The sequence below is a fragment of the Melozone crissalis genome, unplaced genomic scaffold, assembly GCF_028551555.1.
Source record: "Melozone crissalis strain CALT ecotype California unplaced genomic scaffold, PUWL_Pcris_2 ptg000027l_1, whole genome shotgun sequence".
Lineage (NCBI taxonomy): Eukaryota > Metazoa > Chordata > Aves > Passeriformes > Passerellidae > Melozone > Melozone crissalis.
In genome coordinates, this window is record NW_026535805.1 from 71,583,614 (window position 1) to 71,871,971 (window position 288,358).

Below are 288,358 nucleotides of genomic sequence, written 5' to 3' on the forward strand. Positions count from 1 at the left end.
CTTACAGAACTTGCGCTCCAGCTTTGTGCCCCTCTCTGCACAAAGAGGAGGAGCCTGTAGCAGTCGGTGACCGCCTCCCCTCGGAGCCGACCCCGCTCTCCAGGCTGAGGAGCCCCGGGTTACGCTGCCCTGTTCCCGGCCGGGCACCACCCCCGCTCCCGGAGCCCCGGAAGCGGAAGCGGCTGCCGGCGCTCCGTGTGCGGCGGCGGCCGAGGCGGAGCCGGGTCTGAATGGAGGCGCCGCGGGCGAGGGGCCGCTGAGCGCCCCGGGGCCGCCCGCACCCCGCGCCCCCTCCCCGCCTCCCTCCCTCCCCCCCCGGGGCCGCCCGGGCCCCGCCATGTCCTACAACAAGATCCCGCCGCGCTGGCTCCACTGCCCCAGGAGGGGACAGCCCGTGGCAGGTGAGCGCCCGGCCCAGGCCGGCCCTGCCCGGCCGTGGGGCGGCAGCGGCCCCGGCTCCCTCCCCTGCGGCGCTCTGCTGCCCGCCCGTCCCGCTCCTCCTCATCGCCGGGGGCCGCCGCGGTCTCGCACTCTGTCCGTCTGTCCTGGCCGGAGCTCTTTGTCCCGGGGCTCCGGCTGCGCAGTGTTCCACCCCGAGCTCCAGGCCGGTGTTTGTCCCGGACTGACTCCCGCTGGGTGGCTGTTCTCCTTAAAGCAGCGCTTTGCCTTTAGCGCCGGGCTGCCCTCCCTTCGGCCTGTGCCCCGTGTGACACGGACTGGCCCCGGGCTCACCCCGAGGTGCGGGGGTGCGGGCCCTCTCCTGCCCCCCGCAGCCGCAGTGCTGGGCTCTCGCTTTGCTCTGCTTCAGTTTCGGGCTGAAACTTTTCATGTCTGTCACATCCGATGAGAGATGTGACAGCCAGGCATGCAGAAGGTGCTGTACTGCAGCTACTAAGTTGATGAGAGGCTTGGAGCATTTTTCTTAGGAGGAAAAGCTAAGAGAACTGAGCTTGTTCAGCCTCGAGAAGAGGCGACCGAGAGGGGATCTCATTAATGTGTATAAATATCTAAAGGGAGGGTGTCAGGAAGATGGAATCAGGCTCTTCTCAGTCATGCTGAGCAGTAGGACGAGAGGCAATGGGCAGAGGCTGATGGTTACCTGAACATGAGGAAGAGCTTCTTTACTGTGCAGGTGACTGAGCTGAAACAGATTGCCCTGAGAGATTGTTGAGTCTCCCTTCCTGGAGATACTCAAGAGCCATCTGGATGCAGTCCTGTGCAATGTGCTATGACTCTTCTTGAGCAGGGAGGTTGGACCAGATGACCCTCTGTGATCCCCTCCACCCTGACCAATGTTGTGATACCAGTTCTCTGTGCAGCCTCTTCCATGTTTTAGTCTCTTTTTCCTGAATGCTCTGAAGTCTTGTCAGTGTCAGTTTGTCATTCTGCCGACTGACTGCCCCTCCAGTCACCAATGTGCTCCTGAGTTCTTTAGCTGGAAAACGAGTTAAAGTGTAACACTCCAGTGTCACACTTGTGTTTCAGGGTTCGTCAGTGGTTGCTGTCTGCTGGGATATTCTTGCCCATAACGCACTGTTTTGGTTGTTACTCAGTATCTAGTCTACTGGCATATAGTGGCAGTGAATTCAGTATCATCTAGATGCACATTTTTGGTTGTGTGTTAGCTATCATACTGACTTCAGGTGAATGTTTCCTCTGCTGCCTGGTAGTAGATGAAGTAAACAAACATCTTTCTTTTCAGTTTTCTCAAGTTCTTCTTTTCTTTATAATGCAAGCAGTCCCAGCCTCCAGTTATTTTTTTTCTCCAATATTTTCTAGTTTTCACTCCTTTCATATCCCTCTCTGTGGTGATGTAAAGTTATGTTTTCAAAACACAACACGTGCTACTCAGTGTGTTATTTAAACTGGCACTGTGCTATGATTTACTTAATAGTTGCAACTCCTGTGTTTTCTGTCCCACATTTCCACATCATCTTACATTTTTGGGTGGCAGCTGGAATGGAAGACACTGATTACTATATTTAGAACCTGGTGAGACTCAGTTGGTTTAATCCTCAGTAATCATCAATATGCATTATTTGGCATTTGTCAATATTTAACATCAGTTGTTAATTTTGTGGGTTACTGGTTTCCATCAATTTCCTTATACTTCTCTGGACTTGGCTCTGTTAAATAACAGTATTGTTGGATTGCTCGTGTCCATTATCTGTTTCTCCTGATCGTGGCCATAAGCATTACTTTGTGTCTAATGAGAGAGATTTGATAGCCTAAGCCTTTGACCACAACAAAAACAGACTAATGATTCTTTATTCTGTGTTTTTCTTCTCAGCAAGTTCTTGATCTCTGTTAGTTGTGGCTTTTGTTTGTCTGTCTTTTGAGCCATGGTTTCTCAGAAATAGCAACCTAGAGTAAGCAGGAATGAGGGTCATCAGTGTGTCATCTGCTGTGCCATCACTGCTTGTGTGTTTGTTTATTCAGGAACTGCAAGGTAATTCTTTTCCATTCCATACAACCATGCACAGGAAGTTAATGCACAGTAAAAAAACTGCAAGTGCTTGGCTCATTTCTTTGTGTGCTTTATCAGGATGTATTCTTGTTCACCTGATTTTTAGTTTTTTAGTGTGAACAACTTACCAAAAGTAATGGCATGCCATCAGTCTTCTTCCCTTTTTTGCTGTTTTACATTCAAAGACATCTAGCAGTTTTATGGGAGATGATTTTTAGGGTTTAATTGATGTTGGCACTGTCTCCCAGACACATTCATTGTAGTTTTAGTGTTTAAATCAGATTCCTAAGCACCTCTATGCAACTTTATTTCCATCTGATAGTGTATTAGTAGTAGTGTTGCTAAGCAAGTTTTGTATGTCTTCTGTGGACTCATATTCATTGAGTGTTTGATTGTGATGCTCTTGTCTCATGGTTGGGGCATCTAGAATTTCTAGATGACATCAAGACAATGAGGCCTGAAACCCTGCTGTTGGTGAGATTGGGTTCATTCAGGTTAGCAGGGCTCTTTATCCTGGACAACGTGAATTCATCTATGTCTCCCATTATTTTCCTGTTCACATCTTTAAATATTGGTAGTTTTCTGCCACTTTCTGGTTTTATCCCCAGAACTGCACATTTTTACGTTTGTTGCATTGCAGTAGAACTTCAGTCATTTTGATGAAAAGAGCTTTCTCTGAATGCTTAGATCTGAAGTGATCAGGTTGCTTCAGCCTTACTGCCTTGGCAGCACCATCTCAGCAGGTATCTGCTTTTCACGAGCACTGCAAACCCATTCTCTTGGCAATTTTGCCATGACAAGTGCTAGCAAGATACGGAAGAAAAGGCATGAGAAGTGTCTCAGCAGTACTTTCCAGCTTCCTTCAAGTGATGCATATTAGTAAATCCTGTTCTAGACACACATGTAGCATGCAGAACTGTGGGATGTTGTGGAAAGCATCCACATTACATATGAGAAAGCACCTTAAATAAGAGTAATGCTTCTGGTTCAGGACGTTTCTGAGCTATAACTTGTAGCTGGGGAGAATAATCTGGATGATGGATTGTCATTGTTTTACTTTCTTTCCTAGTTGTTTGTTATTGGCCTGTGTTGGTGATGACATGTAGGTGAAATGAGTGCTTTGACCCAGCATAGTTCTCTTGAATCAGAAAACTGTTACTTTGTAGAGGTATTGTTTTTTTGGTTTTTTTTTAATTGTGGATTTTACTATTTAATTTTATTCCCTTAACCTCAGACTTTACCCAGTCTAGCCTTCCTAATCAATGCTCAATCTAAACATACCATGGTCATACATAATCATGTACATCGTCTTTTGAGTTGATAGCTTCATGTCACAGAAAATCACACTAAATTAAGAGTATTTTTTCACTGGTATGCTCTAGAATTTAGATTTGAAGATTAAAAAAAGTGACAAAGTTAGAACATGTACATGGAGAAAATGTGATGTCTTACATTGTTCACTTTGATTTCCCTCAGATATATCTGCTTGATGTCCATGCTCTGATATACTTGGCTCTTATTTTTAGAATTTTTACCTGTTTTTCAACCTAAAGAAATGCCATCTGTTAGACAGGTAACTAATTTGGAAAATGGTTTCTAGTAGCCCCTTTCCAGAACTATTTGAAAAATTTGATCATAATTGTGGAAGTAGGTAATAATCTGTTGTCAGGGTTCCAGTAACATTTTGAAGTTAATTTGGAAATTCTATTGAGGAGTTACAATTAGTGTCATAATGTAGGCTTGGGATGCTTTGATGTTCATGTAAAGTATCACTTTGTTACTGTTGGATCACCTAATTCAGCAAATGATTTTTTAATCTTCAAAAGTTTATGCATGGAGGCTTGAGTTGAGTTGCAATCAGGTGTTACTGCATCGCTTCTTCAGCACAAGATGTAAGGCAGAACTGTAGGAGAGACAGTAGCTACTGCCTCCTTTATACTTGTCCGTATTACTCAAAAAGTTTAGAAATCTTTTTAGAATTAAAGCTTAGATTTTCAGTAGCTTGATGATGCTTAATGAGAGGCTTGTATGCACATGGGGAAGAAGTTTTTTCAAGCATCTGTACAAAAACCAAATTGCAGATTTTCCAGGTAGAAGAGAAGAAACTGGAATTTTCAGAAGCTGAGCACCTAAATACTTCCAAACATCTGTGTTTCAACTTTGAAAGTCATAGTAAATGGGCTCTACATGAAATATTCATCACTTCCACAGCTGTCTGTAGGTATTCAAATGCTGCAGGGGATGCTGACTAGACTACTTTGTCTTTTTCCACTCTTTTTTCCCAACATCTTGTAAAGGATGATGGTTTTCTTTTGTAGCCATTGACTCTTCTGTCAGTGCAGCTCCTATCCTTGAGTGCATGGGTTGAGAAAGCTTAGTTAGATTCTTCATGTTCCATAATGAATGAGTAGATACGTCTGTATGGATGTGACAAGTGGCAAAGGCAAAAAACCGTCAAGCGCAATGTTGTTTTGCAAAAATTATGGTGATGATAGATTTTTGTGTTTAGATCACGTAAATCTAGAATTCTCATAATCATTCTGTACAGAGGAGTATTGCAAGTTAAAGTGGGCTAATAGAGGCTGAATGGTAGTGTTGAAGGTGACAAGGAACACAAAGAAGCAAGAAAATTAGATAGAAATGAGGAAATGGAGAGGAGGTATCCAACCCAACAGCCTTTACCATGGTGGATGGAGGGTGTGTAACTTGGGATGAAAAGGCAAAGGGCAATAAAGTGAAATTTTTCTAGCAGTCATGTAAGTTGAAGTGACTAAAATTTATTACCATTTAACATGAGTGTTGATTGTATGACAGAATAACTCTCCTTTTAGCTGTAAATTTTGGAACGGTCTCAGGGGAAAAGTGAGGCTGTTTCTCATGTTGCTCACTAACATCTAACCTGAGCTTTGTAATTTCCACATCTGTCTGTCTTCTGTGGTTTCTAATGTCTATTTCATGGAAGGTAGATACTTATTTGAGACTACATAGAGTGTTGCTAAATTTTTTTTTGCAGGGATCCTTACTGTATATTTGCAGGTAATCAGAACTGATGTTTACATGATTGGATGACAAACTGTTATTTCTAAATGCTGTTTTAATGTTTTCAATTGTACTGAGTTTAAATTTTCTGTATTCTGTTGTGCTGTAGCTGTCCCAACTTAAATCACACAAAAAGTTAGCTAAAAATGTTTAATTGCTCTGTTTCAGAATAACTGACCTGTAGTTCCTTTAAACATTTAAACTTACTGATGAAATCTGAGAACTCATAACTAAAAAATATTCCAATTTACTGTTGACAGTACTATTTCTGCAATTTTCTATTATTGAAGGTGAATGTCTAAAACTGCTCACCATGTTGGTTTGAAATGCTAGGTTGTAACTGTACATATACATAAAATACTGCAAAATTTTATTATCTTTCATAGGGAAGTTTTTACCTTTGAAGACAATGTTAGGACCAAGATATGATGAACAGGTTGCTGAAGAAAATCGTTTTCACCCAAGTATGTTATCCAACTACTTAAAGAGTCTGAAGGTAAGGTTAAATTTTCTAATAGTTGAAACATTGCTCTCATTATTAATATTTACTGAAGTGTTGCTTTTCAGATCTAAGGAAAAAGTTGTTGATGGCTTTGTTTGGAACAGCTGTACACAAATTTTTGTTTGTTTGCATTTCCAGGTCTCCTCTGCAATCAATAGATTTCTTAAAGTGTTTTCTTACAGGTCACAATTCTTGAGCAGGTCCCTCAGCTGTTCCTTCATGAGCCTTATTGCTCTTCTCTGTTCACCCTCCAGCACCTCAATGTCCTTTCTAAAGTGAGGGGCCCAGAACTGGACACAGCACTCGAGGTGTGGCCTCACCAGTGCTGAGTGCAGGGGGATGATCACTGCCTGCTCCTGCTGGCCACTCTATTGCTGCTCCAGGCCAGGTGCCATTGGCCTTCTTGGCCACCTGGGCAGCAGAGTGTGGGCTGATGCTGAGCCTCTCAAGCCACTCCTTCCCCTGCCTGCAGCACTCCCGGGGCTGCTGTGACAGGACTCTGCAGTTGCCTTATTGAACGTTGTAGCATCCACCACTACAGGCTTGTGGTTCTGGCTCCCTTCTTCATCCTCTGTTTTGCCCATTTCTATCTGTGTTCTCCAGTTTGCATGTTCTGCACTGTAGCACAACTGTGACAATAGAGGTGGGAACAGGACCTTTCCAGCCTTTCATGTAGGTCTGTGTAGTGTTGTGGCCAGTCCGGTGCATTTCCCCATATGGGAAATGGGATTTTGAGCCTGCTAGGCAAAGAAAGATCTACCACCTAATTAATTAATTTGGTTATTAAGCTTTCTATTGAAGTTTAGTGCCATTTGTTTTGATTGTGTCTATGAGATGAATCATGCAAGTGCTGTTTTTTTCTGTAGATCTTTTCATTATTTTTTGCTGTTGATCGAGGTTAAATTAATTCTGAATTTGTTTAACAGTATCAGACCTGAAATATCAGAAGAATTAGGTGACTAAAAGATGGGAATCCTCATTTTATTAATCTTATTTAGGCATAGGTATGAAGTAGATGGTGAACTACTCAGTGTAGCAGTGGTAGGAGTACCTGTGCAGTAATGTGATAAGAAAGTATGATCAGTGAAGCATATGTGCCTGTTCTCAGTGCTTGAATTGGAAGGATTTTTCTTGCTAGAGTTCTGTGCTTTTATGATTTACTCTAATCACAGAGGATCAAACAGAACTCTTTGTGAATAAAATGGTAAGAATCCTGAGGTTCAAAGTATTTCCTAAAGGATTAAAACCAAAGGAGGTTATATGTTGATACCAAAAAATGGATATAGTTTATTTAACAGTAAAAGAAACAAGGAGAAAGAAATAGAAAAAAGAGGTGGGTGAGGCACAGAAAGAGTGACAGGGACAGATTAAATAGAAACCATGGGTCCCAATGACATCTTGCTGCTCCTCTCCATCTGGTTGTCTTTGTGGGGAGGGTCCTTCACCACAAAGTATAGAATCCAGTGGATTAATATATGTTTGGGTCAGGTGGGAATGCCCAGGTGCCTCCCCTGCTAAGGGGAGGGTTGTCACTGTCTCTTGCAAGGCTCTGTGTCAGTTGCATCATTTTGCATTACATGCAGTGCTCTGGTGCAGGCTCTGGAATTATTCAGGGGGCCTTTGATGGACCATGACACCCCCTCTGCTGTCCCTCACGTGAATATCCTGTAGATGTGGTGTTCCTGGGGTGGGGTCCCCACAGCTGCTCTCTGTAGGGTGTTCACTGCTTCTGCTAAAGGAGGCTAAACACCCAAACCCTCTCCTCCTCCTGGGCTGAGGGAGAGTGTGTGCAGACCTGGCAGCAGATAAGCCTGGGGCTGTGGCTCCACCCCAAAGCTGCTGGGCTGAATTCTCCTGTGGAAGTATTCTTTTCCCCCAGCCTGGACCTGGAATAATGTTGCTTCTACCTCATCTCAGATCAGCTTACAGGCCAGGGCCTCAGCCAGGGGGCCCATTCAGGGTGGGCTTTGGTGATGCAGCTCTTATTGGTGTAGCTTCGTGATACAGTTTTAATGGACAAAAATCCTTAATAAAAATGTTTAAAGCATGAACTTTAAATTTCAGTCTCTGACATGAGCATCTAAATTCTACTTGAGTTCCTCTTTTATATATTATGTTATTTTTGACTCGATTTGATAGGTATACCTGGAATTTTTCCCAAACCAATGTTATCAATGTTTTAAAGTAATTTAAAATTCTGTGTATTTAAAATTCTGCGTATTTAAAATTCTGAAGTTACAGAGAATTTCACAACCTCAGAATGTCTAAATGCTTGCCTCCTTAGTGATTTGCCTCCAAAAAAAATTATGGTGAGACTCTAGCCTTTCCAGTAGTCACATCTGTCAGTTCTATTGTAATGCTACAAATTCATGTCTTGAGTGACATCAGATTATTAGAATTTGATAGTAAATTAGTAGCATGAGGATCCCCACTTATATTTTGGTAATTTTGATTAACAAGCTGAACATAGAATTTCTCTCAAACTCTCTGTTCTCATCAAATCTCTTACATTGTATTGGACTCTGGCATTGTTGATGAGTGTTTGATGTTTGAAAATATATATTTCTTTTTTATTTGCCAAGTTATGTAGTGGCTACTTACCATTTGTAGATTAGCAATTTACCAACAAGCCAGCAATGAAATAAATGTGAAATTGAGGAGTTCTGTAAGAGTGAGGTTTCCCACCCGAGGTGAAAGCAGCTCACTCTGCATGCTTCTTGTAATTTTATTGTAGTGTATTTTTTACTAATATTTTGCAGAATAATTATTTCTGAAAACTGGTTATTACTTAAGTCCATATAATTTAGCTCCCAAATAAAAGACTTCAGCAGAAACGTTTACATATGGATTTCTGTAATAGAGAGACGATGATGTTACCACAGATCTTTGAAGGTACTGGTTTAGCATTTAAGACAACATCTGTCTGGGTGGAACTGTCTGTAACAAGCTTCCTGTGGGATTCCTTTTCTCACGGAGCTGAGTTGTTGAAAATCTGAATGTTAGAAATTGATTTGATTAGCCATGCTAGCCCCATTTTTCTTGTGATTGACAGTAGTGGCATAGTATCTTAATGTTCTCTTAAACAAATTGCAGGAGCAATTGGTGAGAGCGTGAATAAATTTATTTTAAATTTCTTGAGTAGGTAGGTTAGTTTACAGTTTATGCTTTATACTGGTAGATTTATGTCTATCACAAAGAGCTAAGACATTAGTTAACTCAAAAGAATATTTGAGTAATTAGTATGCTCAATTACAGAATTACAGAATTCCTATTAGTAAAACTACTTACCAATTTTCAGCCATATTATTGTTTTCATAGTTACATTCAATCACTGATCTAAACTATTTTTCTCAAATAAGAAATTCAAGAGAAATTTGCTGAGACTGGAGTGAATTCAGTGTATTGCAGTATGATCTCTCCTTGGGTAGGATTTTTTCAATCTCCAGTGTCCAAGGAGAAGCTTCTGGAGTCATACAGGGGAACCTCACAAAGCCCATTTTATTGCACAGCAGCAGAAGAAAGCATAAGGCATTAAGGTGGAGATGTCTGGAATGTGAGGAAGTGAGGGGAAGGCTTTTATTTTGTTCCAGTGGTACTGGTGGTTTTTTTGGCATGGATTTTTTTGAAAATCATAGTTGTATACTTTGATGCATTGTATAACCCCCCCCCCCCCCCCCTTCTTTAAAAATTCTTTTATAATTTTCTTGTGCTTTGCACTCTCTAAATTGTAATGTATTATGTGCAGTCAATCCCATGGATTGAAAATACAAATGATTGGGCTTTCTGTACAGCAGGAAAACTGCTTTCAGGTTTTATCTGCTCTATATGCCAGAAATGCTTTTATAGCTTTGGATAAATTACACTTGATGCCTATTTGCTGTACTGCCCCATGAAGTGTGTGAGGAACAGTGTCACTTTGCATGAGCTTCACATATGATTGAAATTATATGCAATAATGGCAAAATAGCGAGTGAGAAGTCCTACAGGCCTGAATTAAGTAGTCTTGGAGACATTTGCAAAATTCTGTAGGGAATGGAGAGGGAAGAAAGTAATCATTGAATTAATTGCCTTTGTATAATTTCTACAGAGTTAATCACTGTTTAGGATGCCGTCAGTCTCCGTGCTTAGCAACTTAATTGACACTTTATATTTGAAATTTCAGGTGGTGTAACATTGCTTTCAGGTGGACCTCCTTGTGAGGTGGTTTATTTATCTGCAAAACACAGTAATAAGAGTAAATAAAGTATTCTGAATACAATATGCAAAGTTGACAATGAGCAATTCAGAACTGATCTGGATATTACTGTAGAAGTTTTAATGCTGTTGACGTAATATCATGATGCTTTTTAATATTTATTAAATAAGAGTAATATGAAAGTATATAAATATTACAAACATATATCATCAGAAGTTTGAATATCTTGGAGAGCCATCTGTAGATTATTGGAAATTTTCCTTTAGGGGAAAGGAAAATATATTTCACATATTCATGTGAAATGGCTGTTTCTTGAACTGTATTCTAATTATAATTGGATTTTACCTTTTCTGAATTGTGTGGAAATGGTGTTTTAACTTTGTAATTCCTCCAACTGCACTGCTAAGTTATTGCCAGTCTGTTGGTCCTACCTGAAAGCATGACACTGAGTTTTTTGTCCAAAAGCAATTGCTTGCACTTACAAGACAGGAAGCCAGAAATACTTTCTTTGCTCAGGTGTGTTAGTGAGCTGTTTTTGCACATTGGAACAAGGATCAGTGGGATATACTTTGATATGCTGTGTGTTTTGTGCCACCCAGTGGAATTCCTCCTTTCCATCCTTCTTAAAAACTTAGTAACTTCCACAAGGCTCCTTAAAAGACCCATTTTCCAGCTGTAAAAACAAACACTAAAAAAATAAATTGATGCCCAAGGTAACACATTAGGGTAGAGTGGGCAAGGCATCCTGGATTCAGGAAGTCCCTAACGTCTGAGCGGTTGACACTGCCACCTTAGCTGCTGACAGCATGTTTAAATACCTGAAGTTGTTCTGCATTTTAGCTTTAAATAAGATGTTTTTAAGAATTTAATTAATTAGATTAATTTTTAGACTCGATAATGTATTCATTCTTTTGCATTGTTTTGCACTCTAATAGGTAAATTAAAATGAGTCATTTTTTCTGGGAGTGGACTTATGTGTAAGTCTCAGTAGTTAATGTTTCTTACAGTACGTTCACTGTGCCAGTGTTTATTATTGCTCTGCTTTGCATAAGAGCCCTTGATTCCATCATGTTTGTCTTTTTAGCATTGTAAAGTAATTCTTTACCAGATTTTCCTGCTGTTAGCAGAATTTTCTTATTTAGAATCATTGGTTGGCGCAAACTGAAGTTTTTGAATTGATGACTAGTGCTGATTTAGACACCAGCCTTCACAAAGAAATGCAGATGTCTGTAATGGTGGTAAAATACAGATTTTACAAAAAAATGCAATATTTAATGCTTTTTAAATTTACAATTGTAGCCTATGGTTGCTTTTAATTTTTATGAGTTTAGATATTTAGTATTTATGCGCAGCTATTTGAACCACATACAAAAATTTATTTTTGTTTCTCTATGTTGTTTTTTAGGTTAAAATGGGTTTGCTGGTAGACTTAACCAACACCACTAGATTTTATGACAGAAATGATATAGAGAAAGAGGGAATTAAATATATAAAGCTCCAATGTAAAGGGTAAGTTGTGTGCTCTTTTAAATTATTTCTGTGACTTTTAATTTGAAAGATCACAGTGAAGGAATTATTTTTTTTTCTCTTTTTGCCTTTCTCCCAGGTGTCTCCTAATTCATGTGTTCTTGTGTTTTTCAGGCATGGTGAGTGCCCTACACCTGAGAATACAGAAACATTTATCCGTGTATGTGAACACTTCAGTGATAAGAATCCTTCAGAGCTTATAGGTACATCTTATATCCATCTTATGCCCATCATTAGTTTTTTTTCTTAGTTTGCATCATATTGGCTTGTAACTGCAGTCTCTTATTCTTAGAAGTCTGAGCAAAGGAGTTTCCTCAGTACAGTGTTTATGCATATTACAAATTTGATTGCTTTTACTGCAAAACAAATATATTTCTTTTTTTTTTTACAGAAAGTAGTATGTTTCTGCATCCATCAGTTTGATAACAGCTGTTGGCTTAATGCAGAAAATTACACAGGCCCAAGAGCTGTCTAGAAATACATGATACTTGCACTGTGGTTTTGTAACTTCTGCTGATACAAATGCGAGTTATGTATTTGGTGGTCTGGTTTACTTGAAGTCATATTTGGTAACTGGATTATCAGAGATTCTTTAGCAAGTCTCACAAAATTGGTAGTAGATATTAGGCTAAGTTTTTCTTCTGTGGTATACAGTCTTGCAGTGAATATTTGAATGTTTTGAGCATACTTTTATTCAGAGAGAAGTAAGTTCTGAGTTTATTTTACATCCCCTCTAGTTTTAGTTAAAACTGTTTTACTCTGATTTTTGTCAATCATATTAATGTTCATCCCTATCTGCAAACTACCAGAGACAAGAAGTTACTTTGCAGGTGAGTTTCCAGAGTCAGAATGGGTGTCATCCTCAATCTTCTTGGATGGTAATTTTGCAGCCTTCTTGAATCTGCGTGTCTGTGCAACTTATGAGTACATGGAACAGTTGTTTGTGCAGGTATCATTGCTAAGAGCTTGGTAAACTAAGCTGGTATGTTCATGCAGTTTAGGATTCATCCAGATACATGGTAGGATAGCTAAAGTTATTGGGAGGGACCTGTGGAAATCAGCGACTCAGTTGTCCTTCTTTAGAACAGGGCCAGCTAAAACAGCTTCCTCAAGACCATGCCCATTTGGCTTGTGACCAGCCTCTAAGCTTGGAAACTCCACAACTTTTTCTGCAGCCTCTTCCAGTGTTTGTTCTTACAATGCACAGGTGTTTTTTTCTCATGTTGAAACAGAATTTATTGTATTTCAATTTGTAGCCATTGCTTCTTGTTCTGTTGCAGGATGTGATACCACTGAGAATTTTCTTTTTTTGAGTGCTTGAGAGGTTTAATTTTGTCACATATTTTTACACCTAGTTTTCTTTTAGATGCTTGCTTGCTTCTTTGTTGCTCACAGAATGCAGTTTAATCCGAGACTCTTGTGGTCTAACTCCAGCCAGCAGCCAAGTCCCACACAGCTGGTCCCTTACTTTTCCACTGGTGGCACTGGGGAGAGAAGTGGAAGGGTAAAGGTAGGAACCTCACGAGTTGAGATAAAGACAGTTCCGTAGGGAAAGCAAAAGCCTTGCATACAAGCAAAGAATTCACTGCTTCCCAATCCCACGAGAGCAGGGCCCCATCATACCTAGCAGTGACTTGGGAAGAAAAATGGCATCACTTTGAATGTCCCCCCATTCCTGTTTCTTCCTCTTTCTCTATGCACTGAATGTTCTGTGGTCTGCAGAATCCCTTTGGCCAGTTTGGGTCAACTGTTCCAGCTGTGTCTCCTCCCAGCTTCCCAGGCACCCCTAACTTCCTCACCAGCATGCCAGCATGAAAATTAGAAAAGGCTTTGCTACCCAGCAGTAACAAAAATATCTCTATATCATCAACCAGCACAAATCCAAAACACAGCCCCACACCAGCCACTGTGAAGAAGATTAAGAATCTGCTTCAGTTGAAACCAGGACGGAGATCTGTGTGTTCTTCTCTGAACAGTAACACAGTTGCATGGTTTAAAAGATGAGGAACTGCTAAATGGGAGTGAGCAGAACCAGTTCACCAACAGCATTTCAAAACTTATGCCAGACATTGTTGGTGACTGATCCCATTTGCTTTTCTTTTAGCAATTCCTCATTTTCAGTCTCCTTTTGCAGTTCTTTCACTTGGTTCTCCGATAATATTTTAGAACTTGAAATAGTGGTTTTGGTCAGCAATTTATAAAATGCATGGATAGCATGGTGATATCCTATAAGTAGCAGACCCATTTAGTTGCTGTTTCAACTTATAAAATGCCATTTATAGTGTTGAGTCAGTAACTTTTTGGCTTTGATGAATTGTGGAAGGTTTTCCTTTATTTAGACACTTCACCTCTTTAGGGGAAAAAAGTCAATTAGAAAGAGGCAAGGAGAAAGTAGTATGTTGACTAAACTTTTGAAGAACATGTTGTTTAGGCTTTCGTAGTGAAAGAGAAATGCTGGAGTTTTCCATTTCCCTTTTGTGAATTACTGAAATTTGTCATTTAGGGCACTTGTTTCTTCTGACAGGGCATCAGAGGGAGTGGTGTGGAGGGTGTTTATCAAAAGTGAAAGAGGTCTGGAGCAGTGATAGTACTGTACCCTGTGTGATCTTTCTCTTCTAAGCCATATGGTCTCATGCTGAGATGCTTATCCTTGTCATATGTATAAAATTATTGAGTTAACCTTTTTGGCAGCAGTAGCAGCTGCAGGACTAGTGGTAGCAATTGTGTTCAATTTTGTTCTCAGTGTCATGATTAGATGTGAAAAGAGACTGAAATGTGAATGTTAAGTGATCAAAATTTTCAATTCATCTGGAGCAATATAGGAAGGAAACTATTTTTGCAGCATGAAGGACAGCATTATGCCTGCCAACCTTCAGGAGGTGACATACAAAAATTTTGCTTCAGCAGAAAACAAAGGAGAAATGATTGTTAGGAATAAATTATATAAGGAAGCTAAAATTCATTTAATACAATGCAAGTTACACAGTTTTTAGTATTTTTAAATGGTTAGAAATGATGAATCCAAAAAATTCATGATAATTTTTACCTTGCTTTATCAAGAAGGAAACTTTGGTGGGGCAGGCACAAAACCCAATCCTATTACAGTTAATACATACTTTTTTTTACCCACTTAAAGTTGGTTTTTTTTTTTTTTTTAATCAATCTATTTTTTGTAGGTACTTTGGTTCTCCAGTTGAAAAAGTTCTACTCCTCAGTGTAGAGGAGTGCATAAAACAGATAGATATTCACATTTTGTTTGAATACGCATCAAGCGAATTGCTACCAACCTTGCTTTATTAGCTGTGGTAGAGAAATGAGCAAATTAATTAAAGCTTAAATGACTTGCTGCATGGTGCTGTGTTCCAGGTCTTGCACTTTGGGTCACAACCACCTTGGCTAATGCTGCAGGCTTGGGGAAGAGCAGCTGGAAAGCTGCCTCCAGAGAAGGGCTTGGGTGCGCTGGTCTACTGACCATGAGCCATCAGCGTGCCCAGGTGGCCAAGGAGGCCAATGTCCAGTAGGATTAGGAAGTGATTGTCCCCTGGAGCTCAGGCATTGACATTCTGGAGTGTGTCCAGAGAAGCTCAACAGAGCTGGTGAAGGGTCTGGAGCACAAGTCTTATTAGGAGTGGCTCAGGGATCTGGGATTGTTTAGCCTGGTGAGTAGGAGACTCAGGGGTGACCGTACCACTCTCTACAACTGCTTGAAAGGAGGTTGTAGCCAGGTGGGGATCGGTGTCTTTCCCCGGGCAACCAGTGACAGGACAAGAGGAAATGATCTTAGGTTAAACAGGGAGGTTTAGGACATTAGGAAAAAATTTCTTCACCAAAAGGTGAAGTTTTCAAGCACAAGAACAAACTGCACAGGGAAGTGGTTGGATCCCCATCCCTGGAGGTATTTAAAGCTGTGTAGATGTGGCACTTAGGGTCATGGCTCAGTGGTGGACTTGGCAGTGCTGGGTTAATGGTTGGATTCAATGTACTTAAGAGCCTTTTCCAACCTAAACAATTCTATGATTCTATGGTATCAACTGAGAAATGTTAAGAATAATTGCTCTTGATGTTAGTGGAAACTTTAATGGTATTTATAATTATAAATTAGGTAGGAGGAAGAGGCAACATCTTGTCTGAATCCTTCATGACATTTTTAATAGCACAAGTTTTCAGGCTGGTCTGCTTATCACTAGGTGGTGCTGTTGCCTTGAGAGAAAAAAAATGCGATGCATTTGACAGTGTATCCCTCCTTTCACTAAGGGATGAGTTCAGTAGAACAGAGGCTGAAGACTTAATTCTTTTTTTCACATTGAAAAGATAAGTAATTCAAGATGATTATACTGTTGTATAGTTTTCTTCTTGTACATTCTTTTTTTTCAAAATTAATGTCTGGTCTTAGTATGTTTATGCTGAATTTGAGATAGAATTATGGTCTGTTGGCACCCCTTTCAATTTTGAGGAAGGGTAATATGAATATGATTTTTTTGCCTGATGGTATGAAATGAATGTCATGCTTGTTGAATCCAGTAAAAGCTCAGTTAATGAATTTGATTGTATTGCCTTCCGACAAGCATGTGAGCAGATCTGTGAGTCTTATCTGTATTAGCCATATTTCAATCAAATTAAGTTAGTGCTCTTGATTGTGATGAAGTGCCCTATACCCTTGCTGCTGCTAATTTGCAGAAAGAATGTAATAAATTGCCTTTCAGGCTTATGTACCTTATGTGTTTTTACTGCTGTGATGGGAAGGGAGATAACCTTTTAATGTTACAGATGAAGGTGGAAGGATCTAAACCCACACTTTTGATACTAACTGTATTTGTTAAAAGCACTTATAAGCGATGATGCCCTTTTCTTGTCTTTTCTAGGTGTCCATTGTACACATGGTTTCAATAGAACTGGATTTTTGATCTGTGCCTTTTTGGTCGAGAAGATGGACTGGAGGTAACTTTGTGTGTTAGTTCCTGGGGTTTTGTGGAATGTGGCCAAAGGGTTCTTCATTATGTTTCACTCATTGTCCTGTCAGCTGTGCTAATGTATTCACTATTTCTTGTTTTATAGCTGCCTAAGAATCTTGAGTAAACAGCCCATATTAACATTTTTTGTATCGTCCCTTGATAGCTTAGCCTGTAGTCAAGAATTCCTAGTCTGGTAGATCAAAAGTCAACTGTACCTGCTGTGTGTGGGCCTTGAGCAGTGTATGTATCATATTGTGTCTCTTTCCCATGACATGTCCCACATTTTAAATAAGAATGTAGAGTTCAGAGATTCCTGAAGGATTGTTTCTCGTACATTTTCATCTTTTTTGTGTAGGTGTAGGTTTTTGGGCTTTTTGAGATCTGAAGAGATTAACTAGAGCAACAGCAGAGTAGCATACATGCTTCTGAAGGATTGGGGGCAAACAAAGTCCTTGTTTCCAGCTTGTTATTTGACTAAAGTCTACAGCATGCTTCCATACAGACTCATCCATTTTTTCCATCTTTTAAAAATGTTGGTTCCTTCATACAGAGTAAATATCTTTTTTACATAACATTAGTTTTAAACAAACCCCAAACCTAAACAATGTCTGTACCATCCTGTTGGACATAACTTTTGCATAGCTTTTGTTTTGTAGTATTTGCAAAACACTATTTCCTTCTTGACAGAGTCCTGTGAAAGTCATGTTTCTTGACGAGCCTGTTAAGCATTCCGATATTTCTTATGTATGGTCCTTTAAGTGAAGAAAATTCTGCTCCTGCTGCAGGATTTTCTTGTGACTGGATGTACAGTTATTATGCTTAGCATACATGTGCAAGCAGTTTGTAAAGAACTAGGTCATTGCTGTCTGTTAGTAAATCTGGAATAAAGATATTGGAGTAATGGAGATGGAAAACCTTTAGTAATGGGTGGTTGAGTCTTTGCAGGATCCCAGCTGTGTATAGGAAGTAGACACAGAATCAAATGGCTTTATAGTATGATTCTTGTTGTTTCTATGAATTAGAAAAATTGTGTGCTTTTAATCAAACACTTTTAAAGTGGCATGCAATAATTAGACTTAGAATTGATCCTTTGTTCTGAAGAGGAAAGGCACTTGAATCTCTTTGGATCTCCTACTTTTATGCTGCCTATCTGTTTTCAAACCATGGTAGGGAAAGCCTTAAAACTCAACAGCCATGTCGTATTTTTTTTGCTTTGGGTAGTTAACTGTGTCAAGTTTGTTAATCTTTGTCAGATTATTTTAATAGAACATCCAGATGTTCCCTGGTAGGAAAAAATGTCCACAGCGAAGGAAACAATTTTGGCAAGCTGCTGGTTAATGCTGACCATTGTATTGAGATAAATCTAATTTGCTGCATCATTCTTTAAAACAAGGCACTGTTTCTTGCTAATGAGGAAATAAGATCTTCCTGATGGAAAAATCCATCCGTGTTCATTCCTTAAGCGTATGATGTAGGAGTGTTGCTGCTGTATTGTGCACAGTGGGATATATTTTATAGTTAGTTTAGAGAAAGACCTGAAAGCTCTTCAGCTTTCTGACTGGTAAGGTCAGAAAGCTTACTTGATTCTCTTTTCAACAACTCATTTTTCCCAAAGACTGCTGTGTTTCTAGAACCTGGAAAATTGAGTTTTTTTCTGCTAGGGTTCTATATTTGAGATCTGTGCCACCTCTTTTGGCTTTAATGGCCATATATTCCAGAAGATTATAGAGTTCTTCTAATATCAGAAAAAAAATTGAGCATTTTTCAGACCCCATAACTTTTAGTTTGTTTTGTCCTTTCAGTGGCATTCATTACAGAAGATGTGAAACAATTTAAGAAAGATAGCAAAGTAAAAAATGTCTTGTGAGAAAGAAATTAGGAGTCTTAGAAGAGAATGGGGAAGAAAGGTCCTTCTAAGTAACTCAGACTCTTAAACTGCCATTTTTGAAGTGATACTGTGTGATAGTGTCACTCTGGAGAATGTCATGTTTTCTCCTCTTACAAAGATCAGAGGAGTGAATCAACCTTACTGGTTCTTAGACACTATTTCTGTCTATTCTGGAAAATTAACCTCTTAAAGTTCTCAGGCTCCATTCCATACTGAACAGATCAGACAAAAAGAAAAAAGGATTTTGAATTAAATATCTGAAAAAAAAGTTACAGGGCATAGTATGTGCTTTTGTTCCAGTTTTAAGACACATGCTTCTCAAGAAGCCTAACAGGGACATCTCTCTATTTTTGTGGTTTTTCCTTTCCCCTATATAGTAAGATTTTAAAATGTTGATTCTTGGAGCCTTACTGCTCTTCATAGCCTTGATAAACGGAAGACAGAATTATATCCAATGTTTTTAGTTAAACATTTTCATAGGAACTATGAAAATGGTGACAGTAAAACCTCTGTGTTGTGCTCACTCTTGTATGTTTTGGAGAGTTTTCTCCTTGGCTGGTAAAGATGCATCACTATTAGTTTTGGTTTCTAATTTTTTTGTGGTCCAGCTTCTAATTTATTTGAGCAAGATTAAGTATTAGGTTCATAGAAAAAGACTACTGAACCACAGTCCTTTTATGAGAAACTTCTGGAAAGAGTAATTTAAAAGATTAGGGTGATTTTTCTCAGTATGATGGCTAATGAGAGGAAAGACAATTCTTAGTGGAGAAAAATGTAACCATATTTGAATTTAAACATTTGCATTTTTCTTCATTAAGTTTGTTGATATGTTTCTTTGGTCTTCTTTTGTGTTTGTGCAGTCCTCAGGTATTTACCTGCATGTCACCCATTGCTTCTCTGTAGCAATAAAAAAAGTTTTATCTGTGATAAAACAGTGATCAGCACACCACTAAGAGCTGCAACAAGGTCTCAAAGCAGCTGCAGTTACTTGAGAACATTTCCAGTGCCCACAAAGTTATGCAGAATCTTCTGCAAGAGCAACTGCTACCTGGCTGATCTAAGCATGGACTTGGAAATATAAGGAATGTTTTTGCAATTACCACTTCACAATTTGTATTGATTCTCAGTCCCAATAATTCTTATGTTTGGTAAAGCATGACATGATTAAGACACGTAAATTAAGCATCCAGAGTGATTTTCTTTTTTTTTTTTTTTTTTTTTTTTTGACAGTATTGAGGCTGCTGTGGCTACTTTTGCTCAGGCCAGACCCCCGGGTATTTATAAAGGTGATTATTTGAAGGAACTCTTTCGTCGTTATGGGGATGAAGATGATGCACCAGCACCACCAGAGCTTCCAGAGTGGTGCTTTGATGAAGATGAAGAGGAGGATGAGGATAATGGTAAAACTGGAGGCCCAGAATCAGAACCTGGATCATCAAGCTCTTCCTTTGGCAAGAGGAGAAAAGAACGCCTAAAACTGGTAATTTTGATTTGGAATTTAATATTTGAATTGCTAAACATAATTTCATAACCTAATACCCATCAGTTACCTCATCCTACGTGCTATACATGTGTCACTGCTCTTACAAATGGGGACTGGAAGCACTGTCTGTAACTGGAAAAAGTTGCAGATACATTGTAAACTTTCCTATGTGAATTGGGAACTTGAATATTCAACACCTCAAATATTCCAGTTGTAAAAATGACTTAAAATTTTATAATATAACAATTTTTTGGAGATAGTAAACTGCTTTTTAGTTATTCAGTCTGTCTTTGGTGATGAAATGTAATTAGAGTTGGATGGAAACAGCTCTTGTTTTTTGTAGTCATGTGGATGAAATTCAGAATTTTTAAAATACAGTGCTCATTTTAGTAAATAGTTTTTCTTTGGAAAATTTGTGTGATTGAAAATTGGATTAGCAAAAAGCAATATGAGCTTAAAAAAACCCCAAGGCAACTTTGAGATCATAATGTGTTCAAAGCTGTTTTAGCTTTGTAAGGAATACAGCTGATCACTTACTGTGATTTCTGACATACATCTGCATTCTGATGAAATCAGTTATTGTAGTTGCCATGATCTGGAACTAATACTCAAGTACACAGAATATATTTGTATCATCTGAAGACTAATGACTTAGTTCTCTTCAAATTCCTTACTCGCTTTTTATTTGCAAATAAAGTAGGCTAGACTATTGCTGGGTGCAAGAATAGTTTTTTTTTTTCATAATACTGAATTATTTTACTTGTGTGCTGAGGTGAGTTTGTTTGGGAAGATTTGGAAATCCTCATATTGAAATAGGCTGCAAAAAAGCATTTTGTTGTTACTGCAGCTGGTCAACAAGGTTTGCAGGTGGAGTATGGAAAATGTTAACCTGACAGAAATACACAATCCAGTCTAAAGAAGCAAGATGAACTTTGAAAACTTTCAAATTATCCCTCATCTGGAATAAAAAATTTCCCACACAGACATAGTAAAAGTATATTTATGGGATATCACCACTTCCTCCTTAAGCCTTGTAGTAAAACATTGATATCTAAATATTTTGGGAGGGGCTGGAACCTTAGAGTTTTTTTGATGTGTCTTCTGATGCATTAGAAGCTGAGGTGTTATGATGAATTACAATGATAGCCTCTTTTCATCACGCATAAAACTCAACTGGTCTGTTTAGCAGGAATGGTATTGGCTTCCCAGGCTTTTTCTTGTCTGCCACTCTAGTTTTGTTGAAAGCTGGAAGCTAAATTATACGAATAAGCATATTAATAACTAAAAGTTAATTATGAGTTAGATAATTTGTAAAAGAAAAAGTCATCTAGTTAATATGCATATTCGTATAATTCAGTTTTGCAGCTCTGAAGGAACATTCTTTGACACGAAGAGGAGGAACGGGCAGAATTCTTTACCAAGGTTCTTGGCTGGCAGATGGGACTGCTGCTTAACTCAGTAGAGATGGATATTTGTGATTCCTTGTAAATATGCGGTCTACAGGGGGAGTGAGTATCAGGTAAATACCTCTTGCTCAGATATTCTGATTTTACTGTCTAAAGGGCTACATTTTCAGTATTATGTTGATTTCCTGCAGCAGATGTTTCCACCTTTATAATTCATATTTTAAAAGCCTAGGGGTAGGCAGTGTAAAACTAGAGGCAGCTGTAGTAATAGCAATGGTCTGAATTTTTCTCATTTTGACCCAAATCTTTGTGGAGACAGAAGAAAAGTTTAGTAGTAGAGGAGGAGACAGCTCCCAGGCATCTTGCTAGGGTAATGAGTAGTCAGAAACAAGTGCTAGCTAGCATGTGAAATGAAGTTAATATGCTGTCCATTTCAGAAACTCTGATGTGAGAAACTTTACTGCAGCATTTTTCATTAAAACTTCATATTTTGATGTAAAAAAATCTTGACAGCCTTTCTTTCCTACACTACTACAGAATCATTAGACCATAAAGCCATTACAGTTTCCTTTGTCATCACCTGAAAGAAGTTGACAGGTACCAGGAAATGAACTTGTTGGAGTCTGAGGCGCCACACAGGAAATCCAAACAAGTTTTGACATTGTCAGTGCATGCAGTATTGATTGTAGCATCAAAACAACATTATTAACTGACACTTAGAATCTCACTTCAGGAAAAAAATATTTCATTTTGCAAATTGGACAAAAAGTTGTAATTCTGAGCCAGAACCTACAAACCTCTCATGGGTCAAACTTTTGCTATTTATTAGGAATGTTGTCTTTTCTAGTCCCAAGTAAGTTGCATTTTATGGGGCGTGAGATGCAGTGCTTCTGAAATGAGTGGTGACATCTTAAACAATCTGGAAGGAATGGTGGCTGTTAATGATTTAATTCATGATTTTCAGTGCAGGTGTCTTGTGGTCATCTGTGAGACAGAAGGAAGCAATTAAACTGATTTGATGTAATGAGGATAATATTTATTAGTTAACTATCACAGTACAATTATTCTAAATATTAGTGACTTGGGGTTTTTCTGCCTGACCAACTCTCTTTTGCAATGTTTAACCCTTGCACTTTTTCTGACAATTGTGGGCATCTTGAAGGATATGGGAAAAATGCTATTTTTTGATTTGGCAGCACCATTTTATGTGCTTGAGTATGGGTATCCTTTCCTTCTCCATGTTAAATGCTTATTAGCTCACTTTTTCCTTACAGTATATTTTTTTTGTACTACTGACCTTTCTTGTTATTCTTTGTACTATGTCATGTTGACTCATGTTTTCCTGATGCTGTGGTGCCTGTAATTGAATGCAAGCCTCTAGTTGAGGCCATCCTAGTAAGGCTTAATAGGGAAAAATTAATTTCACATGTCTTAAGGCTAATACTTCTGTTTATATATCTCAACATAATTGCCTTTCACAAGGCAGAACAATACTGATTCAGCTTTTGGTCTCTTGCTGCTTCCATGTATTTTTCTCTAATTATCTACCAGTGTGTGTTTGTATAATTTCTTATCCATTATTAAGTGTAGAACTTTGTTTATGCTGAATTGCCCAGTGTTATTTCCAGCCTATTTTTAAAATGAAGGATAACAGTGAAGCTTAAACTACCATCCCAGTCTGTATCCCTGTTAATAAAGTCAGAGATGTCACAAAAATAAGAATGCTAATAGGAAGTTTAGTGGAAATAAATTGATTATCTTATGCCTAAACCAGACCCTGCAGATTCTTCTATTTTGTTAGAGAAACACTAACTCCTCTGAACCGGGTTTTGAAACAGGTTACACTTCTGGTTTATGGAAGTTACATCTGCCCCATGTTTTCTGAGTTCCTCAATGAGGACAAGATAAACAAACAAAAAACAAACCAAGGCAAATGCATGCAATGCCAATTCTGTGAAGCCCGTTTCATTATGAAAACCAAATGTTTAGTGGAACACCTTTGCTAGTGAGTGACAGTCAGTATGATTTTGTGTTCTTTTTTGCTTGTACATGCCAAGAGGCAGTTACTGTGATTGATCCTGTGTTTCTAGGTATTAAATCTAAGCTGGTAAGTGTGACTCTCTGTCTCTCACTTCCTTAATTTTAGAAGATATCTCTTCCTGACATCTTTGGAATGTTTCTTGCCTTCTGGGAGGCAGTCTCTGAGCATATTGGCACACAGTCAAGTCTGAGTAGCTGAAGACAGCTCTCACTGCGGCCTGGTGATAGCCACTAGGGTCAGGAAGGTGTGTGTTTGGGGCTGCTCCCACTCCCTCACTCTTCCAGATGGTGTTTAGGATATGAACCAACACAGGATGATCCACATTGCCACTTCTTCAGCTGAAGTGATGGGTGGAGAAATACATGGCAAGTGGGGCAAGGCTGATTAGTACAGCTGGTGTGAAGGTTGTGCACAGTGTAGACACCAGTGCAGGTAGTTTTCAGTGCTGAGGAGTTGATGTGCTCCTGGTGATCTGAGTTCTCTGGAGTCTCTGCACTGTGGTCTCCAGTGTCCTTTTGCCAAAGGCATTGATAGCTGAACAGTAGGATAAAAACTGCATGGATCTGGCTCAGTTTTAGCACCTTATCCAAGGAATGTCCTCATGGAACCTGAAGTGCTAAGTTAGCCAAGCACGAATACCCAAGTGACTCACATTGTTTTCATAGTGCTGTGCCTTAGTGATTATACTTGCAGCAGATAATCTGCAAGAAACACTTTCAATACGAATTTTGTGTTTATTACATTTTCTTTTCTGGAAAATCTTTCCCGTTCCCTACCTGTTAATTCAATCTTAGCAGTTGTACTGGCATTCCACTCTGCCATTATTCACAGAAGCAAGGCAGAACCATCTTCCTTTGTTTCCTGGTACTCTTCACCACTTATCAGAATGCAGACAATGTGCTGGCCAGGCACGAGGAGTGTCGGATTTTGGAGCTGTTTAGATGGTCTGGAAAAAGCCCAAAGATGGCCTTGGGCCCCCGGGTTTGAAAGGACGAGAGGAAACTTCAGATTTTTTCTCGGTCTCGGTGTTTATTAAATGCTTATCTAAAAGATTTTCTCTTGGCCTGACAGAGTTCTGCTCAGCAGTCAGCCATGGGCACACACTGAGAGCCCCTGGGGCGGCCACCTATCTTTATACCCGGAGTTGCATATACAATATTTATCATTTTTCTCCAATACCCTCTACTCTTATTAACCAGTGTTCCCCTAGTAAGGTCCAATCCCGGAGTGCCAACATCACCACAGAAGATGGAGGCCTAGAGGAAGAAGAAGAAGGAGAAGGGCACGCCCCAATTCCTCCATCTTACTTCTCTAGACCCCCCTGTACAGAAATCTTAAACCCTGTATCTCACACTCCAATTAACTTATCCCTTCACCATTCACCCCAGTGAAATCCTCCTATCCTCATACTGATGTCGTCTCCCGTGTGGGATCAAAGTCCAGCCACCAGACATTTCTGGCAACATTCCAGGACTCCCGAGCCCCCCAGGGGTGGTCTTGGTCACCCTGCACCCCAATTCTGAGAGGCTGAGATCCCACAGAGGAGCTGTCTGCCTCTCTTGCCCACTCCCCTGCGTGCTGTTGCACTGGCTGGTGCCCATGTAAATTGTATGGGGTGAGTGACACACACAGTCTGTGGAGCTCAAGGTAGTTAAGGTTATGAACCAGTATATTTCTTTAGGATGTTCTGTTCTCAGAATGTGATTTGGTGATGTGACTGAGCTAGTCTTAATAAACTGCAGACTGTGCTGAAAACTGTGGTCCTGCTTTTCCCTGCTTTCCCTTTTGCTTCCTTTGTGCTGTCACTAGTACTGAGTTATCCTATGGTGAGCTAGTTTAGGATACTGTTTTGGCAGAAAATTATTACCAATTTATGATGTTATTTTTGCCAAATTAGTTCCTAGACTTGCTCAAGTGTATAACAGATGAGTGCCACAGCATGTGGAAATGCAGAGGAGAAAAATACTACTCCTGGATTTGTTAAAGCTACTTTCAAGTGTTTTAGAGAACAGATATGAGATACTTGTATCTTCACAGGCAGGGTTCAACAGGTCATGGTTTGATCTTCTTTGTGTGCATTGAAGATTTATTTGAGATTCTGTTGAATTAAGTCTGGTTGGTTTGAGATCTCCATAGAAATCTTTGCAAGATTTGTTTTTATTCCTCTTGGCATCAAAGTTTTTGTAGAATGTACAAATTATTTTAGAGTTTTACTTCTAGATTGGTTTTCTTGATCCTACATAAGCTTTTCTGGGGCTTTCGGGATAGCAGCTCCACTTTAATAACCTGGTTTAGATTGAGAAAAAAATTATAAAAATATATTTATACAAATATTTTGTTACAAATCTATTGTTTATATTTTCTCTTTTGTTAAGTTTGTCCTAGATCAATGCTCTTGAGAGTATTAGCTAAGTAGTGTAAGCATCTAAGTACTAGCTATCCCTTCCTTTTGCCTTATCCTTATTGCCTTTTTTAAGTTATATTTTTTCTTTATAAATAACTCATTTAGTTCCTGGGTTTATAATATGGCTCACCTGTGAGTTTCCTGGCAAAGCTGAGCTAATGTATCTTGGCATTTGGGGGTAAATCCTTAAGGAATGTTTAAGCTAGTATTGCTCTAGAGGGTTGTGAAAACAGTCTTAATCTTGTATTGACATATTCTGTTTTGATTTTATGAGGGCTTTAATGGTAAATTATTTTCTTTTAGGGTGCAATTTTCTTGGAAGGAATAACAGTTAAATGTGTGACCCAGGTGACAACGCAACCAAAATTAGGAGGAATACAGCAAAAATGTCAGCAGTTCTGTGGATGGGAAGGGTATGAGAATATTTAGAACTTACTGATTTATACTTTCTTGAAATAAGTGTTGTATTTTGCAGAATGAAACTGGTCATTTTGAAAATGAGGAAAAAGGTGACCATGGATTTTTTATTTAAAAAAAGCCTCAAACAAACTTGGTAGTGAAAGTCTTGCACTGTACAATGAAATGGAATGATCAATTTTTGGTGTTAAGAAACAAGATTCTAGAATTACTTTTCCATTGAGATAACAAAGTGTTGTTGTTCGAATTCCAGATGTGGCCTACTCCAGCTTTACAAATGCTTAGTTCTTTCTCAAGCAGTAGATTTATTTATACCATTGCTATTACACTTAAATATAGAGGTATAATACTCATTTTTACAGCCAACTTGGATTTGTGACCAATGGTAATGAAAATGTTGGTTTAATGTCTATGATTCTGGACATTTCCATTCCAAAGTTGGTGATCCACACCGCTTCCTAACTTGTTAATGCTTATCGTGCCTATAATTTTTAATTTAAATGTCTCTTTCTGCAAAGCTAAAACTTTGAAGTTCCACGTAATTTAGTGTTTTGTCATAAGCAAATAACTTTGTTCCTATGAGATAGACTTTTGACTTCTATTGCAAAATACTTTATTGGTGAACATGTTCTAACTCAGAGTTAACCTTGCAGCAAGTCTGGTACGGACTTGAGTCTGATGTGAAAAATGTATTTACTTGTGTGACTATTTATTGCAGGACCATTAATAAACGTGGTTATTTTTATTAGGACTGGATTCCCTGGAGCACAGCCTGTTTCCATGGACAAGCAAAATATTAAATTTTTGGAGCAGAAGCCATACAAAGTTAGCTGGAAAGCAGACGGCACCCGGTAAGTTCATTTTAAATGAAAAAGAAAAACACAGTAAATTTGGTAGACAGTTTGTATTTTCTCAGGAAAGTGAATTTGCTTGTACAAAGGACAAAGCACGGCAACAAAACTGGCTCCAGAGATTAATTTTTATTCAGTCTTGGTACCCAACATTTGCTGAAGTTTGTGACCAAGTTTCTTTCTAGCAGCTGTTCTACACAAGGACTGTTAAAGGCAGGTACCTTTATTCTCCATAAGCCTTGCCTGTCTGTCAGCCATGACTTGTCACCAAGGTCTTAGAATAATCTTACATGGCAGTGAGAGTTTGCTAAGGTGAGGACTTTATTTATAAGCAAAATTAAAACTTCTAATTGATCCTTCAGAAGCTGGGTAGTATCAGAAAATTTGTAGGGATATTTTTTAAAATTGATCCTGTGATCCTTTGTTCAGACATGTAGTTCATGTCAGCTAAAGACTCAGTCATTTTATCTTCTCTCACCTGTTCTCTTACATTCATTGCAGGGATGCCTTTTGTTTGATAACAAACTACATCCTCATTGGACTTATTGGACATATTCTAAAGTTTTTCCTGAGTTCTTTATTTTGCTAGGTTTGTTATCTTTAATAATAGAACATCCTAGATAATGAAAATCCTGGAGAATATGGGGAATTGCATGTTTTATGAGAATTGCCAAGTGGCTCCACATGGAGTCAGTCGGGATTCATCACAATTCAGCCAGAACTAAGCTGTCTTGTACAAAACAGCCCCAGACCCTTCAAGTGTCTCTCCTCTGTGGAGTTCACACTTCAAGGGTTTATTAGCTTGGGCTGGGCATGGTGTGAAAAGTCAAAGTAAGCTTGCAGTCAGTATGGAGACCTAGCATTAAGAGATTTGTGGGAATAATTGGTTTGCTAACACTGGCTGTATGCACAAGCACTTGGATATTGCAGTGCAGGTTTTCTCAGGGTGGGAAGTTACAGCAGTGGGGTATCGGGAGGTCAAGGCATGTTCTCAGGGCAGTACAGGGCATAGGGCATTCCAAAGCTGCTGACCCTGAACAAATGAAGTCAGCCAGCTTAAACTGACCTGAAGAGTCTTTGTCATATCCTATGTTATTAATTTGGAAAACTGATGTCTTAATGTAATATTCTCATTTCTTACGCAAATGTGTGGATGGGATGCCCATGTTCTCAGAACTAGAGCAATTAGACAGAACAAAGTAGTGTATCTGGAAGACTGCATTTTGTGAAAGAAATTGAAGTGTACATGTAATTTCTTGTTGAAATTTTCAGTATTTTGAATATTCTATCCTCTGTTTTTAGTTTTAGAATGGTGAGAAAACAGAATGGAGGAAAAACAAAACTGAAGGAACTAAATAGCTCTTTTAATTTTTTTCAAAACATAATAACTGGTAATAGATTGTGAAGATACACAGACTGATAGGTATATTCAGAGAAGAAAATGGATTTACAGAGATCCTGTGTTAATAAAATTCACCTTAAGTAATATGAAAGAGAGATTAAAGATGAAAACCTGAGCTATTATTTGGACATTTAGACACTTTGCATGATATGTATCCTAATCAACAATGAAAAATGATGATCATTTTTACATTGGACATTCTTCTAATTATTTAGTTGTTCTCCAGTGGTCCAGACTCCATACGCAATTAAACAGATTTTCATTAGTTATTCTGAAAGCTTGTGTTGACAGGCGTGACCTTCTTGAATTTAATATTAAGACATCAGTTAGTGGAGACCCATTTATGGATCCCCTGCTTCCATTGTCTGGAGATGGAACCCCTGTCATCAAATATCTCTGAAGCTATTCTGTTAAAAGTGGTTTAGATGCATCAGTCTAGACCTTGCCTGTAAGAATATTATTAGGCTTGCATGCTTTTTTTCTTTTGTTGCTTTGTTCTCTCTCTTTGCTTAAAAAGCACTGCACTTTTGTTGACCTTGTTTGACTTAAAGAAAAGCAGATGCATAACTAGTAACTTTCTCTTATACGTTCTCACTGAAATAAAAGTTTTATTTTAGCTAAAATAACAACATTAGCCAAACTTCTTAAATGCCACTATTTTTTAACTACCTGTATTTGATTTCTTCAGCAGCAGTCTTTCCTAGAGGTTTTATGATTGAAGCATTTTTGGTACATTCTTGTAGTTGATATCCAGTGTCAGTAACTTCACTAATTACTTTTACTTTTATTCAAAAACATTTGCTAATTCTAGGTTGCAATTGGAGCTGAACCTCTCGTCCTCTATTTTAAGAGCTGTTGGTTTTGGTTTTTTGTCATTGGGTTTTTTTTTTGCCCCTTTCCCCATTGTTTGGGGCTTTTTTCCAGTGGTAGAACTGTGCATGCTTTTTTAGTTTCTTAGTATTGTTGTATTTTTCTATCCATAATTTTAGAAAAAGAGAAAGTATTTCCCTAAATTAAAGGGCGTTATTTCTCAAATAATGTTGTCTAACAATGTGAAATTGATTAGTTAAATTATTTGATAGTGATTCTATAAAATATCTTGTGGGATTTACTGGAGTAGTATCTTATGTATTTTTTGTATGTTTGTGAGTTTGGTTTGGTTAAAACTCATCCTCCTTTGCTCTCTTGGGGTTCTGAGTTCAAAATCTTTTGACTTAGCCTTGCTTAGCCTAGTCTGTTGTGGTTTGAAGAGTTTGAGCCTTCACTGTGGTCTTGCTTTCTCTGTGCCTGGTTTCCAGGGCCCTTGCTGCATAAGTATTAGCAGGGCACCCCTCCTGGCTCTGCTCCAGCATTCCTTCTGGAGTATGTTTGTCCCAAAGGGAAAAACACAGTGTGAACAAATACTTCTCCCCTCATGTTTGTAAATGCCAATGTATAAAGATGTGCGTATTTGTATCTTAGGTTTAGAGAAATGAACTTTAAATTGAAAGATCTGTGAAGCTCATTTAGCACTGGCACTCTTTGGTGAAATATTTCCTTTGTGCCAGCTACTTGGTTGTGTGTAAATGCTGTATGCAAACTCATGCTGTTTTGAAGAAAACCACCTCTAAAATTATGCTGCTTTAAATTATTATTATTTGAATAAAAGTCACTGAATTCTGCAGCTATTCTGACTGGTTTGGTGTAAATTTTCAATATTTATTGGAACAGTAGTCAAACTATTGGTGTCTTGTAAATAATTTTAATGCTAATCTATTCAAAAGCCAAAGGGCAAATTTCCCGCTGGTAAAATCATGCCTTTTGGCTTTGTTGAGATGAAATATATGTTGTATGTTAACAGTAGCTACAAAGTAGATACGTCTTTACAAATGTATCCAATTTTGCAGCGCCCTGTTCTAAAATAGTAGTTCCTGTCTGGATAAGGTAATTGTAACAGCATGTTCAAGGCATTGCTGGATGACTCTGCATTATCAGCTTTGTACTGTAAAATGATTAGCCAGGTGGGTAATGGCTTGTTGTATCCCTTCATATGGATCTCATTAATGCTGTTTGTAGCAGATGCCTGTTCTAATGAGTGGAGCTGACTGTTCAGGCAGGGTAAAGTAATGAGACACCAGTTCTGAAGGAAAGACTGCCACCACTAAGAATAATACGAAGCTTAAAAATGGCTGTGGAATAATTCAAATCAATACAATCAAACAGGACTAGGTTTTACGGTGGCAAAATGTGACCTGCACTAAATGGAACCTATTAAGGGGAGTAAGTTATTTTCCTGCATTTCTGTGAGTAGCTTTTTTATTTTTCACATCTGTACATGTGCAGTTTTAGTGAAAAATAATAAATGTGATCATAATACTATGGCTGTTCAATTATGTTAAGGCAGCTATTTTAAAAAATGAAAACAGGTAGTTCTTGCCAAAGGCTATTAAATTTGAAAAATCTTCATGCAAATTTGATGGCTTGAAGATATCTAAATATGAATAAGTAGATGCAGAATAAAACAGCTCTTTGAGAATTGCTTCTAGTTGTTTAAAGAGTTTGTAAAAAAATAGGTAGATCTCTGAAGTTGGTTTTTCTTTCATGATTAGCAAATTACATTTACATTAAAAGAAAGTCCTGTTGCCTAAGTAATTAACTTTTTGTTGTTATCCTAATACAAAATAAAAATAGTAAATGTATGCTTAATTGTATGATAAAACTGATGGGCATTTTTTGATTGTTTATTAATCAGTTTGTTTTATCTTAATGTATCAATCAATAAATCAATATATCTATATATAGAGAACATAATTATTTTGATTTAGTTGCTATATTATCAAACTTGTGATAGCTTCCTTTTTTTTTAATTCAGCTTTTTGTAGAAATTGAAAAAATTTCTTTTTTTTTCTTTTTTTTGGCAGTTGCAGCCTTTTCAGAAACATATTTGTGACCCTTGAAGGAAATCTACTCAGTGTATTTTAAGATGACTTTTCTATAAATGTCATGAAAACAAGGTTGAAGTTTCTCTCTGATTTCCATGGCTCAATAATTTTTCTTTCCCTACTCTTTGATCCTTTACACAATGAGATGAAGCTTATATGCATAACTCTGAAATTGCAAATTCCTAATATGAGAAATTATCCAGAAGTAATTTGGTCCAGAGTAAATTGTGAAAAAATAATCACTGCTAAGGAACAACTCTTAAAAAAAAAAAAAAAAGGGAGAAAAATGAGAAAAATGTTTGTTTTAGAAATTAGCAGATAAAAAGTACTAGCCAAATTTAAGTGGCAAGGAAGCAAAATGGTTGCCTGTCTGTAAAGGCTTAAAGAAAAGATATTTGAATGGGCTCATGGAAAAACTATTATCCCTCAGAGAGAGGGGAGAAAAAGTTGAGATAATAATGAGAATGAAGGAGGACAGAGAAGATTGGAGAGTAGTACTAATCCAATTAAATGCCAAATCTATACACTTGAGAACTCATTATTAAGAACAAGAGACCAGATTGTCATGAAAGCAGATGTGGAGTGTCCTGGGTTTGCAGTGGAAAGCTTGGCTCCTGGGAGCAAAGATATTAACGTGGAGCTGAACTTGAAGGAGGCTATTGGAAATGAGAAAGAAGCCATAGATTAATTTTCAGATTGTACAAATTACATGACCAGATTCTCATGGATGTGAAATTTTCTTCCTAGTAGTGGAAAGTTCCTGAAATAGAGGTTTGCAAAATTGATAGTGCATTCTTCCCTAATGTAGAGGAGGGGTACAAAAATGTAGGGTGTTGAGATTTTCAGCCATCTTCAGAAATGGTGTTAGCGGGGAAGTTAAGGGCTGGCTGTTGATCACAACAAAGCATTTATGAGTAAAATGATGTTTCTCAAGGTATGAATACTCTGTCCCTGGGCACCTTGCCTTCTGACCCAGATAGCTACTGAGAAGGTGAACTATTATAAATTGTGTTTTGAGTGTCTTGTCATTAAGTCACTTTTAGAGTAAATATATGTTTGTGGCCTTGGAGTAAGGAAGGAATGTTGGCCTCCTAATGTGGAATAGGGTGAACAACCCACACAAGAATCATCTGGCTGCTTTTAAACCACACCTTCCTTTTCCTTCTTCCTCTTCCCACTTATCTTAAGAAATAGACTTAAATATCAATCAGTTTTGCACCATTATCTGGTATTCCTTTCTCTGTGGCTGTGACATGTTTCAGTGGTGGGAAATTTTAAAGAATGGAAATATTCCACCATTGGGCATGTGCTGAATAGACTTTTCAGGACCAAATGGATTTTTTATAGGAGTGACAGGTTTTGTGAACAACTGGGCTTAACCCTAGTTATTTGATTCCAAGTTAAATGAGCTTGATTCAATTGTGCTTATATAACTATCAGCAATGGGCACAACCTCAACTGGTAATTACACATCACTTGTGTATATAGGACAGCCAGTCTTCAGACATTTGTATTATTTTCATTGAGGAGCTCAAAGAAGTAGTTGTAAGGGTTTTTCGATTATTATTTGTATGAAATTGTCAAAATGAGGTGACATACAAATAAGAGATTTGGAACCTTACTTTAAAAAAACCTTTCTTTAAAGAGTGAAGATTCTTATTCTCCAGTCTTCCAATCTCCACACTGTGTTTTTGTAAGTTTTTGAGGTCATGGGGGAAAAAACTGCAGTTTTTGTTTACTTGCCATTGTCCTTTGTGGTCCTTCTTCATAATTATTTTAACAATTCTTTAAGAGAAAACAAGCTCACTCATTTTAAACTAGTTCTGTATATCTGCCCCTGTAGATGGAAGAATTTTGGTTGAGAATGGGGCTGCAATCCATGTGGAATTTATTTCACTGACTTTACTTGGAATAATATATCCAAGTGGAGATAGTATGTATTTTGTTTGGAAATTAAAGTTGTGAAAGTTATTGAAATGGTTGCAATAAAGCTTTTACTCCCTTGCGATCAAGATTAAAAGCTCTAAATAAATAGCTGTTATAAACTACAGTACTAGTAGTTAGTAACCTGCAGTTTAACTTTGAAGCATGTAATGATAATATAATGTCAGAAGCTTCTGCAAAAGTATATAAAAATCACATAAATGGTTCAGGATTAAAATGTATAAAATGCCTTTCTAGTGGTAGCTGAAAGGAGCAATTCATAGATGTTAACCACTCTACAGCATTCCTCTTAATTTTCTAAAAAGCAATGCCTAATTCACGGTTTTATTTTCTACATTTAGGTGGGAGAGGAAGAGGAGATGGGATGTGTGTTTGTCATTAGAGAGTTGGAGATTCAGGAGCTGTGAGTTGTTGCTCACTCTGCATCTTAATAATTGTCCTGTACAGTTGGATTGGCCAGTAAATTTAGGATTATAAGACTAATACTTGCCTCTTTTCCACAGCATGAGAACCCATAAGTATTGTATGGTTGCTTGAGTTTTCGTTTGAGAGTGTAAAAATAAAACTTTTGTAAATTGAGTTTGGATTAAAGGCACTTTTGGTTTGTTTAGCATGTCCCCAGTCTCTAGGTAAAGCTATTTAGTTCAGGGCAAGGAAGGTCTAATACAAGATGGCCTCATTATCTCCTCCTTTTGCCATGTTGTCCATTTCCCCTGTTTTCCCTACTGTATAGGCAATAAGGACATGTTTAGGCTTTGGCTAGCAGACTTTGACAGCAGAAGAGGAGCCATCAGGATTTCATAGCTGGACTTGTGGCTGTTTTCAGATATCTCATTCATTTTATTTAACTATTAATTTTGAACCAGGAGAGGTCTCTTTTGATTGGGAGACTGTAAGTCAAACGAGGCAGCATAGAATGTCATAAACTGTTGGACTAATATATGGAACAATTGGATATAAAAAAATGTCTGTTTTTTTGGGGGGGGAGGGGTGGGCTGGTGATGGTGTATTTATGTATTTATTACTAAGGCACATCCATATCACTTTGTTGCTTCTTCATCTCCTGATTATTCTTTTTACAGTCATTGAGTCAATGTAGAGGAATGAATAAATAAGTGTGACAGAACCCATTATCCCTCATGTGGATCTAAATTTACTTGAATGGCCAAAGAAAGCATTCTTACTCTAGGTTGTGGTTTCTCATTTACATATGCTCACAACCCTGTCATGGCTCTGAAAGAAGGGTTTTGTGTCCCTTCCTTGAGTGTTTAAGGAGTTGTGATGAGATACTATACAGGAAGTCTGTTCCGGGGAGAAGCAGGCCTGATACTTCATAGTTCTGAAGCCTCTCGACACACAAAGTTTTATTGGCACAGTTCTGGGCTCTTTGAACAATTCTACCTAACTGATTATTCATATGTAACTATTTGAGTATTTGGACAGATTGTCTTATAAGCAAGCTCTTTTGTTTATTTATAAATAGTTAATGTATTAAAATGCATTAACTTATTATGTAGCTTGTGCTATGAATACAGATCTTAGAGTATTCAACTGTAGTCCTAAAATGTTCTAATGAGATCCAGATAAAGGGTGTGCCTGCATGTATATCTGCTTTTCAAGCAACCAGTATCAGTGATTGCTGGCTTATTTCTTTATTTTCCTTTCTCCCAGACCACTTTTAATGGAACAGTACATTCTGTGGCTGCTGGTTCTCCTGGGGGGATTACAGACACATCCATGAAGCATAACGGCTTGTGTTCAGTCAGGGAAGAATGACATTCAGTTTGTGAAGAGATATCTATGGCATCCCCTTTCTCTTGGAGCTGATCTGCTCTGTGAGCACAAATGGCAGTTGTGTTCCTGCTGTGGCTTGTGCCAGTGATGCAGGCGGAATTGACCCAGAACACACTCTGGCATAAATCAGTTCCAGGTTAAGGGGATCTCCTTTTTCAGGGCCGTGTTACTCATTTCGTGACTGCTCTGTAACTGCCCTCCATGAGAGACATTATGGTTCACTTGCCTGGGAAAGAAGCAATGTAACTACTTGTCATCTAATGCTAAACGAATTTGTTATTCTTTCTTATATATATATTTTTTTAGCCTGTTGCTTCAGGCATGAATTTTGCCTTAAACCTCCAAGATATTTTCAGACTAAGGTTTGTGGAGAGGTATGGAGCCAAAGAAGATCAAGCAAACTTGAAAATCTATCTGCAATAAATAATGAAGATAATAATAATAACAACAACAGCAAAAATTAAGAAACAATTCAAGAGTTCTGTCAAGCTGGAGATGTAGTTTGTCCCATTAATCTTGCAGCTTTAAAAAAAAAGTAATCAGAAGATTATACTATGCAGTTGTTTTTCAACAGTGTTCCTATCAGTAATTGAGAAATGCACCTAGTATCATGAAAATTTGGGTGAAACAAAGATAATCTAATATTTAAAATTAATCTGTTAGTATAAAGGTTGTTACTGGGTAATATCTTTTCTAGCTTGTTAACAGTTCTTTTATTTTACATCAAACAAATCACGTCACAATGCACTATAGGAGCTCCTCAATATGTAGTAGTTGTAGTTTAATTTACCTTTGTTGTTTCCCTTGTAAATAATGATAACAAGACAACTTTAAATTTAACCCATAAAGTTTAATATCCTTCTAAAAATAAAGAAACAAAACTCCCACTGCACTATAACTTAATTAAAACCCTGGAAGACAGACAAGAAAAGCACTGTAACTGGATAGGCTTTTTAAACCTAGCTAAAATCTTCATTTTACCAGCAGTTTCACAGGCTAATAATACTTTAGATAGAAAATGTAGTTTTACACTGGTTTTGAATTTGCCATCTGTTAAATTAACTAAAGTATCTTTATCTTTGATTTTAAAACAGGAAAAGCTAAAGTTTGAGCTCAGTCTCAACTGCATTACTTTATCAGGGGAAATTATAGTAGTTTCCACAATTCCTATGCATTTTTCCATGGTCCTTAGTGTTGCCATTGTCTCCTTTATTGAAAAACTTCCCAGGTGAGAGGATACCATAAAGTTGTATAATCATGCAGCATTATTTCTATATTTTTCACTACCCTGTTCATTATTTGATCTAATTATTTGTTTGCTGTTTTGTTTTGTTTGTTTGCTTGTTTGGCTGCAGCTCCTGTTCTGTGCTCTCACTGAACCCTAAACAGTAGCTGCTATATGAGCTTTTTCTGCTGACAGTTAATTTAGAACCTTGTAAGGTGGGGAAGTGTGGTCACATGTCTCCTCCTCCTGGCCGTGGTACGCTTTGGATATCAAAACTTGCAGTGTTTGTTGCTGTAGTTTTGGGCATATTGAATATTTTTATAGTAAATATCATCTGCAGATCCACTCACTTTTGATGATGTTCAGGGCCATAACAGTCACAAAATAACTGCTCTGGACCTTGCATTGTCAAGGGAAACAAATGAAAAGGGAAACTTGCATTCAGAGTTTAAAGGAGAGTGGTGGCAGGCAAGAATAAGGTTTTGATGCTGAGTGTGGTAGCTATGGAGGAGACTGATGAATAGTAAAAATTATGGAGACTGAAAAGCTGGATAAGCTGTGTGGTATCTCAATTTAGAGTGTTGACTTGACAAGGTTACTTCGTTATCTGGAATACCACCTCAGCAAATCCTGTGAAAATAAAATTCTTTGTTCTCAAATAAGCAGGGTGATTGGTGAAGATCAATTCATCAATGCCTGGAGGTATTTAGAAGACATATAGATGTGACAGTTTGGGACATGGTTTAGTGGTGGACTTGACAGTGTTAGGCTTACATTTGGACTTAAGTGTCCTAAAAGTCTTTTCCACCTAAAAATGATGGTTGGAATATCAAAATCAAGCATAGCCCTTCAGTTGTGATATATGAGGTGATCAATAAGACAAGAAAGTTTGGGGTTTTTTTTCTGTACTAGCATTGAGTCAGGGCAGTAGTATCTTGAACTAATGATTCAGAACATTAGGCTGGTTGTTGGAAATCTTCTGACTTCTCACAAAATTAGATGATGTAGCAGATGAACTAGGACAACTTTCTTGATTATAACATAAATATAGGAAAGCATTCATTTTGTTTAGGAAAGATGCAAGATAAAATATGAGGAATAACATTTTATTTTCCAAATAACTGAAGGATAAAAAAATTTTTACAGAGTTCAGATTAAAAAAAAAAAATCCCTAGAGGATTGTTAAAGAAAACTTCTGAGTTACTGCTGAACCTGACCTGCTGGAGATGCCTGATCAGAGTTGTCATGATGAGCACACTTGAATATCTAATGCAAGCTGGGTGCCTTGACCTCCGTAATAAGAGTTTAGCCAAGACAGTTTTGAAGCAAAGGGAACTGGTCATTTCACCCCATGGAGACACCTTACAATTGTGGAAGTCAACCAGAAGCTGAATTCTACCCTTTTATGAGGGTGGAGAATTGGTGGAGCATTTCAACAGGTGACACATCCAGGTGCTTCTGAGTGTGGTAAGAGATATACAAGATACATTTATGTACTAAACAAGAGCCCAGTACCAGTATTTTAATGCTGAGGGAAAAAAAAGTCTTGATTTTAGAAGCTAAGTTTGGATCAGTCATGCTAAGGCTTTGCTTAACATTTAAATAATTATTATTGAAATGAGAAGTAAAAATAGATAAAAAATGCAGGTTTTCTCTTTATTAAGTGACAGATTTGGTTGCCCTAAGGGCAGTAGTTAATAGAATTACCCAGAAATACTTTGACTGAGGAACACAGTCTGCAGTATAGATGAGGAATGGGATTTCCTCTGAGTTCAACCATTTTGGTAGGAGTTCTTATAAGAAAAAAATTGCAGTTTTGACCTAGAAAGACTGGTATATCTCATGCTTCTGGACTTTGACAAAATTGCCCTTTATTAGAGAGAATGAGGCTAAGAAGATTGCTAGAATTCTAAGATAGGTAAAGAACAGATTGAAAGAAAATGGCAGTGGATAGTTTTGAAAGAAAATGCATAAAAAGACACAAGTAGAGATCCTGAATATTAATTTTCTTGTATCATTTAGTATTTTGAAGTATTGTTTATCAGAACAAGTATGTTCTGATAAACAAATGAGGGAGATCAGCCACTGAATTCACTGAGGAGTAGAATAATAAAACTGGAAGGATATTTAGTAGTAGAAAATGCAAGGTCATGAATGAGAAATATTGGATCTAGAGGCTGTTAATTGGAAATGACTGTTAGTCACAATCTAAGGGATTTTTTGGTTTAAAATACTGTGGAGACTGTTGATGGCATACTTTAATCTAGAAATAAGCGAGAGAAATACAAAGTGTTGGTACAGTCAGAGCAGACTAACTTCCAAAGGTCTGTCTGTATGTTTTTTAAAAAATTATTTGGAATTTGGACTATTGAATACAAAATTCTACATCAGCTTCTGCATGTAGAAAGCAGTGTCTCTTGCTGGCTGGTATGCTGTGTATTCATGCAAATGACAGCATATGTACATCTTTGGAGGTGTTTGTGATAGAACTGTCAGTGTGCTGATTAAAAAGGCATTGTTTCCTTTTTTTTACACATTGAAAATAATACTGTAAGTCTTCTTGTAAGTTCCTGTGTTGTGTCCCTGTGTCCAGGCTTTGTCATCCTTGAGGAGACATCTTCTAAAGCAGTAACATTGCCAGCAGCAATTCATAGAAGAAAGCAAGTGAGCCTTCCCCATTTGTTGGGATTTAGGGTTTTTGCTCCATGTGCCACAGGCCAGCTTCAAACTCTTCTAATTTAAAGTTTCTCTGAATCCAGCACAGTCTGGATTCGGGTCAGGACATGGAACTGCAGCAGCTTAGTGACACAGATAGATGATCTCCTACTGTCAGTGGATAAAGGGCAGCCATTAATTTTCATTCTCTTGGCCTTTTCCTCAGTGTTTGATGCATCTGGCCAGAAGTTGATGCTTTCTTGCCAGGAGGGAGTGGCAGGGTCCAATGTAAAGCACTTGTGTGACTTGGCCTCATCTTAGGTGAATCCATCTAGAGTGGTGACATGCTCATGGTTTTGAGAAGTTGCCAATCATAAAAGGAAGTTAAGGAATTGAAAATCATATCTGCAGCAGGATTTCATTGTTACCTCTGCGTCAGTGAGCATATTAGAGATGCTAATTGCTATTCAGATTTGGGTAATGCTTATTTGTGTGGGAGGGCAGCACTTGCACGAGGCTGAATTCCAGGCTGTATAATGAGCTCCCTTTGGAATGGAGAGCTGCTGTGGATGTCGTGCTTGGAGTTGATGATGGAATTTCTTCTATTTTGCATTCTTTAATGTGATAATACAGACACAGGCATATTTAAAAAGTAAAATGAAAAAAAAAAGCAGCAATGGCAGCACTGTGTCAAAATGAATAATCTTCTTTGATACAGCCTGTCTAAAGAAATACTGCAGGGCAAAGAAAGCTCCTAGAGGAGCTGAATTTTTAAGCTTCCTTTGAAACAATATTTCTAATCCATTTGCTACTTGTAGATTTTTTTCTCAGAAAATTACTTGTGTGTTGAACTCAAGCTCAGAAGATAGGATCTTAATGTTTGAGGAAGCTGTGTTGTATTTTTATATTATTCTTAAGGTATTAAAACTCCTATAAAGTACAAAATTAACATATGTAAGGTTACTGCTGAGATGGTTGCTGTCATTTTGGCTGAGAGAAAGTTAAACATAAATAAAGCACATCACAAAATTGAAGTTGGAAGCAAAACTTCTGTGAATACACAGGCAATCAATTTTGTGGTAAATATATTTTGGCAAGTGAGGTGCTGTGTTGGGGGAGTATTTTCAAATCCAGTTTTGTGAATCATAATAATATGGAAAAGAGGGCAGAGGCCACGTGTTCCAGTGGGTACAGTGTTGGATTTGGACATTGGGAAATGCAGTTCTGTTCTTGTTCCTTAATCTCAGTGACCATATATTGATGGACACCAAGTAATTTACCTTATTTTATGCATTAAGTAATATCTTCCTGAAATGCACTTTCAAATTTAATGAAATGCATATAAAGGAGAAACCTCTTTTTTTAACTTAGGATTTTCAGTGTAGCTCATGTCAGCTTCAAAATTGTGTAAAAACCAAAAACCTACCACCACCACAAAACAAACTTAACTGAAAATAGAAGCCTAATAAAATAATTCTTTTAGCTTGTTTGGGGCCCAACTGATGTGGACTGCGTGGTACAGGATATTGGAGGAGGCAAATGAGCCTTTGATACAGTTGCCTTTATTTGGGTATGCTAAAAATAATTGATTTCTGAAGAGAAAACTTTATTTGATGGTTCGTGGTTTTTAAAGTTTAAAAATTAAAGTTATTAATACTCTGGTAGGTGGTTTGGAGATCTGTTTGTCTAATGCCAAGAACTGTCACTCTGCAAATGAAATTTTCATCCTATTTCCTGAATTATTTTGTTAATAATATTGTCCAGTTAGAATTAATAACAGGCCTTGCCTCAGGATCAGAAGTGAATGAAAAGTAGCTTCTAATGAAACTTTAGATTTTACCATTTCTATGACTGGATATTTTATCTGCTTGTGAGATTAATCTGCATGGACATCATGACCCTCTATTTGTCAGAATTTCTTGGTTTGTAGAGATTGCTCTGACAGTTTTGAGAGATTATGTTTGTAGCTCAAATGTGATCCTCTACTTCCATGTATAGTTTTCAGAGGTGAATGAGCAGTTGTGTTATTGCTCTTATTGCTGCCCTGCCTTTATTATTTTATTCACTTGTGTGGTTTTACATTGGAACTGAGCCATCTGATGACCGTGACATCTTGTGTACTTGCCCAGAATCTAAAACAATGGGGCCTGGTTACTAATTGGAGCTTTTGGGTGCTCACACAATAGAGGTAATTAGTAATAAATGTACAGCTGTAATAGCAAGTAGTGTTCACAGTGGGCAGTGCAATGTGTGGCAGTTAAGTTCCTGTGTTTTATCTCTAGTGAATGTGTTTGAGAAATCATCGCTCTTTCTTTGCCTTTGTGGTGTTGCCCAGAGGCGTGTTCTCTATTCTGGTGTAAGTGCTTATCTCCTAATACCTTAATTAACTTCTTAAAATATAAATGACCATGGTACATCGAAATAATATTCAGAAATGTGCTGTTCAGAAGTCCACAAGATTTCTCCATGAATGATTGTAGTGTCATCTGGATAAAACTTTAAACCTGACATTAAGCAAATGAACTTAAGCTTTTTGAGTGAAACAAGCAAACAAAAAACCTCAACCAACCAACCAGCTCAAATCCCTCATTAATTTATAAATTCAGTTCCACCAAGACCTTGCTTATCTCTTGCTTCTTGCACATTTTCAGTTATTAGCTGCTCATAGAATTCTTCTGTTTTTCAGTCCATCCTTGACCAAATTTTTTCCATCTTATGTTGGTAGTAATTAGAATTTTGATAAATTCTGTTGTTTGGACTATATTCAGAGTTTTATTTCAATAGTTTATTAAATTGACAGAGTAGAGGAGTTTTCAGCCATTCAGCTAAAAAACCTCAGAAAAAAATTTCAAAATGAGACCTATCTGGATCAGTTTAATGTCTTTCTCAAGCAGAGAACTTGTTCAGATTCTAAGTTAGAGAGGTATATTACCATGAGACCCAGACAGATGGGTTTACATGAAAGTAATTCACTGTCCTGAGATGAGATTTTTTTTCTGTCTTCAAAGTCAGCATATGCTGCTTCTCAGCATCTCTCTGAAGTAAGATACAGAATCATAGAAATCATAGGATCATAGAATGATTTGGATTGGAAGGGACCACCCAGATCATCTAGTTTGAAGGAAGATGGCATGCAGAGAGGTATGCTTAACAAAAACTTTGTTTCCATACAGAATGCCCATGAAAATTCTCTGTGGGCTTTAAGAGGTCTGTTACATGGACTCAGTTCAAGAATTGCAGCCCAATTCTGCAGTTTGTCCTTGTGAAAGGAAGGTCTAAGGTGTGGCCTGGTTTAACTCCTGTAGCAGCTAAGCTCACACATCCTGTAGCAGGATAGGGGGGAGAATCAGAAGGGTGGAAGTGAGAAAGATCAGGGGTTGAGATAAATGTAAGGAAAAATAAGGAATTTTTACTAGTTCCCATCGGCAGGCATGTGTTTAGCCATTTCCAGGAAAGGTGGGCTTCATGATGCACAACAGTGACTTGGGAAGAAAAACACCAAAAATCCAAATGTCCCCTCTTTCCTCCCCCTTCTCTCATTTTTTATTGCTGAGAACAGCATCATATGGTCTGCGATATCCCTTTGGTTATTTACAGGTTTAAACTTTCAAATGTAAAAAAGTACTTTGAAAATATTTTTTAAAATAATATCTGTCATGATTACTTTTTTAACACTTAGTATAAAGCAAAATAATAGAGATTTTGAGGATTTACCTATAATTATAATATCTTAACACTGCCTTTGCAGGTATATGATGCTGATTGATGGCAAGAATGAAGTTTATATGATTGATAGAGACAACTCTATTTTTCATGTATCCAACCTGGAGTTTCCATTTCGTAAAGATCTTCGCTCGCATCTAACAAACACTCTTCTAGATGGGGTAAGGAGCATACTGTATAATTACTGTAACTATTTCAGTGATGTTTGCTTTTGTTCATAAACAGGGCCAAGTTTTTAGGCCTGGATCGGTGAATCATAGGATTTCAGGAGGAATATAAGTTCAGTCACTGGCTGAATGTGGGAGTTGCATTTTGTAAGAAATTACTTACCTACAGAATAGGACTGATGACTGCTCTGGGGGGAGCTGTTTGTCTTTGAAATAAATCAAGGTATTGAGATGACATTCTCTGAATATGAGAAAAGCCTTGAAGAAAAATCTAAAAAATTATTGCAGAACTTATCTCTTCCTACAGCTTTATATTTTGAAATAGTAAACATGGTCAATTTTATACAGCTTATGGAAATAATTCTAAAATTTGATAAAATTTTCATGACATTTTGATGCACTTTTGTGAATTGATGTCTCTGTTTCTGTCACCTTTATTTTCAGCTGATCTGAATTTTTGAATGATTTAGAAATGACTTAGTTATATTTGTTTAAGGCTAAAAACATTTCTAAGTTGCTATGTTAATTTAAATTGTGTAAACTTGCTAATGAACTTTTTGAGCCAGTTGCAAACCAAGCTGTAAAACATATAGATTTGTGTATTTGGAGGCTGGGCTGGTGGCAAACTTTTCACAACTGTAGCCACAAGAAGAAATTATTTCTTTCTTGACTGTCCCATTTCACATGACTGAGAGAATTTCACTAGCTCTTACACTAATAGATCAATGCAGTTTCCTTTTATGCAGTTGCAGTAGTATTGGAGACTCTCCATTGCTGTAACTCCTGCTTGATGAAGTATTTTTGTACCTGAGATAGCTTCCATATTGATCCTCTGAAGCCTATTGCACTTTTCAGCCATATTGTCTTTATTAACTTTCTTTCCTTTCTCAGGCTCTTGTTGTCAGTATTCTACTTGAAATGTCACTTCTGTGAGTGATGTGTCTTACTGAGCACACATTTACATGTGAAGCGTGTGTAAATTGAGTCTTCGAGGATAATTACTGCAAGGAACGATGTGCTGTCTCAGGGACAGAGAAGCAGATAATGGAATCTTTTCCACCACCTCTGCTTCATTGAAAAATTGAGAGCATAATGCAAGAAATGCCATGCTGTCAGCTCAGAAGTGGTTGCACAAGCTGTCGTGTCTGGAAGGAGCCTCTTCAGCCAGGCAGCTTCTGAATGATATACATATTATTCTTGATGGCATACATTAGGTTCCATGCTTTTGAGATAAAAAGCCTGGTATTGCTGTTTTTTCCCCCTGCTACTTCTAAGGCTCTTGAGAAAGTAATGACTTGCTAGCGTTCATATGGTACAGTCCTAGGTGTTCTTGAGGGAAAAGGCTGCTCTTTCATTTGTTTATTTAATTATTCCCTTTATTTCAAACAGATGTTTTAGTGAAGGTGGCTGATATGTATATGGTGGAACACAGGGATATTGAGATAAGCGCATAATGTAGCTGTGGGGCATGGAAGAGGGTCTCTGATCTGGTGTGTTGTGTTCCCCAGATTTATGGTTTAAGTCTCTTAAGAATGACTGAAGTTCTCTCAGGTACCCAGGGCATGAACTATAACTTTGCTTAATTTGTGGTTCTGTAAAAGTTTGACTGTTAATAGTGCATTTTGGTGTTTCACTTTATTGGAATAAAATGAGTCTTTAGTGTGTTTTTTTTTCCTCCTACATTATTTTTTAATAAAGTGAAAAGCAAAGTGACATGAAATGAACAAGTACTGATTGAATGAAGTACCCTGAGATAGAACTAAAGCCTTTCAATGAATAAATACTTTTCATAGTACAGATTTCTAAATTTGTTTCAGTACGGTCAGCTAAATAAAAAGATGCTGCTGGAATTTTTTTTCAACTGAAATTCCTTTAACAGGTTTGAGGATAAGGCTTGCCTATTACTTGAAGCATCTGAAGAACTTAGCTTTGTAATTGAATATTTGTCTAATGTTGATGCCAAATGAAAATTTCCATGAGTGATCCTTTATTCTAGATATATGCATGATTGATTTTATTTTATTTTTTAAATCCATGGGAAGAAGTTGGCTTTTTCTCTTAACATATTTTGCTAATTAGTGCTTGAAGGGCTGTTGAAATTAATTCTTTAATTGCAGGCTGAAGTAGTTCATACTTCCTGTCCTTGAAGTAGCTTTCTCTCTTTCAGGGAATGAAAGTATAGATTGAGGTGGTCCAATTGGTTTTGCTTTAGAATATTCTTAAAAATATGAGAAAAAAGGAAGCAGAAAACAGAAATATCAGTGCCATGTAGCAAAATCCTACTAGTTTTAAGAATACAAAGATTAATATCCCCCTAACATTATTTAAAATGACAGTATACATGAAACTTTCATAAAGGCAATTTCCATGCATTCAGGGATCTTTTAACTTGCTTTAAGGCCTCTGGTGTAAGCCTTTCATGTGGTTGTCTTTGAGAATTTCAGATGCATTTGTGGTTCATTTTGGGCTGAAATTACTTGCAAACAGTTCTTATGTGCTCAGTGACGTCTTGGGTGATGACAGATCTGCCCCACTCTGTGCTCATCTCCAGCTTTTCAGTTGCAATTGTTCAGTCATGGAAGAAAGTTTTCTGCAAAGCTCATTAAAGCTAATTTAAATTTCACCTACAGGTGACTAGTATGACTTATTCCTTTAGAAGCCAAGTGTTTTGCATCCATGGTGCTATCTGAGGGAATGCACAGAGTTTTGTTCAAATGTTTCGGCTGTCATGCAAAAAAGCTAAATAGCTATTTTCAGGAGCTTTCTTGGCATTCTGTTTAGCTTTGGAACAGTTGAGTAGAAAATGCAGAGTCATCCTTAGGCTTGAAGTAACTTTTACAGTTTTAATACAATTTTAAAAACTTTAATTTTTATATAAAATTCTGTTTACACTTCAAGACTTAAGAGGGCCAGGAACTCCATAAATGGAGAGTGAGATAAAGATGCATTTATGTTTTTATGTCAGGAGACACCTTATCTATTTGTAAGCTGTCTCAGAAATTGCAGAACTTAAATCTTTTTGAGTTTGTGAAAGCTGGTGCAAAATAGATTTATGCAAAATAGACTTAAGAAAAAAGGCAAGAAACAAAAACTGTTTTCATTCCTGAAATTCAGCAGTGACTAGAATTGTGTTAAAGATAAATGGATAAAGGATTAAGAAAAGGCTCAGGAGAAAAAGGGAAAACAGATATATTATTTGATCTGATTCCATACTCTTATGTCAACAAAAAAATACATTCGGCAAGTGGCTGGTAAAATTGGATCCTTTGCTTTTTGATTGAGTTTTGGATTATTTTAAGTCTAAGTTACTCTAGAGATATGATTCAGGGAAAAAAACCCCGTGAGCTCTCAGTCCAGCATTGTTCTTCTGGTACTTGTCCAGCAAAAAGCTCTTAGCACTGTTTCAGGTCTAATATACTGTACAACTGTGCTTTGCAACACCACAGGATTGAGGAGAATAACACCAGCACAGTGTTGCCAGACTATATTGCATTAATTGAACACCGGTCCTTGTTCTTCAGGCCCATGGGTTAAGTGGATACCTTAACCAGCAGCTAATGGACAAGTGGTAATAGCAGAGGTAGCTTTGAAATGCACAATACTGGCTGTAAATCTGCATGGAGTCTGTAGAAGGAGCTGCAGAGATGCAGGTGTGCCTTAGGGATAATGTTGTTATATTAGCATATCATGTGAGAGGGTTTGGGTTTAAGTTTTTAGTTATCTAAAAATTGGCTTAAATGTAGTCTTATAGTACCAGGTTGTTACTCAGGTCAGAATGAGTGAGTTTAATTGTGGTCATTTCACAAAAACTACGTTTTCCCATCTTCTCTGAAGTTGTCTCTGGGGTCTATTCCCTGGTGTGTTTTTTCAATTCTGATAATTTCAGGGAAGATTCTGAAATCAGATTGTAAAATAATGATGTGTTAGAGCATTTCTAATCTGAACCATTCCCATGCTCACTTTGCAGCTTTTGCCTTATGACAGTTGTATTGGCGTAACTAATGGAGCAGGCAATGTTGTTGTCATGATGGAGATGAGCAGTGCAGGAATTTGTCATCTCATCTTCTAAGGCATATTGTGCTATTGTTTTTTGCTCTGGTAGCTGGGATTTCAGTCAGGATGTCAAAGAGAACAGGAGGCAGGGGAAGAATAAAAGGAGGGAGGAGGTGAGGAAAAAGGCTTGTTTGATCAGTAATAGAATAAAAATGTATACATGTCTGAAGTAGAGAAAAAGTTAAAAATAAACACTTCAAAGGATGTTTAAAAACAGTTCTTGGTCCTCTTTGTTGTATTTTTTAATCCTTCTTAAACTGAATATGCAGAGATTTGTATTTTTAAAATTAGGCATAAAATCTTGTAATATCAGGCATTGAAATGTTTTCAGGGTTTTGCATACAAATGCTAACTTTGCATCCAAGCTGAGGTTCTGAATATGCATTCTGAGAAAGTGAGGCCTTAAACCCTAAGTATGTGCTCAATTAAATGTGTTCCAAAAAAGTTGTTTCACCTACCAGTTCAGCTGAGAGTTAATGAAAAACAACGTCATTCTTTTGTTTCACTGTTTCTTTGTTATTTGTTTCACCTGATTACTATCAGGAATTTCAGGTGGGGTTTTTATCCTGGGGTTTTTTTCCCCCTTGCATTATATCTTTACACCTTCTTCCAAGTTTGCATATCATGCCTTCTGTCTCTTGAGTTGTACCCATCTGTTCTTGCATATATTGTCAAAGAAGGCATTGCAGCATTGTGTCTGCTGTTCCTTTGAGAGCTCACCAGTGTCCTGCCTAAATACTGGACACTAGCACAATGGCATTTTGTTACATCACTTCCATGCAGACCTTTTTTGCACAAGCTATTTGACAGTGCCTGTGACTAAATTTTTAGAGAGAAGATATTGTAATATTACAAAGGAATAGTTTCCACTCATTGGATTCATGTTTTTTTTTAATTTTTAATTTTAAAAAAGTAGTTATGTGGTATGATATGTCAGGTCAACTCAGGGAGTCATTCACAACACCTGTGGATGCTGCACATGGCTTTGAAATCCCAGTCTCCATCTCAGTGTTGTGTTCACAGAGGATGAAATTCCAAAATACTAAGTAGGTAATTTAGATTTCCCAGTGGTTTTTGGGAACAACATGTTCATGTCTTCTAGTTCAGTTTTCAGTTCTTCAAGCTTTATGTTTGCTTTAAACCAAATCTATGTTTTTACAACTGAACTGCTTGGGTTTTTTTTCAAAGCAAATTGTGGTTAGATGCTAGGTATAATTCAAGAATCTTGTTATTGTTGTACAGACTGAAAATTAATCTTACATGAGTCAATCAGACTTTTTTGGGTTTATTTTGTAGCATCTACAGATTCTGAGAGAAATTAAAAGGTTGTAAGACATAAAAATAGCAAGACATTAACTAAACAAAAATAGAGGTGATGTAATGTTCTTTTTTTGGAACAATTCTTGAACTCCTGATTTTGCTTTCATCATGTCATAGTGAACTGTTTTCATGTTTTTCAGTTGTTTTATGTTGTTTGCATGAATTTGAAATTTTAACTTTTAACTTTAATTTTTTTTAATTAAAAAAAAAATCTGTAGCTGATACCACTTATTAGCCAAGAATCAGGTAGGGGAGGGAGGTAGGGAGAGGATGGATTGCATTTAGAGAAGTGGTTATTTCAGAGTTGTCTCTGGAAAACATCTTCCTGTGGTTGGTTGTTACCGTTTTCAGTCTTCATTGTTGATTCATCAAACTCTATATACTATGTCTAATTCCTGTCATAGGAAGCCTGAGTTACAGATGTAACACCCCCATGTAAGGAATCTGTATTTTTGCCTGTACCATTAAGTTCAGGAAACACACTTGTGTTTGGATGTTGATCAATAATGTTCTTTCCCCACCTGGCCTGTTTTCAGTCTGGTTTGCTGGTACATATTGAATGTTAACTGGCTGCATGTGGTGCAGAGAGTGGCTGTGATACTTCTGTCTGAAGGAGCCGTCCTGTTCAGTCACAGCGCAACAGCGTTCAAGCAAATTGCAGCTCTCAGTGCTGCCTAGGACACTTTCAAAATTAAAAGATCCAACCTGAGCATAGACAATGAATGTGAATGCTTGTTTTTTACTTCCTCACTGTTGTGCTTCTGACTGTGGGCAAGATTTCCAGTAGTGCTTGGTTGGCTTAGGATCACAGTTCTTACTGAGGTTTCTATAACTCATTATTCAGTCAAGACTTTAAAAGCTGTGGGGAAACTAATGAATAAATGTTGCAAATCTGAATGGGAAGCTCTAGCACAGCCTCCTGGTGTTTGTTTTGTTGAATGCTTAATGAGAGACTTTTAAGACCACAATATTATTTTTATAATCTTGACCTGTTGTAAAATTTTTTTGTAATAAAAACGTGGCTGGTGTTTGCATCATGCTTGCAGGTATATGCATATATAAATGTGTCAACATTCTTCTTCTGTGTTTATGAAAAAATGCCAATGCTTTCTCTTTTCTTTTAAGGAAATGATCATCGACAAGGTTAATGGACAGGTTGTCCCACGGTACTTGATATATGACATTATTAAGTTTAATGTAAGTACTTTCAGTTTTATTGCTTATCATAAGTTATTAATTCTTACTTCAATTTTAATATTTTTATATAAGTAAGAGCTTCAGAGTAAATATAAACACCAAAATCATTTGAGTATTTTGCATCTTGATAACGAGCGATGTATCAGAATTTAGATTGAAAGCAGCCTTACGACTTGATTTATTTCCACTTGCTCAAGAAAAAATGGCCATTTGAAACAGTCTGCTAGACACTGTTGGAAAATTTCCCATTTCTACAGCATGTTTGAACTATTTAGGCAGTGAAATCAAGAGGGGACAGAGGAGTTAACCTGGTGTATTTGTTAGCAGAGCTTCACAGTACCTGTTAGGCTGCTCTGTCAGCTCCTTCTCAAATTTCTGTTTGAAACCAGGCAACTGGTCCTCTGCTAAGTCCTCAACAGCAGAGTCTCCTGGTGGCACAGGCTGTAGGGAAAATGTATAATAAGGAAATATATTGCAGAAGTTGTGGAAAAGGAGAATGGAGTGTAGGAATAAAATCGTTGAGTTCCCAAGAAAGAACTGTTAAACAGTACTGGAAATAGGAAACTTGTTTTCTATAAAACCAGCTTTCATATACAGTAAAGGTTTGAATATCACCAAGGGGCTCTTGCTGGTGTCATTTACAGACTTTTTTTGTTATTGTTTTCTTTATAGTAGCCCACATGGTATTGTGTTTTGGGTTTGCACATCAGCATGGAATAGTGCTATAACACAGGGACACTCTCTGTTATTGCTCAGCAGCACTCAAGCCCTTGCATGGCTTCAAGCCCTTTTCTATTTCACCCTGCTGCACCAGTGAGTAAGCTTGGGGTGCACAGGGAGTAGGGAAGGGGACACAGCCGGGACAGCTGACTCCAGCTGACCCAAGGGACATTCCTTGTCACGTGACGTTGTACTGTGCATATAGAGCTGGGGAAGAAGGATGTTTGTAGTGGTGGCATTTGTCTTCCCAAGTCACCATTACATGTGATGGAGCCCTGCTGCCCTGAGGATGGCTGAACACCTGCCTGCTTATGGCAAGTGATGAATGGCTTTCTTGCTTTACTTTTTTTGCATGTGCATCTTTTGCTATAGCTTTGAAACTCTCTTCATCTCAAACCCTGAGTTTCCTCACTTATACCCTTTTGATTCTTTCCCCTGATGTTATTCCAGGGGAGTGACTGGCTGTGGAAGGTCTAGCACCTACTGTACTTAAACCACAAAAATGTGTTAAATTTAGTCAAAATAGCCCATGGAGAAAACACGGGTGTTAATGCTTCTGGAAAAACAAAATGATTGTTTCAGTGCACCTAACAGGACAAAAGCAGTATTAGTAAACCAGAGGACATTTCAGACTTTCTAAACTACAGTTGACTCTTCCAGTCTTGAGTAAGGTACTACTCAGCTCAGTCACTCAGTGTAAGTGGGAATTGCAAGTGTAGGCATGGTACCAGTCACCAGAAACTACTTAGGTATTCTTGGAAGCATAGTCATACTGTGACTTAGGACAGCTGCTTTTAAAAGGAGTAGTTTGTGGGGAAGATGTGTTAGATTAGGACTAGAAGCTTTTTGTTAACACATTTTAATTCTGTATCTGGATGTCCTTTCTCTAGCCTTTTCTGAAAAGTAGGTGTTAGTTTCCTGGATCCCTCCTACCATGAAGACTTTTCCCTAAGCAAGATTTCCATGTACTCTTCTGAAAAACACAGTCTTTTATAACCACTCATGGGTTCTCATTTTTCATTTACGTCTTCTTACCTGCTGTTGTTCCATGTTTATTAACCTTCATGTGTTGCCTTCTCTCTGCTCTCCTTTTAAGTCTAACCTGCCATTCACTGCCATTACATTTCCTTTGAAGTAAACATGTAATGTTAGAAGTGTACAGTCATTCAGTTTGGGATGTGTATATAAAAGCACAAAATAACACTTTTCAAAACTCATAATTATTTTGGTTAAGCTTTGTTTTGTGGTGGAAGGGGAGGAAACTCTCATTCGTAGTGAAGTGTCCGGACTTAACATGATGAATCCCACTTGGTAAACAGGAAAAATCATCAGTAGGTTTCCAGGGGATTGCCACTGTTTAAGAAAAGTCTTCTTTTGAGCAGTGTTTGGTTTTGTTTGGTTTTTAAGAGCTGTGGGAATGAGAGGAGGAGCTGGTTACCATGTAATACTTTTTTGAAGTCAAGGACAAATTAAGATAATGTTATCAGTATGAATACAAGCAGGGCTTTAGCTGCAAGAAGTAATTAACAGTGGGCTACTATAAAGATTAAAAAGCACAGCTGTTTTTAGGTTAATTTTAGAAGCTTAATTATAAAAATGGGCACCCTAGGATGTTTGGCTTGGCAAGAAATGATCAACAGAATTTTGTCACCAAGAGAGGTAAATGTAATATAACTTGTAAATGGCAAGAAAGGGTAAGTTCCTATTTAAGTTGTGTAAGTTAGGTTTTTGTTCATTTTTTTAGCAGATCTTCAAATAAAATAATTACACAATGCCTTGGTCCTGTTCAAAACCAGAACATTCCTCCCCACCATCCAAACAAACATCCAAACCCCCAGACTCCAAAAATTCCCCAAAACAGAGATTGCTCTGGAATTTAGCAGTTTGTTTTGATCTGGAAAGCAGTTGAGTCTTGAAGGTGAATGATGGAGTTACTGTATTGCTCTTCATCATGAGTTACAAGATTTGCAGCATGTCCCCTGTCTCACCCTCCACGGGACTCAGCTTTCTCTGCTCTGGGAGATGCAGCTTTGCAGCTGGGGAAATGTACATTTAAACCCCATTGATAAACACCTTTGCTCAGGGAAACCTCATCTTTTAGTCAGGTCTCATGAACTAAGATATTTTTAGCTGAGCTTATTCTCAAGTGCTTGACCTATTTTGCTAGCTAAGCATTGCAGAGTTTTCTGGCTTTGTCAGAATATTCCTTCTGAAATGTTGCATTCATAATGCAGAGAAAGAGAGTGGATAAGCACCTAACTGTTACAGATTTTAATCCATGTTGTTACTGGTGAGGCTTATTGTTACTTGCTTTTTGATTTTGCTGTAGTGTGTCAGGAATAAACTCTAGCAGCATTCTAGAAAGAAACAAAAGGAACTAAGAGAATAGACTGACATACATAGTGTATATTTGGCAATGGATGTCTCTACAGGAAAGTCTTAGAAGGAAGGGAACATAAAAATTTAGTTTCGGTGGTTGGGAGAAACCTATACTTGAGCACTTGAGCAAAACATGTCAGTTGGTTTTGTTGTCTCTTTCCATGAAAAATTTTGTATTGAATTGTGATGCTTATCATGTATAGCTGCTGCAAAAGTCTGTCTTCAAGGATGCTGATAGAACCCTTTGACTATTTCTTTGAGTTACTGTTTCTGTGACATCTAGTTTCTAAAAGCTTGTAACATCCCATTTTGTTGCAAGAGATGTTTGTGTCAAGAAAAACAAATGATTCTTCAGATTTAAAAAGATTTTTTTATTGTAATTTTCTTCAGTCTGAAGCATGGCGTTGATTGTTATTAATAGCACCTCAAAATATGACATTGCTGTCTCACTGCTTTCATCTCACCTGCTAAAGTCAAATTCATAGAAAGAAAGCTGTATCCTAGTGAAATAAGCGTGCCTTTCGACCTTTGTGAGCTCCACACACAAGAAATCTGGATTTTTCATATTCCTCTGAACAGAAAAAGCTAATAGACTCCTTGTAGTGTTTAGTCTTAATGAGTACAGAGCTGAATCCCTGCAGTGCATGTTGCTTTTCAGCTTCTTGATTTGTGTCTGTGTGTGGTTGAGTCCATCATTATGGTAACTGCAGCTGTATAGCTACAATTTCAAATTTGGTAGATAATTTGGTGGATAATTCTAATAGAACAGAGGAAGCTAACAGTAGAATAATTAATAGCCCCAGAAGCAAATACAAGCAAATCCAAATCCCTTTTCATCTGAAACAGTCCATGAAAAATGTGGCTTCATTCTCCTGTTATCTTGGAGACAGCTCTTCCTGAAAAGCCTTGTTTTGAGAAGCTTTTTCTTAGATAATATTCAGTAGTTACTTGTAAATGTATGGACACTAAACTTCAGCAACTATTTTTTTCCTTAGTTAAGTAACAAACAGTAACACTGGCACGATGTAGGATCTAATTAATGCATTCTTAGCAAAGATGCTGAAAATGAGTACAACTTTCCTTTTCCTTTCTAACCCTGGCCTTTAAATTTTTAAACTCTAGCCAAGTTTTTGTGAGACCAGATTGCAATGGTAAGAATAGACTGAATGCTTGAAAAAGAATAATTATTTGAATGCTTAGAAAGAAGATAGAATTTTGATGAAATTTGCTAATACTTTGTGCATTGAATTAAGTCAAGATCAAGATTTCTTTGGGTGTCATTATGTGTAGCAATGCTGTTGCTATTGATAAAATTTGTCATGGTAAACAGATCTCCTGGTCATAAATCCTGCCCACAGCCAATGTGCTCATTGAATTAATGCATGAAAAATGTTTGTTTCAAATCCCTGTAAAACATTACCATGTCTGACTTTTCTGTTACAAACCTCATTTCAAAGCAATGTAAGGCTGACAGTCCATGCTGTCTCTCACTTATTAGCCTATTAACCTTATCTTAAACTTATACTGTGAAAGTGTTGAGGGCACAATTCAGATGCAAGTGTTTAATTGCATCTCTTCTGTGACAAGTGCACCTGCCTACCAATCACCTGCCCTTAATTTTGATTCTGAATTCTTTTCAAATGGTATCACCTGAAAATACTTTAACATTTACATTTTAAAACATTTAAACATTTAAAATGCTTTTGTTTCTAATAGTACTAATAGAACTCTGAGCAGTAAGTGTACTATGGGTATTCTTGCTCTTGCACCCTTTAGATTATTTCTTGTGAAGACTTATCTAGCAAACACCCAAATGCTTGTACTGGTGCTCGTGCTGTGTGTTATGTTCTCAATATGCATCACCTCATTCCTTCATGGCTCAGGGCTATCAGGTAAATGAAATACAGACCATCCACTCAGTTCTGTCTTGCTTTGCTTTCTGCTGTTCAGTCTGGGAGAGGTGCATTAAATTTGCTTTTTCTTCCTCCTCCAGTTTTTATGGTGCTGTTTATTGAGAGCAAGGGCAGCCTGGTCAGATAATGGATTTGAGTATCCTGAAATTACAAAAGGGCAGCATTTTTACAGTATAAGAAGAGCAACAAATGGTGTCTTATAGGGTAGAGAATCAACACAGTAAGGTAGTGATGCTGCAGAAGCTTTTTGGTCTGTGAAGTAGGATTGATGTATCAGCTAGTTGTCATTTTAAAGTCTTTCTTGCCTTATTCCCCTTCCCTGTTGATCACCTTTTGTCTATCATTAAAAACCTGACTTATACATCTGAATACCACAATTTGAAAATCTTATTTCTTGGGTAAACTTTCAGACAGCTACCTTGTGCTTGCTTCACTGTTACTCCTTGTATTTCAGTAAAGTGCACAGCAACTGAAAAGTAACATTTCTGTTTATTCCTGCATCCCTTTAAAAAAATGTCCTTTGCTATGATGCATGCAAAATTTAGATTGTTGTTGAAGAGTGATAATTAGTACATGCTGACCAGGATGTATTTCCTGTTTTCATGCTCTTATTTTTTTATCTAACAAGCTACTTGTTGTTGGGGAGCATTCTCTAGTGTTGTAATTAGCTTGAAGCTTGACTGTTTTACTTGTTGGTTAGATTGTGTGGAAAAACCCCCACAATAACCATTTATTTATTTATTTCCCTTACATCTATTACTTTTATCTTCCTTTTCCCAACCCAGGGGGCACTATGGTTCACATTGAACGTGGTTTTATTTCCATATTTTCCAAAATAACGCTTAATAAAGTATTATATAAGTGAAAGTAAGTTAATTAAATTCTATCACGCCGGTTTTATTCTCAGAATATAAGTGTTCTTATACCTCAACATGAAGCACATCTCTCCAGAAACTTTTTGAATGGCACATTATCACTAATTCTCAGGGGAAGAGAGGCAGTGTTGCTCCTGGGAGAGGGATATAAGACAAGTAGTTCTCCAAGAGTAGCTTTAGAAGTTACCATGATACTAAATCCTTTATATTTTTCAGTTGTTTGTGTCTTTGTCGTCTGTACTCTTACTTGCTTACTCTGATGTGGTACTTTTTCAGCAAACTATGAAACTTGCTATAAAAAAATACAAAGTTACACCTGAAAGTTTAAGTTGGGTTGTAAATGAAAATAACTGAGATATTTTAAACCTGAAATACAATTTGGAGAATGAAGTCCAAAACCAATTTTTTTGTTCTTAGGAGATTTCCTTAAAGAGCTTTTCTCAGTATCTTTGTTAAACAATTTTCTGCTTCTCATGATTCAAACCTTTAAAACCCCTCACTTTTTACTTTCTTTTTTCCTTCTTACACTACAGAAACTTATGATTAAATAGAAAAACTGTGTCCTTCTCCAGCTCACAGTTTATAATAGTCATTCCCATAAGTACTGCCAAGTGGACTTAAATCCAGCTTCTGTCTCAAGCAAATACTCAGATCTCTCAAAAATGTGGCAGTAATCACAGCTGAAGTGGATGGTGTGAAATACTTTACAGTGGGGCAGGTTTTCCAGTTGCATTATCTTGTCCAGTTTTCTCAGTACTGGCAATGACGTCTCAAACTGGGCTTTTCTTTTCTGACATATTTCAGAACAAAAAAAATCTGTAGGCAAAATAGGGTATTGGGGAAATGTCACATGGAAGCAGTGAGTGTTCCAGTGTTGTAATGTCTTATTTCCCTAACTTAGTTTTAATTACTCCTTTTTTACAATTAATCTAGCAACAATATTTCATTTTTTCCCCTGTCTCTTCCCGTCTTTTTTCTCCCTGTTTCTTCCCATCTTTTTCCTGTTTCTAGGGGAAAAGAACTAAAGAAAAAGAAATAGTCGAAGTTAATCAGAAGGATGTAGCAAATATAATAACTGTATATTTCAGGATTGTTTTTAGGAGGTTGAAAGCAGGACCTCACTAATATTTTCTTTTTCATGCCTAATTGGGAGAAATTTGGGATTATTCAGTCTGGAAAAGAGAAGGCTTAGGGAAGACATTATTCCAGCCTTCCAGTACCTGAAAGGAAGGTCAAAACCCCATGGAGATATATTTGTACATTCTGTTAGACCTTGGCGTTGTCCTTTGGCTACTAACTTCTTTCCTTTGTAGATTTTAAAATTTATTTTCAGTGATTATTTTTAAGGAGATACCAGAACTTTTGTACCTGAAAGGAGCCTAGAACAGATCTGGGGAGGGACTTTCCACAGGGGCCTGTAGTGAAAGAACAGTGGGGAATGGATTTAAACTGGAAGTGGGCAGGTTTAGATGAGATAGTAGGAAGAAATTCACTGTGAGCTTTGTGAGGCACTGGAGCAGGTTGCCCAGAGAAGTTGTGGATACCCCATTCCTAGAAGTGTTCAAGGCCAGTCTGGATGAGGCTGTGAGCCATCTGATCTAGTGAAAAGTGTCTCAGCCCATGGCAGAGGATTGAACTGGATGATCTCTCTAATGTCCCTTCAAACCCACTCCATTCTATTATTCTAACATGTTTGAATAGCCTGATTGACTGCTATGGTCTAGGAGAGGATGTGAATGCTGTAATTTCATAATTTTAAAAATATTTCTCTTATTTAAAATAAATATGAAGACGAATATAATTTTCTCTTGAAATGAGTATTGCATTTTCAGTGTTTCTTACTCATAAGTTAACCATGTCCACAATGAACTAGATATCTAAAGACAGATTGTGTACTGAAATGATAGATATTTGCAAGTCTTCAGGTGTTACAAGCTTAATTTTTAGTTCTATCATGATTTAGGCAACGTAGGTGGTTCCTTTTCTAAGTCGTTGTGAATAAGTGCTGATTGTACTACTATTTCCCCCCTCATTTCTAGTTTTTACAAGACTTCATACTAACTGTACTAGACAGTCTTATTTTAAATACCATGAAGTGATTTATATTCTAAAAACACTAGTGCCACAATCTTTTCAAGTATGAAATGGCTTGAATAATGTTTTCAAGATGAAGGAATTTTCCCACGGTTCTTTAATTCACTGCAGTGATAATTCTTTCTCATAAAGACAGCTGTGTGAAAACCCAGCAATAGCTATTCCTATGAAGGGTCATGGTGAATGGCTGATAGAAAGGAAGAAAGTGTGAGGAGAGTAGAAGTAGAAAGAGAAAATACTGACTGCAACACAAACTAGGTGGTCCAATTAAGGTAAGAATACCTCCATACTGCATGTAACACAAGCACTAGGAAAAATAATTAGAAAAAACTGAAGCAGTAAAATCCTGTGTTTGACTTTGAAGATAGCCTAAATTCAGTGTAAAATAAATTATTAAAACTTATATTCCCATATGCAGTCTTTTTGTGTGTAAATATCCCATGGTGATAATGACATATCTATTCTATAATTAGGGTTTTTTAGAACTATGACTTTTCCTTCTGTAATTGAAGTGGGAAGTTCATCTACTCGAATTACCTGAGGGGATGCAACCAGTCTAGACAGAACAGGATTCCTTTTCGTTTTAATAATTTACGTCCGAGTAAAATTCCCTTATTGAGTTCTGGTTTTTAGGGCTCAGAAGGATTTCTAAATGAAGTCACTGTACATGCAATCAATGAATTTGACTGAGTTGTCTGTTCTCTGAAAATAGCAACTACTAAGCTTTCAGTGCCCAACTGGAGCTTTGTTTTCAAAAGGGAGGGCTTAGGTGTTCATCTGTGCTACATGCTTGTTTCCATAATTCTGCCTCTTTTTTGCCAGTATTGGTGATGAGAATCATAATTCAGTCACTTCAACAGATTGTAAATACTCTGCTTTGTTTATGTTACCTTTATACTGGCGGTGCAAATTTATCATCCAGTTTCAGTTACAGAGTTTTGTGGTTTTTGTTGTGAATTTGTTTAAAGTTTTGAGCAATCCAGGAAGAGTAAGGGACAAAGCAATGGTTGTAGTACAATCTACTTTTTCTGTTTTGGTCATATCTGTTTAGTCACAGTTTTGACAGTCCTGCTGTTTTGTTCAAGTTATGTTTACTAACAAAAAAACCCCATGGAGATATATTTGTACATTCTGTTAGACCTTGGCGTTGTCCTTTGGCTACTAGCTTCTTTCCTTTGTACATTTTAAAATTTATTTTCAGTGATTATTTTTAAGGAGATACCAGAAATGTAATGTATGTCTCAAGCAATACTTTTAATAGGTCTGATTCTTCAAACTATTTTTGTTCTGTGGTAAATCAGAGCAATATTCCATTGTAAGAAACAGCAACATATAAATTGTAATCATGTTCCTGCAGCACAGTAGTCGTATTATTACAATTGAAACAGTATTTCACATGCTATACCTTATTGATGTTAAGATAAACTTTAGAAATCTTTTGAAACTGCTGCATTCCTTGCCCTTGTCATACATGTTTTGAATATTTGAGTGAAAAAATTTAGAAGACCCCCAAAATTTTAAAGTTAGATAACTGCCAAAAATTTAAAATGGATTTTTAGATTTTATTGATTGTCATGCCTTTTGCCTTTTAGAAATAAAGAACTTAAGGGTCATATTTCTATACAATTTTTCTTTTCTCTGATACTTTACTTTTAATCCTGCTTGAAAAAGAAAACTTCATAGGAAATGAAAAAAGCCTTTTAGGCATTGAATGTAGTAATAATCTTATTTGGAAACTCAAACAGTACCTTTGGATTGTTTGTATATAAAGCTGTGTGTACAGAAAAAGCAGCATCTATAAAACCATGATCAGAAGAAATATGTGCCAGATCATTAATATAAAACTAAAAAGATTAGACTGCATGGTGTTCAGAAGTTGGGAGAACTAATAATGGGCTTTCATTGGGAATACAGATGTCAGCTGTGGGTGCCTTGAATTGTCAGTAATAACGTTAAACACAGGGTAGAATATCAGGCTAAGCTTATTCTTTATTCTTTATTCTTCTCTCAAAATCATTAAAGCTGAGACAGTTGTGACATATGTTGTGCTCTGGCTCAGTAAGTGAAGACGTGCATGGATGTATATCTCTGTGTGTGTGTGCTGAATTATTCATGTCTCAGGTCCTGCTCTGGAGAAGCAAATGGAGCATGCTTTGCTGGTGGGTACACTTCAGCCATATCTCATGGAGGAAAAGAAGAAATAGTCTCAGTTTATCCTGGCCCATGTTGGTTATCAGCTGTGTGCAGAGGCCCAGGCATTATTCTTTTTGCTATAGCTGTGTGGAAAAAGGCACATAAATACCAAAATCAAAGATGAAGTACATTTATGGAATTTGGTGTCTGTGTAGCGTGGTGTGTTCACTGCATCCATCTAGGTAAAGGACTTTCCATGTAAGGATTATGGAATTTGCTGAGCTGTGGCCACGAGGTAACGTTAGAGACATAGGAGAAGGGAAACTCATGTGGAGGGTGATGGTGGTAGATCCTCAGGGATACCTTTTTCCTTGTAGAGGGAGAGGCTGGATGTGCAGCAGAAATCACATTAGCCTTTTATCCCACTCTCAGCCACTCCTGCCATCTTGCTGATGCAGTGACCTGGGGTTTGAGTTCCTCACCTGATGTAGCATGAGGTTGTGACTTCAACATGAGGTCTCTGTGAAGTGGATGGAGGGCAGGAGTACAGCCTGACACTTGTCCAAATTGTGTCTTCTGGCACCCATTTGGAGCATTGTTAGAGGGACCGATCTTGTTGGGTGGGTGGGGTTTTTTGGTGGTAACATTTTTTAATTTTCTTTTTTTTTCCCTTTGCTTTTTTCTAATCTCCATTCAGGAAATAAATTGCCTTCCCCCATCTGCTCAAGGCAATGGATATTAAATAAACTGCAGACCCTGTTTTTCAGTGGTTTTAAATCCATTTATTTTTGTGATTCATATGTGACTTGTTATGTATGATATCTGTTGAGAAGTTAATTTGAAATAACTGGAGTTTAAATTTAGAAATGTTGAGTCCTGGGTGGATTTCAAAGTTCAGTAGAAATTTCATGTTAGGTTTTGAAGTTGTGTGGAGGATGTTTTAGCATCAAAACCATATTTTGCAAGCCCACTCCATGCTGTGACCTTAGTGCAATGCACAGAGTTTCAACAGGTGAAGAAAGCTCAGCTACTTGAGGAAGAGGTGTTGATTCAACCGATGACTCTTCTGTTAAGGCTTGTCTAAATGAAATTTTGCTTTAGGATACATTTTATTTACAGTGAGAGGGAAGTGTAACTTTCTGGCATAGGTAGGAGATACATGCTACTTGTTAATTTTGTTTTACCCTTTGCTAACACACTTTCTTTAGGTTAAAAACGTCTAGAGCAGGAATTATCATTTTATGTACTTCAGTAACTAGGCTGTCAAGCAGTAGTGACCCTCATCCTTCTCAGACGACTAAAAACCTACATATTGGAATAAGATCTTAATTATCTGAATGCTTAAGTTCGTGAAACATCTGTATTGCCTAAAACATGCTATTACTTAATGCCTGGATTTAGATTATATATGCATCAATGTCTTGGTTTTTGACAATTATTAAATGTGTGCTTTATACACTAAATAATCTCTTCCTGGTTTTGTCAAGGTCTCTGAATTATTTATTACAGCCTACGTTGCCCTCCTACTTATTTGCTAAAGCTAAGAATTTTATCACTTCAAGATTTTGGCTATGTCTGGGATAAATGTGTAGTAGATTCGCAACACCTTTTTGTAATTATGGGAAATGTCTAATAACAAAGAAAGAGCCACTCTCCTACAATATTGCTTTTATTCAGTATGTCCTTGAGTTAAATTCAATTATGTGCTATTTTCTTATTGCTAATGTCCTGTGCTTTTGTAAGAATGAAATACTCTTTGACTTCTTAGTTTACTAGTCTGATGAAGAAGTAGCTTGGCAACATTGTCTGTGTTTTCCTTTCTCATATGATCTTATGTCAACCTAGCTTTGACCTTTATTTGATGGAACCTAGTGATAATATACCCTTCTATTTAACAAGCTTTAAAATAGAAATATATGATTGGCAGAACTGCAGGAAATAATTAGTTTCAAGTAGATGAGAAAAGTGAAAGGAATATTTTAAGGAAGTGATTCAGCTGGTTTATGGTGCATATGAAGTTGCCTCAGCTTTTAATTTAATTGTTTATGGATGGAAATATAAATCACTGTACAAAACCATTTTTTGAAAGAGTCATTGTAAAAAAAGCTTTCTAAATAACCTAACTGCTTATTGGCTTATTGGAAGCTCAAATGTATGAAATATTAATTAGTTAATTTGCTTTTTCAGACCTACTAATAAAATGTGGTTGAGTGGAGAAGATACTATAGGGAAGAGAGCATGTGCACTAGATCTTGCTGAAATCTACCTAGAGAATTATGGGGGTTCTTTGAAGTGATAAAAAATATATATACACATTTCCCAGGAAAGAATTCTTCAGTCAGTTTTTCAGTCAGTTGTTACAGGGATTGAGATGTGTTTTCTGTGTTTTAATTACATGAACAAACCAGGGCAAGCTCAGTCACTGTATAGATGAATACTCAAGTATGCTGTACATAGGGGGAGAAAAAAAGGAAGGAAGAAAGAAGGAAGGAAAGATTGATTGATTGATCGATTGATTTTCCAACATTTTGTCTGTGGCACTTAAAAATCTATAGATCATGCACCTGTATTCTGTGAGAAGTGAATAAAGAGTGAACCACTCTCCTGCCCCTTTGATTTTTCCATACTCTTAATTTTCCATTCATTTGAATGGCTCCTTACTGATAAGACCTTCATGTTTGAAAGGAGGACAGCACTGAAGGCAACATTTACAGCCAGCTGAGCTTTCTTCTTCATGAGCATGGATCAGTGAACAGAGATTAGGAGACACTTCACCCCTGGTGTCTGCCACAGGCTTTGTATGAGATGTGCTTCCCCACAGAGTGATGGTGGCTGGGCTGCCTGCTCTTGTGTAGACTGAAGCAGAGTCCTGAAAGAAAGTGGTTGTGAGTTACGTGTGGTATGGGAGCAATACATAATTCTTAAAGCTGTTGCCATGAACAACTGAGGACTTATGGTAGAGGTCTAGTAGGTTCTAATGCTAGCAAAGAAATAGAAGACAAGCTTAATGCTGCTTTGGGAACATGAAATGTCAAAGGTTTTGGTGAAAGCCAATATAATTTTGGAAAGAACTGATTAAATTCATGTCATTTAAATAGGCACTCTGTTTTTCTCCTAATTGAGATACCTGTTCAGAGACTTCTTGCTCTCTTACCTTTGTGTGCCTCATCAGAATGTAATTTTGCCTTTTTTTTTGGCCTTCTTTCCAGTTGACCAGTTCAGATCCTCTCTGAAGCATATCGGAGCAGTGCTTTTTTCCTTTGAGTTGCCTTTAGTGCAGGAGGTACTTGGTAGCCAGTTCTTCTGCTCAGCTGTACTGCTGCCCCTGATGATTTGAATCCCATGTCTCCCCAGTTTCCTTTGCTCATTACTTTCAATTTTTGAAGAATTCTGGTTTGCAAACCAAGGCTCTGTGAGCTTATTCCCTATAGGCCATGAAAGGAATGGGTTTTGAAAATTATTTTCTTTGTGAATGGGATGGCAAAACGAGGGATGATCACATGTAAATAACTTTCTGTCCTTAATCACACTTGTAACAGTGCAAATCTATGAATTTTGTGTCTCATTGCTGTGAAAGTGACACCTGATTGAAATGAGCTTTAGAATTCATTAGTTGACAGTTGCTTGTTTTGTTCTAGTGATATCCATAGCGTGTTTTCCTCACCATCTAATGCTCAAAATATAATGAACTCCATTGCAACCCGTTACTAATCTGACAAATGCGCATTTTGAATGCTCATACTGATCTGGTGCAATGCACCAAATGTAGAAAGAGCAATGTAAAGCTGCTGGTTTATTTCAGATCTTGAAAGGTCAGGATATGCTGCTGAGGCTTAGTGAAGGGTTTTACTGCCTTTTTGTGACTGAGCCCTCGAATATCTTGCAGGTTTTTGTAGCCATTGTTTATTGGCACATTTTCCAACTGCACCTATTATTCTCTTTTCTATGACAGAAAAATGAACATTAATTAATGTCTCTTTCAAGGCATAAATATCCTACACTTAAAGCAAGGCGTTCACTTAAATATGTAAATCTCATTGCTTTGTCATTAAAAGTATTGTGAGCAAAATTATCTAAATGACTTCAGAGGAGAGCTATGTGGAGAAGTATAGCTGCCATATAAAAGCTATAATTAGGGAGTATTTAAATTATTTTGCTTAACTTTAAAGGTATTTGGGTGTTTAATTAATGTATGCTTGAATGCATATTACCGATTTCTAGCTTTCTTTGAACTTTGATTTGGTTAAACCTCTTATAACCTGGGAAAAAATGTTTGAAAATCACACATTTGGGGAAAAATTTAGTAACTTGATAATTCTATGTATCTGTAGTTTTCTGTATATTTTGTTAGGAAAACTTAAATTGTTCAAATAATTTGGTGTTTGATTTTAATACTGATTTTTGTAATTTGGCAGGGTCAGCCTGTTGGAGACTGTGATTTTAATGTTCGACTTGCATGTATAGAGAAGGAGATTATATTTCCACGACATGAAAAGATGAAAAGTGGTCTCATTGACAAAGCACAGGAACCCTTCAGTGTTCGAAACAAACCATTTTTTGACATCTACACTTCCAGAAAGGTAAGCTCGATTTCAGTTGCTTTACGTTGTGCTACTTGAGGCTGTATAACAGTGGTAGGTATAGGTTTTCTCTCAGCATTTTTGTTGTGTCTTCCAGTGAGTTCCTTTGCTAACCAAATGTTCAGCAATTGTTGTGGGGTGACTGGCAGCTTGGGATAATTCTGAAAAGTGGGTTTTTTTGGTTTTATTACTTATCTCACGCTTTTAGAAAACAGTTTTTGAAGATATCAATAAATCTAAAATACCAGGTAAAAGTTTAGGGACATTGTAATCTGCATTTGAGATGATTGTGTTTCAAATGCAGTTCAGTCAAGAATTTTTTTACCCTAATGTGTTTCCACCACCTTAAAAGCATCTTTGAGATATGAATATCTATATGCTTTTAATTTATTGGGATATTTGGGGTTGGTGTATGGCTTCTTTGGTTTTTTTTCCTTGGATTTTTTTTTTTTTGTTGGTTTGAGGTAGGTGTTTTAAGTCTCAATCATGACAGACTCTGAAGCCTTCTACATTTTGGAGTTTAGGTTACACATTTTTCTTTTTGTACAATGAACATTATAGGGTATTTTTGTCCTCATTTAAATCAGTCTTGCCTAGTGAAATATGTTCTTTTTACTACTCTTAAAGCAGAAAGCTTCTTAGGCTTGAAATCTGATCATTGTTTTCAATAAGCAAGAAGTTTTATGTCAATATTTGAGAATTGTTTGTATGCCCTATGATAACTGTAAGGACTTTTAGGTAGCAGTACCAGTATTGATGTGGAATTTTATCTATGACAATATTGGTAAACGCTTAAGAGAAATAATTATTGGTTCAAAATAGATTTCAAATCTGTATCTGCTCAAAAGAATAGTATTCATAAAAATATATTCTCAAAAGATCAATATATAAACTAAGAATTATTGTTGCTCTTACTTACCTCAAAATACCCTTTCCATTTCATTACTTCTGTAAACTTGATGAGTATGATTCCTGTAACACTTCCTTAGGGTAATGAAAAAAGCCTTGCATTTTCATATTCATCATAACTTTGTGAATTTTTCATTATGTATGGTCAGAATAGACTATAAACAGTAGTCCAGTCTATTGAAGCATTGCCGTTTCCTGAAAAAAGACTATTTAAAAATAGTATTGTTTTACCCAAAGGATCTTTATCCTATTTTTATTTAGTCATCTCTGCAACTATAGCAACAAACATAGTGATGAATGCCTCATCAGTATAGCTGAAAAAGCAAGCAGACTTCCTCTTGCATCAATGATGAATGTCTTGAGAGGGCTTGCCAACTCTATGTGCAGGACAGCAAGGTCTGCAGAAAGATGAGGAATTCCTTCTGTCCTCCAAGTCTGTTCATATCCATCAATCCCTCTCCAGAGACAGGTGCTGCTGAATGGACCCTAAAGAGTGACAAGTGGGACCTGCTTTGGTAGATCCTCTCCTTATGTTCAATGAGACATTTTTCTTTTCTTTTCCAAGAAGAGTTGGATCCTTTCATCTTTAGGCAGGATCTAACAGGATCCTTCCTTTCTTGACTATAGTGAGCAGCTTTGTGGTGCTTAGTTGCTGGCTGGGGTAAAACCATTACAAGATCCTTAAAGATTTACCCCCTTGAGTGGTCTCAGAAAAGCTGTGATATTTTTAAGTCTGGGTTTCTTCCCTACTTTCTTTGCAGTGTATTCCACTGAGAGAAGATGTGGCTTCTTAAGTCACCCCCAAGGCTTGTTGTTGTCAAAGATCAAGGAGGGTAGCAGTCCTTGGTCACAATAAGATGGATCTTGGATTACACCAGCATATTCAAGCGTGAAAAGGTGGAAAACCCCTACCTTGTCAGAATGGCTTTCATCAAAACTTTTGGAGTATGATTTGGAGTTGCTTGGTGTAATTTTTTTTTTCCAGTGTAGCTAGGGTTTGCTTGGGATCAAGAAAAGAATCAAGTGTACTTCATCACATCTTAGTTTTGTTTTGAGAAGCTTTAATTTTTGAAACATGTTCTCAGGATGCCATTTGAACTTCACAAGAGAATGCTCTAGGTCTCTTTTTTACAGCCTCCCTCCTCATTCTTTTCTATGATCTGAGTTAAGACATTCCATTCCATTCTTTTTAATAAGAATAATGCATCAGTAAATGTGTGTTAGATTGTGTGGACTATAGGAAGATTACTCAAAAGGCCAGGAGCCTCGCTGCTATATTTAATAGCAGAAAAAGTGGCAAAACCTTTTAATTATACCAGAAAAAATGAGTGTTTTCCATGTAGACTTAGTTATTTTCAGTGAAAAAGTGGGAAGTAATTATTTGAAACAGTAATAGCAGTAAACTTTGTGCTGTGTTATATAATACATCCACTAATGAAAATGTTCTTCGAGTTATGGATTTGGAACTTAATGCCAGAGTTAGGTACTGACTGATTTTTATTTTTTTTTTAAATCTTGAAATCAATTTCCTGTGAAATGAAATGCACTTTTAAAGTGCAATTATAAAGTATGACAGTGTTTGTAGTTGTGTCTTGAGATTTAGTTTTGGATATTGGAAATAAAAGCTGCGTTTTTATAATATTGCCTTCAGGGTTATTTTAAGATGTTTGAATGGACTGTTATTTTTTGTAAGACTGAGTTTTAGTGGTAAGACCAAAGAAACGAACAATCACTGGAGAGCAGGTTGTATATTCTCAGAGTCTCTAAAAATATTGCCTTGTTGAACTCTGATATTGATGAAGAAAGCAATATCACTAAATCCCTCTATAATCAATTAAACACAGATTAGTATTTTAGTGTTAGCTGGGAACTTCCTTTTAATGTAACTTCCAGGTTCTTTTAGACATTTTGAGCAAAGTTGAATGTTTGGTGTTTATCATTACATTTGCATGATTGGTCACTTTTGTTGCATAGCTTGCTTTCTTTGCATTTATTGGTTTGCATCAGAATTTAAGGTGACGATATGGTCAAATTCTCCCACCCATTGTGTAAGGAATGCAGCAGTCAGTGGAAGCAGCTCAGTTTTAGGATGGTGCTTTAAATGCTTTATACTCTTAGGCTCTGAACCATGGCCTTATATTTACAGGAATATTATGCAAGACTTCATTTTCATTGTATTGAGCAGGAAGTACAGGTGCATAGAAATAATTATGTTCTTGGAAGTGGTCCATTCTTGGCTTTCCTTGCTTAAACCAATTCACAGTTCTCTTGCAAGGCTTTTTTGTGTGGACAGTCTCAGTCTGGACGTCATCACTAAAGCCCATTGTCTAGTGAAAATTCTGTCTAGCAGGAGTAGGAAGAAAGTTCCTTTCTGTGCAGTCTGTGGTCCCATGGAGAATTGCGCCCATCACTCTCAATGGAACAAAAGGCTAAAGGTTAAACAATGATACAGGTCAAGTGAACAACCTTTTGCAAATGTTAGCACACTGTATGTCAATGACTTGTCAGTTTTAGACTATTATCTGGTTTTAAAATGACAGCTTGTCCTAGAGGGATTAGAGAGAAGGTAATCTCTGCTGGAAGATTAAATGGTCTAGGATCCTTTTAAAAGTTTTCAGTCAAATCTGTGAACTGACAGGTGATTTACTTTGTTTTCCTTGTTCATTTGACATTTGAAATTTATTTTTACTTTTTAAAACTGCTTTTGTTGTAGTTAGGAGAAGTGGAATGTTTAGAGTTTATACCAATAAAGGTATAGCTCCTGTTGAGATGGTTTGCTTTGAAAAATTAAGTAGCTGTGGACTTCTGATGATGCAGGAGAACGTGTAAGTGCACACTTTGCTGCTGTTCATGGATTTTGCAGGCAGCTGAGCAGCTGTAAGCTAGTGTTTGCATGCCCTGAAAGAATGAACCCTGATAAAGGGCAGAATATGCAGACATTGCTCATCCGTGTCTGCCAAGAGAGCTGTTAACCAAAACTGACTGAAAATGACAAGGCCCTGTCTTACATCTCCAAGTTGCCTACAGACAACACGAGGAGGAGCTTTGCAGTCATGTTACTCAGGAATTGCATGGCAACAATGGTTGTTGCAGAAGTGTCAAATACTCTGTCTATTGAAGATCTTGAAACCCCCATCTCAGTGGAGAGAGAATGTTACCATCTGGAGGTTTTCTATTGCCAAGAAGACCTGTTTCCTCTGTTTTTATTTTTGTTTTGATTTTCTATGCCTTCAGGAGTAGTTTAATCAGCTCACCTTTCAATCCTGCATTTCCTGACCTAGATTGGCAGCCATTCTTCATGCCTGGCCTACATCATATTTCTCACTCCATCTGTTCTATTCCAAGGTTTTGGTCTATTTATCATCTAATCACATTTTAATTGTCTTCTAACCCATGTCTCCTCTACCATTTTGTTTCTGTTGTCTTTTATTTTTCACATCTTACATTTTTTCCTCACTTATTCCTGTTCCATCTCCCCAAGAATGGAAAGTTTATTGGTATAAAAGCAGTATTGCCTTATTTCACCCTGAGATACTTTTGTGCTGGTGTAGCCATCACTTAAATCTTCTTTTTGGCATGCTTTTCTTCTGTAAACACAAATAGTTATTGACCTGAGGAACTTAGTAAACAAATAAGGAATAAGAAGCTGCAAAGATATTACTTTATTCTTATACTAGAATTTGAAATCTTGGCAGCTGTCTTATATCCCAGCATGTAGTACTTCAGCCTGATTGTTCAAAGTTATTTTACCACATGAATTGTAGAGGTAAGTACAGCCAATCAGCCCAACTGGTAGCTTGGTAAATTGTAAGATGAAATAGGTGACCAAACTGCAGATTTGAGCTGAATGTAGGTTACTGCCATTTGAAATTCAGTGCTTGCACTGCAGCTATTTCATGCAGCCAGCTGCAGCACTGCAATGATGTGAGTACTATTCGGTAAATATAATTTCTGTCAGTGGGAGGTTGGGGGTAGCAGAGACTTTGCAGGCCAGTAGTGGTGGGGAGCCCAGCTGCTTCTGACTCTTCCTTGACTTTCTATGGGACAGGGAAGCATCAGCTACTTGCTTAGATTTGGGTTCCCTCAAGCTAGGGCAAACACTGACTCAGCTGTGGTAACTTCTCAGCCTCCTTGCTTTACTGGAGTCACTTAAGGAGACTCATTCATGAAGAAGAATCTGTGTTTGTTTCCTGGAGTAAACAGAATAGGATTAGGCTACTTGCTTTTGGTTATTATTATTTATGATGTTGAAGGTCAAATATAATATTTCAGTACAATAGTATTTTGGTTAGGAAAGAAGTTTTTTCTTTTTGTTTAAGAAATTATTCACATGTTAGTTACGTTTCACATTTTTCAGAAAGTGATCTACTGAAGTTAAAACAAACAGTCTTGGATATTTCCATGAAGGATTATTTTCATAACTTGTGGCCCATGTTAGATATTGCTAGTGGTACAAATAAATTAATGTAGAATGATTCAGATGTGGAATATGTAATTAAATTTTGACTTGTCAAACTATTGTATGAGAAAGAAAGCATTGAAACTAGTGGAAAAATAAAGCTGTATGGCTGAAGTATTCTACTTGGTGCACACTGTAAGTTTAAACATCAGGACACTACATATTCAGCTTAGCTTTTAACAATTTAACATTAGATTTGAACATTCTAACATTTTTGTAAATTATTTCTTCTGTATTTTGTACAGTGGAAATACAATATACCTTTCTAAGTAGGAAAAGTGTCTTTAACAATGATTTCTTATTTCAGTTTTACGGTGTATTACCAAACCAGGGAAATGCAAATCTGTTTGGACCTATTTACCAGTTGATTTGCCAGTATGGACAATTGAATTGTATATTTGATATCTTCTGAATTAGTTAGAAGACTCAGCTGTGGTGACTAAGTGGGTCACTCCCCTCATTAATTGAGGGGCAACTGTTTAATATTGTCCATTGTGCCACTTCACAGCCTGTCACTTTCCAAACTGCCTTCTGGCAATGCAGCTCCACAGGGAAGCCATCAGCCTTCTCCTATTGGAATGATGTTCAAGAGACATGCACTTAATTTGGATAAAATGAATAAAAGCACAAAGAAAATGGTAAAGATGGGGGTGAAATTTAAAGCAACTTATTATGATGCAAGATTGTAGGACATTGCTGTTAGCTGTTTCTTTTCTTGTAATATGCTCAATTTTGAGAAAAAACCCCCAAACCAGACCTTGAACAAAATTAATCTTTAAAATAAAGAAATTACAAAATCTTAACATTTTGCTATTATGGCTTTACAGTTTTGGTTTCAACTTTGTAGCAAATAAAGCCCTGAAGTGCCATTGCATAGCAGAGGGATCTGATTTTTTAAACATCCAGAATATAAAGTTAAACCTTAATTTTTGTGTTAAAATCTATGCTTCAGGCCCAGTATAAAATATTAGCCCAGTTTGCATCAGGAATTGGAACAGTAGATATACGAGAACATTATGTTGTATATCAGTTTTGTGTCTGACTGAATTATTGTATAAACCGTATATTCAGTTTTGTTTTTGTTGACAAGTCTTATTAGAAATGCTTAATAAAATAAAATCCTCAATTATCTGACTTAATTAAAACAGACCTATCCTTGATTTTGGCAACCAGAGACCAGATTACGTTGGAACAGTTTATGCAGGGGCTTGATAACAGATTTACACAGGGGCTGAGTAACAGATAAACCTTATCAAGTATGTAACAGTGGAAGATCATTCAACCCCATTGTACTCAACCCAGTGCCATTCTTTCCTTTGAAATCAGAAGAACTATTAAATGTAGTATTTGGTCAAACATAGAGAATTAGGGAGCTTGCAAGCATCAGTGTCATGAGGGCCTTGCTCAGTTGAAGATGTTACAAACTTTACTGAGCATCTTTTGACCGTTCAGGAATGTCATAGATTGCAGCTAATGTGTAAATAGATCAAAGCATTTGCTACTGGAGCCTATTGAATCTCCTCTGGCTCCAGCAACACTGTCATCTCAGGTGGGTGTGTTTTGCCAGGTCGGAGAGTGTGGGGAGAGTGATGTGGGCGACATCCCTATGCCTAAAAGAAAGAAAATGAAGGCACCATGCAGTTTGAAACAGAGCTGTGAAGAGCTCAGTACATGAAATGGCCAAGCCATGAAATATATTGCTGTTTCTTTGTCAGGAAAAATAAATATGAAATATTGCTGTTTGCCAGGGTCATTCCCACAAAGCTTCAAGGAGTTCACATTTCTCTAATATTGAAGCTATCACAAAAATCAAAATTTCTTGGAGGAGCTTATTTCTGTTATTTGAAAGAAGCATTTGAAAACATTGTAGTTAATTGATGTCAGTTTCTCAATTGTGTTTTTGAGAAGAGATTGACAGTGAGAAATGTCTCATGCTTATTTTGAATTCAGGAATGCAGATGTGCTGTCAAATTAAGCATTAACACACATAGTGCTTATGTTATTCTTGGGTATTGTTTTGAATATATTAGGTGCATAACCTTTGGAGTTGTTCACTCAGAACCAGCACATGGGTGACAGCTCAGTGGGGCTCTTACTGTAGCATGCTCTAGGTTTTTCTAAGGTGTCTCCAAATAATTAAGAAATATGGCATATAGCTAGTGTTATTAGCATATTTGAAGAGTCCTGTTAATGAATTAGCTGCAAAGCCAAGAGGATATTAAAAAAAAAAATAAGAACCATCAAACTTGATTTCCTGCCACCCTCACAATGTATTTTTCTCTGGTTCACAATAGCATTTTTTTCCTATGTGGCTGGGTAGTGAAATCAAGCTAATGTGGTACTTAGACTTTCATATCCAACGTTGCATCTCAACGTGCTTTTTCCTAAGAGGTGCCTCATGGCACAAAGCAAGCTACAGGGTCGAATCTCTTTGGCTTTTTTGCTTGGAGGTGTTTCTCATTCCCTCTCACATGAGTATAAACTGGAATTTCTATTGCTTTTCTCTCCTGGAAAAAATATATGGACTCCAGTGAAGACTTTTCTGCAGAATTGCTGTTCTAAAAGGTAATGAAGAGTGGTGTCATTAGAATGCTAATGAGCAGTCACTAGTAGTTTGGGCCCTTGTCAGTCACTGACTATGAAATTATATGGGCAAATGGTTGAGGAAGACACTCTGCAGTGGTTGTGGTTCTTGAAATTATGTTATTCTTGGTCTGTGGTCTGCTGACTAGCACTAAGTCTTCAGCATATTTGACTTTTACATGTTTGACTTTGACACAAAGGAGTCTGGGAGCCCTGCACCTCACACTTTTCAGCAGGAAACAGACTGCTTGGAGCCAAAGTGCAGACTGCAGGTACCAGTGGCAGCCTACATCTGCAGCCTTTCAGCTTCATCCACTTGGATTGCAAGAGGGCCATCAAATGAGAACATGTTTATAATACATTTGAGAGGGCTGTTGTACCAATGAGATACGTAAATGTTTCTTTCAATGCTCCTGCTGAGTTTCTAACTAGTTGTAGACAGAAGGGAGTACATAGTTGCCAGAGCAAACCCAGAATTAGGTCACCTTCCTTCCTCTCTGTGCATGCACCTGTCTGTTGCCACTTCATGTTATTTCAACTTTGCTGCTCCCACTGTTAGTAGTGCAGAGCTTGTGGAGGTTCACTGGAAGTGCCCAGGTGACTTCCTGTCCTGCTATCATGGGCTGTACATGGGAGACTTGACCCCTGGTAAATCTGACCTCCACAAAGTGCTGGGAAATACAAGAAAGTGACCCTCCCACTAAAGGATTTCTTCTTGCGATTATCTGCAATTAAAACAAATGGAAGGTTGTCAGTGAATGGCTTTTTGTGGAATATGAATTTCAGATTGAGCATCCTCTAACAGTGTTTTGCTAGATGAGCTGTTAGGACCATATGTATTTGAATACCATGAGCGATGCTCAAAAGGGTAAAGCAGTGTATTCTCTACAGCAATGCTTGCTAAACATCCATGGAGGAGTGTAGACAGGAAGCTACACATATTCCCCTAGCAAAAAAATGTTTGTTGCTAGAAACTGGTCAGTCTGTGAAGTATTCAGTATTATTAAACACACCTTTGATTGACCTTTCAAAAGAGAGAAACATGCCTTGCACGCTCACTTTTTTTAGGCTGCAAGTTTCCTATCTTTAGCAGGTCTTTAGTGCTGGATTCTGGTCTAGTGTGTTTAGAATTATTAGGGTATTCCTTATGGAATTTTTAAAACATACTTCAGTGACCAGTTGTTGCCAATGTGTTTTTGTTGTGGCTGTTGGCTATTCCTACACCTAACAGATGGCACTCGTGTACATTGACAAGCTGTGGGATAGCTGAGCATTACTAATAAAACCTATCACATGTTAAACTTGACCTGACATTAATCAAGTTTTGAATGCTACAAATGATTCATGGATAATAATTAGTCTCTTGATCATATTAGTGAACATCAGTCTCACAATGCTGCCATTATCTGCTTTCATTCTTATAGGGAACAAATCTATTGCCATAATTAGGTGTTTTTCGTATCTTTTGAGCCAAAATGTTCTGTATGATTAACTTAGTAAAGAGGTTATTTTTAGTCTTTCAGTATGATTGATTTCAGAGCTTCTAGTAAATTAACAAATTGAAAGGTTTTCCATAGAATAATATTTTATAAAAAATATATATTTTAAAATTTTATCAACTGAAAAATTCCCATGTGTCTTTACTCAGTCATTTGGTGTATTTTTCATCACCATGTGATTCAGCTGTTGACAGAGATTACACAGTTCAAAATAGTGGTGATTTTGTTAAACAGGTGAACCTTGGGATTTTACTTTTACTCTTTTTGTTTAGTTACTGGTTGACATCAAGTGCTTTCAATATGTATGTGTTCATACAGACATAATAATGTTGGCAGCTTTTCTCTGGTTTTGTCTTGAATTAGCATCTTGAGTTGGATGGCTGTGTGAAAGCTAGGATTCGAGCTTTGAGCATGAATTTTTTAAAGGATTTTCGTACAGTTTTACAGCCCTGATTTTACAGCCCAAAAGCATGAAATTTCTTTTTAAGTAATGAGCAAGTGAGAAGTTTATACTTTGTGTTCCTTATGCAGTTAGGGCAAAGTAGATAATTTCACTGGTTTACTAAAAATGTAGCAGTTATCTTCAATATGTGTTGGTTCCTAATTAGCATAGGAAACTTCTTTAAGCAATTACTTCTTAGAGAGCTTAGTTTTTAATTTATTTTCTACAGTTTTTGATCCTACTTTTCCTTTGTGCATATTTTAGATCATTGACGTGGGCCAGGAAATATTTTGTTACTTCATAATTTTTTCTTAGCATATTAACTTTAGAATATTTAGTATAAGCTGTAATTTTCTGACAGTACTCTCAGTTATTATGATGCTTTTTCTTTCTTGCCTTTTATTGCTGGTAAGACAAATATAGCTGAATACAATGACTAATGCAGGAGGATGCATTATAGTATTGGACATTACCCTGATGCAGATACACTTCAGCTGATACTGTTCTTACTCTATTTATTTGATGTAAGGTAGCATATCATATTTTGATTAGGAAATGAGACTGATGCAGGGGAAACTGGGTCATGTTACATTATTGAAAGTCTGCTTTTCAGCATTTTTATAGGTCATTTGGAGGAAAACTTGAAATCGTGTGTATGAGAGATCATTTCTGGTTTTGAGAGGGAAATGAATGCAATGAAGCAGAAATCTTTACTTTATGACCATGTGTTAAGTCACACTCCTGAGACCACGGGCTGTGATTTCAGGATCTTCAGAGTTACTTGGAAGGAGCCACTTTGAGGCAAGCAGCCAGTCAAATTGGCTGGTCAAATACTTTGGCAAGATGCAGGGATCTCCTTGAAAGGAGACTCCTGTGAAAGAGAACAGGGAGTGCATTTTTTCTTGCTGCTGTGGCCCTTCTGGAATATTCTGTCTAGTCTAAATGGCATGGTTTCATTTGATAAAAAAATTGTATCTGTGGGATATCTTTTGAGGACACATTGAAATTTTTGAAAGTTACATCTGCTTCCTTGTGAAATGTTTGAAATGTGAACCTTGTTTCTAAAAAAAACCTGTAGGAGATGTCTTGGTCAGAATCTAAAAAGAGGAGCAAGGAAGAAAAGTAGAAGGAAGAAAAAATTGCTGAGAAATAGGAATTAATTTAATTAAGTACAGCAAAGGCTGTACTTCATTAGACAGCTTAATGAAGATTGTGATTCTCCATCACAGCATGCTGCAATTTGAGATTGCAGAGCTTTCTAAATAAATTACTTGGCACTTGAGCATATCACTTGAAGAGGAACTTAAATATGCGTGAGAGGAGATGGTTTCATCCTCATAGCTGTCTGAAAGTTAGTATGAAATGGTGATCCAGATCATGTCTGGTTTGGAGCAGGGAGGGTAGGAAGCAATAAAACTGCCAGAGATGTGTCTTTGATCCTCTCCCACCCACCCTCAGATTGTTAATTTACACTAGGTTTGTTTAGATCAATTGTTTTATTTGCAGTGCAATGTTAGATGAGTTGTTGGTATCTTGAATGTGGAAAAGATAAAAGTCTGCATGGATTGAGTTTCATGTGTTTGTTTTTGGGTTTTTTTTATTTTTTTTTATTTTTTAAATCTATACTTCAGAAGGTGTGTGCTCCCTTTAATCCCCATGAATTCCCTGGAGTCACTAAAGTTTGTTTTGAAAGTTTTACCATGTATTTGTGGTAATTCAGTCAGTGAACTGCAGTCAAAACTTCTCTGAACACTTTGGTTTGGGCTCTATTTCTGTTAAAATGTGAACTAGCCAACTTCTATCTGTGGAAAGTTTGAGATTCTGGATTTAATTTTTAAATAATATATGAAACTGTTCTCCCCTATGACACAGTCACTCACAGGTTTGATGATTTTTTGCTTTGAGACTGAAAGCAGCTGTTTGGTTCTTGATACCTTCTCTGCTTTTAGACACAGAACAAATCAAAGAAGATGTGGTGCTGCAGAACAGGGGAAACTGGAAAGATTCTGGTGAGGAGGAAGGAGCTACAGCCATAGCTTGGAGGACCACTTCCCTCACTTGACATTAAGCTGCATTTGATAGTATTTTGGAGCATTGCACAGCAGCCTGTGTATCATCTGAAAGGAAGCTTATACCCCACCAAATACATGCTTACTTCTTTTCCAGGAGACCTCCTTTTTAAAATATACTGTTTGCAAGCTGGAGTGTGGAATGCTAGTAGCTTGGATGATAGTTCCATCAGTGCCTGATACAGACTGATGTATTTTTGGGAAATGTGATAGCTGGGATGAAGCTGAGCCAGACTATTTTTGCATTATTTTAACTGATCTTAGCATAAACATCATTCTGTGGGATTTCTGATGTCATTCAAAACCAGGATTTATGAAGATTTATGTAGTAGATTATCTACAGAGATGTATGAACTCATGTTTATAAACTCAGCAGTTGTCAGGATGTGAGAATTTCTTTGAGGCTGATGGAGAGGGCTGTCATCCTTGGAGAAAGGGATGGTCCTCTAAGTTGGACTAAAACCTAGGATGGTGAAGATGCTCGCTCTGTGAAGTTAGGAATGACAGTAGGGCCATGTATGAAGGTGTTTTATGTTCTGGCTGACTGACAATTCAATTAATAGTTTATTTGTAACTAATACTTTAGAGTGAAGTGTATTCCCTGTTACAACTCTGTAGAGTGAACAGATCCAGATGATCAGTGATTTGAAGATGGGTCTGGAAAACACCACAGGGACTGCAGGCAGAGTTGTTCTATCTTGACTTGAAGTGAAGCATATAGCAGTTCTGAAATTAAAAAAGCAAGGAAAAGGGACATGTATTTTTCTTGTATTATTACATTCAAAGGGTTTTTTCTGTATCCCTAAGTATTTCAGGAGGCTAGCAAGCAGTGTCAGTTTTGAATCAGAAATACAGACAAAATAGTTAGCAGTATTTGCATATTGTGACACAGGAGATCAATAATTGTAATGTGTGTGCAAGGACCTTAGCAAAATTATTTTGTAGAAAGTCAGTATGACTTTGCAGAGTCATCTTTATATTTTAGAATCCTCATAACTCACATTGTGTTGTGTTTCCATGAGTTTTTTAGTAAGGGGAAGGAAAAGGCATAGTAGTACTTGCTGGACTTATTTATTTTACAAATAATGTAGTATCATTGAACTCCTAGAATTATGTGTCTTGGCTCAGAAATACCAAAACATTAATGAAAACCTACTGGCATTGCATGGAATCTGTATGCACCTAAATTTTCTCCCCTTCCTGCTGAAGGAGCAAAGTGATTTCTTTGTTGGTATAAGTACAGAGAGATCTCTAAAGCGTGAATTTTCAATTATCCACAGAAGAACTGCTGACTGGTTCAGTGTTTTAGCAAAATCAGCTTCAGCAAGTTATTAGTGCTCTTTTGCTGCTCTTCTTCTCAGTGGTTAAGGAGCAAGGAGAAATCCTGTTACTCATCATACAGCTCCACTCAATCCATGCAATTATACCATTCTTTTCCTTAGAGAAGTGTTATTAGATGTAGGGATAATTTGAAATTTAGTTGAAAAGTATGAAAGAAAAAGTTTTAAATAATAAACTGTAATATGAGTATATGGTTTATTGCAGTGTTCATAGGGAAGAAGGAAGCTGAAAGGAGTGAAAAAAGGAGATCTCAGGTGGAGCTAGATGCCATGAGGCAACATGGAATTGGATGCCAGAAGAGCTGGTTCACATGCATCATTTACCCATTTTTTATAAAATGTCATTGAGATGCATTGCACTTTTCCTGATCCATGGCAGTCATCCCAGTCAAGCAGGTGTGCCATTTATCATGGCTCCGATTAAAAAAGACCGTTCTGTTCAACTTAATTAGAAATTTGAATGTGTGGAATGTTGAGCAACGTTTTTTAAAAGATGAACCATGATATTTTCATTTGAAGTTCATAAACTGGAAAAATATAACTTTTTTAGAGTAAAAAATACTAGCTTGTATGTCAGACATTCTTTTTCTGCACATTTCCATGTCATTCCAAACCTTCTGCAATATTCAATATCTGTGTATTCTGCTGTTCATAGACAACTTTACATAGTTTCATTCTCAAGAAAATTTTTATGGGAATAATGCCAGGGAAAATGTACATTTCTTCCTCTATTCCCTCCCCCCAGTTGCTAATCCTTTCTGGTCAAAATTCCTTTCTAGAGAGAGTATTATCATTCAAATGCATGTAATTGATCTAATGGGAATGAAAGCAGAATAACTGGGAGTACGAAGAAGTGTAGTTATCTGTTGAGGCTTGCTCTGATTTAAAATCCTTTTGTCTTTGATGTCTAATTGACACTCAGGAGGAGCTGTCTTAGTGAAAACACCATGGGCCTCCAAACAGAACATGTTTGACTCTGCAACTGGGTGGGAGATTTATTGGACAGATTCCTTTACATTTTGTAATTCTGGCTAAGTAGTGAATGAAAAGTATCAGAATGTATTTCTGAAATGGAAATTTTTTGATTTTATATTTTTATCTCAATTTATCAAGTTGTAATAGTACTTGAATGTAAAATTCTTTCTAAAACTACATGTTCGCCAGAGTGGAGAGAGTTGCAGGCCAACCAGCATGATAATTATTTTCTTCTTTTGCACATACTCCAACTTTGAAGATTGTTTCTATATTCTTAAGTTTTATTTTGGGATGGAATACGTAATTCAGTTCTGTAAGCTCCAACACTGAAGTAACTGTCTCCTCAAATTGTAATTTCCTTAACAACTTCAAAAACTGAGGCAGAAACGGAGGTGATTTGATTCCTCTCTTTGCCACTTTGGTTAATGCCTTTGGATAGGTTTCTCAGAAGTTTATAAAAAATAGTCTTAACTAAGTAGAAGTTTCTGTTTTGTTTTTGTTTGCTTGTTTTTTGTTTGTTTGTTTTTAAAATATCATTATTCCTTAATATTAACATTATTCAGTGAGAGGTTTTTTGGTACCTGAATTTAATGAAATCAGTCTTGTGCATTTTTGTAAGTTTGAAGCATACTCTTATTACAGATGACTGGCCAGTCAGTTTTGGTAAGTAACTTGCAAGTGATCCATAGAAGACTTAGTTTGTGTAGAAATTTAAAAACTCCACTATTTTAAAAACTTTTTGACATGTGTTTAAATATTTTTCCAGTGCACTCATTGCTCTAATAAAAACAAAGACTTACAGTGGATTTATGGAAGAATTTGGAATTATTTTATTGTTATTTTGTGTAGTCATATGGTAGCACATGCATTACATTGTGAACTTCAGCTATGAATTTCAAGATAGCAACAAGTTAGCAGCAAGGTGCAGCTTCAAGTTTCAATTATGGCTTTTCTCTTCTGAACAATTTGTTTTCATCGGAATTAAATATTCTTAAAGTACTTTTCCACTTGAGAGTACTCTCATAATGTGTTTTTTTCCAGTTAAATTATATCTAAAAGTTGAATAGTGAAAGCCTTCTTTGTTGTTGGAGATATAGGGATAATATATCTCTGGGTAAGAGAAAAAAATAGTTTTTTATGGGAAAATGATCAGTCATTCTGTGCAAACAGTTACAGGTTTAAGTGAAAGATGCTGAATCATTATTGTTTGAAGTATTTGGCCAACAAGGTTTTGATCCCCAAAACATAAAATTGCATTGCCTTTACTTGTACAGCCTTAGTAGGATACAAATGTTAATTCTCAGCTCCTTTCATACTTTATTGACTTCATTTGAATAATTTAGTCATAATTTGGTCAGCAGGTCATTAAGTTGAGCTCTAGGAAGGAAATTGTACAAAATTAGCAAACCAGGCCAAAATGATGCTTTTAAAACTGACTGTGATTTACTGATTCTGTATTTGCTATGTTTTATCACCATGTGGTTACTTTTACACCAAAATTTTTTCCAATATTACTAAAAGTATCTCCAACTTCAGGACAGAGTCTTCATCTCAACAGTAAAACAAATTGAAATTAATAAAGAGCTATTTTGGTAATTCTCCTAATTTTTGCTACTACTTGTCAGTTGTAATTCTCCTTGGTTATTTGCTTTTCCTTAGGCAAGTGAGAATTTAATATGGAAGTATATCATCAATTCTCAGAACTGTTAACTAGCTGGTTTCAGTAGTTTGTTTAATTAGATGGTTTTTCTGTGGTTAATTCATCTTGATGGATATATTTACCTCCATACAGAATTCGCAGTCATTGAAAGCATTAAATAGAATATTCAATATTTGTATTCAAGATACAAATTAATTCAAAGAGTTGGTTTTACAGGCATGTATCTGTGTTACTGGCTTATGCCCTAGTGAGGAAGTCTGTCAAACATGAATTTCAAATGATGCCCTGAAGTATTTTTCAGGAAATAAGTTCAATCTAAAGTTCTACTTGTGTGTTAAAATGGCAAATGGATTTTTTAATCTGCCTACAAATGACTGTAGTGTCCTGTATTAGAATTGATATTCCTTAGTTTTCTAGTATATAGAATTATCTTGGCTTCTAAGTATTTCTTTTTGAACAAATGATTTTCTAGCCTTGAGTATTCTTTGTAGAAACTGCTACTCTGTTGACGTTGACATTTCCCAAGCTCTAAGGTTAAACCATAAATAAGCTGTTTATTGGCAAACGATTGCAGTAGTAGCATATAATCCACTACTGCTCACTTTGATGTGCATTTCTCTATGGAAAAAGATTTTCTTTCTCTTTTGTTCTACAGCTCCTGGAAGGAAACTTTGCCAGAGAAGTTAGCCATGAAGTGGATGGACTAATATTTCAGCCTACAGGAGTAAGTAGCATAAAAAATGGATTTTTTCTCCCTTTAGTTCCAGATGAAATTCTCGCTCTCCCTCCCCACTCATCCATCTACTAGCTAGCTAATCTTTGTTTTGGTCAGGATTACTTGGCAGTGTTGTTTCTGACTAGTTGCTATCTCATTTGTAGTATGTGTGATTTCTTACTAATTAATAGTGGTAGTGTCAGGAATCATCTCATTTTTTTTTAGAGTATGTACTATGGATGTGTGCTGCTAAATAATGAAGGATTTTCTCTGTCTGCATGCATTCCTTGAATCTTTCAACCATTGATTTGAGCTCTCACGTTATTTTGCTTTTTCAAGGATGTTCACACATTAAAATTTCATTAAAATTTGTGACTCATGTTGTTTTAGTGCAATTGAAACATGGTAAATTCTTGAGCCATGTCTGCCAGTGTAAAGGTATATGAGTGGCCTGGGGAGAAGTTACCAGAAGTACTGCAGACAACCAGAAAAAATAATGCAAGTGGTTCTCAAGCTAGCATGGCCTCATCTATTCTATTACTCCTCCTGTTGCATCAGATACAGTGGATACACTGCAGTGTGTATTGGCATAGATCATGGCTGTAGCGTCATCCATCTTGACTTTTTTCTTAGCTTGTAAATCATAGGATGGTTTGAGTTGGAAGGGACTGTAGAGATCATCTAATTCCAGTCCCCTGCCAGAGGGGGGTAGGGACACCTTTTACCCCACTCAGCCTGGCCTTGAATACTTTCAGGGATGAGCGTCCACAGCTTCGCTGGACAGCCTGTTTCAGTGCCTGACTACCCTCATAATAAAGAATTTCTTCTGAATATCTAATCTAAACCTACTCTCTTTCAATTTGAAGCCATTCTGTCTTGTTCTGTCAATACATGCCCTTGTCAAGAGTCCCTCTCCATCTGTTTTTGTAGGCCCATCTTAGATATTGGAAGGCTGCTCTAAGGTCTGCCTGGAGCCTTCTCTTCTCCAGGTTAAACATCCCCAACTCCATGCCTGTCTTTGTAGGAGAGGTGCTCCAGCCCTGAGATCATCTCAGTGGCCCTTCTCTGGGCTTGTTCTTGTAGTTCCATGTCTTTCTTATGCTGGGGGTCCCAGAGCTGGGCGCAGCACACCAGGTGGGGTCTCATGAGAGCACAGGGGCAGAATCACCTCCCTTGCCCTGCTGCCCTCGCTTCCTGTGATGCAGTCCAGGGTGTAATTGCCTTTCTGGGCTGCAATTCACACTGCCAGCTTCTGTTGAGCTTTTGGTCCACAAACATCCCCAAATATTCCTCCCCAGGGAGAAAGTCTTGATCCCTTCTCCACCCAGTTTGTGTTTGTGCTTGGGATTGCCCTGACCCAGGTGCAGGACCTTGCATTTGGCCTTGTTGAACTTGGATGTTTGCACAAGCCCACCTCAAGCCTATCAGAGTCCTTCTGGATAGCATTCTTTCCCTCCAGTGTGTTGACTGAATCAAGCAAGGAATTGTTTTCAATTATTTCAAATTTGACAGATATTTCTACCCTTCCAGCTACTTGTGGAAAGTGCATGTGTATACTTTTCCAGTTGAAAGATATTTTTCCTGGTCTACTTCCTGTACTGTAGATCTTAGCAAGGGGTGATGACACTCCCATCTGGAAATAAGATACACCTCTCTATTTCAAGTTCTACATAATTAAGCAATTACGCCACATACTTTTTTTTTTTTTTCCATAGCTGTTTCCAATTTAAAGCAGAACTACTAGGGTAAAGAGAGTTCACGCTTTCATAAGAAATCCTGAGGATATCTTAGAATACAGTTAGAATTTAAAGCAATTGTAAAAGTTTCTCACAAGCACTTCCCTGAAAATTGGAGGTTAAGCTAAGCAGAGTTACTACAGCTAAATTCAAAATTACCTTTTCTAGTTGAAATGAACTTGGTGAAGAATGTATCTCTTAGTCACTGTTACAGGAGATCAATTTCTGATGTGTTTTGTTTCTAGAACTTGTGTTTTCTGACTTAGCACACTAAAAAATTTATAACCCAACTAAAACAATTTTGTTTTATAAATGCTTATAAAGGTTATTCATCTTTAATGTATTTGTTTAAATTAATGTTCAGATTTTAATATTGTTTCTGAGTTCATGGAATGTAAGTTTGTTGCTTCTGTTATTAAGCTGATTTTCCTGGATGAAGCAATATGCAGTTTTCTCAGTGTAATGACTTTCTTAGTTGAGTAAGTATAAGTAATTGTGCTGCTTTTCCACTACAGTAATATATTTAGAGTGAAAAATATTATTGTAGACCTGTTACTTGGGAAAGAAGCATTATAGCTGAATAACTGAAAAGGATGAAGCTGGTAGAGATGGCTTTTTTGTTATGTGATACAGAGGGAACAAATAAATAGGCAACAATACAAGAACAACAATATAACAGTGCATAAATGACCCCTTGGAAATACGAGCTGAAATAATTTTTGTGTTGTAGTTGAATGCATGATGTATTAGATCTTTTCAGAGAGAAAACAACAACCTCCTGTTGCTGATTGGGGTGTAAAGCCCTGAACTTTGGTTATTGTGAGGGTTACAGACCTTTATAAAACCTGTTTGTCTCAAGTGAAGAGATCACGACATATCCAGAAGAAAATTAAGAACCATATTTGTTGACACAATTGATCTTGCAGGAAAAAAAAGGATAGAAATGAAGTTGACTGTTAGAAGATCAGGGAAGTTCAAGAACATCTTTTGGGAGCTTCTGAAATCCACTGTGTGTTTTGAGGAGTACACAAATGTAGACAGGAATTGAAGCAAAATCACAAAGAAGAATGAAGTGGCAGCAGAGGAGGATAAACAAAATGTCAACATGTACAGGCAGAAAATTCTTTGGGGAAAACTGCCCACATATACCATATTTTTGCTAGGTGAAGAAGAATGCAGAAGTTAACTGTTTAATACAAGGAGAGTTGAGCTTATTAGTTCATATTGTTTGAAAGTATTTTCTGAGTTTCTCTTCCCCTCTGCCCTGTTTTACTCAGAGGTGTTCCTCTTGTTGTCTGTTCTCAGATAAAGGCATCCAGACCTGGATATTCCCTGCTGTCCTGGTTCAGGGCAAATTTGGGAGAGAACCCCCAGAAGGGTTCCTCTAGAAAAGCAGATTCAATCGGCCCCTCCCCTCAACCGGTCCCGGAGAAAATACCTCCTTGGAGAAAAGTGGAAAAAACCTGTTTATTAAACAATAAAACCTAAACAACATTAAACAATAAAACCCCTTGCTGCTCCAAAAGAGATGACAAACTCAGAATGTCCCCTCCCTGGGTTGCAGTTCAGCTCACTCAGTCTCTTATCAGTCTCTTATCAGTCCCTCTGGCACTGGAAATGCCACAGCCCAGGCCCGGTCCGGTGGCCACAGGTGCAGCTGCTGGTGCTCTGCTGGGTGTTCAGTCCAGAGCAGGTTTAAACAGGTCCAAAGAAAAGGAAAAAAAAACACAGTCCAGGGAACTTCTTTGCCTCAGCTGGCTAAAACTAACTAAAACAAAGGAGAGCTCTGTCCCGCTGTCTGTCCATCCGCAGACAACTCAGTCCAGGAGCAGGAATGCGGAGGAGTGAGTGAAGTGTCTGAAAACAAACTGCGTGCTTCTTCTCTCCCTCCTTGACTCTCTGCAACAAGGCTTAAAGGTGCAAAACTTATTATTCAGCATCAGCAGAAGAGACAACTGGGGATAAAAGCAGCATATCAACCCAGGATACCTGCTAGCTACAGGCAGCACTGGTACTGGGAGTCAATGGATGGAGAAAGGATATTTTGTTAGTTTGAAGTTTGGTTTAATTCTGATTTGCAGTAAAACTCAAAATATCCAAAATCATCTGTGACTATGCTTTTAGCCTCTAAGAGCTCTTAGTTTTCTCACTTTTCTCTTTGGTTTGAAGAGATTTGGTATCAAGTTCCTCTGTGTTAGTCCAGTTTTGAGAAATTGGTATGCTTTAATGAGAAGGAATTTGTGAAAAAGTTTTACTACTGAATCTAGGATTTCAATTAGATGTAAGAAGGTTTGTTTTCTTCTGTTAGTATTCCTATTTAAATTCTTATTATGAATAGCAAGGTTCTTGTATTGAAGCAGAAATTATTTTGCATTGTGATTCATGATGGTAGAAACAACATTAAGGAGTAAGGAGATTTTTTTCTGCCTGTGCTGGTTAGTTTATTTTGTGAGATCTGACTAACTGAGCATTATTATTCCTAACTCATTGGTTACTTGAATTGCTTATATTGGTTATTGCTCAGGGTATACAAAAGCTTTCCTTTCACAGTGACTATTGAAAGGCAATGGCTGAGGCATCCTATCTTCTGATTTCCTCCCTTCTCAGTGTGAAAGCTTTGACAGATCATGGGAAGAGTTATGTTTGTGTTTAGTGGATGTGATGGATGTTTTTGCCTCGTTTATGATTTAAGAATGATTTGTAGGTGGCTTGAGGTGATGTGTGGTTCTTACGCAATTTCTGCATTAACATATCCTACTCTTAACAGCTCCATTGCAAGAGACAAATGTCTTCTTATTATTGCTTCTCTTCTTCCCTTTGTACTCTTTTTCTCTTCATGCATTCTCTTTATCCAGCAGCCCTTTCCCCATTCCTTTTGATTTCACTTCTCTGTTGCCTCTCCCTGACACTTCTTTTCCTTACATCATTGCCTATCCATTTAAGGTCGTCTCACTATAACTCCCATATGCCTAAATCAGCTCTATTCCATCTGATCAACTTTCTGGTTCCTGTACCTATAACAGGTTGACAGAGCAGGGCCCCAAGGTAAGTACTGAGCAGGAGTAAAACCGAGCAGCAGGAAACGTCATGGACAGGGATCTCACCCTGGGATCATGCCCCAGACAAAGAGTGAGTTAGTTGAAATGTGAAAGCTGCATGCCTTATTTACAGATTCCAAATGCTTGTGTAAAGACTGGAAGCTTTCAGTCCTATTTTTTGAAATATTGCTTCAAAACAGGAAACTTCTTACATTTGTTTTAGAACACTTGCAGTTTAGCAGCCTGTATGTTTTTAATGAAAATCTCAGAAATGGCCTTTTCTGATGGCAGAATTGGCTCTCTGGCCTCTGCCCACTCATCAGTGAAATTACTTTTCATGTCTACCTTGTAAATTGTACTTTTGCTAAACATCTCAGACTGTCTAATTTTTATGCTAGTAATCTCCTAATAACCAGCTTTCTTGCTGACTAAAACTATTACTTTTCCTTTCCTTCGGGAAAGGATGTAGGAATTACTTTCTTACTTTAGCCAACTAAATGAAGACTCACTGGCCATCAGTTAGGAAGGCCTAAGGACAGCTTTTGAACATCTGTGAAAAGCATATATCAAAATTTAAAATCTTCTGCTTTGTGTTTGCCTCCTGAGCTCTGTTACATTTTTGCATTGGATCAGGCTGATTTCTGTTTGGTACTCCTTCATGCTCTGATTTTGGATGAGGAATAAAGTCCAGTTGTGTGGAATTGGGATTTTTAGAGGGAAGGACGAAGGGCAGCTGCTGAGCTCTGTTCTTCTAAGATAAATGTTATTTTAAAGAACAGCTGAATTATTTAACACATAACTCCCCATACTGAATACTAATGGAAAGCTTAGCCTTTAAAATGAAAGAATAATGAATAGGTTTTTATAACTGAATAACATTGCATGAGTTATTACTATATCTTCCTTCCCTTCCCTTGGCAGACTTAGTGGTGATCTGAAATGCTTGGTTGCCTGTTAATTATTTGTGCTATTCCCATTGTATAATAGGCTGTGTTATTTTCTGTCATTGTGAAAGTTCTTCCAAAATCACTGAAGTTAAAACTGAATTAAATATCTCCAAAAGATACCACCAAATAAAATATCTCCATGATTTGTTTCATTAAGCAGTGCCAGTTTGTCATAAATAATCCTATATAATTGGAAAGCCTTTTCTTCCACAGTATATATTTTATCAAATGGTGTGTAAATCTTTAATCATAGGCATAGTCACTTGCTGGCTCATTTCTGAAGCTCAGATATCCTGTTTATCAGTGATGGGGTAACAATTATTGTCATGCATTTCTGGTGCAATAGCAAGTAATGGCTTCAGGCAGACTCAGATATACCAAATATACTCTCAATACCAAAGCTGATATATAAAGGCTCAGGAAGAATCATATAATAGCATAGATTTTTTTTTTGCTTCTAACAAATATATGTTTCTGGATTTAGTTTTCTATTTTTGTAGTGATTCATGTAAGATTTGGAGGCAATGGAATGGAATAGAATGGTGCAGACTATTTCAGCTGTAAGGGGCCTACAGTGATCATCTAGTCCAACTGCTTGATCACTTCAGGGCTGACCAAAAATTTAGGCATGTTATTAAGCACATTGAGCCTTAAAACAGTGACACCTCTGGGGCATTGACCACCTCTCTAGGAAGCCTGTTCAATGTTTCACCATCCTCTGAAGTACTTAAATACATCCGAATGTCCAATTAAAAGCTCCCTGGCACAGCTTTGAACTGTTCCCACACATCCTATCACTGGAAGAAGACATCAGCGCTTCAGTTTGTTAACAGAGATGCTAAGATCACCTGATTTTTTTTTCCTCTAGAGTTTGCAGCAGAACGAAGGAGAATCTGGAAAGAATAGTTTTTATCAGTCTTTTGTGTTGATCCACATTACTAAAACCTTTCATCTTCAGAGTATCTTTTTGGTAAATGTGATTTCTTCTGTAAGAGTAATGTTCCTGACTGAATCTGTTGCTAGTCAGGGAATGCTGTTGTCATATCAGTGTGCACTTTTTGTGCAGTTGTATGTCAGAGAACTTGCTGTCAATCTCCTGAAATGTCACTGAGCTTTGCAACTCTTCTCTGCCTATGAATAGTTTTTATATTCAATTTCTATGGCAGTGTTCCTTGCAACTCATCTCTTAAGTAGCTATTCCTATCTCAAATACACAGTTTTTTCATTTAATACCCAAATATATTAGCAATACCCAACATTTCTTTGAGGAGTTTTCTGTGACTATGCAAGTAAAACTTTTATACCAATTCAAGTTTGTCTTTGCTCGCTTGGGGTGACTTGTTTTCTATTTTTTTTTTTAAATCAGAAAACTAGAAAATTAAGAAATACTAACCCAACACCAGTAATTAAGGTCTCATTAAATTAATTGCACCATATTTAATTAAATTGTTAGACTCCTAGATACAAGTACCATGAATGAATGTAGCAGATTTTTATGATTTCCACTTACTTTCCAAGAACGAGTGATAACTCACACCTAAGAAAATATCTACCTTTCCCTCTTTCCCTTTATGAATAATTTTTAGCTCTAAATATTGTAAGATTGGGGTGTAGCAAAAGTTTTTCTTGTTTAACTTTCTGGTCTTGGTCCTCTGGTACATTCAGATTGAAATGCAAACCTATTTGCTGTTTGCCAGAATTGTTTAACCTGACTTCCTTATTCTGTCAGCCTGAATAGATGTCAGTGCCTTCAGTCTGATTACCTAAGGAAAGTGTTGGTCTTAATTGGAATGTTGTCTCATTTGCTTGCTAATAACCTGTACTGCCTGATATTCTCTGATTTCTCAGGCAGTGAACTGCACTTATGGGTGCTATCTAAATGGGTTCTTGAACTTCTGTTGTGCAGTTTAATCATTCTGCCTGCCAGTGACAGTAGGAAAGATCTTTCCTATATTATATGTACTAGTGTTCCTTGGGATTGTCAGTTGACATTAATATGGTGGTGTCTGTGCATGTGTTTTTTAGGAAAAGAAAAAAAACACTTGCTCTGCCTGCTACTGTTTTAAATGTTGGGAAAATAAAATTGTAGATAAAATCATCAATAATGAAGGCTTTAAAAATGGGTTTTCCATAGTTTCTTTGTCTCAAAGCAGGCTGTCAAGGAACTTGTGGAGTGCACTTGTTGTCATGCTTCTAACTATGGTTGTGCATGTACTTTCTAACTAAAATAAATAGCTAAATATTCAGAATATATACTGTAAATGGGATTTCAGGTGAGAATACCAATACAATGGTTCAGCTTTTGCAAATCATACCGGTTTTAAATGAGTAGATCTGTATTCCAAAAATTACATTGATTTCTATGTGCTGTGGATCAGTTTTTGTTTTTTTAAAATCTCTTTTATAGCTGCATAGGGAAATCTAGGAGAGTTTTTTATTTGAATCAAAGGAGTGAGAACTCTTTACTGAATCATCTGAATAGATTAATGAAGTGGTCACTTGTCTTCATGGCAGTGTTCCGACTTATCCTGAAATTTATAACAATCTCTCCAGGACTAAGAAGCTGATAGATCAGGAATGATTTGGAAACTGAACAATATAGTAGAAAGGATTTTGTCAATACTCTCTTTTCTCTCTATATCAGAATAGATATCTATAAACAGAGTACTTAGTTTGTGATCCCTCTGTACTCTTTCTATCAAAATGAAAAGATTTAGCAAAGTATCTGGAAGAGCTAGGTTGTGATTTTTTTCTCCCAGTTCTGTTTCTTGTACATGGCAAAACAAGACAGCCAAGAAACGTTTCAAGTTTTCATGAAAATTCTTCATAAAATGTTCATATTCTTTATTAGGCAGGAGCACAGCAATAAAACAAAAATAGTGGTATCAGGATAAACAGAATATTTAGCTAGATCTCCGTCCTGTTTTTTAGTGTAATCAGTAGCCTAGCATTTCAGAAAAATTATGTATATATCTGAGATGTGATGAAACAGGATGACTTTCAGAGGAATATCAGCACTTGCATTGTGGTATCTGGATGGTCAAAACATATAGAGACACTTTCTTTTAAAGCAGAACAATTTATTCTATGTTACCCTGTTATTTTTAAATTGGAGTGTTTACTGGGTCAGTGTTCTTATAAACAGCAATTTTGAAAATGCATGGTAAATATCAGCAAAGGGTAACTGAATTTTTTAATTATAAGAATATTTTTCTTGGGTGCTAGCATATATTATTAGATAAATCTTTGAAGGTCAGTGTGCATATCAGTGACTGCACATTTAATATAATCATGTTCATGATACTGTACAGAACAGTACTCTGCAAGGCTCAGAGGTACCTGTGGAATAGGATTCTCTACTGAAGAGGTACAACAGAACACTGTGTGATAATTCAGTCTCCCTTTGACTGACAGTAACTTTAGTTTCAGTTGTAATTGTACTTTCTGTTCCTTTCATCAGCTCGCCTAGCCTTTGGTATTACAAAAATAGTGAACCAAATCCATTAAGATGATTAAAAATGCAAGTCTTGAGCTTGATATGAAAGTTATAAATTTTTTCTATGAAAATTTCATTGTCTGCCACAATGAGGTGTGTGGTGAATAATTTAGATGTGATTGTATCATACAGGCCTATTACGTACAGAATAGGAGGGCAGTGCTGGACTTCATGCCTTGATTATAGGAGTCAGAGATCAGAAATCTGATGAAGTTTTCCTATGTAATTAGTGCAGATATTCATAAAGCAAAAGCTTATTTTCTTTTTATGGTGCTAGTTGTGTTTCTGACATGAAATTCAGGTTTTTTCCACATTACTCTAGAAGCTTTCCACTGAAATAGGGGAATGTACAACTATGACATGTCTGCTGGTTTGTTCCAAAAGGGGAAAATGATTAGAAGTCTTAGCTGGAAATTTTCTCAGATTTCCAAAATGCAGATGTTCTGTATGCTTTGAATTGTTCTTTAAAAACCAGTTAGTACAATTGTTTCATCCTGTCTGAAAGTTTTGACAAGTTTGAACTGACAAACAGGAAGTTGCTTTTTTCCAAACAGTGATCACTAGACATCCCAGGGAGATCTTGCATCTGTACATTCATCCAACCACTGAAACAAAACGTGTTTTAAGCAACATGAGATTCTCTAGAGAACTTTAAACTTATGAGAGCAATTGAAATGTGTATCATTGGGACTTGTCAGGCAGTGAATTGATGTTGCCATTTTTAAAAGAAAATATGGCTTGTTCTGCTAGTAATGAGAAAAAGGAACCAGAAGAATAAAGAATAATTCTAAATAGTTTAGAAAACAACTGTTTAACAAATGTAAATTGTTTACAGGAGCCAGTGCTCATAGTGCTCAGAGCTCAAAACAGGTGAAAAAAGAAGTTTGCTATGTGGTTAACAAAATAAGAGTTTCAAGGTTGTTCCTTTTGTCTTCAAGTATAAAATGTAAAATTCCAATTTCTTACTTAAATCGGTTCTGTAAATTGTCTGATGCATATTATGGTGAGGAAAAATGTGAGTTTAGTCGAAGAAGAGACTGGCAGAGGTCAGTATTTGCTAGTTTTTAGGCAGCTTATTCCTTTGGAGCAGTCTTACCATCAACTAACATCAAGCAATGCAAATTAATATTTGGCTCTTGGGGTTCCTTCCCCCATCTCTTCTAGCAGAGCTGACTCTAAGGCCAGTAGACAAAAGCATTTTTGCTTTATTTGTTATTTACAGAATATTTTTAAAGGTATCAGTTTTAAGTAATACAGATTTTTCTGTAAGACAGACAAACTTGTATGTAATGAACCATATTGGATATGTTATGTTTTGGAAACCTTCAGAGCTTTTTTTTTTTAAGCACTGGCATGCTTTTCGAAAAATATGTTTGATTTTTGAGTAGAGTCAGCTCTACTCTCTAAAATATGTATAGAGCATGGGACTACTTCCATGTACAAAGACTGGTAAAGATATTTTTTCATTAGTTTTCAGACAGCTTATGTATTAAGTAATACAGTCACAATGCTTTTCATTGTTACAGGATTCAGTTTAAACTTTATATTTCATTAAGTACTTGAACCAATAAAAAACACATGCAGCTTTTCATAATTTGCATATAAACAACCAGATGAATGATTTTTGTGAGTATTTGTGACATTTTAAAAAATTTCTACAGGATGAGCTCTATTTTCTATGCTTGCAAGACCTGGTATTTTACTTGCAAAAATGTCAGAGGTAATGTATTTTTATACCCATGTGCACTGCTGACCCTTTTCAGTTTTTGGATGGAAGGGACACACAGTACCATGGGCCTTGTATCTAGTAACAGTCAGGGAATGGAAACTTTGTATTGGTCATCATATCAAAAAATGGGCCAACAAGTATTGCCACAAAAGTAATAAAGATTTTTTTTTTTTGGTCAGAGTAATGAACTGCATACAGATAGTTTACAAACAGGACTGAATTTGTCAAATAAATTTTCATTGAAATTCATTCCCATGGCTCTGATTGCTATGCACTAAGCTGGTCCATCTCCATGGAGAGCAGCTACAATGCTAGTTGGAGTCTTTGTTCAGCTGGTTTTGAGGGTTTTGGTTGCTGGGTTGGTTGATAAAAAATTTAAATTTTTGTATAACAGCAGGTAACGAGGGTTGCTTATGTGTAATTATATATTTTTATATAATATATAATTAATTCTTAAAAAATTAATGTTACTTTTCTGTGTCTTACTCTGTAGCTCCTTCTATGTGTTTCATGTAAGATGCTCTTGCACATCTGACAATTGTTGCACGGAGTCAGAGCCTGTAGTAGAAACCAGCTGTAATATAATTATTCTTTACAGTGCCATCAGTCTCTTGGCTTTTTTCCCAAAAGACAATGTTACTCAGACTTGCTTTATCACAGTTGATTAGTTTGCCCTTATACTTATGTTTGACTTTGTTACTGCATTCTTGTGAACTATTAGTGTTTTTAATAAATCTTTATGGCTGATAGATATATGGAATGTTAATGGAACAAATGCTAAATGAAAACTGGGTTTAAGCTAATAAACCTATATCTTGGAGCATCTTGGAGTGGTTAGCTACAGTGCCACAAACAGTGTTACTATGGAGAGAGCTTCTGTTTCCATGACATTTGCTTGCATATTGTCCTAGGCCTTCAAAAGAAGTAGGATTTTGTCCTCTGTCAGATTTGGTGGGTGTTATTCCATTACCTCTGAAACTTCACAGTCAAATCAAATCTCACTGCAGATATATATGAATTAATTTCTTAGGAGTATTAATGGTGACTGGCCAGGAAAAAAATTGAGGGGGGAAAAAGTTGTTAAAATTTTGATCATGCAGAAAGCAAGGAGCTTTTGATAATATTTTTTTTACTGGAATAGATATTCCAGCTTGATTTTAACTGGGTATACTGCTCTGCTTGTACACATCTTGGTTGCTTAAAAAGGCCTACAACTGTTAAAGAAGTAAATTAGAGTTTTGCTGCTCTTAGGGAAAAAATATGTTTAGCTGTCTAATGGCTTTATACTGTGATAACTGCCTTGTTTTGGAGGGGAATTTTGAATAACAGTAAATTTTTAATTCAAGTCATGATATTGCTCACTATTTAAGATGCAGTTATTGGCTTAGGGGTAAATTACAAAACTCTTTTTTTGGTGAGATGAAAGAAATGGTTTTGAGATATGAAAATCTTGGCAGCTATTCATAAAGGGGAGTTTCTTTACTGACTGTTAGGGCAATGTCATGGTCACCTGCAGGCAGCTTTTGACTGCTCTCTTGCATTTCTGACTGCAGTGACACATACTCACAGCTCTCTTCTGCAAGATTGCACTTACTTAAATGCACATGGCTGAGATCCCCAGGTGCTGGAATAGAAGGGGATAGGGAACAATGGTGGATGTTGAACACCACCGTGTGACCTCTTCCCTCCTGTACAAAGGGTGCTGGGCAGGAGGGATGCAGGGAGTTAAACGCCATTAAGGATTCTTATGCCACCCCGAAGACAAAATTGCTTTCCTTCTGTTCCTAATGAACAGCTGACTGTTGTTCCCTTTGTACAGCACTCTTCTGCTCTAATTAGGTTTTAGTGTCCTAGAGTGGTTTTGTTTTTTAATGGTCTTTCTCTTTTACCCCCAGTTGTGAGGGGGAGTTTAAAGCTTTAGATCCTTTATAGTACCTTCTTGGAGCATATTATTCTGTAATATGTCTGTTTGCAACAGTTATAAACAGTTGTCAGGACCTGAGCTGCTACCCCTTTTGAAACCCATTTTTTTTCTGAGCTTTTCCCAATTTCACACATTTTGAAAGCGCAAATACACATGTGCAACTGAGGAGAAAATGTGCTCAAAGGCCTAAGAACCTAAGTGTTGTCTATGTAACTTAGGTAAAACTTTGATCCATCTATTTTAATATTTTGGTAAATGCAGCTTTCACTGTAAACATTATTATAGCTCAATTTACCTAAAATATCTTTGACTTCCACTTGAACTGAATTTCTAGATCTTCCCCCCAAAACCGACACCACTGACTCCCCATCTGCTAAGAATCATATTTTTTGTCCCAGCTTTAGAATTTAGTTTCAACAATTAGCTTATTGAATGATTTTGGCTTATAAAAGCTGTGTTCTGCTTCTGTTGAGGCTGTACTATGCAAGAGAAAAGGTTTTTACAAGACAGCTCATAAAATGAGCATGGTACTTAGTATTCTTGGTGTCAAGAGAGATGTAGTTCCACATGGCTCTCTGATTCTTTCTGGAGTTCCTGCTGGATTGATGACTGGTGAGCTTGTTCACTTTGTTGTCATCTCTGTACCACTCACTCTGCTTCAATAAAGTTTTTGAAGGATTCTATTGAAGTTGTTTCACAAGTAGGATTGAGCCTCACAGACATCTAATTTATTAGCTCAAAATTCATACTACCATGCTCTTCATTATCTCAGCATTTTAGTTACATTTATATTGAAGTGATAAACTCACTTTATCTTGCAGGTTGGAAGAGATTTTTAAACTGTCTTCCAAATACCATCACAGAATCTTGCTTGAATCAATGATGGTGTTTTTTTCCTATGGCATTCTCAGTTGTGTTTTATGTTCTAGAGGTTAAGGAAAGGACTGTTGTCTTTTTATCATATTAAGAAAAAGGATGCATGGGAGAGAAATCAGATTTGAGAGAAAGTTCTCCTGAACTGGCTCAGGTTTGTCTGCATTCTTCTACCAGAATTTCCCAGTGACTGCACATCAGACATTTCAATTCACTTGATAGATGCTGGTGATGTAGCACTATGAGTTGCAGTTCTCTTTCTTTAGAAATATAATTCTGTTTTTTAAATACCTTGTACATTTGTTTATGGAAAAGTTGTCCTTAACTACTCCTTCTATTCACCATTGTTAAAATGTTAAACTGTTAAATAGCAGCTAAACCTGATGACATTTGTTTTGGCAAAAGGTAATTGTCACTTACCCCCTCCCCTAATTCTTTGGCCCTTCAGCTGCTTGCCTGCTCGAAGCACAGCTACATTAACATTTAAACGTTTGGTATAATTAAAGAAGAAACATTTAAGAAAAGGGAAAGGAGGAAAAAGTCTGATTCTAACCCTTCTGCCAGTAACAGAATGAAAGCTCCCTGCCAGCAGCAGAGAAGTTGGAACAGGTTCTTCATGGCAATTGCTCAATCCCAGTATTCAAGCCAGAGATTTTGTGTGCATGTCTGATGGGTGTTTGTGTGGTCATGCTCTGTAGAAGGGGCAAAAAATCTGATGTGGCAGGAACTACTGTTTGGTTACAAGGCAATATTATCAACTTACATTGGAGCCACTGCTTTTAATGGAAGAATGTCCTTCCCAAGAAGGATAGCAACTAATTTCACAGTAACTGTACTTTTTTTGAGTAATGTTCTTAAAATGCAACCTATATTTCTTTTCTCTTTGCTTAGAGTGCTCAGCAAATAGCTACCCTCTTCAATTTAACCTGTTCCTACCCAGAGACACTAACTTGTTAGTTCCTAAGTCAGAACTGCAAGGTTTAGTTTCACACAAAGAGTGGGCAGGATCCCTTCATTTTCTCATTTGGCATGGTATGTTTTTTCTTCTTAGATGAGGATTTTCCCCTGCTCATTATCCAAATTAGTCTCCTGAAAATGCCGCTTTAAGTTGTATTAGTCTTGTAGGAGACTTGAAAGAGAAAGTACATACTGATTTCCTTTCAATGTACATTTTTTCCCCACTTTGCTTTTCATCTCTGAGCACATCAGCTTGCTACTTGCCAAGTGAAAGCAGTGCAGAGCACATGCTGAGTTCTACTGGTGGGACTTAACTCCCATGTTGTATGAATGTTTCCTTTTGAAAATAAGGATGTGAAGTATGTGCTTTGCTATTTGCATGTCAATGGCTAATGATGAATTTAATATGATTGAAACTCACAATTTTATAATTTATGTACTAGAATATGGAGTTGAAAAGACTACTTTCTATTGTTTCTTATAAAATACCACAGGATTCAGTATTCCATGCAAGACTCATGAATATTTAATTCAAGGTGATTTGTAGCCCTGTAAGATGTAATAAGCTAGCCCTTAATGACAATTTTGTGTAGCATGCATTTAGCAACATGTAGAAAAAAATCCTGCTGGCAATTCTGTGCATCATCTTTCAAGCATATCTGTTCAGCTCGAGGGGCTTTTTATCATTGGAATTATAAAGAGAAATTGGACTATGTCTGAGACCAATATGCTGCAATTTCTTAGTACTTACACATTTCTCCTTATGTTCAGACTAGCTAAAAGTTCCAGCCTACTGATTGCCTTTTGATGTCAGGCTGCATTTTTTTTTTTTCAAGATTGCATTCCTCAAGAAGTATTTTGAAATATATTTTTGCATCTTTTTTGTTTAAGTTTCATAGTTTTCATTAATCTTCCTGGTCTCTGAGGGGATTTTCTGAAATGTTATTCCTGGTATACTGATTATCATCGTAGCTTACTAAAAATGTCAACAAAAGCGATGTTATAATGAAGCCTTAAATTTACAGGTTGGAGCTTCTGCAAATGTGGCCTCTAATACTGATAAATTACCCAGCTTCCAAATTGGGTTATTGTAGTGAGTCAGCCAAAAGCACTGCTGCTCAGCTCATGGAGATTCTTTTGTTGTACCAGGATGCTGTCAGACTTGGAGCACTGAATACTTTCCACTGATGCAACCCAATTTCTGTGGGACTTCTAGGAGCTTTTGACTACAAATTAACTAGCCAAAAAGAAAGAAGTCCTCTGAGAGACTGACTTCCTTCTTTCTCTGATGTAAATTTAAAGTGATGACTACACTTAAGCTTGAGTTAAGTGGAGGTGGTAAAAATGAAAGGGCAGAAGGTAAAGAGATATTGGTGCCATAGGGTTTGAGAAATGAGACAAGGTTTTGGCTGGTATGTACAACACTTTAAACTTGTAAAGAGACATAAACAGTAAGGCTCATAAAACAAGTGATGCAGTGAAGCACCAACACATCACTTTATACAATGAAAATTGATGTGTTCTCCAATGTTACTGGCTTCATGTGACCAAGGCTTTTTTCACAGTAAAAGTGTGAAAGGAAGATTAGAGGGAAGATGATCTCCCTAAGAGTCTTTCAAAGATTTGTTGTTGGGCAGAGAGAAGAATAATAAGCTTTAAGAGAGAAAAAGAAAAACCAGTAAAGGAGTGAGCCAGGAGTGCTTCTGTTTTGTCTTGGTTCTCTCAACAGTTTATGGACAGCTGTTTTAAGCCATTTGGCTTCTTATCTCTGGGTTTGTTTATGTGTGTTTCTAGACAGGTAGAAATTAACAGTGTATGGCTGAGAAAAAGTTATATGCACATGGGCTTTTTCATTGTATTAATTTCTGGTTAAGGCTGTTGATGAGTTGTGAAGCTGAATTGGAAACAAAATTTCATCTGGAGAAGTAAATACGATAGTTCCTGGTGACAGTTTACACTGCTGCTACGTGCAGAGGCCATCTCAGTTTAACTTAGTGATGGAAAGTGCAATATTGAATGAAATACAGCAGTGGAAGACCAATTGAAGTATCTTGGGTGTTGCTATTATTGTGTTAATTTTTCAGAAGACTTATATATCACATATGCAATGAAGTTATAAATGAGGTTAGTGATGGTGAAAAATAAGAAAATGACAAAATAATCAATAGCAATATAAATCTAATGTCTTATGTAGCAACCATGGACCATCACCAATTCCTTTGACCATAGTTCTACAGCAGGGCACTGTAGTTCTTTTGTGTCACAAAGGTAGAAACATGTAGCTCTTCAACAGTTACCTTAATTTGCCAAAAGTAGAGTTTATAATCAAAGGCAGACACCTGTTGGTCCATTTTGAATCACATATACATTGGCCAATGATTTGAAGCCATTTACTTTTTCGATTTTGCTTCAAACTCATGTATTGGAGTTTCTAGGTGCACACCATTATATCCAGTGAAAGGACAGAAATGATCAAAAATAGGTTTCTGCTGCTCATAGTAATGTGCTGGGGGGAGGAGGAAAAAAATTGTGGCTGCTATATTTTGATTGCTATAAACATATAGTTTTGGCTGTGATCTGAATTACATTTATCAAATATTAATATGATGTTAGTTATGAATAAAATGTCCTCATATTTTCTCCTTGCTTAATGGAATATTGAGAAAAGCTATTAGTATGGCTGTGAAACAAGATGTTTAATGAAGCTGGAGGTATAAAGCTAAATTAAAGTGCAAGAGGAGAAGACGTTTAGCCCACCAATTACCAAAGAAGCCCAATATAAATATTACATTAGCATGAGGATCAGAGGCACTTTTGGAAAAAGTTTTCTATTAACATATTAACAAAATAATTTCTCCATACAGGTTAACCTTCTAAACCTGATTTGCATTCAAATGTTAAAATCCTTAGTATAAAACATAATCTAACAGTATTAAATGGGTTCATGTTTTGCTTTTTAGTCTGGTATGACAGTTAAGCTTAATATTTCATAGGTAATTTTGATTATAATAGTTTTCACTCTACTTCATATAGCTTCAAGTCACATTTTCATAAAAGACAAATTGTGGTACAATAACATTTTCTCAAACAGATGTTCCAAAACAGTTATTCACAGCTAACCAGTCCTAGTGCATTAAAAAGTATCATTCCTACTTTATTCTTTAACTTTCTAAAGGAAAAATTTCTGGAATACAGATGTGATTGTGTCTTAAAACACATTAATTTTTCCTTATTTTGATTTTTAAAGTGGAGGAATGGAAGAATTAACACAAATTTGTTTGACTACATGGAATTAAAGCAGCATGGAGGCTTCGCTGTCAAGTAATGATTTATTTAAAACTGTGTTATCTGGAGTTGGCTCTATCATCCTTTTGGCTTAAACATGGACATTATATTATTTGAGTTTTGCCAAGAATCTTGTCTTTTCTCCATCTTTTTGAGTCTCTAAAGTTACTATTGCAGATTTGCTTTCAATGATGTGACAACGTTACTTTGTATAATGTTTGGAATTCATTAACAGTCTTATTTTCAAGCTGATCAAATATTTGTTGAACTTCAGTGTGTCTATTCTGATCAAATCACTGAACCAGGCAAAAAGCTGATGTTTAGTGAGAAGTGCAGCTCTTTGATTGTTCAGATGGTTTGAATTAGTAATTTAGACCACTAAGCATTAAAGCAGCATTTATTAATTTCTTTTCATTAAAGAGTTTTATAAAGGAAAGGAATTAGATTTTTTTTGGTCATCTTTTCGTTAGGGTATCATGGTTGTCTCTCCACAGTGTAGATACAGGATGTGCTTGGTGGAGGGTTTGGTAGACCATATGAAAACTGTTTGCATGGAATTGGAAAGCATTTGAATTGTGTTTTGGAGCGGTATGAAGTTTGCAGCCATTTTGTGTTCTTATATATTTTCCATTCTGTGTTTAGGTTCTTGTGTTTTGTCTCAACTATGAAAATGCCTTTCAGAACTGACAGGTGTCTGGAAAGTACCAGTGTTTATCCAGGAGTTTCTCTTAGCCTGATCACTCTTAGGAGTACTTACAAATCACATCTCCCTGTATTTCCTTTACAAGTACAGGAACAGTTGACTCACATTTATTAAAAGAAATGCCTTCTTTACTATTTCCAGAGTTTATACAGAAATTATGTCAAACTTCTACAAAGAAAGAAATTTGGTACAGTATTTGGTACATTTGATTTGATTTGGTTTTTAAAGAACAAAGGAATCCTGATAATCTTTGAGACACTGAGTGCCAATGAAAAGGTTTTTCTTAAAGCACCTTTTTTCTTTGGAAGTTATACATCTTTCCCTTGCTGAAATGCATTTGTCAAAAGTTTCATCTATTGCCTTCATTCATACAAGCTTCTTGGATGCCTCTGAATTCTTCTGTCTTTCTAAGAGTTCTCTTTCTGCCTCTGTGGTATGTGGAATTTATTTGGTGAAGACAGACAGTCAGTTTGGCCAGCTCTGATGTATTTTAAATAGGAAGTAAATACGATGGTTTAGTGCAAGAATGAACAATAATATTTTTCTCTTACTGTCTGATGTTTGGTCTAAGTACAAAGTGTTGTCTAGGTGTTTATTCCAATGTCCTCTTCACATCAAAGCACTAATTTTATTCACTTTTTCTGTGTATCAGTCCCACACCCAGTTCTTTGAATCTGGAGGCGTTTGCTCTTGGACATTTTTCTCCTTTCTCTCCCAGACCACCAACATTCAAAGTAGCTTTCTCTGTGGGTGGGATGAATAATCTCTGAAGCTGGTTTGCTGATGACCAGTGACCACCACCAAACACTATAAATGCCAAAGTGTACAACACTGTTTGCCTTCACCTCTGAGGATGTGAGTTGGGGTGATCCTGCTGCTTTCAAAGCAATTTTTTCAGATAACCGCTTTGGCTCTGGCATCAATAAGAAAAGCTGGACTTTCTGCTCCTCAGCCAGGGAGTGCAGTGGGCCTATGATCAGACTGGTACATCCCTTTCTTCCAGTTCCCAGAGTCCTGCTCAATATACAGCATGAACAAGCATTAATCCATCAATGGCCAAGAAACTTTCGGTGCCACATTCTCTTTTGCTTAGCTTTTTCCCTGGCAAAGAAAATAGAATACATGAGGAATTACAGTGGTCGTCTGTGGGAACTATGGGGAGATTGTAGGTTGTTTGTACGGGCACTTTGAGGAGCAGAAGGAATTGGAACTGAGAAGGGAAGCTGAAGGGACAGAAGGCAGAATTTTTAGAAGGAGCTAAGGGTTGCAGTTTAACTGCTGGTGACATAACTTATTTCCTCAAGTAGATTTTAGTTTGGTTGTATTTGTTTTGTTTTTGTTTTTAATTTTTAGGTTTTTGTTTGTTTGTTTGTATTTGGTTTTGATTTTTTTGTGACAGTTAAAGAAGTACATTACCATGAAGACTTAAAGGGTTTTAATGATAATGTTGGGATTTTGCTTATGGTTTTATGGTCACGTTGTTAATCTTTTGAACTTTTCAGCAAACTTACTTGTTTTTCTGAAAAATCAATCATGTAGGCTAAAGTGGATCATTTGATCTTGTGATGGTGCTTGAATACAGGCAAATGTGGGCTGTATTTCCAGGAGTGTGTTAAGTTCCAGCTAAAGGCATGAATCTGAAAAGAATTATTTGAGCTAGTTATCAACATGTCTCAGTGCAATGCAGAAGAACACAAATACACTTTGAGTTCTGCTGTATGTGTAAGTGATGAAAAGAATATTGGAATAGTAGATTCAGTTCTGTTGCCTACTCTTCTAAAGGCTTTTGTGAAATTATACTATGATGATGTGTATGTTAGCCAATGGGGAAATTATCCATGCAGAGAGACTCAGACTTGCTCATTTTATTTTAAAAAGGGAAGTAATTACATGGAGAGCTAGGCTTCAGTCTAAGGCAAGGCATTAACAAGACTCAGTGTAGAATAAGCATTTTTAAGCACAACTATAATAAACGGCTGTGGTAACTTCTCTAAGATACATGTTGTGATTTCTTCATTATGTGGTATTTTTCATAAAGGTGTCTTGTATTTTGAATAGGCATTATTAACTTGAGATAAACACTACTGTAGTTTGAATAGGAGTTATAAGCTTGATATAAACATTGTTCCAGGTTCTCTGTCCTTTATGTAACAGAACCAACTCAATGATCCCAGTAATGGTTTCCAGTCTTAAAAATCTATGAATATACAATTGACTCAATGGTTGCCTTTGATCTTGTGGTTTCTCAATCCATTGTTGTGATTTATTCACATAATCTGTCAACAATGCTAGCAACTTCTGTGTCTTCAGCTCATTTCTTTATAAAGTATAGCCTGAAATTATTGGTTATAATCAATCCTTTTGGTTCTTTAAAATGATCCAGGGTCTGTAGTGCAAGAAAATAAAAACACATTTTGGATAATGATTCTATCTTTATGTTTACCCAGCTGAATACCAGCTATTAGATTGGGCAGGCCAGCAGCTGGCCTGTGGATTAAGAGGCCTCAGAATTAAGTAGTGCTCTTCAGATAAAACATTTAACACTGTTTTGCATTGTAAGAGGAGCAGATTTGTCGTCATTATAGGTTTGTCATAGTTAATGTGGGAAACTACATTTAATGATTTAAAGGCGCTCTGGTAGATTCCCAGTCTTGGTTAACCCCATCCCTTCCCACCTGCTCTGCCGTCACTCCTCAAAGGTACCCAACCTTTCATACCTCTTGTGCAAGCATGACAATGCAAACAAACCTTCCCTGAGCTTTCTGTGCCCTTTATTTTAGCTTTCTTTCTGATTTGGTGTGTGCCTGTAGCTGCCAGCTTTGCAGCCTTTGGACACTTTGCAGGGCTAGGTCTGAACAGTCTACTGAGGAGAAATTAGAGCTGATAAGCAGCAGCTCTGTGCCACTTAGGAGAAAAGGAAGAGCTGGGTTATTTGCTGGCTTCGTGTCATTTGGAAGGAGCGAGGGAAGATACGGAGGAAGGAAACGTAAGGTGGCCTGCGTTAGCTGCTGCTTGCACTTCAGGAGGATGGTATTTAAGAAGGGTTATGGGAGGTAGAGCTGGCTAGTTAGACTTTGTAGGATAGTGAGACATCCACCCTTGTAAAGGAAACCTTCTTTTCCTCTTCTTGATGAGACACGAACTTCTCTCTTGATCATCCCACCACTTCTTCCTTTTCAGTCGCTGGGAGAAACTGTTTGTTTTGTCTAGACTTTAGGCTGAAGTCACTCAGCCTTCCAGGTGGGTGTCTTCATGGTGAGTCAACACCACCCCACACCCCAGACTGCATGCCCAGAATGCAGTCCCAGAAAGTAACCCCGCTCTTCCTCCTACAAAATTCTAAGCAGAAACATCTATTGCATGTGAAAGCAGCTATTTGGAGTTAAAGTTTATCCTCCTTATGGGCCTCTGATATCTCCATTGTCCAGGCTGTCAGCTTTCTGCTGTGCCATCCATTGAATGCAAATACTGACACATGGCTTTAGGCAAATCCCAAACCTGTATGTGAGGCTATCTGCAACTGACCAGAAATGTGTCAGCAAAAGTTAAGATAACAGAACCTGAGGCTTTGAGGGCCATTCTCTTGATCTGATGGGAGATGAGAAGAGAGTGGCCCCCTCTTTGGACAGCTGTGGAGGAAGGAGGGAACTAGACTTAGTACTCTGGGACAGGACAGGGGATTGAGGTTCAACATGACCAACAACCCATAACTGTACCCTGCAGTGCTAAAATGGTTCTAACAAGGGTCTAACAAAACCCTCATAGTGGTTTGACTGGACCCACTTGTGCCTATGGAATTGAGTCTGAGGTGAGAAATCAATGGGTTTAGCAGCCTGAGAGGGATGCCAGAGGATGTGCTTTCTGTTGAGCTGTCTTCAGTGGTGATTCTTCATCCCAGGGCATTGGATGTGCACCTGAGTTTTAGGGTCATTTTGCAAATGTGCATGGGGCACATTTGCAATGCTGCTTTTGACACATCTGTTGTCCCTGATCTTCATCTTCTTCATGAAAGTAAGAAGGGCCTGAGGTTTTGCCAGGAGAGAATGGCCACAGAAGATAGGGCATTTATACAACTACTACTACTACTACTACTACTACTACTGAAAAGATAGAAGAAATGTTGGGTAGATGGTGAGTGGATGTAAAAAAGATGTAAAAAAATGTAGAAATTGGAGAGCTTAGGGTTCATAGCCAACTGAAGGCACTGACACCTTTATTTCTTTGAAGCAGCAGTTCAGGATGTTGCAGGGTACCTTTACAGCTTAGGTTTGTTTGTGCTTTGTAGGTGCAAGGTAGCAATGCAATGGAATGGCCTTTGCCTTGGCCTCTGGTGTCTGTACTTTGGAGTGAAGGGCATTAGATGTGTCCTGAAGGGAAACTTCAAATTTGGTGTTACATTAATGGAATCCAGTTTGTGTGCCCCAGAGCTGCCGAGCTATCACAACTAAAATATAGTAAATAGGAAAAACTGGGGCTTTTATTGTGAATGTTCGTTGTTTTTGCAAACTAAAATGCACCCAATATGGCTGCTAAAAGAACAAGCAAACAAAGAGAGACACAGTTTTGCAGAATAATTTAGACTGGAAGGGACTCCAGGAGGTCACCTAGTTCCAATCCTTTAAAATTATTTGAGATAGTTTCTGATTTGTCAATGTACCTTTTTGGTGTGGAGTTCTAATTTTTGTGCTTAGACTAGGTTGACAGGTTTCAGATTGAAGCATGAACTTTGCTTTTGAGATGACAGGGGATCTGATATGTTTTAGAAGTAGTCGTGTACATAGATATTTGTTGGGGAGTGGTGATGAGGATATCATTGCTATGAATGCTATATTTAAAATGCTAGGGTGTAGTTTGATCTCAAACAGATTGCTTCACATTTTGGTTTGGAATTAAAATAAAAAGTAACTTCACGCACAACAGGTCTGCAGTACGCAGTGATTCATCTAAGGTGAAGTTTCCATGCATTTAACAAGCAAAATTCTTGTTTGGCTTCAGCTCATATTTAAAGAATTTGATTTAGCACTTAGCATTCAAACTCAATAACTTTTTAGTGCTGTCTTATGTGTTTGGACTCACCTGTTAAAAATTAATCTTTCTTAGGGATTATTAATATGGCCTTTGAATGAATTCTCCTTTTGAGCCAGACTTCTGTGAACTTCTGACTTTCATGGTAACAGAAGAAGTTGGGGGAGGCCAGGGAGGAGCTGCATAAATTGTTCCCTGTAGGAGCATTGAATTCTGATGGCTTCTTTAAGGCTTTGTAACTTTGAAAGATAGCTGTAATTTACCTGTTACCTTTACCAGGTGTTTGGTATCAACAAATTGCTGTGAAGTGAGAAGTCTGTTGTTTGACAGTGGTCAAAACTAAATGTAATAGTCAAAAGTATATAAAAGGGTTTATTTATTGTTAATGCTTTCTAAGTGAGATATCTTTGACTAACTTGAGGTGTGCTAGAGATAATTTTTTTATTAATAGAATAAAATTTTTATTTGAGTCTCGTCTCACGCTATGCTGGTTCTCAAGGTAAAAAAAAAAAATCTCCATCTTAATGAGCAATTCCTCCCCCATTCCCTTCAAGTTAATTTTAAATTTGAGTCAAAACTGTAGTTCACACCATGTAATTACAGGTTTGCAGATATATTCTGTCAAAGCATTGCTTTTCATTACTGATCTTGGAATAGTTGTTCCTGTCTCTTGTGATACTGGTTTCTTACTAACTTTTAGTAGAATGTGACTTGTCAGTCTACGAAAAAGAGTTTGAAAAAATTGGATAGTAGATGCTATGTGAAAAATCTATGTTAGTACCTAAGCATGTAAGGTAGAAAATACAATACCAGTTTTAAAAAAATGAAGGTGGTGATAGGTATGGTGGAAGATCAGGAAATAAATATTTCCTGTAAGCTTGTTATCTGGACTGGACAAAGGAATAGAAACTATAAGGAATATAGCAGTTGGTATCTGGGTGAACATGATTTATATAGTTTGTGAAAATTACATACCTTTTTGGAAGGAACGTTATGTCTCTCCCGCAAAGGGTTCAAAATGCATTTAAGTAATTTAAGTAAGGATTATGTGGTTTTTCTTGTTAAGATTTCCAGAAAGCCTATTGTCAAAATTTTCTTGAAAAAAACCTAAAGTAATGTGAGACTTAAAAAGTTCTTGCAGAGGTATCTAATTGGTTACTTTTATAAAGTAGGAGTAAAGGGGTGGGGTACTGTTCAGTCCTCACAAGGGAGGGGGGCCACCTGTACTTCGTGATAGCAAGCAGGAGAATTGGATGAACCATTCAGTGACTTTTTCTTGATAGATCAGCAAGGGCTGGTCCTATAATTCTCCTGTGGAGAATTATAGTAAGCTCTTACAAGACTGGGTGGCTGAGTGGTAAAAGAGTGCATAAACTTTTATGTAGGTAAATGTAGAGTAATGTATGTGGAAAAAAAATTTGCAACAGTACATATAAAATGATCAGCTCTGAGCTGAGTTTGTGCGTTTCTGTGCATATAGAGGCAAATGAAACTATGATGTGCATGGAAACAATGGCGTTTGATTGTTAAGCATCTTTCTTAGTATGAGCCCTGGGAAGTGCAAGTCTTCAAAAACAACAAAAACTTGTTGAAAAAACCAAAAGATAGTGATTTTATTTCTGCAAGGTAATCAGGCTGTGCTTGAAAGGTGGTGTCACGGCCTTTTACACCTGATTGGGGTTTACATGATCTTACTGGGGGCCTATCTATGTTCCTGCAGAGAAACTGAAAATAACTAAATACCTAGGAATCACATTTGAATCATATCCACATCAGGAAGTCTCTGAGCTTCAAAATGGATAGTTTCTCAAGGTGTAGTAATAGAAAATATCATATATAATAGCCTTGCTTTTCATCTTCCCTGAGCACATGCTGTCAGCTGTTGTCAGAGTCAGGATACAAGAGCTCTAGTGAGGAAGGTTTTTTATTAGATCAGATGTAGCTTTTCCTCAGAATTTCAATGCTTTGACTGAGAGAGGTTGGTCCATCCTTTTTTGCATCATTAAGAATTAAATTACCATCTTTTCATCAAGAAATGGTAGGTAAGGTACTCTGCCTTTGTTTTGGGAGGAGTAACTTTACATTCTTCCATCAGAAAACAGAAAATTAATTTGCTTTTCTCATTTTAGATCTAGAACTGTTATGTTTGTCATCAGTAAAGTCTGTATTTTGAAAATATTTTGCACAGCATGAGTGCAGTGTGATGCTGATGACTGTTCTGCTACCAAAAGACAGTGGACATTCTTGGTTAGTTTTATTTTTCATATAAAATTGCCTAAATTTTCTCACTATATAAATAAGGAAGTAAATTTTCTCATTCTATGCATTTACAGATTATTCTTTTGCCCTATTCACGTTAATTCAGATTTTTTCCATTGCTATGAAAGATATTCGGTAAGGAAGGGGTCAACAAGTTAACTCTCACTGATAGCTGAGGATGAACGAAATGGCAGCTTAGTAAATGAAAGCAAATTATAGCAGAGACCATGAGAAACTAAAGCTCTAATTTAATAGAAAATTGTTCCTTTCAACTTGTGGTTCAAATGTATACCCTCTCTCTTTAGCAAGAGATGCTCTCTTATTTATGTTCTGGTATATCATGATGTTCTTTAATCTTTACATAACTTAAATTCCTTTGCTATGAAAGAACATGTTTCTGATGAGTCTTTTTGAGAGCTGGCAGTATGATGGCTTTTGCCTTTTTTGTGTTTTGTCAGCCAACAGCATGGATAACAAAAATAATTTTCACTAAATAGTTCCAAAACATTGAGATTACTTTAAATTTGTTTTTTCTGTATGTCCTATGAGTGTTTTTGTTTCTTTCTCTGCTGTCTTATTTCCTTTTTTGAAATTTTCCATTAGCCAGAGAGAGATAATGAAGTATGCTAATTTTTATTTCCATTCTCAGCTTTTTATTATATGCAATGGCAGAGCTTCAGTGCCAAGCAGTTTTTAAAGGGAGAAGCAAAGTAGTGAAGCACAGCTACCTCCATGATAATGGTATTTGTTGTTTCAGTCACTGACTATTGTTATTCATTAGAGACAGCTAATAGAGTCTGAAAGGCTGAATTGTTACTTTTAAAACCAGTGAAAACCAATAAGCATAATTAAACTGCATTTTAATTTACTTCAGAAATACAAGCCTGGTCGATGTGATGATATTTTGAAATGGAAGCCACCCAGCCTGAACTCAGTTGATTTTCGTCTAAAGATAACAAGAATTGGTGGAGAGGGGTATGTAATCTCTTCCCTTTTTAAATCTGTAGCACTTGTGTGAATGTCCCTGAGCAGTTAATCTGTCCTCTGATATTTCTTGACACTTCCTGGGGCTAAGCCTTTCTATATTCTCTAGAATTTGTTCATTCAAAATATAAGCAACTGTTGTAATGAGTGTTGTACTGAAAACAATGGCAGATGTTTATATTATGAATTTATTCATTCTTAAATTAAGTTTCTTCAAATTTCTGAAAAAAAGTCCCATTTGGGTTTGGCAGTATGTTTTTGAGAGTAGTCAGGCTGTATTAGCTTAAATTCCTAAAACTTTTTTCATTGATTTTAGACAAAATGATAACAACCAAAGCTTTCTTCTACTTTAGAATTGTGCACGATGACAAACAGTATTTGCTTTCTTAGAGAAAAACAAAGCCTGACATTTTTACTTGTTAGTAAACAAGTAAAATTGGTATTGGATTCTTTGGTATTGTCTTTAAAACCATTAAAATCTTAATCAAAACCAGTGAGTTTTAATGGCAGAAGACATGAAGATCTTTACATTGGTCCTATGATTTGCCTGGTTCAGTCACTGCACGTATTAAATAGGGGTTATTTCCATGTTTAGTTGTGCTGGGGAGGGGAAGGGAAAGACTGAATCTCTAGATTAAGCTTGCTTTGGAAAAGTTTTTGGTTAAAATGAAATGAATGATTTTTAGGTTGCTTAGTGTTTTAACATCTGGGACTCATTTCAATTGATGGTGTGAAATACTGACATTTGGCTTTTCTTTTACTTGGTGCCACAGGCAACTCAATATGATTAAACAATTAATTCAGATATTGCTTGCATATTCCAGGGTGCTAATAATGGCCCATTTAACTTTCAGACATCTGCATGTCACATTAATAAAAACATTTGGTGAATAGAGATAATCTTAAGGATATGGGTTTTTTATGCAAAATATACTCAACTGATAAGTTCTCAGTGTTTCATGAGATCAGAATTATCTGTTCAAATTTTTGTGTTTGAAAATATAAGTAACTATTTCAGAGAATAACAGAAATACTTCATTTTACTTCAGATAATCAGCTCATTACAACATTTTATGTTTGTTTGCAATTTATTTAAGTCACAGGATAATGTAATATGAAAGATTTATGTAAAAGTTATTTTAAAAATAGCCCATTGTTTGATAGGAAGGTTATTTTTATAAGAGTATTCTTATGACTTCTGCTGGAGTTTACACATATACAGTACTAGTATGTGATGCAGAAACAAAATGCAACACATTTTTCATTTCACATTAATAAAGGAGTATTGGTTGATTAGTTATCTCTGATTTCAGACACCAAACTGTCAGTGCTGTTGTGTTATGTTTAATATATTACATCACAGACTATTTGATTGGAACGTGAAAAGGTTATAAAATATGAGCCAGCAAAAATGCTATTTCTAAAATGTTAGTAGCAGTTAATAACAAATTATTAAAGAATGGCTGGTCCATTGTAGAATTGAAATAACTTTCTAGCATTTAGAAAAGTTCTATCATGTTTCAGCTATGTGAAAATGAAAGCAGTTCTTGTATTATGGAAATAATTACTTGAATTTCTCTGTAAATAATGTAATATTTAAATATGTCAGTGTTTATGCTGCTCTTACATGCATACAGCAAATCCTAGAAATCTGATATTTCATAAATAAAGTACAGTTCTTGCAGGTAAGTTTTACTCCATCGTACATTACAATTGACTGCTACTAAGTGCATTCATCCAACAAAAATAAAATTTAATGAAGTATGGGGCAGAAAATAATAACTTAGCACTCGTGGGAGAGAGGTATTTGTATTAAATAATGTCCTATGAAATAGTAGCTTCTGCTCAGTGAAACACAAACTGTGAATGAAATACTCCTGGTTTGTCTGCTTCAGTTGTTACTTTGGGTAAAATCTAAAGTCATTCAAAAAAACTTTGGAATAAACATGTTTTATTTATTTTGGAATAAACCAGAGTTTTAAAAGAGTCTTCTTTAACTTTAGACTGCATAAAGACAGTTCCTGAGTTCTAAGCACTAACTAAAATTGTTTGATTTGATGAACTGAGTGTCTTGCTACTGCAGTTCTAATGTGACAACATTGGGCTTCCTGCTTCCTTCCACCACACTGAGATTAAAAGCAAGCATTGATATAGGTTTCAACTTTTTAGATAAAGAAAATTTTCTTCTTCAGTAATCCATAAAGGAATTACAGCACTACAGAATGGGTAAGGTTGGGAGGGGACGACAGTGAGTTGGTCATCTGATCCAACCTCCCAGCTCAAGCAGTTATCCTAGAGCTCATGACACAGAGTTGCATCCAGATGGTTCTTGAGTATGTCCGGTGAAGGAGGCTCCACCAACTCTCTGGGCAATCCATTCCAGTGCTTGGTCACTCACATAGCAAAGAAGTTCTTCCTCTTGTTCAGATGGAGCATCAGTTCCAGTTCCTTCCTGTGCTTCAGTTTCTGCCCATTGTCTCTTGTCCTATTGCTTGGCATCACGGAGAAAAGCGTGGCTCCAACCTCTGATATCTCCCTTTAGATACCTACAGACATTGAAGAGGACCCCTCTCAGTCTTCTCTTCTCAAGGCTGAACAGGCCCAGCTCCCTCAGCCTTTCCTTGTAAGGGAGATGCTCCAGTCTCTCAGTCATGCTTGTAGCCCTGCACTGGACCTTCTCCAGGAACTCCAGGTCCCTCTTGTACTGAGGAGCCCAGAACTGGACGCAGCACTCCAGATGTGGCCTTACAAGGGCACACTAGAGGGGCAGATTCACCTCCCCCAACCTCCTGGCAATGCTGTTCCTAATGCACCCCAGGATACCCTTGACCTTCTTGGCCACAAGGGCACTGCTACCTCATGGACAGCTTGCTTGTACTCCAGCAGAAGCCCCAGCTCCTTCTCTGCAGAGCTGGTTTCCAGCAGATCAGCCCTGTAGTGGCACATGGGGTTATTTCTCCCCACATGCAGGACCATGCACATTTCCCTTGACAAATTTTAGAAAGTTCCTCTCTGCCCCTCTCTCCAGCCTGCTGAGGTCCTTCTGAAGGGCTGCAGAGTCCTCTGGGGTATCAGCCACTCCTGCAGCTTTGTGTCATCAGTGAACTTGCAGAGGAGGCCTCTGCCCCTCCATCCAAGTCATGGAGGAGTAAACTGAACAATACCAGGCCCACTTCTCAACCTTGGGGGACACCACTAGTGTCAAGGCGCCACTGATCACAACCCTCTGGGATCTGCCATTCAGCCAGTGAACCTCTTGGGCATTTGACAGCAAAATACTACAGATGGGGCTGAGGTACTGGTACAGAATTTACAGAAGTTGCACGTTGTTTTGACACAGATAGGCAAACAGCATCTACAGAAATAGAAGGTGTGCCTTTGTATTGATCTCTTACAGACAAATAAGGAGCCCAAGTTAAAATATTGATCTCAAACACATAACAGCTTGAAACAATGTGAACAGGAATTGTCTGTAATTTCCAAATCCTCCGTTCTGGTTTACAGGTTCATCTTTTAATCTTGAAATGCAGACATAACTAAACCTGTGCTGCAGTTGTGTGTGATCTTATCACAGTTTACAGTCTGGGCAGCAGTGTTAAAAACTGAACCAAATCATGAAGCTATAACCATGCAGCCCTTGCATTTATAGTTCCCTGCTCACTCAAATAGTGAAAAAAAAAAACCCATATAGGAGCATTATTTATTCAGTAGCATGAGATTGGAGTTCTGTCAGCTGTTGGACATGTCTTTTAGATAGCATATGTAATTGAGATCCTGAACAATTGTAAACAATCTTGTGCATTTTTCATCTGAATAAAGGAGTTACCTCTGGGGAGTTTGCCAGATTTTAGTGAGTGTGATTATTTTCCATCTATGTAAATTCCCCTGTGCTTTGAGTTGAGCATTTTCCTCCATAGATCAGTTTGCAATAGAAGTGTTAACTGCAAAATAGCTGCTGTTTCACCCCAGATGTAGTCCCGTTATGGATGAATGACCAATTGCTTTTATCTGGGCTTTAGTTATTTCATTCTTGATATGATATTGGAGGGAGTTTTGCCATTGAATTTGAAAGGATTGGTCTTATGATCCGTGAAGTACTTTTAGAATAAGCCTGGTAAAGATGAAGACTGCATAACAAAGAATAAACATAAAGAAAAGTGATACCATTGCATCCCAAAGAAAGGCAGGGTTTCTGTAACCTCAGTGACCTAATACTGACACTCCTGTTCAGTGCACATATTTGAAAGAAATTGCATTATTGCACCTTAGTGAGTTACATCTTATCAGCTGAGCCTTGGTAATTGTCTCCTGTGTATTATCATTGTCCAGCCTTTCCAAGCATCATGATGATGGTTAAATTAACTCTTTTTGTGTTGTATTTGCAAGAATTTCAGCTTGTGCTCTCTCTCAGTCTCTTCTCATTACATCAAAATAGTTAGTCCTAGTTAAAAAAACCCACCAAAACCCCCTAACACAAACCCCCTGCAATAACAACCAACAGCTCATTAAACCATTTAAACAAGATAGTACTTTGTTGTTTGTCTCTTGTGAAAGAAGCAGTTGAACTGAAAAGCCCTTACATTACATATGTTTTAAAAAGGCTGACCTGCTTCCCAGCACTTCTCTTTCATTTCATGTTTATTAGAACAATGGTCTCAAGTATACCTTGTGTTTTCTTAAATTATGATGATGCTCATGAAAAAATAAGAGGGTCTCAAGCACTTTAACTGCTTTTCCTAATGACCTACAAGTTAAATAACCTTAAAAGTAGAGAATGTGAAGGATATTTATTTGCTGTGTGCAGATTCTCACTTACATTGCAGGGAAGACTGCTTTTAAATAGCAGAGATGCTTTTTCTCAAAATGTCTGGCTGTATGAATATTTCTTAAAAAGCCAAAACACCCTGAACTAACTCTGAGCCTTACTTAAATGTCACAAATATCGACTGAAAATGTCACATAGTACCATGTTTCTGGTAGCTTCCATAACTAGAATTTCTTAAGCGTCCATGCTTCCTTTTACAGATTTTTAATTAGCCTTTGCAAATCCCTTAATTTTATCTGTATCAGACTGCTAAAATCAAATTACAAGCAAATTTTTGGCTTTATTTGCTTTGAATTAATATCTTACTGGGTCAATTTGATACCATTTCAAATCACAATATAATATAAATTTTATCTAGTACCTTGAATTACTACATAAAAACCGTCAAGGGTTTTACTCATCTTTGAAGTTGTACTCCTCTAAAAAAAGTAGTAATTTGAAGTAGACATGAACTATTTATTAGTGTTAAGTTTGTAATTTTTTATTGTATCCATTATTAACTAGACTGTACAGGCAAAACCCCAAACTGTTTAGGCAAAGTTCTGTTTAGCTTGGACATTGTCAAGTAATAAAAAATGGAAGATAAAACACAATTCATTCAAGGATAGCGGGGATATCCTTGGATCCACTGGAAATTACAAACCAACAACCAGATATAGATACCATACTACAGGCAAGTGGATGTCTTTTTTTTTTAGAAGTGGTATTTTCCTTTTTTTAAAAAAAATTTAAAAGGACTGGGGGAGAAGAAGAGCTGCAACTGGTTCAAAATGGCTGTGATATTCTTGATTTGCTCTCATATAGTTATGTTTCTGTTCTTTTTATAAGCTAGTCTTTTTTACTCTTCTGCTTTAAAAAAATTAGTAACTGGCTGAAAAACCATATGAGTTAATTGAATCAGCTAAGATAGCAGGACTAATAGGATAGTTTGCATGCCCTGGGTGTTGGTGCTCCTTCCTCTCTTCCCATTCCCACTTTTATGTGATACTAAAGTTGCTAGTTTAGGCTGTGAAATCTTTGCCTTCTCACCTGTTTGCAGCATGTCCATTATCAAAGAGCACAGGCTCTTATATGTGCCATCCATCACAGAAAGGGGCTTTTACAAGTAAATACCCTGGGGATAAAAATAGTAATCCCATGTTCCCCTAGTCTCCAAAGACCACAGTCAGTGTTGGGGCTGCATTGCTGTTGGGTAGAGTGGAGCTATGAAGCAGAATGCAGATGAAGTTGTGCAACAATAATGAAATAAATAAGGGCAAGATGCTGCAAATAGAGGCAGAGATGTGCCATGTGAGGATGGCAGCAGGCTGAGTGCAGGTTTGAATGTGTTAGGTGTGTTTATGGCTGTACTGTTGTTAAAGGAAGCATGCATGCTGTGGAATTGGTTACTTTTTGTGGAAATGTGAGAGTTGCTAGTGGAAGTAAAGGAGTAATTTGATTAGATATTACCTTCAGGCATTCAGCTGTTACTAGAGTTGACTTTCTGAAGAGGAAATGCAGGGGCATGGTTGTGCCAACAGATTGAAGAGGATGTAATGTGTAGAAAGAGCAATGCAGTGGCCCAGGAAGGAGAAGCCCAAATGCCACCATGGTAGAAATGTGCATGTGCAGCTGCAACATTGGCATTGCTAAGGAAACTGGTAGACAGACATTTTAGCCAAGTGCTATGCTGTAAATATGTATGCTATATTGCCTATCTGAGGATACTTAAAATCTTTTTGTAGAGCTTCAGGCTTTAAAAACTATTTTCAAAGTAAAGCTTTGAATCTAATCTCTATTTATACTCTGGTACACTGAACAAAATCTTGTACCTTCCACAACTAATACTCAGGATGCTCTCGGAATTTCTAATGCTGTATTTCAAAAATGAAGTCAGTCTCATCTTTTTATATGTTCAAGTGGCAGTCTTGGGCAATCTCCATCTGTCAGATAATTATTCTACTTCAGCTACTCATTTCTCCAGATTTTTAAAAGCTTTGCCTCATATCATCCTAAAATTATCTATATGCTAGCAAATTGGAATGTAAATGTAGTCTCGTATGTTTTATGGACCCTGTTCCCTTTTCTTGAAATAGCTGCTGCCTTAAAGTAGTCTTTCCAGTTGCTTGTGTCAGTTATCATCATGGTTATCCACTCTGTTAAGATCCATTTCTATCTCTTGAGTGAGATGAAGAAAAACATCTTCAAAATTTTCATACCTCCCATGTATTTCTCTCTTCTAATTTACATTTGGATAGATATTTATTCCTGTTTGTCCATGTACCTTAGATTCCTTGCTACTTGTGAATGTGGAAATGGAGGGCTGATGCCATCCCCAACTAAACTACTGTAAAGTGGTATAATCTAGGAAGAGTGAGAGAAGCAGGCAGTGAAGAAATTATATTGGAGTTTGGAATGGTTGGCTTTGGCTTTTCATAATAGAGGTAGAAACCCGTGTCAGGTCCCTTTGAACTGCAGAGAGGCTCAGAACAGCTGGTTGATCTTCAAGAACAGCTTCCTCAAATGCACAAGGACGTATTCTTCCCTGTGCAGGAAGACAAGCAGGTGTGGCAAACAGGTACAGCTTGCTCGAATGGGGAATTCCTAAGTCAACTCACCCAAACAATGAAATGCATGGAGTCTGTAAATAGTGACAGACCTCCATGAAGAATGTAACAACAGTGTTGGGTGTAGAGAGAAGGATGTAGGAAAGGCAAAACTGCACTGGAATTGAAGCTAAGTCACTGGTGTCTGTAGGTACCTTGTTAATGGGAGGAAGACTTAAGGAAATGGTGTGGTGCTGATGCAGCACTAGACAGTGGAAAAGATGCAAAAATGCTGAGGGTACACACTGCAGCCTTTGCTTTGGTAAGGTCTGTTTTCAGGCTTTTGGGGTCCCTGAATCTCATGGCAGAGTGCAGGGAAGTTGAAGTTAGGGACTACTTAGGCAAACTGGAGCTCAGGATACTGGAAGACAAAACTGAAACTGGAGCGAGTTAGCCCTTAGAGCAAAGGCAGCCAATTAATGTGATCGCTGGGCTTCTGTGGAGGAGATGATTCTTCAATTCTATTTGGCATTTGTGAGACTGCATTTGGAGTACTTGTCTTGTTTTGGGCTCCCCAAATTGAGAAAGCCATTGATGCACTGGAGCAAGTTCAGTGGAGTGCCTCCAAGTCTGTGAGGGGATTGGGGAACCTGGCATACACAGAAAGGCTGAGAGAACTGGGTTTCCTCTGTCCAAATAAGAGAAGGCTGTGTAATACTTAACTGCTGTTTACTACTCCCTAACAGCAGGTGATAGATAGGATGAAGCCACGTTGCTCTGAGATTGATGTTGAAAAAAAGGCAGGCAAAGGACACAAATTGTAGAGGGTCAAGAGGAGAAACAGCGTGATAAAAGTCAAACACTGTAGTAGGCTGGCAACTTGTGAAGTCTCCATCTTTGGAAGCATTCAGAAGTTAATTAGATGAGCCTGTGAGTATACCCTGATATAACTTGGAAGCTGACCCAGTCCTGAGCTTGAGACAGATGACATGTAATGGTCCTTGCCAATCAGACTTATTCTAAGATAATTTGCAGATCAGATGTTAAATATTTTGCAAATAACATGGAACTGTTGGACACTTAAACTAATATGTATTTTAAACATTTTTGGTTTTCTTTCTTTATGCGTTCTTTACTGTAAATAGATATTTTACAGTACAGTACTTAGAGTAAGAATATTTATTGTACATATATTTAATTTGCAAATTGTGTGATTATCCTTTTTGAGAAGATTTGTGAGTTGCAAAGTAAAATAACATACAATTTTTATAAACAGGGATTTGATATTATTCTATGTTATACACTGTAAAGGTTTGCCACTGTAAAGGTTTGCATAATTTAAAAGCCATCTAATTTACATAGAAAAAAAAGTTAATCTTCCTGTTGCTATAGCTTGAAATAGATATGCTGCTCTCAAACTTACTGGAACTCAGTAGTGAGCATATTTTTTTCCCATCAGTGCATATAATTTTTTTAAATTATAGGACTTATTAGAGAGTATTTGTGAACATCTTGTTCAAAGTGCTTTACATGGATTTTAGAAATTGGCGTGAGCTTCTTAGAAATGCATTTTTTCTGCATTTTTACATGTAGTGACTATTCGGTCATTTTCAGACAAGGGGTATTTTCTAGATTTTTAAGTATGTCATGAATGGTACTTTAACTCAGAATATTTTTTTTCTCCATTAATTGTTTACAGTACAAATTAATATTCAGTTGTTTGCTTTGGGGTTTTTTTTTTGTGGTATGTGTTTATGGTTTTAATTTGTTGCTTAATGAGATTTTATTGTCTGTTTTCTTGAGTTTACAGATCTATACATCTGAAACTATTCAGAAAGGAGCATTAATATAGGATTATTACAGGTCTGAAAAATAAGTGTTTTTCCTGATGTTTGAAATTAAATAATTGTGGGAATGAATCCAGAGGAGGCTCCAAAGATGATCAGAGGACTGGAGTACCTCTCCTACAAAGGCAGGCTGAGGTTTTGGCTTGTTCACCCTGGAGACAGGAAAGCTTCCAGTACCTGGAGAGGGGTTGTTTACAAGGGCCTGTAGTGATAGGACAAAGGGGCGTGGTTTTAAACTGAAAAAGGGCAGATTTAGGTTAAGTATTGGGAAGAAATTCTTAGCTGTGAGGGTGGTGAGGCACTGGAATACATTGCCCAGAGGAACTGTGGTGGATGCCCCATCCCTGATGGTGTTCAAGACCAGGTTGGATGGGACTTGGAGCCACCTGGTCTAGTGGAAGGTGGTCCCTGTGGCAGGGAGTGGAACTTGATGATCTTGAAGGTCCCTTCCAACCCAAACCATTCTGTGATTCTATGAAACATGCATTTAAAAGGAAAAAAAAATTCAACTCAAATGACTCCCTTGCCTTCTGTGGTGTAGCTCAAAGAAGGAAAAAGAAATTATCACCATGGTAGAGTAGAGCAAACAGTCTGGACAGAAAACGATATTGTACATATATTTACTCTTCATTGGTCTCACTCTGAGCATTTTATTACTTAATTTTCTGACAACACCAAACTCAGAAATTGTAAAAGAACAGATACAAGTACTAAATAATGAATATTTTAAAGATAAAAATAATTCATGACAGTCGTAGCTCCAAGACTACCATTCAGTTTGCTCTGATACCATCAGAATGTTTTGAAATTGGTTTAGGAATTAGAAGCCCAGCTTTTTGTGTCTTACTGAATTCACAAGTAGTTTGGAATCAGCAAAATGTGTCAACAAAATAAATGACCCTGATGCAGATTGTTTGCATTTCTGCCATAAGTGTTATCAATATGGTATGCATGCAACTGTGGGCTTCTGAAATACAGGGAGATTATCAGCAGTTTCACCTTCCCTCGTTGATAGCAAAGAGAAATTCTTGGTACATGTGCTTATCTTACAACTTCAGAAACATTAGAAAAGAAACCTACTTAATCCTTTTTCAGGATAATTATCTAGTATCTCTGGTTTTGGGGGGATTCAAGATGTGATGATTGACTTAAACTAACTATGTACGTGTAGAATGAGTTTTTAAAAATTAGTGTCTTAAGGGACATTTTCATTTTGAGGAAATAAATTGGATTTTTGATATCTGTTTAATGACGGGATGTGCCATAGGTTTGGTGATTCACATTTGCTGTCTTTTTAACTAACACCCAGCTTGTAGCTTTTTTTTCCTGGGGAAAGATGCTTGTCCTGCTATAGAAGCACATTAAAATCAGTGAGGCTATGGGTGCATGTATCTGTCAGTGGGAGATCAGTTTGCATAATCAGGGCCTAATGAGTCAGTGGTAGTGGAGAATCCATGTTGTTACCTGAGTGACAGGGAAGAGAACAGTAATGGTGTGTATGGAGCATGTGCACATATTGTACTTGGAGTGGGAATTTGTAAAAAGCATTTAATAGTTTTCAGTAGAGTTTTGGGTCCATCTGACAACATGTCCTCTTGCAAGAGGATCTTAAAAAGGACAAAGTTCCTTATTTTCATTGTTTTTATGCTTGTTGTCTTTTTACAAAGCAGTCATGACAGTGAATGTGAAGTGCAAGCATGCTTTGGTACTGAATTCTATTCTGAAATCAAGGCTTTTATCTTAAACAAAAGAAAGATATGTACATCACAGATGCTGCATGATTTTTAGCATCATTGTATAGATGAAAAATAAGCCTTTATTTTAACTTTGAAACCCAGATTTTCAAAATTGTAAGCTGGTTCAGCTTCATATGAAATGAATCAGAATTTTAAATTTATAAATATACCTATATGCATATGTGTATCTGCACACACAGGTGACAAGCTGTTACATTTTACATTGTAAAATTAATAACAAGCAAAAATGTAAAGGAATCCCGTTGTTTGTTATGAATCAAAGCAACTCTTTTGTTTTCTTCTTCATGTTAACATAGGGAAACCCTATCTACCTTTTATCACACTTCTTAATTTTAAAGCTTATTTATTTTATTAAATCGGGTTTTTCTCTTATTAATTTTTTGCCCTCTTCATACAAATAAATTTCTTAACTGGACATTCTCCACTTCTTTTTCATACTTTGTTAAGGAGGTTTTCAGTGCCTTGGTTTTGTGCTTTTAAGCTGGGTAACCAAATGGTTCTTTACCTGTACTCCACCAATCAGTGTTCCATGGCTTATAAATCACTTAACAGTGAAGTTTATATAAGTGAAAATACATAAGTATGTGAAGTATTTGGGGGTGTGGGGAGGAATGTTAGAGACAGTTCTAATGTTTTTAAAAGATTAATAGCAACATTATTCTTTTGCTAGTCATCCTATCTGTTGTCAGCCCTCCAGCCTCTAAGAAGTATATGGTAAGAAGCTTTTGTTATGGAGTTTTAATCAGGTTGTTATTACATTCCCTCAAAAACAATGCATGTATCTGTATCAGTTTTCAAGATGGGAAAATGAATTATGAAGTGGAGAGAAAACACTCTCAGGACAGCATGGTGTGTTGGGAAGAAAAGGACAGTCCTCAGCTGTACCCAGCAGATGGCATTTTTCCCTCTTATAACAACTAAATATTTTCAAAGCTATAATCTTTGGCTATTTTCACGCTTAAAGCCTTTTCTTCACAAAGTATCAAAGGATTGCACTGTGACCAAATATTTATCAGTGGATTATAAATTAAATCTAATGTATATATCTCTAAGTATAGGATAGAGAAGGTTGGATTGAGAAGAGTGAAACAGGATAGTGAATTTGATTATTTTATCTTTTTGCTTCTCAATGGGATAATGTCAAAACCATCATTTCACTCAGATGTTTATAAAAACACTTCACTCTTTTGGTGAATGTTAAAGCATCAAATATCAAATTATCAGAATTTTAGTCTTTTTTTCTCAGGAATACAGAATTCTTCTTGAAAGAGAATATTCAGTTGCAGGAAATCTCTGGATTTGTGGACTAGATTAAGACAGATCGTTTCAGAAGTGAATTGGATATCTCCTAATGAAGGATCTGATCTGAAAGGAAAGATTTCCTATGGACGTGGCTAACTGTCCTCAACTAAGTATCGTTAACATTCTGACTTCTTAATTTGCAATTAAAATGATCTGAGCACAGTTCTACTCAGGACTGACTGTTGATCATTCTGGTCTCATTCAAGAAGAGAAGCAGAAATTACTGGAGTCCCACTGAGCAGAATGTTTGCAGTTGGTTTCTGCACAATGCTCACTTTTAAAAAAATCTTCATACGTTACTTGTGTGTTAAGAAAATTGCGTTTCAAGAGGTGAATTCTGTATTATGATAACCTGGCGTAATTTTCTGGGTTTAGGAGAGGCAATGGTATGGCATGCAAATGCATTCTTCCAGCTAAAATAGGCTATAAACACAGCTTGCTTTAACAGCAGAAGTATTAAGCTTCAGTTATTTGAATTATGTCACCAAAACGAAATGTTCAAAGCTGGTCATTTTTCTCTTTTGCTCAGCCATTTAATAACATATGATTAATGGTTTCTGCATAGTGATAATTTCTCTGTTGTTTACTTTAGTTTTGCTCTCATATTAAAAATAAGAGGAAACTATTACACAACTTATGTTTTTTTCATGTATCATATGCCAGGTTTTTTTGTAATATTCAGATACATGCAGTATGTAGAAAATTTCCATGTATTTTCTGAAGATGATATCCTGCCTTTTTCAGAGATTAAGTTAAGTTTTTTATGTTATTTGGCTGGCAAATTTTGTGTTTGGATAGTGCCTCTATGGGCAAAAGGCATGCCTATGTCCAGACTGTGGCAAGAGGAGGGGGCATTGTTTTAGACTTGTAAAACACTTTCATTTGAGTGAAAGTAAATTGGTCCCTCTTATTTAAAGCACGGTATAACCTGTATCAATTACTTAAAAACTCGACAAGTTTACTGGACAAGCCTGAGGAAGAGCTATGAACCCTATTGACTGCAGAAAAGAACAAATATTGAAATTATACAGTGCTGGCTGTTCTGCTGCTTTCCCCTGTATAGACTGAGGGTTATTCACTTCCCCAAGGATTTTGTACAACATTTGGCCCAAAATTATTTGTTGCTGAAAGCTGAGTTATGAAACTGATGACTCCTCTAGAATGAAAATTTAATACAGAAAGATTTTTAAACAGTCTAGGAATGCATAGCATAAAGATGCTATAGATGTCAACTTTGCACAGTTGCTTCTCTTTTGTGGTTTTTTAGCAGGTTATTATTTAAACAGTGTGATCTAGTTATGTACTCTTGTTTCGTGTTATGTCTTCTTGTTAAGAAGGCGTATCTCTGTTATTGCTCAACTTGAATTATTACTTTCATTCGCTAAATTTGACTTCATATAAATTTCTTACAAGACAAAATGCATAGTTTCTGACAGAAGGGCAAAAATTTGGTAATTATTAAAAGCTAATTCCTATGATGTAATAGCTCCAGAATCACATATTGTTCTTTTATTTAACTTTAAAAAATCGAATGGATTTCTGAACATCTAAAACAGCAATTCTGTCAAGAGAGAAGCCGATGACAGTTTTATTTGGTTTCTTTTGACAAAGTCTTACCCTCAAGTTTAATTAATAAGGAGACCTGAAAAGTCAGAAATACTGAAGTTATGGAATGATATTAGCAGTGGGAAAGGTGAGTGGCTGGAAGAAGCTGGGTGGGGGAAACCTAATTCTAGTGAGCTTCCCTTTCTACCCTCTTTTTAAGTAATCTGTTATTTATTTGTGGGTACCTGTGGTAGCTTTCTACTCAAGTTTGATATCAGTAAACAAAACTAACAGTAAGAACATCCCATTCCCCATAACTCTGAGTTTCTCTAGATACTAAGCAGTTTTCTATATAAGGCAAGACCACTGATAAACTTAGACAAAGGCGAGGTTTATTAAAAGTGGAGAAAGTGAAGATATAATGAGGGGAATAACCATCATATCAACTGCAGTACAGACAGACTAACTTGGATTTACAGAACTGGCTGGGATATTGGGGCAGTTGCAGAAAATCTGCTTGTACCATATGTGCAAGCTTGAGAAAATTGAGAGTTGCAAAGTTATTTCTTACCCACAAGCTCTCAAATATAAGATTGAACACTCTTGCCTCCTTCAGACTGTTTTAGCCTGGTCATCTTCATAACAACTTCATGAACAAGAATTCTCTAGCTTCTTCAAAAACCCTTCTTGCATTCTGATCCTAAGGAAAACAATTTAATTTTCCTTTCTTAGTTTTAAAATGTCAAATACAGTAATTATGTTCTCTCTTAGCTTTGAGTGATTTATATCTGAATGAAATGCCTGTTTGCTCTCTGATAATAAATTTTCTCTGCCATAATAACAAGGTAGTATTGAATGTAACTTCAAAAAATGAGTGATAAAGATTTCTCTGAAGGAACAATTGAAACTTGATTTTGCAGTATTTGTATTAGTTGTCTGATTGATATTCTTTTACTGCTTCAGGAATGTGTTTGCATATAACATCAACTTAGAGGTAATTATTTTTCTGTGCATTTTAAATCAATCATGGATAAGACTTCTTCCAGTGTAAATGCCAGGTATGAAAAATTACAGCAATATTCTGAATTTGGAATTAAATATTTAGACCAAAAAAAGTAGAATTGCGTGAACTGTCAGTGTAATCCCATTGTCACTAACCTGTGCATGTAAAATGTAGCAGAGGAACGTCCAAAAGAAATGGAATTCTTCCACCAGGAGTTGACCCCTGGGGCTGTACTGGGGCAGAGCACAGAACCAGATCAGATCTCTGTAGTAGCTGAGTAAACAGAATAACTTTGACCACTCCTAAATTGCACTTCTTTTAAGAAACAAGGTTGTAAAAGAAGATATGGGGCACACAGCTCTTGGGTTTCCTAGCTGATATAAAACTTGACAGCAGGGGTGTGTTAAAATGCAGGTTTCCCATCATCTATTACAGTAATATTACAGTAATCTACCAGTCTGCCCTTTTCTCTCTTCTGTGCCTTCTCATTACTGTGTCACTGTTCCCAGATAGATTCAATTTTGTGTTCCTGCTGAAGTTTTATTCATTTGCCTTTATTTCTCCCACCCATATTTGCATGTGAGTCTTCAGGGTTGGTTTCCCAGTAAAGGTGATTATCTTTTTTTTCTGCTACTACTCCAAAGTGATTAAAGTCCTGGTTAAAATGCATAGAATTTCCATGAAATAGCTGAAATTTCATTCCTGTATGCCAATTGATAAGTTTTTCTCTTTGATGGTCTGAAGTTGTAGCTGGTATATAGGGAAAGCCAATTGCCTATGTTTTGTTATGCTTATCATAGATATATTAAAAAATAGCCAAATTTCTAGACATCAAAGTCTTTCTTCATACTTGAGATTAACTTGCATGCTCCATCCTTGTTTTTTCTGACTGTATTGCTTAGCCTAAGAAAACATACTGCTTTTTCATAGACTGTCCTACCTTAAATCAAACCTGAATTAAGTTCACAATTTTTATAATGAACATTGTGAATTTTTTTTTTCTGTAATACCAGTAGATAGTTGCCATCAGCTTTATTACTTTAAAATGCTTATTATCTGTCCAGGTACCTTAAAAACCACAATGAGTATTTTCTGCTTGAAAAACTAAAATATACTAACTATGTTGCACTAATTTTTTTAAGCAAGCTTTTTTTAGCAAGGGTAAATTATAGTCCAAGAGGACATGCAAAATTGCTTGGAGTAAAAAAATTATGTGTTGGAGGCAGACTGTGAAATGGAAAAAACGCCCCTGCTTTACTGTACATTTGCTAATTAATAACTTAATAATTTACATTACATAAATCTTCTCAGAAAGATGTGAAAGAGGAGACAAAGCAGGTCATCCTGATACCAGTTAAATCACTGGTTATCAACCAGGGTCTGGAAGTAATCAATTTTTTGTCCTATGCAGTTTGCATTTAATCATAATTGCTCTTTCACTTGTGCTCTACATAATAAGAATTAATCATTCAGTACAGTAAATGAAAAGATGCTCTCTTTCTGTAATAATAACACAGAAATTTTAATAAAGAATTCATTTTTCCCCCACAGTTTATAGAGAAGATACATTTCTGTAAGTTGCTTATCACACAGACTTCAGCTTATTTGACTTTTTAGAGAGTGTGTCACAAAATTGAATAATAATTTTAAATGAAGTCTAAAAAGCTGGCATTGAAAAAGAAGAATACTAATAGCATATGAAGAGCTTGCAAAATGGTTGTATTGGGCAAAATAATTTTTAGAAGCAGCTCCTTAAGATGGAGCCTCCTGGTCCTCTTCCTCACACAGGGAGGTGGGTCTGGCTGCATGGGACTTCTCAGGGTGTGAGTTCAGGTGTGACTGTGTGCCAAGTGCCTGCCTAGTGCCCTCTGTGGGTTCAGGAGCTGCCTCAGTTTAAACTGGAGTGGAGATGAAGGCTGCTCAGGAGAAACTGGAACAGTAGCTGTGAACCTTGGAGCTGTGTGTGGAGCAGAGGCATCTCAGAAGGGGTTTTTTGCTCCTAATCCTCTCTGCCTTCCATTTCTTAGCATTGTTCAAGCTGCCATCGTCCCAGTGCATTCCCACTCCCCTCCTGGTGGCTCTGGTAAAAGTAGGCTTCCCCTCTAAATTTGGGAGTTGGGGTAGAAGATCAGAGGGGGGTGGAATGTACTGAGAGGACATAGCCATCTTTAGAAGTCTGTAGAAAACAAAACCAAGGAGCAGCTGAACATTCGAGTGAGAAATAAAGGAAAGTTAGAGAAATGGATAAAGGGGTTACTGAAGGGGATGTGGCACTTCTGATATGGAGAAGTGATTTCCCTTATAGAGAAAGGAGCTTTGTGGGTCAGGATACAATATTTTTTTTTTTTTTAAGCAGAGTAACACACTAGAAACACAGAGCAGCTTTCCTGCAAATGCCTTGTAGATTATGGATGCAATAACGAGTATCACAGTGTTGTTAGTTGATATTACACAATAGTCCTTTATTTTGTCACACCCAGGAAGGCTTCATTGTTTAATATTTCAGAATATGGAATACTGCATTTATGTCTCTTACTACCTGAAGAATTTCTGTAAAAGAAATTTCATTTATAAGTTTGTGTATGACTATGCTGAGTGATTTAATTTTTTAATTGACAGAGGAACTAAATCTGGCACCATCCGTAAAGGTTTCAGTAATGAGCTTGAAGCATTCAGTAGTGTTCATGAGGTCTCTGACAGCCTTCCTACCTTATTTTGGGTGGTAGGTTTGTTTGCAGCAGATGGCTGTTCAGGCATTCTGCTGGTGGCACTTGGGTCTGGATAGAGTGGCAGCTGGGTCCATATCCTATATTCCAAACAAACATTTCGTTGTTCATTACAGGCTTCACCTTGAGATTGCAATCTGCATGGTCCCCCATGAACCCATACCTAAAAGGTTTTTAGACTGTAATTCAATAATTTTTCTGGTTGTGCATGATTAATTAATAAAGTATTCATTTTTAATAAATGATTAAAGTGATGTGGAGAAACAGGAAGGAAAAGAAATCAGTTGGAGTGGTCTGGCTGTGTGCATACATATGGCTACAGGTGCTCTTCCCATGGAGGATCTTTAATAAGAAGATGGGAATTTTCATACTGATTATATCTCTGGTTAGTGTAGACAGGTGAATTTTGTATTCTCTGTTTTATTTTAAGGGGAAAATTTTAGTCTTCTAGATGTTTTTATTATGCACATGCATGTCAAATCTCTGTTTCTCTTGTGCACCAGAGCAGCATCTATGAGCTCCAGTTTAATTATGTATTTTGTGTTTAAATATTTATCATATTTGAATTGTCATTCAATTGGACTAATTCAATGACTCCTTGTTCTTTTGTTACAAGAATTAAATACAGATCATTCGATCAGTCTTTGGTTTGCCCTGCATTGTTCATGGATACTCCTTTACCAACTGCCTTACCCAGGGTACCAGTGAGGTCTTGCTACCACTGGTGTGGCATGCAGGGCACTGGGAAAACCAGGAAACTGTTGGAGCATCTGTGCTGTCAAATGAAGGGCAGAATGAGGGAAATTATAGCCAGATGAGATCACCCCATCATACATTCCCTGCCAGTTCTTTGTCATGGTGTTTCAGTAGTAACAACCTGTTACAATTGCAGAGTATTCAAATTTCCTGCTCCATTCTTACAATTTAGAATAGTTGTGCAGGACAAAAGTCTGGGTGTTGGGGGGTTTTTTGTGGGTTTTTTTTTTTTTTTTGGTGTGGTTTTTTTTTTTTTTTTTTGGTGTGTGTGTGTGTGTGTGTGTGTTTTTGTTTGGTTTTTTTTTTTCATTAGAAAGACCAAGAACAAAGGAATGACAAAACATCACACGGAAAGAAAATTCAGTGAGCTTTGAAGTCAACCCTTTAAATGTTAGGAAATAACAGAATTCTAGTTGACAGGCTCATTCACATTATGATACATCCCTTAGTTAAATGGTGTAAGTACCTTTCCCTCATTCATACACAAAAGAGTGCACATCATTCACTTCAGAGGAAAATAATGCTGAGGTGGTATGAGTGATACTAAATACAACATCAGCTTCCTTTCAAAGTGATGAACTTTGTAATCTGGCTAAAGTTGCTAGCTATTGCTTCATAACTTGCTTAATCAGCAGACTTTCTCTGTTCATATATTTTTCTGATTACTAATAAATATACTAAACAGTATTATATAAATGGAGTAGTCACTTGGCCTTTGCCAAGATGGAAACTGACCATTTTTTCTGCCTGTCCAATCTCAAGCAGTATTTGGTCCTTAACAGTAAGAAGTGTCTTCCATATGAAAGTACTTACTGCCTAGTTTTATGGCTTTTAAAAAATAAATTAGTATGGAATAAGAGTGTAGCAGATGCCTTTTGGCAGTCTGAATCGATTATGTCAGTGTGCTTGCTGCCTCTCCCGTCCCCCACTACTTTTCAAGCACTCTTTCATTAAAATGATCAAAAGAGAGGCAGATGCAGCCACAGTGTGAGTGCAGGGGATGTGCAACCTCCTGAGCAGCACTGCCATGCATGGCCAAGGTAGGCGTGCTGAACAATGCTGTGCTAAAGGGTGAGGGCTCTGGGAAGTTTGCAGACAATACCCTTTTTCTGTGTAGAGGATTGACTTGGATTTTTTTAAAATAGCAATTCAGACCATCTGTGTTAAAAAATGTCAGAATTTGGTGATTGCTTTCACCTTAATTATCAATATAACTCCAGAGCTTTTCTTTTAGTACCTCCCTTTTCTGCAGGGATTTCATTTCGGTGACTAAGAAACCCATGCTCCTGACTAAATGCCTTTATTTTTTTGGTGGTTACAAACAAATCCACTACCTTTTCAACCTCCTCAGTCTCCCTATCTTTCTTGGTTGCTTCCTGTATTTTCACAGAATCCTATATTTCCACATGATTTTTTTACCAGTTTTCTACTTTGGCTATGCTTGAGATTTTTTTTTTTCCTTATCTCATTTGTTTCTTTTATATCTTACTTGTTGTTAGAAATCTGGTTTTCTTAAGTACCTCTTGAAACACTGAAAATGACTTTGTTTGGACTTAAAAATTGTAATGAGACTTCATATTTTATTGAAGTCTTGTGATACAAAGCTTCACATTGTGGTATCAATTCTTCACTTAATTCTGGTGGTTGAATTTGCTATATTGTGGTGTCTGTTATATTTTAAAAGATGGCCAAGGTGAAAGGACTCTCTGGGGTCGTAGACTAGAATGTGGATTTATGGTGTTCCAGTGAGGCCACTGCAGAGCTGTGTGAGTGCTCTCACTTGGTGATACATGGATAAATCTGGGCAGAGTTGCATCACAGCCAGTGTCAGGCAGCTCTTCCAGCAAATTGGGAATAGTTCCTAACTCCTGTCCTATATTTCAGTGAGATGAAAGAGATGATATTCAGAAAGAAAAATTGATGTTTATGATCAGAAATAGATTCTAATAGTGAAATCTCTTGAACTACGTAATAACCTCCCAAAGGAAAAGGCAAGCAGCCTCATTTTCCAGATAATTTATGGCCAGCCTGGCCAAATTGCTCATTATACTACAGGGAGTAATATTCTGCTGGTGGAGGAATGGGCATGATTATTTAATAGGTATGTTTTGTTTCTACTTAGTTTTCCTTTCTATTTTTTATGGATAGGTTATATGTAAATGTAGTCAAAATGCTTCTTTATGTTTTTTGCCTGTAAAACAAAGCCAAACATGCTTTGGACAAATAGTAAAATATTATCAGCACTAGACATAAATGCAGCAAACAAAAAGAGGTGCTGTTTGGAAACATCTGATATTATGGTTTTATTTATCAAATGCACAAATATACCTTGAAAAAATCTCCCTGTCTCTAGGAAAGTATTTGTGTACAAACATTCCCATCCCCCCCCCCCCCCCCAAACCCACCACAGCCAAACACTTTTTCAAAAATTGGTGCAAATTAAACCCTACTAATTGAAAGTAAAACTTCATATTGATCAGTGTATTCTTTTTGATGGTCTAGAATCACTATTACCTCAGATATGAGGTCACTTCAGTTTGCAGTTTCAAGTCCTCTAAATGTAATTTTTATTTTATTTGGTATATAATAGTGGTGGCATTGTTCAGTGGAAGTATGTCTTTCAGGGATCAGTTACTGCCAAGATTCCCATTATCAATAGTCAGTGACAGGTAGTGATTTACTGTAGGGAGTGAGGTAGTGCAGTGAAGCCTTTCAAGTACCACACGTGAGAGCTTGGAGGGCAATTAGCACATAACATTGATATTGTTGCCTGAGTTGCATGTGCTTGAAAGCACCATGCTTATTAATATGACAAATGGCAGAGGCTATTGTAGTACTGTTGTGGGAGGGCTGAGGGTGTTAAATTCAAGTCTGTAGTTTGTGCTACCCACTGCGTTTTTCCCTGGGAATGTTGTTTGGAATACACTTTTATGTTAATTGCAGTCACCATTAACTTGCCTTGGACTATTCTGCAAATTCAGAATTCATGGAATGAAAGAGGCTTACTTACATTTCTGCAGGCTTGTTTCTTGTAGAGATTAATTTAGTACTATAAAACTCTTTATGGTCTCTTTTTCTTTTTTTGCACTTTAATATATTCCTTCCCAACCTTTTTCACCCTCATGTTCTAACCCAGGGATTTTTGCATTTTTACTTTGTAAGTGGCAGTGAATAATACCTCTTTCAGTTCCCTCACAACTTTCTTGAGTTTTTGCTCTTATTTGAAGAAGAATGTCCTAAATCAGATATACAGTCTATTTCCCTATTCCTTACCATGATGATTATACTAGAATAGCTTATATTTGTCCACAAAAAAAATATGTTTTCTTGATTGACTGATGATTAACAATTTTTGTTAGAATATTTTCATAGGTGGTTGGTAAATGCACTGTGGAAAGCAGAGGAGACAGCTCTTCTGTCTCACCTGTGAAGCCTGTGTGCTGCCATTGTCCTTGTTCTGAATGCACTGCTTCTGTGGAACTGTCAAGTTCTTGACTCTCTATGCTTCTAGAAAAAGATGAAATACATGTTGTTTGCAGACCATATATGCATGCCAGTTTAAATTTAAAGCACTGTTATTAGCCTTTTTCATAACTTGTATTGGATCCTTTTATATGTTTTAAAATATTACTGTTTTAAAATATTTCCTTTTTAATATTTAAAAAAATATTTATATATTTAAAATACCTAGTTTAGTATTTTCACTATGTTACTCTTACAATAGTCAGTGAATTACATCGATGAAATAATGATCTTAAAAAATTAAATGTAGGAAGTTAATTATTTTGACCCTAACATCATTTTTCATAATTCTCTGTTTATTCTTTTCTGATTTTCTTCTTGTTTTTATATTCCTAGAAAATACATATTAGAGTTTTAAACAGATAGGTAATTATTATCATAAGCAAGAAGCAAAATATAATTGGAATGTCACTGTAATAGGATTTAAGTGATTCTTCAAGAAACTCCTTAGGAAGCTGCTTTTCTTTCTATGGTTATGATACTGCAGCACATTGCAGTTTCCCCTCCCAGTTTAAGTGAACACAGAATAAAGGCAGAATATTCATCATGCTTGTAAAAGGACATCAGCTTCATCACATGGTTATGGTGTCCTTTCTGCTGTGTCATAGTGCTTTATTTGTCATCATGTGCTTTCGGGTCATCATATGCAATAATGAGATAGTGGAATAATTTCTTTGTACAATTGAATACAAAATTTATGAAGTTATGTATGAAAGGAACCTTTATCCTTAAAGCTACACATGAAGAACATTCAAGCAGTGTTTGAAAATACAGTTACTTAACTTAGAGTGGTGTTGCTTCTGCTGTCAGGGCTGCTGTTCATCTGTGTTCATGACTTCTGTCAGTCATGTCTGCCCAAAATGTGCAAATGCATCCAGATTGATTTTCAGAGACAGTTAAAAGCACATACAGAGCATATCAGTATAGTATTTGTATATGCTTATCACACGAATGACACATAACTAATATTAATCCCCATTATATAGCTATTGTAAATATGGGAACTTAGACTGTGAGTGTGGTGACATGGATTTTCCTAAAATTTTATTCTGACTCTCCAATTTATATTCAAAACAGGGTGTGTTGCATTTTTGGCCCTAATCAATCATGGATCTGTACACTGAGGTGGTCTTAGCAATAAAGATGCAGATGTGCAGAAAGGTCAATAATCCAGCTGGGTGTCAGGATATTTTTTCTTTCCATTTTGCTTCACAGCTATTCCAGTTTTGGCACACATCTTCTCAGGATTGAAATCTTTTCACTACCAGCCTCTGTGAAGAGTGCAAATCTGCCCACAGCATCAAAAGGATGAAGTTGTTACATCAGTTCCCAGTGCCAGTGTAGCTGCTTTTTGCTGCTTCAGCCTGTGAAGTGGAAGTAGTCTATGTGTTTTAATTCCTTTATCTCATCAGTGGAATTCCTCTTTAATAATTTCTCATAGAGTGAGATCCCTCCAAGCATACACCAAGGATGTTTCAGGTATCAATCCACTGGTTGGTATAAACCAGAAAAAAACCTGTCTGATCTGGAGAGAGTTTTTTCAGGTAGGAGAACAGACCACAGCAGAAGCTGCCCCTCATCCTTTGCCGAAAGCAGTCAATTCCATCCATGTTGTCATTACAAGCAGAGACAGATGCACAGTATCGTGATGAGTTTTGGAAGTTACTGCAGTTTTGCATGCCCTCAAATACCTTTGTGATTATAAAATACAACAGTGAAGTTTTATTACGTCCAACAAAGCTTTGGTGGCAGGCTATAGCACTTACCAAGCTCCTAAAAACAAACACAAACTTATCTAGAATGAAACTCGTCTAGGGTCAGGTGCTCTGGTGGCTGGTGAATCAGGCAAACCATCAAGCATAAACCAGAAATAAAGTATTGAACTACTTGACTTATGTGGAGCAATGACCCACTCTTCAAACATAATGTTTGTCAAGTTAAATTTTACGATTGCCTAATATAATACTGCAAGACATTATTTGATCAATTGTCACCAGTTCTGGGATTTTGTGAGTGCTTTTGTTGAAATGTAAAGAAGTTGAATGTTCTCTTTCCTAGGGCTAGTGAGTGACTGAAGCATTGCTGTGGGCACCTCAACCACTGCCTGTTGCAGGGCAGCTTTCTTCCTGAGAAACCAGACACCCCAAGCCATATGTTTGTTCATTGGTCATTATTTTCCTTCCACACATTCCACCTTTCCAGTGCCAATTACCTCTTTTCAGCCCTCCTGCTGCACACACTGTGTTTTTCACTCCATTCTCCTTGCTTTTCAAGCCTCTCTGATCCCTGTGCTCTTGGCAAGAGCTGCAGGTCTGTCTGTGTCCCTGCACAATGTGTGACCAGTCTTGCACTCACCAGAGCAGGCGCAGGAGCTGCTGCCTCTCACAGGAGCAAATTACCATGTTCAGCTAATTTGCAGTAACTTGCTCCTGTGAGAGGTAGAGGCTCCTGGCTCCTCCCTGCACCTTTATTTCTCTGCTCCTTTATGGAAGCATATGCTCTGCTCCTTTTTGGAAACCTCCTTCCATAATCTGCAGAGCAGTGCTAGGTAGCCTAAAGGCAAACTCACCGCTGCTTTGTGTATGAACCACTCAGAAGTTAATGTGTTCAGCTCTAGTTTGAGTGGTCCTCTTAAATAACCTGAGTGGATTTTCAAGGCAGCTTTTGAGTCAGAAGGGATGGGCATTTGGGGTACAGATCAAGCTGTAGTGGTGCCCTCAAGGTACATGTCCCAAAAAACTATGAAGGAACTCTTTGGCACCTGCTTTTCTGCCTTCACAAAATACTACTTAATGGCTGGAGCATTGGTGGCTTGGTGAGCAGTTCCTGAATTTTTGTCAGTATTATCTTGAAATCACAGAAAGGTTTGGATTGAAAGGAACCTTCAAGATCATAAAGTTCTAACTGCCTGCCATGGTTAGGGACACCACCCACTAGACCAGGTGGCTCAAAACCTTATCCACTCTAGTCTTGAACACTTCCAGGGATAGATTGCTTCTCTGTTCCAGTGTCTCACTACCCCCACAGGAAAGAATTTCTTCCTAATACCTAATCTAAATCTGCCTTGTTTCAGTTTAAAGCCATTTCCCCAAGTCCTATCACGACAGACCCTTTTAAAAAGTTCCTCTCTATCTCTGTTATTGTCCTTCCCCTTTAGATACTGAAAGGGTAATGCGCCTTCATCTTAACATGTATTAGTAAGTTAGCAGGAACAGACAGTGTGTGGAGAAGAAGAAATGATCAGGCTTCTTTGAAACGTGCTGCCCTCATAAAGTCCACAGCCAAGGGTCAGTCCCATGGCCAAAGGCAGGAGGAGGCAATGGTGCTGGCAATGTCCCAGCCCCCAGACAAGGTCAGCTGTGCTCAGGGAGGATGAACTCACTGGTAAATCAGTTTCTGCTGCTCCCATTCTCTAATCCTTTGGTCTCCAGCCCAGAGCTCTACCCCAGTGCTTTCCAACCCAGAGGACTGCTTTTTCACTCCTTTATACCTTTCTCATCCCTAGTGTTCTACATCCCCTGCTGTCCCAACAGTGCCTTACTCCAAGTTTCTTTTTACCCAATTTCTTATCCTGTCCTGTGTTTATTTGCATTAACCACTGTCACTGTTGCCACCACACTTTTTGGCTCACCTGGCCTGACCGTGCCTACTCCTATGGTCAGCTTCCCCCACAAACAGCAGTACTTGGCTCCTGCAGCTTGGATTTTGAAAACATTGTGTGTGTTTATATCCCAGAAAAGACCAAATCTAGGGAAGTTTAGTGATAACTATGTAGCAGCATTTTCTTGGTACTGGATGGGCCTTTAAGACCTTGATATTATATTGTCAAAACTCTGAAATGATTTGTCCTGACACTTTTGGGGTATTTATGTAGTTTGCATTGAAACATAACTCTGCAGCCCTAACATATTGGGCATATTGGGCTAGAGGTCTGCTCACTTGGGTGTATAGGAGAAGAAAGCATGGAGTGTTATGTAATATGGACAGCACATCTTAAAGAGCTACTGTTTCTTGGAGTCATGTTTCTTTCCTTCAATGTACAGAAAAAAATGGGAATTGTATGGATAATGTATTGAATGGAAGAGACTACAAATAAAATATATGACAGTCTGTAAGCGAGGCAACTTTGTATATTGCTACATATTCTTAAATAAAAATTAATAAAAATTAACATGTGTTGAAGTGCCAGAAAGCATTTGTATTTCTGATTATTGTTTCTCATGATTTTAAGGTAGTTATTTGAAGTGACATTCAAAGGTAATAATTGTGCTGTGAAGCTGTCATCACTGTTTCATCGCCTGGTATTGATTTTAGCCAATTACAAGTGATGTCCAACTTTTGTCAGGGTTTGGTGTTGAGTACTGCTGATGGTGTTTTAAGAGCAGAACTGTGCAATTGTTAAGCTAAGTAAGAAATAGAGTGACATTTAAAAGACAGCTTTGGCATAAAAGTGCTTCCATGCCAACCCTGCTTCCCATTGGGAAGCCTTTAAAGGCAAAGGGTAATTAGTTGAGACTATTAGGAGAGAATATCTGTATCAATTTAGACACATTAATGTTTATAATCGAAAGTTAATTTTAGGTACTTAAAAGTACACTCTGGTATCGTGGTAAAGAACTCCAAAACCAGCTATGCGTAGTTTGAACTTTCTGACTGGTGGGATGTACATCTAAGTGTCATTTAGAGGTTAGTTGTGCTGAGTTTCTCTGGGTGAGAGGGAGTTTGGCACATACTCCTCTCTGTTGCCCACTTCCTCAATGGCACATGGCTTTTTGGTACTACCACTGTTGGCTGCTGTGGAGATGGTAACACTCTTGCACTAGCTTGGCTTTTTCAGATCCTCAGTGGTGACTCCTGTCACAGCCTGCTTACTTCTCCTGGCTCTTCTGTTTGAGCTCAACCCCTGAAATAGAGACATTATGCTACTAAGAAACACCCAGAGTAAAAGAGCTTAGACTAGTGATGAGATTTGGGTATTTTTTTAATTGCTCAGACCATTTAGGGGCATAAAGCATGGATATTTCATATTGGGGCACTCATTTCAACCTTCTTGAGTTCTTAAATGGAAACTGTTTATGTGTTGGTGGTATAATTTTGAACTACAGAACTCAATAGGAATGTGTAAACTAGAGAAATACAGAATGCAACCTCTTATTTAAGGAAGAGAGAGCTACAAATAACCTCTAAACATTTTCCTAACATTGCATTAACGTTGCTTTTTGAAGTGCCATGTGAGTACAAATAAAAAGTTGTAAGTAAATTACTTTTTAGCAGAGGCAGTGAAAGATGAATGAATAGTAATCAGCTTGTACTGTGTCAATATCAGTCTTATTAAGGAAGCCAAGTCTTGCAGTTCATTTGGAGCATACATCAGTGATAGCATCTTAAAACTGTGTAGACAGCTGGGCAGTCTCCTGGAAAGACCAGTCGTAAGGTTCCCTGGATGTTTGTTACTTCTAATTAAAGCAATCCTAAAGCCTTTGATTTTTAATAGTTGTGCATTTTTATTTGGTAAAGAAAACATGAAGTATAACCACATGGGAATTATCACACTGAATGTCCTGTCTTTTTTAAGGTCCCTTACTAGAAAAACAGCTAGTGGACTATCTTTTCTGTCTTATGGTAATTATGTGCAGTTGTTGCTTTAAGGTGCCTCTCTCTGAAATATGTTGTCCTACCTTGAATTCTTTTGGTAGCCTCTTAAAACCTTGACTAATTACTTCCCTTATGTTTCTTTCTATTTAGAAAACCATTAAATATTTTCTGATCTTGCTTTATAGCTCTGGGAGAAAGTTAGCTCAATATGCTGGATTTTCCAGTTCCAGACACCTGAGTTCTGAATAAATTTGGCTCACTGTGACTGAAAATGAGTTCAATATGCTTATCCTGACTTACATATTATACCATTGCTAAACCATTGCCTACTAATACAAGTCTTTCTGGTGGAGACTGGCGCACTGATAGGGAAAGGGAGGAATCCTGTCTGTACTGTGGCTGATGTGGTCTGATCCTTCCTGGTCTCTTCTTTTTTGGGGTGTTTCTGTCAGTGCACTGGAAACTTCTATATACCATATCTAATTACAGAAAGGTTTTTGAAGAGTGATAGTTCAACACCTCTTCTTAACTGTTTTATGTGCGTGAATCTTTTGACTTTGTAATTTTGCTGAGTCCCACCAATTCCCACTGTTGGTGAACCAGTTTAAAGTCATATATATCACATTGTTGTCAGAACTGGGAAGAATCAAGGTCATACTAAGGTATGTACATTCTGTGGGCTCAAAATTATTTGTTGCCATCTAAGTTGCTGTTTTCTTTTGTTTGTGAAAACAGGCCTAGCAATGGTGAGAAATTAGTTGAAAATGACAGGTGGCTTAGTTATTAAAAAAACCCCCTCAGTATTAATTAGAAGTGTGTATGTGTGTGTGTGTGTATATATATATATATATATATATATATATATATATATATATGTATGTATGCTTAATAATGTAAGAAAGAGATACCTCAGTGTCATTGCTTAAGCTGACTGATGGCTACATTTATACTTATTTCTCACTATTTAATTTAATTCTTTTGTGAGGCCCTATTGCTAGAGGGAATGGGATGTAAAATTGAAAGAAAATATAAAATAGCCAGCCTTTAATGAAAACTTGGGGCTACTGAGGAGTATGATGGGTTTTCAATGTCCCTGTTAATCAAAACAGAAACTCTTTCCAGGGTTTGTAATCAAAAAGTTTCTCATTATTATGAAGAACCTGTATTTCAGTGCAATGCTTATGAGGCTTTAAAATTGAGGGAATGATTGCTGGGCCTTTGCATAGCAAGAGGAACATTGCAATTATGCAGTCAGAACAGAACAGTGCTCTCCTGCCCTTTTTGCTGGCCAGTGATGTTCTTGTCAGCCTGTTTGTAACAGCAGTGCCCTAACGCTCCTCTGGAATTTGGAGTTTATGTAGTGATAGCATTGACTTGCACAGTATCTGCAGAAATCAAATCCTTTTCCAGAAGTATGAACAGGCATTTGAGACACTTATCCAGCTGTCCCTCTGGATCTTGGTGGTGTATGCAACAACTTTATTAAGACTTGAAGAGAACGGCAAGCACAAGCTGTATCTGGGGCTCTTTTTATTTAGCAAACCATTAGGCAATGTTACAGAGATTCTCTCATATTTTTCTACTTGTAGTGACATCATTTTTGTATTACTATGCATACTTTTATGTGCCCTTATCTGTTATAACTCTTGGACTTGCTGCTCTGAACGTGTGTTTATAATTTTTTTTCTCTTGCTCTCTCTTTGTCTCTAATGGTCTCTAATAAAAAGTAAAAGCACATACCTGCCATTCTTCCACATTACTGAGTGGCATCCATCACAAAGAAATTATTTTTTTGAAGACCTGCTTGGAACATAAACGCAATTTACTGGTGTGCATCCATCTTTAATGCAAATTTCCCTTTTTTGTAGTAGCTCACACAGAATTGTAACCAGATTTGCAAGGGTAGCTCTTGCTGTCGTGATGAAGGTTGGTGCCCTGCTAGGGTTTGGTAACAATTACTGCAGATGCAGAAGAAACTTATGGATGTAAAGTGATATCTTAAAAGATTCTTTTCATTTTTTAGGCTACTCACCCAGAATGTTGGTCTTCTTTATGTTGGAAACTTTGACAGACCTTTTGCACAAATTAAGGTATGATTAATAAGCTGGGGGGAAGGGGGCTATTTCAATTATTTCATTTCTGTATGATTTAGAGAACTTCAGGACTTCAAGTTATCAATATAGCTTCAGGAAAAACAATGGGAAAGAGTGCTGCTTTGGTTATGTTTACAATATTCTGGATTTGCTTTTGGTTTAATCTGTGCTCTTAACTTGTAAAAGAAGTTTAGTATTTCCAATCATCTTTTGATTAATTTTGACTCTGGTTTAATTACCAGAAGGTTTTCTTGTCAGAGACATTTCAAAGCAAAGCTACTTTTGAAGCCCTGTAGTTCTTTAAGTGATCCTTGACAGGCAAGGCACTGCAGTAAAAAGCACAGATTGTTTTCCCAGTATTATTAGATTTATTATGAAAGACTCATACAATTGCTGGAAAATAATTTGCTTTTTATGACTTATTGTTTCTTTTTCTTCAGAGGACCTATAATAGCTTCATGTTTCTAATTGCCAGTTGCTAATTAGTTATTGCCATGTCACTTGCAAACAAAAATGTTCTACAAGTATATATGGACTGATTGTGATGAGTGTCATTGATATTTTCCTTAGAACAAAGAGAGGGAGGCATTAGCATGTCAGCCATTACACTGCGTTGTGGAAATGTGTTATCTGTTTCAGAATGCTGAAATGTTCCCATGTCTTAGATGATACCTGTAATTATTACATATTTTGCTACTCTTGGCTGCATTGTTCCCTCCATCATGTGCATATGCTTGTGCTTCAGAATTTTAAAAACCCTATTTTAGTTTTATATCAAAATGAAACTTAATTTTGAAAACTCAGATGTGTTCTTTTGCCATCCCTAATTATGTTACTAAACAGTATTTCCAACTGTATCTAGCAAATACATTTTACAATATAAACCTTAATACTGTATTTAAAGTATTTTAAAATAAGAAATGCATGCTTTTCATCTTCCTATTTCCCTTTCACTCATCTCCCCAGTTCCTACGTGTGTATTATTCAGTTTAGCTAATAACCAAACAATTAAAATATTACTTGCATGAAACAGCTTGTTAGAAGTTTCTTCAAAAATAACCTTGTATACTTTTGTTGATACCTCTTCAGACCTGTGCTTCTTTAAAAGCTTTATGAGAGTTAACTGTTCTCCTGTTCTAAATGAGGATCTGTTTCTGCCTGCTCCAGACACTTACAAGAATATTAAGTAGCAAAATGGGTTTTTTTTCCCATGGCTGGGAAGAGTTTAAGTCCCCTGGGTGGAAGTGAGAGAGAAGAGGTGAATACCCCGTTAGTTTTCTGCTGCTTGCAGTCAGTCAGTGTCAGTCAGCAGTGGTACCCCTCATAATACTTTGGGCCAAGGAGAGGCCCTTGTGCTCACAGGAGAGCTGCAGAGATGCTGTACAGGATCCAGCTGCAGGACTGGGTGGCAGGCCACTTGCAAATGCTTAGGGAAAGAGGGCACTAACAGGACAAAGATAAAGCATGCTGACAGCTTTCTGCAGTTTGCATGCAGCATCTTCTCTGCTGGAAGTGGTACCTGCATCCTGGTGCCTAATAGACTCACCTGGACTTCCCTCCCTCAGAGTGCTTGAGCGATTTTCCACTAAATTTTCAATATACAAAGCCATACTATCATTCTGAGTTAAGGTATTAGTTTATATATTTTGAATCTATTGCCAAATTATTCTTTTTGGTTCAACCTAGCCCTTATGTCCAGAGAAGTGATGAGCAGCCATTTTCTATTCCTGATCTTTATCTTCCCCTCCACGTTACCCAATCTTGCACCCTCCAGACCACAGGAACTTAATCCAGTTAGTTGCTCCTGAAATCCTACCTGTATCTCTGATCAATTTTGTGTTTTACATACCCTTCTGTATTTCTATTGTTGTTTTTTTTTAGAATAGGGGATGGCATAGTGTTGAAGATATGGGCACAATAGCGTTTTCTTTTGTGTCTGCAGTTCTTTATACATGGGACCATGCTTGGTAAATACCTGATGTACAGTTAATTTGAGTAAGTTAATACTGAACTTTCTGGATATATAACTTGTGTAGTCTCATCGTGAATGTTGCATTTGCCACAGAATAGGTTAAGTGGATAATCAAAATAAATTTCAGTTGCTGCCTTTGAAAAACAAAGCCTATTTTCCACTTAATTACTGGAGATTACAATGATAAGTTTGAATAAGCAAATTCCACAAGATATCACTTCTTTTTGGAGCTATAGGGATGTATATGGGTGTATGTTTGCACACTCTTGCTCTGCTTTGCTTTGCTCTGCTTCTGGTAGTAAAAGCAATGCTGCAGTGGTGAGCTGATTGGTGTGGATTATTATTACCTTCAACTGGGAAATGGCTTGTAGTTAACAAAGACAAAAAGCTTTTGAAATTGAAACTCCTCTCTGATTGCTTGAGATTCTAGATTGATTTTTGCTGCATGGCAACAGGAGGAACTGGTATAGAGTGATGGTGTCACACCTTTATAGAGATCTTCAACACCAAAAAAGAAAAAGGGAGTAATAACTCACACTGAGAGTTTGTGGTGCAAAAAGAAGTTTATGTACTCTGGAGATGTACGATGGTCTTTCATAACTGTTGACACAGGTTTCTTTCATTCTGCCCCCAGCACTTCTTCAGGTGTTTAATATGCTGTTGCTAATGATCCCATCAGTTAAAAGACCAGGGAACTACGTATGGTCCTTGAATATATATAAGGCAGAGTTTCTATAACCTTTTAGTTCAAATATGCTTTTACACACTGTGTGATAGATTGGTCCCTCTTGTTATATAAATTACCCACTCATGTTCATTTGCAAACATCCCAAGTATTACGTATTCTATTAAGACACAGCATTTTTTGCCAAATATATGCATTAAGGAATGCCCCAAACCACTACAGTCCTCTGCCAGTGTAGATTTATTACTCAAAGTGGACCATTATTAGACAGCAGTACTTCCAGTGCATTTTAGTGCACTTTCAGTTGGACAAGTCAGAATGTTACCAGGTCTTTGAAATATTCATAGTAACATATAAACTCATATATACTGGTCATGTGTAGTGCTCATATATTCATGTTTCAGTTTATATGCCTTTACAAAGCTGCAAAAAGAAAAACTCCTTATCAAAGTATCCCTTCCCAAAAGCAAAACACATTTGACTTTCCAAAACTGTGCAGGAGATAATTGCAACAATGTCTTTGATGATGAAGAACTGTAGATGGCGATTCTGGGAAAAGAGTTTGAAATAGTAATGTCTCTTCTAGGATGATTTTTCTATGTCTTTCTTTCTTATATCAATAATTCATTAATATATATTAATATTTATAATGTTTCTGAGACATAGCTGAACTGATAAGATTAACTGATCCTCCTCCTCAACTTGCTTTCAGTGGTATCAGTAGTTGTGCTTGATAGGTGTTGGATATCTGTACTTCATTATGCAAGAGGAATGTGAATCATTCACTCCTGGAGCTTTTGAATCTTGCATCTGGTAGCAGATGGATAGAAGAAATGGGGAAAAAGAGTTTTCCTGGCTAGAGGGATCTGCCTGGAACTTAACTCTTCTAATAACCTGCTAGTTCATAGGTATTGTGAGATTTTTATGTCGCTATTTTGAACAGAGTTTATCATAGAACATTTAAATTTTTCCACAGTGTTTGTGATTGCTCTTGTTCTGGGTTATATTTAGTGAGTTTCAGTAAGTTCAGTGACTTGTATAAATGATGGCTGTTTCAGTTAGCTTATGAGACAATTAATTATTTCAAAATTCTGCTATGGTAATGGCTTCTAATTTTTTTTCCCAGGGGAATGTTCTTTAAGGTTATATTGAAGGAGTCAATTTAATAGAGGCTAGTTACTTTTAAAAATTGAATTCTGTTTCTAAATGAAATTATTCTAAATTATTGTTTAATTCTAATGTCCATTCAATGGTATTGTAGAATAGTTTCACCATAGATGTTGGCTTTCAGTATCTTCTCCCATTTAAGCTATGTTAGTAGTAGTAATAGTGTTGGTTACTGTCACTTCTGCTTTATTTCAAAGATGTCTGGAGCAATGCAATGATTTGCAGCTTTCTTTGGATCTTAAGTGGTTTAGGACCAGTGGTTTTCTTATTTATTAAACACCTCTTGAAAATTTGATGAAATGAAAAAGGTTTCTGTAAGTGATAATCTTGATCAAGAAGGTAAAGTATTGTCATCAGCTGGAATTAATTGGCAAGCTTTCTTTTTATATTTCTTTTATATTTTTCCCTAAATAGTGCTAGCATTTTTTGCTAACAGGGATGCTATTAAAGCAAAAACTTTATCATAGAAATTTTGTGTTTAATAGAAGTAACTAAATCTATTGTCTCAGTATACATAATAATTGCCCAATGGAAGGGGATGTTACTGGGGTTTTATGACACGTTTTTAAACTTGAGAGTTGATCAATAGATTACAATGAAAACCTAACTACACTATATGCAGTAATTATATCTATAAAGAAAATCATACTGCTTGATCAATGTAATAGGATTGTCAGTTTTTGTGGTTCAGTTCCTAGTAGCTTCAGGGGTTAGGGGAGATGGTTCAGTGCACTGTGTTCTCCATTATTAATAAGTCATGAGGCTTCTGGCAGTCTTTACTATGAGCTAATGACTAGTTTCATTTTTTGGCTTTCTCAGCACATTAAATTACCATTTAAATAAAGATTAATTACTACTGCTTTATTTTTAGTATTTTAAGAGTAGTTATTAAAAGTTTCATAGTAACTACTACTTTATTCAAAATGGAATTGTTAGATTTGATAGAATATGAGGACAGTTATATTGAAAATAATATTTTGAAAATAATAATGTGTTGTTAGTATTTTCTTTTTTATTATAGGATCCCAGTGGAAAGATTCTGAGTTTTAAGTTTGCTTCTGGGGAATTTGCTGCTGTAGTTACAGCAGTCTTGCTGTCAAGGACTAGCGAGGAATCAAGATCTCTGCTCTGACCTGCGCATCAATAGCCCTAATCTGTGATTTTATTAAACTTGAGAACAGTGTTGCTGATTGCTGAGACAGCTAAGCTGACCACCTGCACTCCAGAATTGTAGTTTGGTTCTAAGCTATTATGTGTCCAACTGCCTCATTTTCCCTCAGCAAATACACTTTTAACTTAAAACATGATAAAGCATTATAAAGTTCTGCCAGAGAGAGGCCTTACAGCAGGTAATCACCCCAAAATAATTTCTTTGATCAAATCAAATCAGAACCTGTAGACTCTCCAGATACAAATCCATCTACCTTCGCTTTAAGATCTGCAGGCAATAGCTCAGCACCTCAGATAATTTAATGTTCCCATGAGCTGAAACATGAGCTGAAGCCTCATGAACATAGCTGCCTTACCTTTGTCCAAACACCCGGGATGAACTGATGTCTGAGAACCAGGTCAGACATAATTCATGGCTCTTTCAGCAGTGTGAAACCTCTGCAGCTGATTACTGAAATGATTGGCCACAGTTTACCAAACAATCCTTTCCTGAAGAAGAGGGAACAGGAATGAATTTATGGTCTCGCTGCTCTTAAGAGGTTATGTTTTAAGGTAGGATAAGCTGCTGATTTCTCAACTGATGCTAGCATGTTTTTCTTCCATGAGTGATAATGGCTTCTACTCTGAATGAGTGATCCCAAAGCTTGGGATACCTTTGTTTAGGGTACAGGAGTTCAGACCACTCCAAATGTAGAGAGAGGATTAGTCCAACTTTCACCATGCAATAAATTGCTGTCCAGACACAGCTCCATAGTAGCAGTGTGGTCTGTAAAGTTTTTTAGCAAAAAATGTTTAAAAGTTTTCCCTTTGAGCCTGTTGACAGCCACTAAGAGGACGTTGCTGTCTTAATTTTTTGCTGCTTTGCTTACTGGACTTTCATACATAATCACAGAGATTTTTGTGTCCACTACCAGAGCAAATAGTAAAGCGAAAGAATTTCTCATTTATCATGGTCAAGTCGTACCCTGAATTTTGTTTCTGTAGTCTGTCTCCCCTTCTTACTGTTTTGTGCTGTTACTGTGTTTTATGTGATGCAAAATGCCATAGAATATGACCTAGGGAAATCATGTCTTCAACTTGAAGATGGTACAGCCCTAGAATCTCTGAAGTGAGGTGTTCCTGAGAAAACAGAAGTGCTGATTTATCTCTAAGTGTTTGGTTCTGGTTGTTAACATTGAAGACAAGTAATTTCAAAATGAAAGAGACATCACTAGCTTAAACAGGGGCCTGTCAAATTAAAGACAAATAGCTGTAGCCTTTGTTAGCTTAGCAAGATAGTGTCAGAGAAGGATTGTTTCATCTTCTTATGACCAGAGTTAACATGGACAGTGAGGGGAAGAAAAATGTGAGAAAATTATTTTTAGCTAGGAAAGTAATGATAGGACAGCAAATGTGTTATCCTGGAGAGAAATAATTTTGTTCTGAAAGCTGAAGAATGTTTTCAGAGCTACAGATCTGGATCCAACCTCCACTAGGAACAAATACCTTGAAAATACCTTGACAGTTTTGAGAAGGAATGTGATAATTACATGATTTGGTGATTGTGAAAGAAGAAGATAAATCCAGGTAATCTGAGTCCCTACATTTCATTAAATACAGTCACTCTGAATTAAAACACACAGGATGAGGATAAAGCTGTATAATCTGCCTCTACTGAAGTTCAAACTGCATCTTTAGGACAAAGTAATCAACATTAATTTTATATACTTATTACTGTTAACAGTCTTCCAAGAGAACTGGTGGGTGGCTCTTACGTTTTATAGAGTGTTGTGGGATGTTACAGCAGAATTTTCATATCCTCTTGCTACTTGCTTCTTCTAGAAGCTGTACTGGGCATTGTTAGAAATGCTAGTATTGGGCTGTTGAGAAACCATGGAAGGAAATCCTTCTCTTTGTTTTTATTATTCTGTCTTTTGTGGTAACCACCTATACTTGTGTGCCATGCAGAAGTCAACACATGGAAACAGTTTTAGCACCAGAACATAAAAAAATAGGGCTGATGGAGAGATAATATGTCAAAATAAATTTCTCATTATAGTGGGGATTTAGGATTTTGTCCTAATGTTTATTGGTACAATGATAACATACACTCTTGTGGGAAGTCTGTATGGGTCAGTGCACTTCCAACTCATGGGAAGTCATACAATGCTGAGATAATTCCTTTTGGAATCTGAACCTGTCCTTCTCCACTCCTTCCTTTCTTCTGCACTATTTCCACATCATTGACCCACAGTACTGGGTCAAATTCAGCATCTATGATTTTTATCTTCAGGGTTCTCTGAGATACATGAAAAGTTACCTGGCATAGGGTTGTGGACTGTGTTTGCCTTTGGCAGGAATGATGAAGGGTTTTACATTAAAGATAAAGTTAATGATTTTCAGCAGCAAGGTTGTTTTCAGGAGAACGCCGTAGGACTTGGAGTGAACTTGGTGGAACCTAGAGTACTTAGACATCTTGGAATCTTCTGTCCCAAGCTCAAGATGCCTTTCTTTGTGTCCTAAACAATAATCTGAACATATTCAATAACTGAATTCTGAATTCATGAGAGCAGTAACAGAATCCATGGGAGGTTCTGCCCTACCCACACAGTTGATATCTTGTAAAGAAGGTGAGGGAGGTGCTAGGGAGAATGTAGTGAACAAACTGCAAGTTAGAAAATGTAAGGTGCTAGCAAAAAATCACCAACTGCTCATTCCTAAATTACATGTTTGTTAAAGGTAGAGAGCTTAGCTCATTTTGAAAAAAAGGCACTTTTGAACTACTACTTTGAATTAATTAGGAAAAAAAAAAAGCATATGACTTAATTCTTTATCCCTTGATTTCTTCCTTACCTTTCTCTACATCTTGACATTGTTTGTTGCAGCTTTTCTCAATCATATTTGCTTCACTTAAGGGCAAGAGGTCCTGACTGCCTGTGTGTTTCTACAGATCCTGGAATATTAGAGCTCTCAGTCCTGCCTAGGAGTGTTAGACACCAATAATAGAAATAAATATTAATATATTATATATTTGCATGTATATTACTGTAAAAGTTAGTGGACATATTTGTTCTCTGTAGACATACTAAAGAGCAAAGATAAAATGCTTTTTAAAAAAAATCCAGCCTTAGAACTGGTGATGTAAACAGAAAGAGAATAACTATGAAATCTGCATTAGCACTGCAAAAACTGAAGCAGTGATTCTGTATGCTGTCACAATTGCTGCCCCTAAGAACAAAATGTTAATGAGCTATAATTTATAAATTCACTCTCTTCTGGTGGATCAGGCCCCATTTTGCTTTTTGTTATGATTAAAGCTATGAATTCATTTGAAAAAAATGTTCTCTCTAAAGCATGCAGTGTTCCATAGAAGTCCACAGAATTAGGAGTATTACCTCTGCAGTTTTCTCTTGTTGCTGCCAGAAACATAGAGTAATTGTTTTTTGTTTAGGAATGATTTTTGTTGAGGTTTTTTGTTGAATTTTTAGGTTTTTGGGGGCAGATTTTGTTATTTCAGCTCCTAGTAGTGTTTTTTGAAAAGAAATCCAAGTTTGTTCTTGGCAAGCATGGGGTGAATTAAGCCTTCTGGAAAGGTTAAAAAAAAATAGTTAATTGATTTTAGATCTTAATTTTTTGGGTATTGTTTTCTATTTACCTCTGTGTTAACTCTGCAGAGAAAAAAAAAGCCTTCAAATGCTTTTCATGATATTGTAAAACTGAACAGATTGCAGTTTTTTCAAGCCTTCCATTTCCTGGGCTTACAAATGCATCTTAGCAATACAAAATCAGTATGATCATACCTCATTTCTCAAAAAGCTTAGAAAAACAAGTGCTCAGAAAGGAACCTCAACAAGTTCAGTAGCAGCAGATTCCGAGCTGTGCACCAGGGGCAGAGTGAGCTGATGCCTTGGAGTGGCTGCACAGCAGCTCTGCAGAGCAGCACTGAAGGTCCCAGTGCCACAAGCTGAGCTGAGCCAGCCACGTGCAGTGGCACTGGGAAAGCCAAGCGCACCTTGGGCTGTCTTAGCCAGGGCATTGCCAGCAGGTCAAGGAAGGTCCCTGTTCTCTGCTCAAGTGTTTCTGAGAGATGCCTGGAGTAACTCTGCACAGCTCTGGGCTCACTGGGGCAGGAGAAGCTACCCCTCTGGAGTGACCTCTGCGGGGGTCATGGTGAAGGGAAAAGCATATGGCCTGTGTGGAGAGGTTAAAGAAACAGGGTTTGCTTAGGAGAGAGGGGTAAAGGGGGCACTCATTGCAATCCTCCTTCATCTGAAGTGAGATTGCAGAAGAAAGGAAAGTTAGACACTTCTCAGAGGTGCCTGGGGAAGGACGAGCAGGAAAATGCCAGTTGGATGTAAGAAAAAATTTGCATTGAAGTTGGTGGGGCACAGCAGCAGGTTTCCTGAAGACACTGTAAAACCTCTGTCTGTGGAGGTTTTCAAAGTTTAGCTGGAAGAGACCCTGAGCAACCTGACTCATCTTTGAAGTTACCCAGCCTAGATCAGGAGGCTGGATTGGGTGTTGGCTGGGTGTCCCTTCTGACCTGAATTTTTCAGGTTCTGTGACACATTAAAGTATAAGCAGTCACTGCTGTGAAACTTAACTAGTTCATAAGGATATATTATGGGAAACCTTAGAGTTGGATGTTTGTGAACCTCTGCTGTTACTGATTGAAGAGCATGCATTAATTAATTTCAGCATACAGTATTCCTGTCAGTTCTTCCTTCTTATCTTTTCCGATGGCTGTGACCACAGCTTGCATTATACAAGGCTTTCAGTACTTCCATTCTCAGTATCTTGGGATCTTTCTTGTTATATGTTTACCTTGAAAGTGTCTTTTTTTCTCATAACACAAAAAATACAAAAAGATGCACCCTTTTTCCATTAAGAGTTAGAATTGCATTATATTCCAGAGATCCTATGGTCCTCTTTCGAAGAACATGCTGTGTTTTCTTCACTAAAATGTTTATTTAGAAGAAGAAAGATGGATGTTTTACTTTGAAGTAATTCTGCAGCTGTTTCCCCATAATGACAATATGGATTTTTTAATGGAGTATGCGGTATATGTTGAAAATAAAGCATCTCTGTCTTAATCTAAAAATTTGTGAGTCTAACTGGAGCTGAGAGAAGCTGGTGTTCTTAGGAATGTGTCTAAAACTCAAGAGGTTTATAGATTGTTCAGAGCCATATAACTAATTTAAAAAGAAATATAGCAAAGAAGAAAAGAAATTGGAAGTGGCAGCAATAGCTAGATTAGGAGCAAAGCTCAGGAGTAAGGGGCTGGAAGAAGAGCTGCCTGTGAGTAGCTGCTGGATGTAAATGAGCCAAGAGACTTTGTAAATGTGTCAAATGGCTTGTAAGTGTTGTGCATTAGTAAGGGAAGAGGGTGTGCAACAGCATTACAATACAGGATACCTGAGGAAACAACACTTGCATTTATGCTGGGAGGTCACAGTCAGGCTATCTAACATTCATACCTTCCCTTCCCCTACAGTCTTGTCTGTGGCCCCTGTTCCAGCAGCAACACCCTTGAAAAAGCCTCTTGTAAAAGCCTCTAGAACTAATCCCTGAGACCAATAGTAATTTCTTCTTCAGTGGTTTTGGTTGGGGCACTTTTGTCGTACTACCCACAAGATTAAGCCAAAGACCATTTTTTATCACATTAGAGATGTTTGATTTGGAGATTCCCATTTCCTCTTGTTTGATAAGTCATGAGATTAGTGGTGTTTGGTTTTTATTTTTTGTGGGGTTTTTTGTTTGGTTTTTTTTTTTTTTTAATTGTCTCAGCATTCCTTCTTGAATTCATTTGCTTTCTTACCTTACTGGTAATTTTCCAAGTATTTACCAGTGACCCCCTACAGATACCATTCTGAGAGGTATAGTCAAACAGAAAACTGGATTTTGAAAATGGTAAAGAGATTGCTCTTATGGTAGCTTTCCTGTGGCCAGCGGTATGGAAACATACTGTGATAAATGTGAGCATTAGAACATGCAGATTATGTCTCATTATAATATCACATTAATAGACAGTTTATTTTCCACTTTGAAAAGATGGCAAAACAAAAGGCTTAAGCTCTGTTTCTGAACCACAAAGTTATTGCTCACTACCAGCTAAAAATTGCTGTGAAAGATCCTGGAAATGAAGGGTTTGTTTTAGCAATAGATGAGCATAGATATTGCAGATATTTCTCATCTGCTTTGCCTTGAGCCTTCGTACTTGCCACAGTGGAATAACTGATCAAGTCATTGTAACACTGCCAGATTTCTTGTGCTGTAGTGCAAGTTGTGCTTTGCTATTGTCCTTGTCCTCTTTGTCACATTGTTATTTCACAAGCTTCAGTGTTTGAGAGTGTTCTGGCTCCCATACATGGGTGATTTGGGGTTGGCAGCATCTTTTGTTTTGCTTTCTTATGTTTTACAAAAATCATCTGGCAGAGAGAATGATTTGTCCATGATGATTTTAAGCTCTTGAACATGGTAATTTGTTGCTGCAGCTGTTCTTCTGTTGTAACTGCATTGTCAAACCTGGTTTGGGTGTGCCTCTGCACATAGAGAGTGTAATTTGTTCTGAATAATTGAGGATACCTTGATGACAGCAGCTGTTTATGGGGCCAGCTCCTATGCTTGAGTGAGTGGCAGTAGGGACTGTTTTTTCCTTTGGTGTAGACATCCCCACGCTTAGTTTCCATAAATGTGATTGCATTTGCATTTTCTTTTGACTAGAATATAATACTCAGACGGTATGGCAGTGTGCTCAAGTTTCTCGGAGTTTTAGGCAATTTAGGAAACTTATTGTAGATAATTGTCTTCTCAGAAAAAGTAGTGCCCTAAATTTGTATGTCATTATTGTTTTCCTCAAAAAAATACTAATTTCATACCCTGTCTGTGATCATAATTGTTCTTTATAAATCTGTTCTGATTTTTGAAATAAGTTCTTCATCTTTTATTTTCTATTAGAGGCTTTTGTTGGTAGTGGAGCAAACGAAATAAAGGCAGTGGGATGGATAACAGTCAAAGAGAAAGAATAAATAAAAAAGTAGATTCTAAGTAAAATTATAAATGTCAGACTCTATGAGAAATTAATTCTAATTGAAAGGGGTAACAAAAGATGTTTTAGGCATTTTTACAATTTCTTAGTTGTTTATTGTTTTAAAGAATGAGAACATCAGCCAAGATCAGGCTTGAGGGGGGGAAAAGAAAGCAAATTGTTACTGTACAGTTTATAGGCAGAGAGTATCTAAATTTATTAGGCTTTTTAGAGGTGAATTATTTTGAATCTGAACTGAACAAATGAGGTTGAACTTGATAAATGAGCTTGAACTTGTAGTACCTTTGTGAAATGCAGATGATAATGTCTTTAAAATAAATTACTCATGAATAAATCAAGACGTTGAAGTTGCAAAGGGTGAGAGTTGGTATAATAGGGAAATTCTTAGACTAGGAAATTGTTTCTGAGACCTTTCTTTATAGTATATGTAAAATGAATAGTGAATATCATGAATGAGAAATATTTTAAATGTCAGATACTGATAACATTGGCGAAAAAGCAGTTGATGGCAAAAATTATTGTATTGAGAGGTACTGTGCTGGTTTAGGGCTAGTAAAAGGCAAATGCAGATTAAATTTAGATAAATGAAGAAGAATAGAATTGCAAACAATAACACAGAAGGTAGAAGAAATACCAAATGAGATAATTATGCAGGATATCAGCCTTGAAAGGAAACGGGGTTGTAGATAATATCCTGTCTAATTAGAATACCTATAAAGAAGGTCATGTGATCTAATTTCAGCCACCATAGACCCTGCAGGCTCCTTGTGTAGGTGGTGGAAAACAGTGGAATCCAAGGGTGAGCCTGGGATCCTCTAAAAAAAAGTGCCTGATGGTTGCCTCACTGAATCTTTCAATCACTTCCTAGAGGTGCCAGCCTCTCTCTGTGAATTACATATAGAAACTAGCTGAATTTTAGATAACTAATATAATGCCATAAATACTTGTCTTGCCTTTCTCTCTGGACTTCTCTAAGTATGAGATTAAAGGCTGGAGTAAATTCTTATTGTACATCTATTTTAACTGGAAGTTAGCATTTCCAGTACAGTATTCTCCACAGACAAGTCCTGTAGCTCAGTTGTCACTCCAGCTACTGGTAATTGATTTTCAGATATCTGTTTTTTCACCACTTCTCTCCTATAATAGAAGTCTTCAAAACCAGATAAGTCCTGCAAGTTTAGGGTCTGTTAGGGCTCTGATGAAAAAGTTGGTGGCTCTTAGAGAAGGCTAGCAAATAAGGAGGAAGATGTAACTAAACTAGATTATGCCCATGAAAGACTGGCCTGTAGGGAAAAAGATGAGATTTCATACTAGTAAAAGTAGAAGGATGCTGATCTACTCAAGGTGATAAGTAGCACCTGTACAATTCAAAAAAATGTCCTTGATATCTACAAAGCACTAATCCTAGGGGAAAATGAAGCTGTACATAAACAGTAAATCAGGTAAGATTATTTCCTTTTGAATTGTTAATTTGTTTCTCTATTTGTGTCATTTACACTAAAATATATAAATTCTTTGTTCATCAAATTTGGTTTCACAGTTCTTATTGCAAGGGTCACATATACCTTTCCTTGGCAGTTTTCCAGAATGATTATAGGATTGGTAAAGTTTCACATTTGAGAGAGAAATATATATTGAAACTCGATTGACTAATAGTGGTGCAGTATCTTGTTATGTAATAGTCAACAAAACCATTATTCATTTACTTTTTATTTGGCAGTAGTAAAGCCACTGCAGTTTTATCTTTCTAGCATAAAGTGAGAATGAAAGTGAAGAACAACAGAACTCAGTGGCACTATTATATTTCAGCAAATTGAAGTTTTCAAACTGCCACTTCTGATTCTCTCCAAACGAAAAAAGGTTGATTGTAGAGACAATAGCAGATTATATCTTCGGGGAAAATAGTTCAGAAATATTTGAAAAGATCAGAAATGTGGCAACATTGTTAGAACCATTGTGCAGAGACTTTATTTGTATTGCTGAGAACTGTAGATGTTTTCATTTACTGGGAAGGGAACTGTAACTACGCAATATTGCTTTTTATGTTACTAACTTCAGTGAGTTACTGTTTAATTGGTATACAGAAAAATTTCTGCCAGTGAGTTTACAACCAAATGCTGTAATGAAATGTCACTTCTTTTTAAAAAGTGTTACTTTCCCTTGGTTCGCTGAAGTACTAAATCCATTTCAGCAAATGAATCTATTGATTTTAGCTTAATGTGTTGTAATAAAAAATATTTGAGCATGTTCTCAGTGGTAGATTCATGAGATGCCGTGCTGGATTCTGTAGCGGCAATGATGTGGATTTTTCTCTATTTTTCATGCATGAAGTAGTGGAGTCAGCATTGTTTCAGAACAGAGTTAATGACCTGGGGTCTGCTGGAAGCCAGTTGTCACTCAACTGTGCAGAAGTTATCCATGGACTCTGACTGGGTCAGCCAAGACCTGATGGTCCTTTAAGTGGGAGGCAGTGAGGCTCTAGCCAAACAGCTCTTGAACCTCTTGCCCCTTGCAGACGTGGTTAATGCTGCTGACTGTGGTCCTCACTGCCTTGAGCAGCTGCCCATTGCCTGCACGCTCCTGCTGCACCACACAAGAAATAAAATGCCCCATTAGTGTTGTACATTAACCTACCCAGGTGTAATTTAACAGTAATACACACAAGTGCAACCCAGCTTCTGCTTCATTTGGTTAGTGGGTCATGGTTAGCCATGCTTGATTGGTGATCATTGCAGGAGCAGATTAACTACAGCCTGTAGCATTTCTTTTAAACCTTGCTGGGGTCTAGGGAAGAGGCTGGTCTGTAGTAGAAGCAATCTAAAGGAATATGCAAAAGCAGAATTCGAGACAATAATGTTTTTGTTCTTGTAGAAAATAATGCATTACATACAATTACTGCATTTTACTACATCACTACCTTCTCTTCCCACCTGTTACACTTTGGATACCATTAATGCATAGAAAGGGGTTCCAGAATAATTTAACTTCAATAGAAGGAAAGCAAAGGACTTATCTGATTAATTTAGAAGGATGTTTATAGATCAGTGAGTCAGATTTTGTATTTACAATACTAAAGTTAATGCTAATGCAAACGCTAAAGCAAACAGACCTTGAATTACTTAATTACTACCTTGTTAATATTTCATTCAGAATTTTAAGGAAAAGTCTGTACTAACTAATTAGTAATTAGTAATTAGTGCTAGTAGTTATAGCAGGAAACTACAAACCAAGGCTTTTTCATTAATTTCTCCATTGTGTGCACTGTTGCTTGACAAATCAACTCCCTTTTACCTTGGACTTCTCAACTGCAGAATTACCTACATACAGCTGTTTTCTCTAAAGCATGCTAATGAAATGAGTTTAACATTACAAGTTACTTATACATATTACAAGTGTATAAGAATACACTTTGAGATTGTTGGATAACAGATGTACAGAGTTGCTGTTGCTGTTACTTTGTTTTTCTTTCTCTTTTCTTGTTTCTGTTCTTCTAGGGAAGAGCCTTCAAGGGTAGTTTTTTTTCCTGGAAGTTCGTAGTGTCACTGGCTGTCTCTAGAAAGTGCTTATGATGTTACTTGAAATACTATTACATCATGTGGAAAGCAAATGTTTTTGGCTGTATTTGTTAGGGAACTAAAGCTGTTTTTGTCCTGGGCCTTAGGTAGGGGAGGACAGCAGCTCAAACACAAGTGTAGCACTTGAGCAGGGCACTCAAATTAGGCTCAGAATTCTGGGGAATTTAAGAATTGGCCCATGCAGAGATCTTTAAAGGAAGCAGCTTTATGACAAGGGTTTTTTTGGAGACATCATATGGTTAGAAAACTCAGGAGACTTTCCTTGGCTTTGCTTGCCTTAGCTTTTGCAGACTGAGTGGGTGAAGTCATTTTGTGAAATAAGAATGAAGAATAAATGTTGTTGCTCACTTACTTTGTTATATTTTGTTACATATAATAACAAAATATATGGACAAAGCCATGAAAAGTGTGCTCATGTACAGTGGGCTTTCCCAGATTTCCTGTCTTTCAGGGCTTTGGCAGGACCAGCTATTAAACCATTAATTATTTCCTGTTATCAGCATTTACCATTCAAAGTTGCAGTCCCTTTTAGCTGACAGTAAAACAAAAACTCCGATACAGACTTTATTCATTTGTCTGGAAACACTGCTGCCCAAACAGACCAAGAAGTTTATAGGTTTCTCCAACCAGATCTTGCAAAATCCATTATATCTTCTGTAGCCAGTTGTGACTCTTGAAAGTCCATGAATATTGTCCATTTCTCTGCCTCATGATTACTGCAGTCTGTGTTGCCCCACCCCACATCCATTACCGTGGTGTCCTGGGAAATCTGGCTTCCAAACTCTGCAGGCTCATTAATAACAAAGCATGGAAAGGAAAGAAGAGCTTGCAATGAAAGGTAAAGCAGTGACAATCCCTCCATAGCCTCATTTATCGACAAATTTGTGCCATTGATAGATTAGCCCTTGCTTGCCTTTCTTTCAGCAGACTGACCTCATCAGCTGGCAGGCACCCTAAAACCATTTGCAGTTACTGAGCCACGATTAACTTCTCTGTTGAGCCCCTTACATTCTGTAGCCCCACAATGATCAAGAAGATCTGTATGCTTAGATACCAGATTGTAGGTCAGATTATACATCATGTCATTAATTGCTTTTGAAGAAGAAGGAAAAAGCTTTCTGTGTCTTAAGCCTCAAAGCCAGTTAAGCTTTGAAGTTTAAAGGAAACCATTCAAGAAAGGGGAGGGAGTTCATGCCATCTCAATACTATAAAGGCAGATGAGAAGTGGGTTAGGGCAGTTGACTTTCACTACAGCACTTCCTTTGATCAAAGCTAATTTTTAAAAGTCTGGGTTAAGTCAGCAGCTATTAATCTTTTTGTTGTGGTGTATTATCTGTAATGGGAAAAAAAGATTATTTTCCTTCTAATTGAAATCTTAGAAGGATGAAAAATCCCTAACATGACTTTTGCAGCTTTTTTCCCAACTCGTCTTTGCTTTATTATTTTGATCTCATAGCACTGCTGAGATTATTTCTGTTGTTGTTGTTATCGTTGTTTGGCTCCTCTTGGCTTTATATCATTGTATATCATTGCAGTGTTCCATCAAGGCATTTATCAGCTTCCTCATTCAAGTGGTTCTAACAGCCACCTAAAACTTATCCTATTAAAACTCATTATTTACAAAAGCAAAGGTGGAATCAGCAGAGTTGTGATGTCCAACCTCAACAATTAGGTGTAAGAATGCGTCCTCAAAATGGCAGGGTTTTAAAAATCATTGTAGTTTGACTTTTCTTGTCATGTATTACAAAATAAAAGTTTGCGCTTTATTATTGTCATGGTTTAAGTCCATCCAGCAGCCAAGCCCCATTCACTCACTCACTCACTCACTCACTCTCACTCACTCAGTCACTCCCTCCCTCCCTCCCTCCCCCAGCATCAGAACCTGGGAAGGAATAGGAAGGGTGAAGGTAGAAAACTCCTGAGTTGAGATAGAGACAGTTCCATAGGGAAAGCAGAAGCCGTGCACACAAGCAAACAAGGAATGAATTCCCTGCTTCCCGTGGGCAGGTGGGTGTTCAGCCATCCCCAGGAGAGCAGGGCCCCGTCACACCTAGCAGTGTGGGGAGACAAATGTCGTCATCCCAAATTTCCCCCCCTTCCTCCTTCTTCCCCTGCCTTATGTACTGAGTATGATGTTCCATGGTCTGGAATGTCCTTGGTCAGTTTGGTCACCTCTCCCAGCTGTGTCTCCTCCCAAGCTCCCCCAGGCTTCCCCCAGTGCCCTCCCCACCAGCCTGGCAGTACAAAAATCAGAAAAGGCCTTGGCTCTGTGTCTCCACGTCATCATCACTGTGTTCAGCACAAATCCAAAACACAGTCCCACACCAGCCACTGTGAAGAAAGTTAATGCTACTCCAGCCAAAACGAGCACAAGTACATAATACAAATACAAAACCTGAAAATTTAATTCAAAGATGTTATTCTTTTAATTCTGTATTTAAGAGACTTCTCTGATTTCAAGATCTGACATTGTTCTGAACAAAACTATTATATGTACTGTGTAAAAGCTATGATGAGCAAGACTGAGCTCTCTTCTCTCACTCAAGACTTTGGTTTTAGAAGACTTGGCTAATGACAAACCATTCAGTCTAATGGAGTAGATGGGGATCAAAAGAATTTATACTTCCTACAAGTACTGTAAATCTCTCTATGTTCTAGTGTCAGATTTGTGAGTAACTAGGAATTGCCTCTGAAATTCATGAAGAAAAGAAGTCACTATTTTTTGTAAATATGTTCTAGGCAAAAACTGAAACATATTAAATATGGGAGATTAAAAGCAAGTTTGCTATTTCTGGTCTTAGTTTATCTGCACATTCTCTCTGTACAATCCCAACGTTTTCAAGTATTAATAGGGTTTCTAGACATTGAAAACATTTATAAATTTATAATCTTGCTCCCTACCCCCATTTTTCTGATAATGCTTGCATAGCATGTTTAATAATTTACATACCACTTAGATACCAGTATTTGATAAAGTCAGTATGCCAAATTCAGCCTCCAATTATATATTCCTTTGTTTGCCTGCCATAGTGCAAAATACAAAGTAAAATTTTGATTATATCTTTCTTAATGTTGTTTTTCAGTAACATTCTGAGGCAAAAAAATTTGAACCATGGGGGAAGCAGATCTGCTAAGAAACCAGTTTGGGCTTTGTTAGGCAGTGAAGAAGACATATGAATATATTACATATGATTATCATAAAATTAGGGCCTGGAAATGGAACAGTCATGCTGCTGCATTTTAGACAGTACATTTATAATAAACTGTAATAAGGTAAACACTTTGAATGGATATAAGAAGAGGCATTACTTGTGATCACAAATGTGTACAAATGCGTGTTCAGTTCATGCTTTTGAAGCTCAATTTAACACAGCAAACAAATTTCCTTATAGTGTTGACACAGTTGTTCTCAGTGGTGAATTTTGATTTATGGGGAGAAAACTTTAAGCAAATGGTTGTTTGGGATCTAAATGGAAGAAAAGAGTGTGATTCTTAATGGCTGTAATTTGAAAGCTGTGTGTTGTTACGAGTAAAAGTGGGTTTAAAAGATTCACTTGCAATCACTTGATACTTTGGATTTTAGTTTAAATTTCTATTGGTGTATTCTGATATGATTTGGCATCTTTCTGAAAGAATGTAAACCCATGGTTTCTAGGGAACATTTCAGAAGCCAGATAAGAAATAATGAGAATTAGGTTTAGGGCCCAATCCTGATGCTCAAAGGCATATAATTTACAAGGATAAGAGCTTGTAGAGCTGGATCCCACATAAGTAGCCATCAGATACTGTCTGAACTTGCAAAAGTAGTTTTTCCCTCCATAGAAAGGCTGCTGGGAAGCTCCTGATAGCCAAGCCTTGTGGAGTGTCCCTCTAACCCATCCCTGGCTGTGTGACAGCAAGTGACAGAATCCCTTGTATGGTGTAAGAAGTACAGGTCAAACAAGATTAACTTAGACTCCTACAATAGCAAGAGGTTGGGTACAGATGAACAGATGAAAAATAGTAATATGAGAAAGTACCCTGTAAAATCTGTGTGTGAGAAGCACAAACATTTGTCTGGAAATCCATCCTATTGGAGGTGAATTCCAGCATGTGAAAGGCAGCAAATGTCAGAAAAACTCCTCATCCTATTCTGACACAATCATCTTAAGTTCTCTTTCATTTCTTTTGAGGTGTAGGAATAGTGTTGCCAAAGTGATTATAAAATAGTGATAGCATTGCTTTGTCTCTGGAAGACTTGTTTGGGTTTCTACTGATAAATTATTAACAAGATTTCAGCTGCCCTGTGTCACAAGATTTCTTGGTAGCATGAGTGTAAGTACCTGAGGGGTAATTAAGATTGGGTTTAGAGAACCTAATGGGGGGTAAATGCTTTCCCTGTGGTGTGGCCACAAACTATCTCTTTCTTCCCCATTTGCAAACTGAGAATAATAAGCCTTAAGAATTAATAATTTATGAATGAGCTAAGTGGTGTTTTCAAACTATATTCTTTACTAGTAATGTATAACTCTCATCTCCTCGATCTTTGTGTCTCATTATGCAGCACTCCCTGTTTGGGGCAGGCTCCCTTTTGCAAAAGCAGTCTGAGTAAACAAAGCACAAATGGGGCTCAATACTTTTAAGACTGGCTTTCACAAGCTAGATCATGGCAAGCAGAGGTACAGTCCTCAAAATGTATCAGGCTGTGAGTGAAATATTTTCTCACAGAATCATTTCTATATTATTATTTCAGCTTTTTTTGCCAGATTTAACTGTATATCCTTGTTCTCTTCCCCCTTGTATAGTTGCTTAACTTTCTGATGGGGTTGCTTTTTCTTCAGAAACCTCCTGTGAATTCCTTGTCCTTCACCGAAAGGTTTTGATGTTTTGGGGTTTTGGGGGGGGGGGGGGGGAGGGGTGTTGTTTGTTTGTTTTTGTGGGGTTTTTTTGTGTTGTTGTTTATTTGTTTTTGCATAACTTGCTGAACAGTTCTGCAGTTTGCTGTGGCATTTTACATACTACAAAAATATCTGCCTGTTTTTCTTTGGAACTTAAACACTTTCAAGATTTAGCACTGTCTCCAGGGATTATTATTATTAGCACAATTATTTATGATGTGCCAAAACCAAGGTAGGCCTTGCAAAGTTGCCCCAGGTGCTTGCAGAGCATTGTTTTTACCTCTTCCTACAAATTCATGAGCTGTAGAGCAGGTGCAGCTCTGTTTGCACCAAATGCACATCCTCTCTGCAATAAGGTCACACTGACAACTTGCTTTGAGAGCTCTGTTGCTGCTCTCTTAATGCCTGGGTGTTTCTGCAGTTTCCCTGAGAGTTTCTTGCTCTTTCATCAGCATGCTGAGGGTCAGAATTATATGCGCTGCTTTTTAAATAAGACTTTATTTAAGAACTCATCACAGCAGAGCTATGCGAAGTTCACAAATCCTCAGCACAGAATTCTTCAGTTTCTCAATTTTTACAGGAGATTTACAGATTTTTTCTTCTTAAATCCAGAGACCTGTGATGATTAGAGTGCAGGGGAAAGGGATATTAATCTAGGAGGACAATAATTTCTTACTTTGTTTCATTTAACTGTTCAAGATGCGTATGGACACCCAAATCTCTGTGTCCCATTCTTGATGATGATTAAAAGAAAATGGGATTTTTTTAAAGCTTTAGAGTTCTCTCAGGAATTAGGTGGAGATGGCAATGTGTAGCAGGAAGGACAGCTGTTCTTTGAGTAATGTAGAAGCCTGAGCTATAATGCCTAAAAGTGTGCCAAGAGTTTATTGGTTTTCCTTGGCAAATGGCTTTACCATTGAGTAAAATGAGATGCAAAAAAGTATATTTAAAAAAAAAAATCTAGAAGAGCGATCATTGAGGAAAACATTTGCGCAAACACATGTCTATTTCCACATCTTGGTCTTAGCAGTTACCAGTTACCTGCCTTCTCATAGATGCCAGTGTGTTCCTCTGAGAGTCAGAAGCAAAGCTCAGGAAAACATTGGTTTCTTGCAGATAGTTCAAATGGTGTTGCAAGTTCAGGTGTACAGGAAACCTTCCAGGATGCATTAAGAAACCTATTTCCAGCTGGCACTGAAAGTCATTAAGCTTGTTATATCACTGGTAAGAGGAAAGCTTTTTATTTCTGATGTTTCCATCTGTCACTTGCCAGGAAAACCCCAGGACTCCAACCCATTATATGTATCAGAAAACAATATCTATATTTTTAATTACTACATGTAAGAATGAGAGGTTCTTTGAGAAAATATTATATGTTAAAAAGAAAGACTAAATCATGAACTGAGAGTGCTAGGCACTGGAAGTGAAAAACAATCAAACAAAATCCACAATTTTAAAAAGCATTCTTGTAATTTGGAAACATGATTCTTCTTCTTTGCTTTTCACGTGATTCTACAGTGCTTGGGTGTTAACATTGTGGTTTAATGAACATGAACAAAAGTGCGAAAATTTTACATTTCTTGATACTCTTTTTCAGGAATGACATCTCAAAATTGGAGCATTTCCTTTTCCTATATACATAAGAAGCAGCATAGTTGCACTTAGAAGGATTTATTAATGTTAAATAACCATCTCAACTGCATTGTGTTTACCCAAGCTGATAACCATTTGTTGGGTAAACATTCCTTAAAAAGGAAACACAATCAGTATGTTTAGTTTAGCAAGAAATCTATGGTTTGATAAAATAATCTCTTGAATAGTATAAAGAAACAGATATTAAGCTGCATTACAAAATCTGTTTGGGCTTGAGTAAAAATGCAAAGCAGATTAACTGATTAACTTTTTCCAGCAGACAGGATTCACGTGGTTCAGTGGACGACTTATGTGAATGGCATTTAGTAACCATGCAATTTTTTATTCTTTGTGAAGTTTGACAATGAAAAGCATGAGGTACTTTATGTGAATGGGTAAAAAAGTTCTTCCAAAGCATCTGAACAAACAGTCCAGAGTTAGGAAGAAGCACTGAATGAACAGCTTGGGATCTGTGTTAGGTACTGGACTGTGCCCTGTAAGTGCTGGGGGCTCTAATAAATTCATGTCTACTGACTGTTTCAGATGTTCTAACTCAAATAATTAGAATTACTTATATTCATGACTTCACCAGCAATCAAAGTAAGAGTGCTTTCAAAGGATCCCTGTTTCTTACACCTCATTTCCTCTCAATTGCCTTGATTTGACATGAACGTCCTTGGAGTTCATCACCTTTAAGTGTTTGGTCTTTAAAAAGAGCTTGCTTTGAGTTTGGTTTATCTTTCCATCTTCAGAAGCTGTTTTATTTTATTACTGCTACTTCTTTATTTTTTCTGTCTCCATCCTATTCCTTCAGAAGTCTTGACGCCTCTTTGTTTCCTCAAATTCCCATGTAATTGTTCTTTTTGTTCCCTGACTGTTGTGATTGCATCTCCCTGATCTTCAGATGTTGCTCTACTGCTGTGGAGTCATAGTACCAGTGGGCAGCTTAATTCTCCCTTTGTCTTGGACATTCCACACCACTGGAGAAGTTTGGAAATAAAGTCTATTGTACTTTGCAGTTGTGGCCTGTCAGAGCATTGGAGACTAATGCAGAAATTGGAATTTGATATGTGGTGTTTTGCAATAGAGGCTTTATTTACTAGACTGTCATTTGTGGCTGAATCAGGACAGGGAGCTCACACATGTCATGGTTTTGGACAGTTCTTACAAGAATGTGTTTTATTTCTGCTGGGTGACCTCCTTGGGAGGTGTGGGACTCCAGTTCTGCAGGAAGAGACTGGGAAACAAACAAAAGGTTTCTCCTTCATGACCACACAGCTGATAATTTATTTTGGGATGTGTCTTTTTCACTTGTTTGTTCACTTTGGCTGCAGGAGTGTATCCTAATGGAGAAAATGTAGTTATGATATCAGTAAGAGAAGGAATGACTTTCTAGGCCTCATCTAGCTGCTCTAAACTTTTCTCGCCTGCAGGCATTGGAACTTATGTTTAAAAAAAGAAAACAAACAGTTTGTGTATTTGAGCATATCAAAAGGAAATGCCTTCATTGCTCATGCTAGCTATAAAAAGGCAGATTCTTATTAGAAAATAGAAACCCATTGCATTTAGAATCCATCTTGTCGTTATGTTATGGTTCCTTTTACTTTCTAATTCTCTATTTCAAAATAACGATGTTTTAAATTTTGTAAGACTTCAACAGCTGCTTTTGCTCATTTTTATTCTCTCATGGAAGTGAAGGTTTTCTGCATCTACTATTATGATGTTTTCTTCTGGGACGTTAAAAATTGGCTGATGATTAGGGGTATGGAGTAAGAATAGAAATGGGTGAATTGAAGAATGTCTTTCTATCTATGTTTGGTAATAGGGGGGAAAGTGCAGCAAAAAGGCATTTAAAGAGAAAAGAATTTGAAATAGAATGTTTTAAGATTTTGCTTACAAGCATCACTTTTTTTAAGGGGATTATTTACTAAACTGGAATAATTTCAATTGCTTTGAAAAAAACATGCATATAGAAACATAAGGCTTCTTTCAGCCAAGTCTCCATTTATTTAAAGGCTTATCTACTTTTTTCTTTCTAAAGAACTTGAAAATGGGGAAAGTAGATGCATTTGTAAAGTTTAGGCCTGTCCATTGTAGACATGCTTTCTGAAATATTAACTTAATTACCTTAAAACCTAAATTTGCATTGTTAGTGCCTCTTATGTAGAGTCGAAGCTTGCTGAGGAATTTCATTCTCCTTTGGGGTTAAGGGTGATGAGACTAATGTTTGAGTGGAATGATGTACCAGTCTGAAGGTCAGGTGCCCTGTGGACAGACACAGAAAAGCATTGGCTGCAGCAGAGATAGTAACGGCATCTTCATGAGACTGGAGATAACTACATTCAATTTAAATGGGTTCTTCTCATTCTCAGCTGGATATATTAGGGTTTTTTTCACATTTTGCTCCAATTTAACATAAATTCTGGCTGCATGTTATTCATCTCAAAATGACTCCATTATTCATCCAGGCAAGAAAATTTGAAATAGGTTAGATATTTTAAATTTTTAAATATATTTTTAATTTCTTTCAGAACATAGGGGATAGAAGGAGCCTGGAAAATGAGAGATTTCCTGAGCCTTAACTGTCTTCGTTCTTAGAAAAAGAAATAAGCTTATGCCACTGAAGTTCTTCCCAGTGAATGGCTCAGATGATGATGATGGGGGAAGCCTTTCTCAGCAGGGAGGGGAAGATATAATCATGTAATCTGACATTCTTTGGTCTGATGTGTTACTGAACTATTGCTGAAATGGGGATGCAGCTCAAGCCCATTTTTTTCCAGCCACACCTTGCAGACTAGCAATAATGAAGTGAATCAGCTTCCAAAAGGATGCTCCTCTGTGGTTTTGGAAATTACTTCTGTTGGGCAAATAGGTTGGTTCCTGATAATTAGATCAAGTATGGGCAGGACCACTGAACATTGCTGCTGCTGAACAATTTCCTTCCTCTTGAAAAGAAACGTGTACAAGTTGGTGTTTGTCCTTGCCCAGGACACAGTTGTCGCCCAGACCAGTGCCCCTGTTCTGATGCACACAGCCCCATGTCCAAGACTTGATTCTTTTGGGATTCTAATTCTGACTGGCTGTCCGAAAATAGGCTAAGGAATAAATGTTTAATTTAGGAAGGCTCCATGGAGTCCTTAGTGTGGTGGCAGTTTCCGTCTTGAAATTGCTGAATGCTGGTTCAAGGCCTTTTATCAACAGCATGGCAGAAACACTGGTACTGTGTTAAGCACTGAGGATAAGCATTTTGGCTGAGAACTGCCATCATTGCTAACTGACCTCATGTGAAGCACTAGAAGCTAGAAGAAGTACCTCTCAGGAAGAGAAGTGATGGTGTGTTATTCAAATACTGCTATGCACTGTAATATTTAAAGGGGAGAAGGAGGGATGAACACACTGCAAAAGGAGAATTGAAAAGACACTGTGCCGAGGAGCTCAGAATTAATTCCCAAAGGGAAGGAATTTCTAGACAGTTAAATTTCATGTTTTCCTTGCCCCACTTTGAATCTGAAATACCAGAAAGTAGCATGTGCATGGAAGGGTAGATTAAAGGTGTGAATTATGGATACAAGAATCACTGTGACCTTGTTCAGTCCTTTGTATAAACAATACCCATTTAGAAGTTTACTAAGATGCAATAGTGGAAGAGTGTTTTTAATGCTGAAAGTGTGTTTCCTCAGAATTTGTGTAGTTTTAATGAAATGCCCAGCAATTACTAAATGGTTCTTTTATATTAGAATAAGTACCTATGTAAGATTAAGTCACTTAACAACTACAGGGAATAGTAGGTGCTGTATTTCTTCCTTTGTAAAGTAATTACTACAACTTGCAACTGTTAAAGGCTCTGATCATCGGTTATCTAATGGGAAAATTCATTTCAGTCACTGCTTTGGCAGGTGTTCATATTTTGTGGAAAGATCCATCTTCCAGATTGCTAATGAATGGCCAAGCAAGTCTCTCGATAGTTAATAATATTGCTTAATTGCCACAGTCAGATAAAGCTGCCATCTAATTTATTGCTATTCTCAGCATCTGAACACTAGAAGAATGATAAGCCATGAGAAAACCTTATGAGGTGGGTGGTTAGTTGAAGTCATTACCTGCAGTTTTATACATTTCCTTCTCTATCAAGTGATCTTTCTAATATTTCCCTGCTTTGTCAGAAAATCAGACATGTGGCCGTACCCCCTGCTGCCCCCACTTCCACTAAGCAGCTGTTTTCAAAATAATATATATCTTCCCAAGGCACTGCACAGCCAGGAGTTTCTTCCTGGGTTTATGTATCCATGGTATGCTGGAAAAGGATGTTTTCCTTTTCCAGAAGGTTTTCCTACATACACCTGATGAAACATAATGCATCCATAAACACATGTCAGTCAAACCTCTGGACTGCATGTAGCTTTTCAGTGCAGATGGAAGAGGTGCAGTGCTGCTCAGAGCATTCTGCAAACGAAAAAGATTGCTAATCTGAGCAATCTAATGGTCAACAGAAGACACAAACGTCACTTAAGTAGTAAATGATTTGAGGGAAAAAACTCTTTGCAGGTGCTGGAATGGATAAAGAATAGTTTGTGACATGAAAACCTGACTCAAACTCTGTCAGTCCTGCAGCAGGACAGGACTCAATTGTAAGCAAGTTTTACAACATTTTCTTAAAGTTCCATGTTCACTTGACAAGTAGAATCCTAGGGCTCCTAATCCAGGAGTGAACACAAGTATTCAGATTAAATACCAACAGTGTTAGGATTCTGCTTTTCAAATCTTGTCCTGTGCAGTATAGGAGGACTTGATCCATGCTCAGAACCATTTCCTTAATTAATTGTCTTTATCTGGGAGTTAATGGAAAAGGGGTTCATGGGTTTTTCCTCTGTATGTGCTATTAAGCTGTCTGGAGACAGCTATGGCCTTTTTCAAATCTGCATCTCTCTGACAGTAGTAAATTCCCATGTCACTGCTCAGGAGCAAGTAGACAACAGAGGTGAAAAATTATGCTAATGAATTGCAATAACCACCTCCTTTTTATGAGAGCGCTTATGCATAAGATCCTGAATCCAAAGTGTTACATTACCTTGTACAGCTTTTTATTGGTAAGCTATAGCAACTAAATGCAGCTAGTAGTTAAATACAGCTTCATACTGCTGAAGAGGCTCTTTGGAACAAAGTGAAGTATATGGGTAAAATTGTTAAAGCGTTAGATAAGGTTCTCAGGTTACCATGGTTACATGAAAATTTTTGCATTGTATCATAGATTAGGATGCATAGGATGAAGTAGCCAAAACAACTACAAAGTCCAATGCATATAAACTACATTTCCAAACCACATGGTGTTGCCAAATAGAAAGACAAATAGCTCAGGATATTGGCTGCTGACAAATCTATGAATCAATCAAGAGGGGCCTGAAGGAGATTTAGAATCTATGCCATTTGAAAGTCTGCATTATTTTGAAGTTGCAGTCTTAATTTTTAAAGACAAATGAAGAAAGAGAAAAAAAAGAAGAAAAAACCTCAGTCATGTAAAGAGTGAAATTATTTTTGTAAGCTTTTTCCAGTATTGAAATCTGACATTTTGCTGTGAGACCTTCAACAAAGAAAGTTGATGAAACATGGATAATACATTTCGTGCATTTAGGCTGGCAGTAGCACTTAAACTGGAAGCAGTTTATTCCCATGGAAACCTATTTGCATTTGGGCCAGAAGTGACTTTTTTCCCCCCCTCTGTTAGCACTGCTGATGTTTTAGCATAATATAATTGCTGAATATTGACAGCAAATTTGAAAAGTATTTTTTAAATGTTAAAAAGCTGAGCATATGTAAAATGGAGATGTATTCTATGCAATTTTTTTTTTGTGTAGGATGGAGGCACATTGCTGAAAAATGCAGGGCAGCTTTTGATCTTCTATTATTTATGCCTAAAAGAAAGAAAAAATTGTGAATTAAAATCTGTTTATCCTAAACAATTTTTTTATACAGGTGACAAAAGAACTCAAACAGTACGACAACAAAATTATAGAGTGCAAGTTTGAGAACAACAGCTGGGTCTTCATGAGACAGAGGATAGACAAAAGCTTTCCAAATGCCTACAGCACTGCCATGGGTGAGTAGAACAATTTGCTTTAGAAGTTTCTCAGGCTAAAATTTTAATGTTTTACCTCTGTTCTGTTTTAAGTAGGAAAGGCACTCTGTGTTCTTATTTCAGGTCTGGGTCCTGACTCCCATAACTTATTAAAGTAATGCCTCATCTTGCAAATGCTTATGTCATCACTAGTTTTTAGACAGCATGAATCCTCTGGCTGCAGGGTTATTTGATAAAGTCAGTCAAACCTGAATTTAACAGGTAACACAGAATCAAGAATCAAGTGCCTAAATCTTTGCAGAACTGCAAACACTTGCGCAAAGATGACTTTAAATGGCAGGGCATGCCTTTCAAGTCAGAGCCAAGAAAGTTTTTATTTACAATAGCGTTGCTTTAGCTGACATCAGTGCCTAGCATTGTGTTGGCTTGCTGGGATGTAATGCAAACTGGCACATTATGAGAGGAATTAGTTAAACAAAAAATCCATTAAAATGCCAAAACCATTATTTGGCAGATGGGCTAGAAAATTAATAGGAGAAAAATGTCATCTTGAGTTTCAACAATAGTTACACAAACAATGAAGCAGGGAAACTAGTGAAAGGTGGGGGCATATTTATGCGGAGTTGCGAAACTTTTATATTCCTCTACCAAAAAATTCTTTGCCAAATATTGTAGAATAAAGAATGATATTTACTTTGAGGTAAAGTGTAAGAGTTTGAGTAGAAGTGTGTGCAAGGATGAGTAGCAATAAACATATTGATACTGACTTTTGTTAAATGCCAAAATGAAATTTAATCATATTTAAGACCATGCTAATTACTAGGGCTGATGTAGGATTTTCTCTGGACCCTTCTACTTGTATTTCTGCCTGAGCAGTGAGTAGATCTTCTTGGATAAACACAGTGTGGTCATTTTGCTAGGAGATGATAAATCTGTTGGCACCTTAGGGAACCAGCACAAAATGTAGCTGAAATATTCGCTGAGTAGTCCTGTCAGGAAAGAGGAATGGACCACAAAAGTCATAAAAGTATGACATCTCTTTGTGACCATGACCTAAATTTTTCTTCTCTGGTTCACCTTAGTGTTTCAATAGTTACTTTTCCCTGGAGTTTTCTCTTTTCTTTTTCTTTTTTTTTTTTCTTTTTTTTTAATGGATAGCATATTCTTCTTTCCTTCATTCTTAAGAGCATATGTATTTGTCCTTTTTCTCCTCTTATTTTCTCCATTTGTAGAGCAGCTTTGTTATTCCTGACCTTTTGTCTCCCAAAACAAAGTGGACTTCCTAAAAATTAAAATTAAAAGAAAATTAAATGCTACCGGCAGATTTTTTAAGATATATATCAAATTTTCTATAGGAATTTTCTGAACAGAAAGTTTTCTTTTGGCTTTGAGTTTTCACTTTTGATCCTTTTTCAAAATCTCCAAAAGTTATACTTTTATCATTTGAGACTTCTTTCTCTAGATCCTCTCCTCTCTATTAGCTTTCTCTTGATGAAAAATGCTGTTTATTTTTCCCCATGGTTGAAATAGCAACAAAATAAGTATCTGTCTGACTCTTGCTTTTGGACTTTCAAAATTACCTTTCAAATTGAAAACTGGAGGTCTTTTTGCGTGATTAGGCTAAGGCAGTGCTCAACAGTTGATATACAAGTTACATGAGTTACACCAGCTGCCATGAGACTGGAATTCTGTTCCGAAATTACTGGTAATCATAATGCTTCCCAACTGCTATCTTAGTAATCCTTTGGTTCTGGTGTTCTGCAGGAAAGAAAGGAATGTTTTTGAGAATCATTGTTATTCATAACAATGTTACATTGCAAGTACATTTTAAGGAGTTCTGATGCTTAGTACTCTAGGGGATCAGTAGATTGTTTTGCATGGAAATTGCATCCTTACTGTGGCCAGCCCTTACATGCTATCAATTACCTTCTAATCATTTTGTGCTTTCTTCCAAGATAGTTGTAGGATTCCCACTTAATTTCATGCTCCTTTTTTCCTTTTTTTTCTCCTCTAAGTCTCTCAGGAGGATTAATTAGGGGAATACAAAGTTACATAGGAAGGCATTAAAAAACATTTCATTTGTTTAAAGTGAAGTAAGCCTGTTTATTTGTTCCATAAAATCCCATGGACCATGACTTACAAACTGTGGTCTGGGGAGTTATGTTAAGTACCCCAAGAGTGCCTCTACATGTGTGCCTTGGCCACCACACAGCACCATGGCTGCTACTCCATCATATGGTGTGGTGGTGTGGACATGCCATTTGCTTGGTGTCAAGTCTTTCTGCCCCATGAAGGTATATGGGTTAAAAAAACCCCAAAGGACTGCACATTGCAAGTTTAGGGTATTTATAGTACTTACTGGTGAAAAAATAAGTTACCATAATTCAGACATTTTCAATAATAGAAGCCAGTCTTGTTTCCATCTTGGATTTGATGTGTGTTTCAAAGCTGTGTCTCACAAGGCCCTCGTTGCTGTTCCTTGCCTCAATAGGATGTCAGTTCTTGGTGCTTTTATAGTTGCTTCAGGAAGCCTTACACACACATATGCCTTCAGTTTGTTTTAAAAAGAGAGATTCCCATGAGCATAGAGGCCCAAGGCATTGCTTTGCTCTCTGGGGGGCAGAGCAGAGATTCGTGACTCCAGACACAACCACCTTGTCAAAGCGTGCGTTTAAGGCTTAATACTTGAGCCAGAGTATGTTGTTATTTTGCCAAGAGGGGCTGAAGTTATTGAAGTGTCGAGTAGAACAAATCAGTTTAGTTACATGAGAATGTGTTCTTTGTTCCCAGCTGTCTGCAACAGCATCCAGAATCCAGTGACGAAGGAGATGCTGTTTGAGTTCATTGACAGATGTGCAGCGGCTTCCCAAGGACAGGCACGGAAGCACCACCTTGACCCTGACACTGAACTCATGCCACCCCCGCCGCCCAAAAGGCCCCGTACCATAACATAGGGCCTTGGGCTCCATGGAGGAGAGGAGCGTGTGTGTGCAGTTCTCCAGGAGGTGACACGCAAGTGTGGAGGCTGGGAAAACAGAGATCTGGATTGCTCTAAATACGTCTGTGTGTTTTCTGAGTTTGGTTTTCGTTTTGTTTTGTTTTTCTGAATTCTACATACCAATGGACGTTGTTTTGTAACTGATAAATTCAACCTTACCTTATGGTATTTGAAGATTAAATTTCCAAAGGTTTAGACAAGAACCAAGTACAATGAAGGCAGTGGAAAGCTGCCTTGTTTATATATGGATCTCTTTTCACCTTTAATTTATAATGTCAACAGTCTGGAACTGAGGAAATACTGGGATGCCGTACTTTTTAGGAGCTGTGTTTAAAACAAGCAGAAGTGGTTTTTTTACTATTGTTATTAAACTGGCTGTGATTTGTCACCCATAGTATAACAGATCATAGTTTCTCTGCATTTCTGAGATTTGTGTTTAACAGCAAACAGCAACGTTGTTTGTGTTCTCTGTTGATTAAAAACTAAGCCGCCTTAGGTTACTCTAATTTCAAAATTAGCTGGGTTTTTGTTGTTGAAATATTAAAAAAGCGAATTCTTCTTGTAAATAGCATCCCTTTGAAACAAGGGAATGTGCTGGATGTTTGCTTTTTCCCCATGTTTGAACGTAATGCCAAATGTATAGTGGGCTGATTTTAGCTTTGCCTTGTTATCTGTAGATCAGAAATGTACCAAATCCTTAGTATTAAGGTCTCTGTTAAAGAGACTGTTTCTAGTGCAGGGCTTAGTCCTCCACAGTGATACCATTGTAAATACTTCTAAAAAGTACACATCACTGTGATACACAAGAGTAATAAGCAGTGCTGATAATGAAGTCTTGCATCCAGGCACAAAATGGTGAAATAAATGCCAGGCAGCTCCTGTGTAAAGGAGAAGGTAGTTTCAGTGGAAGAGAGCCAAATCAGACAGGAAGTCTCTTGATTTACATAATTGCAGGGCAAAAGTAAGTAATTTTGGGGCGGTGGATGAGTGTCCCAGGGAACAGGACACTCATTTTCAAAGATGGGGTTGGCTGTCCTGTGGCACTGTGCTCATCCTCTGGCTGACTTTCTTTCTTACCAAATGAAGAAGCACATGAATGCCCTAATGGCTTTTGTTGCAGCAGACTGGCAGATGTTCATAATATTAGTTTTGAGAAGCTGCCGTCTGGCTGTCTAAGGGAGGAGTTGTTCTGAGCTGGGATTAATTGGAAACCAAATGCAGATTTTAAAGTTTACTGTCCATTTATCAAGCAGGGATTGAATTGGCTCTTTCTATCATTTACTTAGTGTGTGAGTCATCCATGCATTCAGTAGTCTGAATAGTGAAGGTCATTAATTTGTTATAACTAAAATGCATTTCTGTTTAAATGGATTTTCATGTTTGTAAACAAAATTTACTCCTGGTTTGTTTTTTTGTTTTTTTTCTATATGAAAACTTTTTGACTTTGCTTTGTGGTGGCTTCTCTGGTTGTTTCAACCTGTTGTATAAATGCACACGGCATCATTTAGATGGTGTTCCTGGTTTCTCTTTCTGGGATATTCCAGATGTGTTTTAGAGAACTGAAGGAGTTATATAAGTTACTTTTTATACTATGGTAAAACTTGAGGGGAAAAAATGCTTTCATCAAAGTTCTTTTTTTCAACTGTACATAGTTTCTGCACATTATCTATTGAAAAGATGTAATATCACCTATGCAAGGTTGCAAAATGATCTCTTAAAAAGAGCCTTATAAATTTGATGTGAAAACCTATGCATCCTCTGTGCATCTTGCATTGAAACACACAGTTAATTATTTCTTTGCTCAGTATGAATAATTTCCCCCAGATTATACTTGTCAGTGAGATTGTCATAACATACACTTTGTCACTGATCTCCATGGTTCATGGCAATTGCAGTGTGTATGATAATTACAGCCTTCTCCGTGAGCTTAGGACATTTCGTTTTTTTAAGAATGTGTCCAGGTTATTTCTGTCTTTCTCCTTCCCAGCTCTTGCATCTTGTATTTCATCAAGACCTGGCTTCTGATTTATCTTTTACTCCAGAGCTGCAGCACTGCAAGCTGTCTTCCATGTGCATTCCACTAAGTCATGTATGTGTTTTGGCCCTTGTGTTTTGACAATGTCTTTTTTTCCCACTCTTGGTTTGAAATGGATATTTTGAAGGAGTAATGATTCTGAGAAGGTACAAAGCTCCACGTTCACGTTTGACTGTCAAACTCTTCTTGCACTGTGACCTGTAGCTTTTCAGAGAGGTCAATCACCTTTGCTTTTCTGGAAGGGGAGGCTTCTGGGGAAGGTTTGAATGAAGGTGGTGAAAACAAGTAGACTTTCACTTGGACCAGATGGGTTTAAGGCCGTGAGAAACCTAAACCTCCTTTCTCTGCTACTAGATATTCAAGAGATTGAAGCTAAAAAGCAAAGAAGAGTCTGTGCTGGGAAAATAATGATGATTATGAAAAACAATACCTTAACTTGTCTACTCTTTGGTGTACAGCATGATTTCATCCACTGTTTTGTCATTTGTTAAATATATAATTAAAATTTGGGTTCAGTGGAGTTTTCAGAAAATGTAAGTACATTCCTCTAAAAACCGTGTATTATGTATTTTAATAAAGTCAATGGTTTAAAATACTTTCCCTAACGATGTATTTGCTTTGAATGCCTTTCCAGTGGTACTGTGGTACCAGTGCAAAGTACAAGGATACTTCAGAGTTACTGTTGTTTAGTTCTCCAAGAAAATGATCCACATTTTTCAGCGGCTTTTCTCTGAGGCAGGAGCCCTCCAGCCCAGTGGTGGCCATGATCCATTGTGCCCTTTTTAAGTGCAATTTGATTTTGCTGCAAATAGAGCCAGAAGGAAACCAATTGGTGCCTGAAATACATATTCTATGACAGGCTAATGTTGTGTAGCTTATCCATTCAGTGTTAAGTGCAGCTGCATGAAAAGTTGTGCAAGAGGTCTGTAGGAGTATTCCCTGACAATTTATCATTCAGCATGACCCTACAGCTGGTAGCCCACCTACTTGGATCAGCCCCTGGACTTGTATTGTAATAAGGCAGTTTCCTTTTTCAAGCTGCAGCTGTCTAGGTGGCACTTTTCAGGAGCTAAAAAGCCTATCTTGATTTTTTATAATTTCTTTCTAATTAAGATCCTGCCTCCACTGATGTTATGTTCTTGTTATGTGTACAATTCTTGTGGTGCTTCTCTCAACCATTTCTGACTTTGCAGTGCTTCAGTGCAAATGCCAAACCAGATCTGACATTTGAGCACACCAGGAGAGGTGTGGTAACTTCTCTATCCCCTGCTCAGTCCTCTGCTCTGCGGGCATTAAGGAAGGGGATTGATGTGCTTGGGCCAGCACACCACAGTTTTTGTTGGCTTGGTTTTTCACTGGAGCAGTCCTTCAGGATCCCTGCTCCTCTGCATGGCAGCTCTTCACTTCTGTGCCTAAGAGGTGTGACTTTATATTTGCATAATGTGTAAGGCATAATTGTCACTTACAACCTCAGAGTATTCTCAAAGGTGATGGCACAGCTAGGTAATTTCCTGGGATTCATCTATACTCAGGAGAGAGAGAAAGGGAGCTGGAATCAGAATTGTTCCTCTTGCATCTCTTATGCAGATTTTTGTCTCTTCAATGCTTCCTCTCAGTTCTTTCTCAATCAGTATGATGTGTCACATTATATGTTACTCTCCTGTGTTATTTGGATTTTGTGAGCAAAGTGTTAAATATTTTTATTTCATAGCATTGAAACTCTTGCAATGTCAGTTAAATTTATAAGGTCGTTAAAAATATCCAATTAGTTGGTGAAGAGTTATTTATTTTCAATAGATGATATTGCTTTCTGTTAGTCCTCTGTCATGCTTTAACCCCAGCCAGCAGCCCAGCCCCACACAGCTGCTGCTCAATCCAGGCAGTCCTGCTAACTTGAATGGGAGAAACATTCAGCTGAAATGCCTTAAATAGCCAGGCCACTTCTGTCCTGTGCTACAGCACAGAGATTGCTCTCACTTTGCCTGGGGGCTGCTGCAGCTTCCAAGGCTCACAAACCCTGCAGGGGCTGCATTTCACCTGTACCCCTTTGTTTTCAGTGTCAATTTTCTACACTCTGTGCTTCTGGCATAGTTCCCCCTGCTAGGGTTCCTCCTTACACCTACCTGCCTGCTTCTCCAGTTGTCCTATGATGAGGTGTGACGCTGAGAGCAGCCTGTGCCCAGTGCCTGACCCCCCAGTCATGTTCTTTGAGGGCAGTGCTCCACTGGAGCCTGTATGCTCATCCCTGCATGAGCCAGCCTTGGGGATCCATGGTAGGGGCAGTGCTGTCCCTGTCAGGCAGGCTTGCACAGGGAAATCAAAGCAGCATCTACAGTATGAGCAAGGAGCCCATTTCCCCTTCCCTCCCTCATGACCCCATCTCCCTATTTCATGTACAAATAAAGGTAAGACATACTCTTTACACTGACATCTGGATAAATTAGTTAATGTTTGCAGTGGGAGTGTAGGTTAGCACTCTCTCTGCTTCCCTGGTGAGAGTCTGCTGAGCTTCTGCAGACATCTGTAGGGCTGAGGCTGGAGGTTGATTGAGACATTTACAAAACAGTTTTCCCTCAGTCGGGGCTCATTTTAATCTGGTTTGTTTCAATCTAGAGTCAGCAATGGGGGGGAGCACATGAGCTTGAACCTTTCCAAAAGTGTGAAAATACACAAGGCTGAACTTGATGAGGGAATGGTAATAATACTTTTTTTCGGTGTTGCAAAGAAAGCTAAAGTAAAACTTAAGTGCAAACCATTTCCACTTCTCTTAGCACTGGATGTAAAAACAATAGACATTTTTCAATCAATTTATAGTCAAATCGACTCCCATTATAGGAATTTATTTCATCAGAAATACTGTTCATTTCTCCTTTCTCCTTCCTCCACCCTCAGTATCTTTGTGTCTATTCGACTAGCAGAAAGCATACTAATTGGGTTCAGGAGCATTCATCTATGATACTTTGAGAAAATTAAGTTTTGATTAACTCTTCTACTCAGAACTTTCTCTAATGTGGGGAGACGATAGCATTATCATATGAAATAGGTCTGTATAAATGCCAAGTACGTGACACTGGAGAAACAGTATTTTGTTATTAAAACGTACTTCAAAAGTTTCTGAACTAATTCAATCATCAATGCATGGGAAACTTTAATCCAAATAGTAAAAAATTCCATTTAAAAAGGTAAGACGATTCAACAGAAAAAGCTTGGAAGAAGAGTACAAATTTCCACAGACTGCTGTGGGTGCAGAAGGGGATGCTGAGTGTTTCTGTGGCCAGAAAATCAGTGCTTTGCAGTGGGAGCAACTGGAGACCAGGCAACAATACAGAGGACACCACACAGATGCTACAAGTTTGGTCTTGTGGAGGAAGGGGCATGAAAGGCAGCCAAGACTGATTCTATCTTGTGTATGGAAGAGGAAGGGAAGAGGTAGAATAATAGATGGCACTAGGAGTAGGGAACTTCAGTGGAAAGATGAGAGCAGAGCAGACATCAGTGCCACTGAGAAAAGAGGAAAAGAAGTTGGTGAGCGGGGGAAGCAGAACAAGAGAAGGAGCAAGGGCTGGTGTGAGGGGTGAGGAGCTACCCTGGAGCTGTGAGACTGCTGAGAGAGAGGGCTGGCAGCAGTGAGGGAGGACCAAGAGCCAGCATGTTCATGATGAGGTCCTAAAAGAGCAGAGTCACAGGTAAGACATTTTTCTTCTCACAGCTAAGCTGTTCCTGAGCTCCAAAAGCTTGGGGTTACAATTACATCCCTGGGCTTGAGCACACTCACAGATCACCAGGAGTAGCACAGTGAATGTGAGACACATCTCTGCGTCACAGCACAGGAGCATGCAGACACTTTTGAGCCCTTTTTAGGTAAATCTGTGTTATATAAACCCATGTGTGGAGCCGGTGGAGCTCTGTGATAGATTTTACTGTTGCAGCAGCTGGGTATGGCCTTGGCCTTCCTGCTGCCTACCCTGGCTGCATGGCAAGGGCAAATTGGACTCTCAAGTTGGGGCATGCTCCACTTTCCCCTTACCTCATATCCTGCCAATAGGATTACACCTTGTACCTCTGAATGTATTAATTTCAGATGAAGAACTGAGCAGATTCCAGGACTAGAGAGGTAAAAGAATAAATACCAGACAGCTGTCTTTGCCAAATACTGTTCTGGTGAACTCCAGATTAAGAAGCTTCATAAATGGGCCACAGACATGGCTATGTAGTATTTCTGATGAAGTGGACCAAGAAAAAAGCAAGTCTGCTGAGAGACTTGGCTTTGCAGGAACAAGGGGACACATTCAGGCTGGCGCGGGAGTGCAAAACCAGAAACATGTCTCTTTCCAGGGTAAACAAAAGCTATGATTTATGAGGTAAGATAAGAATAGAAAAGCAGTCTTAGTTTGATTTCCCCCTGTCAGTTTGCTTGGCAGTCAGTCCTGTTTCATTGTATATTTTAGTACTTATAATCTCCTTTGGTTTGGTTGATAGACTATTGAATGCAGGATCTTTTTAATGAGGAATTCTGGTTTGACAACATGGAGGTTTGAGACCCATAAAATAACTGCTTGGAAAGCACTAAGGAGCAAAACAAGTCTCTTTCCTCCATCAGGCAGTGAAAAACGTCTCTGAAAGGTTTTCTGGTCTTTAAGCTGTGGTCTTCCAGAATAATTTACTTTCTCCTGCCATGGCAGCTTGTTCTTTTAACAGAAAAGATTTAGTATGTTCTCTTTGGCTGAGAAATCAATTGGATGAAATCGATGATAATTCTGCTGCCAGGTAATACTTATCCATGTGAGTCAGTGACCTGCTGCTATTCTGCAAAAATAATCTGCAGCAGGTAAATGCTGTAGTTTGAAGCAGCTGTGGTTGGCTTTGTGTATTTCACCATTTGCTGCTTTCATAAAATCTGTGTGTTTTATCCCTGAAACTAAGAGGAGCCTGTGCCAGCCAGTGTAACCAGCAGCTGGCCTTTCGCTTCCTCTTACAAACGTCAAGCAGAAAAACACAACCTCCTTTGCTTCTGGTGTCACAGCCAAGTCATTTTTCAAAAGTGCATGTAGCTAAATGAGGATGGTGACTCCTGTTGCTGAGCCTGCTGCACCCGTTAGAAGTGGTGCTGGACTCTCCCTCCGTGTGGGACGAGCTGCGCAGCGGGAGCAGTGTGACTGCATTAGGGAGAAGGCTGCTGTTGCACCCTCCTTTCCAGCCCAGTCTCTTCCAGCATTTGTAGCTGTAAAAGTACAGATTGCCTTTTTCCATCATGGCCTTACAAGAGCGTTGCCCCATGGAGGTGAGCTGAGACATTTGGATGCTGACAGGCTTGTGTGTGTTTCCCCACTGCACAGCTTTGGATCACACGGCTTGGCAATGCTCCTCCTTGGCAATGCCCCTGGGCTGGGGCTGGAGGCTTTAGAGGAGAAAGGCACAGGTGTCTGAAGGAAGTGCAAAATACCCCTCTTCCTTTCCCTCAAGGGCACCATTTTATCAGCAGGGAAGGCAAGTTGATCCCAGGGGAACAGGGGAGGCTGTTTAGCTCCAGTGAGAGGTGAAGCACATGGCTGGGTCATCCTGGCTGGTGGAAATGGGCTGACAGTCCATCAGTAGCAGGTATGCAGGCACACAGGTCTGAAGCAAAAGGAGGTCACTTTCAGCTGCAGCTTTGTAGTTACCAACTCCTGTAACTCCTCTGTCTCCAGTTTACAGAAGCCACAAAGCCCTTGACATAGAGTGTCTATGCAAGCACTAAGGCCTCGTGGACTTGTGTGTAATAACTGTTGTCCTTTTGAAATCTGTGCCACCAAGGCTTCTTGATGCTTCACAGAAAATTAGAGACATGCTTGTTAAGACTTGGTCATGCTGGCCCAGAGCTGTGAAGGAGCAGGGAATGATCAGGAGGCTTGGAGAAGTGGAATGAGAACAGCAGCCTGTAGCACTGGGACTCCTCACCCTACTGATGGAGAAAAGAGTTGGGCCTATGTACCTGTGTCTCTGTGGAGCACTGTGCAGCAGATACCAAATACCTGCAACATCTGCTAATGATAGCTTCAAGGAGGAAAAAGATCAGCTTTCACTGATTATGAAATTCAAAATTTACTGCATTATGTAGCGGCTCCTGTTCAATCCATAGGCAAAATATTTTCTGAATTTTTGGAGATTTGACAAAAATACCTATTCCACAAAGCCAGTTGTGAGCACAGAATGTTTCTGCTTTCACATACAGCTTCAGGAGGGAAAACAGAACAATTCCTGTACAGGCAGCTGGGTTATGAAAACTGACAGAGCATTGCCTGTGTGAAGAGAGTTTAAATGACGCACAAGGGACTGGTTAGTGTGTAATATGCAAATGCAAATCTATCCGTGAGGCATTACAACTACAAAATGTCTCACAATTATGCTCTTTTCCCAAGAAGTAATTTCTTACCATGGGTTCCTCCCCCCTCACAGCAGCAGGGCTTCTTTTCCCAAGTGAACTGGTTCTAGTCCTTTATCTTCTCTCCACTGTGCTGAAGCAAATGGACTGACAGCTGAAGGGGTTGTCACCTCTTGTGATGTACCTTAGAATCATAAAACTATTAAAGTGGTTTTTTTAGGACCTCTCAGGTTCTCTCTTGGTCCTCACCAAGTCCAGGTTTGTTGTGCTACAAAAAGCATGCAAGGATTCTTTGTTAGCTAGTCTGTGGGGTAAATGGTGATCAGCAATGGCAATGCAATGTCCAGATTATCCACACACACCATGTGCTGTTCAGCACAAGAGTCAGCAGGCAGAATTCAGGAAATCTTTTCTGCACTTTTCATAAACTGAATTTTTTCATTTTTGTTAGACGAGTCTTGAAAATAGCTTGCAATACTTGGTGCAAATTGCTCCAGCCCAGAGACTGGAAGTGCTAAGACTCTTGTTTTCAAGTTCCTGGATAGATTCTAAGTGGCAATGGAACTCAATTCACATTCAAAGAGTGCCTTATGTTTGTTAAAATAAATGGTACCAGAGTGTCACATCGCCTCCCTTGTGCCCAGCTGCAGGTGCTTTAGTGACAGAATTCATTTTGACATTCAGGTGGGCAATCAGTGCCACAATCCTGGCTAAAGGTGACCTACAACACAAACTTGCACGTATTGTTCTAGGCCATGGGATGCCAGCTAAGCCATTTTGTATCACAAACCAGAAATTCTGTTTAGCAGATATAATGGAAGGTTTTGTTCAGATTTAACTCCATGAAGCATGGGTGATAATGTTGACAGAAAGTGACAGCACAGCAAAAATCCAGGTAAGCAACAACCAAGGTAACTTTCAGGTAGATGTGATCCCCATGAAACCACAGGGGAGAGGGGGGTATTGCTTTTTCTTTTGTGGAGCAGGATGTCAGCATCAACCATGCCAAATGGAACACCAAGCCTGAACTTACAGGTTCAGACCCCAGTTTGTGCCACCACAATTGTGGTGACAAGTCACACTAGTCCAAGGACTCACAAGGTCAGGCAGCAATGTGTGTGTAACCTTCCCCAGGGATACACATGCCCAAGGCCCAGCCTTTTGCTCTTTTTGATGGCAATGTGGAATTTTCTTTCAGTCCTTTACAGAGAGACACATTCCTTGTGTCTGAGTGTTGAGTAAGGCACAGAAAGATGGGACCAGCTGAAATGTAGCCAGATAATGGCTTTTGATACCTGCCTTTCAGGAGAAATATTAAAAAATTACATGGGACACCTATCTGAAATGGCACTCAGTGAGCTCTGAGATTCACATTTTGTAATGAAGGCATTTCTGAAATGGCAATCAGTGAGCTCTGAGATTCACATTTTGTAATGAAGTTATTTCTGCTGCAGTGTGAGATAAAAGCAACTCACTTCATTCTCGTTTGTGCTGCCAGCCATGTTGGTGTCTCAAGTATCTGTTCACACACAGGTGATGATGTTCCTCCCTATGCTGTTTAAAGACTCCAAGATATTTTCCCAAAGTCACAGAATAGCTGAGATTGGAAGACACCTCCAGAGACTGTCTAGTCCAACCTCTTCTGAGGGTTGCATTTGTAATTTTTTAATTGCATGTTAAAAATGAAAAAATGTCAGAAGAGGAACATTAAAGAGTTCTGTTTCTCATTAAAAGAGGACAGCTAATGTACATACAGTATGTTCAGTGGCAGCAATTAACTAGTCAACAAATCATCTTCCAGAATACCACAATTACTTTCTAACATGTGAACAGCTGTTGTGCAGTGTCTCATGTGCACATACAGCACATATAGATTAAATCTGAAGGATAGCATCTATAGAAGCCCATTGTCAATGCCCATCACCTCAAAGTTCTACAAGCAGGTGATCTTTTTGAGGTTTTTAATTGGTGTCACAAATGCAGTCATTGGCAATAATGCTTAAAATAACATTCTGTGTTTCTGGAGTACCCTCCCTTCTGAGGTCACAAAGGTATTCACTGACACTGGATCATGCTCCTGCAAGGTTGTTCTTGTCCTGTTTTACAAATGGGGATAAAAAGTCAGAGGAGTTGCTGTTTGGAATGCCATTTCCATGGCAAAGCCTACAACTTCTCTCTGCTGAGCCATGGTCCTGTGACAGAGTACAAAATTACCCTCCATGACATCCCAAAATCTTTTCCTGCGTTTTCCCAAGGATGCAAGGTCTGAAGTACCACAAGCGCATAAAGCCTGGAGTAATTAGAAGACGATTTTTCAAAAAATATCTCCAATCTCAGCCTTATATTTAAAACAGTGTAATTTGCCAAATAGGAACCCAGTCTCATTCCTTCATGTCTGTGATGCCTAAATCATTGCCACATCTGACGTTCCCTAAATGGGAACACAAAATTTCTGGTGGCTCGCAAAGTCTGCCTGTTTCTGTTTTGCTCAGTGTTGAGGAAAAATCAGTTGCTCCAGGTGTAGCAAACCATCTAAAATCAAAATACAGTGATGAGAAGGCAAGACCTTCTGTAGCCATGTTTTGGACTAGGGCTTCAACGTTCTGAAGGAGGGGAGTCTGTCACAGCCCCGGTGGCTGTGATGGCTCCTGTTGAAGGGAAGCTCAATCAGCTAAGTTCAGGATGTGGTATCCAGGCAGGATCAGAGGCAGCTCACAGATATTCAGTTGAGCTGGTCTAGCCTTTCTTGATTCCTCCTCTATTCCTCTGGATAAAGAAGAATTCAGCTTCATGACATCCATGTGATTGGATATGGGGGTAGCATTTTCTATTGCTGTAACTTCCTCAACACACAGGGCTCTGCTCCAAAATGCTGGTGGGTAGAGAGAATGATGTGTATGCTGAGATCCAGGGAATAAGCATACTTGCTATAGCTAGAAGGACTGCATACTAAATTGTCAGAATAAATGTTTGCCAAGACCATTGTTAATGCCCTAAACTTTCTGAAAATGAAAGAGAATATCAGCCCTAGCAAAATGTGATTGAAGTTAACTGCTTTGATGTTTCTTAGAGAAATTTCTGGGTAATTTCTCAGCCATGTCTGTGCATACTGCAGAATTAAATATTTGTTTCAGCTTCACTGAGTTGCAAATTTCTCTGATACCCCGGTTATAGATTTCATGGCACAGTTTTGTCACTCAACAAAAACAGGGCATAATTAAGCTCCCTTTTGACATATTCCATGGGTCTGGCTCTGCCTCCATTTTTCTTCTATTTATATGCTGTTCTCTGATTTATTTGGACAGCTAATAATTCAAATAGCATTTCTATATCTTTCCAAGAAATAAATATTAGAAAAAAAAGGAGTTCTGCTGTCAAGAGATTTTGTTTGAGGTGGTAACTTTCATTGTTGCAGAAGGTTTTTTGCTTGGCACTCTGTGCTGTAAACAGGACTGGTAATAAGTCATGTCTGTGAAGTGGATTAAGTTTTGTTATAATAGAAAACAATGTCAGAAAGTTACAGGAGTAAGTCCTAAACTGACTGGAGAGATGAACACACTGTTTCCTCCCAAGTGTTTCATGTGAGAAGAGGCTGTTTTGAAGTCCCTGAACCCTCTTGTGAAGCCTTTAATTTGCTGAATTTCTCACTGTTCTTCCTTTTGATTTGATAACCACGTAAGAGGTTGAACGAGGACATTGGTTGCCTCTGTGTAGCAGCCTGCATTTCAAAGGTAGATGGAAATAGACATTAGAAGGTTTTACTGTACCCAAGCTGTATCTTAATCAGCTTCATAGGTGATTTTTCTCTCAAAGTCGTCACTGAGGAAAGGAGATTTTATTGTTCTAGACATGAGTGTTCATTGGGGCTGAGAGGGAAATGGTAAGACCCTTTGTAAGTTGCTCTGCCAACCTCTAGTAAAATATCTAACACCTCCTCTGCTGTGACAGAGCTGTCACTGGACAGAGGGAATTTCAATAGTGACTTGCTGATAGGCCAGACATTGTGCCTCAGAGACTGAGCTGGATGGATTTTTCACAAATGAGCAACTTCATAACGAGTTAGATATAATTTTTTTTCCCCTAGTCTGTATAATATCCTGCTTTGTAGCTTCCTGTGATTAAGAGAAGGTTTGGATGGAATCAAAACCCTTTTCTGAATCCATGTGGTCTGTAATGAAATGATTCAGTTAGTCTCTTCAGTCTCAACTGATTTGACTTTTCCAGAAAGTACAGGTCATCTCCATTCAGCTCCCCTCTGTAGGACTTCAGCCATCCAGAACTTGCAGAAAACTCATCTGGATCACTGCTTGTGTGTCCAAACAGTCTTTTTCACATTGGCAGAAGATAGTGCTGTGTTGTTAAAATAATCTTTCCTTGCTGTCATGCCACAGGATTCACTTTCTGGAAATGACATTGTTGGCAATGGGATGGTAGAACTTTGGAAAAGTCATTAACACAGTCTGCTCTTCCTGAAAAAGTATCCCTTAGCAAGCCATCTGCTCAGCCTGGAAAAGCTTTGTTCTTCTCAGAGGTCATCTGAGGATTTGAAAGTAAAGAACACGATCAAAATCATGCAAGCACAGCTCTTCACGCCAGGCTAACAACCAGCCCAGACCTGCCATCAGAGAGGCAGGAGCAGATCAAACTCAGAGTTCATGTGGGGTGGCAATTAAGTCTGCTGCACCAGCAAACTTTGTCAGGAGGACCAATTGTCTGGTCAGTTCACAGGGAAGCACCAGTTGCTCAGAGAAGAAGAGCCAGCCCCTGTAACACACAGGTACAATAGACATAAGAAGTAGAGAAAAATGGTTTTGGTATTACAAGATATGAAAGTTGGATTTGATACTGGGATTAAAAACAATTGTTGCAGTTGTGCCTTCACCAATAAAGGATCATTTCTCTAAGATCTTCAGTGAAGCCACTCAGGAAGGTGATGTTGGGTGTGCAGGAAGCTGGGAGCACAGGCACTGGTGCTGCTCAGGAATACTGAGGGCTCAGCCCTCAGTGGGGCTCATTAATCCTGTGGCACAGAAAGGTGGCACTCCTCATTAGCTGGGTCATTGCTGCTTGACCTTGTCCTCTTCTGAGAGTAGTGCAAAGTATTCCAACACTTTTATTGTCTGCTTTTTGATCAGTGAAGAACTTTTTCCCACCTTGACTGATATTTGAACTTAGCTTGTGCTGCTGGTTAGTAATTCCAGACATTTCAGAAAGAAATACTTAGCAGTAGACATATGTCACAGTCTGAAATTAAAGCTCAATTTAGTTTAATTGTCCTTGATTTTATCAAGCATTCAAAATGACTGACTGATTTCACATGCAGAAAATAAATAGGGAGAGCAGCACAGAAACATCTTTCTCTTTATGGCAGTGATTTTATAGAGTTTTTATATAAAATCCAAAAGATCTTTTGAATTTTCTCATCTTCCAAAAGATCTTTTGTTTGTTCTGAACCTGATTAAATTTCTTAAATAAAGGCTACTTTGGTAGTGTAAGAGGCCAACATAATTTGTGCAATGGCATGGAATAGTTTCTTAGCACAATATGAACACGTCTTGGGGTGATGACAGTTTTGTATTAGTTTGCTAATATTTCAGTGTTCCCTGAAGAGGCAGGCGATTCAGAGACCTGTGCAGCTCAGACAGGATTAATGGATCCAGCTCAGCAATTAATCTTGGCCTTTGAGTGAAAGTGACATCCTCCCACTTTCTCTACAATCATGTGGCCACTTCAGGCTGTTTTGGGAAGATTTTCCAGAGATAACCTGAATTCTGCAGTATTATTCTGTTCACAGAAATTCTGCTGCTGCTGTTATTGCTGCAGAACCCAAGAGTAAGGGGGATGAGAAAGCAAGAAGCTGGAGGAGGTAGTTGCAAGAACTGTTACTGGATTTTTATTCTTTTATTAGTTTCTGATCTTGTGTCCAGGAGCCCCCATGGTGGCCTGGGACCCACTGACAGAAGCTGTGCTGTGAAGATCTCTCAGTGTGCTCTGAGAAGGGAAGGAGGTGAAAACCAGGGGTGGATTGAAACAACATCACCATCCACCACACTGTGTCACGAGAAATGAGCACAAACACCCAGACTTGTACCAGTGGAGGGAGAGATGGCAGGTCCTGCCTCATGTACCTAGCAAGTACTGAGCAGGCAGCAGGGAGTCTGTATTGTTTGGATGGATGTGGCTCCCCACTGAAGCCATCAGCCTCTTGGGTGCTCTGAAGCTGTCTGTAATATCAGTGGGAGGTCTGTGTCCCACAGGAACCCAATTTACATACTCTAAATACTCTCTGGACCAGATATCATCCTTTTGTTGCATCAGTGCCTGAGGTTATTTAGCTGAATATGGCTTCAAGGATACTAGAACCTTTTCAGCTTGCCCGGGATCTTTAGATCTTTTATCCTCCTTGTGTCCCAGCCCAGTCTCAGGCCCATTTGTGGGGTGTCTGGCTGTCCCAGCTGGGCACATTGAGCCCTGCAGACAGGATGGGCATGCAGAGTGTGTGGTGCTTTCCAGAACTACCTGCCTCTCTGTAATTTTTCAGAGCCAAGTCTGTTGCGCAGCCCTTGCTGCAGCAGGATCTGAGGATTCTGTGAACAAGCACAGGGATGAAGCAGGCTCCTGGTACCCAGCACTCCCTGCACCTGTTCTGGATGAAGCAGGTTCTGGTACCAAGCACTCCATGCCCCCGTTCTGGATGAAGCAGGTTCTGGTACCCAGCACTCCCTGCACCTGTTCTGGATGAAGCAGGTTCTGGTACCAAGCACTCCATGCCCCCGTTCTGGATGAAGCAGGTTCTGGTACCCAGCACTCCCTGCACCTGTTCTGGATGAAGCAGGTTCTGGTACCAAGCACTCCATGCCCCCGTTCTGGATGAAGCAGGTTCTGGTACCCAGCACTCCATGCCCCTGTTCTGGATGAAGCAGGTTGTCATACCAAGCACTCCATGTCCCCGTTCTGGATGCTGTCCCTGCCCGGCTCCCGGACCCGAGGAGGGAGCAGTGCCCGGGTATCCCCGGCAGCAGCAGGCTGCCATCTGGGAGCCCTCCTTCTGTCCTTCTGCAGGCCCTCCTGCTCAGCGGGCCGAGTCTGGGCCGTGGCATCACGGCAGCCGTGTCCAAGGGGACAGATGGCAGCTCTGCCCCCGGCAGCTCCTGTGACCCGCACACTGCTGGGAGCAGGGCCAGGGCACGCCGCGCTTCCCCCAGCAGGAGTCAGTGACTTTTACTCTGGATCCACTGAGCTCCTTTACAGAGCGCTGAAAGTATTTTATTAGCTAGCTCTGGATAAGCCTCCTCTCCCAGATAGTTCCAGACAGGATGCTTTTTCACTTACTAGAGATCTGAGGATCATGTCCTCCATTGTTGGACACTGTCCTACTTCCTTTCATTCCTGAGGATCTGTAACAGACTATGCCAGAAGAGGATGTGTTTCCTTAGTTCCTTCTTAATGATAGGAAGGAGGTGAAATTTTCTTGCTAGGAATTGACACCTTTTTTAAAAATTCTTTTGTGTAAAGAGAAGGAAACAATGTAACACAAAATTTTTTAAAAGTTTGTAAGTGCATGCATTGCCTCTTTTACCTTTCTTGTTTTTTATAGCTTTGACATAAGACATATGATTCAATTTGGATTAAAACAGAAATGAGTTCGTTTTGCTCCTACACATTTCTTTAAAAGCCTGCACATTCTGCTTTTGATATTTTCCTACCAGATCATTTCTGAAGGGAATACAGCTGCCTCTGGCTTTTAAAAAGTTTAGCTGCTGTTTTTGAAAGCTTCAGAACTAATCTAATCCATTTTATGTGCACATATGTGTGTGTGCATGCAAGGAAGTTTGTGTATGAAAAGCTAACATATACTAGTATATCTCTTTGGAGGTTTTTTTTTTGTTTGGTTTTTTGTTTGGTTTTTTTTTTTGGTGTGTGTTTTTGTGATTTTTTTTGTGTGATTTTTTGTGGGGTTTTTTTGTTTTGTTTTGTTTTTTTGGTTTTGGTTTTCGGTATTTTGTTTTTTTAATTTTTTGCACTATTTTCAGTCTCTTTTGTTTGAAACTTCTAGAAAACATTACAAAAAAGAAGTTTGTTGAAGTTTCCTGCAGTCAGATCACCGATGAGTATAAGAGGCAGTAATCACAGTTCTTTCCATACAGATACATTTATTTAGATTTGTACATAGACCAGAAATATCCCCTGGTACCCTTCGTTGTATGTCATGCTTTGGATATCTCTAATTTCATCTGGGGTAAAAACAAAAAAAGCAGCCAAACTGAATCCCCAACTCAAGCAAAGGGTAGTCATGCAGAATTCGGTGACAGGCCAGCCCAGAGAAATTCACCTTGCAGTTCATCCTTCAGCCATTCCCACCTTTTCTCTCTCCTTTGTGTCTCCAGTGATGCCCCACCCCAGATGAAGGGACAACCAGCCCTGTATCTTGGATCATGAGCTGTGAGCAAACAATCCAGCGGCCCTGTGAGATCAAAGCAAACCACCTTGGGCAGCACAAATGATGTTTTGAGGCACAGCATGCTGTCCATGTACCTCTGCAGTGCTTTCCAGCCATGGGCAGAGGCCTGGGAGGGTAGGGAGAGGCCCCTGGGGTGCTCCAGGACCCAGCATCATGGAGACACACACAGGCAGCCACCTCAGCACCTGGCTGTGCTCTCTCTTCTGAGGGGCAGCACCATCCCACTTGCTATTCCTGTTCATGTGGTTTTGACTGGCTGCTTGCATTGCCCCAACAGCCTGAAAAGGGATTATTTCCACTGATGGCACCACAGGACCTCCTGGCAAAGTGAATGCTGCTTCAGCAGCAGATTCAGTTTTCCCCAGGGCACAGAAACCTGTGTGACACGGGGCAGCACAGCTGGAAATCAGATGCCAGCCTCCCTCAGACAAACCAGCAGGCATGGGTGCCAAACAGGCTCAGCTATGGCACAAAGTCTGCAGCGCAATTGCCACTGTTGTGAATGCTCAAGTTGCCTATGAGCAGATATGGAGTTTTTCTCCAAAGTCACAGTAGGTGTGCGTGAGCATTTCCCTGACAATAAGTCAGCTTTGCTCGTGGCAGAGTGCAGGCACGATCAGCAAACACCCATGTTTCCCTTGCATGACTCTCCTGATCCCCCAGGGGATCAAAGGCACCCAGTCTGCCTGTCAGTGGCTCAAGCTGAAATCCAGCCCTGCTGCCAGACTGAAAACTGCTCAGGGAAGCAGGAGGGATTCACGAACCCCCTGTGCCTGTGATGGCCTTGGTCACTGTGAGGTGACCTTCTAGAGGCTTCCCCCCACACCCACCATATCCTGCAGATTCAGGGAAAGCTGGCCTTTCACTGAGGGCTCTGAGGGCTTCTTCAGGCAAGGAAACAGAAATTTTAGTTGACTTCCCCCCCCTTGCTATCCCCAGCTACCATTTGGGGGAGTGTTATCCCTATGGCCACAGCCTTTTCTGATATGGCATCTTGCTCTGATAGGGAGCAGTGGAATCAAGCTGGTGGCAGCAATGGGCACAGCAGAACCCAAAACATTTGTGGCCAAGGTGGCTTTCACGGTGTTCAGATGGCTTGGAAATTGTGCCATTAGGGAGAACTTCCCCGTGGCCTCTCCCCACAGCCCCCTGGGTGCGATGCACTCTTTCTCACCATGGCCACACAGCTAACCCCAGGCTGCCACCCAGAAACACCTTCCCTGAGCTGCTGCTGCTGCTGTGGCACAGACCTGTGAATGCTAATGCAATGCAGAAGAGCCATGAAGCTCTCATCTGTCAGCCCTAGGTACAAATTTAAATTAAAACTCATTTAGCTCGGTGCTCCCTTTTGATTTATTGGCAAGCATTTCTCACTGTTTGAGCCTTGTTAAATTTCTAGCAAACACTTCACTGACCAGCTGTTCCTATTAAGTCAAAAGAGTGCTGCAGAGTGGGGTCATTGCTGCCTCACTTTTGGGGGCTCCCCTACACAGTCCCCACAGAGCTCTCTCGGGGAGGGAATTATACCCATTGCTCCGTGTGATGCCTTGCTAATGCCAGTGAAGCATTCTAGGTTTTGAGCCTCTGTCTCCCCCAGTTCTCACATATTTTTGTGCTATGAATCAACAAAACACCTCATAAGCTCCCTGTCAACTGATGGGGCAGGTTAGTTTTCCACTTCAGGCCTTTCTCCTTGCCATTCCGTCCTGCTTGCCATGAACCAGTCAGTCATTTTCAGGTGGCTGCAGAGGCAGCGTCTCAGGTCTGCAGTGCAGTTGCAAACATTAGTCATTTAGAAGTCAGACTTTGTTTCTGTACTTACAGATCTCAGTGAAGAAACTACAAAGTATTAGTGTTTTACATGTGAAAGAGTATAGCTTTAGCATCCAGGCACATCTCATACATGCAGTAAAGATGATAGAGCTTTGAATTCTCCTTATTTATCACAGTAATGCTATTTTACATTTAGATTGTGTCTCCCTGCTGAAGGATATCAGGGTAGCTCATAAACAACATACACGCTTTAATAATACATCATGGAAGCACAGCATCCTCTGGGGTGGACAGAAAAACCCAAGGAGAACTCAGTGCACAGCACGGAAAGAAACTTGTCTCAAAGCAGAAAGAGAAGTCACGATGCTTATGCAACACTCTTAGAACTATACTGCTGTGCAGAGGAAAAAAACAAACAGCACTGTTTTTTAAAGTTTTCATCAAAAAACCACTACATGGTGAGCTCTGTGGAATTCAATTTATCGAGCTCTCAGGATCACAAGTTAGGTCAGCCTTGCCAGGAACTGATGCAGTTTGTAAGTAATCCAAACTCAAGGTGTCAGAGCACTGTTGTATTTCCCTGATCTCCTGCCTTGCTCTGTTGTTTATTCATGTGGCACTGCATAGCTCTGCTTGGGGCAGGAAAGACACTACTTCCACCCCAGAAGCAGCAATTTGATCCAAAACTGAGAAAGTTTAGGAACTGAGGACCCTCCTTCCCACTCCAGGTGTGGAGCTAGCAACACGTTTGTTTCAAAGTGTGTGTGTGTTATTGGTGTTAGGAAAGATCTTTGCTCTTCCCTTCCAGCTGAATTGAGTGTATCCTGCAGGTAACGGTCCAGTGTCGAATCTGGGCCAGGACTTTTGGGAAGCCAAGTGCATGACTGCCATTCAGTGCTGAGAACAATAGAAAAGTTGGTCCTGACTTGCATTTGGAAAGGGTCCTTACACCAAAATAGGTGAGACTGTTCTAATCTTCATTCAGCAAAATCCCCTTACCAATTGGTTTTGAGTGAGATATTGGAAAACTTTGTTGAGCCCACACCAAGGCCAGGGTTTTTTCTAGAATGTACTTTCTGATGTTAGAAATGCTAGATACATTGGAATAATAGCTGGGAGCACTTTGTCTTTCTTTTAATCTGTTGATTGTAAAATGATCCCAAATGGATTTTTGCAGCTTTCTTACAGGAACCTGTACACAAATATCAAAATGGTAGAGAATAATAGAGTATTTAAAATTTAGACTCAAAAGATTTAAGACCACAAAATAAAATCCTATCTGCAGTAGGGAAGACATCATGCATCTCTGCCCTGTCAGCCATAGTTAGACTTTGTTAGCTCCCATTAAACTCTTTGCAGATCTGAACTTGTCATCCTCTTTGTAATTCTAGGCAAGTAGCAAATTGGCTTAAAAATGTAGAAGCTGTCCTTATGTGTATGCACGCTTGCTTCTGCCTTCAGCTTTCAAGCATCTGAAGGCATCCATTAGATTAGTTATCATATTAATAAGTAGATTTTAGAAATGCAGCATATTCACAGCTCTCACTTGGACAAATCTCAAGTGATTGGAGGCTTTGGTCTAGATATATCAGGGAACTGACCTCCACCCCTGAAAGCGTAACTTTGAGCTCATTTTGTCTGCCACACAGAGAGAGGGGAATCTGAGTGCCCTGGTAGCAAGTAAAATTGAAAGCTACGTGGGAGATTAGAGATGGCTCTGCCTGATACTGAATTGCCATGCCTGGTGAGGAAAGGAGAGCGTGGTTATTGAAGGAGATACATTTTTCTGGGGAGGAAAAAGGCAAAAAAGGAAGCAGCCCTTCTGGATCTTTCTCAAGGTAGCAGAGGATTCTTGTCCCTGTTATTACACATCCCCCGGCCCAGGTTATGGGCCAGGTTGTCCGTGCACAATGTGGAGACAGAGAGGACTATCTGTCAGTCATGTATGAGGAGCTGGGGGCTTTTTGTGGTGGTAAGGGAAGCTCTAGTTAAAAAAAAAATAGCCATCAGACTGAAGGAATGGTGATTTCCCTGCTCCGGTGTGGAATCAGCCCTTCTTTGCATCCTGTTAAATCTCCTCTGCCAGAGATGACTCATCCCTGAGGTTCATAAAAATACTTCTGAAGAGCTGAGAGGTTTTTTTTCCTCTTTTCCTTTCTTTCTTTTTTTTTTTTTCTTTTTTACTGCTGAAGTGGACTCATAGCACTGAATATATATTTACAGAATTATTCCCTAAGGATATTTCAGAATTGCGCTCTTTAATTCCATCATACTTTTAGCATAAATATAAGAATGTTTGTGACACAGGGGATACAGTGTCAGCAATGTGGGTAAGAAACACACTTGTAAAACCTGAACTTATGTTTAATGTTTTTGGAGAAAGGACTGGAATCTCATTTTCTGCTGTAGTAGCTTGGTAGACATAGGCTTATCTAGGTTACTTGCTTTTTGTCAAAGAGAGGACTGATCAGTTAACCACTGCCTTGTGTACACAAGACAGCTGGGTGGGGAGCATCTTCCTTTTAATATGGGGTCCTATTAGGGGGCACCAAAATCCTACAGTGAAAATAATGCCTTTTTCTCTTATGTGGAAAGAGATGCTGCAAGCCAGCATTGTGAGCACTCCCCATGGTCCCTGGGGCAGTCTGCCTGTTCTGCAAGGTGTTGTTATGCCACGAGTGCACCAGGGAGTGGAGAAATTTGCTCCCCGAGCATTTTCTGTACTGCATTACCCATCAGGGCTGTGGTATGGGAGCTGACCGTGAGTTTTGTGTGCAGGATGAGTCACAGCAGACTCAACCTGCTGCAGATGGGGGTGCTCAAAAAGCCCTGGCCCCCGAGAGGCTCCAAGTGACAGCACAGGTGACAACCTAAGCAGTTTTCCTCCCAGTGGAAGTGAGCAGCAACCAGTCAAGTGGCATCTTGGAATGAGTCATTGCTGCACCGAGCACATCATTATTTTGGGAATTAACTGACGGAAGCGTTTGCCCGTGTATTTTAAGGGCCTAACAATAAAATCTGCACCATTATAACCAAACTTCACAGAGTTTGGCAGAGATCAGGCAAACTTCTATTTGCAAATGCCTTATTGATGTTATTCCAATGCTTCCACCATTATCTCCTGCACATTCTCTATCCTTTCCTGCCACACATTTAGAAAGTAAATAAGCTCATCAGACACATGTTCCATTTTATGAGAGCAGAGATGCGCACAAGAGCACGAATGAATATGAATAGCCCATTTTTGGCACTACCCAAGCTTTGGAGCTGATTTGTATGACTCAGAAATAAATACTGTGCTAAAAGGGCTCCTCCGTAAAAATACGGATGGTGAAAGTAATGGAGAAAGGAGGAAACATTTTTCTCAGAAAATGGCTCTCCCCGAGACAGCTTCGTGAGACATGTGGCAAGTTCTGATGTGGGCCTGGTTTGCATGGCAGCACTTTGGGCTTGCTGACAGCTCTCTGCCCAGGGAGCCATGCCACTGCTTCACACTGGACGAATGCCTTCAGAATGGAGTAAAAATAGACTTGTCTTTGAAGGGAACAAAGATGAAAGGGAGTCTATAAAATTCTCAGCAACTGAAAATAAATAATAATTTTAAAAGCCATACAGAGCTTTAATTTCCTTTCTGTTTTGTTTTTGTTTTGTTTTGTTTTGTTTTGTTTTTCTTAACACTTTCTCCATTTCACACTCTCAGTCTTAAATAAGGAGGTGGCCTTTAATACTGAATTTTCACACATGACAATAAAAATTATTAGACTAGTTAGCATTATACATGAACTAGGAATAACTGTAAGCCTAATAAGGCTAGGAACACTCTTAATATTTAGGTTTTTACCTGTGGCTTTTTAGGAATGATTTTAAAAGGAATTACTTCTCCTACCACATAGGCCATAAGATTGTCACATTTCTACCACAACATGGAAAATAATCCATACACCAGGGATAGTGTAAAATGGGCACCCAGAAGGCTGTCAGTTGTGCTGGATTGTCATTCCAAATACATAAGAAAAATGGGCTTTTTTTCACTGCAGAATTTTGGTGCCCCATGCTTTTTGGTAAAAGGGCTGTTAACACTGTGCAGAAACCCATAGGCAATTCTCTAGCCCTGAGGATCCCAGATCCTCACCATCTCCCCCAAAATACAGACAGCTGCAGACATCAGCTGGGTTTTATTAATTCTTGGAGCTCATTGAAGGGTGAATAGAAACTGAATCCATTTGTGAGGGATGGGAGATGCTTCTCTGCTGGACTGTGATTGCTATTTAGATAATGGTCCTGGTCCAGGTGCTAAGACAGTCTACATGGTATCAGTTTATTCTATCCATTGTACACTAAAAATGATGTGTGGGATGCCCCAAAGAGATCTCAGAGGGATTGTACCTTCACAGGCCATGCCCTCAAATCTTCACTAGTGGTTATTTTGGCCTTGTAGCAGAGTAGATCCAAGTGTGCCAAACTGAGAGAGCCTGAAGATCTACACTTTTAAAGACAGATGCAAAATAAGATGTAGAAAAAGTTTCCTTTAAAACTGTCTTCATTAAATCACAGCCAAGCATTTCTGAAGAGACTTGGAAAGGAGAGAAGGCTTGAGTACTGCCTGGACTAGCTCTGTCCAAGCAAGGAGAGGAGGAAGGTTTTGGGTCAGCTCTTTCCACAGCACTGGTTGATAATGCTTTCTACTATTGGAGATTATTGAGACAGGGTTAAGAGTTTTATTTAGTAAGTCTTTACTCCTTACTTTATTTTGGTGTGTTTTTTCCTGGAAGATTAAACCAGAAAGCAGTGTTCCTACAGTGAATAAATACATCATAGCAACCAGAAACTAGAAAGGCTTCATACCTGGTCAGCCTTTGAAGTCCTGCTGCACAAATAAAACAAATCTTTGAGAGGAATAGTGTGGATTTTGTGTCCAGCTGCCACACAGAAGGGAGCTGGGAAGTGGGGCTGGGTCTGACTGTGATCCTGCTGTGCCAAAACCCTGCATGGGGAGGAAGGGACACACTGATTCTCTCAGGGCAGGTGGGCAGGCGATGCCAGGTCTGAGGGGAATGCTGGCCCTCAAAGACCACCAACAGGGAGGAAAGGAAGGATCTCAGGAAGGGAAGGATCTATCTTCAGGTCCTGGACTGTCAAAAATGGATTTTCAGGACCTGACTGCTAAGCTATTACTTGGTCTTAAGTGAATTCAACCAGAGGCTCGCTACAGTTACTCATTGGTACATTATGGCCAGAGAGTGAGTAAAAGGCACAGTGTGATTTTCCTGTAGCAGGCAGCAGTTTTTGATGTACTTGTTATAAGGCTCTGGCCCCCCTATTGAACCCAGGGTTAATTTAGGGAGGAATTAATCTTTTGCATACAGGTGTCCACAGTGGCTTTGGGGAGCGCTTTATAGATCTGCAGGTATCTGTGTGTGTGGTAAAACACCAAAACATCCCCTTCCTCCTGAAAGGAAAAGAGCCCATGTTTGAGAGGAGACCTACTCCAGTCTGCCCCAGACAATGTCACCGCCCTGCCATGGCACATCCTGGCACCGCCAGCCCTGCCTGTCCCTGCCCACCCCGTGGGGCTCCCCCACCTCTCCAGGCCCTGGACCCCATATCACCCCTTGGCCACCAGCCCTGCCCCATCAGCACTGCAGAGGGGCCAGTCCAGCTCCCCACTGCCCTGCCCTGCTGGCCATGGGCCCCCTGAGCCAAGCCCACCCACAGGGGCACATCCCAGCCTGAGAACAGGCTCCTGGTGACACACTGCAGGTGACATCCCAGGTACAGGCTCCCCTGGCTGCTCTCTGTCATCGCAGTTCTCCTGCTGTGCTGAAATCTCCCAAGGCAGGGAAGAAATACCTGGCTGTGTTGGGAATGCCCTCATCCATTCCATTTTGAGCAGAACACTTTTCTCTGAGGGCTGGTTGCTTATTTGAGACAAGTTGTTAATGAGGGGCAGGCATTTACCCTCAGCCAGCTATCCTGTACCATTTTGTTGCCTGGAATTAGGTGGGGCTTTCACTTCCAGCCCCTCTGAAGGCAGTGTGCTGGGGTTCCAGCCTTCAGCATGCTGGGCTTGAACTAACAAGGCAGCAGCACTGCTGCATCTGCTCCATCTGGAGCTGTGTGATACTGATTCACTTTTATTTTCCCCCTGCAGCTTCAGCCACTGGAAATAAAGGGGTGCAAAGAACGTCGTCCCTTGTCATTGTGGTTACAGAAAATCCTGGAAAAGCAACTCAGAGTAATGTAGCTTTGAAAATCAGGAACTGAAACAAACGGAACCGTGCAACATTTATTAATAAATTTCAGTTAAGTCTCCCTGGTTTCAAGCCCAGTTACACGATTTCTCTAGGGGGAGGCAGGAGGAAAGTGAATTTATGACTGTTGAATGTTCGAGCCTGTCAGAATTGTATTGAGTACTACAAAAAATGGATGGCTAGAAATAAATTTGGGTGTGAATAAGCTGTTTCCTCCACAGGTCTGGTTTACACTGGCAGGGTGTGCTTAACGGTTGACTGGAGGAAAAAAAATGTGACAGACAGGATGGTTTCTTACAAGCTCCTCAGGGAATTTAAACACCAGCTCTGTTCTTTTTCCCTTTAATTCATCCTCTGGTCACCAGCAAAATAATTTAGATTCAAGCTTTGGGTTTAGGAGAATTACTGGTAGAAGGGGAAGGGTTAATTTGTTTACTTGGGGTGATTTTCTGTTTATTTTGTTTTACTTTTTTAAGCCCTGATGTGAATTATCCGTTTTGGCAAGTGAATGAGAACAGTTGCATGTACTTGGTATTTTCTGTCACATACACTATTATTAGTAAGAAACACATTTCCTTTTGGGGCACTAAGGACAAAAATAAGGCTGTTCACATCACCACCCCCCCTTATTAACTCTGTTGAAGCAATTGTGCTGGCATTTAAGGGAACTGGCAAATGCATTTGTTCAGTGGCAAATGTGATGCATTCAACATTCTTTTCACATGAAGAAGAAAACAGGGTCTTTCAGCACAGGGAATATAATAGCCAAGCTTTGGTAATGATTTCTAATCTTTTAAAGAGAGGAAAGAGATCACATTTACTTGTTTCGGTGTGAAGGAAAGGGAACAGCTCTATTATCCAAAATCTCCTCTGGAGCTTTCAGTGCTATTTGGTGCACATTTTCTCTCCATGTGTAGACAGACCTGGCAGTGACAGCTCACTGAGCTGTGGCTTGGGCTTTGTGTGCAATATGGACAGTATTGCTTTATCATCTGAGCACAAGGACAGGACATGTCTCCATAGCACAAAGTTTATCCACTTGTAGGGCAGGATTCCTTTTCTAAGAATGAGCCCTATCAGGATGCTCAGATGCTGTTGAGCTCTTTTCTTTTGTCAACAGTGCTATCATCAGTCATAACACCATGGTGGGTCATCCTGCTGAGTACTCAAGCAACTCAGATCATGGGGTGCTGAAATTTGCCTCTTTTCAAGATGCTTTGCTCACTGGTATTGGCTTTAAATTTGGCCCAAATTAGGTTGGTTTGAAACTGTTGTGGTATTTTCCACCTCTATTGCACTTCCTTTTCTGCTGGTACTGATTAAAAAGAATTCTTTGACTCTCCAGAGCAGACTTCTGGCGCCCATCCCTCACTACTTGTCACTTACCTACTTGCCTCCATTTGTTGTGGAGAAAGTTGGTGGTTCTAAATCCAAGCAGGGATTTAATCTTGCCTCTCAGCATTGAGAGGAATGAAATGCAGTGGTGGGAAGTGCTACGGTAACTGATGTACAGTACACTTGTTAATTTTTTTTAGACCAAAAATGCCCAAGCAGCTGGTAGTGATAGCAAGCAAAATGCCTCTTTCTGGCTGATGGGACAGAAAAGTCATACAGATAAGGCAAAGAGATAATTTTACTTTACACTTAGCAATGAGGTATTTTTCCCGTCTGTTTCAAGGACTTTGGTCTTAATCCACCAGTCTTTAAATATATACTAAATAGCATTTAACAAGTGGCTTTTAAAATAGGGTGAACTTTTGCAAGGGGAGTATTTATAGAAGTAGCTATTTAGTTTGCTAGAAATTTTCGGTATTCATTTTGCTATTGCTGAATATATAGAACAGGATTATTCACCCACATTACCCAGCTGCTTCTCTTTGATAACACAATAAATATTGTGAGGTAAGTGTCTTTCCATGGTAATGACTGTGATGTCATGTGGTGTCACAGGTATGAAGAAGTGGAATCTGTGAGAAAGAGTTGTTTGAGACAGAAAATCCTGAAATATAACTGTCTTGCATTATCGGTCAAACGATAGATTAAAATGCAATTCAACTAAGGAATATTGCAAGAAATTAATTTTCTGTGGTGCACTTGAAAAATGCTTCCTGATATTGGAGTTCATTAAAAACACAATAGTGTCTTATTAAAAGAAGCTGTAGTACTTTTCCAACTATTCTTTTTCTATGGATGGGACTTGGAGATGCCAGAAGCTTATAGAAGAAGGGAATATATTACAGTGTATTACAGTGCTGAGCAAAGAATATGTTTGGGGGTTGGGATTTTTCATTTAGCTTGCTGGCAGTTGCCAGCTGAACTGGATGTGCACTTGCTTTTGGAAGGTCTCTGACCTCTTCAACAGCTGGGACTTACAGAATTGTAAACTTGACACACATTTGGATAAGATTTTTCTGGTGCTGCACCTCCGTGGAACTACCATGAAGCCATGCAAGGGAATATTCAGAAATGTAGGTTTTAAGTCAGGTATACAAACCATCATCACTAGATGCTTCAGTGAGTGTTTTGTGTAAAAGTCCTGTGACATGGTTTGAGTTGATCTAACCCAAAATGCTATTGGTTCTTCTCTTCAGAAGTCTGCTGAGATAATGTACCATTTCTCTAGCTCAGTAATGGGAAAAATCTCTTGAGCTGGACATGTGCATGTGCATGATCAGCTGGTAATGAGCTAAATGGTCTCCAATGACAGCAACATCTACTTTTGTCTTTCTCCATTTGGTGGAGCTGCACATGAGCTGCTACACAAGAGAACATCACTTCATACTAAGGGAAATACGCTGGGAAAAATCCATTTTGGATTTATGTTTAGAATATCCACAGATGTCTGTTCAAGTTTTCCATTTCATAAACCCTTGTAGTCAGGCCGAAAATGTAACTGGAGCTGGGATCAATGGGCAAACTTACAGATATTTTATCTCTTGGATCAAAAGAGTATGGACAGGGCAAAAAAATACCAGGAAAATTTTAACAGCAAAACCAAATGCAAGAAGACAACTGCTAAAGATTTCCTGGTATTTTTTTAAGTGAGGATCTCTCCAGCAAGTCTCCATTAATACAATGTCCTCCAGTGCTATGGATCAACCAACCATCTTGCTTGCTCCGCCAGCGAGAGTGAGTTGACTTCCATTACATTGGCATAACTGTGAATGTTATGAGAGGAGGTTGATATCCCAGAAATATGTCTGGAAGTGGCAGCACTCATTCAATCTGATCAAGAAATGATCACTAAGGGCAAGAAGAAATTATGGGCTTGTAGAGTCTGCCAAGAACTAGGTGGCACAAGCTGTGATGTGCTTCAAACTCTCAGGCTAACCCCACACTGACCAGCCAGAGCTCGAGATGGCAGAGGGAGCCTGTCCCTGGGATACTCTGTGCCTCTGAGTGCTGCACAGGCAGCACACAACACCACGGGTAAGCTGCATGAGGCCAGCACTTCTGGAATTACAAGGCGGAGAGAAGCATTGCCAGTGCTTCTCTCCAGGAAAGTGGAAACAGGTAAGTGAGGAAAGTACAAAGTCAGCTTTAGGTCAGCTCTGCAGAGGAAAAAGAACACAATAGGCAGCTTTATTTTTCACAATAGCTGATCCCAAAGGTGTTTTTAATCATTTTCTATCCACTCAGACAGAGAAAGTTATCTGTGAAACTGCTACAAATATTTGAAAAGTGTTGCACTGCCCTTGAAATGAGCAGTATGTTTTTAAACTGATACTGTACAGAGAAGGTGAAGGCCTAACATAGTCTGTGATTGATCTAAGGTTTCCCAGTCAATCTTGTAATTTTGGGGATGGTAAAACAGCAGCTTGTTATCTGTAAAAAAAGAAACTTGCCCCAAACCCTTAAATTCCAAGACAGTAAGAGTGAGAAACAAAGAAGTACTACTGTGAAGATAATTAACCCTTGACAACAAAACAAAACTTTCTTGCACAAAGGACAGCTACCTAGCTCACATTGAAGCTTAGGGCAAATGTTAATACTCCCATAGCTGACTTAGAGATTATCTGAAATATCTTACCAGAAAACAAAAAAACAAGTTCCTAAACCAAAGGCCGCAAAAACCATGGAGCCATGGAGCTTCCTGAAGAGTGGGAAAAGCACAAGGCATGACTAAGAGCCAGTGACTGAAAAGAAACATCCAGGAGCTGCAATGACTTGCTTGTCTTGCTGGAACATGCAGGAATCAGAAGTCATGACAACAGAAAGAGCGTTTGGACGCCTTCTGTGGGATTCCTTTTTCCTCTACCCTTTATTTTCTCCTTCACACACATGAAGGAGGAGAAGAAGTTTCTGGTGAACCTGTTTGCTTGGCTGGTTGCATACCTGTTAAGTCCCAATGGCACAGGAGCTGCCTGGGTTGATGCTGCCCTTTAGTGGTGCCAGACATTTTTATGGATGTGACTGTGATTTCTGAACACTGTCACTGCCCAAGTATGAGTGTAAATGATGTCAACAGAGAATGGTGTCAGGTCCTGTTTGCTCAGAGGTGTTCTTCCTAATAGTGTTGGAGGAGATGCTAAATGGGTTGACCTGAAACCAAGGGCTGTACCAAGAATGTCCTAGACAGCCTGCTGGGAACAAGGGCACAGGCATTACACACAGTGTTACTGGCACAAAGAGGAATTTTCAGATGTACTGTCAAAAAAGGATAAATTTTATTCCCACTGAGGGTTTATTAGAGATGGGTGTAAGAGTAAGTTATAAAATGTGAGAAATGTATTGATGTTAATAGTCAGAGGTAATACATATCAAGTGTTGAGTCCCTTTCAAGGGAGACCATTACTGGAGTGGCTGTGGATCAAATCTAGTGAGAAGTGTTTGAGGACATCTTCCAAGAGACTGAGTGACATTTATCCTACTGCTCACTACTAGATAAAATGTTGAGAATCCCCTGGATTGTCAGTCCAGCAAAAGTTACCTTCAACTTCAGGTAAAAAAAGGAGTGGAAGGAAGGTGCACTGATCTGGTACTCCCTGCTGGGGTAAGAACAGGAGAAATAAGCCTTTGAGAAGAAAAACAAACAAAAACCCCAACCCCCCCAAGAAACCCAAGGAAAATTGTGTCGCAATATCAAGAGTTGCTGAGATATGGCAGTGTTCCCAAAGCCTGGAAACAAAGAGGGGTGAGCAGGTTCTGTCGCAGACATCTTTTCATGAAAAATCCTTTCCTTAGGATTTTTCCTCCTGAGAAGCTGCGAGGCCTCAGGAGCAAATGTAAACATTGATTATCTGCTGCTGTAGAATGCAACAGGTGGATCTGTGATTGGTCTCATGTGCTTGTTTGTAATTAATGGCCAATCACAGCACAGCTGGCTCGGACAGAGAGCCGAGACACAAACCTTTCTTATCATTCTTTCTTTTCTATTCGTAGCTAAGCCTTCTAATGAGAACCTTTTCGTCTATTCTTTTAGTATAGTTTTAATGTAATATATATCATAAAATAATAAATCAAGCCTTCTGAAACATGGAGTCAGATCCTAGTCTCTTCCTTCATCTGAAAACCTCTGTGAACACCGTCACAAGGTTCAGAGGAGCTCTTGACTGAATAGGGAGATTTACCTCAAATACTCTCCCTACAACTCTCTAAACTGAGAATGCTTCAAGTCCCTGGTTTTTTCCAGTCCAAAAATTTAGGGGGGAAGAAGTAGTTTGATGACAGAAAATTGCTGGAGAGCAGGACTGTTAAAATTGGAGTTTATAATCTCTGAATGTATGAGTAGCCTGCAAAACCAAACATATGCCACAATTTATAGCTCCCATCTTATCCAAGACTGTCTTGAGCAGATGACACCTACATTGAAGACCAGAACTAAAGTGCTGATTCTGTGTTCCTGTGTACATGTTGGATTATTGTCAGAAAGAATTTAAACAGAAACAATCCAGGGGTTTTGTATCTCTCCCCTCCCGGGCTGTAACTCAGTAACTGGGCTGACCAAAGGACTTTCTGCCTGCCCTTGTGTCTCACTGGGTTGTGGCTGTGCTCCTGGCTCTGCAATGGCTCAGTGCCAGGAGAAGCTCTGCAGAGCTCACCTGCCTGGGGTGTGCAATGGCTTGGGGTGGGATTCCTGTCCATGGATGCTGCAGAAGGTAGGTTCATAATCCTCAAGTCCTAGAGCATCTCTCCAGCCCAGCAATTGGTATCTGTCCTCGAGGGAAGGCTGGGGCCAGAGGAACCTGCTAGTTCTAGGGGGGCAGTGAGAGAACTGGGGATTATTAGCAGTCTGAACACAGATTCTGTGAAACAAGACTTGAACCCTATCATATGTGCATCATGACTGGTGGCCAAAGGAAGAGTGAGGAAAGTGAAGTGTGAGCATTTTCATATGTAGTGGGGTGCAAGAGTTAGCTACTTCTGAGATTTACTGGATTGTCTGGAAGTGAAATAATATCTGGTACAAGGCAGAAATAGAGCTGAAACTGTTTAGAAAAATGACAAAATCCTGTTTGTTGCTTTTCTTTCTAAGAAAAGTCTGTTGTTTAGGGACAGTGATTCTAAACATATGACAGAGAAAATAGCATTCGAAAGCAGTTGTATGCTCAAAATATCCATGCTTAAAAATGTAGTAATTTCATATACTGCTTTGGTTTGGGTTGTTTGACAGAGGCATAAAGTTAAATTTGCTGGGTCCTTAGGTTACATGTATGAACATTTTATTTGCATGTACAGTTAAGCCCCAAATACATTTTAAGTATACACTCTTATGAATTTGGGCCAAGTTCTTAAAGGCAAGACAGATTTGGAATAGCATGCATGACTGCCTAGGATCCCTGAGACACTGGATACTAATCCAGTGTGAGATGTGCCCATACTGAGGGACTCTGAGCTTATTAATCTTGTCCATGCTCGTTGTAACATTTTGACTTGCATGAATGCAAGAATGCAAAAGGAAAGTGGGACATGAAATGAACCTCTTCCAGCCTCTTTATCAATGCAGTACATTTCTCCCAGCTGGCCAGAGTGTGCCTAATCAGACAATGAAAGGCCAAGAGACTCACCAAGAGACTACAAATCCATTAATTTGGTATTGCTTGTGGGAAAAAGCTGGAAGCAATTGCAGGATTTGTTAAGCAAAAGGCTTGGCAAAGTCAATTGATTAGGGAGGTTTCAGAGAAAGCTGTTCTTGCTGAGCTGCCAAGGCAAAAGGTCCGGGAAATTTTAAAGGGTCTTGTTGGCACCATGTGAAACAGGATGGGTGCTGCCATGTAAGAAAAGCTGAAAAACTATGTGAAGTTGTTGCTTTGTTTTTTTTAAGAGAGGACAAGTATCTGATATTTCACCAGAAATCCAATCCATCATCTCATTTAGGTACATTAAATCTCCACAGAGCCCAGTGCATACAAGGGACTGACAAATTCAACTGTTCTAATAAATACTCATTACAGGTGTTAGACTAAAGAATCTCTGTCAGGAGAAAACCTTTCCTAAGATGAAACTGTTTTTAAATAGGGGAGAGTCTCACTCAGCAAGCACATAATTCAGTGTTTGTCCATATTTTTTGTTCCTGGTCCCCTGCACCAGCTAAAAACTCAAAACGAGGAGAGAGCCAATGCTTTCTACAGCACCCCAAATTAAAAGCTATCCTCAAACACTCCAGGGTTTCAGAAGGAGTGATGATACATCTCTGAATAAAGTGGAATTGTGTCCAAATCTGCTAAAAACTGAATGGGGACAAGGTATTACAGCAAGAATTTTCACACAGTCAGCAATCAGATGTAAGAAAAAATCTGTTATAGATGCACCCTATTTCACAGATAATGAGGTAAAGAGACCCAGGTTAGGTGTCTGGAGAGAAAGAGCTGCTCCACAGCATCTTTCCAGAGACAGTGTGGAGACACGGGGACCAGCTAAAGCCTGACTGCTGTGCTCTGTGAGGCAGCCAGGGGAGAGAGAGGGTCTGAGTGACAAGGATGAGACACAGTGAGGTGCTTTGGAGCCTTTGGAGTGCTTCTGAGCAGTGCAAGCTCCACCTGTGCTGGAGCTCACACACAGCTGGGCCTCAGTGATCATTTCCCCATGTGAAGGGAGCGGGCTGGAGTCAGGTCAAGGTTGGCACCGGGCACAGTGCTGCCCAGGGAGAGATGCCAGGCTGTCCCCCAGGGTCAGGGACAGCCCCTGCACAGCCCTGAGGGTGACACTACTGCCCAGGGCAACGCCTGGCACAGTGCTGCCCAGGGAGAGATGCCAGGCTGAGCCAGGGTCAGGGACAGCCCCTCACAGCCCTGAGGGTGACACTGCTGCCCAGGGCAACGCCTGGCTGGGCTCAGAGGGGAAAGGACGCTGTGCAGGGACCCAGAGCTGAGCACAGAGCCCCTGTCCTGTCAGCCTGCCTGCTGGGGAGGCCAGCCTGCAGTGCTGGGCTCCCTGCACGCAGGAGGGCAGGGCACAGCACGGAGCTCCGCAGGATGGCCGGGTTCCTGCCAGGCAGGGCGGCAGCAGAGGAGCAGCTCAGGGACACCAGGGCTCTCCAGTGAAGCGTGGGGCAGCAGCCAGGAGCAGCAGGAGCAGCCACTCAGAAAAGCTGTCCCAAGGAATCCAGACACGTTGGGCTCTTTTTCTCCACAGTGACCTGGCCAAGACCCTGAGAACAGAAGGGATGGTGTCAGGTGTAACCAACATCCTGTTGGGTGTTAGGAAAAACACTTAGGAAAATGAACTGTCCTTTTCTGTTGTGTAATCCTCCACCCATTCCAAATGGAAAGGGAAATGAAGTAAAGACTTATTTTTTATGTTTTGAGAAGTGCCTACATAAAAAGACAGGTTTCAAGGGAAAAAGCCAAAAGATTTCTGACATACTTGTTCTTTGTAATAAGAATACAAAACCTGGTTGCTTCTTCAGGATTCTTTGCATTTTGCTTTATACAAATGGAACAAAGGGGCAATGACTAGGCTACTGAGAAAACAAGTTTTGTTTCTCCCCATGGAGGAGAAGACAGAAACTGAGAAAAGTTTGTCTCCCCTTGATGAAAAAAGGGAATGTAACTCATATTCTGATCTGTGGGACTTGTAGTTCTGACAACAGAGAGGTCAGTTATAAAAACTCTTAAAACAAGCAAAATTATTAGCATCCTTCCTCAGGGACACCTATAAAACCCTCACATATTTATCAGTGGGAGCAAAACTTGGACATTTCTGTTCAGGCTAAGGTGGCACAACTACAGCTGCCAGTGGTGGACTTCTGGCAAGATCCACAGACTGGAGATGCTGCATGTGGGAGGTGGAAGTGAGGGGAGAGGAGCCTTCATGCTGAATGTGGTGTGTGCACTGTGTGAGGGGGGTGTGAAGCTCCCTGGTGGCTCCTGGTTGCCAGCCTGGATGCAGGCAGGGGGACAGGGCATGTAACCTCAAGGAAGGCAGTGTGTGCAAGCGTTGTGTTTCCTTGTCCCTCCTTGGCCTATCTGAAAGGGAGAATTGGTCAAGATTAGCCACTCACAGCCTGGAGAAATGTCTCTGGAGCCACCTCTCCCTGTCCCTGAGGAGTGTGTCCTGCCCCTTTTCCCTCACAGGCACAGTTAATTATCTTTCAGCCAGTTTAATGAGCTGAATCAGTTCACCTAGGGCAGACTGAGAGCAAGAGCTGGTTTGAGAGAAGCAGCCAGACACACATCCAAATGCACGCAGGGGAGAGAGGAGGAGAGGAGCAGGGAGAGGGACTGCCCTTTAGCCATGCCAGTGAGCAGCTGGAATCTCTGTTTGTCCCACCTTGGTAAACCAAAGCAGTGGGTAGCCAGTGCTTCTGGCTGCTGGGGCTGCCCCACACTGGGCTGGGGAACTCCCACACTTCTCTTGTTGAAAATAGCTGCCTTCCCTGGAGCACATTCTGCTGCCTGTGTGCCCGGTCAGGCGGTCAGAGAGACAAACCCTGAAATCCCATGTCCCAGGAAACTAAACCAGTTTATCCCATGTATCTACAGGCATGGGTTGGCCCGTGACCAAAAACACCTAAAGTGTTTTCTGTGTGTTGGCATCTGCCCTTGGGTGCTGCTTACTTCCCTGAGGAAACTGCTGACATTCCCTCAAGAAACAGAAGCATCACAATGGCATTCTAATTTCTGGTAACAGAGGTTTTGCATGTACTAAAAAAAGGCATAACCATAATGGCTTACTTACAGGCTTGGGAGGAGGGTTTGGCAGGGATAAAATCTCTGCAAAAAGTCTTTTGGAAGCGACCCCTCCTCTCTGTGCTGCTGATAGTCTTGGCACTGTCCAGATCACGACTCTTGGCTGTAATCCAAGTTTCTCCTGGATGAACTTATTGAATCTCCTCCCCTTCTTTTCCCCAGTGTGTTTGGAAGACAAAGCCACACAATGGGGCTTAGTGAAAGAGTTTCTTATTTTACCCCAAGAGCTACTTCCCAGGGGATGAAAAAGACATCCACACCCTTTAATTATGATCAGTTGCTGCCTTTCAGTTTTGAAGACCTAGCCTTGATGCCACACTTTCGAGAGCTCAGTGGTGGGCTGTAATCACTTCTGGTCAGGCCTCTTGGCAAATACACCAGGGCAATATCTCCTTGGAAGAGTTTGTCCTCTTTGCAATTGGTCAGGAGTTGTGGACATAGTTCCAAGCCTTCTTTTGGCAGAGTGGTGCATTTGTTTAGTATGAAGTATGTTTGTGTGATTATACTAAGTTAATATATACCTAAAAACCAAAGGTGCAATAAGATTAGTAAATTCTAAGGTGAAGTACCCAGTCTCAGTTTTGAGGAGAACATATTCCCTGGGAGTATGTAAGGACCTGAGAGGCTCAATAAAGTGCCTTCAAAGTAAGTGAATGAAATGGTGTCTGTATCTTGGACAAGAGAATCTATTTTTAGACATGATGTTTTGACATTATCTCTGCACATCGAACCACATGCTTCGTGGTTCATGAAGAGAAACCTATCAATCTGGGGTGGCAATTATATGGAAAACCTCACAGGAAGCAGATTTTAAGAAAAGGGTATATGGATTAGTGATTTGAGATGCAGCAAAGCATAGGGGAGGCAGCGAAGCTGGATCCTTGGAGAGTGTGAATTATTTCACTATCAGCAGGATCACGGAGGACAGATCCAGGATGATGTTGCACTTAACAAAAGTTGCCCGAATATATCCAATCAGCACGTTTGACAGTGGCCAGGGGAAAGCTGTGAATGGAAAACTTGCTGTGCAGCTGGTTCAGTGCAGATCCTTTGTGGAGAAGGCAACAGCTCCTCAGCTGGATGGATGGGTGGGTGGAGGGAGGGATTCAATCAGTTCCCATAGCTCCAGGTGTGCCTGCTGAAACACTCTCTGGAGGGAGAATATCTCTGTGTTGGGGCAATGTTAAAAATGGTTTTGGAGTCCCATATCCATATATAGCCAAACAATACTGCTGGAAAAATGCGACTTGTCAAAGCACATTGCATTTTTACCTTCATAAGACCATTATTTCCAGCTGATCCTGTCTAAAATTAGAAATAAAAATCAATAAATCCAGATCCATGTAATCTATTCTTAAAATGTAATGGAACCTCATCAGTAATGTCTGGTAATTTGCTATCAGCATGGTCAAGGACAGACAAATTACTTAATTACATGTAACAGTTATTCCGTAAAGACTTAGGAAAACACAGATAAACGTAACTAATCCCTCTTTATTTATTCCCTGCAAACAAAAGCCTAAGGGTTTCTGGAGAGGAAAAAAAAAAAAAAAAAAAGGAGCTGTGCAATTACCATAATTAGGGACGGCTGTCGCTCAAACCGCGCCTCAGCCCCGGGGCGGGCTCCGCGCTCTGCCCCTGCAATGCCGCGCTGCGGCCACCGGGCGGCGCCCTGCGCAGGCGGCCGCGCCGGGCGGGGCCGATCCCGGGGCCCGATCCCGATCGATCCCGATCCCGATCCCGGTCCCGCTCCCGATCCCGATCCCGCTCCCGGTCCCGCTCCCGGCGCGCTCCGGGCCGCCTGTGCCTAGGAGCTGCAGCACAGGCAGGGGCACGGCTGTTTAGAGGCGAAGGGTCAAAGGAGAACTCTGCCAGCCTCATGGTCTGGCTCGTAGAAGACGCAAGGACAGTTGCCCCGCGGTGCCCCCATTGCTCATGGCCCCTTCAGCTGGCTGGCTGGATAGATGGAGGGAGAGCCAGCCAGTTCCCATAGCTCCATCCAGCTTTAGGATGTGTGCCTGATGAAACTATCGCCAGTGGGAGCACAACTGTGTGTTGGGGCAACCTTGAAAATCGTCCTGGAGTCCCATATCCACAGCAGCCGCAGGTTGAACATCCACTGCTTCTTAGCTTCGTGCCAAAACTACTTCTCTTTACTTGAGAGTAAAATATGATTGCAATCAGGAGAGACAAAGCTTCAGATGACTTGGCATTTTTCTTCCTTGAGTGACTGCATTTCTCCAGGTGATGTCTTTCCTTGTAAAGAAAATCATCTCAACAGCAATTTGTGGGATATAGGGTCTGTGCTCTTCACATCAAAACAAGAGGAGTTTTCACTCAACTGCTGCCTGATCAGGATTAAAAGATCATGCCACTGAGGCTACTACACTTCATTCTGCAGCCATCTCTGGTTTGCATCTTGGCATCCTCACCTTTGCCCTGGGGCAGGATTTGTGATTCCTGAAGGTATAATAGGTATCCCAAGCTTCACATCACACTCTCTCCATGGAAAAAGTCTTGTGAGCAGTGGGTGGGTGCTAGTTACTATCCAAATTCTGAAATTATCTTCTGGTTGAAGGGAAGCTTGTGGAAGCCAAGGAAAGCCTTACCCCTGCACTGAGTGAGGGAAGCCTCTCAGCTCTCAGTCCTCGTCTTGGTTATGAAGACAGGTAACTCCTCCTTGATGGACACACTCCTAAGTTCCCTTCACAGACTACAGGAACCAAAAAAGACACAGAACAATGAGTGTTCTGAGTGCTAAGTGTTAGAACATAATCACAGCAGGAAAAAAAAAAAAAGGCAAGAAATGTCAAAGCAGACCCTCTGAGAAAAAAAGAGAACCAAACCAGAGACTATAATAAATTCTGACCAAAAGACAAAAAAGAATTCACTTCCTAAAACACATGCAACACAAGAGATGAAGAAAAAGGCAGCCTGATTCTATTAACCAAGTATTAACACCCCTGGCTAAAGAAACCCTGCAAAAAGGAAGGATTAACATTTTCAATAAAAGGGACCAGATATTGCAGTGCTAATCATCAGCACACTCCACTGAGAGAAGAATAGAAAATAATGTTCTTAATAGTGTCAAAGAGAACAGGAGGTACACAGGCAAAGAATCAGAGGGTGCTGCTGGTAAATGGCAAATAACTTGGTTATCACAAATAGGGGAAGAAATAAATCTGCAAGAAATAGTAACTTTGCAAATTGCAAATTATCCCAGCGCCTCTGTGTCTGAGCTGCAGTTCTGCTGGTGGGTGTCCTGGAAAGCACTTTAGCACTGAGCATTGAGGCCATGGTTTGCATTGTGATTTTCTAGTCACCATTTTTTGAAAAATAGACCCCAAATGTCCTAAACATTGAACAATCTTGCAAAAATCATACCAATTTATTGAGTAGCTCTGAAGTGTAATGCCTTGTGTTCTTGTGCTGCCTGTCATTACAGCAGCAGCCTGCCTGTTACATTAAGGTGCATGTGGAAAGATGGGGAATTGTTCTGTGATTTAATGTAAACAACCACAGTCTCTTTACAACTGAGTCTGCTTGGAGCAGCTATTTAGCATTGGCCTCCAGAAGCTGAGCAGGACTGAGCCATTCCCATCCCTACAGAGCAGCTTGCCAGGTGTTACAGGTAAGGAAATTCTGGGCAGGGATCTCGGCTCAGAAGGAGGGCTGAGGGTGCTGAGGGGTGTGGCTGAAGGCTTTAGGCTTCTTTCTGCTGCCACCCTGGTTAGCACTGCATTTCTCTGTCATAGTCAGTGGCATCCAGACACTTTGGATGTCTGGAGCTATGTGCATTTTGTGCTGCTTGGGTGCTGTAGAGCTGATGTGGCTCTATGTGTGCATTAAGTTCAGTATCATACAGCATGTGATCAAACCTGTTTCTCCTTCCAAAAGGAGCCTTCTCAGAGAAATGTAGTTCTTATATATTCTATGAAGAGAAAACTTGGGTTCAGATAAAACACATAATTTCTGGCTGCCACAGAACTGGATCTATAGGATGTTTTTAACCTCTTTCATGAGAGGATAAAATACTGGGGATGGGGTTTTGCTCTTTCCCTGTTTTCATGCAACACTCCGGTACATCTGGGCCCTGTGAGTGCTACCATTATATGACATGATTGAATATAGCCAAGAATTCTCTTGCTCCCTACCCTAAAATGCCTGCAGAGACAATTAACATTCACGTTGTACACAGGTAGCATTTTGTCCATTTTTGAGTGACAGTTCTTTGGAGAACAATGCAGATACACACAATATTAGATCCCCCCACATTTACAGACTCAAGGAGAAAAGCTGCCCTCTCTTGAGACTTCCAGGGCATTTAAGCAGGCAGAATTTAATTACTGACAGCATATAAGGATGTTCTCTGAGCTTCTTGGAACAAGAATGAAGAAGCAGGAGCAGGAGCAGGAGCGCAGACAACCCACATGATTACTCAGAGGGCTCCTTCCCAAGTTTGCTGAATCATGAACATCTCTGACGCAGGGAATTCTCTCCCTGCTGCTTGTTTCAATCTGTGCTGTGTTAGGGTACAGAGCTCTGGTTTACAATGTGTTTTGATTTGGCTGGGGGTGAAAGGTTCTCGGTTTTAAGTATCTTTTGTTTCCCCCATTAACCCCTACAGTGTCACAGAGTCCACTCTATCCTCAAAATTTCATTCCTGGATCCAGTGTCTGAGGTTTCTCTGAAGTTTCCTCAGGGGCCCTTCAGTTCACAAGAACACTGTTACCAAGAGATTAAATGAATTAAAAATTGATGACTGTTCTGTACTGAATGTCTTGCAGTCAAGGATATTTAAAAAGATAGCAGGGAGGATGAGGGGAAGATTGTTTGCCAGAGTATTTTTTCCTGTTTTTAAATACTAGTTTTATGGGGACAGGGAGGAAGGTAAGGAAATGTGGAGCAGGGGGAGTGTCTGCTGGTTCTGGGTAAGGAAATTCTTCTTATAAATGCAATATTGAGAAAAAATAGACTGCTCTAAGAAAAGCACTTTGCCTAAACAACACAGTAGACACTCAGAGAGGAATCAGAGAATTTTGCAAATTAATGTAATTTGAACCCAAAGCCTGTCTTGGCAGGGCTGGGCACTTTGATAAAGGGAATTCCCCTGTGTGAATTTCTTTCAGCTTCTGGGGATGGAGTGGAACAGAGCCAAGTGCCATGATGGTGGCCCACTGTGGCTGCTTCATAGAAGGGCAGAGTGCAAGGCAGAGTGAACAGAAGAGCCATTTTGCCCAATCTACCTGGCTTTAGAGTTGGCCAGGATTCAGTGCTGCTATATTCCCTGCTGTCCATGGGCTCTTGCCTGTGCTATGGATGGTTTTTTGTACCATCTGGTGTGATGGCTCCTGGGATGGGAGTGGCAGATGTTTGTGCCTCTGTTTTCCTCAGTGCTGCTGCTGGAGGTGGGTGGAGAAGTGACTGGCCCTGTGTCCTGGCCATTCTAAGAGAGTTGCAAGTCCAGATCTGCTTTAAGTTAATGAGGCTGTTATGGTTTACATGATACCATGTTCACAGTTCAGCTCTTTAAACCATTACCAAAGTTTTAAAAAATGCTGGTGACTATGGTTCATTTGTCTTCTGCTTTCCAGCTGGAGACAATTTGAAAAGAGGTATTCTTTACAGCATCTGCTCTGAACCTGTTGGACACCTTTAAAGGTATCATGATCTGAGTACTCCAAAGCATCTCTCTTTTCTAAGAACGATGCTTGAACTCCATCTGCACCCCTAACTTCACCTCAGAGCCTCAGAAGATGATGTACTGCACAGAAGGAAAAATGTTCATAGATGAGAACAATCTAATTCTGATGGATCAGATCTGCTAGCAGACAGGGGTGTAAACTGGTTTATGTGCACCGTCTTTCTGTCTTTATTTCACATGAAACACCGGTAATTTTTGGCATCCTTCCAGTCTGGATTGGTGACTGTGTGGCCTTCTTCCCTGTCCTTACCTGCATAAAAATAATGGCCCTGTGTCAGTGTCAGTAGTAACAGAGGATCAGTTGAGCAGAAGAGGATATTTTGTGTGCTGTGAATTCCCACGCTTTGAGATACATCAGTTATGAATCTGAGATTGGAGTTCAAATTCAGAGATACTGATAGGTGGAACAAACTCCATAGTTCACTGGGTAAAATCCACAAATCCACTGAGCAAACTGCTACAGGCTCTCCATGTGTGCCTGGAGAGGGAGGGACAGGACAGGAAATAGTGAAAGAGAGCACTGAAGAGCACCTTGTTTACCATGTTTGGAATAGAAGTTCAAACAAATGACAAAAGTTGTGACATCCAGTCTTGATTGAGAGATGAATGAATGCCTCAATAGGTACTCAGAATAAAGCAGCATTAGATCCTTCCTTGTGTGATTCAATCTATTGGCAAACTCAGTAAAATGAATGGTCTCAGTGACCACCCAAGTTGTATTTTTCTTCTTTCCTTAGAAACTATTAATTTCCTCAGAATTTCATTCTGAAAAGCAGCTATTACACATTCATGTGAGCTAATATTTTTATGGACTGTCTTAGTTGTATTAAAACCACAGTCATTCGGATTTCAAAATGTAATTGACCCAGTTAAAGTACAACAGTTGTAAATTTATTTTTCATTCTAGTTTTGCCCCGTGAAATGAGCCTGTTTTCTTTGGAGAAGAATGAAGAAGGAAAGCCTCAAATACATGGCTGTAATTGTCTTCATTAAAAGCTGGCTGAAAAGACTTTATCCTGTGGGGTCTACTCTCTGTCTCTTTGAGGTAAATTCCCATGTATTTTTAATGGAAAACTTATTGCCAATCAAACCTGTATTCTTGCAGTGGTACATGAAAGTGGATGTTCTGTCCTGTTTCATCGTGCTGGGTCTCCTGGGAAGAGCAGCTCATTACGGCGTCAACTGTCCCTGCCCTTTGCAAAAAGCCCCACCAAGGTCATATCAAGAGGTGATGGATAAAGGCAAGCTTTAACCCCTGACCTTGACTTTCCTGGTGCTGAGTGTTAATAAATCTACATTTAGGGGTAGATGTTTTCTCCCAGCTGCTTTTTGTTTGGCAAAGGGGGTGACATGCTGTCACACAACAGGTTGCATTTGCTAGGGCAATGTGAGTGTCCCCAGCACAGAGCCCCGCTCCCACCACGGAAGGGTGGCTGTGAACGGGGCTTAGGTGTGGGGTGGGGCTCAAGCCACATGATGGTCTGAGATGTCTGGATAGATGGGCTCTCTCATTTTCACAAGGGAGCACTTTGGTACCACAAAAACAGTGAGGTTTCTGTTCTTTCTGCTGGAGCGTAGGTGAGGCTGAAATGTTTACCCATATCATTGTCTTCAGAGTAGTGTTTGAGGTGACCTTCAAACAGCAAACGCCTTTTAAAAAGAGGTCCCCTCCCTGTCACACCCATGGGAATACCAGGAGGAAACAATTCCTTTGAAAGGCTTCAAAACTACAGGGATAGCAAGAGCACCCTTCAGCTCTCTTTTTCAGCAGCCCCTTTCCAGGTGACCAGAAAGCTTTTCCCAAAGTTGTTCAGTGCCATAGCTTTACGTGTCCAGGAAGGAGCAACTCAGCTGAAGGAGAGGCCTCTGTCCTCTTGTCTGCCTTTCTTTCTCTATTCCTCTGCTTCATTTTCTCCAAATGCTCAGTCTTTCCTTTTTTTTTTTTTTTTTCTTCCCAATCTCATCCCATTTTCCTCAGCTCTGTTCAGTGAACAGCAGCAGGCTCACTCCATCCTCTGCATCATTTTTTGTAGGACCTGTAATGCTGCTGGGTCTTATGTTTCCCAGTAGGGAAAGGGCCATTTGGGGCACACCTCAACAGAGATTAGAGAATGAGAAAATGAATGTCCTGGGCTGATGCAGTGTGCTTCCGAACACTTGGTTTCTTTTCTGATGAGAAGTATTGCCCTAAAACTTCCAGTGCATGAAAGCTGCCTGAGGTAAGTGAGGTGGAAAAATTAGCTCCTGCATAGAGCTGCTTTCAGTGGCTCTGGGCATTTAAGTGCTGTCATCTTCCAGGGAAGTTAAATTGTTCTGTTGCCTGTGTCCAATTACCCTATAATCAACTTAGCAGAATGTGGAGCAGGAGTGTGCTGAGATGGGGTGTAGTCATTTTGTCAGAGGATATATTCAAATTGATCCCGAATCGGGGCAAGGGCCCACAGGGGGATCTTGGAACAAAGGGCAGAGATTATACTGAGCTACTTGGAGCCTTTGCAACACTGGAGGAGGGGGGGAGTGCTTTCTGCACACTAGAGAAGAAATACCAGAAATGTCAGAATTTCCAAGCCCGGAAGTTAATGACACAAATGTTTGGGGTTTATTAATTCAATGTAAACATTCAAGATTGCTGTAAAAAATTAGCAGCCAGCAATAGCAATGAGAGGTCAGCTTTAGAGGTACCAGGGTTAGCAGGTAATTGCAATTGGCTCTAGTACTGTTCTCTCTTGGCCTTTCTAGGCAGCAAGGCTTTGTCCTGTGACTCTGCAATTTGTTTTAACTCCTCTATTGCCAGAAATTCATTTGGCTGTATCTTTTTGGGTTTCTGATTCTACACAGGATAAAAAGCTGGAATAGAACATTTATCCCTTCTAAGCCTCACAGTTTGTGCAAACATGTTAGAGGAAGAATTCACAGCCCTGCACCTTGGAAAAGTGAGATCTTTCTGCACAGCTGCTTTGAAGTGGGTGCCAGACCAACATTTGCTTACGTGATTGGCCAAGGTGACAACTGATGTCAGAACAGTTTAATGTGGCACAACCCTTTTGCATCCAGGGCAGGCTCTCTCAGACATCACTGCTCTCTGTCTTTGCATAAATATTTCTGACAAATGCCCATTTGCTCCTTGGATGAGTTCTCTCAAGCCCTGGCATATAGTGCAGAGGTCAAAACAAAGGCCACATGAGTATGTCAGCAATCCATAAACCAGAGAACAAGAAAGGCCAGGAAGGAAATACAAAGGCCTTCCTCCAAGGAGGCAACTGAAATTGCAGTATGTTTTTCTTAGCTTTCAGAGTAATCTGTAGAGCAAGGAGGCAGAAAACAAAATGGAGTGGGAATAAATAGAACAAAAATTGCCTTCTGGTGGCAGATGATATAAGTGTACCATTAGGTATACACCCAAAGTGTGTGCTGCCATTCAGTGGCACCTTCATAGGCTGGACAGCTGAGGGGAGAGAAACCTAATGAGGTTCAACAAGAGCAAGTGTAGAGTCCTGCATGTGGGGAGGAATAACCCCAAGTACCAGTACGGGCTGTGGGCTGACCTGCTGGAGAGCAGCTCTGCTGAGAAGGACCCGGGAGTCTGGTGGATGGCAAGCTGACCTTAAGCCAGCAGTGCCCCTGCTGCCAGGAGGGCCCGTGGGACCCTGGGGTGCCCAGGAAGAGCGTGGCCAGCAGGTCAAGAGAGGTGATCCTCCCCCCTCCACTCGGCCCTGGTGAGCCCCATCTGGAGTGCTGTGTCCAGTTCTGGACTCCTCTGCACAAGAAAGATGAGGAGCTACTGGAAAGGGCCCAGCAGGGACCACAAAGATGATTTGGGGTCTGGAGCATCTCCTCTCTCTCATGAGGAGAACCTATGGGAGCTGGGCCTGTTTGGTCTGGAGAAGACTGACAGGAGCCCTCATTCATACAAACATCTCAAAGGTGAGTGCCAGGAAGAGAAGACTGACAGGGGCCCTCATAAATTCATACAAATATCTCAAAGGTGAGTGCCAGGAGGAGGGTGCCAGACTCTTCAGTGGTGCCCAATGACAGGACGAGGAGCAATGGCCATGAATTAAAACACACGAAGTTCCACCTCAACATGAGGAAGAACTGTTTTACATTGAGGGTGGCAGAGCACTGGAACAAGCTGCCCAGGAAGGTCGTGGATCTCTCTCTCTGGAGACATTCCAAATCTACTTGGATGTGTTCCAGTGTAGCCTGCTTTAGGCGACCCTACCTTGGCACGGATGTCGAATTGGTTGATCTCCAGAGGTTCCTTCCAACCCTAATGACTCTGAGATTCTGTGATCAGGTCTTGAGGCATGCCTGACCCAGTCAGGCACTGTGATGGTTGTGTAGTGTTGTCAGTAAAGGCTCGTCTAACTCAAGTATGAAGTCTTATGCTTTTGACCCGGCAGTAATCTCTCATCTTGTATTCTACTTCTTTGTGATCTTTTCCCTCCAGCTCTGATGGATTTTCAAGGAAGAGGTGTTTTCTTCATACCTGTCCACATTTGTCTCATGTTTCCCCTTCTCCTCACTTATGCCTCTGTTGTGGGTGCTCATATTTTGGTGCAATTGGTCCTATGGCTGTGCTGGCCTGCTACCGTGTAGTGTGTCAAGCTTTGGGGTCAGGCATCATCCCAGTCTGTCTTCTGCTGTCATGAATAATGAAAAACTTGTGCCCCTACAACTGCATAATAAAGTGATATAATTTTAGGAGCAGGTAGTAGTTCAGAGTTTCATTTCCAAAGCATGGACTTGATGGATTTGTCTACATTCAGGAACTTCCTGTCATCCCCAGTTTCATCCTATTTGATTCAGATCTCCTGCTGAGTGACAAGTGGTGTGAGCTTACTGCAGCAACAGAAGGTGAGGGGAGTAGTTATTTTTAATGCCCTAGGGGCACCCTTTGTCCAGATTACTCCTTTGTCCTCACTCCATATTGCTGTCCTTTAAGGTTCAAAAGTTGCCATGTGTCCTCAGCATGGCTACAGGAGAGGAGAGATAAACAAATTTGTTTCTCTCCCCTAGCTGTACTGAAGCCAAAAAAAACTTGGTTTTTTTTTTTTCTTTTTTTCAGACAGCATTTAGTGTTTTCCTCCTGGTAGTCTGTCAAACAGAATCTTTACAGAAAAAAGCATGGTGATAGAAAAAGGCCAGAGCAGGAGCTGTCTCTGTCTCCCAGGTCAGGAAAAGGTCAATGCACATTAAATGAATATTGCTGATGCTTCTGTTGCAACAAGGCCCAAGCAGTTCAAAGCCAGGCTGCATCATCTGTGGCTGAAAATAATTTGCAGTGCTGCTTCCTGAGCAGCAGATTGGCTTCCCATTACACAGGCTAATGAGAAAGTGTCACAAGTGGTCTCAGTAATAATCTGCAGCAGACACCCTCCCGCCCCTCTTGCACACTTGCAGAGATTTTGATAAGAGAAAGAGAGAAAGAGAGAGAGAGAGAGAAAGAAATAAAGAGAGAAAGAAAGAAAGAGAGAAAGAAAGAGAGAAAGAAAGAAAGAAAAAGAAAGAAAGAAAGAGAAAGAAAGAAAGAAAGAAAGAAAAGAATAAATGTTCTTTTGTATGCTCAGCCTGAATCTGCAATTCAAAGCAATGGGATCAAGAGAGCTGGAAGTGAGAGCTCTGTGTGTTTACATCACCACCCGACTTCAATTCCACTAAAGCCCTCAGCAAAGCAGAGCTGTTGGCTCCTAAGGGCAGATATGGCATATCCCTGGTATCACTTGATTGCACAGTGGCATTTTAGGATTTTCCCAGTAAAAATGTCTATTTTTGAGACTTATCTTTTTCCAACACCTCCACTCCATCTCTCCCTGGACAGTCTTGTACCTAGCTGCCAACAATAGAGCAAATGGCCTCTGATCCCTGCAGTGTCATGCCAGTTTGGAGCAAAAGCTCAGAATCTGGGTCAGGGCAGAAATGAAAAGATGCTGACCATGAATCAGTGCTCACCACTGAGCCTCCCAGTTAAGATACAGTGAGGGGAGGCACCTGACCTTCTGAATGCAAAAGCTTGGGGATTCTTACTGGGCTGGTGTGTTAACACCAGCACTAAACTGTTACATTACAAACTCTTCTTGGCCATGCAATATATCTCTTTTTGCATTTGGATAGCTGAGGAGGCAGTGCAGTGCCCTCTGCCCCTTAATCCACTTTTGTTTCCAGTGCTGCTCCAGGGAGGAACAGCAACAGCCTTTGTAATATACTGCCATGATGCTGACAGGTCAAGAAGCACCATGCTCATAAACCACCTCTTCCCAGGCTAAGGCCAAGGTTTGCAAAGATCGATTCTCCTGCTTTGCATGCTTCCAGGAGCCTGCACTAATTGCACTCTGTTACTCACAGACCATTGCATTAACTCTGGCTTTCTAAAGGCCCCCACCAGGAGCACTGCAGACATAAAAGCAGCAGAGTTTACCACAACCTTGGAACATAAGTATTCCTCCTCTATATTTCTGGCCCACTGTTGTGTATTGTACATCATGTTGCAGAGGTTATGAGAGTAAGAAGGTCCTCACTGCTGCCTTCTGGGTCAAGCCAAAACCTTTGGGGAGGAAGTGAAAGGAGGACGATTTCTTTTTCCCTAAGAAAATGTGGGCATGGTACAGCTTTCCCAAATAAGGGTGGGATGGGCAGTGGAGAAAAGGGACAACATGCAAGGAACAGACTGAGAAGCCTGTGAGAGGTGAAGGAGGCCTGACAGGGAAGCAGGCTTACTGCCAAACCTTAGTGGGGTATTTTTAGCTCATGAAGGCACTGAAAGTTGAACAAGGACTGGAGAATGTACCTATCCAGGACCCAGTGGATAGAAGAAAAGTTGTTTACCATCCTTTCTAGTTCATCTTTTTCAGTCATTTTACCTAAATTTTCCTCACTGAAATAATTTACTTATCTTTAAGCTATTAGTTATATGTTTTATTAAGACCTGATTCTACGACAGTCTGGGATTCTCTTGTGTCTTCTGTGTGATGGATCCAGCTGAAAGAGAGAGGCGATCAGAAGGTCTGCCTCAAGTCTCTGGTCTGTTTTGGACACAGACAGCCTGGAAAGTGTGGTGTGCTCGGTAGGGGAGGTGTTTGCTGTTATCAGCATCACTTGAATGCAGAGAATACCCACAGGCAAGATGCCCTACACATGCTCACGGGGCTTCAGGGATGGTTGTAAACTTAGGTCCCCAGTCCCTTGAATATCTTCCTGGACCACCACTGCAGTGCCATCTAAATGTCTCCCCTGGGGACCTTTTCTGTGGTGCCACAGCTCAGTAACTCGCTGGTTCTTGGGCAGATCTCACTCTAGTGAGGAGCCAGAAGCTTCCAGCTGAGACTGAAGGAAGCTCTGGGCCTGCATACCAATTTTTCTGCAACCATGAAACAAGTCACAGATTCTGAGCGCAGAAAGCTAAAGTAGAGCATTCTTTATGATTAATCCTCACCAGAAGTCACAGAATATCCAATGGAACCTATGATAAATTACAGACTTTAGGTGGAAGACCAAAAAGGTGCATTCTTATCACTGTGCTCTTGCCTTTTTCAGTGTATGCCTGATTTGGACTCACAAGTCACTATTTCTTCCAAAAAGTAGCTTCTAACCTAAGATATGGTATGGGTCAGAATCTGTTCTCCAGAGCAAGTGATTACTATTGCAAAGTTGAAGGGTTACTAAAAAAGTAAGCATGAAGAATTTCTGTAAAGATTTTCTTGGCCATTGGTAAAAAGTTTGCTTTAATTGACTGTGAGTCCTGTTTCAGAAAAAGGCCAGTCTAACAGCATAAGGCTAGATGCCATCACCTCTCCTTTCTGCAACAGACACTTGTACTGCAGCATTGGGAGAATTTAAAAGAGGGAAAAAGGGGCAGAGAGGAAACAAGACAGATATTCAAAGAGGGAACAGAATGAAGTGAGTCACATTAGCAACCCATCTGGTCACCTGAGTTCAGAGTTATCTTCCTCCCTGTCCCCATAAAACTATTATTTAAAAACAAGAAAAAATACTCTGGCAACCATCTTCCCCCCATCCTCCCTTCAAATATCAGGTTTGATATTTTGAAGACATTACACATAGGAATTTTATACATTAATACATATTTACACTTAATTCTAATTAGACATGGGTGTTTTTCCCATTTTATTATATTGTAAGAAGACATAACAAGATTGTGAGTTCTGTGCCCTGACTTCATGGGGTTTTGAAGGCTGGGTTAACCAGGAGACCCATGAAATTTTGACCTAGCATTTGGGAAGCAGCCACTCAGCTAATCTGTGCTACTGTGTTGCTTAACCTCGAGTCTAAAGGAGACATTGAAACCCATAATAAAGCCCTGGGACTGACAGTCAGGACGTGTTACAGACAGGAACATCCCTGTGGTCTAAGCTGTCAAAATACCAACCATAAATAATAAGAAGGGAAGGTTGAAGGGAGGACAGGTAGTAACTCTCAGGGAATAACAACACTTGCAGGTTAATCCATCTCTGCAGGTTAATCCATCTCCGTGGTCTCCTTGTCATTTAAAGTTCTCCTGCCACGTCATGAGAATGGGGAGCCATAACTGCTCAGAAACAGAAAACATTTCAGCCTCTGGGGTTCTGCCTGATCTGTGTCACTGTCATTAAATGTAAACTGTCCTTAAACAGGCATCTTCAAGAGAAAACTACTGAGTGGGAGAGAGGGAGCTGAGACCTCCGTGGCTTGCCTTCTGCTGCTTTCTCTCTTTCAACAGTGCAGATGTTGCTTTCCAGTCGGGTTTAAGAGAGAATCCCTACTGTTGAGAAGATTAAGGGATTAAACAGAAAGGGCTCCATTGCAAGAATTTCGCTTCCAGCTGGTGCTCAGTTGGGGTAGAAAGTTTTCTGAGATAGGGAAATACAGATATATTCTGCATACAGATATATTTGGCTCCTCTGATTAATTCAATGTTAATACAGTGTCACATTTACCCTTTAGAGAAAATTGGAGTAAGACAGTGCCACATGCTGTCAGTCTTTAGAGGAAATCTGCAGGGACAATTGAAGTCCTGAAATTATTTTTTTCAGGCTTTTAGTTTAGACTCATGACCCTCCTCCCTTCCCCATGTAATTTTAACATTTTTTTCTTTTAGTTTTATCACAAGTGTCAAAATTACAAATCTGTGACTGGATAGAGTAGGTGAACTGTGAATTTTTCTCTCTTTTGCTGGGTTAAGCCCTACCTTTCAAGCTATTTTACACATAAAGACATTCAGCTGCCTCTGATCTTCATGAGCTTTCTCTTGGTTTCTTTAGAATACAAAAGTGGAGGGCTCAAGCAATCCAAAGCCAATTGAAGTGAATGCTCTGTAAAGATTGGAATGCCTCTTTCTTGCCATGCCTTTTTTGGGGGCAGAGAGTGTGACTCAGAAGACTGGGTGTATTGGGGAGGAAGAACTGTACCCTGCCTTTCCTCTTTGTCAGGTGTTACAGGATTGCTAACGCACTTTAAAGGTGGTTTGAACTCAAAAAACTCAGCTAAAATACAGAAACACATCTCATTTTGTATTACACTGAACAGGCACCCTGTGCAGTTAAGAAGGGTGTAAGAACAAACCACAAGCTGGATTGACTGATCCCTGGTACATGGGAACATGTGCAGCCCATTGCTGGCTTTTTGATGCAGCATTTTCTTCCCATTTTCCTTGCTCTACATTATTTCTACCATGTTCCTTCTTTGGATTTGCTTTTTTGCCTTCTTTCCACTTTCTTTCTGGAGGGTCTGATCAAGGAGGCCTGTTAAGGACATTGCCATGTTCCAGTTCCAGTTTAAACAATGTTATTACTGTGGACACACCAATAACCTAATCAGCCTAACCTTCTTCCTCCATCAGACTCACATTCCCTCTATGGTTGTTTTACCTCATAAATGTGATTTTCTGGGATAGGAAATTTCAGAATTGCAAAGTTTGGCTGCAAATGGAACAGAATGAATTCCCATCTTTTCTAAGTGCCTCGAAGGGGAATTGTAAAGGCTGGTGCAGTCTGTTCTCAATTACTTGTATGATTACAGGGGCAGTAGCCAGGACAAGGAGAAAAGATATCACATATTCTCAGTACAAGTCACTCATATTTTATAGTCATTAACCCTTTATTTCACACTTGAAAAAGAAATCACTGGGACAGTAATTTCTTCCTATTTTCCTGGTAACCACAACAAAGCCCTTACAGAGTCAAGGTACATGAGTTCATATAATTTGAACTGGGCATGATTTAAACCAAGAAAAGGAGAGAAATTCTCGATTCTCCACTGAGTTTTTACAGCTAAGGCTTTACCTTTGGTTTTGTTTGTTTGATTGATAGTTTTGGGGGTTTATTGCAGTGCCATTAATACTCCTTTGTGTGTTGATACCATCCATGCTGTTGTGGACAGCAGCCGGGCAAGTTCTTCAGGGACCCGTAGATTCATTCTTCCCCAACCCCACCCATTACAGCTGTCAAGCAGTAAATGAACTGGTTCCTCATGTTAGTTTAGCACTGGCTTGTGACCTGTATTTTGCAGGGTGCTTTATCTGCCTCCGTGCCAGCGCTGTGATCGCCCAGCCCTGCTCCTGGGGCTCCCTGTGCAGCCCTGGGGCGGCGCAGCCCCGGCCAGCTGGAGGGTCCCAGCTGGTGTGCTGCCACCACAGCCCTGCTGGCTCCACCTGCCCCAGAGCTCAGCGCTTGTCACTCAGGGGGCACTGACACCGGCTATTAGTCGTGATGGACGCACACTTGACTGGTTCTGATAGTGGTATTTTCTTTCTGGCTGTGACATTATTTGAACAGATCACCTTTGTTTAGCACTTACCATGCTCTCATTTGTCAAACAGTTGTCTTGAAACAATGTGACTGTGCAAAGTTCCCAAATATGTCTGTGTTTGAAGCAAGTTCTCTGTTTTTCAGTTCTTCAGGTGCCACTATCAGGAGTCTAAACACCTTTGTGAAAATACAGCTTGAAAATAATTAATTCCCTGCTTGAGCACTCAAGAGGGTTTTCTTTATTGCTCCTAACTGCTGGGAGCATGTTCAGCTGCAGTTCAGTCAGAGCTCTGACTGTTCCCTACCTTTTATGACACCTACTTTGGTTAAATGAAGTTTCTGGAAGGGACATAGCAATGTGGGCAGACCCCTGTGTAGGGTATCTTCTTGGTCTCTGGAAAATTGTCCACATTTTCCTCATTCTGAAACCCTAATGGGCAAGCAAGCAAGCTTCAGAGCCGTGTTGCAGCAGCTGCCAGGGCAGGCAAGTTGGCACCATGGAGAAGTGCAGTCTTGCCTGCATAGGATCATAGAATCATCAAGGCTGGAAGAGACCTTCAGGCTCATCAGATCCAACCCTCCACCCAGCACTGCCCCTGTAACCCCTGAACCACTAAACCACATCACCCAGAGCCAGATCCAGATGCCTCTTGAACAGCTCCACCACCATCCTGGGCAACCTGTTCCAACACCTGACCACCTTATCAGTGAAAAATATTTTCCTAGTGTCTAATCTGAACATCTCCTGTCTCAAGGCCATTCCCTTTAGTCCAGTCACTGCAGTCATGGTAGAAGAGACCAGCCCCAAAAAACTCCTTTCGGGTAGTGGCAGAGAGCAATGAGGTCCTCCTGAGCCTCTTCTGTTTGGAACTTGTGGAGGTTTTAGTTCAAAACCAGGCAGAAACACCAATTTCGTGTAGTGGTTTTAGTTCGCATATTTGAGATGTCACTATTTTTGAGATTTCTTGACCAATGTACCAAGGAATGTGGTGATTAGCCAGTGCTGCCTAATCACCAGTGCACTCACTTCTTGCTGTGAGATAAGATTAGGAAAAAGGCAAGAAGCAGGCTCAAAACTTTAAAAGGGTACAAAAAATTTATTAACAATAACTATAAGAAAGAGTAATAAAAGTCAGAACAAAACCTTCAGAACACTTCTCCTCCCCCCACAACCTTTTCTTTCTTACTGACAATATAAAGAAACAAAACTTAAAAACCATGACAGAACTAAACAACCCCAGCTCCCTCAGCTTTTCTCAAAAGACATATTTTCCAGACCTCTCAGGAGCCTCGCTGCCCTTTGCTGGACAGGTCCAGATGTCGAGCTCAGCACCCGTCAGTGCATGTCTGCCGAGTGCTGAAATACAGCTCTGCCAGTAGTAAGGTGGAAGATGGAAGCAGTCAGAGAATTGCCTGCCAGTGAGTACAATATGTATATTGTGGTGCTACAGTTCAGGAAAGAAACAGCTAACAACCCTTTCAGTAGCACAAAAACAAGATAACATTTTGTTAGAGTACATCGTGTATATCAGCAATCACAAACTCAAAGGAGTATTGTGGAGCCACAGAATGGAAACCAGCTAAAGGTATCACAATACATTTTCATTCTCAGGCAGGCAATTATCTTCTCACTTTTTAGGGAAATAATACTTTTGAATGCATCAGCAAGCTGAAAATGAAATATTTTCAGTATTAGAGGGGACAAATTCCTGATCAAATTTGAAATGTTTGCATAATTTTTAAAATCTTAAGCTACTCCCACCCCTGTCCCCAAACACCCACCATTCCTTTCAAGTCCAGTAGGAATTTTTTTTCCCTGTTAACTGCTAGAGGGCTGCTAGGGGCTACCTGCAGCAAGACAAAGCAGGACTGCCACCAGCAATATATTAGATCATCTCTGGCTTTGTTTAGGTGAATTTAGAGATGATTTGTGGCTTTGCTATTAGCTACCAGATGTCTCTGTACTGTGCTGGGAATGGATTCCCACAGAGGTGGGCTCACTTCTTACAAATACAGAAAATAGCATATTCTGGTGGGTTTTACTATGCCTGCTCAGTATGGCTCAGTATAATGTTAACAGTACATGTGCCCACATCAGCAGAGGATGAACTGTCCATTAAAATATCTCACCAGATTTTAAAACTACTGGACATCAAGAATATCTGTATTTGCGGTTCCATATCACACCTGAGAGCAGTGCTCTGCAGAACTATCAAAGAATCTGATTAGTGTAATGAATTTTGATTCTGTCCAGAAGTTGTAACAAATCAGTTTGCTGAGCCAGTATTTCCTGAGGAGTATTCAGGCCCATAGTAATTCCTGGTGAAATTAGAGGAGGAAGAAAACTGTCATTGCAGAAAAATAAACTTGCATACTGAAATGTACCCTGCATGGAGAAACTGAGCTTTGTTATTTTACTCAGCAGGACCACGTGGTGATAAAGTGGGATTGCTCTGGCATTTCAGAATTGCTGTTCTGTGTTGTAACATGGTCCTCGAAATGTCAGAGCCTTGAGGAAGTGATGGACTGGTTTCTTAGCAGGAGCAAATCCCCAGAGCTACCCTGGGTGTGCTGATTTGCACCATGCAGAGATTCTGTCACAATTTTAGACCACAAAGAAAATAATTAGGGGAACTAAGTTTATTAAATTTTAATAAAATCTTTGCTTTTGTAAAACTTACATATTTCCTTATCTTACATATTTCCTTATCTTATAGAAGGGTGCATTTGTGTAGAGAATGGTTGGACTTTGGTAACCCCCTTTGCACAAAACAGCACAAGCCCCTACATGGCTGTCTGTGATTATTACATTAACACATCTCTATGGTTACACCACAGAAACCTTTAAGTGTGAATGCATTTTTTCTTTTAAGTACCAAGATGTTCCTGATGGGAAAAAAAATGACCTCTTCTTGGCTCCTGAGATAGAGTCAGGGATGTGATTAATGCTGACTGTATTCCACTGTTTTTCCCTGAAGACTAGCTATTAATATTTTCCAGTGATGTATGTCCTTTCAGTTAACCACAAATGGGTGGTCAGCAAGGTATCTAAGCCCATATTTTGCCTTAAAAAATCACTTTCACTGTACCTTCACGCATATGGTCACTGACTTAATATCCATGAACTGATCCCTTCCAAAAATGCATGAATGAACACCTCATGCCATCTTACTTTTTTCCCTAGTTATCTGCTGTTTACAGCAGATCCAACAGCCTGTGAAATGGCAGGTATTTCTAGATTTGGTATATTACTAAGTTAACTCATAGTGGCAAGCTGCTGAAAAGCTTTTCTCATCTGTTACTATGTGCTCTTTGATGTACAGCCTAGTGAAGTCAGTTTGATTTGGCTTTATTTTGGGTTCTATCAGTTGTATCATTGGATTGGCCTAACAAAATAGCTGAAACTTTCAGAAGGATGCACCTCTCATTTTCTTTTAAGCAAGCATATTAATAGGGAAGAAAGGTATCTGAGATCCAAAGCCGTGCTTTGTTAGACAGATGTGCACAAATAAGCCGAACAGCCTCCTGAAACAAATTGAACCACAACAAGAACAGAGCAGCAGAACAAGCCAAGGTACTGATGGGTGAGACAAATTAAATAAAAGGCTTGAAAGCAAAATGGGTTAGTGGAAGTTTCCTCACTCTTCACTCTGTCCAGCAACTTTCAGGTTTTTCTCCAGATCTATGAATTTCTTATGGTCCTGTCTAGATTCTTAGGAAAGTCTCCTTTCTTCTACAAGCACAAACCTTTGCTTCCTGCTCCAGGCAGTTCTTGTTGTCCACCCAGATATTTCTTCATGTGCCCTGTGGTGCTGCCCACTCTGTGCTCGTGGTCTCTGCCACGCTGCTCTGCTGCCAAGAAAGAGCACTTTCCTTCCTGTTGCTTCTCCAGCCTCTATTTGCTGCTGCTGCCCACTACCAAAACCTCCTTAGCAGTGTATCCTGTCCTCATCCCAGGCACCATCCTGCTCAGGGCTGTAGGAACATACTATGGGAAGAAACTGCTGGCACTGGGCATGCTCAAAGCATGGGTTTGTAGCAATTTACCTTTGCTGTCTCCCCAGTGTCGTTCATTATAAGAAGCTTGACTTCTCTTTAAATTTGATTGCAAGATTCACAGGAGGGGGGGGGAAACCAGCAGCTGACTAACACCCTGCACAGACAAGATCTGCTCTTTGTCAGATATCCTGGGGATGTTCCCAGAAGAGATCAGGGAAGTAAGGGGACAATGGAGGCTGTTGTGGGATAGGTTTTGTGTGCAAAGAGTTCTACAGGAGTGGGACCTGGAGTGTTGGCACAAGCAGTCTTGTGGCTTCAGAAGTTAATGTCTGTCAGGGCATTTTCTGTCTCAGCTTTCTCACTTTATATTTAAGCTTTTATATGAACTCCAAATCTGGATTACAAATTCTTCAGATGCAGTGTCAAATAATTTTGTCTTATTCCTGACCTTCTGTCTCTTTTCTGCTCATCAATTCCTCATTCTGTGTCCTGGTGCCCAGAAATTCAAGTGTCCTTTTAGAGTCAATTTTACAACATATATTCTTTAAAAAATTATGTTTTATAATTTACATTTACATACATTTTTTGAGCCCTGCAATGATTGGACCTCTTGGCACTAACAGATTTGCATCAAGTGAACATTGCCTATGAATTAGTGTCTAGTCCTCTAATAATATCCCAAACACCCCAGTTCAGTTCTTTAGAATATTTGGTGAGACTAAGTTTGCTGTTTTCCTTCATGCAAACCAGTGATAGAATGTGGAAACCAGTGAGCATGCCCCTGGGACCTGGGAGTCTGGGCTTCATCAGGGCTTCAAACAAATCTCACAGCCAAACCCACAAACTATCAGATGCACAGAGCCATGTGTATGTGCTTCTCCCCTTTAAGACACTCTTTTTGCTCTGAAAAGCTGGAGCACAACTGTTGTACACGTCATTTCAAAAACTGCCTCTCCACCTCTTGGCAAGCAACCATTTTGACAGAAATGTCAGTGCTTGTGCCTTTGAATAATTTTGATGAAAGAAAGGGTAAAAAAGTGTCCTCCTTTCTAAAGAGCTAACAGCATGTGGTGTCCCTCACTCAGAAAATTTTCTTGAAAGTACCTGTCCCCCAAAGACAAATAATGAATGTTCCTGTTGCCAGGAGGCAATTGATATCTTCATGTGGAGGGCTTAATAAATTAAAGCACAGTGGTCAGCTTCCAAGAAAAATGTCACAGAAGGGCAGGTGTCAGGGAGAAACTATAGTAACATGGGAGGCAGGTACAGAGAATTAGCAAATTCCAGACAAATCAATTCCTGCTGCAGTTTACCATCCTAAAATTGCATGAAAATGAAGGTGAGCTGAAAACCTAAAATGCTTTTACAACAAATAAATAAGTAAGATTCTGGAAGATCTATATTGTTTAATGAACATGGTCTGAGTATTAAATTTCATTTAATTGTGGGTTATTTCTTTGTGTTGCAAGACTTGGGACTTATGGAAACTATCTTATTAATTTATTAGGGTATTTTTTGCCTATGATTATTTTCTTGCAGTGTCTGCAGCCTTCCAGAGTCTGCACAGAAGCGCACATGAGCCAGGAAAATTAAGGTAGTTGTACGTAAGTTTTCATCTATGATTATACCAATGATCATATAAATCAGCCAGCTCACTCATTGATGTGAAATGGTAAAAAATAAATAAGACTTATTTTTAACTTAGTTCACTTCAGATGGTCATATTGAATGAGTATAAATATTAGAGATGGGGATGTTTTTCCTAAATATTGCCCAGACCATATATTGATTTCAAAGGATGGCTCCTTGCTAAAATCAGTAATTCTGCCAAACAAAATCAGAGACAGCCTCAAGGAGCAACAATGATATTTGGATTTATATGTTCAAAGAACCCTAGATTTAGAGTTTCTACCCATCTTAGTATATTTTAGAGGTTTTAAAAACTACATCTAAAATTGAGGTCGTTGGATTTAGACCCTTTAAGATCACTGCTGAATTTTGAACTGGTTTCTTTAGAGTTTTTTGGGTTTTTTATCTGCAAATACCCAGCAGAGCTGATGTAATCTCTAATGGCAAAAGCAAGGCAGAGCAGTACATTCCTTCTGTTGCTTTCAGATTCGTAATGTCATCTGCTGCATCAGAAGAAACGTAAATCCTTAAATTTAGATGTCTGGAGCACAGTTTAGCTGTTCCTGTCTTACTCTGGTATTTGAAATAGTTTGCAGTGGGAGCACCCAGGACTGATGCCTGCTTCCTAATGTACCCAATGCTAGAGACCTTGTGCTCTCTCTGTTAACAATCCTTTAGTAGGTTTTTTTGTGCTTGGTGAGCGGGCAAGACTCTGTGTAAGACCACAGAAAGTAGATTTGGCCAAGGTTTTTATAGAAAATGCAAATATTTTAGGGTTGTTGAGCAACATTTTATGTCACAATGAAAAAGACAAGCTATGTTTACCCTTTAGAAATAACAGATGGTTATTGTAGAGTGTAGGGAGAAGAAACACAGAGGAACGGGTTGTTTCCAATGAGGATTTTAGCAGACGTGGAAATTAAAAAGATGGGGGGATGAAGGTGAAAAAATAAGTTCCAAGGAGGCAACGCGGTCATGCATGGCATATTATTCTGCAGATGAATTCTCAGTTTGGTGCCATGTCCATTCATGTTTTCTTTTGAACACCCAACCTGGACTTCTAAACAGATGCATGAACATATGCCAGTCTTGTGTCTTTAGATGCTAAATTGCATTCCAAGAAATTTAAACTACCTGAATCCCGTCTTGAGAATAAACTTTCCTGGGAAAGGAGTTGTAGTGATAGCTACAGGGCCATTCTGTGGTGATAGTGGGAAGTGACTGGCTTGTTGGCAAAAGAGGAAGGGTTGAGACACAAGGAAGTGTCTTAAGGTATCATTCATTAGAGGAAACATGGGAAATTTTGAAATTGCTGTTCGGAGGCTTAGACCTACCATGTAAACATTAGGAAAATTCCACTAATACACTCAAGTTCTCTATGAATAGCTTGATTCCTACCTCATGGAGTCGTCAAGGTTTCCAGATCCCAAGCCACTTATCTCCACTAGAAACAGGGCTTCCTTGTTCTGCTTTCTCATAACAGAGCAGATGCCAGTCTGGGTCGCTGCTGGGGCAAGAAAGCTCTCAGGGAGTCCAAACCTGGTGCAGGCACAGCCCTAATGGCTACAAGGTGTGCTGCAGGATACAGGAAACAGGGCCCATTTCTTCTACTCACTCAAGCGTTAATTCTCTTCAATGAGAAATTAAAAGAATAAGACCTGTGTGAACAGGGGAATGCAAGTTGAAATGGGGTTGACCCACTTTCTTTCTTTTCTTATGCAGCACCTCCTAAATCATGCCAGGGAAGATGGATTATACTTTCAGTCATGAGATAAACCTGTAAACTACTTCTTGTCTGCAGCACTTGTGTATTATAGATCTTGTGTCTCCTGAAAGATGAATAATTACAGTCCCTGGGGAGACCCTCTTTCAAAAATGCAGTCATCATGGATTCTGCAGTGTGGGATAGCTGTATGGACAATGATGATAAAGCAAACAACCTTCTTGTCCCCAACAGGCATGAAAGTGAAATGGGAAGAGAAGACAGCTCTCATTAGATTAATGAGCAAGGCTTCCAATTTCTGGATGAGTTTCTGTTTCCTTTGCTTTGATGAAATAAATACTACTTGATAAGGACAACCAAGTACCATCAAATCAAGCTGTTTCATTAACCAATTGCATACATCCTGATTTAAAGCAGACTTCTCCCAAAACAATGTCCTGTGGAAAGAATGGATCCTTTACAATAAATTGGCTGGATTTTCTTCGCCTCTTTTCCTGTTTGGCAATCTGTCTTCATTGAAAACTTGGTGAATCAGATAACAAAAACCTAATGAGTTGTGCATCATAAATCTGTAATGTGTATCGTGGATGAATTCTTCCATGTGCATGTGACATTTACACTGTATTTAGAATGTTGGGCCTACTCGTTATCCAAGTGCTACAAGAAGAGTTTATAAGAATTCTCTTTGAGCATGCGCTCTGAATATAACATACAGAGATGCTACATAGGGTCTCTTTTCAGGAACCTTTTTGAAGTGTGTATTGTAAAGAACATAGTGCAGAAGACACAGCCATTGTTATGAAGCAAATGAGCTTTCCAAGTTGAGGCATCTTCTGGGGTAGAAGGAGAGTTCATTGTTACCATGCATGCAAAAATCACTAAGTCATACTTCTCAGTCTGCCTCTGTTTGGTGCCACTGAACCAGGTGGTTATCATAGCTGGTACAGCTGTACTCTTGCTTTGCTACCCTTCATGGTACTAAAAGGCATAATGGTCACAGAGACCCAGCTACCCTGCCACCAAGAGATGCAGAATACAGTCAAGCTTAAATTGCCTTCACCTACCTACGATATTTGCCATCATGCCTCATTTTACAAAGAATCAGACATTGCTTCATTGATGCATTGGCCTAGGATTGATCTGGGTAGAAAAAAGAGACAGGACTGAATAACTCTGCAAGTCAAAATGACCTTTCCAGTAAGCTGACAACAGCTGCAAGTGCATAGAGACACAGAGCTTGAAATCTTTGCACACATGCAAGGAAAGCTCACCATTTTGCCTCTGGCATTTGGGCTCAAAGTAGGAAAAGGACCAGAGATGTCTTCAGCTACCTCATTAAGTGAAAGCACAGCTACTCTCTCAGGAGTAGGGTAGGGTGTTTGTCGCTCTCCAGCTTAAATGACATATTTCAAAGCCAATGTTGTTAGCTTCCAACAATGCCTCAACCTTGAAAAGAGTTTCTGTGCAGAAAAACTTGAAACAGTAAAGCATCTTATAGCTCTAGGAAGACAAATGTTTATCAGCATTTACAAAGATTTGTGCTCCTACACAATAGGGCGCAATTCAGGACATACATGTATATTTTTATTACTGCTTGTATTTTTGCTACTACCAGTAATTTTGTTGTTATCATTATGAGAGCCAGCACAAAAGGCCTGTGAATATGCTCCTTGATATACAATACCTTGTCTCTCCAGAATGACAATGATTATACAGAAATGGAAGGGAAAACAGCACAATGAAGTAAAAGTCCCAGCATTTAAGCTCCATCAGTCCTTAAGCAGTGACTCTGGGGCCCATCCAAAAAACCAGGATGTATTGATTAGACATGGGACACATACCTGCTAAAGCTTCAAACACAGAAACCAAATAAGGAAATAAGGTCTTGTCCAATTTTTATCATGTTACACAATACAAAATTGCCTGAACAAGCAATAATAGACTATATTTGAACTGATCATTGCACCCTCTTTATCTACACCCGCATTTAAAATTCATATCAATATCACTTTAGGTCAGAATCAATAGCAAAACTCCAAGTTCTTTCAGCTTGTCCTAGTATAAAGACTAGCTGTAAAAAAATCTAAACATTTTCATTATTTCTCTTGGGTCACAATATCCTGGTTTAAGACAATTAGAACCCTAATGTTATCTCAAGTGCCAGCACTGGCTTGAGGTCGTGATGCTTTTTCTCCCGGTGTCTCTGGCCATGGCACATTTCCTAGTGGTGAGCTGTCCCATATTGTTTTAGAAAATAGCATTTAACCATTCAATATTTTGCTTGTCGACATTGTGTCATGAAGCAGTGTTCTGTCAAGCAGTTTGAAAAGGGCAATAGCTTGCAGAGTGCAGACAAAAAAAAAAAAAAAAACCACCAACAAATAAAAGAAAAATATTAATTTGAAAAAAAAAAAAAGATGTGCAAAATCCCCAGAATTCTGGAGATTTTGGCTTGTTTCTCACAGTGAGTCATAAAAGAACTCCGAGAATGGACCTGTTCAGAACCTGAGAGGATGCTGCATAGTTGCTCTAGAAAAAGACTTACCTAAATATGTGCAGCCTTCTGTAGTCCAAGTCAAGAGTGAAGACACTTCCATTCCACTCTGCTTCCCCCAGCCCCTCCGTGTTCCCAGGATGGGGATCCCACAGGAGAAGTGACCTTCAGCTGGCATCAGATGGAGAGAAGGGAGAAAAAGTGCCAAGAAATAGTGGGCTAGCATGCAGCCAGCTTTTTACATGTTTGAGGGGCATTTCTGCTACAATAGGAATGATGACATTAAGCAAAGAAAGGAAAAAGGATTGTGTAAGATTTCCCTGTGGTGTGTGTGAGACAGGAGAAATGGCTTCAAAAATTCCTGTGAGCTGAGAAACCATGTCCAGTTCTCATTATTATGGTGACTCTTCCAAGAGCTGAAATACAAAAGCTGCTGGCAGAGCTGTGGGAGCGAGCCAGAGTGGCCATCAGAGAAGAGAACAGCAGGAGGAGAGAGGGAGCAGGTAACAGAAATAGGTCACTCCATCAGATCAGATCAGTCTAAATCAGGCCTCACACCTTGTCAGAAGTTAATAGTCTCAGACTGAGAGGGAAGGTTACAGTGTGATGGGAAAAGCAACCCACCAGCCTCCTCCAGAAGACTGCAATTTGTTTGAGCTGTAGATATATTTTACCAATTATTTATTGCAACTTACCTTGTCAGAGTGTTGGGGTTTTTTCTCCCTTAAGTCAGAATATTGCTTATCAGCATTTTGATCCCTGTTTGCAATGGATTAAGTTCTTCATGCATGACAAAGTGCACTATGGCTTTCCTAAATTTTCCAGGGTGAACTTTCCTAAAATTTGCACTTTGTATCTGTAGCTGCCAACTGAGTCTTGGCAGGGGGGATACACACCCCTAGTTTTAGAGACTACCAGCTTTGCGTGCACTCATCTGTTATTAGTGGGAAATTTTGCCCTAAGGTTTATCAAACTTGAGAAGAATTGTAACCATTCACAAGCCAAGAATTGTAACCATTCACAAGCCAAGAACTACTATTGCCCTTCTCTACATATCCTGGGTTGGCCAGGTCACGATGGAATAGGCCAGTCAAGGCAGTCTCACCAGGGCCATTCCTTCACTGACCATGTCCAAAAGAAGAGGCTCAATCTTTTTCTTTCAGCAAACTCTCAAGGTCATAGTCCAGCGTCCCTAGCAAAGATGATGTTCTGTCCTAAGTATTTAGTTCCTAGATTTCTCTTTTGGCTGACTACCTTCCTTGCTTGGTAGGATGCAGTAGGGGAGGGTGGTGCCTGGGCCTTGCAAGGGAGATCTGTCTTCAGTCAGTCACAGCACTTCTGTGTCAGCCATGGTGGTCTTACAGCCTCAGCCCACCACTTTAATTTTCAATATTTTTTGAGAGCTCATATTTAAGGAAACAGCAAGGGGTGGAATATCTATGTGGTTATACCTGCTTTATCAATATATAAAATATGATCATGTCAGATGTAGGTGATTAATTGTTATATTAAATGATGGAGAGAGAGGAAAAGAGGGGGAGAAAGGCTGCTAGTACTAAACTTGTGGATTCAGGAATTTTCAGGATGAGGACAAGAGGGAAAGGGAAGGGAAGGGAAGGGAAGGGAAGGGAAGGGAAGGGAAGGGAAGGGAAGGGAAGGGAAGGGAAGGGAAGGGAAGGGAAGGGAAATGTCCCCAGGAAGGGGTGTTCTCACATTTCTGTGTTCTGCTGTTCAGGGAAGGATCTTTTGTTTGGCTTTATTCTGTTTTCAACAAGATACTGGTTTCTGTTCTTGATGTAGCTGCTGTTTAATTCCATCCTACCCTGCAGGTGTTGCCTTCATCTCTGAAGCAGGCATGCCTGAGCCCATCTGAGTGTGGGAGGGCACTAGCCTCCTAACATATTTTACCAAAATCAGGCGCTGACCTGTAAAAATAAAACAGAATCCCAGATACTGCATTTTCATGCATGACCTTTGCCTTATCGAGCTGCTCCTCCTTGCCCCTCCTATTCTGGAATGCAAGGTAGGGAGGTGCTTGTGTAGTGTCTAATATTTTAAAATACATCAGAAATACTGTATAGCAGTAGAGGAAGGTACATATGGATTTGTATGTGTGTGTGTATGTGTGTGTGTGTGTGCACCCATCACTCTTGCCTACCAGATTAAATATACATGAGAATCGCTCAAGTGTTTATCTGTTCTTTCCACTGGCTGAGCCTGCAGAAATGCTTTTATTGGGTAGAGTTGTGTGCTTTGGAGGTAGAGGACATAAATGTCTTGACTGCATCCTGCATGCATATATTCATCCTGAGTATAGTTACACCAATTATTTTACCATCAGAACTCTCTCAGCTGAAGAGTTCTCTTATTTGTATTAGCATCTAGTATGGGGAATGAATTTTCTTTGACTCTATTTTGATACAGTCCACTAAAGGAAGAGGTTAGGGTGGTAAACATGGCACAAACTATACATGTGCTCAGGTCTGCAGAAAGATGTGCAGGGAAACGAGTGAATAACACCACCCCAGGGAGCTGCAGGGAGCATTAATTCATGTGCTCTTCTGCTGGCTGTTGCTCATGGTATCCCCAGTGGAAATCCTCCAGGTCACTGAAGAGGTGAGCCCTTATAGCTTCCCCAGAGCACGGCAGTCGCTTTGCATCTCCCTGCTCCAGATGGGGCAAGTCAGAAAAGTCTTGGAAAGGATGTAACTGTCAGGAGCACCAACCTGGTGGCAGTTGAGTTATTACAGGAAAATGGAGTACAAGCCTAGCAATGAGCCCAGTAAAAGCCAAAGGGGAGCATCATTAAAAGGTGCATTGTTACAGACACTTTACAGAGTGGTGCTCCCTGGAGGGGAGAAGAGCCCTGACCAAAGTTCTCTCTTTCTTGCCTGAGATGGATTGGCGAGGAGGTGAAGTCTAGAAAAAGTTAGAGCCATGATTAATAGCAAAAGTACAGCTAGTAACTTCAGAGAGCATATCCACAAGATAATTTATGACAGCAAAGGAAGGAAGGGTATGTACCGTGGTGTTTGTGTAAAAGAAGGGCAGTTCTGCAAAACAGGCTTATAAATACAAAAAATGAAAAATGAGGATATTTTTACATTTCCATAGTTAAGGAGATTTGAAGGCACAACTAATTCTTAAATTTTTTTACAGAAACAGCTCTTTCCATTAACTCTTCACAGGGGTTGGTTGCCCCATCATGGAGATTTTTTTGAATTTTTTTCTTAGTTGCTTTTCTAGGAATAGAGTCATTCACACCTCAGTGGCATCAGCTTGTTATTTGATATGTGTAAGCAACTGGGAGCCAAAAGTGGACCTATGTCACTTTGATTTTTCTCTGGGCAGTTGAGAGACCAACTGATACCAAGCCAGGGTACAAAATCACTCACAGACCAGGGCATTTAGAGCTAGAAGGTTCATATATTGGCAAAATTGCTGATCACTTCTTCACTCTTCAATGCCTGCTTTACCTTTGATGTCAGCGGGCAAACCTGAAACATCCTTGGAAATAAGAGGCACTACGTGGGTTGATTCAGCCCTCTAGGTTAGCTTGAAACAAGCCTAGTGGCTTTCTCTCAGTGTCCCAAGAGTATTTAAGTCCACATTCCCTGGGGACCAGAAGAGCCTCAGGTGAGCTTCTCCTCATCATGCTCATTCAGCCATGCAGCTTTGAGTGGGGAAGAGCAGAGCAATTTCCCCTGCTAATACCTGTCATTTCCCCGGATTTCCAGAGAACAGACTTTGGCCTTTTCAGGGATCTGCTTGATAGAGCACTGTGGGATAAAGCCCTGGAGGGAAGAAGGGCCTGAGAGAGTTGGTTGATATTCAAGAATCACTTCCTCCTCCAAGCTCAGGAGAGATGCATCCCAACAAAGAGAAAGTCAGACAAAAATGCCAGGAAATCAGCATGGATTAAATATTTGCTCCTGAACAAACTCAAACACAAAACAGGAAGCAAGGATATGTAGCCTGAGAGGAAAAGAAGAAATTGTCCAAACAACCAGGTATCAGGTTATGAAAGCTAAAACCCTGATAGAATTGAATCTGGCAAGGGACATCAAGGGCAACAAGAAAAGCTTCTGTTGGTACATATAGGTGGCCATTGAATCTTAGTATGTATTGTATAGGTGGCCTTTGAGCCATAGTAAAATATATGTATTGTATAAGTGGCATTGCCCCAGTCCTAGTTGTTCTAAATGGGCTGCAGCTGTGATGTCCTGAATTGGGTGGCAGCTGTGGCTAGTGAAGATAACTGGGAAAAGAAGGGCAGGTTGGCCAGTCAGGGAGAGCCTTGGAGGAGCCCTGACGAAGAAGCAGGAACAACACTGCTGTGAAGAGCTGCTTGTGAGAAAACCACCCTGAAGGTATGAGACTCTAGAAATATGATAACAACAGGTACATCAGTGATAAAAGAAAGAGTAAGGAAAATGTCTTGAAAACATTCTTTACTCAGAAGGTGTAGCACTGGAACAGGCTGCTCAGGGAAGTTGTGGATGCTCCATCCCTGGAAGGGCTGGCCAGGCTAGATGGGGCCTTCAGCAACTCAATCTAGTGAATGGTATCCCTGCCCATGGTAGGAGGGTTTGAAGCTAGGTGATCTTTGAGGTGCCTTCAAAAACTACCCATTCTATGATTTCATGATTCAGTCCATGACCTGATCAGATGCATCCACGAGTTGTAAATGAACTGGTGGAGGAAGTTGCTAAGTCACAGTCTGTCATATTTGAGAAGTCATGGGAGTCTGGGGAAGTTCCCTCTGACTGGAAAAGAAGAAACATAACCCTCATTTTTAAAAAGGGAAAAAAGGTTCAAGTATTTGTCACCATCACTGAACCAGAGTGTGGAGGATGCAGGGCTGCTTTTAAGTCACTAAGAACAATTTACGTGATGGAGTGGCAGTGGACACTATGTAAACATTGGCTCAGTTTAATAGCAGGGAACTAACTCGCTGGAAGGCTGCACAGTGCCTCCAGATTAGCAATTAGCATGGTAGGGGTCATGACAAAACAGCTAGAGTTGGAAGGATGCTATTTTCACAGTCCAGCTATATATTTCTTTTGCCAAGGCCAGGAGTAAAAAGATCCCAAGCATGCTGGTCATTAAAAACCAAGTTCCTTGAAAGACATGTTCACTAAGCTGTCAGGGAGCTGTTAGCAGGGAAAGAGCAGGCAGATAGACAGACTCCCACAGGGGCCTGAAGAAGCAGAGCATGCCTCTATACTAGAAAGAGGTCAGAGGAGCAGCTAACCCTGGAACTGTGACAAATCCTACGTCTCAATCTCTTCTACACACTGGCTTTTCCATCCCTCTAATCCTCTTTGTCACCTGTCCCCAGGCCTCTGTTATTCTTACCATATCTCTTTTTCAATCTGAAATAACCAGAATGGAGCAAAGGTCTTCAATTTATATAATGGAACAGAAATAATACTAAATATTCTCCCCCACAGAGTCTGAGATAACGACCAGCATAAAACAGCAAAGTTTTCAGTAATCTGCCTGGACCTTTGTTTTTTCTAAATGGTTACAGTTAATTCAGAACCCAGCAATGCATATGGGTAGTTCAAATGGTGTCTTTCAGTGTGCATTACCTTGCAGTTGTTCTCTGCCATCTCAATGCCAATTCTCCTCACTGATTATCAGAGGAGGTACCGGTGCAGCAGCTGATGTTTTACAGCAGGGTATAAAGAGATGGCTGTTCTGGGAGTAACAAGGCAGGGGTCTAGAGAAACACGAGTATTGAACTCTTAGGAAAGCACTAGGTGCAGCTTATGTAGGAAAATTTAAGCATGTTTAAATTTCACACTGTTGTTATTTTTGCTCTCCTATTCCCACTCTGGGCAGGCTCACTGTGACTGAAACATAACAGCATCCATAAACAAGGAGTGACAGTGCCACTGCCAAGGCTTCTGGCTTCACCTAATTTGGAGAAGTGGCATCTTCTGCTATTCCTTGGTTCCCAGCCCTGAAAGTGTTGGGAGTGGCACCTGTCAGCTGCAAAAGAGAGCCTTCATCCTGAGCCAGAGATGGCTGTGGGAAAGCTGGGGCAATACAACTGTGATAAGTCACATGTTGCTCTTGGACCAAGCAGGGTGATGGGGCAGATCTCCCCACAGTCACCTTGTGGAAGTGGCTGCTGGTTTTCCTTCCTCATAGGCTTGATCCTGTCTCCACGGGGAACAGGAAGACTCTAATTTTCCCCTTTCTGTGTCCTCTCAAATTCTTTCTTCCACTGATGTTGCCAAGATGTTGGCTTCTGCCACTGATGCCTGCTGTTGGGGGCTGGTGTGCCTGATACTGGGTAACAGTGGTAACAAGGGAGCTTTTCTTCTCCCCTGTTCCTCTCCCTTGCTCCACTCTGACTCCTTCCCCACTTCTACATCCATTTTCAAGCCCATGCTTCTTCCTATGCTCTTCCTCCCAGCTATGTCAGAAAAAGGAAAAATATGTAACATGCAGAAAAAACCAAACTATTGACATTGCTGCTAATTTCAGCAGTAACTCTTTTTCAGGCTGTGTGAGCCAACTTTTATTGCCCATTATAAAACAATGTGTCCTAATAGGGGGGGTGCAGTGCTCTGTGCTGCCAATAAGAGGGCATTTAGCCTGGAAATCTGTGACTGTAATTTATTGTCAAGCATGCCACATGCACACACACACAGGTAATGATGGTGTTAGCCGTCTGACAAATTACAGAGCCTTGCACATTTGACCTCCTCCCCTGCCCTTGTGCGGTATCGCATCTCCCAGGGGGTTCATCCTGACATCCCACCTCTGAGCAGCTTCCAGCTGCTGCTATTTTGGATATCCTGCCTATTTATTTCTTTCCAAAGATCCTCCCTGCTCTCACTCCTGGGGTTATTCTGTTTTCACTGCTGCTGTATGCAGGGGTCAGTTTTGTGCCAAGCCTTGCTTGAGGATCAAATACCTTATAATTTTACTGATTAGGACTGTGAACTTTATAACAGTGGTGGAAGGGAGAACATCAAAGACTTCTGCCAAGATCTTTAGCTTTTGTCTTTAGCCCTGAGTATTCTCCAAATAGCAGACTTCAAAGCTGAGACCTTTTCCTAGGTACAGGAAAGTTATTCCAGGCATTTTATGAATCACTTTGGATTAATTAAGTTTAATATTTTTTTTCCTTCTGGTCTGCATACAGTTCACCTTACAGTAACCAGAGCTTGAGAAGTACAGAGATCTCAAAATGTTCCCAACAAAGTTTTAAAAGTGTTTCCAAGCATTGCCAAAATAGTTTTGCTTTAAAATATTCAGTTTATAGTGTCTGATTCAGTGTGTCTTTTCTCCTGGATTTTAGTAAAAGTTAAGTACTTAACTGTTGAATAGTAATAGATTAAAGCGCACATTTAAACACTTTGCTGAATACAGTCCATACAAAATACATGATGTTGTACTGCAAGGTTTTTTCTTCACCCATTCAGGGATGAAAGGACACATTCACTAATGGCCTTGGCACTTGTGACTAAACGAGGCATTTCACATTCAGATGGGTAAACATTTTATGTCACACTATCCAATGTCCTCATGCTGTCCTTCTAGTCTGTTTATTTATTTGAACATCTTTATCATAGCACTCAGCAAAATGCTTAATTAGATATGTTTGTTTAGTAACATAATAGTAAATAATCTCAAATTACAGGACTATGTTTTCAAAATTTCTTATATAAAAGATGCTTGCATTACTAGAGCATGTTAGTAGGAGTCGATCCTTGACTTATATTCTAATTAGCATTTTGTGATTTTAATGACTAAATTTTCATAAACATCAGTGACAGTCCTGCTTCTCTGCCTCAGATTGTTTGATTTTTATTCTGACCATTTGTAGGCTTTTTTTCACTTGCTCCAGCTTCCTTCATTTCTGTTTGATTCAAGAAGAATCACGTCCCATTCTCCCTTGCCTGCAAAGCAAAGGCTTCCCTTTGCTCTTCTGAACCTGCACATGACAATTATAATCAGTAATGAAAAGTCAGCAAATAACAATTTAAATGGTTGCTTTTCAGTAGAATGAATGCTGGATCCTCTGGAGCAAGCAGGGCTGGTGATGAGCCTGTCAGTCAGGAACTCTCATGCTTGGCAGGCGATTTACCTGTCTGATGTTCCTGCTCGTTCTCCATCATAAAATAAAAACATTTCACTTGTCAAACATCTTCCTTTTCTGGGATGTGTCTTGCACGCACACTGCTTGTCCATTTGAAACTCGGCTGTGCCTCTAGCAGTCAATTTGACAGCCAGACTCAGTCCTAAAGAGAGTTCCCAGATGCTTCCCACTGAAGCATCTCAAAAACCTGCACAATGAAAATATTTTTAATGCATTTATTTTTCTTAACAGAGAATTAACTCTTTGCAAAACAGAGCAGGACTTTTGAGCTCTTTAGGACAGGGAAAAAACAAGTCTTCTAGACACCGAAATGTCCAGGCAACTCTTTAATGTCTCACTCCTGTAACAGCTTGTCTTGAGTAAGCATATCTAGAGATGCACTAATGGTTGATCTAGCCACACAGGCTCTGTGGATGAGATTGCTCCTTGGTGACTTTAACTTTGGGATAACTCTTCTGACCATACTGCCTCACTGTTTCCTGGCTGCAGCCATCAGCATTCCTCCTTGGCTCAGCTCTAAAGTTGATAGCCAAGCTTGAGGTATGGCCAGGAGGGTCAGCCCTGGCTCCTGCCCCAAAGACAGGTGTCTCAGTAGTTCCTCTCTCATCCAGCCTTTAGGCAGCAAGAAGGGAAGTGAATGCAAAGAGGCTCAGCTTATACCTGTTCCTTCTAATTCAGAGGTAGAGGACTTTGCACAAAATCACAAAATACGCTGAATTGGCAAGGACCCACAAAGATCATCAAGTCACAGTCCCAGTCCTGTACAGCATCATGCCCAAGAATGATACCATGTGCACAAAGCTATTATCCAAGCACATCTTGAGCTTGGTTAGACTTGCTGCTGTGATCACTTCGCTGAGGACCATGTTCCAGAAACAACATCTGGGTAAAGAAAAAACATCTGGGTAAACATCTGATATTACAACTAAATGTCCCCGGACACAAAGTCAGGCCTTGAGTCCATGAACCGTTTACTCCCTCACATAGGGTCAGGATTGTGTCTAGGGTTGGGTTGTGAAAACCACAAAGCCCAGAGCTCCAGGCATACCAAGGGGAACACAAAACTGCCAAAACATGGCTCCCTCCTTAGCTTTCTCCTTTGAATCAGCCTTTGCTATTTATTTCACCACAAATATGGGATTTTTGTATTTGCTTATTGCTCCCCTCATTGAGAAGTTTTAGACTCCTCCCCTCAGTTTCCTTTTCTCCAGCATGAACGGACCAATTGTACTGAGATGCTCTTCATACAGCTTCAGCTGTTGACCCTTCATCATCTGTGTAGTTCTACTTTGGATGCTCTGTAATAACATCTTTCTTACATTGTGGTGCCCAGAGCTGCCCCCAGCACTGGAGGTGAGGCTGCCCCAGTGCAGAGCAGAGCGGGACAATCCCCTCCCTTGCCCAGCTGGTGATGCTGTGTCTGATGCCCCCAGGACAGGGCTGGCCCTCCTGGCTGCCAGGGCACTGCTGGCTCATGTTCAACTTGCCATTGCCCAAGAATGCCAAGTCCCTTTCTGTGGCTCTTCTTTCCAGCATTTCATTCCCTGCTCTGTCTGTATATCCAGGGTTGCCCCATCCCACATACTGAGTTTGGCACCTGTTGAACTTCATGTGGTTTGTGATTGCCCAGTCCTCTAATTTGTCGCTCTGCAGGGTCTCACGGCCTTTGAGTGAGTCAACAGCTCCTTCCAGTTTTGTATCATCTGTGAATTTGCTTAGAATTCCTTCCAGTCCTGCATCCAAGACATTCACAAAGGTGATGAAGAGCACAGGAACAGAGAACAATCATCTACCTCAATCGCTTATCTTGGTAAGGCAGTACCTAATGTTTTTTAAGGAGAACTCCCAGTTCAGGGGACAAACTGTTTATTGAGAAAGCTTCTTTCCAGCCCTGAGTTCCCAATGATTGACTTCTGCTCTGAAGCCTCAGAGTTTTTACCAGTACCGTTAGGATTTTGGGGAAACATGGGCCATAGGACCAGATCTGTGAGACTGGAGTTAGCCCAGTGTGGTATATCTGAAGCTGCAAAAACCAGACCATATCCAAGAAGCTTGGGGAATGTTAATTATTAATCCAACTGCTAACTTTTACATCTTGTCCCTGCTGGAAGGATAAAAAGTGATCAAACTGCAGTATGGTCAGAGTTTCTAGTGTACACTGTCCTGTCCCCTAGCAGGTTGGGCATCTGTTGTTCCTTAAGCTCTGCAGATCTTCCAACTGGTCCCTCCCTGCAGCTGCCCCAGCTGCAGCTCTCAGTGAGAAGCTGGTTTTGCTCAGAAATCTGGAAAATATTTTAAGGCCTGAGGTTCATGCCATGCAAATGAATGTGTGTTACACATCTTGTTCTGAAAAATCGCTGCCGTTCAATTAATCAGACAGTTATTCATCTCACACTGTAACTGTAGCCTGTAAGCCACTCATCATCTCCAGGTGTGTTGAATGAAACAATCTCATATTTAAGAATTTGTCAACAGTATAGCTGGATGGATAGCAATGATTTTAACATAGATTTTCCAGCATGGGATTTTACAATGTATATTTCTTCCTATGACCTGCAGTGGGAAAACAACCTTAATAACTTAAACGTCCATGGTTTTCATCCTGTAGTTTATACCTGGGAAAGAGAAACAGGGTAAATTAAGTGATTTTCCCGTGTTTATCTGGGAGGACAGTTGGAAAACTGCATTGAAATCCAGTGTTCATTTCATCAGCTCATACTCTGTGCAATATTGCCCACAGTGGAGACTCCCAATGTACATAAACTGTGGCGAAAAAGGGAGCACAAGACTGATTTCAGGATATCATGCAATGCGTCTCAAGCTCAAGGCTGATGGAGTAACAGGAAAAGCTAACTGCAGAGCAAAGTTAGCTTATCCTATTATCTCTAAGGAGACTGAAAACAACCATTGATGATATGGAGCCACCCCTTTCCATGGCCAAATGATGCTGCAATTAGCAGTTGCTTAATATTTAATATAACATATGTTTTAGCATTACAGTAATGTACCAGGACAAAAGGCATCACTATTTTGATAAGTGATTGAACTTTCAGCAGCAGAAAGGGAAGGCAGAGGGAGATTTTTAGGACTGGCACACACTATGGCCCAAAATTTTAATTTCCTTTTTTTTTTTTCTGCAATTATATTAAAGACAAACCAGATGACTCTTATGTTGGCTGAAGACCTTAGCTTATGATTACTCATTTGAAAGCTTTTGCAGCTTAACAAATTACCACCCATCTGGTAAGCCATCCTATCTAGCCCCATGTGTGCTCTTAGCCATCCTGATATTGTGAATTAAAGCACATCAGCATCAGTGGGTTGGCCTGCCCCTCAGAGGTGCTAATGCCATGTGTTTGGAAGGGTGACAGCACCCTTTGGCCAGGTGGTAGGAGCACACAGCCATCTGCTGAACTTCTGAAACATGTGGCAGAAAGGACTGGGAGTTATTGTCAAATCTCCACCTTCTGCAAGACAGATCCTGTGGGGTAAGGAAATGACAGGAGCTGCAGTCACAAAGCTTTCTGGGATCTGACCCAGCAATACCTCTGGCACACACCTACAGTCTGTCCCACATGTCCAAGCCTGATAAATCACACCAAAGGCAAATAATAATGGCCAGCTGTTTGGTTCATAGGACAACAAATGCTTTTCCTACCCACTTCAATTACTTATTGTTTTGAGAAGGGTGCTGATTTGCAGATTGTACCTTGAGTCAGCCTGTATGGACAGTGCTTGATGTGGGGAATTGATTGCCCACATTAATAAGAAGGGGCAGTGCCGTGGTGCTCTTGTGGCCTGCACTTTCAGACAAACTAGCAAAGATCAGAGAATGGCAGGACAGGGTGACAGTGGCGTTGAAGACATTGATCTGAGCTACATGTCTGTCAGAGAATTGTGTCGTTTTCTGCTGTAGACACAATCAAATATGCCAAATGGCTGCTAAAATGTAAATGTTAGCAGCCAAGGTCACCTTCCAAGGGACACCAAACAGTGTGCCCCAGGCAGGCCCCATTAGTGGCAGCACTGACAGCATTCCTATTGCCATCTCCTCCCCCAGTTCTTTGCTCCGTGCTGAGAAATATTCCAGAGGCAAAAGTCTTTCCCATCCGATGCTAAAAAGCTGCTCCCTTTTCCCACCCAGCCGAGGCTCAAGTTTAATAAAAATCCTCATTAGTTGTCATCTAAATATGCAGGAGGTCCATGCCAAGTATTGCAGCTGAGTTAGGGAAAGCCAAAGCAGGTTCTAATTAAAGATGGGGCCAGAACAAAACCTTGGGTCACAAGCCTATACTTCATGAAAACTGGGATCCAGGCTCTGAATGCCATTGATCAGAATGATCTCTTCACTCAAAGCCCTGGGCACTACCTGGCAGCATAATTGTAAACCCCTAAGAGCAACCCTGCATAACGTGGTGGAGTTTCTCTGGCTGCTTCATTTTAATTATGGGATGGGAACCTTTAATTAATACAACTTGACAGTGAAAATATAATCAGTTGTGTAGCCCCTGTTGTTTGTTCACATGTTAATTTTGCATGCTTTTTTTTTTTTAACACGCTTGTGTTTTAATTTTGTGCAGTTGTGCGTGAAAGCCACTAGCAGCAGCAACCAAGTGTTCCATAAGGAGCCCGAGGGAACAGAGTGTTAATAAGTGCTGGGTTTGGCTCCTGAGGAGGCACAGAGGTGCTTGGAGATTGTATAAAACAAACAAGGTAGCTGAATTTTTCTGCTAACATGATCATTAGGGAAGGACTGAAAATCAATGATATCTTTTATTTCTGCCTTTATGTTTCAGGGTCAACAATGTACAGAGATATGTGGGATCAACAAGACACAGGTTTGCCATATAATTTTCCCATGGTTAGCTCTAGTAAAAGTGATTAATTTTTTAAAAGAAAATCTCCATTCTGCAGCAAAGATAAACTGTCAAATGGCTATGAGGCCTGAAGTACGAAAGAGAAATCCTGAATCTGAAACTGTGTGGCCAAGGATGCTCACCTTCCTTGAAACTTAAAATGCAGAGTTACTCCCTGTTTAAAATTCATTTCTTACCATGCTTTTATAATGAGGTGTTCCACCTGCATTACAGCTTCCTTTCTGTCCAGGAGAGTTCTTGGGTGGCAAAATCCTGTGACTTTGAGCAGTGGAGATGCTGATAACAAAAACTAAAGCTGGAGCTTGAACACATGACCACATTCCCACAAAGTCCTCAAGACACAGGTTCACAATAGCACCTTGCTATTGACAAAATACCACCTTGCCAAAACATAATTTTCTATTGAGCCTATGAGTTTTGGACATGCTGAAAGTAATTTCATTGAACTTCATGAAAATTTCAGCAGAAATAATACTTCTCAGCTGATTTTGCTTGCCAGTAGCACATAAAAACCTCCAAGGAATCCATGCAAGACTTAAAAGTTGCTTTTCAGAATGGCATCTGTGTTACACAGTGAAAAAGTAATAAAAGAATTTTAATGTTTCAATGGTCCTAAAAATTCATCTTCTTTTATTTTTCACGAAACAATTTTTTTCCATGAATCACCTGGCAACTCTTGGTCATGGAATTAGGAGCAGGTTACAGTGGATGTGACCACAACCAGAGCTGCAGCTCCAGACCTCCCATTTCCCTAGGTTCAGACAGTGTTTGTGTGAATCTCTGTGACAAGCTCTAGTCAACCACATGCATACAGAGCTATTAGCTACATGCAGCACAAAGCACTGGGGCTACTGCTAATGGTAACTGTGTGATGTTGATAGCAGACTAGAACTCCAACAACCTTTAGAAATCAGCTGAGAGCTAAAAATCAGAGCTGATGAACAAACATTAATATTTCCTTCAGTTGTGTGAGACTCCTGTGAAGATTTACATAATTAATCTTCAGCAACAAAACATTCATAATGCAGTTTAATAATCTGGGAGATAGACAGGTCATATTAATTACTATCTTGCTTCCTGGTTTTAAAAGCCATTGCTTCCAAGCTCTTAGTTTAGAAGTGAATAGCTTGTATCAGCTTGAAGACAGCAAGTGTGCAGATGATTAATGCCTGAGTGCTTGGCTCTAACTGGGGATCTGTGAGAGGGTTCCAGGGCCTTGCACTGCCACAGGCTCTGCACATGACTGGGGGGAGAAAGTGGTTTTGGACAGTTCTGCATTACTGCTATCCCAGCAGCTAATCTCTGTTACCCCAGTTTCAGGTTCCGTCGCATCCTTCCTACAAATATAAACTAATTTTTGGGCTCTGTTCAAATATACATGTGTAAAACTGTGTGTGGTTTGCAGTTTTCATAGAGCTTCTTTGTTTGTTTGTTTGATTGATTGATTGTTGGTTTGGTTTCTTCTAAAGAAACTTACTTGAATTCTTTTTTTTGTTGTTAAATCCTATTGTGTCACAATCTGCTGAAAAGATGGTGACTTCTTGTGGAAGGAAGGAGGCTGGAGAAGGATTCTGGGTCATCGTGAAGAACTTATTGCCAGCCTAACTGTATGAAGGCTTTTGTAACTCTCCCATGCAAGGCAAGTGTAGAGGAAAGATTTCAAGGACAAAAACAAGGCATTTTTTACACCTGCTTGGGGACATGCTGTTTGAAACTCCAGGTGTTATCATGGAGGAGAATATGGTATGAAAGAAAATGGGCTTGTCTGAGATTCAAAGGGGGCAGCAGAGATGAGAGCCATGGGCAAATGGGAGACAGAAATCATCTTCTAAGTGTTAAAAAGAAAATGACAGCACAGGGACAAGCAATATCTTTGCACAACAGAGAAAAGGCAGCCAGTGGAGGGATTCACAATGAGAGCTGACATGAGCAAACAGACAGGCTACAAAAATGATTTTTGCAGTGGTGCTCAGAGGAATACTGGCAAGGCAAGATTGTGTTAGTGCTCAAGTGAAGGATGCAGCAAGAACTGAGACCCCAGTTAATGAACTCCTGGTTGAGGCTTTTATTGTGTAACTGGATAAGGAAGTTGGATTTTATTTTTAGTTTTTAAAAGGTGGAATTTAAGCTAGGGGATGGGTGTGAGAGGCTCACACACAGACTGTGAGTTTGATGCAAGGTAACAGTGTTATCCAATTGCTTAAGAAAGAACCAGCAGGAAAGACTGGGCTTTGACAGGAAGAGCTCTGCTGCAGCCTGGCATAACTTGCTGGCATCCCCTCATGAATTGCTAACCAGGTAGATATTTTAGTTTGGACAAGAGACCTTTTTTGTGCAGAGAGCAGATTTCCTGGTTGAGGAAAGTCAATCAGGGAGTGGTGTTTGCAAAACAGACAAAATTAGAGGATTGCAGGAAAGAGAATGGCAAGTCCATAGAAATAAAAAGGAGAAAATTTGGTCATGATGCAGGTGGCTGCATAGAGAGTTGGGATGGCTGTGGCTGCCCTGGGGCAGGAATGTACCAGAGGTGCTTGATTCCAGCTGGGCTGGGAGTCAAGTCAGAGACAGAATGGAGCTACTGCTTTTGAGGAAGGTCCCCAAAACATCAAGGTGAAATGGGATGTATAGCAGGACAGAAGGCATGGGTTATGCCAGTGAAATACCACTTTAAATTACTGTATCTTATGAGCTAAGAGAAAGAAGAGCATACTTGCTCTCTAGCTCTCATAACCTGGCATTGTTCACTTCCTAGTTGTGTGTAAGCCAAGCTTCTCATAATGGTGACTCAAACTTGAAACAACCACTATCTTTAAGAAGACTAGGAGATAAAACCTATTTATAGCAGTGGACTCTCCCACCAGGCTGTACAACTAGGGCTTTCAAGGGAAATAAAAGGTTGTTGGCTTCTGTGAGTCAGTCTGTTTGATCTCCTTACCTGAGTAACTGTGCCGAGTACATGCTGCAGGAATGATTCTGTGTCTTTGTATCCTGTGCTACCTTGGAATCTCTGCATCAGCACAAAGAAGAGCAGATTTTCACCCTATGAGAACTGGTATCCTGGCATCAGGCTGAATTAAAATGCTCTTGGGAATAGGTTTTGCTGCAGTCATTTGAGACTAGTGACTGAAAAGGAGGGGGGAAAAAAATCAAATAGGGATTTCGATAAATAGAATTTCAGATCTTGCATAATACCATTCAATGGCAACAGCAGGTGTTTGACAGTACTGTGAACTTCCTCAGAATGGGATCCTGCCAACATGGCTGTGATTCAGTGCAATGATTCAATGACTGCAGGACGGTATCCTGCCAACCAGCCTTCCAGCAGAAAACTGTTCACCCCACTGCAAACACTGCCAGTCCATTAGCATTTTAGATTTAGTCTCTCTGCATGTCAGTAGAAAAAAATGCATCCCCTCCAGGTAATGGAAGGAGGAAGGGGGGACAAAATTTCCCTTTTCTCCTAAGGAATAAAAGGCAAAATTATTAGCTGCAATATTATCTCTGAGGAAGAACATGGAATATGGGGTTTTTTTAAGCTCAGAGTTTGAAAAAAAGTCTTATTCTTCAGCCCTGCTTTTCCTTCCACCTCCAGCCAGGAGCCTTGTCAAGAGAGTATTTTCAGCTTCCACTTCTGTCTTCTAAACTGTGCAGAAATACTACCAACATCTGAGATAAGCAAAAACCTCAAGGACCTGTCATTAGCATTTCCTGTTACGGATATTTTATCACCTGCTACCCCACAGCACCAATGCCCTTCCAATGCCCACACACCGAGGCTCCCATGCTCCTGCAGCCCTGGAGCCCCTGTCATGCCCCTGTCAGGAACATGAACATTCCCAAGTGCATGGCTCCTGGTGACACTTGCCGTGGGTACAGAGGGGAGCAAGGCTCACTCAGCTGTCACCCTCCAGCCGTGCACCAGCCTGTGGCCAAGACATATGACATGAAACCTTTTTCAAGTAAACCTGTGGTTAGGGGTGGAGCACGGAGGGAGCACACACAGTTTGTCTCAGCTCTCCTCTCTCTCTATTTTCCTATTGTGCAGCAGAAAGAAAAAAGAGAGTGGAGCTGAGAAGCAATTCGTGATGCTGCCACTGTGATCTTTGTTGCAGCACAATGTTCTCATCCTTCCCAGCTCTTTTAAACCTGCTGTAATATGAATAATGATATACTCAGCTTAAAGAGACTTTGTTAAATACTTTGCCTTTATCACAGGTGCTGTGTAAACTTCGGGGATCAAAACGGACTCTTTGAGAAGTGATTAGAGCAGGAGGGAAGGGTTTAGTGGTTTAAACGTCACATTTGCAATAATTAGGCTCCCTGGAGTGATAGGTTCAAATCCTAGCAGGGTTGATTCAGCCCTTCATCCCTCTAAGGTAGATTAAATGACTTTTCTGTACTAGGGTCTTTTGGACAAGACGTTAAAATGCACAGGCACATGAGTTTTCTCCTTTTACTGCAAGGATAAATTTTACGGATTTATAAATCAGAGATTCAGGTTATTTTGCATAAACCTAGCTGTCTGCCGAAGCACTATTTGCCAAAACCTGTCCTCACCATTGTAATGCACAAGAAAGTCTGCTCACCAGCCTCTCTCACAGAGGGAGTTTTTTTTTGTTTTTTTGTTGAAACATGGAATGTAGTAAGGGATACAGTTTGTGGCTAAGCAATGCAGTTTGGATGTATCCTATAACTAAGAAAAACCACCAGCCTCTAGTTTTTAGTTAATTCTTTAAAAATTAGTATTTTTTACTACATAGTGCTCTTCTCTTACTTGAAGGTGACTATCCAGTCATGAGTCAAAGCAGAGCATGGGCTATTGTAGTACCATAGGCTGAGGGAGAGTTAATTATCTCTTCTTTTCTAAAAAAATGGGAAAAAAATTCTTTTCCTAAGGTAATTACTGTTACAGGGGGAAGGATGGGAGGCATGACTTTTCTTCTCATTTATTTGGTCTGCTTAGGAAGCCAAGCTCATTGTCACTGGGGAGCAGTTCAAGACAAATGTTCAGAGCAAGTCTTTGGGAGTCCCTTTCAGAGAAGGGAAAAGATGATAAATCATGGAATCATTCAGGTTGGAAAAGACATTTAAGATCACTGAGCCCAACCATTAACCCAGCACCCCCAAGTCTTCCAGTAAACCATAGCCCTAAATTATAATTGGGTTTTGGCCCCTTTTTTTTTGTCCCTGCACAACCTCATGCTACATCCTTGTAGTCCTCCTAAGTTGTTGCCCTTTCTTCCAAAGGTAATTTTCTTTAATTTCAGCCAAAGCTCTCTGTTCAGCCAGGCTGGTCTTCCCCACCAGCTTGTCTTTTGGCCCATGGGAGTGGTCTGCTTCTGCACCTCTAAGATTTCCTTCTTGAAGAATGTCCTGCTCTCCTAGACTCCTCTGTCCCTTAGTATTGCCTCTCAAGGGACTCTTTCAGCCAGGCTCCTGAACAGGCCAATGTCTGTTCCCTGGAAGTCCCAGCTAGCAGTTCTGCTGGTCCTCCTTATTTCTCCAACAATCTCTGCCATTTCATGATTGCCTTCCCTAGTTGCTACACTCACCAGTTGTGGCAGGAACCTTCTAGGCTGCTTCCTTTGTGCTGTTTCATATTTCCAGCACGCATCTGCTAAGTTGAAGTCCTCTGTAAGATCAAGGGCCAGTGAAGATGAGAATTTTCCTAGCTTCTTACAGAATATTTAATCTAATTTGCCAGGATTGTGCCAGCACTGGAGCTTACCCTGTGACTGAAGAAAAGGCCATTTCAGTCTTACATCCGAGGGCTTCCCTTGGTGCAGACAGAATCACATAGCCAAAGAATATGACTGTGCCGAGAAAGATTGTGAAAGAAACACAAAAGAGGGTTTCTTGTAGCAAGGGGTGTGGGTAGGGGAGAAGGCAGGTGGAGAAAGGTGCAAAAAAGGAAGGGAAAGAGGTTTACAGGACTGCTCATTGAGCTGTAGATATCTCAGGGAAGAACTGTCTGAGGAAAGAAAACTATACGAGACAACACAGAAAACAACCATGCAAAGACGGAAAAAAGGTGAGGGAGAGGACCTGACAGGTGCCAAAGACACAGAAATTACTAGAAGAAAAAGCATCGCAGTTTTCCCTCTTTGATTTTGCTTTCCTGGTGGGGAAGGAGTGCAGTAGAAATGCAGGCTGTGCTTGTTGATGAGCTCTCCCTGAGCTCCTCCTCTTGAATTTCTCCATGGCCTGGAGATGCAGAGACCTTAGACCAGACTGGCGCTTTATTTGCCCATCCCAGGTGTTCTATACATAACTCTTTTCCAGCAAAGATAACTGACTCTCATGCAGTCAATACAGGGGAAAATGAGGAGAGGGCTGCAAGTATGGCTGAATAGCAGTCGAGTACAGCTAGCTAATTGCAGCTTCATGTCATCGCTTTCATAGCCGCTATCGTAACTGTATATATTTCCAGCTCAATTCGTCTATCTTTTCCGGCCTCCTGTCTTTGCAGCTGCCTCCTCTTCTCTCCTTCCTGATGGCTGCAAATCTCTGCTTATCACCCGCTTTCATGCTGTGTTTTGTCTGTCTCTTTGTGTTCATCCCTGTACTGGTTTCTTGTCTGCATGTGGCAGTTTCTTATTTCTTGGATGTTGTGAGAGACTTTAGTATGAACTACTTGCTTCAGTTAACATGTGTGACCTTTTGCCTTATTTTGTTTTTCTGGATGATTTAATTTTACACATGTTTACACTAAGGACTAGTTTTGCAACTGAAGTGGTCAATATGGATAAGCAACTGTTATGTGACTCAGTATTAAAACAATTATTTATTTATCAAATTTCTTCTTGTATGAATGTATCCATCCACTGCATGAATTTTTCATGCAAGCTCATCTTGAAAAAAACATTCCCTCCTCTCAGAAAGGATTTGAACTCTTTAGGGAATTCCCCCAAATTCTAGTGTTTTTTTCTTTAATTGAACCCCACTGTGTAAGAAGAGCTCTGTCTACAATATTGATTGCAGAAAAACATGCAGACCTGTCAATCTCCCTTTTCCCAAGGCAAAACTCTCCTATTGTCTTTTTCTGCCAGGGTATAATCTTCACAAAGACAGACTTCAAACAGTTAAGCTTCTTCCCATTGTACTGGGACTATATGTAGTGCTCCATTTTACATTAACATTTAACAGGTTTCAAGCTTCAGTGATAAACTAGAAATGTTTTTCCTTCGTGACAACAGTTTGACAGTTTTTAAAAATGGATATAAAATGGAAAATTACCCTACAGAGGAAATATCCCTTTCTCTTCATAGCTCAGGCTGAGACATGGCATGAATGGAATAACACACTTATTACATTCTGAACACTGAGCATAAAATGCATTGCCTCCCTCTATTCCACTTGATTTGATAATCTAGCACAATTTAGGTCCCTAATAAATTAAATTGTTCGGAAACTTGGTTCACTGCCTAAACTCTGTGCAAGGCTGTGCTGTTTAATGATGCCTTACTTTCTTTCAGTGCTTTATCTTCGGGATAAATAATTCAGCCTAATAAACCCTGTGATCTGCAAGGTTAATTGACACCCACAGTAATTCCCAGCTTGTGCACAGCACCCATATTTGTCTATCTTTTCCAGAGTCCTGTCACATCACCTAATCTGTGCAGCTCACCAGCCAGGTTCCCTGCATTGCCAGGAGCCCTAATCATTGCAAACATCACTTCTGCTCCTGAACAGCCAAGTGCCTGAGGTCCACACGCTTGTTCCCTTTCCCCCAAGTGGTTATCTTGCTAGTTGATTTCCAGGAAAATCCTAGGACAACTGACACCAAAAAAAAAGGTGAAAAAAGCAGAATGAAAAAATATTATAAAGATCCACAAATATATTATCTGGGGGATTTATTCACAGGTGATGTGCCCAGCTGTACAGCAGGATGAATGTATTCTTATTAATTATTAATTTGCTCAGATGGTCCTCCTCCCCAAACCTGACATTTATTGAAAAAAAGTAATTGAAAAGGATTTGTCCAGTTCCACTCCCTGTGTTTGAGTGTTATATAACAGACTACTCCAGCCCTCTGCTCCTTCTCTCTCTCTCTCTGTGCTTTCAGGCCAACACACAGTTTATTGGGTATCAATAAAACATATTACTCCTGGTATAACAATAGCACCTCTTTGCAACCTTCAGCCTGCTTAGCTCCCAGGAATAGCGTGCTAATGAGGGTGTGCAGTGTTTTGGACAGATGCTAGAGTGTTATGCTGGGCTGATAACTGCATCTCTTGGATCCAACACTGTGCTGGGATGACTCATGCCTTTTACTAATTTATAGGAGCAGTCTTCCTTGAAATCCCAATGTAAATATTATCGGCCAGTTCTCTGTGAGTGACTACGGCCTTGAAGTCCACAAAAGTAATGGGCACTCGGCGTGGCGTAACGAGCCACCAACATATTCCTTTTAACCCTTGGATGAATTTTGGGCTGTTTTGCTTTGGTTTAATTTTTTTTTCCCCCAGGGGCTGTATGAACACAAGGACCACATAGCCTGAAGAGGAGCAAAGGGCAGTCCTCAAAGCAACACAAAAAGGCTGAACCTTAGTTTTGTAAAGAGGGAGGCTGAAGCTGGATCACAAGCCAGATGGTTTGGACTCATGTCATTCTCTAACTTTAAATCAAGGTTCATTTACTGCATGTGTTTCCTTTAGAAAACAGTCCCCAAACAGGATGGTGTCCTGATCACACCTGTCAGGAGTGAGGAAATGAGGGTTTTAAAAGTCAGGCAGAGCTCAGTACTCTGACTTTTCTATTTTTGTCTGAAGAGATGTTTGCAAGTGTTTCTGTCTTGCTGGCTTGTATTGTTTTTTATGTCCCCATGATTACCCTGTGTAAGCAAGGGTGTTCATGCACTGACATGCCAAATAAAAATATCAGAGAGCCTATTGTAATTTCTAAAGGCATTGGGCCTGAGTGTGAAGACATGGTTCATATCTTCTCTCACTGACATACAGTGCTTTAGCTGAGCACAAAACCAGACTTCCTAATTGTGTAAGCAAAGCCATTTTCTCAGTCTGTTTCAAGCACCTTTGCTTGTAGATCAGTGAGTGCTGCTGTCCCCACTTTGACATCCCCATTCAAGCTCACAGTCCTGCAGGACAGGATAGGACAACTCACCTAGTCATGGCCCTCTCCACTGATTCTAAAGGGAAGGGAAATGACAAGCTCAGACCATATGCCAGATCTTTAGGTAGTTAAAAATAGATGAGAAGATGCCCCAATGAGCAGTGAGCTGTCAGCAATATGAATCTGAGATGTAAAATCTGAAAGTCCCACATCCCATCGCTATCATTAATATCACAAACCGTGACAAATCTGTATGTGCTGTCAGTAGTTTTATAAGGTAAACAGGAATCTCTTTTCCCCCACGTCTTGTAAGACAGCCACTTCAGCCAGATCCCCTTCCCTCAGATACTCCAGGCAAGTATACTCTGACCACTCTCTTGCCTTTAGAAAGGCTCTACTCTTCCACAACCTGTGTTAAGGCTACTTCAGACTTTTGATTGATTTTAATTCTATTTTTTCCCCCAGCATGTTCTGAGCTGCAGTGGGGCTGGCACCAGCTCCAGAAGTCAAAATGTTAAAGGACTGAAGTAGGTTGGGAAGGACTGATTCATGGCAAAGGGAAGAAGAATGAAGCTGGGATGCAAAGCACCTTCAGACCACTTGCTACTCAACAGCACCTCTGCTGGGTTTGCTTACCTTCTGAAAGCTAGCCATGTGCTGGAGGACATTCCCCTAGGAACTGCCTGGTCCTGATAAGCTAACTATCCCAGCATGTGCATGGCAATTTAAGGCAGAAGCTCTAAGATCCTGGATTCAGTCTGATTGGCTGAATAGCTCTCTTCTCATGGTGCAAGTGCAGCCTTGGTCTGTGGTAAATCACAGCTATTCACCTCAATCTGGCTCCAGTTTGTTGATAGATAAAGTACTTGTAGTCTGCATACAGAATGTGTGATTTGCACAAGAAATAGAAAGAGTTTTTCCCTGTATAAAAACCCCACCCAATTTAAAGGTGTTGTCATGATCAAAATCACATTTAGATTATTACTGCCATCTGAAAGTAGGTTTTGAGGAAGTAATATTATGCATCTATCTTTAGGAAGTGTTGCTGAAGCTCCTGCTTTGGGAAACTTTCTGACACACACACAATTACAAATGGCCCTCTTATATTTACCATGCTCCTTCTCTACAAAAACTCCCAACAAACAAACCTCAGCAAAGAAACCCCTGCTCAAACAGCATTTTGAAACAATGCCTCAAGGTTTCAGTAACCCTGTTGATCTCATGTGGATTGTACTCTGGTGTTTGAGGGGGACCACGTGCTGTGAAGGTGCCCCAGGGCAGACAGAGGTAACAGCCGAGGTGCATAGTCTTGTGTTACATGTCTATCTAGCTGACATGTTTGTATGTGAAAGCTGTCATGACTTCTGAAAATCAGTTTATTATTCCCTTTGAAAGTGCATTTGCCTGTCATCAGGACCTGCGTGCTGATCAAAATTTCAAAGTCACCAGAGGTCTCACAATCCCCACTAATGATGAATGGGACAAATGAATACACACCGAAAAAACTGAACTACTGCCCCTGGTTTTTTTTTTTGGATGTGCTGTTCACACATAATTCTCCCTAAAGGTAGTATGGACTTGTGAAAGCTCAGCTTCCACAAAAGCAATGGGTAGAGAAGGTTGTAAAATAAGAGTCTGTACTGGAAGAGGGGAGGCAGGAAATGCAGAAGATGAGAAGGACTGCCATGCTGGGGAATATACCATGATGCATGTAATTGATTGGGCCTTGATTTAAAAAGAAATCTGTTTTCAAAGAAAACAATGAGGTTTTTATGTTTTGACTGACCAAAGCCTTGATGCTGTTCCACAGCATGAGAGCAGCATCCTTCCTTAGAAAGACATCAGCAGTCCCAAGTGGCTATTTCTGCTTTTGTAGTGAGAGAGAAAATGGTAAGAGACGAAAAAAAATGAAGTGCCTCTGACAAGGAAACAATGTGCCAGAAGCAAACTCCTTTAAATACAGAAAGGCAAAAGGACAGAACTTGATTCATTCTCCATCTGTTTTGTGTTTGTTTGTTGGGGATTTTTACCATCCAATATTTTACCTTGTATTTATTTCATTTTCCTCTTGAAATATTGTGCTTTACAGTAAGAAATCATACAACTGTAGAGGTTAGAGATGAAGAAGCCTATTAGATCATCTGCTCCACTGCTCTTGGCCAGCAGGGAATTGCTCCCTATGGTACATTTTCTAATGTTTTGTCCAGCCTTGTAAAAATCCTGAGTGACCAGGCTTCCACCAGGTCCCCCAGCAGCTTTTCTACAGCTGAGTGCATCTTGAAAGATTTTCCTGCTACTCAGCCTATGGTTTCATGTGGCTAGTTTCCCCCCATTTGGCACTTCTGATTTTATGTAGTAGTCCAAAGTATTACCTCCCCTTTGGCACTCCTGTCTTCTGAATCTATACCTGCTTAGCGTGGAGTCACAGAAAAACAGGGCTGAAAGGTCCTTTATTGTTCATACACACAGAGCTTTTAAATCTTCTTTGTAAGGCTATCTGTCTCGATTCCTGGTATTTTTTATTGTTTTCTCTCCTTTTACCAATTTGTCCATACACAGCAACTCCCCCAACTGGGTGTGTTATTCCAGATGCATTTGCATTAAAATTATGTAGAAAATAGATCTCTATTGCCTTTGATTCAAATATCACGGGAATTTCACCCTAAAATTGCATCAGCATTTTTGCAGCTAAACTGTAATGTGCACTTATGTTCAATTGGCCACCCACTCTCATAGCAAAGTGTTTCAGTATTCCTGCTAGCAGTTTGCCATTGACTACAAGTGTTTTGGAGGATTTTGCCTCAGGTATATTTTCATGCTTACAAGTGGAATCTCATCTTGTTATTTTCTCACGTAATGTCCCCAGACTCAGTAGGTCACTCTGTTATTTCCATATTCTGACTCACCTTTCAAGTCCTCCCAGGCCAGGGTCATCTGTGAGAGCCCTTTGTGTACAGCATATTGCCTATAATATTTATAAGGACACTAAATCACAGTGTTTCTGACACAAACAATGTCATTGTGGTTTTGTATTTTTTACTAGATGACTTTAATGTGTTGCCTAGCGCTTTCTCCCTTCCCTATGTATCTTTTGCTTTCCAGTTCAGATTTTTCATTCTCCTGGAGCTGTGACACTGCCCTTTGTACCTATTTTCTCTTTTGCCTATTATGCTTTTTTTCAGAGAATTTGTTGCCTTTCATGTTTTCTGGGCATATTATTTACAGCTGTATTTTAGTAAAATAGAATTAGAAGCAATGTTCTGGATCACTTAATCCAGATCTCAATTATTTCAGAGAGCAATGCCATGAAATCCCTTTAAAATATTAATTGAGTTTCAGTTTGATGAAACTGTAAAACCAATTAAGTTTTCTGAGCCTTCTTTTTCTACGGCACAGCCATTCTCCAGCTATGCTACTTGGAGAGTTAAAATCCTTCTTCAGAATTCCTGGCTGAATTTGCTTATGACCAGATTTTATCTCTTGTCCAGGTGAAAATGTAGTCCTGGAGCTTCATCAGCTCTTGTTCCTCTCTATTTCTTTCCCTTTCCCACCTTCAGTACATTTATGGGTGGAAATCAGATTGTGTCTCAGCATTTGCTCTCTGAGTCTATACATGCCAACCTCTGCCATAAGCTGACTGATAAAAGGCAGTGTAAAAACAGCTGGATTAAGGATACCAAACTTGCAGGAAGTGGTATAAATCTTTTTGAGAAAACATCATGTTGTTGTAACTTTAAGCACTGAATTTATGGTTCATTACCATATTTTATATATATATATAAATGTAACTTCTTTTAGACTTCACTTTTGTAGCTGTTTCCATTCCCTGGATGTTCCTACGAGTGTTTCATTTGCCTGGTGTAGTTTTAAGCTACCTTCTGAACCATGAATAATTACAATTGCATGCAAAAGCCCAGATGAAGTCTTCAAAACATTTGTGTTCAGTGGAAATAGCTCCACTGGCCTATTTACCTATGGAAATATCCTAGCTATGGCCAACTGACTGTAGCAAACTTCAACTCACAGCTGGCTTATTTTTATTTGGATAAACTCATATGTAGTGGTATTGCACCTCTTTCTGTTTCTATTCATCTAGCCCATGAGTTAACACAGCCCCTCCACTCCTTTGGAAGTCTGACCCAGTCCTCATCCCTAGGGTGATGCCTCCCAGCTTCTAATATTCCCTCCTGCTGCTCCTGATTTACAGAATTTCCTGTTTTCCCCGGTGCTTGTATTATTCTGAAGTTCAGTGCCTTTGTACAGCTCCAGTTCATGACCATCTCAAATTCAGAAAGCTTCTTTCACAAGGGGTCCCAGAGTTCCTTTGTGGGTGTAAGTCCATTGGCCATAAGAAACAGTGTCTTGGGTCTACCTGGTAAAGGGCAACTTTTAGGGTTTCTGCATGCATTTTTTTGGACTCTAAAATGATCTTTTTCTTCCTAAAGCTTCCGTTCACCCTGTCTACACAGTTATCATGTCCAAGGCTGGTCGTGCAATGTGACAGTGTCACTTTCCAATTGTACCACAGGACCAATTGTGTTATGACCCTATTACAGAATAGTAGTCAATCTCCTATTATATGTGTGATGTTTAAAAATGTAATTTGATTATTTATTACAATCAGATATTTTTGTATCCTCTCCCAATAGTTTGTTGCTTTTAGTACAATTTTAAAAGGTGTGTTGGTAAAATAAAAATTTGTTTGTAAGGAGTATAAAATTCCATATAAAACAAAGTGCTGTTTTCCCTTTAAAGTATGTCATAGAACCAGCTACATTACTTGTTTGATGAACTTTGTTGTACAGCAAGGAAAAATGTTAATATTGATAAATAGTTAATAATTTGTACCCATTTTAGCAGATGTCCATGAGGACTGGACAGGAAAAAAACCTAGCAGTACCATTTTCTATTATATAATTATGACAATTTCACCAAATTCCCGTCTGAACACCAAAAGTAGCTCTGATATCAGACTATCCTCTTTTGAACTATCCTGTTTTTTGGAATTAAACATCAATGTTTCTAGTTTTAAAGGCATTGTGTTCCTTTAAGTTGTTTATTTGTGTATTCTATTTTATATTGTAACAACATTTATGAGAAATAAAATAAAAATGAAGCATCATTGCTGAAATGTATTTTGAGCAGCTTAAATCTTCAAAAAGTTTTTGTGAAGAATTCTGAAGCGTAAGGGTTTCATGGTGAAAACTTACAGGAAGACCTTGAAAATTTACATTAATCAGAATTTCTTTTCTCTGCACAGCTTCAATCTCAACATAAAAATGCTCAAAAATTCAGCACAACCTACTGTAGCTGGTAATCCTGGGTTGGTTTCTTACTGAGGACTTGAAGATCTAGAAAATAATATTGAAGATTTTTCCGCCTGTCTGTCTAGACAGATGCAGTTTTTCTGCCCAAGGATTTCTATAGATTATGCAGACACACACCCCATCCTGCAGGTGGTTCTCTACAGAGATGAGATGTTTCTTTTTCTAAGATGAGCTGTCAACATGTTTATCTGTAATAGCATCAGTAACAAGCTCAGAAAGAAGAATGAGTAAAACTTGTGTGGTGTCAGGAATACACATTGTACAGCCTAATTCCCGGCTGCGATTCCAACTGCCTCTTTTGCAAGAAAGTTGCCTTTGTCTTCATTTTCACCTATACCTCATCAATACATGCATCAGGTTCTAGAAATTATTACAATTTTTAATATCCAGCCCCCAAGTGTTTCTGTGGAGAAAACTATTTGTTGAAGGCCTTAATGATGGAAAGAAATCTAAAGCACAACTGATGTGAGATGCTTTTGAGCCACCTAACAAAGCCAATGAGGTTAAAAAACAGAGAGAAAATACAATTGGACATAAGAAGCAATTCCTTTGAGTTCTCACCTGTTCTTTGCCTGAAAAACAAGTAAGAAATATTAAGTACATATAAGTACCTAGCTCTCCTTTAAACAAAAGCTGTGAGAAAAGCTTTTCAAATGTCTTTATTCCCTGTTTTCTTATCTTTTATTTTTTTGCCTCTCTTCTAATGTGCTCTCTGGTGTCACAAAAAAAAAAAAAGGTTCTGGTCCTTTTATCTTTTGTTCTATTTCACCTTGAGATCAAGTTTCAGTGAACTAATTTGATCATTCTCATTTAACAGTGACATCTGTAAACATCAAAACCCTAGTGTTATTGTTACTAGATGTTTTGGTTTTTTTACATCAGAACAGAATCTTGCCTCTGTACATTGGGGGTCCACCCTGATCAACGAGGGGGTACCCACCAGGACAGCCATTAGCTGGGGGCATCATGTTGTGTCACTAACCTCTTCCTAGGAGGTCAGTGCCCACCGCTGTAGTCAAGAGCAAACCAAGGCAAATCCCATCATCTTTCTCTGCCTCTGTTCCCGCATCCAGCCTTTCCCTTCTTTATCCTGCATCCCCATTCCAGCAGGGGGCATCTTGTATGGTTTGTTTGTGTTTTGCCTGTCCTGGTGGGCTCTGAGCTCGGTTGGGCTCATGGATCTCTAATGACCTGATCAGAAGTTGCCAGCTCTTCAGATGCTTTTTTCCCTCTTGAAAACTGAAGGGGAAAAAAAATCAGCGAAAGGAATTGGCTGGTATCTGTGCTTTGACTTTCCTCTCCTCCTCCCTGCTGGATAGATATCTCTCTTGGACAGAAGCAGGCTCTGAGTAATGGGGACCACAGTTCAGATGATTTGTAAATGTCTTGCAGTGACAAGTTTGACTTATATCTCAAGTTCTTCTTGTTCTTTCCCTCACACAGCTGCTCTGTGCCTGCAGACTAGCAAGGCCTCCTAAGCTCATCTTGCAGCACCAAAACCAGCCCACACAGATAAGGTCTTCAACACTTGCCTGATCCAGGTCACTGCACAAATACCTGCCAGCCTGCCAGGCTCATTTGTTATTTGGAAATGACCTGCCATGGTTTCTGCACCACTAATTGGCCATGATCCACTTCCTGTTTTATGCATTCATCTTTTTCTTCTGCTGCCTGGTCCAAGAGATGCCAAGTGCATCATTTACTGCACAGTACGTTGAACTGGGACTTAATGTGAAGAGTATTAGACAGAGATTTGGATTAGGTTTGAGATCAGGATCTCTTAGTGATAATCTCTGCAATTGTTCTTACCAAATCATCTTACTGCCTACAGTGATGACACTTCTGGAATGAAATGCAGGAAGAAAATATATACAACTCCAGGCAACAGAGTTCCATCAGAGATGGCTTTGGCCCAAGGACTTATGCAAAACAGATTTGTAATGTTGCAAGTTTGTATTTTTCCTTTCTGCTTCAAGGAGGAAAAAAGCAACAGTTGATACTGCCATGAAGCTGCAAGCCTGAAAGATGGAGGAGTGGAAATTTCAGTGTCTTTAACAATGCTAATCCAAGCCTATGGACCTGTGAACCAAATGTTTGTGAAATACATTGCAGTAGGCTGAATATTGTAAGTCAAATACAGGAAAATTCCTGCTAAAATCAATGGGAATTTTTTCTGAATCAGGATTATGAGATTGGTTACTGCTTGAAAAACTACTGTTCTTCATCTCTAAAGACCCTCCCTGAGGGGCTCCTCTTCTTTACATCCATGAGATCACTGTGCTACCTGGATGGTGACATGCTGTGTGCATGACTGAGAGAGACTGGGTCTCAACAGTGGAGCTGTAAAGCCTGGTTGGGCTCCTATGACTGCACAAGCAAGAGGCTCTGCATGTGCCTGAGCTTGGCCTGCACAGCACATGGCCTGCACATCACCCCCATTCCCAGACCTGCCACTCCATTGTCAGCCTCTGATGGTAATACAGGCACCTCAGACAGAAACTGCTGCCTCTAATTTTAAAATAAATTCTGAGTCTGACTTCAGGTTTATTCTGAGATAAAAGTAGAAATGCTCAAACATTTTGTCCTGTACTTGCTTTACCTGTCCAATCAAACAGAAATTATTACTTATATTTGTATGGCTGCCTCAGAAGCCCAAATCCTTATTAACTCACTTTGTTGCTAAAATCAAGGAAGCAAATCTATCAAACAGCCTTTTATACCCTCCAGGTTCATCATGTCTCTAGTTTAACAAGAAAAAAAAGAAACAAGATGGCAGACAATATTCTAATGGGTGAAACCACTATGCTTTGCACAAGTGGCTTTTAGGCCTGAGCATATGCATTTGACATACTCATTTTCTTAAACTGTTTATGTTCATGGATCTCTCCTCTGTGGCTGACATGTGTGTATTGGAATTAGTTCTGTCTTATCATCATTGCCATGGTTACCTTATCATCATTATTGTATGTATGTGTTGCTATATTACTATTGCAGATGTCTTACCAAAATTCCCTAAAGAAAATGATCCCAGAACTTACACTGTACACATCCCTAACTACTAAGCATTGATATCTTCTATAATCTGTTTCCCAGCTAAAACAAAGATGGCTTAAACTTCTCTGCTGAAATAAAGCTGTTTGCCCTTTCTGGGTGGAGAACAAATCACTCCATGTGTCATCTTCAGCATAAGTCAATTCGTTACATCAAATGCAACAAACAAACAAACAAACAAACCCTTCTACTTAAGTGAGCCGCTCAGCAGCTTGATTTGCCTTTATTTCCCCTTCTACATTGCTAAAAATCACAGGATTATTGATATCTGCAGCAGGAAAGGCATGTCCGCAGCTGAAATGAGGCTATCATGAGATAGCAAACACAGAGATCATTTTAGCAGGGTAGGACACATCTCAAAGCCCAAGACAGAGAAAAGTTTGAGTTTGGGATGAAAAAAATCTTTGCTGGGGGCACCATGCCACAGCGCCACAAAAATTATCCTATGAAGACAGGCTGGGAGAGTTGGAATTGTTCAGCCTGGAAAAGAGAAGCCTCCAGGGAGATCTTACTGTGGCCTTTCAATACTTAAAAGGAGCTTATAAGAAAGATGAGGAAAGGCTTTACAGTAGGACCTGCAGCAATAGGACAAGGAGTAATGTTTTTAAACAAAAAGAGGGCAGATTCAGACTAGATACAAGGAAGAATATTTTTATGATGAAGGCAGTGAAACACTGGGACAGGTTGACCAGAGAGGCTGTAGATGCCTCATCCCTGGAAACACTTAGGTACAGGCAGGATGGAGCTCTGAGAAACCTGGTGTAGTTGAAGACATCCCTGCTTATTGCATGGGGGGTTGGACTAGATGACCTTTAAAGGTGCCTTCTGACCCAAACCCTTCTATGAATCAATGATTCTATGCAGTCCTTCAGAACAGAATTGGAAAAGCCCAGAAGCTAATACCTGGTTTTAATCCAAATTATGTATTTATTTCTAATGGACAAATGAATGTAGAACTCTTATTCTAAAGTGTAACTGTAACTTAGCTTAGCACTGACTACTAGATTTCCCATCCCATTTATCTTGATTATAAGAACAAATCCTTACTACATGCACAGGCAGAGGCTTTGAATATGTTATGATAATGAATGCCATTATGAAGTTAGAGTACAGTGGTGTGAAGAAAGTGATTCACCACTGGGAAAATACTAACAAATAAATTTATTGGATGATACATTGCCTGCATGCATGACTCTAGGTTTATAAACAAGGGGTTATATATTTTTCCACAACTATAATCTAATATTACCAAACCGGGGAATACCAAATAGAGGTAAGATATTTCTAATGATTCCAACAATAACAGAAATGAAATCTTAAAGAAATACAAGAAAATAGCAGAACCTCTAATAAGAGAGGACATGATAGTACTAATTTAGCAGTGAAATGTTTCTTCTGAAGCTAAGGATGACTGGCAATTTGTAAGTGCAGCTAACTGACCATCTTCTAAAGTGGAAGTGGAAACTGGGAAAAAGTTCATCGTGATACAGCAAATATAGAGGTCATAATAATTTTTAACCAAAGGCAAATAAGACAACATTTGTCTTGTCAAGTGTTCAGATTGCGTGTCACTACCCAGACCTCACAGTGATCGCATCATCCCACTATACCTGCAGTTATGGGGCATGGAAAGAACTACTATTATGTGGTAAAATTGTCATAGCACTGCAAGGATATTGCTCTATCCTCTGCTGACATCCAGGAAGTTTTCTCTGAATGTTTATTATAGCCATTGCAGCTTTGGGATACCTCAGAGGTTCTGATTTGCTAGGAAGGCCCAGCTGAATGACTGCTAACTTGGGAATATCTTGGCATTGGAAGAAGGTTATCGTTTCAGGATCGCAGAGGCAGCAGGCCTCTTGCTGCCAGCCAGTCTCTCCTGGAGCATCACTGAAGGGCTGAGAGTGGAGGAGTAGAATTCTCCGAACAGAGACAGGCCCTTTAGCTCTAAAAAATTTAATTCCTTAGGCAGCAGTCATTTTTCTGTCTTTACCATCTGTCCGGGAAATGGGGATTGTGTTCATTGTACCAAACAACTTTCCAGGGTCCACGCCCTCTAGAAAACTGCATTGACGTTCAGGCTGGGTTGCCCCCTCCCTGTAGCAGAAGCTGGAATGAGATGCTTTTGTTTCTCCAGGATTCACTGGAATGAGTCCAGAAGAGGGACATGAAGATGCTTCCCAGATGCACTCCAGTATGTCAAAGTCTCTTGTGTAGTGGGGAGCCCAGACCTGAACCTAGCCCTGCAGACATCTCACCAGGGCTACACAGAGAGAGGAAGGATCACCTTCCTCATCGCGCTGGCAGTGTTCTTTGCAATGGGACTACAGTGCAGATCCCCCTCCTTTTCCAGCCAAGCTGAAGCATCCACAAGACAAACTGGTGACTAACACGCAGCCTATCCTGGTTGTTTAGCAAAACACAGTTTGTCACCCGAATTGAAGAGCTCTGGTGAATCCCACAACAAAATAATTGAGTTAAACACAAATTACTTCATCATTTATGACATTTCAACAGTGCCTGTGCTCTTATAAACTTATTGAAATATAAAAAAACCTGGCTTTCCTTGGGTGCTATGGGGCTTTTCTGCTTTGCACCGTCTGCGTGCAGGGTCTTGTGTGATTACTCAGCCCCTGCACATGTGGGGAAGCTTTATGAGCTTTGAGATCAGCTCCAGATGGCAGCTCGGTGCTCTCTTTTTCCCAACACCGATGGGATGCCTGGCTAGCAGGAAGTGGATGCAGCCCAAGGCAGCACAGGGCAGAAGAGGAGAAGCAGGTTCTCAGCAGGGCTGTGGCCAGAGCTGGCTGTGACAGAGCCTCAGGGATGGGCTAGCAGAGAGGCATGAAGTTCTTACAAAAGGTCAACTGCCCCATGCCTGAAAATTACTCAAGAGGGCTTGCTTATTCTGCAAGCCTCAAGAGGGCTTGTTAATTATTGTGTTTATTATGGTAAGATGCTCTAGGATAGCTTGGTGTGAAATGAGCTCATTTGTTAAAAGTGACCTTAAAATATGAAATGCAGAGCCTGGTTCTCATCTTGGCACCTTCTCCAATCAATAACATCAGGGAGACATGAGAGGCCATCTCAGAATTGCAATGTGCTGCATCAGCATCAATGAGGTGGAAATTAGTCTGAGGCTCACAAACATTTGGGACTTGTTTTTTAATCACCTTTGTCTTCATAAAATTATTCATTGTACTTATTTAGCTTATATCCACTTGGTCCTTCCAGGAGTATATATTCCATGAAAAGGAAGGAATGGAAATTTACCTAAAATGCTGCAGGGAATTTAGAATTATGGCTGTTCATTTGAGTAGAAAAAAAATGTTGCTCATCTCTATTAAAAGATATGAAGAGAAAAATAATTTTGCAGACTTGGGTTTCACCTTAAAGAACAATTTTTTAAGTGAAAACATCTGATTTTTCACATGAGTCATCAGCCAAGGCTGATGTTTCATGGTTCTGCTGTGCCTGTACCACCGAGCCCTGAAGGCTCACAGAGGTTTAACCCATGGCTGCAGCTCCTCAAGATGGCCAGCCTTGGCAGCAGCTTAGCGTGGCATGTTGGAGCTGTGCTCTGTTCAGGCCTTACTTTCTCATTAAAAAATTAGATAGCTCTGTTTTGCTCCATCTTACACAAGGCAGTGACCCTGAGTTTTCTGGCAAATCTCCAGATATGGTCTTCTGTAGGAAAAATTTTGGGTCCTTCTTGTATTCACTAAAAATAAAGGAGAAAAACCCTTATCACCAAGGATAGTGGCATTTGTCAGCTCCATTTTGCTTAGCTCAGCTGAATTACTGTCTGCCAAACAGGCAAACTTGAAAGATACATTTTTCTCCATCTCCTTTGAAAGTCCTGTGTCATTAGAAATGCTTAAAAATTGCAGGTAGAAAAATAGCATCTTGACTCTCCACTTTGACCCCTTAGCTTTACAGAAGTCCTTATTATATTGTTTTGACTGTTGCCTTTTCTAACATGGCCATATATATCCAGAGCTTTGTGTTCAGACAAATTGTCTTCCTACACTATTGCCTATTTATCCTTATTAACTTATTATTGAATTTAACTTTCCAGTTTTTGCTTTCACTTTTCTAACTTCCAGCAAAAGGTGTTCCTAAAACTACAGATGACATACAGGAACTGCTGGCAAAGCAACATAATAGCCAGAGGGAGGAGGGAATGCTTAGGGCAACTTCTACTCTGGTTGGTTAAGCAGAACTTCCATTGACATCCTGAAACAGATGAGGTCCAGATAAAAACAGTCATGATTGACTGTTGTGCTATCTGGCTGCATTCTAGACTTTTAAATGAATTTGAAAGCAGCCAGGCATCTAATCTTTTTCAAAGGAACAGCCAAGACAGAAAAGAATTTTGCTATGCAGTTTTGGAGCTAACAGTGTGCAGTGAACAAAATCCTGATCAAGCATGGTGTAATACCCACACTTTACATTTCTGTGGAAGGTATGGAAGATGTGTGGGATGGACTGGCCTATGGAAGTGTTCATTTCTGCCTGGTAGCAAAAGAAGATATCCAGGAAAACTAGGATAGAACTGGCACTTGTTTTTCAGGGGCAAATCTGGGAGCACTGGATCCCAGCACAAGTTTAATTTTTGGTAAGAGAAAGAAGCACTGCTCAAAGTTGTTTGCTTTTGATAGAAACATCCAGGTATTTGAGGTGCTCCTAAATCAGTGCTTGAGATCAGTAATATTTTGTGGCAATCATGGTCAGGAGTTGAACATGCAGGTGAGGAATAGGAGAATCCTGTACCAGTTTGATCACTTGGAGTCATTGAGCTGTGAGTGAGATGGAATTTTGTGAACTCCACAGTGCTTCAGCTGCTCTACACATGTCTTACCCACCTCACAGCTTGTGTCACTCCCTCTGCACAAGGTACTGAGCTTCTGCCACCATGTGCCAAGTCTCCTTTTCTTCATACTGAGTCAATGAGGGGCTAAGGATGCAAATAAAGAGAATAAGATGCTTCTTCCTTTATCCTCTGAAGGCCTAATCCAGAGGTGATTGATAGCAGTGGAGGAAGTAACTGCATTGGACCTTGATTTGAGAGTGCCTCTGCAGAAGAACAGGGGAGCCATACATCTGTGTGGGATACACATCTGTGACACCAAAAGAATAAGTCCCATTATCTGTCACCTTGGACTACATGGATATGTTTTTTCTTCCAGTAAAATATTAAATTCTCCAGGTAAGAAAAATCCTTTCACCGTATCTTTGCATCTAAAACCATTTGTTAAAGGATTCATTTTAAAGCCAGAGAGAACTATTATTCTCTGACCTCTTGTTTTGAAGAGAATACACAAGGTAGATTAAAGTGTTATTATTGCTTGATCAAACAATGTACTTGAATGTTTGTTGAGAAAAAGGTTTTCCAAACCTTCCAAAATACAGAAAAGTGTCTTTTCATAACAGTGTCAGACCTCTTGATGAATTACACAATGTCACCCAACTGTGATTCCTCTTGCTCAAACCAGGAATTGTGTTTGCATACATTGTGCAGGCTCAATATTTCCCCGTCGTATAGGCATGTGGAAAAGAAAAAATGAACTAAAATGAAACAAAACAAGCAAAGAAGACACATTTGTACTGCCTATGAAAGCAATCAGGAGCACAATTATCTAGTGCAATTTTCTTTGGATACCTAAACAAAAGGTAAATTTGTTTTTTGGATAAAAGTGGTTTGTGCTTATGAAAACAAAACATGCCCTTGTATGTCTCAGAAGATTAAATAGAGAGCAGAAAATGTACCGAATGGGGTGAAAGAGGGCACCCCTGTGCATGACATTCTCTTCAGCAGATTCACTAAGGTTTCCTGGCCACTGCCAGCCAAGCTCCAATGGGATTTGCCTTATTTGACTGACAGGCCTGCAAATTAGCAAAGGTTAATTGGACACTGGAGCTGACCACCCATGGGTCTCAGTATGAAGAGAAGAAAAGCCCCTCCAGAGGCTGGTTCATGCATTCCAAGGTAGGAGTGTGAAAGAACTGAAAGGATCAGAGTCAATGTTACCCCACCGATAACTACAAAAGTCTGCGATATGGACAGGAGTTGTTTCCCCAATTCAAAGCCAGTTGTCTGAGGCATCCCAACCCCTTTAAGCCATATCTTTAGCCATGGAAAGCCTAAGAGCTCAAGTCAGATTTCAAAGGATTTGGTATATGAATAATAGGGAATTTGGAGCTAAAGCATGATTAAGAGCCCTAGGTGGGGCTGCAATGTGGGGGTAATAACTTCAGCCAGAATTTATTACCTTGCTAGCTGGACATATCCTTGGTTAATTCCTGCAGCTTGTATTTGTGCTTTACTGTGACTTTTATCAGTATGTGATCAGATATTTCTTTGAAGTACCTTTTTTATTTAGGCACCAATAACACAGGAAGCATTTTCCTCTAGCAAAGTTTGAAACCTCTTTTTTCAGCCAGAATACTGCCCAAAGAGGTTGCCTGACTTGTAGCCTTCGCCCCAGGCCATGCAGCAGTTTGCTCCACCTGCTATTTCTAGACTATAACTTCTGAAAGGATTTCTTGTCATCTTTTTACCTCTGACTCACAGCCCCAAAGCAGGCTCTCAAATATTTGCATTAAAACCCCCAAGCTATGTGTCCTGCTCTTCACATGAGCCCGTAACTACTGCTGAGTAAGGGAACACATACTCAACACCTCCTCATGGAAAATTGCTGCTTTTTCCAGTGGTTTCAGTAAGGTTTTGGAGTTAGGTAAGCTCCCTAGAAACCACTCAAACTTACTCATAACAGTAAAATACCAAATTCTTTTCTGAACCTTACAGACTTCTTAGTGTCAGCAAAGTTTCAGCGTGTGTAAGACTTTTGTGTAACGAACCATGCTAGCATGTAATATTAATTTTGTGGCCCTTCAACCTCTTCCATCCAACCCTTCCTTTGTTTGCCATGCTTACCTGTCCTGTGATGCTTAAACATAGAAAGAAATCTCCTTAGGTCAGGGACCTGTCAATCAGTTAAAGTCTCTAAAGTGCAACACACTTTTAACAGGTCTGTATTAATAATGAATCACATTTGCTTTCTAGATGTGCGAACACTTACTGGAGTTTTCTCTCCTGTTTGTCAGAGTGGGTAGGGACTCACTGCATCCAACGAGCAAAAAGCCACCACTAAGATGGCAATGTCAGCTGCTGTAGCCCAGCTGGGACAGGAAGCACAAGACCAACCTCCTGTCTACTAGCAGCAAACTTTTGATCATAAAAGTCTCTCCACAGCTTCGGGCAAACCAAGGCAATAAAATGGGCATAGAGCCCAGCATGTCCAGTTTTACTGTGGTGGTACTTAGAGACTCAAGTTTCACTACATCAAAGGGAAGTCAGACAGCTATCAGCATGGATGTTTTTCTTGAGGTAAGACAACCCCTGTTCCTTCCCCTTTCCTTGTAGAATTTAAAGGAACTCAGGCAAGAGCTCACTTCAAAGACAGGTAGGTGAGGAAACAGAGGGAATATTGACTTTTAAAGTAACTTCTTGCCTCTATAGGATTAAGGAAGTTGGGTAGGTAGTCACCTTGTTTTCCTCATAATTTCCTCTTCTCCTGAGCACTGAATGTTTTTCTCCTTGTTTCATCTCCTATCCCAACATACAATCCATCAGTCTCCTCAGAGGATAGTCCCCTGACCAGGCAAACACGGGGGAAGGAAGAGACCAAGTAAAATCAGCCCCACAGGCCTCCCTGCTAGATGGTTTGAGGTACCCTTGCCCTTCTCTTTATCACCGTGCCCCAGTGCCCTCCCAGCTCCAGTGCAAGTGATGGATGGGTGGTCAAGACACAGTCAGACCAGGGTAGGGTCCCCAGGGAACAGGGCTGAGAGGGTTCATGTTCCACCATGAAGGAAAAGCATAAGGGATCCATGGCTCAACATGGTTACATCTGGGAAATGTACTCTGATGGCAGCAATAGTTTTCCATTGGCATTATTAAGAACCACAGCAGACTCCTGCTCTGCTCATTGTGTTTGCTGGTATTTCCACTGGCATTTCCATTTCTGTTGCATTCTGAGACTACCTGTCAATGCCTGTCTTGCCAGTTACCCATTCTCTATTACACATTCTGCTTTTAGTTTAGTTCAAGTGATTTGTATTTCATGATAACCCCATAATTTTTGGAATTTAGCGGCTTTAAGTCACATTTTTCTGCCTGCTATGGGTCAGTCTCCCACCATACCAGAGTGCTGACTTGTGTAGCCCAGGTGGGTAGCTGTTCCTGTGGGTGGACAAAATTTCCAAAAGCAATAAGGCAGGCAAGCACTTGCAATGAGTCCACTATGACCTTTGGACATCCCACCTTTGAGCATTGTAATTCCTCCAGCCATCAGCTATCTTCAGAGGCCTGACATCCTGCCTACTGCCAGCTGTCCTCTTGTCTCTCCTCATGCTGCTGGCCATACAGAATGGGAGCTGCTGGAAGCAGCAATTTCAGGAAAATTGAAGAAATCACCACATGATTTTAGTCAGACATTAGATGCTGCCTGGTTGCAGCTCAGGAGACTCTCACTTGCATTTCAGCAATGTCACATCTCCTTTTGCATTGGCCACCATTGTGTATAATTTCTACAGTGTGTACAAGAGCATGCTGTGAGCAGGAGATAAACTCATCCACACACATGTGTTTGCTATAGCTTTAGGAATCACCCCACTGTGTACTAACAAGAGATTTAAAAAATGACCATCAAATATAAAGATGTGAAAACTGCCATCTGATCTAGAAAGGAAGGTTTAAGCTCTCTCTGTTCTTTCAGCCCCTGAAACAGCCTGAAAATTGACTGACCTTGCACTGTATGGATGTTTGTTAACAAACAGAGGCTTTGCTGGCCCAGGGAGGGAAGGGAGCTCTTGAGTATTCTCAGCCTGAAGATCAATGTCTGTCCTCACATTCCAGAGGTACAAACCCAGCACTGCTAGTAGCTGCACCTCAGCTGATGGTAGCTGCTCTGACAAAACACTGTGGGTAATAGTTTTCATATTATTTTCCTTCTCATACATCCCAAGAGCATATTTGCCTTGTCTTAATTATGGCTTTTCATTAACTACTCATCTCTATTTCTTCATGACTGATTGCCCCAGGTTCTTTCCCTGCACTACTCTTGTCCACTCATGGATAACCTGTTTTGTATTTGCATCTGCAATTCTCTTAACTGTGCTGAGCCTATACTTGTCATATTTCATTCTTTCCTGACAGCTCCCCTAATTCATCCATTATTGCACTAGATCGTAGATTATTAATTACTGTCCCAGAGTGTTGGGTCATCCCTGTACTTATATTTCTTCCACTCCTTTCTGTATGTTTCTCTTAAATGTATTAAGAAACACCAGGACTCTGTGAAGCCCAGCCCTTGGGCAGGAATGGGGCACAGGGAAGGCAGAGGCAGTCAGTGATTTTAAGAGACAAGATATTCAATCAGACATTAAGGTTAGTGAAACCACTTTCACAGAGGTAGGATAGAGGCATTTCACCAAGAGATACAGCAAGCTAAATGTGCAAAGGGTGGTAAAGGATGCTCATCAGCACTGTTCTGACCCTTCCATAAAAATATACTTCGTTGACTTGACAAGAGCAAAAGTGCCAGAAAAGCTTCCAGTTGCCAAAGGTAGGTCTGGTCAGCCTTGGGGCTGCACAGAGCCAGCAGGTCCCAAACCAGAGAGCCAGGGATGTGTCTTGGTGCTGTGATCAGCCCTGTGCCTCTGGGGCGGGCTCACCCCACAGCATAAGCAGAGGGTGGGACAGAGCAGGGCTCCTGTGGGAGAGGAGAAGCTGGGCCAGGGAGCAGCAGGGGCAGCCCACAGTGAAGTGCTCTCAGCCTGATGTTCCGCCGCAGCCACCACTCCGAACTGAGCCCTGCTACAGTCGTTGCAGGCAGCTGTCACTGCTGCTCTCTCCTCTGCTTAATATCCCTCTTTGGCTTTTATGTGAAGCTGAACTGACCACCCAAGGCCTTCTGACTCTCTGCCCTTTGCTGTGGGCAGCTCTTTTACTGTGTAAAGCCCTTTCTTGTTGCATAAATTTTCTGTAAGGGTCATGCAAGTGCAACCACAAGAGAGACCCAGGATAACATGGTTTATGAATTTGAGGGATGATATGGAGAAAATTGCAGTCAGTTGGCACAACTTAGGAAGGTGATTAGAGAAAAAAAAAAGCCCTATGGTGCAAAAAGATTAAGACAGACAAGTAGCAGAAAAGCAGGAGACACTTCTGTCCTCAGAGCATTCCGAGTGCACACACCCCCTTGCCCAGTTGTTCAAGCTATCACTTTTATTGTGCCCTCAGACCCTCCCATCCTGGGGGCATCAGCTGGGAACTGAATCACTGCAAAAGAGCTGAGAATATTTCTTCAGCTGGAGCAGGTCTTCTCTGACCTAAGCATTGACACCAAACCCAGCCAGAAGCAGACAACAAACAGAACGCAAAGATATAAAAGAGGTGTGAAGAGGTCTCCTAAAGCCATCTGCATCCACTCTCCCAAAGCTTGTTGGAGCAAGCCTGGAGCTTGTCTTACCTCCCTCAGGATTGCACAGAACTGGCATGTCAGAATGTTGAGGTTTCCTGTCACCCCGGGCATTGCTGCAGAGGTCACATATCAGTGATGCACTGAAAATGGGGCTCTAAGTGCTGCCTCTGCTTGTGCGGACTGCACTTTTGGGGATGGTGTGGAATGGTGCTGAATAAACAGCATGTCCTTACACCGGGTAGGAGAGTGAATGCCTGATGTGGAGGGGGGACACAGATTAATGCTACAAAAAGGAGCAGTTTGCTGTGCACTGAATGTTTTTTGGTGCTGGAGTGCACAACACCTGATTGGGACCTTCCTCAGGGCAGTGGTGGATGAACTTACCTGACTGCTCCACTGAGTGTCCAAAAAAATCAGAGGCTCTTTGCATTGTTTCCATTGGTCATACTGTGCTGTGACAGTACCTGAAAGGCTGAGCCAGGTGGTGCTGTAAGGCCTGGCACAAACACTGAGTCAGAGACATTTGTCACTTTGAGGAGCTGATGCAAGAGCCACCACGTTGGTCATCACTGGGGCTGCTATCTCTGCAGAGGAACCAGAGCCAAAACTCTGATTCATCTTCTGAGCTATACATGAATGCTCAGCTTCAAATGCATGCTTGACTCTTACACAAACCATCTGAAAGAAATCAGGCTGTGAAATTTTCCCTGTCCTCCACTGCACAAGAAGAAACATTCTGGTTAGTTGAGTCTCCATGACTAGAAATAGACCTGTTCTTTCCTGACTGATGAAGAGAGGGAGAGACAAGACAGACCTATTTGGTGCCTGGTAAACTTCATAACATTTTCCTTTCACACTGATACAGGAGCTGTACCTGAATGCTCCTGCCTCTCTGTGAAGGATGTGGTTAGGTCCTTGTCTGCCTTACTAAATGTCTGAATTTCCTGCCTCTTGGAACGTAGCAAGATACTAGTGTTCACCATGGAGACCATCCTCCATCTTATCTTCTAAGATGAGGTCCTCCTGCAAGCAGCAGTAAGAAAACTTCCCCATCCTGTGGAGCCTCTGGGGTCCCTGGGACCATCACTCTGCTCTGCTCCTAGTCATTCCTCCTGGGGTGCATCTGTGTCTCAACAGAGCTTTGTCTCGTTCATCCACCTGATAGAGGAGCTGCACATATTGATCTAAGGTGCAGGGCTGACTTCCTTTGGCAAGTTCATGTCCTCACACTATGCCTCAGTTTACCCTTCCATTACATGGGATGAACACGCCTGCCTGCCTGCAGGCTGGCGAGTGTTATCTCTCAGGCTTCAGATGGGAGACATTGAAAATGTCAGCTCTAATAATTTATATGTCACAAGCTGAAAACACAGTTTCAAGTGTACTCACCAGAAAAAAGTGGTATTTGGGGAGTCAGGAAGAGTGGCCATCCCTGCTGCATTGCTGTGCTCCTTTCCTTCCCTTCCCTTGCAGTAATGCAACTGAAGGTAAAACTTGGCAAGGGGAATTTAATAGTGAATTAAAGTGTAGGAGGCAAGGGAAACAGGCTGATGTTGCAGCACAGCTAATATGCAATAGCCAGACCTACCTGGGCTGGTGGATAATGAGTTGTCAGGATTATATGTGGCAGCAGAATGGCTTGTTTTGAAGTGGAATTATTGAACTGATTATGGGCAAGTTCTTGTATCTATGTCCTGCAAATAAATAGTGCAAATAATGAGCAGCAAACAAGGCAAGACACAAACCAAGCCAGGAGAACAAGGAGACAAAGTATTATCTGTCAGAGAGAGACACAAATTGAAAAAAGGGAGTCATTAAGAAAAGGAGATAAATCTGGGGAGGGGGAAGAGTGACAAGGAAGAGAAACAGTGTTGCTGTAAAATGGGAAGCACTCATTTTTTAATGGTATATATCCCCAATGAATATCATGAAGATACCTGGCTGCTTTGCTATATATGAGACTGTATGTGTCACTCCATGACACTGCTGTATGCACCTTTCCTGGTCTGTGTGTGCTGCTGCAAGCCTGGTGCATCCCTGTGAGTGATGAACTACTTTCATCAGTTTGCACTAAATGTTGAGAATTAGTTGAGCTATAAGCCATATTTCATGTTAGGTTACAGGGGAAAACAGTAGGAGATAGGATTTATGCTCTCTGTATAAATGAACTTCATAAGCTTTTCTTCGCAAGGGAAAAAGAAATTGTGTCTGATAAAGTTCTGCACTAAAAAAAAAAAAAAGAATTTAAAAAAATAATATTTCTAAAGTGGGAAAAAAGCAACTTTTGTTATCACTGGTGATTAATTGAATTGATGTGTAACTGTTGTTCCAGAGCAGTGGAGATTAGAAACAGTGACAGACTATGCCCTAGTGGTCCCAGTTCTGCTATTACCTGAAATTACAGTCCAAAGCAGACTGACTAGTGTGCCCCCACAAATTCATAAAAATTCAAGAGCCACTCTCACCAGTCTACTTTTGATAAATTCTTCTTGATTCAGTAACCTTTCTTAATGGAATTTCTCTCTCTCTTCCTCTCTTTTCTTTTACCTTTTTTTTTTCCACTTCGGTCCACACATTTATTATTTTCCCTCCCACTCTCCTCCGTGGGAGTGCAGACCTCTGACTAAACATCCATGTTATAATCTGCACAGGAATTTACTGATGGTGCATGACAGAAGGGACTTAAAGAAAATTATGCATTTCTCAGGTCTACCCTAGGGCACACAAATCAAAGTCTCCCCTGAACACTATATAGTAAAACTGAAAGTAGCTACACTTTATATGGAAATTAGATGATCCTAGGATATAACACAACTAAACATATATCAAAACACAGTGACAATGAAGGTGGAAACTACTTTTTCTTTAGTGAGGATATAAACCTCTATTTTGTTTTATTTGTCTTAAAATATGCCTTTTTCTTCAAGGATGAGAAAAAATCCCAGTAGGAATACGCATTCACTGGACAGGCTCTAAAACTCGTGATTCTTTTTTCATTTTCATTTTGCTTTTAGACCACTTTTATTTTTTATTGCCTTAGAAAAGGCATTTAGAATAGTTCATACAGTAACAAATACCTTGATCTCCTATGGAATTAATCAGAAAGGGAAGGGCTTAATCAGGGGGCAGGGAGTAATCTCATGGCACTTTTAGGTCAAGGGACCATATCTAATTTTGCTTTCTTTTTCTCTAGGTTCTTGCTTGTTTTATAACAAAACCAAAACATAAAGCGTAGCAATGTGATACCTTGTACATAAAGCCTGCTGTTTTCCCTCACGCTGGCTCCTTCCTGGGGGATGAGCCATTAACAGCAGAGCCCCTCCAGCTGCTGTTGTTGATGGCTGTGCAAAGGCAGCTGCCACATGCAGGCTCATTGCAGCTGGGACATAGATCGTACAACATCTGGGTTAGTGTCGCTTCCCTCCAGGGCTTCTGCACACCTTTCACATTCCATTTTTTTAATGAAATAGGGAGTGGGAGCTGGAGAGGTCCATGTATGATTTATGCGCTGGAACAAGGCAATGAGGGACAGAGACTGTTCAATGCTAAAACCAAACAGAGAAGCAGAATAGATAAAAGGAAGATTGTGTTTATTCCGCTAGTACTCCTGGATCAGCATTTGAAGAATTAACTTTCTGCATTCTTTTGTGTTGTCATTTTATAGCATGAAAAATCAGCTCATTTCAAGGCAGCATAAGATAAAAAGGAGATGACAAAGTTCAGGAACCCTTGGGGCTCTCTGTTTTGATGAGCTGATAGATTAACCCAAGTGCTTTCCCACTTCCATGGATGTGTGGGATCAGATTGCATCTTGCTGCGCATCTCGACAGAGTGCAGTGATACAAGTCATCTCATCCATGAAGGCAACATGGCACCAAAATAGAAGCAGGAAAGAAGTAGCCAGAACACAGAGCATGATAGCTGAGCAGATATGAGTTCATGCTCCTATTCTGTGACAGTCTTTCTACCTATAAATCTATTCGTTTTTCCATGCCTCATTTACATATTCAAAAACTCAAGATGAAACTAGTTCTCTGTCTCACAGGTCCACTATGAAAGGTAAATGATATTAAATATTGTAACCTACTTTACTGCTGTAATACCAAAGTCTATTTAAGATATTATTACCAGAAAGGAGAGAGATTTTATAGACAGTTTCCCTTTGTCTCAGAGGAGACCAGACGGTGATGTCAGACTTCCAAAGGCCAACATGACACTGGAAGAAAACATTTATGCTTTCCTCCAAAATATGTAGAGAAGTGGAAATCCATTGAGGGCACAACTGGAACAAGTAATTCACTGGGACATCATTATCTATCTGCCTGCTGCTTGCATATATCATGGAAATCTATTTCCATGTGATGCAGGTGAGTGTCTCCCTGCTGGGGAGCTGAAGGCAAGGGATTATCCCTCTTTACTCATGAGACCACATCAGTTACTGCATCCAGTCATGAGTTCCTTGATACGTAGGAAAGGCACCAGTAAATGGGACAAATTCAGAGAGCCAGCAAAATGGTTAGGGGCACTGGCCCCATGAGGATGTGCTGAGGGACCTCACTTTCTCAGCCTAGAGAAGAGGCAACTTTGGGGCGCTTAGGAGCCACCTGTCACTGTGAGGAGGACATCATGACGCATTCTGGAACATCAGTTCCCTCCCCACCTGAATGACTCCATCAGTCAAAATATCTCTATCTTTGCTGACAGTAAAGAAGGAAAGGCACAGTCATCTTCTGCAGAAAGGTATTTGTTTATGTTTAAAGAGATAGCATATGTAGACAGAACAATTGGAAAAGGCCCTGCCCCTACACTGTATTGTGTAGGTATCTGAGGGTATAGAATAAGACCTGTTCAATGCCTGCATCATATTTTTCAGAGGCTGGTATCTTTGAATTTCTTTTACGTGGCAGATGAGATATTTCCCCTTCAGTACACATTTTAACACAGACATCACAGGGGCCACTGAGAAACTGTTTTCCAACTGTATTTTCAGTCTTTCAGTTTTGAACAATACATAAAGTGTCCTAGTGAAGAGAGAAAAATGGCTCAGAGTTAAAAATGCCCCTATTTACTGCAGTGTCTTAATACTGCTGGCATTAGAATGTGATTGTTCACACAAGCAGTGGTGTTAAGGAAGCCAAGGCAATAAAACAGAAATCAGAGATGGTGCTTCTGCTAATGAGAAGGAAAATACAGGTACCACTGCAAGTCCCTGTCTGACCCTCCTGTCTCCCAGCGAGCTCTGTGCAGACGTATCTGCTGTGTTGAGGAAGAGGTTTTTCTGCATGGGAAAGGGAAAGGGCAGTGCATGTATCCATCCTGGGGTGATCAGCCTGTACAAGCCTGCTTGATCTCAACTCTGGCAGCAGTGCATGGCTTTCTGCAGTCTCCTGCCAGCTTCCCTAGCCAGGGAGCATTTGGATTGTTATGACACACAAAGTCATAAGGTCCTGCTTTCTTTATGGCTCAAGCAGGAATGTTAATTCCAACATCATGGCAATTTCTTTCCCACTTCGCAAGCACTGTGCCTGCCCACTGCACACAACCAACATTGGCCTTAGCTATGTCCCTTACCCCTCGGGGGCTTCTCATGCATCCCCCTACTTATCTCAGTCTCACTAGTGCCACAGACAGGAGGGGAGGATTCACCCATGAATCTCCAGGCAGAGGCACATAAAGGGCTGTTATTTATCACCTCTTTTCCTGTGAAAATGGAGGTGGGCAGTGCGGACAAAACCCCAGCTCAGCACTTGAAGAATCACTGATGAGGATCACTGATGCTATCCTGCATCTCTATCGGCTGCAAACGCTTCCAGGTCCTGCAGGATAAAGCCACACAAGGGCTGTGCTTACAGTGTTCATTATGCAGGCTAGGCACAGCCAGGCAGTACATCATCCTCCCGGAAAATGGCCGGGACAGCAGCTCCGACATAAGCTACCTTGTTGAACAGCACTCTGTAATACAGCAGATGAAATTCAATTGCTTCCCAAAGAGCAAAGCAGATGCCTTCACCATCATGGCCTGTCACATGAAGAGAAGCACATGTCATAAGCATGAGAAAGATTCAGCTCTCCTGCTTGGCCAACAAAATAAAACACTTGCTATTTTTTGGGAAAGTAGGAGTGTCGTTCTGGGACAGTAGAGCCATAGCGGCTGCTCAGAGAGAGAGCGGCTGTCACACAGCTTCTCTGCTGGCCCTGCAATGCCAGCAGGACTCTCCTCCCTTGAGCATGTATTTGAGGAGTGTGTGGTGCGTGCCAGCTGAATCACAGCTGTTGGTACAGAGAAGATTGATGGCAGGGCAGAGGCAGGTAAATTCACCAGGAAACATGATCAATTTTCTTTGGAAAGCAGTCCTTTGCTACAGGAGGGGAAATTATGGCAAGAACAATGAGTAGAAGAGAATCCTGGACAAACTTGCAACAGGAATATGGCATCCATCTGAATGAGAAATGGGAAAATAGATCAGGCAAAGAGCAGAGCAATAGAGTTTAGAGAAGATGTGTGGGTTTGCAAGGAAAGATGAAGGAGATATAAAGTGGAATCTAGAATCTAGCTAGCAGCTGGGAAGCAATCAGGAAGCCTGTAGTGGGTCTGGAAGGGGAAATAGAGTGAAGAAAAAGACAAAAATAGAGGTACGAACAGGTAGAAACAGAAATGAGGCTGTTGCTGCACCAAGTTTGCACAGGCTCTTGTGATGATGATTACCTGAGTGCCTATGTGCTGTGCCCCCTAACTCCTCCAAGCTGGGAGCACAGCACAGATACCCACGTTGGCCCTGCACGAATGCTGCACAGCTCTGCAGGAATTACAGGCTGTGCAGCATATCTTCCTGGCCTCAGATTTGCACCTCCCCAGTAAGTCCTGCTTACATATTGGCAGCCATGTGCTGTAGAGCCCAGGAGCCACTGCCTGAAAGACAATTATTTACTTAATGTTCATAAATTAATATCTAGCTTCTGGAGTCATCTGGCTCTTTAGGCTTTGGTGAGATGCTGTCTCTCTTTTCCTTTCCTTTTCTTTTTTTTTTTTTTTTTCCTCCCCAGTGCACACGAGATAGTGTGGAGCTGTTGATGTGTTTAGTACAAGTTTATCTTGAACACATCTGCTTATGCCAAGGAAATAGTATGAACTCCCAGTGACCTGTAGAGCCTGCATTCCTAATTAGCTGAGAAATATTCCATAATCAGGGTATTGCCATTTCAATGGAGTCTATAGATAGAAAGGTCATGTTCTTGTCTGGGGTCACAAATAATCACTTCTGACTATATGGTTTCATTCTGACCTAGAGTTAACCAGGTGCAAAGCTGGTAAGCAGCAGGACAAGATTACACTGTCTCACAGAGTACATCTACCCCGAGGGCTTGCCTTATGTTTTTCAGTCACATTTTTTTCGTGCAACCTCTAACAAATATGTACAAACCCTTCAAGCATGATCGAGCAACTGCTTTGAAACAATGCCGGGTTTTATGGCTGCTTTGCTGCAGGCCATCAGCCCCAAGAAGGTGCAACAAGCAAAAAAGCTGAGAATGTGCCCTCCAGCGACACTCACAGGACCCGCAGCACCTGCCAGCCCTTCCTGCCACTCACTCTCCATTTGCCTACTGCCCGCCTGCGTGTCGGGGATTTTTGGTCATTTTATTTTATTTGCCCCCTGACTTTTTTTATTCTACAGAGAAGCATTCAGTTTCTGGAACCATCCAGCCTCCTCCATCCACTGCGCTGCTTCACCATAGTAAGGAGGTAGAAACTGATTTCTCTAAGGGTCTCTACCACATGGACCCTCTCCACCACAGCAAGAGTTTGGGCAGGAGTAACTCCGGCATAGGGAAACATTCCCAGGTTCCTTCCAACTACCGACTGTGGCAGAAGCATTGCGGTTTGGAGTTTGGCAATGTTGATTGTAGCTTCCCAGAGGAAGAGCTTGGCTATCTCTGGTTATAATATCCTATGAGTGTCTTCTGTGGTGCAAACACAGGCACAAATGTACTCAGAGGGGTGGGAGAAAAGTGAAGATTCACCACAACAAGCCAGTGGAATATACCATAACTCGATGGAAAGGGTGTGAAGGAGAAAAATACACAAATGGCAAAAGTCAGTAACAGAGCTTCTCACCCAGACTGCAGGCTGATCTGAAGGGGCTAATACTGCCTTGTCTTTCCATCCCTCCCAGCCTTCTCTCTGACTAGGCAATCTGTCACTACATCTCTACCCTGGAGGACATCAAAAACTGCAAATCTCTGTACTTATGCCTTGTTCCTTCCTCCAACTGAGTTGTTTCAGTCACAAATGTAGGTTAGAACATTTCTCATATGGCTAAGCGTACATTTGTGTCTGGGGAAAGGCACTCCACTGATTTTATGCCTTTGCTAGAGGGTTTCTCCCCACCTTCAGAACATCTATATCACAGCAGAGACTGAGAATTGGATTAAGTTTGTGTGATGGATCTGTATGGCTTCTCTACAAAGCAGGGACATAAACCTGAAGGCAGGGCATCTCTGGTTGTAGGAATGGACTCCAGACTGGAAAGCAGTGGCACAAAAACCACTAGGAAGTGTTCACCTAACACAAAAATAGTTCCCAGGAAGCTGTGTGTTTTGCTGTAGAAATTATAATTGCAGTTCAGTTAACACTTGAAGATCAGTGTTTTCTTTTTGCCAGCAGTCAGGCTTCCTGGTGTTACCTGCAGGAATTCTGCTGTGGATTAATAAATAGGGTGACATGAACTCAGACTGATAGGTCTCTCCCATACTCCTCCTCCCAGACACATGCAGTCCAAACTCTGTGAAATCCTCCTGGAAGCCCTTGAGAAATGTTCTTGCTTCCTTCCAAAAAATATAAAATTTATTCTGAAAAAAAAAAAAAGGAAGCATTGGTTGGTGAAATAAGTTACACTGTAAAAAATCCCATTGGCAACCTCCGAGAAATTCACAATGACTGTTCCTTTGTCCAGGGTCAGTGTCTCTTGGGCATGTCCCCTTACAGGCTGCATACGTTTGTGGATGCTCACTGTTGTATTTTTTGTTTTGTTTGCACAGGGAAATAGTGTCAACATTCCATTTTTTGGGTTGTCTACAGAACAGTGAAACTTTGATGGTTGACTTAGTTCTTTCAGGAGTACAATTCAAATAGTGATTACTGGAGCTGAATGATTCAGAAAGTTTTCAGATAATCTTTGCTTAGGTCCTGATCTTCCCAAAAAAATGCTCGTACTTCATTTTTTTGCTTGCACAGTCACACAGAATTAAATGGGAGCATGACAGCACATTGAAAGCTATGCCTATCATAAATCACCTTTCTGCATCAGGGCCCCATGCACTGCATGTGATATCTGATGGGAAAAAAAAGATTTTAAAATAAGTTTGCTTTGGCCACATCTAAATTCCTTCTGTTTTCAGTGATAGTTTGGAAAGGAGATCTTTGGTAACAAAATAACAACAACAAAAAAGGCAAGAGGAAACAGTTTTTAAAGCCTCATATGGAAGTTCTTCTGAAAACCCAGTTGTATGCTTGCATAAACAAGGATTCAGCTGAGGTATCTGCACAGTGTCCCTGTCAGAAAACAGCAGTGATGCATATGATTTATCAGAGCACCAGCCACTACATGCCGTGGATATTTGCTCTCAGACCACAGTGTTAAAGATTAGAAAAGGTATCTGTTGAATTCATTTGAATAGCAAATAGACTGGGGAATCACAATCTGTTCTCAGCTATTCAATGGATGAAAAAAGTAATTTATTGAATATATTAGTCTCTCAATTCTAGCAATTATTAGATCAGAGTTAGAGATCTGTAGACAATAATTTCAGGTTCTATATACAATTTCTACAAGCAACTGATAAGTGATGCTAGTGCATGTAGTTCCTGGCTTCTAGCTCAGTCACAAGTAGTTTGTAACAAATCCTCCCCATTCCCCATTCGGAGGCTGGCTGACAGTGTCCTCAGCCAAGCACTGGTGTAAGGATTTCCAAGATCAAATCATGGGTTAACTACATTAATCTTGTGGAATTAGATTTTTGACCCGTGTTTGTAAATCACAAATCACAGTTACAAAACTTAGTCACCTACAAGGCTTGCAAATGAATTTCAACAATCAATTGAACAGCTGAGCTAATCCATATTAGTACACAGGGAAAGGAATCTTGGACATTTGCATTTTGCATAAAAGCAGGACTGAAAGTACTTCAAGGACAACTGGTAGGAAAAAAAGCAGTTTGGGGAGAGGAAAGACACTGGAGTAGTCAGCATCTGGTATTTCTAGGACCAGTGTTCAAATTTTGCATAATTTGCTCAGAAATTAAAGCAGGTTTTCTAACCCTCTTATCAGAGAGCTTTTCTCCCAAGTGTCCATCCTCTTGGCAGCCTCTGCATGGAGACACCAAGCTCCCAGTCATCCTTCCCTTAGAAGCCATTTCATCAACTCAAGTCAGAAGCAGCTGAATGCCTACAGAAGAATCTGGAAAACCAGCATTACGTATGGAAAGAAGAGGAGAGAGCACCAAAGAGATGGCAGATTGCCATTTTGTACTCACCCAATTAATATGCTCCTTCCTCCATTTGCTCTCTTGGTCTTTCCAGTCTCCATAATGCCTGGTGAACAGATCAAGGGGTGGAGCTGAACTGGTGACTGTCACCTTATAACATCTCTCCTATAAACACATAGTACTAGCACAGGCAGAAGGCTCTGTCGTGCTGATCATCATCCTCTGAGTCAGCCATTTACAACCACCTTCTCCAGGCTGTCATCTTGCCACTACAAATTCAAAATCTGAGTCAGAACCCAATTTAAACTGCTATAATTAACAGTCCCAATTTAACCAAACCTAGCAGTTTGTCATGTTGCATTCTCTGCATACATCTGAGCATCTTGCATTTGGGCTACTTTGTTCCCTGCTCATCCCCTTCTGCTGCCAAGCAGCTCTGGTCCAAAGAGCACCAGTGGGTTTAGGCTCCCACCAGGATAGAGTCTAACAGCAGCAAACTATAAAATTCAGCCATGTTGGATTTGTTTTGCTTGTTAAAAAGCAAAGTACCAAATGTCATGGAATGAGTGCTGCTGTGTGCTAATCTATAAATACTGATGAGTCAAAAAGGGGTGAAGCTCTGCAAGTGATTTGTCAGTGAAAAAGAGTTATTGTATAATGGAGTGGCCCACTGCAATGAGGCAGCTCTGGGGCACCTCACGTTGGTGAGGGAAAAGCCTGGGTGCTGCTTAAGGGAAAGATGTGCGGAAGTATCTTGCCCACTGGTGAGCCCCAGGAAACTTGGACCAGACAAGTTTCCTATGTGGAAGATAATTGTTTATTAAACAAGATAAAAATGAGCACTATTCCCCTTGTTGTTTCTGTATACTCCTGTTTCCTAACAAATGCTTCACTCTGAGGAGGGGGTCTGGTCACTGTGGATAGTTTGGAGTGTCCCTGACTTCACTTTAAGGGAATTCCCTGCTTTATTTTTAGGGAATTGCAGATAGGTGACTTACAGATTAACTCATGTTTTTGCAGCCACAGGTGATGCCAAAACTGTAGGTGTAAACATATTTCTGAAAATGTGCCTTTTTAAGATTTAGAGAAGACTTTTTCCCTCTACCTTCTCTCCATTGCTTCCTTTCCTTCCTCTCACCATCCATTTTGAATGATTTATTTGGTCTATGCATTTTGGTGTTGTTTATTTTTGCAGTGCTGTCTGGAGGCCACCACTAAGAGGTTCTGGCTCTTGAGCCAAGTGCAACTGGAGAACCATCCGCTACCCACACATGTTTACAATCTGCATGTGACGTGAACGGACTAACAGAGCTTATTTATACATAATTCATGCAGCAGATCAGCAGGCAAACTGGAATAAACTCCATGTCTCCAAATCTGATTTAAGTAACTTATGTCCAAAACTGGACCCACTCTGTTGTCTCAGTACCTTGCTGTGATCCTGCTCCATCCTGTGGCTTCCCATGGATGGCCACTGTGTGTAACATTCTGTGAACATGTCCAGTTGAGCCCATTTCAGTGGATCATTTTTTATCATATTTGTGCATTGCTCTACTTCCTTACTGAAATACCTACATGCCAAAAATTGCAGGCATTTTTAAAACTCATTGAGAAAATTATGACTCCCATGCTGGCTATGTCATACACTAGCATTTAGGTGCCAATGAATATGTGGTCTTCTCATTATGTTCTCATCATTATTTTAGCTTCAGTTTCTACAGTGATATACTTATCACTGCATAAATGATCATTATATGTCTTGGGGGAAAAAGATAAATATATTTTTGACAGTCTCTTTTTAAATGTCTACAGCTTTACAGGAAAGTGCACAGTGCTCCCCCAATCAAACTGTTGTTCTTCACTAGCTGTTATAGAATGTATGCATGCACATAATAGACATATAATATTATAGGTCTGAATATGTGCTTGCATCTACAGAAAAATCTGATGGAGTTCTCATTTATACTCACAGTGGCCAAATTAATATAGAGAAATAAAAAAATCTTGCTTCATCCTACATATTTTTACTTCAGTGCATTATTTTTATTCATGCTGCAAGTCTTAATTTTAAATTCAGTAATTCAGTTTTGAAGAAAAAAAGTAGCTGATCTTTTGCCTGTTATTATACAAAATATATTTCTATCAAGTGGAAGGAAATACAATTTGTAAAATTATCAATTCCATAATGATTACAGTGGAGAAATATATTCTCTAATATAATTTGTTAAATGGAGGAATTTCATATGAAATAGTAGATTTCCAAATTTATACAAATAACACCAGATGGTGAGCAGCAAGTTTTAATTAAATTAGGTTTGATAATTATAGCTGTTTAATTTTTAGGTTTGACTCAGATTAGAAAGAATGTATTATTTCCCTGTAAAATTATTTTTAGTTTTCTTCCAAGGTTGTGGATATTGCATTATTCACCATGGCCTGGAGCAGCAGAGAGCTCTGGTCAACTTTCTGGCAGCTGATTCCAGCCAGCAGTGGCTCTGCCTCAGCAACCCAGAGGATGTGGCATGCTGGGCACTGGATGTGGCACTCTCCTGATGGGAGTTCTGCCAATGGGAGCAGGAGGGAGTTTCCCCACACCCAAATATGTTTTCAGAGGTCAATCTGTTGACTCCAGCCCTTCATTTCAGCTGCTTTTGAGTAAAGGAAGCTGTCTGATGAGGACGATGCCTTTGCACTTGCCACGTGCATTTCTGCCCCATGACTGCAATGATCCATTGCACACACACCTGCCTGCACTCCCTGCAGTTTGTGGCCTGCAGCATTCCCTCTGGGAGGGCCCTGCAAGGGCTACAGCCTGTTCAGCCACACACAGCAGTAAAGAGATGAGCCCTGGCACTGGTACCCTGCTCTAGCACACCATTTTCCATCACTACTCCTTTCCAGAAGTTTTTCTGGTCTTGTCCCAGCTTTGAGCTCACGAGGTCCCAGTGACTCCACTGAGCCATGGAAATATGCTTAAAGCTGCAAATGTGTTCAAGCCCTTTTCAGAATGTGGATAGAGTCCAAAGCCTATCTTGCAGGACCAGCACCCTGCTAATCAATGCTCACAATCCCACAAGAATCACCTGCCTTTGGAACAAGCTGAGTATGATCAGGATCCATATAATCAAGTCTGTTACATTTACAGGTCTGGCAGTTGCAGCCACCAGCCCAAATGAATGCTTTCATCAACCTTGCAGGTCACAACTGCAAAAAGGGTCTTGGCTGCAGTGACATCTGTGAATGCTCAGTTTCTCCCCAGCAGCAGGATGGTGCAGGTCGAAGGATCCAGGCGAGAACAACTGAGAGGTGTTTGCTCAGTGGATGGCGTGATGCTCAGGGGGAAAAGGACTCTTTCAGTGTGACTGTGTTCATAGCATTCTTCTCATTTTCCTGAGCTGTTAATCTGTCTCCTGGAGTCTGTACACCATAAGAAAGAGGTGGGTGTGAAACAAAGAGGTTTGAGTCATTATATCATCACAGTGCAAAGGCACTTGGAATATGGTAATTGTAATTGAAAACTATAATTGTAATTGAACATATAATTGAGAACTTCAAAGTTGCAGTTAAAAGATGTGTTCAGGATCTGCTGATAACTCGTGGAAATCTTCAAATGCTTGTAACTTCAAGTACAATTTTAGGCTGGAAGAAACCAGCCCAAGGGCTTGCTCTCCATTTCAGATGACATTAAGAACATTACAAGTTTCCTTAAATCCTCCCCCCCCCCCCACTTCAGCTTTCTTAAAGCTTATGCTTGGACTGGCACACAGGGAAGGTGGTGCTGTCCTGCCTCCTCTCTCTAAAGTCCTTTTTCTTTTATCTCAGTTTTCTCTCAGCATGGTTCTTCTTCCATTATCTGCCTAGTGCAAATCCTGTCTCCTTCTCTCCTTTCTCTTTTTGTGTGTGCTGAAAGGCAGCCTCCCTGAATTTGGATGATATTGATTATGTAAATCAGCACTTCTCCTCTAGATTGCTTTTTCTTTGTGAACTGGGAGCATAATTTGCAGTCTTCTACCTGATAATTGTGAGGATAATTTGAGCTGTCTCTTTGTGGAGTCATCAGTGACTGTTTTAATTTCCATATGTGAGCAGTGCTCTTCTATTTTTAATTTTTTTTTTCCTAATCTTACCTCCTTCTGAACTACTGGATTGATTCTGCTGTTCATAACAGCATCACCTGAAGTCTATTTTGGAGTTTCCGCTGCCAGCAAGATTGAAATTTATCTACAATGTGGCAGGTTTTTCAACATTTCCAGAAAAGATATAATCCCGTAACTATCAGCCTGACAATAAAGTTGTCTATCTGTAATGGAAAATTGAGGACTCGTGGTCATGTTTTTCACTGCAAAAATCTTTCAAAATGAAGTAAAACAATACCATTTTGTTGTGAATAACACACGTCTTTCATCAACTTGAAAAACAATAGGTTTGAAAATTAAAATAATGAGAGGTTCATGACATATCATTCTTTTATTCAGCATTGAACACAACCCACTTACAAAGTGCCATGCAGCACATTTCACAGCAAATGAGATTTAAGTTATCTATTCACATGGGTTTCTAAAGGATAGAAGAAAAAATAGAATTGCCTATTACTGGCCGTTGTCTCAGAAAAGGTGACCATTGCTTTATTATACCATTTTTTAAAAAGCACCGCAAGCAGCTTCCTCTCCCAGGCTCACAGGATATTGGTATTGGCTAAGCACTGGAAATATGCTGAAGGTTTTAGAAGACACGAATAAAGAGGAACTCCGAGCTGAGGCAGAGGCCCAAAGGCAGCTCCCTTTGGTGTCAGCAGTCCTCTGGAGCTGGCTCCCTGGGCATCCAAAGGCTTCTCAGAGCACAGAGGCAGGACATCTCTGCAGTGCCTCGGGCAGCACTAATGATAACATGGCCACGGCTGCCTCTTCATCTTCCAATTTCCTATCAGATCCTTCAAGCCTGACCTCACAAAAAATCCATGAAGAAATGGCTGAGATTGAACTAGTTTCTTCGGGACTGAGTTTCACTAGGAATTGCACAGTTAAGGAAAAAAAAAATCTCCAAAGCTGCAGCAAAACCATAAAAACCTCTCTCAAATTTCTCCACAAGAAAAAAAAATACTTAGGAGTTTTATTTTTATAAACCAACCATATCCCCTTCTATTTTAGTTAATGAAATAGTATCAAATGTTACATTAATTTTTCTACGTGAAAAATAGTTTGGAGGAAATATGTTCTATTCCAAATATGTCCAAAAAGGGTCACATCTGACCCAATCAATATGCTTTTTAAAATTTCTGTCTGCAAGAGAAATGTCATGGTAATTAGTACATTTTCATGAAATAGTTCCCTTTGGACAAACTGGCATTTTCTAACAGGAAAATATTCTGTTAGAAAATTTCAGATTGATTCTACTGTTAACAGAATGCTCAGCTGCACCTGCAAATAAAGTCACACATCTGGGCTCTGTTGAAATCAGTCATGATTCTGTCAGAGGCTTCAAAGAGTAAGGAATTACAAATGTGGAGGCACGTGTGTATGAATATATGTATCTGTATCATTTATATGTATCATCTATCTTTCACGTATCTATACCTAGATAATTATAGATCTTGCTATGTGCGCACCAGGAAAATGACTGGTCTAACAGATGGGAGTCCTGCAGGAAACCCTAAGAAGAGCCAGTGTTGCAGGAGAGGAGAGGCAAAGGCATATGTTTTGTTGTAGCTTGAATTACCAGAGAGCTAATCCCCAGGAAGGGGGTATATTTGACCTTCTGCAGCATGGGGAAAGTTAACCTTTAATATTTCTCAATCAACACATTCCAGGGGAAACTTTCTGTTTCATTGCAGTATTAAAAAACCATTGAGATATCTGCATTTTTCGCAAGCTGTAGAATCTAGAGGGTTGGATTTTTTCAGCACCAGTCACACAATTTGTCAACGCTGTACTAACTGAACAGTCAGTCAAACCAGACTCTCTTAATTCTTGAAATGTGGCCAGTTTCCCAAATTTAAACAAAGTGGCTAAAGATGTTTATTTTCATTCTTGGTTAGCTGGTAAATGGTTTGAATGTGATATTAAGCATCATTAGCAACTGTTGAAAGGTGAAATGATTGAAATGAATAAGAAATGCTACATTTCAAAATGTATGGGGCTGTATTGCTCCCATGAGAGCTCCCTGATAGATTTAGGGTGTGGAGAGTCAATCCTTTATCATCATGCCTTCCTGCTTCTTAAATATTTTGACATCCAATTGGACACTAAAGGATAATGCTGAAATATACCATATAAGAAATAATTTAGTGATAGAAACTTGTATCCTCATAGGAAAAATTTCAGAAGAAGGTGAAATTGTTTGAATGGTAAGATTGGGGGGAAAAGGCTGTGAATGGCCCTTAAGAACACATTTTCAATGCACTCACAGTAGCGCTAAAACTTGCAGATAAAAATACAATAGACTAAAAAATCGGCTAACAGATTTTCAACTCATGCACAATAGTACTAAAAAATACAGATTTAAATACACTAGGCTAAAAATATAGGTACACCCTCTCTGTTAGCAGTGCATAAGCACACATGTCTCTGTGCCTGTGTGTGTGACTGCATGTCTGGGCACATATGGATGGAGATATGAAGGGCATGTATTTTCTTTGACATCTATACAAAAATATCTTTCCCCACTAGTTCTGCTTTTGAAAAGCTTGTAATTTTCTTTGTCTTCTTTCAGCCTGGTACAAAAATCCTCTGAGATTCATTGTCTCTCGTGACCTTAATTCTGTTAGTCATGCCTAGATACCGCAGCAAGCTATGGGTTAAAGTATGATATACCACACACATCCAGGGAACAGAAGCTTTAACTTCAAATATTGCTGCTTTTGTGCATTTATGTCAGAGCTCCAGCACAGCTCTTTCAGTGGAGAAAGACGGAGATTATGGGCTCGTTATCTGGCCAGTAGTGTCAGTACTTCAAAAAATATGGGTTTCTCAAGATAGTAGGTTCTCTATATGCTGAGTATCTGTCTATCTATCCCTCAGCCTTCACTCTAAGGAATAGAACATGCATGTGCAAATGAGTATGTGCATGAATGTGCACAAATATACACGTGAATATGTG

At 39.6% G+C, this 288,358-nt stretch overlaps 1 protein-coding gene and 1 long non-coding RNA gene across 2 annotated transcripts; one reads left to right on the top strand and one right to left on the bottom strand.

The window, feature by feature from the left end:
* The first annotated feature begins 320 nt into the window (after nt 1-320).
* RNGTT (RNA guanylyltransferase and 5'-phosphatase) lies at nt 321-171,176 on the top strand. The gene is made up of 16 exons (XM_054280289.1): nt 321-401; nt 5,893-6,002; nt 11,609-11,712; nt 11,845-11,933; nt 16,593-16,668; nt 19,801-20,050; nt 26,208-26,317; nt 27,071-27,172; nt 42,862-42,997; nt 49,502-49,573; nt 64,103-64,267; nt 80,859-80,927; nt 107,765-107,865; nt 137,301-137,367; nt 165,446-165,569; nt 168,339-171,176. The coding sequence occupies exons 1-16, from the start codon at nt 338-340 to the stop codon at nt 168,500-168,502; spliced, it is 1,803 nt and encodes a 600-aa protein (XP_054136264.1). The 5' UTR covers nt 321-337; the 3' UTR covers nt 168,503-171,176.
* A 34,155-nt stretch (nt 171,177-205,331) lies between these two features.
* LOC128939415 (uncharacterized) lies at nt 205,332-281,503 on the bottom strand. Its single transcript, XR_008483214.1, has 3 exons — nt 281,312-281,503; nt 229,900-230,019; nt 205,332-206,270 (listed from the first exon to the last, which is right to left on the bottom strand). It is a non-coding gene; the product is annotated as an uncharacterized LOC128939415 (long non-coding RNA).
* Between the last annotated feature and the right edge of the window lie 6,855 nt (nt 281,504-288,358).

Bases quoted from the DNA above. Each gene is read 5' to 3' on its own strand.
- RNGTT (XM_054280289.1), top strand. From the start codon at position 338: ATGTCCTACAACAAGATCCCGCCGCGCTGGCTCCACTGCCCCAGGAGG. The intron at 16,669-19,800 runs GTAACTTTGTGT...TTTTTTTGACAG, and splicing joins GTCGAGAAGATGGACTGGAG to TATTGAGGCTGCTGTGGCTA. The intron at 42,998-49,501 runs GTAAGGAGCATA...TTTTCTTTTAAG, and splicing joins CAAACACTCTTCTAGATGGG to GAAATGATCATCGACAAGGT.